Source organism: Camarhynchus parvulus, chromosome 3 (assembly GCF_901933205.1).
Source record: "Camarhynchus parvulus chromosome 3, STF_HiC, whole genome shotgun sequence".
Lineage (NCBI taxonomy): Eukaryota > Metazoa > Chordata > Aves > Passeriformes > Thraupidae > Camarhynchus > Camarhynchus parvulus.
The window spans coordinates 22,159,682-22,448,039 of NC_044573.1; the positions used below are offsets into that span (position 1 = coordinate 22,159,682).

At 40.6% G+C, this 288,358-nt stretch overlaps 2 protein-coding genes across 5 annotated transcripts in view; one reads left to right on the forward strand and one right to left on the reverse strand.

Moving 5' to 3' along the window:
* The first annotated feature begins 11,679 nt into the window (after positions 1-11,679).
* Positions 11,680-185,564, forward strand: KCNH1 (potassium voltage-gated channel subfamily H member 1). The gene is made up of 11 exons (XM_030944548.1): positions 11,680-11,752; positions 22,861-22,984; positions 23,230-23,336; positions 33,138-33,266; positions 40,795-40,913; positions 49,296-49,688; positions 62,245-62,674; positions 95,896-96,095; positions 99,595-99,847; positions 113,668-113,864; positions 184,716-185,564. The coding sequence occupies exons 1-11, from the start codon at positions 11,680-11,682 to the stop codon at positions 185,562-185,564; spliced, it is 2,874 nt and encodes a 957-aa protein (XP_030800408.1).
* Positions 185,565-195,185: 9,621 nt separating this feature from the next.
* Positions 195,186-288,358, reverse strand: part of HHAT (hedgehog acyltransferase) — a 152,009-nt gene continuing 58,836 nt past the window's right edge. Inside the window, exons 10-14 of one of the 4 annotated variants that reach the window (XR_004060576.1) lie at positions 272,729-272,930; positions 258,080-258,224; positions 201,680-201,842; positions 197,372-197,698; positions 195,186-196,402 (exon numbers count right to left, since the gene is read on the reverse strand). Coding sequence is in view for 1 of the 4 variants with exons in the window: in XM_030944549.1 (XP_030800409.1) it covers positions 201,751-201,842; positions 258,080-258,224; positions 272,729-272,930 (439 nt within the window). In the remaining 3 variants the exon portion in view is untranslated. Of the gene's footprint in view, positions 196,438-197,371; positions 197,699-199,547; positions 201,843-258,079; positions 258,225-272,728; positions 272,931-288,358 lie in introns of those variants that run through there. The other 3 variants (XR_004060574.1, XR_004060575.1, XM_030944549.1) reach the window with 3 other exon arrangements.

Below are 288,358 nucleotides of genomic sequence, written 5' to 3' on the forward strand. Positions count from 1 at the left end.
AGATTATATGTTTGTCCTTTTTATTTTATGGTGACAGTTTCATGCTTTCAGTTTTTTTGGAAACAGCATTTTGACAGCTTCCTGTCTTGGGAATGTTGCTTTACACCATTTAAAATCTGTGTCTTTAAATATTTTTAGAAACAGGTCAACAGATTTGTGATGCTTCTCTAGAAAAATTATAGATAGCTGATGTGTGTTGTGTGAAACCCAAAGAAAATAGGATGATTATGGAAACCTTTTGGCAATATCCAGCCTGGAAACTTGTGCTTTAATGTGAAGGTTTATAATTGTTCCATAAAGAAAAGTAAGCTCTTTGTCATCATAAACACATTAAGAAAAGCATGACTGGGATCAAGGTAATTTCAGATAAATTACACTGCTTGGAGTCTGTTCACGCCTCTGCTGGAAAATACATAGGTGTCATCCATCAAATCCTGTGTTTCTTTTATATTAAACACAACTTGGCCTGCTGGGTGGTAAGTGGGAGGCTTAGAGTGGACAGGGTGAGATTTATTCGTTCCTTTACACTGATGGTTGTTGCTGTGTTTCATTCAACATTCTTGAATTTTTCAAGGACTTCACATTTTAGTGGAACCAGTGGAAGATGGTGGATTTTCTACAGCTCTAGAAAATCAGGCCTTCAGCCTCAAGCTAGCATTTATTAGTATTTTTGAATTCTAGTCTTAATGTTTTAAGGCAGAAATTAGTAAAAATGTCTTCTATAACTGCCATTAAAATGAAACAGCAAAGCATTTCTACTGTTAATATCTCCCAACTGAGATTTTTTTCTTTTTCTTTCTTTTTGTAGTGCTCTTTTCCAGTTGAAGATGTCAAGAGTTATCTGCTTTCCAGATCTGAATGGAATTCTTCTGCATCAGAACAGTTGATAACTTATCCTTGGGAGATGAAGAAAGTCATGTTGCAGTTCCTTTGAGAAGTTTAAGGACTTCAGCAGCTGTAGATACTTTTTCCTATTTAAATGCCTATGACCAGGTATCATATCATATTGCCAAAATCTGAGACTCAGACTGTCTTGTACAGTGTTAGTGGCAGATACAATGAATGGAGTGGGGAGTGTTAGGACTTGGCACTCTGTTAAAAATAGTATTTTGAGATAAATTATTTGTTGCACTGTTGGAAGGCTTGTTCGGGAACGAGCATAATGGGTTAGTACTAACATCCATCTTGCCCAGTACTTTGATCCTGACAGTTTTACAGAGGAACTCATTTTGGAGCCAGTGCCAGTCTCCATTCTGTGTTGGCAAGAAGCCTATTCTTGATCTTCTAAAGATTTTAACTCTGAAGTGTAAGGCTTGGTATCTTTAAAAATAATTCTTATTCCTATGGATGTATTATGAAAACTTCTGTTCCACCTTTACATATTGGTAGGCTTGTTTCAGTGACTTCCTATATGTGAATTTTACTGACACTGTATGATTATATTTTTTTCCTTAAAAATAAATTGTTTTCTCTTTTTCTTGACAGGAGGGACAGCTGTTCCTGCTCAGCCCTTTCAGTATCATAGTTTCATTTCTCTTCAGTTAATGTAAATATCTGGTGAGCTGTACTGTTTGCAAAGAGTAAAGAGGTTCTGTGTCCATTTGAATGTGATAACTCACTGTGGGAAAAGCTGAATGTAGCTTCATCTTGTGCTACACAGGCAACTCAGGACAACAGGTCATTTGAGAAAGTCAGTCTACAGATATCATTTAACCACTTATATTTTTGCATACTCTTTTTAAAGGAGATTTTGGTAATAGCTGGCAGTATGTCTTTGAATCAGAGCATTGACATTCAGTATTGTCAGTGAAGATTCTCAGACTGTGTATGAAGATACTGTATACACGGTTGAAATGGTAGCAGCTCCTTACAAATAATTTGGGTTTAGGGCCGGTTGTTTCCCACAAAAGGGAAAAAAGATACTGTAATTGTTTCAGTAAGCTAATGTGATTTTTCTTTGTCCTCCTTCACTTTTGCATAGTTCCCTAGACCACTTTCTATAGGACTGTTCAGCAGAAAGCAGAGGTCACCAAATTGATGCTTAAAGTTGTTGAACTTCTGTAAGAAATGTAGTTTGGTTCTCCTGCATGATGTTTACATTTTTGTGTGTTTGTTGTGGTTTGGGAGGGGTTTTGTTTGTTTTTCTAAATGCAAAGCAAGTGCTTTGATTCCCTGTGGTTGGGGAAACTGTGCTAAACTTAGGCTTTACTCTTGTCAGGTTGCCTGTCCCTGTGCTAACTTGAAAACTTGAAGAGGTGACCATTTGCTGTGACTTAATGATGTTTATGCTCTCTCCTATGGATCTCTCCTCCTTTTCCTTCCCTGAAGCAACATCACAAAAGGAATACACTGTGCAAGATTTTCTCCTTGCAGTTAATAGTACCAAGTGCTTATTTTGATGAGAAAATGTTCTTTAAAACATTCTAGAATAAGAAAAGAAAATGCTCTGCTGTGTTACCATTGTTGTGTGCCTAATCCTGAAAAAGAGAGAACTTTGCCCCAAACACTTTACAGTTTGTTTGGGATCCAGCCAGTGTATGTAATTGGAAATTGAATTTCCAGTCAGGAAAGGAAAATGAAGGGAGAATAAAGGAAACATCAGTAATGTGTTGGACAAATGATATAAAATTACTGTAACTCTTTACTGCCCATCCATTTAAGAGAGGTGTTATTGCAGGACTAATCTTGGGGGATCTGAAAGAACCAAATGTTAAGAACTTCACTTGAACAAGATGATGTATTTTTACATGTGGAAAAAAGGTGTAAGTTGTGGTGTAGTAACCTGAAGTGGCAGCTTTTTTTGCTGTATGTCTTAGGCCTTGGACTGTCAGAACATTTTATGCTGTAGCATACTGGTACCTTTTGCTAAATTTTGTTCTCCATAGCTTATCCTACCTGGCTTCTTGTGATTTAAGGGTGGGGGAAGGAGGGAAGTGTAAAGTGGAAAGTAACACTGTCTAGGGCCAAAAGAAGGTCCCTGATGTATTACAAGAGTTTGTATTTCTGCTTTCTATCTTGATGTTTCTATAGAAAAGTCTACACTGCTTCTTAGAAGTCCCTGTGTTATGGAGCTGTGCTGGATTTTGAAGGTCAGTGCTGCTGGACTGTGTAGATATCAAAACATTAGTGCTATTTAAGAGTCATATCTTTTCCTACTGTAACTACTGTTTGGCTCATGTAATGATCCATAGTTCAGATATACAGTTTAGGAAAGATCAGCAAGAAGTTCCATTTTGAGGATATCTCTAAGAAGGAGTTGCAAACAACAAAAATATATGAGAAAAAATTAATTAATTATTATAAGTAAGATTTACTTTTCCACATGGAAATTGTTATTATAATACCATTTCACTGGGATTTTCTAGGAGTAGAAATGGTTCTCTTAAAAGTATCCTGTTAAAAAACCCAGCAGCTCAACAACAAATGAATCAATATGGCTGTGTCTGGCTCTTCAAGTTGTATTGTACAGTGTTTCCAGGAATTATGTTCTCTCTTCTCCTGCGTGAGGCAGATAATGACTACATAAATGTAAAACTGAAATCTGCAATTTTGCATTTGAGGGTATGGATCAGCACATAAAGGGTCAATCTACAGTAGCAAAAGTGTCCTTGGAAAGAATGAACTGGTCACAAAATTTCTGCTGAAGTGTTTGTTAAACTGAGAGGAAAAACAAAAGCTCATGCCTACACAACTTCAGGGTGAAAATGCTGGATACCACTAGGACCTTGCTATTGTTGGTTTCCACACGGTTTTTAGAAAAACACCCACTCAACTTCACTCTCAGCTAGTGCTTTAAATTCTCTTATTGCTAGAGATGGTGTTTTTACTTGCTCTTATGTAGTTCACTATCTTCCATCTAAATTACATCCCTTTTAGTGAACGTGGCTTTTGTCCTCGGTTAAACTAAATAAAACTTGAAATATGTTACAGTCTGGGAACCTATTATGAGGTCCATTTGTGTTAGACACATATTGTTCTACAAAACCAAAGAGATGACCCAGGTTTCAGAGTTACACTCTGAGCCCACTGCCAGAGATCCCTCCCTATGGATACTGCAGAACTGGCAAGGGCATTTTTGATATGTGGTGTTCTGCTGGTTTATTGTGTAAACATACACTTCTAACAAGTGCGTTCCCACCCCATCCACTCCTTCCCTAATTTCACCTTCCCATGTGCCACATGCTGTATTTTAGTTTGGTAGCTGCAGATGGGTCTGGACATTCTAAAAGAATGTACTGATACCTCTCTGCACTGTGTGACTTTACAAAGAAGCTTTTGTATTAATTAACTGATAGCAGTCTTTGCTTCACAATAATAGATGGAAGCAAAAAAAAGAATCCTCTTTTACTTGTAAAAAAATTAACCAAAACTGGAAGAGACAAACCTCCCTCCCAGCAAGTATTCAAGTGTTTATGAAAATCAATAACTCATGTGTTACTGGTTACTAGGTGTGAATATGAGTCCATTACTGATAAAGACCATGGAAAAAACTGCTTTTAAGATATAATCAAATTTAGAAAATCAGTAATTTTTTTCTCAGTGCAATTGCTGGAGATAACAATAAGACATTAGTTAGAATGAGAAAGTTTGTTATCACTTTATTTAAACTTTAAATTTAAAAAAAGGCAGTACTATGCTAGTTACAAAACACTTCCCTCCCTCCCTGCCAGATTTATGCTCCTCAGTTGTTTGGCTACTTCTGCTTTTCCCTCCCACTGTCAAAGAATGCAACAAAGTTTTGTCTACCCAGAAAGCAGTAGTGCATGTGAGTAATGTGAGAAATGCAGCCTGTTGACATTAGTAGGTGGGAAATATGTGGTGAAATGCTAAACTCAGGAAAAATATGAAATAAAGTGACAAGAGTTTAGTCTGCTTTTTTTTCTTCTCTATTCTAGGTTGGGGTTTTTTTTGGTTTTTTTTTTTTTTTTTTTTTTTGGAAGAGAGGTTGATTTCTGGCTGTTGATAAACCTTCCATAACTGAAAAGTACAAGGAACTGGTATGGTAAAGTCTTAAGGTAAGAAACTTTATAGAATATGTGAACTTGTGAACTTCAAAGCAGGAATTCTGAGTACATGTAAGGCAAAACCTATAAAATATAAGCTCTGTGCAAGAAATTTATTCACTGCGCTGAGGATAGTTTTATGCTGGGTACTCTTTAAGATGTGTTTTTTGGAGAGGCTGCTTGGAAAGAAGCACTAGCAGTGCTTTTACCACTGTCAGCCTCACAGGTGGGATGCTTCTGTTCAGAAAACAAACAATGAGGCTTTTAAGACCGTTGGGCTTTTTAAATTTACCAAAGAGTATAATCTGGGGAGTCTGACTCAGTATTTTTTGGGAATTCTTGGTATTATTACATTCTCGGAAAATGCCATCTAGTAGAATACAAAGAAGAAAAAAAGAGGACCTGCTAGCTAGCACAAGCATATTCCTAACTAGGAGTTATTTTTTCTGAATGTGGGCCTAATCCATCTCATTTTCAGTTTTATTCTTTGAACAGTATATAATGAAAACATAGGATTAAAAGTGGCTTTAAAAAATATTGTTATATTAGAGACTATTAGACAACAGTTGAGAGATAAAGATGCAATTAGTAACAATACAGTAATTCAGCCTTCAGAGCTCCTTGCTACTTTACAAAAAACAATCACCCAGAACTATGGGTTCCTAGGTTTATTGTGGACAGGGCATGCAGACAAAATTATTTGTTAGTTACTTAGCAGGGCCCTGCATTCTGTTAGAATTCAAGCAAACTACATCCAAACTGTTTAATTTTGCCTTGTTTTATATTGATCGAGAGACACAGGAAAAATGAGGTCAGTGAAATACATAATATTTCATCATACACAATACTTAAATATTGTGTAAATATTGTGTAAATATTTAAATATTTTAAAAAATCCCACCAAACCTGGAACCAAAGAAACTATGAGTATTTTCTATCCCCTCTCTGAGTAACAACACCAGCAGGTCACTGCCTCTGCTCTGAGGCTGGGAGAGACTGTGGCCATGCCAGGACAGGGTTGAGCCAAGAGGATTGAGCAGACACAGCTGCAGTGAGGGGAAGGGTGATAGTGGCTGTTGTCCCAAACAAGATGTGTGATGACTTTATGTTGGATTCTAGTAGTTTTATTTTTTCCCTCCCTTACTCTGGAAATCCAAGATGCTTTCTCCTATTGAAGAGAAAGGAGAATGGAGATGGACGTGCTGTCCAAATGGGGAAAAAATTTCTATGCCCTTTTGAGGTGTTCTTTAAGAAGGAACAGTTCCTCCCTGTTAGCCCACACTCCAAATGTTAGATGTATAAATAAAAACTGGCTGTGTACTCCCTCATCAGTTTTATTTTGAGATTTTTTTTTTCTTACTTTCAGAACATTGGATTTTTTTTAGTTATTTTTCCATAATTGTTACCCATAAAATCTCTGGAGGAAATTCAGTAATTCCGAAACTACAAAAGTGTTAATATTTATTGTTTGGCAAATGTTATGGCTGCTTAGAAATATTAACATATCTCAGTTCCTAGGTCTACAGTCTGCTGTGTGACTGGATATTTCTTTGAGTTTATTTCAGACCTCAGAAATAATTGGACCTTTAGGAACCTCAGGTTGAACTTGGTGAGTATCTCAAGATAGTGTAGAAATAAATGGAACAGTTTCAGTAAGATGCACAGATATCTTCTCAAAGTCTTTCCTTTTGATGGACACATGTGCTTGTTAAACTACTGACTTGCCTTAGTTTTAAGGACTTTTGTTTCTCATTTCTCTTCCCACAAGATGGCAAGTAAGGTTAATCACAAGCAACTAAGTATTCATGGATGTTATTACTTAACAGGAGGCCTTTGCCTGCATTCCTTTGGGGGTAAGAATTTGTACAATAATGACTGCTTTATTGATTGAATGTAAAAATAAATAAATAAAGTTATAATTGTTTCTCCATCTTAGTTGGAATTCAGATTTCTTTTTTTTTTTTTTGTTTAGTATCTGTATGGCAGTGTAACTTCTGTATTACCTTCGGTAATTTGTTATTCTATCAATGAATTTTATTTGACAGTTTATCAAAAGCCATATGGTTGTATACAAATTCAACTCAATTTAAAGATCGAATGCTCTTTTTGTTTTTGGGGTTGGTGGTAGTTGGTTATAACTGTGTTATGATTCTTGGTTTTGACAGTTTATTTTTTACAAAGAGCAAAAGGAATCATGCAAAACAGAGAAGAAATCAAAAAAACCTTAAATTAACCAGTTCTTTTCAATATAAACCAGCTAAATTCTTAGCCTATGACATGTCCCTAACTACCATGTTTCTTTACCCATTTGATGCTGTGACAGTGAAATGAGAAGTCCCAAAGTACTGGCAGACCCTAAGAGCAGAAGCCTTGTGCAACCTTGGAAGAACTGGGTTTGTCCAGACTGTGAGGCAGCAAGAGGTGACAGATGAGCATTACAGCAACTTCTCATGCATTTGAAAACTTGCAAAAGGGTTGGTGATTTTTGTAACTGCAGAAGGAAGAGTTTTTACTGGCTTCAAAGACCAGATGACTTAGTGGCATTTTAGGAAAAGCATTCTCACAAGATATGTTAGAGTTTGGAACAGATTGCCACGAGACTCTAATGGCTGACAAAGGGAAAGTTCTTAAAGTTACCTTAGTGTCTCTCAAGGGAGAACCATGGGATAAAGTGAAAGAAGTGAGCTCTGTCCAGTTCCATTGTTTTTATTTCATAAATGTTGTGGAGTTAAATGACCTTCCCATAAATTAATTCTTGGAACTGATGTTTTCAAGGTGTTTGTATGTATGAACACTGGAAGTTGACAGTCATGTTAGTAAATGGGTTGATGTAAACACAGGCTGCTGCCAAAGAGGGACATGTCTTAGCTGCCCTTTTCAGGCTGGTTTTCAGTTCAGTGGGGTGACAAATATGCACAGCTTAGATGAAGGCAAGTCTGTCCCTTTGCAGCAGCAGCTGCTCAGTGTGACCATGGAACAGGAGCTTAAGGCTTTGCAGCCAATGGTCACTTACTGGGGTTATTGATACTACATGTCCTGACCTAGAGCCTTGTTCAGGAAAGAACAGGCTGAAAGAGCAGCATAATGCAAGACAGCTGAATGTCTTCTATAGCAAACTGTCACTTTTTATATTAGCCTTAAATGGAAGTGTTAGATATTTAGTTCTGTCCAGTAGGCTTTAGCAAACATGCAAATTAGGCAACTCCAGTTCTCATATTTCAAAAAAGTGATAGCTGGAGAGAGGTGACCCACTAATAATGAAGTCACACAGAGTACGTGTCCTGCTTCAAGTGGGGCTTTACCTCCAGCTCTGTATAATTTGCAAAATTTACCAGTGATGGTGAGAAAATAAGTATAGAATTCAAAATAATCACAGTAAGACATTATCACAGTGTCCTCTGCTCTAGTGATGAAAAATTCATACTTCCAGCAAGAATCATATTTTGCAGGGGGGAGAAAGTCCAAAGGAGGTAGAAGATAGAGGAGAAATCTTCCATTTGTTATTGGGTCTGGCAGAGCTGGAGTTCATTTTCCCCCCAGCAGCCCCCAGAGCTGTGCTGTGCATTGGCAGCTGTAGAGCTGCCCATAAGACAGCAGTGTTTTGGCTGCTGCTGAGCAGCACTGGCACAGTGTCAGACCTGTCACTCCAGCATCTTCCCCTCTCCAGGAGGATGGGGCTGGGCAAAATCTTGGGATGGAACATAACCAGGACAGCAGACTCAAAGGGATATTCCATACCATGTGATGCCTGCTCAGATACAGAAGCTAGGGAAGAGGAGTAGGGAGGGGGGACATTTGTTATTTACAGTGTTTATCCTCCGGAGCAACCACTGTGTGCTGAAGCCCTGCCTCCTGGGAAGTGGCAAGACATCACTCACTGATGGGAAGGAGATAATAAAATCTTTGTTTTTTCCTTTGCTTGTGTGCACACTTTTTTTTTTCCTTTTGCTGTAGTAACCTGTCTTTTCTTGACCTACAAGAGTTTTTTTTCCATCTTATTTTGCTGGAGAGGGGAATGATAGAGCAGCTTGATGGACATGTGGCATCCCAGCCAAGGTCAACCCACCACAATTTGCTGCAGCATTTTAGTCATTTGCAATGTTACAGGGTAGATGTAGAACCAATGGAGATAAAATAGCACCTTTGACATGAAACTTTGGATTAAGTATGACACTGAAAAATTAGGTAATCAGAGACTGGACCACACAATGCAACATAAACTGCAGCCAGCCCACACTTCATGGAGTTCTAGGAAAAAAGTCTTCAGTTTCTTACTCTTAGGTCACCTTGTTCCCACTTCTGATTCTGTACTTGCTGATTCAGTTTGAGACCTTTTTCCTGTAAAGGCCTCAAAATTCCTGTAATGTGTGTCAGCTGCCAGGTGTCTCCTAAGTCACAGATATTCCAGCAGAAGCTAAGATACAGTGTGCACTTATTCCTCTGGCACAGTGGCTTTGAGGAATAATGGAACACTACTCTGCATCCCAGTTTTCCAAATCTCACTCTTGGTTCTTAGCAGTTGTGTAAATTCAGTGTCAAAGGCTACATTTACAATTTTGTCAGAGAACTTAGAATCTCTTCAGGTTTGGCCTGTGCTGCTGAAGCTAGCAGGAACTAAATAAGCTTTGAATGGATTTGTTGGTTTTCTTAGCTTTTATAGAGATGGGGAACTGAGAGATGTTTTGAAAGATTTTATTCTGTTGTCACTCTCCATGAAGGGTGAGACATAAGAGATGTGAAACTCAATGCTATTCCATCAGAAACTAACTTATTTTCTGGTTACAATACTTTATAAATGTTTTTCAGCCTATTAGCTTTTACCACACAATGCTGCTATTACTTCTAGCACTAATCGCCTATATTTTTTACCCTACATAGTCTTATTACAATATATCTCTCACAGTTCTAATTGTTTAAAATATCTAGTCTTTTTACAAAACCATATTTTAAAACTTATTAAAACTTACTTCTAGTTCAGTCTTTCTCTCAACAATGTTATCTCTATTCTATGACCTTCCTAAATCGACACACCTTATTCCAGTGTTTATATATAAATACACAAAACTATATGAACTTTCTGTCAAGTTTTAAAAGTTCTTTATAGATCAATTTGTCACATGGTTGTTAGGAGTACTTAGATGTATAAAGATGCAAATAAATGCTTCTATGGGCTCTTTTAAACCCCAACATTTCAGAGACAGTTAGTGGCATTTTTGCAGGTTCGGGCACTTGATTTTTTTTTCCTAACCTGCCTCTGTTTGGCAGCAAATGCAGGTGTCCAGCATACAGATAATCACAATTTTAAAAGAGGCTTCTGTGGCCCAGTTAATTCTGGCCTGGCAGCTGGGCTGGCCCACAGGGGCTTTAGGAGTTCCCAGGATCCCAGCTGTGTGAGGGGCTGTTGGCACCAGCATGCTCAGGGACTCGATCTGTAGCTCTGCTGCAATGAAATTGTCACCTGCCTTCACCCCTCGAGTCTCACACTCTCTTCACTTAAAAATGCTGTAGGAGGCTGGTGGCAGGGAGATCAGACTTCTCACGCAGTGTTTGGTCACAGCTGTGCGGCTGGATCAGACCATGTGCGTGGCTGTGCTGGAGCTGACTCTGGTTCCTGGCTGTGCTGTGGTCCTGCCCCAAGCCTTACCCAGGAGAGAGCAGGCTGGGCAGTGCCAGCATTCTGTGGGAACGGTGGTGGTGGTTAAAAATCCTGGCTGACACAGGCCATTGTGTTTGCCATGCTTTATTTGCTCACACTGTGAGAAATAGCTTTTCCTCAAGAAGATGAACATGCAGAAGCATACTTTCCATGTCTCCAATATGCCTTGAGCTGTGGAGCCTGAAGGTGTTACACTTAATGAGGCATTACAGCAAGTAAATGCCAGTGCCAGCAAGAGAAAATATGCCTTTTAAATTTATAAGAACTGAGTATTTTCCATTTACTGAGAGATTGGTACGGGGGAACAACAAAGTCGATTAATCTCGGAATGAAAACTTGGTGTCAGTTAAATATCTCAAAGAGTTCAAGACCTGTCAAAGGTTATGCTTAAACAGTTTGTCTCGTTGCTTCCACGGAGCTGTTAATCAGTTTGACCACTTACTACTAAGTGGCCTTCTAACAGAAATCATCGTGGGGAAGCGTGCAGCACGACCCGGGATGAGGGCGGCGAGCAAAGGCTTCGGAGCTTGGCGGGGAGGGACGTAGCGGTGCCTCCGGCCGCCAAGAGAGCGGCTGCCAGGAGTTTAAGCGCCCCGGTTTTTGAGCAATCTTTACGCACTCCGCGTTTCCCACCGGCGAGGGGTCGGGCACGGCGGCCGCCACCCCGCAGCGGGAGAAGAGGCCGGCGGAAGGCGGCGTCCGCCGCGGCCGGGCCGAGCGCTCTCGGGGCTGGCAGCCCGTGGCGCGGTGCGGCGCGGCCCCAGACGATGGCGCTGCAGCCCCGGCGTTGCGGCGCGGCGGCGGCCGGCGGGGGTCGCTGCGGGGCGGGCCGGCGGCGGCGGCGGCGCGGGGCTGCGGTGCGCGGGAGGCGGCGGCGGCGGCCGTGCCGCACAGCCGCTGGTGCCGGTCCCGGCGGGGGCATGAGGCGCGCGGGGCGGGCGGGCGGCGGCGCGGCAGAGCGCGGCTCGGCGCGGCCCTGAGCGGAGCCTCCGCGCCGCGCTGCGCTCCCGCTCAGCGACTATGGCCGGGGGAAGGCGAGGGCTGGTGGCGCCTCAGAACACGTTCCTGGAGAACATCGTGCGAAGGTCTAACGGTAAGGGGCACCGCGGGCGAGCACGCCGCGTCCTCGACGGGGACAGCGGTGGGCGCCGAGCCCCGGCCGCTGCCGGGCGGCTCCGCCGGAGCGGCGCGTCCAGGTGCCGGAGCCGGTGCCCGCTGCGCCGCCCGGGTCCTGCCGAGAGCCCCCGGGCCGGGCGGCGGGGCTCGGGCTGCAGGTGCGCCGGCACGGCGGGCGCCCAGCGAGCCCCGGCGGGCCGGGATCCGCGCCCCGGGGCGAGCGGGGGCAGCGCCCGGCCCCGGGCGGGGGGATCGGGGCGTCCGGAGAGCGGCGGGGGCGGCGGCGGCTCCGGACCGGGAGGAGGTGTGGGGATTCAAGATGGTCCTTGGGCTGGGAGAGCCCGGTGCGGGGGCATCGGCCAGGGCTGCCGGCCCGAGGTGAAGGGGAAGGTTTGTCATAAGTGAGGAGAGAGTTTGCCATTTTAAGGGCTGAGGGCAGATATTGCTTTTTTGTTCCTTTTTTTTTTTTTCCTAGTGCACTGTAACCAGGTCTGTCTCTTGGAAAACTGTGGAGTGGAAAATGCCTCGAATTTCACAATTGCATGCAAATATGTATTAATGCTATCCAGATTCTTTCACTTAGGGACTTACCAAAAGCTGCTCCCTCTGTAAGCCTGCGACCATGCAAGCATTCATGGGTTTGTTTAACCTAGGCATGTGCATTTCTTTTAAAGCCCCGAGCCTAAGTTGTGCCATTTTTAATGTTCTGGTGACTTCAATGGGGTTACTTCAGGGATTAAGAATTTGTAGTATGGTTGAGAATATGAGGATCAAGCTCCTTTTGAAGACAAGACGAGTTAATTAATTAAAAACATAGTCAGTTTGTTCTGATAAGGCAAAGACAATTAACCCTCTTGATAAGCAGCTAAAAACTCAAATGATCCCAAGAACGATTTTCGAATTTTTTTAATTAGGCAGTATGATTGGAGAACTAGCCTTTGATAAGACCATATTTTCACATACAATTGTGAAGCTCTTTTTATAGGTTATTTCTCTCTGAAACTTTCCTGTAGAAGGAAGGAGGCTGGAGGCTGCATTCCTGAAAAAATTACTTTCCAGTCTTACAGTGAATCTTGCCCTCTTTTTTTTTTTTATGTTTTTAAAAATGAATGTTACATGTCATCACATCCAGGCTGCTTCTCTAATCTTCCAACAACAGTTATTGAAGGTTTTTCTCAAAACTGTCTCGACTTTGTAGATTATTTTCTTCATTAAAAACCAATTTCCTCTTTTGGCTTTCAGTGCCAAAGCCTCGATGCAATAAATCAGTTGAGCCTTGGAGATGGGGGGAATCATGCAGCAGAAGCTGTGCTCTGTTTCTTCCTCTCTTCCCCCATTATTAAGAAGGTGTCATAACAGAGCATGGTGCTAGACAGCACAGGTAGGATGACAGCACTCCATTTCCAAATGCTCAGCAAGTCCTGAGGGCTGTAATCAATACAAGTTTTTAGATTAAGCTTGGTGGGAAGTGACGCGCAGTTCAGACATACTAGGATAAGCTTAGGGAATTGACTCAGGTTTAGAACCCTATTTCTTCTGTGATGTGCCTTCAAGTTTTTGCTGGACCCAATCCAGCTTTGCTGGAAATGTGGTGCTGTCACATACCAGTCTTGGATGAATCAGTTTTTTCTACCCTTAGTCTGTTTGAAGAGACAAGGAGAGACTCTTTTCTCTCGTGCTGAGGCAGGGCTGTGCTGACCAGCACGGGGGCAGTATGGAAACATGTCACATCTCATCTTGTCCTGCCTGCTTGGCCATTGAGGTGATTTGGGATGCCCACAGGATGAGTGCTTAAATGGGCCCATAAAGCTTGAGGTTTGGCTCCCCTTTCTTGGTTTTGTTCAATTGGGCAGTAATGTGACCCACAATGAAGCTGTCTACGCCATTTGGGATTTGCCAAATAAACCTTGGGCTTCTTGTCAAGCTTGTATTTGCTGGCACATGCAAGCTAGTTGAGTAGTGCCAACAGATATTGGGTGATACAGATATAGGAGGATTTTTTTGCGGAGGATTCCCTTTGAAAAGAGAGGAATTTTGTCATTGAACAGAAATAATGTACTAAGTGCTTCGTGTGAAGGAACTTGTACATGAAAAGGGTATCATCAGTCATGGGTGGACTGAGGAAAGAGTGTTTTGGGGCAGGGGGTGTTAACTCAGTGGAAGGGGCTGTATGGTGGTAACAAAGGAATGGGCATGCAGCTTCTTTTGCAAGCATTGCTCTAAGGACAGCACTAATTACACCATTATTTTACCAGTAGTTTTGACAAGGAATTCTTTGGACAGCCTTTCTGTCATGTTAGCTGTGGGACTGGTGAGCTGGTGCACGTTCTGTGGCTAAAGGTAGTAGCAGTGTATGTAGATGTGCAAGGTCAGGGGCTTTGCCATTAGGGTTAAAATTTGGCTCATGTTTATAGCACACCTTCTGCAGCAAGGCTCACCTCTGGCTCCTTTGGTCTGAGTTGTCTGCTTCAGAGTTATTAGGAATGAGAGCTTCTTCACTGGCTGCAAATCAAGTGAGACAGGTTCTCATGCACTGAATGCCAGCCAAAAGAGCTGTGCTAGGGTTAGAGCTGCAAAGCACTGCCTTTCCACTCACTGGAGTAAAGAGAGCATGGGATGGCTTAGATAGCACACACAGGAAAGAACATGTAACCTGTCATCCTCTAGACCTGTGGACCTTGTCTGGTCCTCTGTGATTTCTTCTCACACAAAGACCTTCTGCACAAACTGTGAGCTTAATGCTCGTCCCTCTTTGATATGAGGGACGCTATAATTCTGATCATCTTGTATTTATGTTCAAAATATGTGTTTCTATACTAGCCATGCAGAGCTAGAAAAATAAATGTTGCATGCAGTGGTTGGCTGACAAAAATTTCTTTGAAGCATTGAAATATTTAAAGACCAGAACACCCAGTGGGATAGAAAATGAGCCCATGCTGTAACACAGTGCAGTATATAAAGAATCACTAGGCCCTGATGGTTACTGCTAATGTGATATTAATGTTGTTCTTGGTAATGTCATACATCCACAGTATAGAAGCACTGTAATAATAACGCTTATAAACCTGGATCATGGCCAGGGCACCCGAGTCAACTGGTGCAGCTTATTGTAGAGGTTATTTGTGATATTCCAATGCTTTATCAATATCTGGAGAAAAAAATTGATTTATGTAAATGTCAGCCAAATTCTTCAGTCCTTCCTTGGTCAGGATTCTCGTTGAAGTGTGTGATAGTTGTGCAGGTATAAGGATGGCAAAAGTAAGTCCTGTGTTTAGGTGGCTTTTGAATTTCAGTGGAAGTCACAGGTACTTTTCTGATTTATGGACAAAATAAGGAGATTGGAAGAAGAGTAAGTTAGAAAGCATAAGGCTTGTGTGAATTTAATTTTCGTTTCACAAAATCCCCTGGGAACACACTAAGGAGACATCAGTTATGGAAGCAAACCTGCATCTTTTGATGGAGAATGCAGAGAGTTCCCTGTAGAGGGAAAGAAAAAGCACCTTCAGACATAGATCTTGAGTATAACAGACATTTGCATGATTTATGGCATTGCTTTCATTACAGGCTATAAAGTCCCAGTACAATAAACATTTTGCATCCTGGGCATGCTAACCTTGTACCATCATCTGAGACCTAGGAGAGAAATTAACTTTATTGTAAACACTTCTGAAACTGAAAAGACTGTTTTTGTGTTCAGCCAGAGAAAAATGCAAAGGAAACTTAACAGAGAATGAGGAATGAAAACAGCAGAGCTTCAGAAACTGCAAGAGGACAGCTCATAGGTTCTGTGTTAAGGGCATTTTCCCAGAAGAGAATGAAACAATGGGTTTTATTGCTTCCTGATCTTCCTTCTTTCCCATGTTAACAAATGGAGTGGAGACACATATATTTTAATATACATTTTCATCCATGCTTTTCTCACAGTTGATCAGTACATTGAAATACCAATTCACTACTGACAATCTTTTTTTGTCAGTATCACTGGAATTGAATGTAAAATGTTTTTTTTCTGCTGGCTTTTACTAGGCCAGAAGTCTAGTTTTGAATGTGCAGCTTTATGCATTTAGGAATGTGCAACCTGATTTTGTTAAAATTACTTTTATAGATAGTAAGGGAAAAAAATGTACAGCACAGAGATGACAGGTAATGTGCTTTAAAATTAATGTTCTGAAAGCTCAAGAACTTCTCCTGTGATAGTTCAATGTATCAATCCAGTTTTACATTAAATCCTAGAACAAGATTATAAAACAAATCTTAATGAAACCAAATCGTTGGAGTATTGGTTAATGCATTTTTGTAACTCAGGTAAAAGTGAGCAGGGAGTTAGGTCTTGTTTCAAATACTTTTAACGGCTATAATCAGTAAATCAAATGGCTTCTTTAAACTAAAGAAAGATTCATAATCAATGCAATTAAACTATGCCTTTTCTGGATTACTGTTCCGATCATATGGGATGGTAAAAACAAACCTCCTGACCAGCTGAATGATGAACTCTCACTGCTAAACAGTGGTTTTGTCCTTTAATAAGAGTGGTGCAATGTCTGCCTCTTACCAACTGATGAACTTTCTGATTTCTGAAAATCATCTAATTATCTCATTCTAACATCATATGTGTGTAAAAGTTGTGGGATTTGTGTTTTAGTGTGTATTTTTGGGGTTTTTTTGTGGGGGTTGTGCTGGATTTTAACATTTCTCAATATGGACAGTACCTCAAGGATAGGGGACAAATCACGCTGTCCATAAAATACGTACGACACCTTTGGCACAATTTTGGTGCCATTTCAGCTGTTCTTGTACTGTTGTTCTGCAGTAAGATGCTTTATTTTAAAAGTATAGATAATTATGGAGATTTTGTGGCTACAAGTGTTAGAATGATGCATAATTTTCAATTTAGAGTTTTCTCATGGTAGATGCCTGCCATGAAATATTTTCTATAACAATGCAAAGTAAGAATGTTGAGAGGGAAAAGGTAGTTTTTTGTCTATTCTGCTGGTTGCAATTAGCATTCATTTTCTGTAATGATTTAAAGTGACTCACTTGAAGTTGTTGCTTTAGTTGGAGTCTTGTTATTTGTGGAAAGACTGATGATACAAATTTTTTAATAATTCTTTTCAACTTGCACTTGCACTTTGCTCTGGTGTACACATGACAGTGTAATTCATGTTTGAATAAACATGAAATATCTGTATTTAGGGAATTGTTTTCATGCTGTAGCAACCAAGGAACTTTTAAATCAATTTTGTTTTGGAAATTATATAAAACTTTTATAAAACAGCCCAAATGAACCTATCTATTGGAGTTTATGTTATTTGTATTACAGTGAGCTGAAAAATTTTGACCTCAATATTAAGGAGAGATGATTTTGAGGCCACTATATCATTATCCTATAGAGAGATCAAGTTGTTCAATGGGATATTTAAGCACTGAAGCACTTCCACTGTAGGGATGAATACAAGGGGATACTGAGTGAATGTGAGTATTGGTATAACACCGCTGGCTTCCACAGGAGGATGTGGGTGGAAGAGCAGAATTATTCCTTATTATTTTTATTTTACTATATGAATAGTCTCTCTGTCATTTGAGCAGGTCTGTACTTGTTCTGACTACAGTTACACCACTTCTGTTAGGATGAAAATGTGGTTGGTCCCAGAATTGCAAGTCTCGAATCACGTGTGTGCAAAGAAAGGATTGAATTAATACTTGAAATTCAGTGTGACTTATTTGAACTGACTTAGGGCCATATTTTGATCTCAGAAGTTACATCTGAACAATGTAATTGATCAGTGTGACTAAGTGCTTCTGGTTTACTTGTTTACTTTTTTTTTTCAAAGCTAAGACTAAACATGAGCAAAGATTCATACATACCTATCCTTTGTTAGCAATTTTGACAGACCTACTTATACATAATGTTTGATTTCTATGCTCTAGGAAGAAATTAGACAGAAATTATGCCATCTTTTTTCCCCCCACTATCCAAATTATGCTGTTGGTTATGCAAAGTCACAAGTTTGTAGATACCCTTGTCGTTAAGCTGTATGATACACTCTTTACTGCTATGACAGCAGCACATGATTTTTGCCTGCTGCACATTTCTTACCCTGGCTGTGACACAGCATCTCTGCTGTTCTGGGCCCAGCTCAGGCTCAGTGGCTGTATCCTCCACCCCTGTGCCATGGGGAGGGTAAGAGACACAAGTGATGTGCAGTTCTGTTAGTTCTGTGGAAGTGGTTTGTGCTTCCTAATGCTAAAGAACTAGGCTTGCTCCCCTGAAGATCCGTGGGAAGAGTTTGAGACAGGGTGAAAAAAGACCTGCTGGTCTGACTAACCAGGGCTGTCATCACCCAGCATGAGGGAGGCTGTGGTCTCAAATGAGGAGGGCAATCTCCTTCTCCTCCTTCTCCTCCTTCTCCTCCTTCTCCTCCTTCTCCTCCTTCTCCTCCTTCTCCTCCTTCTCCTCCTTCTCCTCCTTCTCCTCCTTCTCCTCCTTCTCCTCCTTCTCCTCCTTCTCCTCCTTCTCCTCCTTCTCCTCCTTCTCCTCCTTCTCCTCCTCCTCCTCCTCCTCCTCCTCCTCCTCCTCCTCCTCCTCCTCCTCCTCCTTCTCCTCCTTCTCCCCTTCCCTTCCCTCTCATGGGAGAACAAGAAAGTTTGGTGAGGAGCAGATCTTCCCACCATACTGAGCCTGGTTCTCCTTTTACTCAGGGGGGAATAAATTTGGAATAAACCTTCTGAGTGTTGTATTTGTACAATGACTGTGGGGAAATATATTAATATATTTAAATCCCACTTGTGCACTACACAAACCCAAGCACCCTGAGGGATTTGACTGACCCAAACAGGGGAAAGTGCAGTGGGCAGCAGCCTCTCCTGTTACCAAGTCTGCACTAGAACTGCCTGGGCAGAGGTTTCCCCTCGGCTTCCTCTGAGCAATGAGGGAACACCGTCCGTGTGGGAATGTGTCTGGCAGTGCTGTGGGAGTATGTCTGGCTGTTGGTCTCTGACCTTCTGCCACAGTTTTCCAGAAGAGGACCTGCGCATCACTGGTGGGACTGGGAAGGTAGAACTGATGTGCTGGCCTCTGGAAAGAGGTGGGGGGGGGGTCTCAGCTTGCCAAGATCCATGTTACAGGAGAGACTGGGATGCAGTGGGAGTGAATATGTAGCTGTGCAGAGCCATGAACGGTAAGGAGGAAGCATTTCAGGGACTTGCTCCACATTCATGCAAGGAGGTGACCACTCGTTAGTCAGTTAGACCTGGCCAGATAAATGTCTGTGAGTGCAACTTATCTACAGGAATTCTGGAAGCTGATGGGCAGTTTTGGTCAAACAAAGTACTAAATATAACAGTAGGCTTCAATGGATGGAGTAGTTTTGGTAAGGTGGGTGCTCTAGACACCTGTGATTGTTACTGTTTAAAGGACCAAGGTTATTTAGAAAGACATTTTCTGGTTCTTCTGTGATGGTTTATTTTCTGAGTGGAGGAACGTACTGGTTTCAGTGAAATCCATTCTTACATTTTGGAAGGAGCTAAAATGTTTTTCTTGTTGCTTTTAAGTGTTCATGTCTACTTTAAAGTGATAACCCAAACTGGATCTGACATTTGAGTGTGTAGATGCTGACGTGGGTATACTGCAGTGAGCAGAACTAACCTGGGGAAAATGCAGGCTAGAAAATAGGAAGTGATGCACTTCACAAAGTAATCCATGCTGCAGAAGCCTGCCCTACTCTTGCAAGTAATTGTGCTGCCTTTTGATGCTACAGCTCTTACTTGTGTTTCTGCAGCACATTGTGCTCTGTGCTGCACCTCTGCATATTTCCTTGTTCTTGTTCAGACTGTGCCCAATTCAGCACAAGCCAGAAGCCCGGGTCTTATATGAGCCTGCCCTCTCCAGTTCTAGCTCATAAGAAGGGCCACTGATGCTTACAGCTTCTTCTTGGGCAAGGCAATACTGCTAACACAGTTGCCATTGTAATAGAAACTGATTTCCAGGTAGGGGAGTTCACTGAGTCCTTTCAAAGAGGTGCTTCAAGTCACCAAATAGTTCTGATACTGCTGCTATTACTATTATGTCCATTTCATCCCTGTCTTTGAAGAGAATTTAGCAGTGGATTTCCTCATGGTGTTCCTCTGGCCAGCTCCTTTCCTGGCCATGCTGGCACACTTGTGAGTCCCCAAGAGTCTCTGCTCTGTGACACTCAAAGTTCACTAGAGCATCCCTCGTGCTTGCTGTGTAACAAAGCCACAGCTGTTTCCTGGTCTCTGGGACCCTGTGTCCCTGCAGATGCAATGGCAGTATTTGCCTCAGTGGATGTTATTCAGTATTTTCTTATGTTAGGAAAAATGACCAGGTTATGAGCTGTCCTCCAGCAGCACATTGTCAGGGATGTCACTGCAATTGAATGTAAATGATAGCAACCAGGACAGCCCTTCTACTCCTGGGCTGTCTGTCAGAGCAGGCTGTGCAGTGGAGTTATAAGTGGGAGTCCTTATTTTATGCTGTGTCTTGCCAGCGTTCACACAGGCAAAACAGTGTTGTCAGAGACGCTTCTGAAGAAATGAGGTGTGTTTGTCAGCCTGTGGGAAGCCTGGATCAAAGAAAGGTCAAGATGCATGAAGTTGGAATTAGCTAGAAGGAAGAGACACTTAAGAAACAATGGGATCATCAAAATCTGTGACTTGTTCTTTGGTTTGATAGTTGTGCAAATTTTTTCCTTTAAAGCTTTATGGGTACATAATGATCTCTCAGCTTGCTTCTAACTCACAACTAAACCCAGCCTGGACTCTCAGGAAACGTTGTACCTCTACATGCTAGAGAAGCTCACCCAGTGCTGACTAATAAAATACAACGTATTTTATGGGTGCATAAAATACAACAGCCAAGTCATACTGACTTAAAAACTCATGTGGTGAGGGTGTTGACATCTATTTGCTGTGGTGGCTTGATGATTAAAACAGTCATTCGAGAGCTGAAATAATGGCTGAGCTTTCACTGTCCTGAGGTAGCCTTATCTTCTAGGAGAATGTCCAAACTGCTGCTGGGGGAGAGAAATATGTGCATGTTCTCTATGCATCCTTTGAAAACTGCCAGTCCAAAAAAATTGGGCTTTGCTGGGCCAAAACATAAGTGGGACCATGATTCTTCGGCTCCTGCAATAATGGCAAAGAATTGAGTGTTAACTGTAAGAACTGGGCTTATGTTAAAATATTAGGTATTGTAACAAACATGGGAAAGGGGGAAAAACCAGCCTTAAAATATCCCCCTTTTCGTTGTTTTCTGTGGTTTAACTTGGTCAAATTTCTATTTGCTGTGCTAGTTTTTCAGTTCTCCTCTCCAGCAGTGCTCACAGAGCTTCCAGCTCCCAAGTCCTTGAGAGCTGGGCATCTAGGGACTAGACTCTTGCAGTCTCAACTTTTGGAGCTTAAATCCCTTGTGGATTTAGGGCTTTGTTTTCACCTGTAAATAGGAGATAAGAGTATTGTTGTAACTCACAGAAGCCTTGCAAGGCTAGATAAAAGTAGTATTGTCACAGTGATGGTTATCAGAAATGTGTCCTATATAGCCTTCAATGAAAAAAACCCAAGAGATTGTTTATCTGAAAACAATAAGGTTTAAGTGTGAAAGAGAGGCAAATTCTTAACAGGAACTCTTTAGGAAGTGGAGAGAAGGGAAAGTTATCTTTTGAGAAGGGAAGGCAGTCAGAAGGAATTCTTAAGCAATTCATGCATGGAATAACACTATTCAGATCAGGGCAGGACCTCACCTAACATTTGTATTTGCCTTTTTTTTTGTCATTTTTTGTACTTCCTGATGAAATTTTAAAATATCCTAACACAGTCTAATGTAGTGTTTATAACAGACACTCAAAAGCACTTGCTTTAGCAGTGAGAAATGACTTGGTTTCCTTATTCGTAGGAAGGAGTAAAAGAGGTGTATTGTTTTGGGGAGAAAGTGCTTCAACTAAGCAAAACCCATGGTATTTAAAAGAGGCTGTGAGAAACAAAGCAGTTAAAATATCCTGAAGTTATATTACTGGTGTATTTCATTCTAAAGAGTGTGTAAAAATACACTTGATCATGCTTGTGGAATTGGGCAGTGGATTTAGCTAACTACAGGACTGCTTTATTTAAACCCACTTGAAGTTTGGGGTGAAAGGGGGAATTAAAAGGGGGAATTAAACTAAACTCTGTGCAATTAATAGGTAAAATGTAATTTGTTTGGAGGAAGCATTAATGAGCTGTATGGATGTGTGAGCAGCTGGGAGTTGATACTGAAAAGTAGGCAGTGTGTTGGACTCCCATAAGGGCTCTCCTTAAAAATGAGCGCCTCTTGATCTCAGGTGAGTGCCCGGCCTTTCTTCCAAAAGCCGGAGGGTCTTTGCAGCTGTGACAGGAGTCACCATCTCCTGCTGCCTGCCAGTGCCCAGGGAGCAGCACTGCTGTCTGTCTTGGCACAGGTGTAGGTTTGAGTTGGCAAGCATAAAATTGTGGCACGCACAGCCCCAGCAAGAATGGAGGCGTGAATCCTGCTTAGTTGTTTTGGGTTTTTTTTGTACTGATTGAAACTGCTTCTGGCTTGTATTGCAAACAAGGAGTTCCTTCTACTGGCATAATTGCTAGCCCTTAGTTTGGAGTGCTATGCTGTGCACAAGTGTTTGAGCTTGTGTGGCCAGCAGTGAGGGCAGTGTTGAGAGGAGCCCCTGTGTCTGCATTCGGGGAGGAGAATTATTGCTCATGGGTTGGTCTGGCCACCTGTCAGAGGCTTCACCTTCAAACTCAGTGTCATGTGGATCAGTGCATGTGGCGCAGAGGGAAACAGTTTGGTGGATCTGTCCTCAGTCAAGAGATGAATTTTACCTGCTTAACCATCATGTGTTTTATTTATGTGCTGTCTGAGTAATTAACACTTCTTTAAAAATAAAAATACACTTAAAATTAAAACCAGGAATAATCCTGTTGAGTGCAGTGGGAATGATATCTGGGAAAATTGTGCCGGGGCTAAAGCAATTGGGATTGGCTTCTGAAATGAGTATTTCCTCTAATGCAAACATAGCTTTGACTGATGTCTAACTGATGTGTTTTTTCAAACAGATACTAATTTTGTCCTGGGTAATGCCCAGATCGTGGATTGGCCCATTGTCTACAGCAACGATGGATTTTGCAAGTTATCAGGATATCACAGAGCAGAAGTTATGCAAAAAAGCAGCACCTGCAGGTATTTGAGAACAGATTTATTTTCTGTTAAATAACTTGTAGTGTTGTGCCTGTTCTTGAGGAGAAAAGTAATCTGTTTATTCCAGTTTTGTCTTTTGTCTCCTGGGGCTACATCTGTCAAATATGCTTTCCAGGTGAAACAAAATCAAAGAAGAGCCATTTCTAAATGGGTCCTTTTTACACAGTAAACAAATGGCTTTGTGTCTTTGTCTGGTATCTGACTGGAATTTCTCCCTTTATTTGCAGTTTTATGTACGGAGAGCTGACAGACAAAGATACAATCGACAAGGTCCGGCAAACATTTGAGAACTATGAGATGAACTCCTTTGAAATCTTGATGTACAAGAAGAACAGTAAGTAGTCAATTGGTTTGTTCATTAATGTAGGTGTGTAAATTGTACTGTAAACTGCAATTCTGTCACCCTGGAGGACAGTGCTTTATCTGGGGCTAAATAAGCCCCAGTTCTGCCACTTGATCTGAAAGGGAGAAATGAGAACATTAGAGATGAAAGTCACTCAGGGAGGCAGAGGAAGCTTTCTAATTTGTTCTGACATTTAGAGTAATCTGTGTGTGATGCTTTAAGACAACACTGAAGGTTCCATCAACAATGGTAGTACACAAGCTAGGCTTAGGCAAGTTTCCACTACAGGGAACATACTTTCTCAGTTTTTGACAACTTGATATAGCAAAGCCAGCATATAGTAATTTTGTAATAAAAAGAACCCATCTTTTGTTTTAGAATCTGAACTACTTATCATGTTTTCAGATGAAATGTCTTTTGTTTTGGACAAAAATCCTTAATTGGCACGTGATTTTTTTCCTAGGAAATTCAGTCTGTCTGTAACTGCACATATCAGCAGATGAACTTGCCCCAAACTCAGTGTCTCACCTAGTGTGGACTATGTCGTGCAGTTATTTTCATCTACTTAATGAAGATGAAAATACTTAATCTGTGTCACCTGAAGCATAAATACACTGAGGTCTTCAGCCCAGCCAGATGTTGAGCTGAAAAAATTGCATTCTGTAACTTATTTTGCTCTTAACAATTTTGTCTTCTAATAATGAAGCTAGTACTGCCTGTATGCACAGTCTGTTTGGCCTTGCTTCGTGCTGCTTTCCTCCTAGGGCTGCCTGCCTCCGACATTTACCTATTTTCTAAAAGCTGATTTCTGTTCCTAGCTCAGTTTGTGGCCATGGGGACCATATGCAGCTCACATCTATGCATCCAAACCCAAGTAAATAAGCTGCAGTCCTGGGATCTTGGAGAGTCTGGAATTCTCTCTTAGTTATCAGTGATTTGGCACAGAGAGACGATGCAGCCACTCTTCTGTCACGCTGCAGCATATGGCCTGCAGTGGAGCCTGGGGCCTCTCTGTCTTTTATGCAGATTTAGAGCAAGGTATCTGTGGAGTGAGGAATGTTTCCTGCCCTGCTGTGCACTGCTCCTGTGCAGGAGAGGTGGCCTGGAATGAAGCCCAGCTGTGCAGTGGCTGTGCTGTGTGACGTGAAGGACGGAGCTGCCATGGCTCTGCTCTGTACACTGAGGGTCACAGGCATGGGAAAAAGGGAAGCACAGAGCTTGCTTTCAAGTTTAACAAACTGCAGAGCACCTAATGTTTGTTAGATTTGCAGCTTTAGAGATACATTAACTACTGTTACAGAGACTGACTAATAACACTAGAGAGTTTTAACTGAAAAAATTAAAAAAGAGGACATCCTGGAACTTTTTCTCAATATAAGGCACATCACAGAAAATCACTGTCCTGTTTACCAGTCACTTTAGCACCCAGACTCCTAAGTGGCCTTTCCTTTGTGGTCACCTTACCTCTGCCTGCAACTGTGGCAATGGTTCAGATAATGAACCTGATTGGTTCCAACCTGCTCTCAGTTTGAAAGCTTGGGAAAGGATCCTGAATTTTGTTAGACATCTTTTTTCCTGCTCTTTGTTTCTTCTGTTTGGTCTCTGTGTTCTTTCCTCATTCTATTTTTCTTTTTCAAATTAGCCAGGAAAATAGATTTTTCTTGTTCTTTACCTGTCTACAGCCTCTTTATAAACTAACAGACATGACAAGTAGCAATTTTTTTTCCCCAGTTTTGAGTTGTTGGATAATTGGTACATTTTCCACAGCCTGCACATTTAATGTAATTCTGGCTGTTTTAACAGTACACTCTCTAACCTTTTGGAGGAACAAAGGAAAACAAAATAGGAGTTTTGAGATAATAATGATGTCTGTAGTGCAAGTCAATCTTGTACTTTTGGGAGCAGCTATTTCTTTCTTTCTCTGAGAAACAATTATTCCCTGGTCTGACATGTCAAAGCAGATTGAGACATTTAATGATGCTACTAGAAGTGATAGGCTTTTTGGTTTTTTACGTGGTACTCTCCAAGGTGGTGACCCAGTGTTAGTATTTACTTGGTTGCCTGATAAGAATACCACATCCAGCTGTTAATAGGTACAGTATATTCACAAACTTCATTGCAGTTCACAGTATTAACTCTAGAAACAACATACAATTTCCTGCCTTCATCATGTTTGCATTTATGGATGCTGCCTCTTCTCTGGCCTTCCCTTCCTTTGTCCAGTCCTCCCCACATCCAAAAGTCACTACACTCCCTGTTTTCAGAAGTTGAAATTAAGATGTGATAGAGATTTGATGATTCCTCGGGTTAGGCCCTTGATAACTTAGCAGATATGTAAAAATCATTGTTATTCTCTGGAAGAATTGCTTCCCAGAAATACAGAGCTTCTTCAGGATAATTGGAAGCAATTAGAGCAAACAGGTGCATAGCCACCAGATTTTTGTCATTGCTGCTTTGATGCCATCCAGTTGCATTCAGTGGGGATTCATTGTCATACCTGGAAGGAGACAAAGTGAAAGCTTTCTTTAATCAGGACTGCCAAATGACAACAGACAGACTGACAGTAATTTCACATGAGAGCTTCAGTTCCATTGTTTAATTAGATGTGAGCGCCCAGTGATGCTGGAAGTATTGTTTATTTTTATATGGGAAAATGAAAACATTACTAAATCTGAAGTCAGTGGAGATAAATGAACTTATTCCAAGAAAGGGTACAGCTTATATATTAGAAAATGTTTTATATCTAGCCTTAGTCATATCTTGCCTTACCTGAATTGATGTGTTTTAAACCTTTAACTTCTTATGAGACTTTGACAGCCATTTGTTAAGTTTTTACACTTTATGGTCAGCCTCATGAGTTAAAAATGGCTGAATAAATTAAACTTGGATTTTCTTTGTCTTGTATTTAGTCTACAATGTAGGTCTGGCATACAAGCAGTGAAAAAGCAGGCTTGTTCTATATGCACTTGCTTTCATTACTGATGAAGTATATTTTTGTAAGAATACAAAATTCACTTGCTTCTATCTGCCCCTGAAGAGGTGGTGTCCAATTGAAATCTAACCCCCTTTTCTATGCAGTGCTTGACCCACTTTAGTGGAAGAATATTTGAAGTGGGGTGAACTCATCAAAGGTGAAGTGCATCAAGAGTTAGAAAGAGTCTTCAAGTGTCCCCTGTCTGAGCAGAGGCATTCCCATTGCTTATGGTCTGCAGCTGTGCTGCAGAGAGAGTGTTAAGACACCTTTTTTTTTGTGTCTCAGAAGTTCTCTACTGATAGGACCAGCAGAATGCTTGCCAGAATGCTGGCTTGGCTGTAGGTAACTATTTTGCACACTGCAAAGCAGTTTGGTAAAGCAGTAGCTCTTTGCTGAGTAGACATGTTATGGTGACAGTCCCAAAGGCTGGGATGCACTTTCAATTTGTGCTGGGCTTCACTTCCCTGTTTTCTGGGTGCCTGAACATTTAACAAATTTAATAGCATGAATATTTGTGTGTGTGGTTTTTTTATTTGGTTGTTTGATTTTTTTAAATTTTCATTTTAATGTGTGCACAATCCTTTCCCTTCCTTCCTTCTCCCTTCTTCCCCAGTGTGTTAGGAAGCCTTCAGATGTCAGAGAATGACAAATCAGCCTAAAATAGTGATTTGGTAGATTGTACTTGCATTTATCTTTGGGTCCAGTGCTTTCTATAGAGGTTCAAAAGCAAACAACCCCATCCTAATTTATAGGAAGCAAAATTCACTTCAGGGTGGTAGACCTGTGATTGCCCACCACCCCAGTTATGAGAAAAGAGTTTCTCATAACTGTTATTTGTTCAAACCATCTAAACCCATTTATACTTGTGTGTGCTGTGCCTGCAGTGTCTCCAGATGGAAGCCTTTGCTAACCCATATCATTGCATAGGAACAGAAACAAGAGAGAATGAGGGTGTTGGAGTCAAGTGACAGGTGTCCTCCTCAACCTCTCACTGAAGTGTAGCTCTGTTATTTGTCAAGCAGTATGCACACCTGCATCTCCTGTGAAACCCATCTGTGTGAGTTCAGTTACCTTCAGCAAGGTCAAATTAAATATTTTGGACTCATAAAACTGGTAATTCCCATTTATCATTGTCTTCAAATGTGTTGGCAAGGAAGGCCTGCTGTCGTCTCCACAAATATGTACAGAATTCCCAGTAGTAATCTTTAAGTATTTTTCCTGCAGTAAATGGAAAGAAGATCTCAAAACTTCACTGTGTCTTCCTTATACTCATGTTCTGTTCCTCAGAGAGCTCAGAATCAGGTGAACTGTACCAGCACTACTGCAGTACAAGACTCTGCGCTGAACCTTGTTTTCTACTGTGCTGTTTCAGTGTAATAGGATAACCCTTGTGAACAGCAATTCCACCTTTGGGGACTAAAATTGATTTTCCTTATCTTAGCATGTAAAGATCTGACCTTTAGAAGCATTAGGTGCCACAGCATCCAAGCACCAGATAGAGAAGACATGAAGATAACAGCTTTAAAAGTGCTGGGAGTGTATTTTAAAGGTTTACTCTTGAAAAGAGTGGTGAGCTGCAGGCTGAGTTGGTCTGTTCTCATTTGGTACACGCTCTCTCTGCTCAAAGCTAGAGTCTATAGGAAGACTTGTGTTCTCTGTCTTGCAGGGTCGAATGTCATGGGCTTCTCTGAACACCTGGTTAAAATCTGTGTGGGTACAATGGCTTGCCTGGTTAAAGTCTGTGTGGGTACAATGGCTTGCCAAACTCTCTGATCACACCTCATCTGTTGTGTGGCTAGTTTGACATTGGTCAAACTGTTCAGTCTGTGTGGGGTGGCTGTAATGGTCAGTCATGCTGTTAATATAACTTAATTCCTGCTTAATTCCTGTTAATATAACTTAATTCATGCATTGCTGCATGTAGGAATTGGTGGAGAAAGGGCACATTCCTATTTCTATACTGCCAGACTTTTTCCCTTCAGGACAATAGGTATCTGATGACTGAGACATTATCAAGTAATGCAGAGGTTGTGCTGCACAGAGGAAACTTGCCCCATTCATTAATGGCAGTGTAGATGTCAGCTAAATTGTCAAAACATTTTTTTTCATTGTATTTTAAAATTAATTAATTAGCGGAAAGAAAAATTGTTATTCTAGTTTTATTTAAACTGTGCTTTTTGTAGTTTTGAAAAACAGTTGGCCTCTTTGGTTAAATGGCTCAAGGTATGGGCAAAGAGCACATTTAAACAGTGGTTTTTATTTTCATATAGCCTATATTTGTTTGGCAGGAGGGAAAGCTTAGGAGAGCTCAATGGTATGCTCATGGAGAGGCTGGAATAGACCTTTAAGATCTCTTTCACTTTGATGATGTAAGAATTTCTGAAGGACTTCAACCAAAGTTAAATAGCATGTGAAATGCTGGTGTTCTTGCCCAGCAAGAAGCTGAACATGTCACTGTTGAAAGACACAGGACTGGAAAAAAGGATAGGGAAAAGACAGTAGCATTTGTCTTTCAGAAGAGAAATTGAAAGAAATGCAGACATTTAGGGTGTGTTAGTCTGGAGAAGACTTGGGACTTGAATAACAGCCCTTAAAATTGTCTTTGCTTTAAGGCAACACCATAAGAACTGTGCTTAGGCCATAAAAGCCTATCAAGAGTTGTACCTGGTAATTCTGGATTGGCTCTGTAACTTTGGAACCACAAGCCAGGCTGGTCCTATGGCTGCTGTTGGGCATTCATTGTAGATTTTCATTTCTTCTCAGTTGTCCCCACTGCTTGTCCTGCAGCTTTGGAGGGGCATTCCCTTTTCTAGCATGATTGCTGCTATGCCACCAGACAAAAGCTGGATTCTCTCACTGCTAATTCCAAATCTAACAGAAGCCAATGTAGCTCATGAGTGTTTACTTTTTTGTTTGTGCATTGGTATTATCACTGAACTTTACCAGGGAGAGAGGTTGCCAGAACTAAAGACAAAATGTAAATGGAAGTAGATATATTGTTGGAAACACTGGTAAACACTCTCTGTGTGGCTGTACCTCAGTGCAGACTGGGAAGTTGCTGTTGTTTTGCTGTGAGAACTCTGGAATATGCTGCAGTTTCACTGCCTGAATAACCACTGGCTGAATCTGAATATCACATTTTTCATTAAAATGGTCTTTTTGTGCCTCTTGCTAGTCATGGATGTCTGGCTGAGCAGGGATGTTGGCTTTGACACCAAGAGCATGAGGGCTACCTGTGGGACGTTGAAATTCTGGTTTCTGACCTGATTTTAAGTAGTTTATACTTCAGGCTTTCCTGTTTAATAGTTAAATAAACTGTCTAAGTAAAATTCTTCTGATAATTAAACCAGCATGCAGCACAAAAGCTGAGCATGGCCACTTCTTGGCTGAGCCATTTGGTGTGTTCCCACGTTTCAGATCCCAGTTCTGCTGTGAATGAGCTCCTGGTTGAGAGCACTGTGGAAAGCCCATGTAACCCAGCACTGTGAGCTCTCACCTCATGTCTGTATTTTTATATCCAATTGTCTCCTATTCACAAGAGACACTGACAAGATGTTAGGGAATGCACTGCAGGGAAAATACAATGTTGTGGAGGCAGATACAGAATTTTCCATCTACTTATTTCTGCCTTTGTAGTGTTGTGTAGAACACAAACTGGAAGATGATTTCTGCAGGCCCTGTGTGCCACCCTGATTTTGGATTTTGCTCTGATGGTGGCACTCTGGAAATTACAAGGGTACCCAAATAGTGCATTTCATCAAACACAACTACTTTTGGCTGTCAAGAGCATCTGGCTCTTTCTTTTAAAAGCCTGTGGGGTGTATTACTAAGTTATACACTTGGTTCTCGGTAAAAAAATGTTTTGTCTTCCTTTTTCCTATAAATAATACAACACATGAGTGGGAGTCAAGGGAGCCAGAAAGTAAAAACCTTGCTGATAAAAGCTCCTCGCCCTGCAGCAGCCTTCGACAGGTTATTGGGAAAAATCCTCTTGCTGCATTCAGAACATGTTAGGAAATTCCTGCAACAACATTCTATAGCATAACCATAAAGGGAAGGTGACATCATACATCTGACAAAGAGCCAGAATAGGAGGGTGAATTGCATCCTTTCTGTGTTGAGTACAGCATCTTCAAAGGCACAGTAGTAAGTTTTTATAGCTATGAGAGGCAAAGAAACTGAGTGTGTACTTCAGCCTCAGTGCTATGAAGGTTAATATTGTGAGCAGCCCATACAGAATAGCTGCAGCTTGAAGTAGTAAAACAATACAAAGTGGTTTGGGGAGGGGAAAAAATCCCTAATCAAAAAAAGTGCATGTAGATAAAGATTAAAAAGCAAGGCTGTTGATGGAGATCCTGGCTGATTAAAAAGTTGCAGTGTTAGTGAAGGGTGTTGAAGTGGGTAAAATGAAAAGCAGTTAGTCACCAAGGAGTCTCTGTAAAAGCAGGATACGGATTTGATCAGCCTCAGAATAGTTCACATGTGAAGTTGGGAAAAACAAGTAGTCAAGAAGAAACTGAGATTGGCAATTTTAGGAGCTCTTGAGAAAGAGTAGTGTAAAGGGTGTTACTGTCTAGAAAATTGCTGTTGGCTGCTTTGTGGCAGTGTCTTCTAAGCTCATTAGCAAGTTAGCGATGATTTTACTGGCACAGTTACTTTGCTTATTCTTCTTTCACACTTAGCATGTTTGTTTGTTCGTACTTTTTTGGAAGGGGTTGTTCAGGAATGTTAACTCTTAAAATATATATATATATATATATATTGACCCTTGAATACTTTCTGCCATGCAGGCATATTTCAGAAATGGCCACCAGTGATTCCATCTGGATTTCTCTGCTTTTTGAGCAGAGGCCTCCATGCATCATAGACCCTTCTGTTTATAGAAGTGGCTGTACATATGGCATGGAATCTCAGCCAGAGTTTGAAACTGCTTGTGTGTTATGCAGGCACAGTGGGAGCCTTAGGAATTGAACTTGGTTTATGGAAGTTGTCCATGGGTTTTGGAGATGCCCTACCTTTCTGTAGCCAGAAAAGATTGCTCAGCACTGAGGCTGGGAAACAGCCAGGTGAGGCACTGGTAACAGCAATCTCTCTTATATTAACATAGGTGGGAAAAGAGCTGCCTTTGCTTCCTTTTTTGGACAGTAACTTGTAAGGTACCGGCGGTTTTCTTGTGAACCTTTGACAGCCAGGAAACACAAGTTGCCCTTGTTACTAAAAATTATTGCGTTACATATACCATGTCATACTCATGTTAAAATACTGAGCAATTGAGGTGAAAGAGAATCTGATCACTAGTATAGAAAAGGGTCCTGTGACTGAGAAAGAAAAGGAATAGTCTTCTAAGATCACTGTTTCTAAAATAGGTTTTGCCACATGAGCGAAAAAGATTGTGTAGTGCTCTTTATTCTGGCTTTCCCAGAGGGTCAAGCTCTGCTGATCTTAGTTTGGCCCCTGGTATGTAGACCCTTCTCTCCAAACAAATCTCTAAAGGGACATATAAAAACAATATTGCTCACAGCAAGAAACCTTGAATCTTCTCTCTTACATCTTGTGCTTGTGAAGGCATTGGTGAGTTTTCATCATCTCTGAGGGTGTAGGGACACTCTGAAAACCCATGTACAAACTCCCTGAAGGCTGAGGTCTGGAATATCTCTACTGTGATGTACCTCAGAGTTGGAGAAGTCATCTTTTTATCTCTAAAGTTAAGACTGAAGACTTAAAAATTGTGCCTTCAGGGAGGTCATATTCTTGCATACAGGAGCCAAGTGCTTTGTTCTGAGCCTTCCAGTTAGCTTATACTCAAATATCACTAAAATCTGTAGTAAGTCACAGAACTCAGTGGTGAGACCTGTGAAAAGAGTGATAGACACTGCTTTGTTACACGGAACTTCATTGGGTCTTCTCAGCAGTCTTAGAAGAACTGCCAGAAATCTGGAAAGGCAGGGCTGTCTGACAGATTCTGTCCTCGAGGTGATCTGTGTGGGTAGAGGTCAAGGAGAAATGGCAGCAGCAACATCTGAAGGGTTGTATTGTGGGACCATCTTTTTCTGTGATGTGCAGACTTTAATCTCTCAAGCAGTTTTAATTAGCAGTTCATCTGCTGCAGTAATTAGAAAGGTGCAGTTCCATGCAGTACAGCTTGATCCCATCCACAGCATCATGTGAGCTGGTCCTAATGGCATGTTCTTTCCTGAATTCTGGGGAATCTTGCTTCACACTGGAGTGATTTGGAGCAGGCTCAGGCCAAGGCAAGCTGGAAAGCAGCTTGTGAAGGGTTTCCCTTCCATGGGGGAATTTGCAGGCTGGGCCAGAGCTCCTGGAGCCCAGCTCTGAAGCTAGACATAGGCTACTATAGTTAGGGCATGGTCTTTTTTAGGGCATTCCCTGTTGGCAGGGAGTTATAAAGCTGACCAAACTGGTGATATTCCTGAGTTGAGACTCTGTGTTACGCTCATGTCCTAGGCACAGCTGGCCCACTCTCAACCAGCAAGACACTGTTGTGTGCAGCCCTTGCACATATGTGGGACTTCTTTCAAGAGATCACAAAGCAGTTCTTCAGTTCAAGTGTTAACTTTGCTGGTGAAGTTCAGAAATAGGGTGATTCCTGGAAGATTAAAAAGCTAAGAAGAGACAGAGCAGAGAACTTAAACAACAGACTTGTCAGCTGCTTTGTTATTTTTCCAAATAGGTGTTTGTAAAAAAAGCCAACATTAAAGTAACATTTACAGATGGCTGATTTGAGATCTAAACATCTGAACTGGCACATTTTCTGTTCTGCCTGCCATTGACCAACTCTTTGATATGTTTGTTTCCAGGAACACCTGTCTGGTTCTTTGTGAAAATTGCTCCAATTCGAAATGAGCAGGATAAAGTGGTTTTATTTCTTTGCACTTTCAATGACATAACGGCTTTCAAGCAGCCCATTGAGGATGATTCATGTAAAGGTTGGTCTTTTTCACAATTATATATTTATGCTGCCTTTGTTTGTTTGCCCTGGTCTTGAAAGAGCTGAAGTCCTTTAAATACCCAAGGCAAAGAATGAAATGTTAAAATAGCTTGTAGCTGTGCCACTGGGGATGGCATTTGTGCAAGAAATGGTTGCTGATTTCTTTAGTAAAATTGTTCTGGCCTGCCCTGGAAAGGGTCATTGCTAATGAAAGCCCCAAGTGCTTCAGAAAGACCAGTTTACATAGTAAATACGTACTGTTCTTCCTTTAAAATACACTATTAACCCACTCTCCAGCATAGCCCTCAAGGATTCAGAGTGTTGCTCAACAGCCCTGTACAAATTGTGTGTGAAACTGCATGAAAAAACTAAGGAATCAACCCTGGCTGAGTCTAGCAAAGATCAGAATAATTAAATTCTGCCTGACTCATTGTTACTTGTCATTATTATGGGATTTCTTATGTTAAAGTCCTGTTCTAGTTTCCTTTAGCCTATGTGAAGAGATTCCAGTTATCTTAAGTGGAATCAGGTTTAAGCTGTCCTGGAGAGTGAAGTAGCACAGCAGTGTTCTGCTCTTAACCCTTTGCTGACCTACAGCCTGGAAACCTGGCAGCAAACTCAGCTGTGACAGCAGCATAAACTTCCACTCAGGTTCAGAGCCTGTCAGAAACAGACCTTTTGTGCCCTATGGAGGATTACAGAGACTTGCATCCTCTAGGGTAAAAAAGGATGTAAGTTCTCCTGTTGTTTGCATTTTTGTAGTACTTAATAATATTTGTAGTATTAAATTAAACAGGAAACTTACTGTGAAGATGAACTGATTTACATTTGTTCTCAAAATGTTATTCTTTAAAAACATAGTTTCTCAAAGTGGAAACACCTGTTACCATGAAAAAGGAAGTACAACCTTGACAAACATACCCTCTTCCAGGCTATGTGGATAATTTTTTTCTCCTGTTAATGCTATTTGTTTGGTTCCTTATTGCTTTAATAAAACTAAAAATCTTAGATTGTCAGAAAGTTTGGGTCTATTTTTTCCCTGCCTAATGGTGCTCACTGTATACTGATGAGGAGTGACAGCACAGATAAATAAGCATGATGCAGTAAAGCTGGCTCTCATTTATTTGCTGGTAGTGAAGGCCCTTGCTTCATTTATTTAGTCGATAAGCAGGACTTTCAGGCAGGAGTGGTAGCTGTGTCCTTCTGCTTTCACAGGGGTTCCCTAATGTGGTAGAGAAAGGCAGATGTCCTTCACTTTCAGCACAGAGAAACACTTTAACTTTCTTTTTTTCAATACAAGTATGTTGAAGAAAGGGAACGATAATTTTGTTTTCCTTTTTAAATCTCCTTTGTATCTTGAAATTATGCTGTTCTTGCAGTGAGCATGGTAATTCTCAGTGGTTGCACATCTGCAGCAGTATAGGCACTAAACCTACACATAAAATGCATGGACTTGCAGAGGAGTTGATGATAGGCAGAATTTCTCCCTCAGGCCCATGAAAAGTGGCAAAGTGACTAACAGAGGTTGCAGACAGAAGAGCTGAATGTATTATTTAGAGGCCACTGATTCACAGCTCTTCACTTTTCCCCTGACTGCTATGTCTTTATGTACAGAAGGGCTTGTGCACTAAATGAGTCTTCCAAATATTATTTCTGGATCTTCTAAAATTATTAAAGTTTCAGAAGTTTCATGCCAGTAAAGAGTTCTCTGTCACTTTATACACAAATCAATCTTGATATAAATGGACCTGCATTTTCTGTTTTCATCCTTAATTTATCCCTTTTTCTTCCATAATACACTTGCTGTAGGAATTTTGTTGTGTGATATTGTATTAATCACTTGATGGCTAGATGAGCAACTACTTGGAGGAGCTGATTTGTCAAACAGAATTTACATGTGTGTCCATGTCTTTAATGTAAGATCTCATGGTGCAATTGCATGCTGTGAGAGGGGGAAGAAAAGGAAGGTACAAGGTGTTAGACAATCATTTGTAGTAGGCTCTGGGATTCACAGAGTGGAAAAATGTTTTTGGAAGATCTAAAAAAGGTAAAATTGTACTAGCTTGTTCTGAGAACCATTTACACACATGAGCTTTGAAGAGGGCATATTCTTTGTGCTGTGTGCAGTGTTACACAGGAACTCTGTAGCATGCTTTTGAAAGAGGGCAATTTTCTTAGGAATGTTTCTCATATTCTCAACCCAAATGAACTCTCAATCTGAAACACTAAAACTGTGAACTGAAAACTGATTGCTAAATCAATTGCTTTTCCTTCTTTCACCTTCAGTCAGCTTAGCTTTTACTGTGTTTGTGTGTGTAATCAGTTTCCTATGCTTATGAATACTTAGTATGTAACAGGTTGCCTGTAGATGCAGATATGTTAATAGAATGTCCTCTTTGCACAGTTGCAGGACGTTATAGTTTAAAGCATTTAAGATTTTCAGAATCAATGCCTGTATGTCTGTGTAAAGAAAACCATTAAATCAATCATGTTCTTGTGCTACGTAAGGAGCAACTGATCTGTCAGGCTAAGCCTGCTTAGCTGTGGTGTATCTTGGTTTTCTATCACCTGCTGGCAATTTCAAGCCTGATTGTTCAGCTGCAAATGATGCAGCTCCTTGAGTGAAAAGTGTAGAGCTGTAATGGCAGGTGTTTGACTATACAAAGATGAATAGGCATCTTTCCCCTGAAGGTGACTCAGAGGAATAGAAGGTCCCATTACCATTTTTCATGCTTACGTTTTTTTTTATTGATTAATAATGTCAGACATTGGAATAGATGAAACAAAAAAGTCACATAAAAGTAGACTTCTCATTGTGGCCTTTTTTAATGATTCAGATAATTTAGAAATGTTTATTTTATGATTTCCATGGAAGGTAAGTAAGCTTGCTTTTAAATGCAGCAGCTTTAAAAATAGTGCATTCTAAATAAAACTGCTTAAAAATAGTGTCATGATGTTGATAATTTTTTTAAACAACCTCTTTCCACTTTTTCCCCTTTGCTTGCCCCTCAAAAAATCAGGGAAACGTAAAAGAGGTTTACTTGAATAGAAGAAGGCAAAATCAAGCTATGGCATAGCTAAGTTTGGCTTGTCAAGTGCTAGGTCATCTTCTTAGATGAATTTTGAAGTTTATACTGTATTTGGAATTAATCCATTTTGTCTGTATGTCTCTCCTGGTTCGAGATCTAACACACCAAGTATGAGATGCTTGAGAGTAGTGTATAAAGTGGAATGCATCACTTTATGCAAAACAATTATTTGTGCAGACAAATAGAAACTGTGCTTGCACTCTGAGTGGCTTGAAAGAAGTTTGCCTGAACAGGTTTTGAATGTATGAATGCAAGGTGAACATATCCAAAAGCATCTATGCTGTCTCATAAGAGCTTGAAAACTAAGCTTTGGAACCTAATTTATCCTTTTGATACTTCATTTTTATACAAAGAGGTGGTCAAATTCAGCATCACTGAATCAAGTAGTGAATGGTTGTTATCCTCCAAGATGATGTAGCCTTCTGTGCTTTGTAGCAATCATCAGTTGCCATCTCCTCTGCAGAAGATGCTTTATTTCATATTGCAGCTAAGCTGTCCTTTGCATAGCAAACAGGAGTACAGACACAAAAAATATTTTGTTTGTCTCCTTCATCTTAATTCAGGAGAAAATTCACGTTTCTTCTTTTTTTTCCTTTTTGTTTCTGGAGTTTTTTTGGGGGGGGATTTTTGGTTCTGTTTTTGAAGATGTATTTATATGAACAGAGCCAGTGTTTGAAATATTTTGATTAAGATATACTCTGCTTTCATCTGGATGAAATGTTTTCTTAAAAAGAGGAAACAAATGAAGGGAAAGTAGTGAGTATGTTAAAAACTTCAGTATGCTTTCCCAGTCCAGATGGAAAAATGATACTGTTTTAGTCATGAGGTTTCAAAGAGAAGAAGCACGGCAGAGAAGCTGGATGGATGTAAGCAAGGATCTTTAATGTGTGGGAATACAAAGGTGGCTTGAGTGGAGGCAAGAACTGCTGGAATCTTGATTTATTCACATTTACACAGTTATGTGAACAGCAGGGATGTGGACAAACAAGCTTGTTCTCTAGCAGACAATGGCTTCTTGTTCTGACTCTAGGAATTGTGTAAGTCATGGATCAGCAACGTGGTAACAAGGGTTCTGTAACTGCCACAGTTCCCAGTGTTTGAATTCTTGAGTTATCAGGAATGAATTGAGAAGAGTGGTAGGAAACAAATAGCTACCTACAAATAAATAATAAGTGCTTTGTGCTTGAGTATCAACTTACTTAAGAATACAGAAAATTCAACTTAAGGTCATTGTTAAATGAAATCCATGCTTTAAAGAAGAAAAGTTTTGATGCCACAGCACAAAAGTATATTTCAATGCCATATTTCCACATGAAACAAATCTCAGGGGGCTGGTTTTGTAATCATCTTGTCTTGGGTGCTATCAGAAGCAATTTCTATTCACCTTTTTGCAAAGAAATGGTGGAAAACTGAAAGAACTGTGTGGAATGCGGGAGTGCTGAAATCAGTGCTGTTAATCCTGAAGGCTTTCCATCCTTTTGAAGCTGGAAATGATTTAATGTCATCGCATTGCTTTGTCTATGCATGATATTTTCTGCAGAACTGAAAAAAGAGACCAAACAATGATAAAAATGGGTTAAAATCAATGACAGGGGCACAGGCAAGCACTGCCATGGGATGGTATCCATCTTTATGTTTGGTTCCTGAATTTCAAGCTGTCTTCTCTTTATGTGAGCTTATCTTGTTTGAGGATTATATATGCCTGTATTAGAACCACCTAGGATCACTAGATTTTAAATTTAATTTCTATTTCCTCCGTTTCTAGAGGAAAACAATGGATGTAGGGCTATACCAACTGCTTCTGTTGAAAGAGAACTCCTAATCCATATAACCTGGTTTCTCTGTTTTAGCAGGACAGACACCAATATATTCTCACAACATTTTGAACCTTAGTTCCTCATCTTGGAAAGCTCCCTGACCCTGTCCCTTTAGTGTTTGTGTTCAATCCTATGGCTTAAGTCCATTACTTGACCTGTCTTTGTTGGACAGATAACTGACCTGCTGTTGGCTGTGTCTGTCCTAGGGTTCTGGATGAAAAAATGCAATAAATTCAACAGATACTGTTGTCTTTTCAGGCATTACTGGAGATGTTATGATTCAAAAGGTTTAGTACTGGCATTCGGTTTAGTTTTTGTTTTCTTTTTCCTATGCCACAATCTGCACGTCTAACTGTATGTTGGAGTTGGCACATTTTTATCTTTTTCTTTCACAGAACTCAGAAGCCCAAAAGGAGGAGGGTGTTGTGTTCTAAAGATGGAATTCTTACACGTTGCACATGGATTTGGTGCCTGGTTTTAGGCATACCATGGCACAGTGGTGGGAGCATCTCCTAGCTGGGCTCCCAGGTGTGGTACCCTATGTGTGGAGAGAATTAGGGTATATACTCCCAGTTTGTGTCCACACTGCTTTGAAAAGCCAAGCTGAAAAGAGACACAATCTCTTGCCTAGAACAGTTATATTGCTTTCAGATCAGAGCTTGGAGTAGAGGGGGTGATCTGATGTTTGTGGAAACAGTTTTTTTGTGGGCCATTTAGGCACCCACAAGTGAGATGTTCACAGAGGGCAAAGGAGATGCTTGCAGGGGATGCTGAGGAGAGAGGAATGGGTTAAGCTGTTCCTTCCAGAAGGAGATGACTCCTAGGAAGAAGGGGGGACACCCGAAGGTGCTCAGCATTCACAGCCACAAATCATAGCACAGAGTTGTCTGGCAGTGCTTTTGTGCAAGAAAGCTCGAGTGAGGTGCTTCCTTTGCATCCTCTCTCTGGGTATCTCCAAATGGCCCAAATCTTAGAAGAATGTTTGGAAGAAAATGCTCACTGAAATTTTATCCTCAGGTTTTGAACCATTTCGCATCTTCTAGGACAATTCCCTCCCCGTCAATCTGGTTTGAGTTAGTAAACGGAGCTGTCTGTGTTATCTGACATTAGAAACATTTTGTGCGTGGTAGGGGAGGCCGGTATCGAGTCCCCGTGCTCTGTTCGGTTTCCCTCCGGGGCTGCCCTTCGCGAGGGAGCCCGGCTCGTTCGTCTCCAGCACCACGGCCAGCTCCAGCGCCCGGCCTGCTCCAGCGCCCGGCCCGCCGCCTCCCTCCGGGCCCCAGAGGCCCGGCCCGCCGCGCTCCCTCCGGGCCGCTGAGGGGCGAGCGCCGGTGCCCCCTGGGAGCGCGGCCCCTCCGGCCTCCTCGGGCCCGGCACCTGCCAAGCCCTGCCCCTGGGCCGGGGGAGAGGCTGGGCGTGACTGGGCCAGGTGCACTTGAAGCTCATAATGCCAGGTGTATCCTGGGATGTATCAAAGGAATCCTGTGTGACCCCACGAGCAGTACTGCACTCAGCTCCGAGTCCCCAGTGTAAGAAGGACCTGTGGAGCGAGTTCAGAGGAGGGCCACAAAGATGCTCAGAGGGCTGGAGCGCCTCTGCTGTGCAGACAAGACTGGGAGAGTTGTGTGTGCCCAGCCTGGAGAGGAGAAGACTCCAAGGACGCCTCATAGCACCTTCCAGTACCTAAAAGGGTTCTACAAGAAAGCTGTGTAGGCAGCCAGGTTCTCATTATAAACTGAATCTTCATAGTGCTAAGCATCCTTAGTTGGAGTTGGTGATGAGGGGTAGGAGCTCAAGAGCTCCCAGGTGGTGCTAGCATTTTTCAAGGCTGGGACTAAATGCACTGTTTCTTCCTTTCAGTATACCAAAAATATCCAGATGTATACTCTGCCTATCTGTTATGGCAAAGTACTGCTCATAAAGATTATAGTTCTAGCTAGCTGTTGTGACTGTTACTGAAGGTCTTCTATTTTCAGGGATATTTGAAATCACTGTAAAAAATACGCTGAATTAAAATTCAGCATATGACTTCTCTGCCAGAAGCTGCTAAATGTTTAATTTGTGTTTGAGAAAATCTATTAGTATATTCCCCCTTTTGTTTAGAGAGAGTAAAATTAATGGTTTTGTTTTGCTTTTCTGCTCTACTTTTTATTATCTTATGTATATTTCTCTGCTTATTCCAGATCTATGCTTGATGCATCTGAGGCTAGATTCACTTCTGTTGCAGACAACTGTAATTTTCATTGTGCATGACTCTAGCCTTACATCTTGATTAGTCTGAAGTGTCTTCTGCAGTGCTGTGAGATCCAAATCTGATCATTAGATTTAATATGAGATTATTGTATAGTGGACATTTATCCTTGCAAAATATGCAGTTCACATGGCAGTACTTTTGTAGAGTCATTGAATACAAAGTCACAGCAGTCATGGGTTTTATTACTGTACCATGCTGACACCTTTTATCTGCCACTTGGTTCAGTTATACTCCCTTCTGGTCAATATTAAAGCAGAATGCTCTGTTTTAACAACTTTTTCTCTCTTTAGTCATATAAGAGGTTTTATGAGGTACACTTGTAGCTTTTTCTGGTAATGTGTGTCTAATCTTGCATGTTTTCTCAAGGTTGGGGGAAGTTTGCCCGCTTGACACGTGCCCTCACGAGCAGCCGAGGGGTGCTGCAGCAGCTTGCTCCCAGCGTGCAGAAAGGAGAGAACGTTCACAAGCACTCAAGACTTGCTGAGGTAATTTTTGCTTTCCCCAGGAGGCTGTAAAGAAATGTTTTTAGCCTTTGTGAGTATGTCATCTCTGTGTGAGCCAAGAACTGTCAGTCCTCCCTGCCCTGAGAATCTGGTTCATGTGCTGTCAAATGTGTCCTATGATGGCAGAAGGAAAGGAGGTGTCCCAAAGACTTCATGTAACCTAATTGTAGTGTTGTGTTCCATATCTTAGCAAAGTCTTAGAAAGGTGTTATTAAAATAATATTTTCTTGTTTAATTTCCATTCTTCTGAGGATCTTAATAAGAGTAGAATCTTGGACTATCTACTTATGTAAAACTGAGGTGAGAAAAACTCAGTCTAGTACACAAGGAAATCCTGGAGAATCCATGGCAGGGTTATTCTCTGAATCAAGTTATTACTTTTCAGTAACTAGTTACTTTTCAGTGGGATCCCAACCCTGCATTACCAACTGGTTAAAACCTATGTTTAAGTTACTGCTTTTATGGACAGAACAGTTGTAACATGCCACAAGCAGCACTGCAGGGAGGTTAGGAAAGTGAAACCTTGTGATTTAAGTAGCGTCTCAAAGGTTTGAGATAAGCTGCAGGCAGAGAAGGCCCCTTGAAGCACTTAGGGTTTGAGGGCTTTCGCCACGAGGGGGAGAGACTGTCCCAAGTTTCCTGTAGCTGTCTCCTGGGCCAGTAGCAGGGTCTCCCTGGTGTTAAAACAGCCTGGGGAGAGGTTTGACATGGTGTTAATGACAGCACAGCCAATATCACATGGCACTTCCTGCTGTGAATGCCATGGCAGCAGCTTGGCAATAATTCTTGATCTTCCTGTGCAGCTGGAGGTGTAAGGTGTTGATGGGTTCCATGGGGTGTCCACATAGTCAGTTGTAGTACACTCTGCTGGTTCTGTTGTATACGTTTCAGTTCCTGTGCAAACTAAAAGTCACTGTCTTCTTATCATGTATAATGGCAAAATTCATGCAGACAGGATCTTACCTAGTCAGTATTTAATACAGAATAACTCAAGAAGGGGAAACCAGCTTCTGTTGGAGCAGAGAAATAACATGGATCATGCTAGCACAGGGGACATTCACACAGACACTGTACTGGAGGAACACCATGCAATTAACACATGTCCACCCTGAGGTTGCTTTAGTGTCCTGGGATTTGGAACAGTTTTCCTCCTAATCCTACTCAGGACTTCATATCAAATAATCCTTTCTTCTCTTTAGGTCTCTACCCTTGAATTTTAGTTAATGCTAAAATGTAGGCAGCAAAGTGTAAGACAAAGGGTCTGAGGTTATTCTGTTTGGCAACAGTCTGGACATCAGTAACTGCATGTTACTGAAACTTTTTGCAAGTCCATGTGCTCAACAAGTCTTTGCAAGTATTCTTACTGGCACAGCCAGTTGATTCATTACAAATAATAAAGGGCAAGTGCATAGTTTACATGTCTGAAATGAGTTTCTTTAATTGCTGACTGAATATTGCAGTCATAATTTTACAAAGAACATTAGCCCCAGCTGTGATGTTAGGTAGCTTTTTTTCCTGCTGTAATTCCATTTAAGCCAATAGAACTACACTACAGAGAAAAGAAGAGTGCAGATGATCATACAGACAAGACCACCTTTCTTTATTTGAAGATATATGAGTGCCAGGCTTCTTATTCTGCAAAGGTTTTTTGATAATATTGAATATGGGATCTCTAACAGTTCCCTGTTGTATTTTCAATATTTTTTCTTTTTTTTTTCTTCATCCCTTCAGTAGTCTATCTGAAATTTTAAAAGTCATCATTTTTCCTTTGCTACTCACTATGACATTTCACATCAATCTTGTTTGTGTGAGAAGGCTCCATGTTTATTGCAGTGTTATTTGTGTTGCTCTTAGTTATTTATCACTTATATATTTGGATGTCTTGGGAGACTCTTGCGTCCCAGAACCTGAGTAGAGCAAGGTGTTGGAGCCTGCCACAACAGCTTACAATTTTTTATTGTTTATGGAACAGTTTAAGAAAGGTGTTAGCAACAGACTAACAGGCCATGGATAATACAAGCAGTGTCTGTGAAGCTTCAGTCTCTGACTTTTGCCAGTAGGCACAGATTTTTTTTTTTTTTGGCCTGACTTTTCTAATAGCAGTCATATGAAAACTACTCAAATTAATTATGCAATTAACACAAAGGTGTTAGGTAACTGTGAGACAACATTTTGCAATAGGAGTTTGTAAAAGTAGCTGATGCATTTCTGTTGCTTAATCACCAAGGAGCTGATTGTAGGGATGGTTGTTGCTGGTCACAGCTGAATGAGTACGTGTGTCATCTGCACCTGTGGTCTTAGCTGATGTGTTCTGCACCTTTGCCAGGCAGTTCTGGGCAAACAAGACTCTGTCAAAATTAAAAAAAATATAGTTATGAGAAATAAAAGCAGAGAAATTATAATGGTGCTTAGCAGCACTGCTTAAGAATGGAACTTCTGCCAGGTTTTTTTTAACATTATTTACTGGGAACTTTCAACTGCCATGAAAACTGCCAATCAAAATATTGAGCATTAGCACCTAGCCCTTAGTTTGGGAGCAATTTGTGTCACTGCTTGGGAAAACAAAATGCAAAGGAGAGTGAGAGAAAGTAAATAGGTGCAATTGAAAGCATGAAACGGAGAGATTAAGCTGGAAATGAGTGAGTGTTTGTGTTAGCTTTTTTTTTGGCCCCCAGTCATACTGTCATAAAAATAAATAAATCATTGTAACCACATTTGATGCAATTTATGACTCCTGACTTGGGATATATTCACCATTTTGTAAAAAAAAATAGGATTTAAATAAAAATTCGCTGTGTTTAAAAAAGAATACAGTCTTATAAAACCCGTGATGAAATTTGGCATTTCTGTTCTTGGAATAAAATTCTCCAGTGTTAGAGAGCTATTAAAGCATCATGCATCATTACCACAAATAATAAATGCAGATAATACAGCTGCATTATCTGATGAATAATAACTAACTGAAATGATACTTTCATTAATAAGTTTCAGAAATAAATATTTCTTTTACCATGATAAAACTGTATAATAGTGAAAAATCTTCCAAAACCAGAGCTGTTTCAATTATTCAGGAAATTGTAGTAATCAAATTGTCCCGTGCACATGAAAGGAAGCTCAGCATATTAGTTTATATAGTTGTGTACATTTTCTTCATGATTACTTTTATATCACTCTCTTGGGGTTTGGTTTTTTTCCTCTCCAGGAGAAGTAGCTTTACAAGCAGTTTGAATGTGATTAGTTTGTGTGGGTGTGTAACCACACCTGACTACTTCAGCAAACCTGTCTCAGGTTGGCACTGCTCTCCCTAGGGGCTGAAGTGCAGCAGAAGCACTTTGGAATAGGGCAGAAGGAACTTTGCATGGACCTGGGTTTGCTGGAGGGTGCAGAGAGAGTGGGGTTTATGGCTCTGAATCTCCAGGTGACCCAGGGGTGGTGTGTGTGGGGGGAGGATGGTGAGGAAATAGCCTTGGTGTGGCCCTTGGTGTGAAAAGTGGAGCAAGGAGCTCTTGTAACTTCCAGTGCAGTGACCTACCAAAACCTTGGTCTTTAGCACTAAGCTCTGTGGACCTCCTTCCATGGTTTCTGTGCAGTACTGAGCTCTTTCGTTGTGCTTTATAATAAAGACACGTTTGTTCTCTGAGATTAAGCTTTGTTGTAGGCGTGTTTCTCTTCCTTCAGTGAAATGAAGAATTTGGTGCCTTTGAGAGCTCCTGGCTGGCACTGCCAGGCACTGTGAGACTTTTGCCAGTGTGCAAAGCAAGTTGCCTCTGCTGGGAGAGATAGTGTGAGCTGGAGCAGTGCCCTTCTTTCACCTCAGGCTGTGAAATCATCTCCAGCAGTGCCAGCAAGATGGGCTGGTTTTACAAAGGTGTGTGTTAGTGATGTAGTGAGAGGGAGCCCACGCTAGAATTTGTCACCACCATCCCACCCAAAAAGAGGACTGGAGGCACCTCTGGCTTTCTGCAGGTGGCTTTCCCCATCTGGTGAGTGATTGGAATCCCTGTGTCATTCCTTGATGCCTCTATTCAGGATTCATGCCCACAGTGCTGGTGCACATCCTTCTGCTGGAGACCAACTAAAGCCACTATCTCTTTAAATAACCATTGCTAGGGCTTCTCCAGAGACTCCAGGGGGGTAACAGAAGTTCACAAGACTTATTTGTAAGGTCCCTAGCTATTTAGATAGTTTAGAGTATGTTTACTTTCTAGATAGGAAGGAAAGGAAATCAATCAGTCATCAATCCTTTTATTTTCCATGCTATAGCCCTTGAATCTCAAACAAGTAAGGAGAGAGTGCTTTGTATTTGGTGATGACATTTTAAAACACTGAAGCAGCAGTTTATTGTCTTAACAAATTGGAACTAGAAGACTGTTTTTTCTGCTTTCAGTTCAGTTTTACATCCTTACAGTTCCATTGGCGTTATTTTTTTGGTTTCTTTCTATTTACAGCAAAACAATATACGCCATAATTTAGTCCCTTCTTTTTTGCCAAACAGAGATTGTTCTTGCCTTTCCCCCTAATTGGGTATGCAGGTATACATTGGTATATTTTTCAGGAAATTTAGTTCTGTTGATGCAAAATTTCCACAAATTCTTGGTGTACAAAGAGAGCAGCAGTGACCAAAATGGAGTGCATCATGCACTTCTCAAGCTATAACTTATGTATGTATAGATAAGAACCACCTGACAAGAGCAAACAATTTGTTTTTTCAGTTTTTCATGGTTGAGGTTCCTATGCTGATTAGAATAGTTACCAAAATATTGGACTTGCTCATGTAATACCAGGGGCTAAAAAAAAAAAGCTGTAGTAGGCCTGTGATTGCAGAAGAAGCAATTATGCTTTCCCGCTGCATTTGAAGGGTGATGCGGTCTCCCCACACCAGTAAAATCTCAGTAGTAGAACTGAAATCCTGCTAAATGAAAAATGTTACTGTGTGATGGAGGTGCTTGGTTTTGCTGATCAGTTATTCCAGTGAGTGAGGATTGCAGAGGATTCTCCTTGCCCAGTGAAGTATATTTCAGGCTCAAGATCCTATGTTAGAGCTGCTGCTCATGCAGAGCCTCATGAAAGCCAGTAGTAACTCATTGCTCTCCAAGTGATTCAGGTACAGCTGCAATGTGCAAAAGGGAGGGCAGGAGATATTTGCAATATTGATTTGGGCTAGAGCTTTTGCTGGGAAAAGACTTCCCAACATCTGTCACTGGGACTGCAAACAAACCCTGAAGGGAATGATGGATGCTCTGAGTACACACATGGACTCAATACACAACCTCTGCCTCTTCCATCACACCAGGGGCTTTTGGGGACTGCATGGGCTGGCCAGTGTCTCCTGCAGGGAAGAGACCCTGTATGTGCCTTGTGCTGCTTGCAGCTCCTCTCAGCACAGGACAGCTTATTTCCCTTTTATTTTGGTCGTATGGAGAGCATGCATGAATCAGGGTCAGCATCAATAGACTGTGTAATACTGCAGTGAACATGTCTGAGTCCTGGTTGGGTCTGCTGGAGAAATGTTCCTTTCTCCTCTTTGCTGTCATTCTAGACACTCACTAAAAAAATACAGTCCTCTTATTTTTTTAAAAATCAAATTTTTTTTCAAACTCTTAATGCCTCTGTGGTAACATGCAGGTCTGTCAGAGCAGGTCATGTTAATTCTCGTCAGGAGAACATACTGGGCTCAAAGTCAGCAGGCTTGCAATTCTCATTCTCATTTACACGTGTGTGAGGAGCTGTGCTCTGACAGTGTCTGACCCCTGTTGTGTACACGAGTAAGTGATTATGTGAGCTTCAAAGCAGCAGGGAATTTCATCTGAGACTGTTTTGTCCAAGTAGATCTTGTGTAGCCGATCGTTTTCTTTTGTCCCCTTTGGCTGAAACTGTTGGAAAAAATCTCACTAGTTCACAAAAAAAAAAAAAAAAAAAAAAAAAAAAAGAAAAAAAAAGGCACTCAGAAAAGCCTGGAGATAAAATCCATGTCTAAGTAACAGACATTAAAAAAGCTGAGATAAGGAGAATGAAAGGATGACATCCTTCTATTCTAGCTGTGTTGTCTTATCTTTTCCCAGAGAAAAACAGACATTTAATTTCCTTCCCTGCTTCCTATTGCTCTGAACTATGTGTAAATAAATGTGAAAAAGGAACCATTCTCCTAAATACTTCTCACAGGTTCTGTGAGTTTGGCATTACCAAACACATTTCAATCAAGCAAGCCTTCATGTTTCTTTCAATTTTCATTCATAATTCATCCAGGGTAAAATGTGCTTTAAAATTTAACTTCTCTTTATTTGGACACAGGCTCTTGATGTTGGTTTCACCCTCATGTATAGTGGGTGAATACATAAACAAACACATTTTTATTCATAGGTATGTGAAAGAAACTTGAGTTCCCAAGAATTACATACATGATAGTATTGTTTTTGCAGCAGTGGGCAGAACTGGAGAGAGAACAGACATAAAATGGGCAGCATTGATTGAGACTGCAGTTATGCAAAACAGTGCTCAGTGTCAGCATGTGCTCAGCTTGAGGTCCAGGGTTTAAAATACATGCTGGCAGATCATCTTCTGCAAAAGTGCTTTTCTGAATTCAGACCTACACTCAACAGTGTGCCTTGGCAGGTCCCCTAAATCCTGCACTCAGTCTGGAGGCCCCACAGCCAGGGACATTGAGGCATTGGAGCGTGTCCGAGGAAGGGCAAAGAAGGCAGTGAAGGGTGCAGAGAACAAGTCTGATGAGGAGCAGATGGGAGAGCTGGGATTGTTTAGCCAGGAGAAAAAGAGGCTCAGGGGGGACCATCCCCTCTCTACAAGTGCCTGAAGGGAGGTTGTAGCGAAGGGGAATCTGGGGAAGATTTTCCTCCAGATAACAAGTGACAGGACCAGGGGAAATGGCCTCCAGTTGCACCAGGGGAGATTAAGATTAGATATTAGGAATATTTTCTTCACTGAAAGGGTTGTCAAGCATTGGAACAGATTTCGCAGGGAATAGTGGCATTACTGCACCAAGAAGTGTTCAAAAGGTGTGTGGATGTGGCACTTGGGAGAAGTTCTCCAACTTGTTTGTTGGAGAACATGGTGGTACTGGGTTAATTGTTGGACTCAACAATCGTAGGGTCTTTCCCAGCCTTAATGATTCTGTCTTTCTGTGATTCTACACCACCAGTGATTCTACATCATCATTGAACTTCTCTGAATGAAAAGGTGAAGTCCCAAATTAGTTTATTGAGTCTAATGATAGATATCCGTGTATCGAAAAGTAGTGTGCCCTTGATGCAGGGAATGACTGGTATTTGACTCTATTGATTCAGAAGGTTGAATAATTGCTTTATTAAAATTATATAATATTATATAATATTATATAATATTATATAATATTATATTATATTATATTATATTATATTATATTATATTATATTATATTATATTATATTATATTATATTATATTATATTATATTATATTATATTATATTATATTATATTATATTATATTATATTATATTATATTATATTATATTAATACTATACTATATAAAAGATAGATACTGAAGAAAAACCTGTGATTGTCTCTAGACAGCCAGGACACAGCTTTGAGTGATTGGTTAATTAATATAAACAACTATTACTAGAATTTAATTACTAAATCTCTTTAGGTAAACAATCTTCTTAACACATTCCACATGTCCAAAAACAACAGGAGCAGAGAATAGAGATAAGAATTGTTTTCTCTTTCTCTGAGGTTCCTTGCTGCAATTCTCAGGAAATATCCTTGGGAAGTTGTGCCTGCCTCCTCTCTGTGAAGAGAGCTGCAGCTACATCAGTGGGCTTTGGACCTGCACAGCCCAGAAAAGAGGAAGGGAGGCCTGTGCATTGATGATAGATTGTAGTATAAGACTATTTCAGACAGTGTATAGTGAAGAGTTAAATAGCCAGTGTTGAAAAAAATGTGGTCCAGTGGTCCTGCTACTGGACTGGAACTCAGTTGTTCCAGTTTGGTGGTTCTCAGTTGTTCTCAGTTGTGGTTTTGCCATCAATTTCTTTTCACCCTGGCCTTCCTGCCTGTTCTTGTCCATCATTTTTCTGTCTTGTCTGTCTAGATAGCTGAAGGGGTTCTCTCTTCTCTGTTTGTCTTGGAGACTCCACACGTTAGACTTAGTGTCAAAAAATAATTAATGGCATTAAAAGAAACAACTGTTCTTAGTTTGATGCTGATTTGTGTAACAGAATACTTTTCTTGGCTTGCCATCCATTTGATGGTGATAAAAGGAGTTAATGGACATGAATTTTTATGAACTGTTGTACTGAGCTTGAGAATCTAGTGTGAAAAAATTAAGCATGTTTTCTTTTTCCTCTCAAATCTCTCTTGACTACAGGTATTGCAGCTGGGTTCTGAAATCCTCCCACAGTACAAACAAGAGGCACCAAAGACTCCACCGCATATAATTTTGCATTATTGTGTATTCAAGACTACCTGGGACTGGATCATCCTGATTTTAACCTTCTACACTGCTATTTTGGTCCCTTACAATGTCTCCTTTAAAACCAAGCAGAACAACGTGGCATGGCTAGTAGTGGACAGCATTGTAGATGTCATTTTTCTGGTTGACATTGTGCTCAATTTCCACACCACCTTTGTGGGGCCGGCAGGGGAGGTGATCTCTGACCCCAAGCTGATCCGCATGAATTACCTGAAGACCTGGTTTGTGATTGACCTGCTCTCCTGCCTGCCTTATGATGTCATCAATGCATTTGAGAATGTTGATGAGGTCAGTACACCACTTCCACTTCCATTTCCATTCATTAATTATTACTCAATGGTTGGGGGGGAGGTGCAGGACAGAAGAAATGTATGTTTTTAAATTTATTGAATTACTGTACATATGTCTGTCTGTAGCCACCCACAGTATGCACAGAAGTTTGCTTATGAATCCTAGCCAGAAGGCTCATTCTCTAATTTCTGCTGTAGTTTTTGGTGTTAAAAATCCATGTTTATTTTCCTTCTTTCTGCACCCTCAGGGTTCAGGAAGACAGGTAGAGGCAGACAGCAGCACCTTTGTACAGGTGCTGCTGTCCACAATTTCATCCTGTGGTTTTTGTCCATAATGCCATAAGATATAATTTGTACAGCTCTGAGGAAAACTGCTCCATCTGACTTAGCAGGAATAGTTTGAGCTGTGTGTCAGGACAGTTTATTGGGGCAGGCTATGCTTGCTTTCACTGATGACTGATCAGGGCAGTTCTGCTAATGCCAGTTCTGCACAGGAACAACTGGGAAATAAAATACACATTTCTCAGCTGCTTCTAGTACACTGAGGCAGGTGGCAAAGAGGCAGGCAGTGACTCACTGAATCTTCTTAGAGCACCAGAAAGCACTGTGTGGATACCTGGTGATGTGTGCAGCATTGTTTGGCAACAGCATTTTTAGAGGAAGGTGAAGCAATTGAAGGTGCTTGTTTGGTAATTTCATAATTAAATGAAAGAGTGGGGAGAAATCTGGAAATCTAGACTCTTCCTTAGTTCTTAATTTTTCTGGGAGTAGATCACAATCTAGCAAAAGAACTAACATTTAGACACTTAAATCCAGAAAACTGGTATTTTTTAACTGCTTGTTTTTTTGGATCAGTCTGCCAAGAAAATATTCCTAAGGTAAATACATTAAAGTTCCCCGCCTAAATAGTTCAGAGAGTTAATGAATTTTTAATAAAATCTTAAAGAGGATTCCAGAAATCTGCTTTCTGGTTACATGTTATAAAATCATCAGCTGGTTATGACTCTGAGTTTTATCTGTGACCCATGCTAAAAGCTGTAAGATGCAGAATCACAAGATTGCAGGGTGGCTGGGTTTGGAAGGGATCTCTGGAGATCACCTACTCCAACCCAGCTGCTAAAGCAGATTCACCCAGGGCAGGTTGCACTGGATCACATCCAGGTGGGTTTGAATACTTCCAGAGAAGGAGAGGAATTTACATACCTACCTCATCAGGACTTGGTATTTAAATTTTAGCCTGTAAAATTTAAATTTTATGACTTCCTTTAAAATATGCCCATTTACAAAGGACAGCCTATATATCAAAAGAAAACTATGCCAAGTGAAATATAGGCAAAACCAAATCACTTTACTTTTTAAAAATTACACTATTTTTTATAAAATTTAAAGTGGTTTTCTCAATAACTGAGGACAGGTAGGCAAACTATTAAAATGCAGTGGAAAAAATGTGATGTTATTTGATATTTAATTCCCTAGAGAAGTTTTCATTTTATATCAAGCTACAGACTGAAATAACACAAATTAGATCAAGCAAAAAAGCCTTGTGAGACCTGTCCTTAAGTGTTTGTTTGCCATCTGAAAGACCCAGACTGCAGATTATTCTGCAGGGCTTTCACAAATTACTTTGCTGCAACACTGATAGAGCGATGGGAGGAGTGGCCATATGTCAGGTTCTGACATTCATACAGAAGGAGTAAAATAACAAATAAAATTAAAAATAAACAAAGCAAGAGACAAAAAAACAACCCAAAAAAACCCAAAAACAAAACCAACAAACCAGGAAGGAAGCTTTTCTCACCCAGGGCAGATAGAAGCAGCCTGGTGAAGATTTTGCTGAAGGAACACTTTTTGACTTTAGACTGGTGATGTGACCTACAGAGCATCCCTGAGGAAGATGCCTGTACCAGTGGCTGTGACAGCCCTTGAACTGAGCTCAGATGATTTTGGACTCATGGTAGCAATTCTGCAGAGAAATTCTTGTGTGAGTTTGTATTTCTGCAGGTTCTCCATCTCAGTGTTGCCTTGTAGCAATGAAAAACTGATTGGTACTTCAGTTTTCCCCTGGCTTTTCAACAGTCTCCTTAATCAGTGTAACAGTGTTAGTTTAAGTTATTCTACTGTTGTGCCCAAGGAGAAAAAAATCAAGATTTTTCTTGACGCTGTCCTTTCAAGACTGTTCATCTGCATGTCCCGTAGTGGCTTCTGACATTTGGCTGGTACAAATTGCTGTAGGATCATTAGAGCAGAGTTTCCACTGGTGAAAATTGTCATGCTTCTACTGAGGGCTCAGAGGCTGGTTTATGGCACCTGAGGGCTTTTGCCAGCAAAGCCAGCAGAATAACACAGTGCACATCAGGAGGGGGTTTGGGACAGGATCTGCTGATCACTGTTTCAAGAACTGCTTATAGAGAGAAAGATAGCCTTTTAGTGAAGAAAAAAAAAATAAAAGCCACATTCAAGGAATCTTGAAAGCAGAAAAGCTTTGCCTTTTATCTTTTTTTTTTTTTCTGTTGTGTAGAGCATTCCCTTGTGGGTCAACTCCCTTTCTTTCTTGCTGGTTCAAATTTACCTCTCTCTTGCCCTGGATTATACACCATAGAAGTTTGCAGCTGGACTAAGTCAGGTGCAAGGCTGCCCTGCTCAGTGTGCAAATAACCAAACTGAACTGTTATCTCTGTGTCACTTTAATTCTGCTAGAGGGAATTCCCTTGGAACCATGGCAATGGAGTCAGGAGCTGGCCATGGCTGCTGCAGGATTTTTTTTTTTTTGAAGTCCTAATGAGAGTATTCTTAAAAAATGGCCAAAGTTGAAATGATGTCCAGTGTCAACAGTGGTGCTGAGATGAAGAATATGAATTGCTATTTTCTCCAATCTGATGTTTTCCATACATGATTACAAACAGGAAGAAATAGAATCCTGGCTTTGTTGCAGTCCCTATAATGAAGGGAGATTGGACCAGGTAGAAGGTTGCTTATTTTGCTGGCTGCTATCATTCTCTGTTAAAAAAAAAGGCACTGAAGACTCTGAGAATGTCATGGAGGAGCTAACTTGACAAGTCAATTTGTACTTCAGAATGTTGTAATTACTGTGATGGAGACTAATTGATTTGCAAGGCACACAGGAACTGCAGCAGTGAGTAAGTAAAAAACTGTATAATAGGATATTGAGATTTTTTTTTTTTGCTCTGGGCAGTTTTGGGACTGTCCCATTACTTTTCTCTGGATTAATAGGGAACCCATTTTTGTCATCTTTAAAATGATCCAGTAATTATAATAGATGAAACTAGAGTTGATCAATATTTTTGGCAAACAGATAGTCATTTGAAAAAATTCTGGTATTGGATTTTTTTTCCTTCTTTGAAGTAACTTGTTGTTTTGCAATTTACTTCATTACTCCATTATAAGATATAACCGAAAATATTTTCTTGAAACAAAATTGAGTGTGACTTCTGTGGTTTTCAGACAATTTCAAAATTCTTTGGGTTTGTTGCAGTTTGGAAAATTAGTATATTTTCTATTCACATTTTTCAATATAATCGGAATTCCAGTCTCCTCTCTGCATGGTTGAGAATATTTTTGTCCATAAAAATAATTTGAATTCATTAACTGTTAATCAATACAACTATTAATAACTACAATTAATTCAAGAGGCACTTAAGTATGAATAGCCACATTCTACAGATGGAAGAGGAAAGAAAAAACATTAATGTCTTTGTTCAAGGCCATATAATTATATAAGAGACTGATCTCAAGTGCTGTGCTCAAAGAGACAGTACAGAATTTCATATTCAGACATGAGCAGAATTCAACAAATGAAGAAATGAATAGCTGTAGAGAAATTTCTGTTGTTACCCAAATGAAAGTAAAGTTATGGATGTTTCTCCTGGCTTTTATGCATGGGAAACAAATGATACAGTTAAATACTAATTATTTTCTTGACCTGACAGAATTTCAACAGAAGAAAATATACCATATTCATACTGATTGATGAATCAACTTAATGCTAGGCTTGAACTTTCTATTGCTAAGAGAATACATCATACTGCAATTTAGTCTGAGTAAGAAAAGAAAATATTGGTCTAAAATTTAAACAGGCCTTGAAACATGTGTTGTTAGTCTCTTTCAAATTTAAATGATCAAAATAGCATTTGTCAGTAATTCTTTGCAGTAATCAGTGTTATTCCTCACTTAAGGAAATACCACCTACTTTGGGGGATAATGTTATCTTTTTGTGTTCAGACATCAGTCAGTAAATCTAACAAAAACCAGGCTTAAAGAAAATTCCACAATTTTTGCCAAGAACAGTGCAATTTAAGACCTTGAATTCCAAAGCATATTTTTGCAGTGTCAGCTTGAGCAATTTTATACTGTGGTTTTCATCCATAATGCCATAAGATATAATTTATATTGGAAAAAATTTAACTTATTACATGTGATGCTGTTGTGAAATCTCATGGTAGGAGTGGAATCCAGTCATGTCACCACCATATAAATCTCTGAAATAGGGAGTTTGTAGTAGTAATTGCTATATATAGTTTGAGCAGAGAGCTGTGATCAATTGTTGGCTGATGCCAAATTGAGAACCATGTATCACTCAATTAGTTGAGGTAGAAGAGAAATAAATGCGTAGTAAAAGATCATTAGGAAAGATATATCCAATATAAATGATCTAGTGCTCAGTTAAGTCAGTGAATAGGAGAGAAGCTAGCATGTAGGCAAAGAAGATGTACAGCTTTGAAAGGCCAAAATTTATGATGATAAACAAAGTCCCAGAAAAAAATACAATACGGAATAATAGAAGTAAATGAAGATAATTAGTGCTAAGTGAGTGTGGTGTAGCTGGAAAGTAAACAGAGAGTTGAGAGAGGAAAAAATGAATGTGTTGCTGGTCAAATTGTTGGCAACTCTCTGAGGCAGTACTTTTGCAATAGATTAATTTAAACCTTGTTAATGGAATAATCTCTCATGCTAATACAAATTAGCTATTTAGGAATTACTGAAGCAGCTACACTGGAAAGCATGCAACTTCCCTTTTTTTTTTTAACCACTGCATGCAATAAGGGGCAAGGAAATAAATTATCATATTTAGAGTTTTATGGAATAAACTGAGACCCATGAAGAAAGATTTTTTGTTAGATGAATTTTGCAAACTGGAAAATGTAATTTTAAAAGTATTTTTAAAGTGTAAACAGCTGAGTAATATGAAATCTGTTTGAAACAGTAGCTCACCACTCTTATTTGAATCTGTCCAGTGAGGCAGTGCTGTGTTTTGCATGTGAGTCTATTGCTAAATCTAGCAATGAATGAATAATTTTATATGGCTAATTGAAATTTTAAAGTAGTCATAACCTACTTTTTATGTCATGTTTAACAAAAAAACAAACCCAGCTGTGTATCAGGGAGCGTGATCCAGGCATAGAGGAGGAGCTGCTGGCAAATTGTGGTTCTTGGATGAGATGAAGGTAGACCAGGAGGGATGAGAGAGACCCTGTGGACTGGGTGACACCTACTGGGGCTTCTGGGGAAGGATCGAGCAATTGGGTTATTGTGTCCAGGTGGGGCAGGGGAGGGCTGGAACATGGGCCTTGGGTTGGGGATGATGAAGGAGATCTACTTGGTTGTTGTCCCTGTGTGAGAATTCCCTGAGAAACAGGACACACCCATGGCAGGTGTGTGCTGGGGCTGTAACCTGCCAGAAGCCCTCGGAACATAGGAGGGTCCTTGCTGTGCCTCCTAGGTGGTGTTTGGAGCTTCAGAAGGAGCTTGGAAGCCTTGAACTGTGGAAAAGGGGGAGTGCAGTGGGAAGGAAAAGCAGGGTTGGAGGAGGAGGGCTGCTTGTCTGACTTCTGTAGGTGCCTCTGTTCTGCAGCATGGCCCCAGGGGGCTGTGCCAGGCAGGAATCTCTCCTTAGCAGACAGATAGGTGGAAGGAGTATTTGGGGGAAATGCAAATGGTGTAAAGCAGATTCCTGGGGTAAAGTGCACAGCCAGGATATAAACCAGGTAGGCAAAAGAAGCACTTGCTGTTCAGAGACTCTTGGGGATTCAAGTGAGGGTGTCTCTCTTCTCTGTCTGCTTTGTTCCACATCTCCTCACCATATTTTTTTTTCAAATATGAATTTTTCTATCTTTCCTTAAGAACACAACCTCCATGCTACCCATCACATGCCATTTTTATGCTACCCTGTGAAAGGGCAGGCTGTCTTTTCCCCCAAAATCCTCAGTTTTCCAGATTGTGTTGATGTATATAGCCATTGCAGGCATTCAGGGTTAAATTCTCTCCCATGCTGTAAGCCTGATTCTGCTACCTTCCCATGTCTTAACCCAGGCTCATACAGCTTGGTGGCTCAGAGACATCTGCTCTGTCTGCTGATGGATAGCCGCTACCAAAAGAGAATTCCAGAGCAGGATGTGTTGCTGTGCCCCTGCCTGCTGTTGAACTTCTCTGTAGGTTCTACTGAGGCTGTTAGGACTCTGGTTGACTCTTCTTCTGCACTCCAAATGTTCAGCTTAGTCTTTCTGCTAAGTCACAGATAAGTAAGGGTGTTACTGGATCTCAGGGCTACTTCTTCATAGCTTTGAAAGGCCTGACATGATTTATCATTCTGTTAAAGAGAGAATAGTAGTCTACATAAGCTATTCAATCTGGATCAGGCTAAAAGAATTAAAACGCTGAATTACATTTTCAGTGATAATGTATGGTGATAGCCTTTGTCCAAGAGGGAGAGCTAATTGAATATATTAGAGTCTGAATTATTTCAAAAAGCTGCTGTTAGAGCGAGACTTACACTGTGTATAAAGGGAGGCATGTTCCAGAGGCAGGGATCAGTTACTCTCCTCTTCTCCCCCCATTCAGCACACTTGTATCGATCTGAGGCAGCAAGTCACATGAGATGACAAAGGGTATTTGTTTGAGTAGCTAAGTGGTTGCTCTGTAGTCTATTTCATATTAGGGATGGAATTAGAATTGGAAAAGATGGAGAGATATTAAATGCCAGAAACACTTAATATTATTTGGGTGTTTTGCTTCTTTGAGATAAGTAAAAAGCATCAGGTACTGACTGCTGCTTTGAATCAGAAGCATAGGGAAGCAGATTGTTGTCTATTGGGGTTAATTTTTTATTTGCTACAACAGAAAGTAGGATTTCTCTAGGTTACTTATGTGTTATCTTTATTCTTGTTCTTCCTCTCAAAGTAAAAGGAAAATAGAATTTGTTTCCTGGTTTTGGTTTGGTTTTTGTTTGTTTGTTTGTTTGTTTTTTGGTTTTTTTTTCCTTTTTTTGTGAGTGCGCATGTATGCATGTAAGGCAAGCATGGACGTAGTTTTACAAATGAAAAATCAGCCTTCCCCCATCTCTTCCCACACCCTGTGCTCTAATGCATGAATTATTGCTGTTTCTCCCCCAGTTCTAACCAAGCTCACAAATGTCTGACTAAAATAAGCTTCAGGGGTCTAGAGATCTGTTTTCTTCAGTGCTGAAAACCACAGCAGTATCCAGAGGGCTTAGATATTGATTTTGACCTGTGCACATAACGCTATCTCATCTCTTGGTTGCTAAATATGGCCATCTGTAGGAAAGGTCATGTTCTCAGACCTAATTAAGAAAAGCAGAGGAGACAAATGATGGAAATGTGTAGTCCTAATGATGACCTGCCAGGGCTGCCAGGTTACTGCAGATAGGCAGAACCAGGTTGTGGCATGGCTGGCTTCAAATAAAGTGTCAAGAAAGAAGGCAGTGCTTTCTGTAGCTTTTGCCTCACAGTAGTGATAAATTTGGTTCATTGCCTCCACTTTTGGAATAAATATTTTTTTTTTGTCTGTTTCATTCTCTTTCTTTTAATGGTTAGCTTTTAGTCTCCTGCATCTCCCATTAACTGAGATGAAGCCTGAACTTTAGCAGTTCCACATGAGAGAAAAGTGCTGAAAAACTTAGGAAAGATTTGTGCCAATACTGAATATTTCTCTTTTTAAAAATAGGTAGTAAGTAGGAAGTAAATTATCCTGCCTTTGAGCCTAGAAAAAAAATCTTAATGCTTGGGTTAAGTGCATTTTCTTTCTGAACATGTAGAAAGTGAATAATGGCCTAAAAAGTGAATACTGTCATGTAGATTGAATCTATTACTAAAGTACTTGTGCTACTGCAGCTGTAGGAGGTGGGGTGAATGCAGCATTTTAGTTATTTTCTGCAGTTATTCATGCTGCATCTTGTTTGGAATGGAAAATGAACTATTTCTCACATTTTTTGGGGTCAGGTGGGCTGACCTCAGTTACTTTTTTTACTGTTCTTTAAACAACATGTATTTTAATTTTTTTCTAGGTGGACTTTTATTAGTCAATGAATTGAGCTGAATTCAATTTTGTATGGCAAATGAACAGCAGCAACTGCTTTTATCTGTACAGCATCCATCACTGTGTGTCCACTGTTACTGTTCTTGGACCACAAAGACACAAGGAACAGTAATTGTTTTGCTTACAGCCCTTGTGTTTTCACAATGCCTCTGTCTCTTTTTCTGGGTGTGGAAGTACTAGCACAAATCTTATACTATCTGATTGAGAGGTAGAGCCAAAACATGGATGTCCTGGATCCTGTGTTTGGAAAGAAGGCTGCTTACATGCTGAGGTATCAGTGTGAGACAAGGGCTGCACACACAGTAGAATAGATCTTGCAGAAAAGGAGAAAACCTCTGTAAATGTGCACAATATATAGTGACAAAGTCTAATTAATGACAAATTATACGTGGAAATTTACTTTTGGCAGTACTTAATGGACAAACTTATGAAGCCTTTTCTTTGAATATAAAATATGGGCACTGCTTTCCTCTGGGACTGAGGCTGGTCTGTTTTTCTGTTTTTGGGGTACAGTTCTACTCTGCAAAGAATGTGTAGAAGGAGAGGGAGGGGAAGTGGTTGTGTTTATTATTTTAAGAGCTTTTGACATTCAAGTCTGCTCAGTCACTGGCTATGGAATTATTCCTTCACTGCCTCAGTGCCTTGAGCTTGCCCTTTGGTTTGGAGTGGACTGGCTACCTTTTCTTTTTTTATGCAGCAGCCATCACTGGCAATGAAAGTAAACCTGCCAGCCTATGAAATATTTATCAACATCAATACACAGGTATCAGCAGTAGAATTTTTTAGTCTCACTCACTTGCTTCAAAACATTTGAAATACAAGTGTGCGTGAAATTCAGTATTTTCCGACATACTTGACCGTGTGGGAAATTCAGTATTTTCTGACATACTTGACCAAGTGCTGCATATTGAAGTGAGCACTGCACCCGAGTTCTCTCTGTAAAAAAATATAGTAAAAATGTACTATGTGTCTATTCTGGCCATATAACAGATTTTTAAAAAGTTATTTTTGCATAGCCTCAAGGGATGTTTTCTGTTGGATAGAGTACCAGTAGTTGCAGCTGTGTTGGGGTAAATCAGACCCAGTAGGACTCTATGGAATATTACTTAGCCTTGTCCTTTCCCTGGCTGCCGCATAGACATTCCTTATGGTGACCCTTTAGAGCAGAGCATGTGAGGGATGCTCCACTGCTTGGGACATGCAGTGCCATTTCTAACTCTTCAGGAACTGAGGTTTTTCTGTTTCCTTTGGGCACAAGGATCTCTGGGTGTCTCTTCATCTGCCTCTCAAAACTGGCAGGAGCAGCAGACCAAGAGGGTGGTACATGCATCAAGAGAAGTAAATTGAGTTCAGGCTCCTTTGCGTGACATCATGGAGCCATCTGTATGATAAAAGCATAAAAATAATCTGCACTGATAAGAGCATTAAAAGGGACAATAATCTAAAAGTACAGTTCTATTTCAGAAAGTGGTAATCTAAAATTGTCAATTTTTCAATCCAACAGATCCATTCCAGTAAGCATTAAAGTATAATTTGCTAAATCTTGTGCCAAAAAGTACTGATTGAAAGTATTGCAGGACTATCTGATTTTTTTTCCTTACTTTATAATCTGTGAAACAGTCTATTAAGTTTCAGTTGTTTGTAACCATTTGAAATTCTTTCACTTAGACATTTTTAAGAGTTACATGCATAATTATTTCCCTGTGCAGTTCTTGCTCTTGATATTGATCCATTTAGGATAGACAAATCCTTTCCATTGAGGAAATCAAAGAGAGAACACTGTTCACACTGAAATAAAAATATTTTTTTTTTAATAGAACTTTTTCTGAACTTTTAGGATCTCATTGGCAATGCAGTTAGGTGAGTATTAGGAGTCATTTGAATATTAAATATATCCTTCCAGTGCCACCAAATCAAGTATGTATTTCGCGTAAATATTCAAGTTCTTCTTGTACAAAAAGCCTAATTCTCTCTATCTCTAGTCATAATTTGGTAGAATCAGTTTCTCCCAAATGATGCAGTTCAATCCCATTTGAATTTTTTAAATAAAATTTCTTTTTGTGAATTCCACAAGGGAAATTAGGATAAGAGAATGCTTGAAAAAAGTATTTTGCCTTAGACTTTTAAAATCTGATTTAATGTATTTTAATTAGTATTCCCAATTTTCATATCCAGTTTCTTGAGCTCCTCTTCTGTGATTCTTTCCTTTCCCCAAGTATTTCTAATCCTTGACTATTTTTAATTTTTAATTCTTAATTTTTAATTAAGAATTAACCAAGTTCTAAGCTATTAAGTCCTTCCTAAACCATCATTATTTTTTGGCTTTGGTAGGACTCATGCTGACAAATAGCATTTTTTGGGGTTTATTTTTTAATCATAGGGATATGTTTAATTTGAAGAACAGGTTTTGCACCACTGCTTTTGAACAAAAATAAAACCATTTTCTCTGATGTTGGGGTGGAGATTTTGAAGCAGTGTGTGGTTAAAAGGCTTAGTTTTAAGACTGAAGCTGAAAGAGCATCATTGCTGGAGACCTCTCAAAGTGAAAAAAATTAGTGTTTCACTGCTAAGGTTTGCAAAGAGAACAGGGAGAAGTGGGCATGAACCCTGAGGGAAAAAGCCAGAAGGCTGTGTTGTAATGTCAGAATATTTAAAATGCAGAGACTAAATGTGCTTGTCAGTCCAGGACTTGTATATCCAATTCTAAAATGTGGTCATAATTTTTTGCATTTTCCACTTTGCTTTTCCTCTCCATACCGAGTGTTTAGAAATACCTGCTTTCCCTCCCCTGGAAATTAAGGTCTTTTGTGTCATATTCTCAGAACTGGCACTGAGGCTTTGCTCCAGTGTTTACAAAACAAAGCTGGGTATGGAATGAATGGGAAATGAAAATTAACTTACTTTGTGTAGCAATTTTTGTATCAGTGACTTGAAAAGTTTGGCTTAGATATTAATTAAAAGAATAGTTCACTTGCTCTATTCTAGATTTCTGGAAATATCTCTGATTTAAAGGAAGGCTGCTTTTTATTTTCTTTTTTTAAATCTCTCTTTCTCTTTTACTCCCCACCCCCTGGTTGCATTAGATCTTGTCCAGATACTTAATAGAAATTGCTAGTGTGTTCCCAGGTAACAAATTACATCTGTCTCTGAAAATGAGTCAATGTAATCATGACAAATTCATGAAATAAAGGGAAAATATATTGCTGCAGTCTCAGGGAACATGAGTCAATATACTTTATGTAATTATTTAATAAAACATCTTTTCTAGTGCACTGAAGCAGCCTAAGATACTGAGGCAGTTGTATTTATGCAGGAATAAACAAACTTCCAGTAAAAGCTGGTGACCAGAAGTATGCAATTAGGCATTTCCAGAAATACTCATTAAACCAGTCTGCTTAAATTTTAATCAGACTTCTATGTATGAAACAGTCTTGGTAAGAGGAAGTAGAAAAAAAAAGGAAGGATTTTTATGATAGGCTATTCAGATCTTCTCATGCTCCAAATGGGTTTGAATTTTTTAATTTGGCTTCTTGTGCAAATCTGTATAAAAGTTAACAATACAAAATCCTGCATGCTGGCTTAATTCTGTTTCATGGGAGCCATATTATTTTCAGCACAGAAATAGTGCATTGATATCAAAGCTGTCATAAAAAGGATATAATTTGGGGATTAGTGAGATATTTGAAATGTTTAAGCTTTGTGTAGTTCATATGAGAAATGTCAGAGGACTGATTATCAGTGCATGAATTTGTATAGGAAAGTGAAGTCATAGGAAATGCATTGTAGGAAATAGGAAAACTACAAATTGCCAGGTACTGCCAGTATTTTTTGGCCTTATTTATCTTTTTGATATGTCTGAGCTAAATAGTGTAATCTCTGTTATATCTGAGACATTGCATCTGACGTGTTGCATAAGAATTCACAGCTGGCAAGCAATAGACAGCCTGTCGTTTGAAGTTTTTACAAAGGTATTGGTAAACCTATTCAAATAATCTGAAAAGGGAGAGTAAGCCACAAAATGGTAGTGAATGAAGGTAAGGGTGCATATATTCATCCCTGGAAAGGGTCACTAAGCTTTTTGTGTTTTACAGTTATCTGGTGACTGTCTGGTTTATGTGGATCACCTTGTTGCTTTGGAAGCCACAGTTATAAATATTGTTGCTTTCACATGAAATCCTAATGGCTGCTGTTCTTTGTCCTTCCAGGGCATCAGCAGCCTCTTCAGCTCCCTCAAAGTGGTCAGGCTGCTGCGGCTGGGTCGCGTGGCTCGCAAGCTGGACCACTACATCGAGTACGGGGCGGCGGTGCTGGTGCTGCTGGTGTGCGTGTTCGGGCTGGCGGCGCACTGGCTGGCCTGCATCTGGTACAGCATCGGTGACTACGAGGTCATCGACGAGGACACCAACACCATCCGCACCGAGAGCTGGCTCTACCAGCTGGGCGAGTCCATCGGCACTCCCTACCGCTTCAACACCTCCGGCTTCGGCAAGTGGGAGGGCGGGCCCAGCAAGGATTCCGTCTACATCTCCTCGCTCTACTTCACCATGACCAGCCTGACCAGCGTGGGATTCGGGAACATCGCTCCCACCACGGATGGGGAGAAGATCTTTGCTGTGGCTATGATGATGATTGGCTGTAAGTATTAGAGATTCTGTCTTTCTCTTACTGAGACAGAGTGGAAATTTTCCAGAGTAGAATTTAATTTTGATTTAGGTGAAATGTACATCTTTGAGTTAAGTCCGTAAGCTTGCAAACACAGCTGTTTAGTCTGACTGCCTGTTCTCATAGAAAGACTATGCTCTGCTTAGGCAGAGACTACTGCACCCAAAGGACAAGAGATAAGGGGGGGCAGACAGAGAGAGAGCAAACTGACCCAGGAATTCTTTCTGATAAAGAAGAATTAGTGGCAAACGTCGCATGAAATTAATAGAAGGAATATGAACCTATTGTGAATTTGCATGCATGTGTATTTGAGGGAGAGATAAAAAAGGATCTGGAGTTCCCAGAGGTACACATGTCTTTTGAGGGGAGCAGTCCCCACATGTGTCCAGCACTGTAATAAACATACCGGCTTTGCAACTTCCACCAAAACTGTGGAGTTTGTTTGCTTCCACAAATCAGTACGCTACACAAAATAGCTGCATGTCATCAATGCTGATTTCATAACATCTGGAATCCTGGTCAATGTGATGCAGCTAAAAATATTTTGGTGGCAGTGTAAGTATTACACACTTCCATACTGGTTAGGTTTAAATCATAAATAGGAGTTTTGTTGTGACTAACAAAAATTCAGTTGTTTTGGGAAAAATATTCTGTCCATATCCTCTCAATATGCTCTTGTAATATCTATAAAATGCTTAAAGCGTGAAATATTAAGAATTAATGCACCTTTTTGCCTCCATTTCAGTATGTGGCAAACTCTTTTCATGTCTGAGAGCTGTATACATTTGATAAGTGGGTCAGAGTGTGGGAGGAGGTCTGGGAGCATCATCTTATAAGGGAGAGAGAACTGGGACTCTTCAGGAACCACAAACTCTGCCATGGGCTGAGCACACAGACATATCCTGAAGCAAGGGGGCTGCCGCTGTGCTTGGGCACCTCTGGCTCAGACATCCTTGTCAGAATGGGTACAAGTTGCAAAGCTGTCCAGCTTTTGGCCATGTTGTCATTTCAGTGCAGGATCTGCTTTCAAAGTGCCTTGAGAGCTACTTGGAGTTCAGAACCGTATGGTGGCCACTGTTAAACTAGGTCATGGTTTTCTAGATAAGGGTGGAGCTTGAACCAAAATAAGGGAAAAAAAATCTGCTTTGTCCATGGGAAAACTTGCCATTGTATGGAGAAAGATAGAAGCTTCTGTATGGCAACATTGCATCCAGAAGAGGAGAAAGTCAATCCTTGCTAAGGAGAAAATTAAAACCAAATACATAATGAAACTCAATTAGCAGCACAGTGCCTGCTGTAGAAATGTGAACCTTTGATTCTGATGTGTCCTTTTACAGCAACACTGAAGTCACACGCTGAGATTATGTGTGCAGTGTTAAGTCTTCTGAAGGTTAGTGAAAAAAACTACCAAGACAAGCATTGTTGATCACACAGGGATTGGGATATTTTAGCTATAAAGATTGTTAATTTTGTTTTTCTAGCTTTTTCCTCTGGCAAGAGTCCCATCATCCTAATAAAACACCCTGTAGGAGAAGGGAAATTTTTATAAAATATGAATAAAATTTTGCAGTTTTTTCATAAGAAGGTGCATTAGACAATGTAGTGGTGTAGCACAAAACAGGCTTCCAAACATATTTCCTGAGGAAGGTGCCAGTTGGATAGGAAATATCCTGATCTTTGGCTTATTGTTATGACCATGATACTAGCTAGAACAAGAACAGCTAGGATTAATCAGTATTATTTAGTACTATGAATAATGATTAAGCATGGCCTTCAAAAAGTCATGAATGTACATGGGGTTATTTTGGACTTGCACCTGTTCCAAGTTCTTCATATGACAATGTGGCAGAAAGAAACTGAATTTATGCATAAATAATGTTGATTTAGATGAGCAGAAAGAAAATAATAACCTTTCTTTTTGTGTGTTTTATCCTCTGCTCATTTGAATAGCAACAAGTGCTGTATCAAAAGATTAGTGGCTTAAACAATGCTGGGCCCAACTAAGCTTACAGTCACAATTTTATTAGCAAGATCGCCTTTGAAATTTTTACCTTATTTTTATTTCTCAAAAAAACCTGACTTTTCTGGAAATGACAATGAAGAAGGTGAACATGTGTGAAAATGTCTTCAAGCCCCACCTTTCCTGCACGGGCTGGGTGTGAGGCTGCCCTGCAGAAAGTCAGGGTGCAGTGCATGTGAGGGACTTGCCCCTCCCACTGGTGGATGTCACAAAAGCTGCAGCTCTGTGGGTCCTGGATCAGTTCAGAGTCACAGCATGCCTTTGCACCCTTCCCCTGATTATTGGTATCGATGGTTTGGCTTCAGTTTTCTCCATGAGCTGTGCCTCCATGGTTTGGTAGGGGCACTCAAGAGCTGCTTCCCTGGAGTGCAGATGTTGGCATCAAGTATAGGGAAAGGAAGAGTTTACTTTTAGAATTGTCAGTTCTTCCTGCTCAGAATTGTTTTTAATCCAATGGATTTGATTGTGCAAAGTTCTTGTACCTCTGCGAAAGGCTGGTCATGGTGTCTGCATTGCCAGATGGTGTGGTGGCTTTTCAAGGCTTTCAGGTCCTTGTTTCTAGCAACGTGGTTTCTAGGTTTGTTTTGGTTTAGTGGATCTGTAGCTTGAATAGTTTCTGAAGAAGAAAGGTGTGAATAACAGTGATACTTTTGCTTTGATCTTGGATTGTTGTCTGTTGAGCCTGTGTTTCTGAAGAGGACTTGCTGTGTAAACAAGTGTTTTTAAGGCTTTCATTGCTATCTTTTCCACTGGCAAATTGACTGAAAGGTTTGTGCTACAGTCAGCACAGACCTGTGATGACATCCAAATGGGGTGTTTGTGCCAGAAAGGCCCAGAATATTAGAGGTATTTGAAAGCATAAGCAGTTCATAACTAGTGTCCTTCCATGTGTCTTTAGTACGCCCAGAGAGATGGAGTTAACACTGGAATTCCATCTTCCATAAGACAAAATGTGGTTTGCCTTGCTGCTCAGCCATGAGTCTGTCCCCTTCTGCTCACTGCTTACTCCCTTTGTAAAGCTGATCCTGTGGCAGAATTTCATTTGTGTTGTATTGACTCTGTAGACACACTGACCACCAGTAATAGTACTTTGCTGTGATATCAGATAGCTGTTTAAAAAAAGTAGGTAGGACCACTTCAATTTTCTCTTTTATTCAAGCTTTCATTATGGTAAATAATAAATCCAGGTAGCTTTTAATTAAAAATTTAGAAATACTTTAGTGAAGCTGTCCTGGACCAGTGGGAATTTTGGCTGAGTTGAGTGCAAATGTTGACCCAGTAAAAAGTTTAATGTATGTAGCTTGTAGGAGGAGTGGGTACATGATATTAGTTGTGCAGAGACACTGGGAAGGTATCACTGAGGTGAATAAACTGTGTGTGGGCATTTAGCCTGTGGGGCTGGCTTTGTTGGTTGTGCTTACACTGGGGACAAAGTTTAAGAATGCCTGACTTTGTCTCAGCAGCCCTGGTCTCTGCTTCAGGGCCTCCTTCTGCAGGGAGGTGTTCTTGTGCTCTCAAATACAATGATGCACATGCTGTCCTGCTGACCTCATTGTGGCTGCAGTTTTCAGAGAGAAAGTGTCTTGCTGTTGATTATTTTGATATGGGAAGGTGAAGCCCCTAATTAGATTTGTGGGGGGCTGTGGCATACTCATAACCCCAGGGATGTTTTGTCACTTCGTCAGCTCCACTGGAGGGGGTAGGTGAAAATTGCTCGATTCTTGACCTCAAATAATGCACATCTGTTTGGGAAGATCAAGTTATTTTAAAATAGAGATGAAATACCCAGTGGCTGCTTTTAATGATTTCTGCTCTGGGGAAGCTTGTGTTTCTTATTACTGTGTAGCTGCTTTTCCTGAACATATGTTGAATTGTAGTTTTGCAAAGCAAAGTATCTTCACATCTGTGAACTGACCGGCATGGTTTTGCCTCACTTTCTTTATTGAGTGTATGTGTGTGTGTATATAGAGAGAAGGATGAGTTACTAGGGGAAGTAAAAGCAATTAATTCCTCAGCTTCATTTTAAATGAAAAACATATTTGCTTATCCCTTTCCACAGATGGCCACTAAATTGCTAATTAATAGGGAAGATGTCTACAGACAGATCTTTCAGTGAGGCTGACATTACATAAAACCAGGCTTAAAACCACTGTCTGGATCTGCAGAAAGACATATATTTTCCATTTTTAATACTTGAGGAAAAAAAAAAGCTATTTAAATTTTTGGTTTCTTCCCTGTGGAGACATATGCCTTGAAATTACACTCTTAATATATTTTTCTCAGTGATTCTGTCAGGTTGGGTTGGGTATTGTTTATTTTTCCTAAGCACTAGCAAAAATCAGAGGACTTTCATTTGCAGTTTTTGTATCTGGGCACTGTGTCAGCAATCCCCTTGCTATGCAGGTGGAGTAGGGATGAGCAGTTCTAAAAATGCTTGGCATTCTTGACTTCTGACATAAAATAATACCGATGGATGCTTGCCTATTTGGATTTTGAGCAATGGAGCAAAATCCATCAATTCGGGAGCCTTTTGTTGATGTTTTCAGTTGCATTAAAGGATCCCAAGTTTTTGGTGCCTGTTTATGCTAAATTCTCCTTTCTTAGGTAGGAACTTACTGGAACTACAGGGCTGGACTCATCCAAAATATGAAGGAAAAGGCCCATGTTTGAATGCCAAATGAAATCATAAATTCCCCTGTGAAACACTATACTTAGACCAGATAGTGAGTGGGATCATGGAGAAAGACAAAAGTAGGAGTTAAAAGGTCAGACTCATGAACATGCACGCTTGCATACCGTGATGAATTGTCAGCCACTGAATTCATTAATCAAAAGAGTCCAGAAACCCAAGCCACTCCTCTTCTGCATGATGTGGAGTGCAACACAAGCATCATGCAGTCCTGCAGCACTTCAGCTGCTGTCTCTGATTAAGGCAGACACAGGTCCCAGGAGAATGGAGTAGCTGTCTCAGCTTTGATCAGCCTTGTCTGTGAATAGTTTCTTGCTCATTAGACAAAAAACCCACCAAAACCAAACCAAACAAAAACACCCAAACAATCCAGAAATGTGAATAACATTTGGTAAATGTGAAAACATAGGCAGTTTTGTTTACAGCACTCCTGCTGAAAGGAACAATAGTGTGACTGTCCTTGAGAGCTTAGAGAAAATCTTGGTGGCAGGAATCATGACGCACAGGTCAGTGCTGCTCCTTCACAGTCTCACAGAGCACTGGTGTGCTTTGGCGACCTCCAGCAGGGTAAGAAGTGTTTAGTGGCTCTTGTGAACAAGGATAGTGAGGAACGGATACAAACTAGACTATTGTTATCAAAACACCTAGGCAAGATATAGAGGCATTGCAGCGTCATGTTTGATGATCTCCCTGAGGCATGATTTCCCCCTCGTAAAGCAGGTCATCAATTGAAAAGCAAACCCCAAGAGCCCCTTCTAGGTGGTGGGGGAATGTGTTGGAATCATTTTTGCTGGAAGCTGGTGGCCTGAAACTAAGGGCCAGCCATGTGGCCAAATGTTAGTTAGGTTTGCTGAGGGTATCATTAATGGGTGCATCACAAAGGCCTAAGAGATTTTAAACCCAAAGCAACTTTCTCCATGTTCATGGGTATTGCCAGCACAGTGTTTTGGGTTTGGGGACATGCTGGGAAAGGACAAAGAAACCTTGTCTTGCAAAAACTGTCTCTTGAATTCCTGGTCTTTGTCATATCCCTGGCAAGATGACAAAAATCCCTCAGGTGTCACATACCTCTTGCAAGCTCCTGAAGCTGCAGATAGCATGCTTTCTATGGGGCTGATAATTTTGCATTAATTTTCATTCTCATCTAGCTTAGCCAACAGCAACACTACTCTACTACTTAATTTAAAGGCCTGTGTTTTATTTTTTTAATTCTTTTTAATAAGTATGGCCAGTCTTTGCAGTTCTGTTTCTTCACCCCTCTGTGCTGTGCCTTACTACTTTTTATTTGATGCTAGTCATGATATTTGAGGAAATGGTGTGTTATTGCTGTAATTGTTAAGCAACTGTTTAGGATTTCTGAATGATATTTTGCTTGGATGCTTTCTCCACTAGAACAAACCACCAGAAGTGTTGTGGGATATATTTCTGTGCAAGTTTCAGCAAAGTGATAAGGCTGGCAGAAAAGTGGGTAGAGTTTCTCTGTATGTTAGAGGGTTTAACTATTAGGGCAGGATTTGGTCTGGATATCTCGGAAGGTGAAAATATCTGAATTTTTCATGTTCAGAGTAAAGAACGAGTAAAAACCAAGCAAAACAAAAAAACCCAACAAAAAGTCAACTCCAAAAATCAACAACAAAACCTACCAAAACCTCAAAGTCATTGTGACAAATAGAAATAAAATGGATAGACAACATTGTCTTTGGCTTTTTGGGTATATAAACAATCCTTCAGACATCTGAGTCCCGAGGGATGCAATTTCCATTGGAGCGTGTCGGTGTTTCTCATTGGTAAGCGTGGGGTGTGCCAGGTTGTGGTGGCATTTCCAGCCCCACTGATGAGCCTGCACAGAGTTACATCATTGACATTCAGTGCAGACATGCCATGGAGGAGAGATGCCATCAGTGCTGACAGGCTTCACAACTCACCAAGCTCCAAAGTTTTAGGTCATAAAAGCTGCCTCCTCTTTGGGTAAGGACGTCCAGGACCTGCTTGTTTTTTCAGGATTGCTTGTACTGAAGCACAACCCTGTTCTGCAGGACTCCGTATGGGACCAGTCGTGTTTAATATCCTTCGGAATAATCTGGATGAGGGGGTCAAGTGTACCCTCAGCCAGTTTGCAGTGGACACCAAGTCGTGATTTGCTGGAGGCCAGGAAGGCTCTGCCAAGGGATCTGGATTGATGTGCTGAGGCCAATGGTGGGGTTCAGCAAGGTCAAGTGACAGGTCCTGCACTGGGCTCACAACAGCCCTGTGGAGCTCTACTGGCTTGGGGCAGAGTGACTGGAAATCAGCCCAGCAGAAAAGGATCCAGGGATGCTGGTACAGCAGCTGAGCATGAGCTAGCCTGTGCCCAGGTGGCCAAGGAGGCCAATGGCATTCTGGCTTGTACCAGAAATAGTGCAGCCAGCAGGGCCAGGACAGTGATTTCCCTCTCTGTACTGGGCACTGGTGAGGCCAGTACAAATCCTGTCTTCAGTTCTGGGCTCCTCTCTACAAGAAAGACCCTGAAGTGCTGGAGTGAGTCTGGAGAAGGGCAACAGAGCTGGGGCAGGGTCTAGAGCACAAGACTGATGAGGGAGCAGCTGAGGGAGCTGGGAGTGTTTAGCCAGAGAAAAGGAGGCTCAGAGGAGACTATTTCCCTCTCTACAGCTGACTGAAAGGAGGCTGTAGCCAGTGAGGATGGGTCCCAGGTAACAAGTGACAGGATGAGAGGAAATAGCCTCAAGTTGCACCGAGGGAGACTTAGATTGGATATTAGTAAAAATGTCTCCATGGGAAGGGTGTTCAGGCATGGAAATAGAGTGCCCAGGAGAGTGGTGGAGTTGCCATCCTGGAGGTACTTGAAGGACCTGTAGATGTGGCACTTGGGGACAGGGTTTAGTGATGGACTTGGTAGTGCTGGGTTAAGGTTGGACTTGATGATCTTAAAGGTCTTTTCCTATTTGAATGATTCTCTAGCTCTATGATAAAACACTGGTGTTAAAATCAGAAAAAAGCCTTTGTGTGACACCTACCTAAATAGCAAATTCCTACAAAAATCATCTCCAGGTGAAGATGGACTCAGAGTTGTTTTCAGGTTCACAACGCAAATGCTAATGCTGTAGTAAATCTGTCTTAGCTAATGACCATGGCCCTAAGAGGAGTGGCCCATTCATCTGGGGTTAGTCCCCTCCTCACCCCAGCACATTTCAAAGCAAGCAGTAAGAAAGTATTTTCTGTCAGTGTATTAGTATGGTAATACCTTCTTTTCTGGCCTGGCCTGGGGAGCTTAAATTAATTCTCTGTGAGATGTTTTTTCTTAGAAGGCAAAAATGAGTAACCAGTGTTCCCTTTCTTGTTATTTAAAGCATATATGACCAGATTAAAGCTAGATTAAATTATTGCCACTAATTTTTTGACAAAATATAATTTGGAAAGGGCAAGGTTAAATTGCCTGTGTACTTATGGCTGTAGGGAAAAAACCATAAATGTTCCAGAGCTACATATTACATACCTTTATGCTTTATGAATTGTCCCTTGATATGTTATCTTGCCATAATGACTAAAACTTTCAGGCTGTACTTCAGCCAAATAGAGCTTGAGAATTGCCCTACCTCACAATATACTAGAATTTAGTTGCTAGAACAGTCCTAGGATATAGTCCATATCTCTAGCAGTACTCTGCAAATCCAGTCAGGACAATTCCTGAAGTGAGATTTTTCTAAAAAAATTCTAATTCTCAAGGTTTTTATAGTCCATTTCTCTCCTACAGAGCTTAACATTGCTCCCCAAGACAGTGGACAACTTTTGAAAGAACTGTAAATGCAAATGGAGAAAAAATAGTTCTGTTTGACAGGGGAGAAGATGAAAGCTGTGAAGTGTTAATAGTTTGGTTTTTCCAGGATTTGAGGAGACCTCACACTACAGTAATGTTGTAGATAATTGCCTTTTCTCTTTGTTTTACACAGCGTTTCTAACTTTTGTCTTTTAACTCTTTAATAGGGAGGAGAAGGATAAGGAAAATAAGTAGGTGTCCCAGCTGTGGATATCTTTCTTTTTCACCTGATGTCTTTATATCATGTGCAGCATTTTGCTTTCCTTAGACATTTCTAACATTACTTCCTATAAGCAGATTTAAAACACTGAAATATGTTGGCTTTATCAACCTTTAATCAGAGTGTGCAACCAAATTGTTTTAAAATCTAAAGGAACATGATTAACACAAGTTAATTTGTGAGAGAAAAGCATGATGTATCCAGAACATGGGCTGAGAGAGCAGAGGAATATAAAAAGAAGAAATAATATTTCAAGGCAGGAACCAGGGGATAATTTGCAAGATGAATGTTTTGTTCCCTACAATAAAACAAAGAATCTGCAAGAGACACAGTGCTTTGCTATGCGGGACAGCAAACCTTGGGGTTCAGTTTACAAATTTATTCCTTAATTGCTGAATTACACAAGTGCAATCTAGAAGAGCATGGTTGGTCTACCAGAACTGTATTATGGATTCCCACTTGTGGAATTGGCTAAATATATGCAACATACAAAAAGCACAGATTTTTCATTGTCGCTGCATTCCTGGGAGGCCTTTCCTTAAGCGGCCAACTGTAGTGCTGAAGGATGGCAGTGCTGGACAAGGATTTGGTTTTACACAAGTCCATTTTTGATTAAGAAAAACCCAATTAGATAAGCATGGGGGGAAAAATAGTAAAATAGCACATCCACCCATGTGTCACATTGTGCCACGTGTCACCAAATATGTGGAATATGATGGAAGTTCTGAAGCATCTTTAGGCACTTTTCACTTCTGCATCAGCTCCCAAAAATTATAGTATAGTTATTTTAATATCTACTTTGTTGTATATTTATTTTAATATCTACATTCTGCTGGACCCAAACAGGCCTGCTGTAGGTTGCAAAGTGTTGGAGTGGAAATAGCTTGCCTAGCTGGAATGTGTGAGTGGTTTATAGATCATGATGTGACCTTAACCACTTAGGTAAGCAGTCTCATGACATCTTGAGAATGAATTAAGCTTAGTTGTGCTTACCAGATCAGTGAGTTTTGGTGTATTTGGCTGCTTTTATATTTTAAAGGAAGTTTTCGCTGTTTATAAAAGTGATAGGGAATGTTTTAGAGGAGGAAAAAGCTGCTGTAGGTCAAATTCAGTCTATTTCTTGGAGTTGAAAGCTCTGAAATAGACTAGATCTGAACTTGAGTTCTTATCTGAAGCCATATCCTATCATAAGCAGCAGCCTCTTGGAAGAAATTCTGATCTACTGAGAGAATATGGAATATATGTAAAAATATCAGTATCTTTTATCCACTGTGCAGCAACTCTTGCTGCTACTGGTGTGAAAAATGCGGAAGGAGACAAGTAACATATTAATAGGTCCTATTGCCTGGAAGAAAAGTAGAAAATTTATTCTTCTAACCAAAGGATTTTGGCAGCCAGTAGGTTCTAAAATCTCAAGTGCCTTAGAGTAAAGAATGAAACAGTTGAGGTATAAAGGCCTGACTTTTCTGACTCACCTCAACATAAATTAGGAATGCTTTTTTCCTTCTTTGAAATCAAACCAGTAACTGCACCAAGTGGTGTGGAATTCAGTTTTCTGGTGAGATGATAGGCAAACCTTGCCTTCCCCTGTCCCCATCCCAAAAGCAAATATGTGTTGATTGATGGGTGCAGGTGAGCAGGATGATTCAGGCCTGTGGTTTGGTACTTCTTCATTGTTTTTGCAAGGATCCTGCAGGAGTTTCACTACAAAATGAGAGGGAACTGGAGATTGATGATGTCTTCTAAGTGTAACAAGGCCAAATGGAAGGAGGCAGAATTGGACTTAAGATAATTAATTTCTGTCTTTGAACTTGAATGAGGAATTTTTTTTCAAGTTATTTTCTGATAAAATAAAGATTTTATAGGAAAGCATGAAAAATAATGTTGAAGTTTTTGGGTCATCCTGGGCTACAAAGGTCTTAAAGAGTCTCAGAGCTTCTAGAAACTTCATCAAGTGAATTCTGGAAACTGTGAGCTTATTTATTACAGTTGTATGGCTTGCTGACAGTTTGTACTTTCAGTACAAGTTTTGCAAAATATGAAGTAGCACACTTGCTCCAATTTTGAACCAACCCTATCCTAACGTTCCTTTCCAAAACCTTTCCCCTCTTTCATATTCAGAAGGCAAATGAGTAGAATTTAATCTCCTAAGGGTCAGGCCTGCTGTGGCACTTTGTGTGTGTGATCCTGGACAGTGTGCATCCTTTTGGATCAAGCACACAGATCTAGCACTGATTTGGTCTTGGAAATAACCCAGTATCCACTGAACTGCACCCTAAATCTCATTTGGCCTCTTTTCAGTTCTCTTTCCTAAAATGGACCACCATTTTTCTCTCACTTGTCTCTATAAACCTTCATTTCTGGGCCTGTCACCACTCTGAGCTTTGCCATCCCACACTAGGAGCATCATCCTGGCTTTATTTATTTTTTTTCCTCACAGAGAAAATTTAATAAGAAACAAGGAACCAGAAAAGATACTCAATTTGACTTGTTCTGCTCCTTTGATTTTTGAGAAAGAAAGTTGTTGTAAATTGTAATTCCTTGAGCTTCTCATTCCTTAACCATTTGCTGAGCTTTAAAATTCTTGTTGAGTTTCCTGCATTTAAATCCAGAGGGAGGGAGGGGAGGGGAAAGGAAGGTGATTTCCTCTATTGCAGCAGTGCAAATAAGTTTTCATTGCCTGATTCACTTCTGTTTTGAATATTTTTGATTCTACTTATTTTTTCTTCATAAAAACTTTCTTTTCATGACCTAGAAAATTATAAAATCAATTTTATCAGGAACTAAGTATGCCAAAACTAAAGATTTTAGGAACTGTCTTTCTCACACTCCTTGCAAATGAGTTGACTGCAGGTTAGTAATGAGATGACAGCTACAGAATGTGTGAGTGGGGAAATGGGCATTTTTCTGGAAAGGAGCCTTGTTCCACATAAAGTTAGCAGCCTCCTGGGAAAATCATAGAGGAATTACCAAACAGGGAAATCACTTGGAGCAAACCACTGTGTTGTGTAGGTGCTGCACAGACTGTGGGCATTGGAGAGGATAAGATGACCTATTAATGTGCCACCCTGGCCCATAAAGCTGTTCTGAGCCACTCATGCAGTGAAAACAATGTCTAATAGTGCTCTGAACCTTCATGTATCTGGTAAACTGAAGTGACTGGAGGCTTTGCCAGATGCTGTCTGGAAGGTGCACTGCAATCCCATTGCTGGTGCCCTGTGGTGTGACACAGGGGAGCTGAGGCCACATCGAGGTGAGATGTTAACTGTGCTGTCACCTTCCATGACCTGTTTTCCCTTCTTTGCCATTGTTAGGTGTTTAGAGTCTGTGCAGGGAGGAGGGGAGGGACCTGCCTCACGTTGCAGATCCTGCTGTTTGTTCCCCACGCTGCATGTATTGGTGTAGGTGTTTCCAAGAGGCAACTGAGAACAGAGAATCACCTGTAGATGCTGCTTTGGCACTGCAATGTGCCATCTGACCGAGAGGCAGCTTTCTGGATAAAAAGGAAAAGGGGAGAGGCAGGTGAATCAGAATTTTTTTTTCCTCTCACTGACGTAAGAGAAGACAGCACACTTGTTGTGAAAACTGCAAGAATCAAATCAAAACTTCTCCATGTATGTATAGAAGTATGAGAACAGCAGTAGCTGTGAGCAGAGATCTGTATGACATTGCCAGGCACCTTCTGGGAAATGACTTGAAGTTGCCAAGTAGATGGATGCTCCTGTTTTCCAGTGATGGCATCAGAAGGTCCTTTCAGGCCAGTAGAGCTGACTGCCCGCTTTTTTGGGCTTCTGCTGGTCAGTTCCTAAATGCACTGACAGGTGTGGGATGGAAGAATGTAGGTTACTGAGATTCCCTTGCTTCCTTTGCTGTTATGATGAGGTGTGTGTGGGTGAGCAAAAGGAAGAGCAAGTGTTGAGAGAGAGAAATAGAACTTGAAGTTGACACTAAGGTTTCTCCTTTTCCTTTACAAACTCTTAAACTTCTTTTGTTACTGCTTTCCAAAAAAACCAGAAACTAACATGGTGCATGTTTAAGATGGTTGTTTCCTCATGCTGGTTACAGACCTGTAGTCCAAAAGATGTTCTCTTCTTTGGCCCTTGTGGCTGAAAGAGTGTGGTTTGGAGTGTGATGATGCATTAAAGCAAAGACTCGAAGAGGGAATTTGAGAGAGTTCTTCATGTGAGGAGAAATGCATGCTGGGGCATGAGGTAAGTATGGCCAGTTGACTGTGCTGATTTTATCAGGTTTGATATTGTACTGTCCAAAGTACATGATATTCAGATTGTGATTATGCCAAGATAGAAGATATCTCCTTTCATGAGGGTGCAGTTCAGGTCCAGAATGGAGTTATCTTTTATTCATACTCAGCCTTCAATAATACAGAAGACTGGAGGGAAGACTACTGTTTTATGGGATCATTGTGTTGTATCGCTGGGCAGCCATACAGAAGAAAATGCTCTGAGTCATTGCCAGTTTGGGTTGAAATGGAAAATATGATACAGCAGGCAACTATATCCAAAAAAGTATGAATGGCTCAGTACAATATGTTCTGGTACAGCTGCAAGGGTCCAAAGCACAATGAAATGGGCAGTTCAGCAGTGAAATGCTGGGGTAGGTAAGACATACAAAAACTGAGGAAGGTGAGGGCAGCCACATTTCTCAAGCAGTTTGGCTTCAGTTAGGAAGGACAACAAGCTACTGTGAAGCTTGTCTCCTCTTGCTTTGGGGGACTAGCTGTGGTAGAACTGGTCAGGAACAGAACTAACTCTCCAGCCTGGCACATTCTGCACAAACAGAATGTTGAATCAGTGGTGATGACCCAAATCCCACCCTTGTGGCAGTAGTTACTTGTTTTCCTTCCTACAGCTGTTCTGTAAGCAACCTCATGGCTGTAGTCCCTCTCCGGAGTTTTAATATGAGACAGTGTCAGAAGGGGAGAGCAGTGGGGAAGAATTCTGGGAAAACAATGATGTGAATGAGAAATATTTCCTGTAAGCTTTTGATGTTGGTTATTGGCAGGGGTTGGGGGCAGGATCTGTAGGCCCACACTCTAAGGTAACACTGGAGATGGCTGAAGAGTTTGATTAATTTTGGGTAAACGGACAGTGAAACAAGCTGCTTCCCAGAAGAAGGCAGTATGGGTTGAAGAAAAGAAAGAACTTAAATCTGAGACTGCTGTGTTTGTGCATGTGTATGTGCTGCTTTTTCCTCCTTTAGTTGCTGTCTCTAACCTTAACCTGCCAGAGAATACTGCTTTATACATTTAAGAGAAGAGTATCTGGTTTTGTACCATTTTCTATGCAGCGATGCACAAAATGGTTGATACACAGTAATGTTTGCCCGAGGCCACACAGCCAAATTTCCTGCTGGTTGCTAATTGGAGAGTTTGTCCTTCAGTAGCTACACAGCAGTACTTTGGTTCTAGCAGTTTTGGAGGGCTTTACCATCAGTTGCCAGCTGCTTGGTGAACCAGGGCACTCCTGTAAAGCAGGGCTGCTTTCCCAAACCACTTGCTCTTTAAAATGCCCATTGGTTGTTGGTCATTTTAAATGCCACAGGATTTCTTGCTTCTCTCGATTCAACAGGCTGTAGATTCATCTAAAGTGAAAAAAGAGCATTTACTGGAGTTACAGCTGAGGAACAGCAGATTTCCTCCCAGTCTCTGCTGAGCCCACATCCAGGGAGGGTAGGGGAAGCAAGGTGCTCCTTGGTGCCCCAGTTCTGAATGGTCAGGTCCCCTAGGAGAGGGAGGGCAGCACAGAAATGTTCCAGCTGAAGAAAATAACACACAGCCCACAAAACCTATTTACCCTGAGGATCAGATTTTACTTTTGCATCAGTTTCTCCTCTCCTGGCTTCAGCCATGCTGTTCCTCAAGTGTTCTGGGAAGAGTTGAAAAGACCTGACCCCATGAGAACTGCCAGTGTTTCGAGAGCTTTTGCAGTAAAGGAAGGTAGAACACCTTTCATTAAAGGGCTGGATTTCTTCTGAACTTGACTCAGAATCTCTGCTTGCAAATGCACTTAATTTTAAAAACTCTGTGAGGAAAGTATGTTGTCAGTTTTCAATGTTCAAGCAAAAGATTGCCTGTTGGAGGAATTAGAGACTGTTTTGTGTGCTTTCACATTGTCTTTTTTGACCAGTATTTTTCATAGGTGCTTGATAATTTGTGGTTTAGCTTCAGATTTTCCCTACTTGGTACACTGCAAACCTGACTTTATGTTGCTATGCCTCTGAGGCACAATAGATTTATAATTTACTACCTTTGTTATTATCACACTTATAAAAAAGAATGAACCTGGCATTAAGAATTTTAACTATCTGTGTCGGTGACCCACTGGAAAACTCTGACCTTAGACAACAGGAGACAAGAGAGACATAAGAGTATATGATTTTTCAAGTTATTAGGGATTCACATACCTGTATATCAATGGCACTTAAGCAGAATGTTTAATAGAGAAAATGGACATGAACTTTAAAAGTTAAAATGGGAATTAAAAACTGGAATAAAGAAGCCTAGCAGCACAGGCTAATCCTGCCATCTTAAACCCCCTAGTTATTTGTGGAAACAACTGCACTTTCAATGCTGGCACTAATATTTCTGGTGCTGTCAGGTAGGAGCTGCACCTTGCAGATATGCACTGTCTGCCAGTGTCAACAGATAAGGTTAGTGCTGATATCTGGGCAACAACAAAACCATACTGTGCTCCTGTATGCCTCATGTGTGATCTCTATGCTCTTTCTGTGTGGTGAATACACTGGGTCTGCTGTAATTCAAACTGTGGACCTTAAAAATCACACTCAGATTAGCAAACAGAGCATAACAGCTATGATAACAATTATTTATCACAAATTGGATGGCCAGCAGGACCAGGGGAACGTTCATCTCCCTATACTCAGCACTGGTGAGGCTGCACCTCAAATCCTGTGTTCAGTTTTGGGCCCCTCACTACAAGAAAGACCCTGAAGTGCTGGAGTGAGTCCAGAGAAGGGCAGCAGAGCTGGTGAGGGTCTGGAGCACAAGACTGATGAGGAGCAGCTGAGGAAGCTGGGGCTGTTTAGCCTGGAGAAAAGGAGGCTCAGGGGACACCTTATCAATGTCCTCAACTCCCTGAAAGGAGGCTGTAGCCAGGTGGGGGTGGGTCTCTTCTCCCAGCTAAAAAGTGACAGAATGAGAGGAAGTTGCACCAGGAAAGATTTAGATTGGATATTAGTAAAAATTTCTTCATGGAAAGGGTGTTCAGGCATGGGAATAGAGTGCCCAGGGGAGTGGTGGAGTCACCATCCTGGAGGTACTTAAAAGATGTGGATGTGGCACTTGGGAAATGGTTTAGTGGTGAACATGGCACTGCAGGGGTGGCAGTTGGACTTGAGGATCTTTAGGTCTTTTCCAATCTCAACAATTTTATGATCATGTTCAATACAGCTTGATTAGAGTGGGAAAACAAACACAACCCAAAAACAAAGAGCTTTTTTTACTGATGGCTTTGTTCATTCCACAGGCTGATGATGTGCTTTGTGTTATTCCTTATGTTCTGAGTCCTTCCTACTATTTATGATTTTGCTGCTATTATCTGTCTGCTGTCATCACGATAGCATTAGAACAAAATGTAACAACATCTATAATTAGGGTTGTCTACACATTTTCTCTCTATTTTCCATTTGACTCATGTTTGTTACTTTAGAAATCTTTCAAATTTCAAGTTGAGATAATCAAGGTCAGCCATTTCTGAGAGCAAGGGTGGTGCTTATCCATTTAAAAAAATGATATTTTGATCTTCAGAGCAGGTATATAAGAACAGCAGGGCTGGATATTAAAATTTGACAGCAAGAGAATACTCATAGTAGAGAATTCTTAGAAAAAACCCATGTCTTCTTTCGAGACAGATACCAACAATGTAAGGAGACTTAATAGTCACCTACTGGAAAGTGTTGATTTGAAAGATACACAAAATTATGCAGTTATTGAGATAGCCATATACATAGTTTAATATCAGTGGAAGTGCTGAATAGACATGAAAATTATGTGTATTGCCTTCTCTGGATGAAACCCAAGAGAACGAATCATGGAAAAAGATGGGCGTGTGTAGGACCTGAAAGTCACTGCTCTGAGGACAAGCTAGGACATGCAGGAACAGTGCCCACAGCCCAGCCCACAGCCCAGCCCACACACCCCTGTGCTGTGGGGAAGCACCCCCTGGAAGAAGCAGTGTGGGCTGGCCCTGGCTGTGGCAGCAGGAGCATCTGGTGAGGAAATGGTGCTGCTGGAGCCCGGGGCATGGGGGAAGCTTAGGAGCACCTGGGAAAAGGGGCAGGGTGATGGACAGATTGAACTTTTAGTCAGTGAGTAGTATGTACCTGCTGCATGAGCTAGGCTGGTCTTTTAAGCTCTGCCTTTGTAAGCTTGCCTTAAACAGCACAGCTGGGGTTCTGTGCTTGACCTTGCCCAAGCTGTGCTGCTGTGCACAAGTGCTTTTTACCATGTCTGGTTTTCAGCCAAGTGTGATTTGTTGGTTTTTATTATAAAAGTTGGGGCTTTTTATGTTGTTTTGTTTGCTGAGATCCTTAAAAGCATCCTCCTTTGTGTCGTCTTTTGGGGAGTAAATTCTTTTCTGCCGTGTTTCACTCTGGCCCAGTGTGATACCACAGGGTGCTGTGTGTGCTTCATTTCAGGCACTGATTTTTAGATATTTGGGACTGGCCATAAGTGAGTTAACTGGTGATGCTAATTGGTGATTAACCTAATAATGGCTTTCATTATGTTAATTAAACTCTTGTCCCAGATGGCAGCTGTTAAAGCATTTGTCTTCAAGCTCTCCCTCAGCTGGGGTCCTTCTGAAACCTGCTGGTTTGTGTTGGCAGGGTTGAGTACTGAGTGTGTGATACTAACACAAGTGGCAGCACCAACACTGTACTCAGTTTTTTCCCTTTAATTTTAAACTTCCTCTTGTTAAAACCCTATGGTAAAAATTTCAGTGCCATTGATCAACTTCTGTAGTGTGCTTCTCTGGAAGTTCTTCCAAGTGTAACTATTCCCCAAGGTGATGGAAGAGAGCCTATGGCACCTGCTTATGCTAATCTGCCTTTTGGTGCATGTATGCGTTCATGGGATGCTTATGGATGCTGGATACACAGATCATGAGACAAACCACAGCAGTGCACTAAACATGCAGCTGGGAAGGCTGGGCCAGGTTGTGGTTTTCCTGAAAGCAAGGAGAGAAGTGAGTCTTCTGTATGGATTTCTAGCTGACAGAAAACAGTGTAGAAATGAATACTTCAGCAAGAAAAGACTGTAACTGTGGTGGAGCGAGTTGTGTGGCAGCACTGATGCTGCTAGACCTTTTCCAGAATAATTCAGAGCTTTTAAATTTGAGTAAGTAAGCAGATGTCTCAGACTGGCTTGTCCACAGCTTTGTAGCAATTGTAATAATTTCCATGCTGCCTTTTTAGCAGGCTTTCATGCACGCAGAACAGTCTTAAGAAACTGCAAATGCGATGAAAAGGGAAACTGGGCAGTTCCATGCAAATGTATATTATATGGAAACATAGATTTTGCTGACACTGCCCTGATACCATAGCTTTTAATGCTCAGGGAATGAGTACAAAGTACTAATGCAGAAATTATGTTGTCTTAATGCTAGTTTATTGAAATTGGTGACAATACTCACAGAAGGATGAATTTAGCTTTATGTGTGTGTGTAACTAGTATTTATACTTGCAGAATATTTCAGATTGCCCCTCTTTTGTGGTTGTGGTCTTTTAAGGCACTCAGAAGCCCCACATTGTTTGGATTGTTTCAGCTGAGGGTGCTCTGCAACTGGAAGTATCAAGCCTCAGGTCAGAAAGATTGCTTTTCAGAGCTGAGGAACATTTTAAATTGATGGCACATTTACAGTGAATACCTTTCCAGAAGACTGAACAGCACCAAGCCTACAGAAGCCAGTTCCTTTAAACAATGCCTTATCCCTTGTGATTGCTGTGACGATTAAATAACTTCAGAGTTGAAAAAGTTTGAATGGCATTTGCCTTGAGCATTCTTGTGCAGTGCTTTTTTAATGAGCTCCCACACTGCCAGCTTGCAACTTCTAGTATTTAAAGCTTTCTTTGTGCTTCACTCTTATTGCAGTGTTGATAAATTGGGTTTAAGACTTTTATTTGCAGTTGTCCTTTTTGTGTGAAGTGTGAAACCATGCATTAAGGCAAGGAGAGGTTTTATGTTTGTTACTTAATTCTGTTCTAACTTGACTCTAGCTGGAAGTCTAAATGTACTAGACTGTAAGTACAAGGGCAGAATAATACAGGAAAGATAAAAACTGATGATCTGATGACAAAAACTGGATGAACCCTCAAAGATTCCAAAGTATTATTTAAGGCTTAACAAAATATTTATACATTTTACTGAAAGTTCTGTGACAAGACTTTACCACTATGCACTACTGTTGGAACTGCTAAAAGGACATTACTCTTATTCTAAAGCTGAGGAAGAGGAGACTGTATGAAGTACCAGCAGAGGGAGTCAGGACTGGCCATTAAATGCTAGAAATTTTCAGTGGTCATCATCTGGAAGGAAAAACATATTGTTAATGTGTGAGGTGAAGTAAAAAAGGTTGCCCTTAAGAATCTTCTGCCTTTTGTGTGATACATAAGTATGTCTTTTCCCCTCCAGCATTTGGATTAGGGATGTGAAAACACATCTATTCTATTTTGGGTATCCTCATAGTGATGCCATTCAAAAATGGTTTTCTGAGCAATTTCTTTCTCTTTCCTGTGCCCTTCTCAAACAACACAAATATGTATGGGATGTAGTAGCCTTTAGAACTGCTCAGGATTTAACACCTCTAGCTTGTCACTGATAGAAGAATAATGGCAAATGGGATAGATCACAGATATGGGGGGGAGAGGTGGTTCAACGTGCAGGATGCTGGCAGCATGCTCAAAAGAACCACTGTCTCCTCTCCTCCCAGCTGCAGAGCAGTGGTCTCTGAGTGGATGGGATGGATGCTGTCTCTGATGGGACACTGATGAGGAGAACTTGGGCGAGTGAAAATGCTCTGAAGAGATTTGTAGCTGTGCAGAAGCTCTTGAAGCTCTTTTCTGTCAGTTTGCAGATTAACACAAAGGACTTCATCCCTCTCTTTCTCACCTTGCTTGTGACAATTTGTTTACTTAGTCTTTGTATGAAGGATATTGTTAGGACCCAATGTTTTTGTCCTCTAGTGTCCTTTGCAATAATCTCTCTGGGTTTTTTGTCTAGTGTTCCTTGGCTTGTCTAAAGTGGTGTTTTTTAAATCTTTCTGGCTTGTTCCCTAAGCTTTCATCATTGAAATAATGGAGAGAAGCAAATAAAAATCATAGAGTATTCACTTTAGGATATAAAAATGATGAATTTATATTCATTAGCCTCTAGCAAAGACAACATTCTCCCTGGAGTATTTGTTATTCCTGGCACTGTGTTCTTTCGGTCTGCCTTGCTCAGGCTAAAGAGTCTTGCATGACAGTCATGATGCTGACACACTCTTCAAACAAAGTTTTTAGGGATGCATGTAAGCCACAGCTCAGCCTTCTGCTGCTGCATTTTACTTACTGACCCTGGTGATCGTGGTCCCAACTCAAACTGCTTCTTCATTAAGCAAGCTTTTGGTACATTTTCTTTTCACTGGAGAAATGGAGATTCAGCCAGAGACAGTGTTTTTCTTCTGGAATTTACCACACATTCAGAGAGATTGGTGCTTGTTGCCCTCTTGAATTTGCAGAAGGTTCTGGATACAGCAGACAGGTGTTCCTGCAAAGGAAATAAGCTGATAGGCAAAGAGCAAAGCAAAAGGTGGAAAACCCCTGTTGCTTGTCTCTTCAATGCTGACAGTGTGGGGCTGGTGGACAGGGGAGAGGCCCTGAGCTGGCAGGTTTGGGCTGAGTTCCCAGCTCTGTCACACATGCCTCTGGGGCCATATACAAACTGCTCCAGGTCTCTGCTTTGCCTGTCTTGCCACTCTTAAATCTTCAGATCTTACTAGTGCAGAGTGGCTTGCACTGTGCTCTGTACACACCATACCATTGTGTATCTGTTCCCTCCCTCTGCAGTGCCACTGAAGTGTCTTTTAATCTTGGACAGAATTGATATCAGTAAAGCCAAGCCTATGCAGAAAACTGGACATTTAAACCCTCTCTGTGCTTTTTTCACAAGTTCATTTATCAGCTGCTCCTTTGTACTGTGTTCCTAACCTCACCTGCATTCTTTTTCTGCTCTTTCACCCCATGCTTTCATATTTAGGTTTGTATCCCTGTCCTTTCCCCTCTTCCCCTCCTTCAATCTATGAAGAGACCCAATTCTCCTGACCATCTAATTTAACTTCGATTCCCTCCTAGTCATTAGGCTTCTCTATTGAGGCCAAAAAGGTCTGGCAACCTCTTTGATGGGTTTGCTAAGCTGTTGATTTAAATTTTACAGGCTTTGTGATGCAGAGAGACTGCTAAATCACTGCTCCCATGACAGGTTTCTGAAAGGCTGGAGGGAGACAGGGGATTGAATAGAAAATAGGAAGAAGTCAGAGAAAACAGGAGGGTAGAGCTTCTGGAAGGAAGCATGAAGAGTAATTATGGGCCAGGTAGATGACAAGAGTCTGACAGGAAGAAATTGTTTTAAAGAAGAGTGTGTATGCATGTGTAGATGGAGAAAGGCAGGATAGAAAAAAGACAGAGGGACATTTGTCAGAAGGAACTGAAACCATGGTGACTGGATTCTGAATGCTGAGCATCAGGGCTGATATTTAAGGACAACTTCAAGAGGTTCTGATCAAGAAAGTCCAGCTGTGTGGTTCGAGGTAGATTCTCTTATTAAAAAACCAATCCAACCAAAACAACAACAAAACCTGTGAAAAAAACAACCAGAAACAAACAAACCAACTCCAACAAACAAAACACCTAAAGAAATCCAAACCCATCATCGAGGCTGTGTACCATTCAAAGCATGTCAAGAGAGCTTGACAGAAAAATATTTTAATAGCCTGCTGCTCTTGTGCTGATTGATTACAGCAACAGCTCAAAGATCAGCATTCTGTCAAGAATCATTAATATCTGTCAGCCAGTAGTAGCTATGCAATATCAGAAATTCAAGCTGTTGAAAAGCATTCTATCCTTGCCTTGTGCTGAAAACCAGTAAATGAATATTCATGGTAGCACACACAGCTTACAAACAGTTCTTCACATAGCTTTCAAAAGATGAGCATGCAGGTTATTACCACAGTTTAGGTGTGAAAATAAGTTCCTGCTTTTTTACTTCTTTATACTTTGATAACTTAAATTCCTGTAAATGACATGGAATATATTTACCACAATCGTTTGCCCAAATCTTACTATTCATCTCCAGTCTTACTATTCATATTCCAATGAGCTGTAAGATTTTCTTGTTGCCTTCATCAGTGGGAAGGAAGAATTTAAGATCTGGAAGATTTAAGATGCTACTTAGGTGATCCTGTATGTGGCAGAAAATTGAATTACAGAAGGCAAGTTCTTCAGTGCTTAATCAAGGAAAAGACTTGTGACTACTGCAAAAACTCTTCTGGATATCCTCTGATGTTGTGAAAGTTCTCCCTGATCTGTAAGAATTCTCAGGGAATGTAACCTTAGTGACTGCCCTGGGACTGCTGCAGGGTTAAGCTACATCCAGTGTTGTGTCAGCAGACAGTGGGCATCTGAGGCACTTTTCCTTTTGGAATGCAAAGATCGGGATTTAAGTTCAGGAGGAGCCATTGCTCTGACATTGTGTACCCTATGTCACAGTGATGAAGTTTTCTCTGAGGTTTGACTCCTGATGGTGTGCTAGGGTTTACTTAGGCTGAGATTTTACCAGTTGGCACAACTACCTTATTTCCTTGTTATTCCTAAGACTTTGTTCACATACGTGCACATATGTGAAATCACTTCAATGAATCTTAGAAATTACTTTTCCTAGGATCTTTCGGAGTGCTAGGACAGTAAGTGTCCTTGACCTGCTGTGGCTGGTCAACTAAAGCTTCTCTGAGCAAACCTGCCAGAAAACACATCATTCACTGTGGAGAGGTGAGAGCAGAGTCTGTGTTTGTGTCCAGAGATATCTGCCTCCTCCATTCTAATCCATTATTTCATGGTTCAAAGACTTCAAGGATATGGGAATATTTGGAACACACCCCTGCTGTATTTATGGAGATTGGAACAGCTCTCCTAGTAAAAACTCGTTTCCTTTCCTTTCTGTTTGATTCAAAATACTCAATCACCTTTAGGTGAAGGAACTCTTCAGAAAAATGGAAGATCTGAGTTCAGATCTCTGCTCCTGCACTGATATTTGAAACAGGCCTGTTGTATCCCCGATGTTCAGTGACTGCGGGGGATTATACTTGTAGTATAACCTTCCCAATTGTTCTTCCTTAAGCAAGGAAAAGCTTTGTGTGCCTAACTATTGGATGAGGTTGTAGCTGCAAATTACTGGCAGAGATATTTCATTGCCTTTGAGAGTCCTCTGTACTTTTTGTTGGACAGCTTCAGCTTATTAGCATCTGCAGATGCCATTCCTGGGTGCCTGGCAGGTACTGCACAAGCAGAACAGTTCTCTGAAAAGGTCCCAGTGGGATAGTAACACATCCTTACTTCTGGCTGGATATGTTTACTTATGTGCAAATATATTTGCATTTTGTGGTGACTTGCTAACAAAGCACAAAATGCAGCTGCCTGGTATCTTTTAGATGATTCCTGTGTAATATTTACTTTAAAAAGAATTTAGGCAGTATCTCTTACCCAATAGCATCTACCCCTGAATATTTTGATTATGCTTTTTAGAAGTGAGGTATGGAACTCCCAGCTGTATACATGTTTACTGCTGCTTTTAGTCCTCCTGAGTTCTAATAAAAGAGCAGACTCAGCCTGGAAGAAAAGTACTTTTAAGACTGGAGCCATAGGAAGAGAAATGAATACCTGTTTCAGAAAGTTAGGCTGTAACCCTCTTCACCACTCCAGAGGCAAGTGTTCCTCTCACATGCAGTCATCCATGGTTTGTCATTAAAAACACAACAGTGGATCCAGTTATTTTTTGATAAACCCTCTGTGTCTTCACTAGCCTATCATTTCACTCATCAGTAAAGCAGGGCCCCCTTGAGAAGCCACTGTCTATGAGTTATTCTCATGTCACATTCCTGTAAATACTGTGTGCACCTCTTGATTTTGGTCTGCAAGCACACCTGTGATTAGTGTGTGGGAGGAGCATGACTCAGACCTAGTCATTCCAGTGACAATTATTCTTTAAGCACCCCAAATTAGTCTTCATCGGTAAATGTCATCTTTGTCTCCAGCCTCACTGGTTTAGTCAACATAATTCCAAACTTCATTATTCTTATTTGTGTTATGAACAGTATTAAATCTTTGTAACTATTTAGTGACAGCAGATAAGGGGAGGTTTTGGACCACTTTGTCTTTAGGTTTGTTTGGGAAGTGTTTGAAAACCTTGTGTAGAAAATACTCATGTAACTTGTTTGTCCTTGTTGCACCCAGAAGTAAAAGCTGTACATGTGTGAGAAGGGATTGGCAGGTGGGTGATGAGCCCCTTGCAGTCTGGCTGTGGCTGTTGAAGTAGCAACACCCCAGGGTGGCTTACCAAGGTTTGGTTGCATCAAAAGCTTCAGACTGAGCTGCGGAGAGGCAAAGCGCACAGGTGCAGTGTAGTCCAGTTAAGTGCACTAGCTTTAGGGGCTTAATTTCACAGTAGAGGAGATCTGAGCTGAGAATGAATTGCTGTCCTTATGTCCAGTATGCATTAATCCTGTCAGGTGCAGCCATGCCCTTAGCTCTTGCTGGCTGGTCTGTCACCTGGGCAAAGCTGGCAGCTCCTGGGTGATGAGCACAGCCTCTCTGGTGTCTGGGCAGTGCAGAGGTCACTGCTGGTTTCACAGTGGGACTGCTTGGAGCAAAGTCAGCTTGAAGGGCCTGCTGAGTGTAAGCCAGGTGAGCTACAGAAGACACAGGCTTCCACGTACCCACTTTCAGTTGTTTTCAGGGTTTTGTTTGACTGGTTTTGGGTTTGGGGACAATACAGTTAATCCAAAGATGTGTCTTTTCTCTGGAGTCTGTGAGACAAGGGGTATGCAATTTTTCCATCAGCTGTCTGGTTGAGGCCAGCACTCTACCACCCACCTTTGGTTCTCTTCAAAATGACACCAGAGTACCTCCATCCCACTCTGCTTTTATGTTGGGGTAATTCATAGGCATTAAAATTTTACCTTTTCTTTTGTTCTCAGAGAAGACAAAACCTAAAAAAAGACTGTGCTGTACTGCTACATAGACAGCAGAAGCTTTTGTAAGTCATTGGATGAAAGTTAGGGGTTGAAGAGAAATGCATTGTCTTGGTAATTCTCTGAACTGTGTCCTTAACTTCCACCACAGGCACACATGCCCATACCTTGCAGTAGTGCTTAAAGCTCAGCAGAGTAGAGGTTTTAAGCCTAATGAGAAGTGAGATCACTGCAGTCTCAGGGGAAGCCTTGGGTCCTTCCTCCTTGTGGTGTCACTGGTCATTTCAGATCTGAACATTCAGCAAGGAATGCAGCCAGCTATGAGCTTCCCACATGGGGGCTCTGGTGGGAGTAGAGAGGAGACACCTGAATCCAATTATCATTTGGAACAAAGAATTACTCTAAATGTAAGATTCCTTAATTAAATGAGGTTGAAGCAATGACCAAAAGGAATCATACAGGAGAATTTTGCTTGAACTTTGCAAGTGACTTTAGCCATTAAAAGCTTGTGTTGCAATAGTGACGGGGGCAAGTTTTGTCCAGAAAAATCCGTATGTGTAAGTGCTGGATGGTGGTTTTGGTGTGCAAAATTCAGATCCAATGCTGAACTCTCAAAGACCACAGATAGGTTATTGCAAAATGAGGCCCAATAGTTGCCAACAGGAGCAGGCCTGAGGCAGTAATGCAAAGCCTAGCTGAATGTGTGGCAGCAGTGAAGGGAGAGGACCAGAAAGTTTGGATGACAGATGATCTCCTTGAGTGTCCTTAGATTTCCCTCCTGCAAGGCCATGTAGAAAGGATCACACAAGTCACAGAGGAAACGGCATGAACAGAGGAATGCTAACAACTGCATAGGTAAGCAGTTTCACGTGAAGAGAACTTTTCCTAATTGTGGCTTTTGATTTTTGTTTTTGTTCTTTTGTTTGTGTAGTTCTACTTCAGTAATAGATTTTACAATTAGGAGAGTTGGTGTTTAACTGTGGGAAACCATTTGAGCTGAGTTGAGAGTAGATAAAACTGAGCTTTGAAAACAAAAGCTTTCATATGGGTGCAAATGAGTAAAAATCTAGAAGCAGTATCTGGAGATTTAATTCTAACCAAGTAATTGAAAATGGCCATGCATTACCCTGCATAAACTGTAGAAGAAAAATTATGCCTGTAAATGGCTCAGTTGTCATTTAAATGGTGATCTGTTCATTAGTGCTGGGAAATGAAATGGAAATCCATTTCAATTTTCTAGACAATTTAAATTTTATTGTCCATAAAATTCTACAAAACAGTAAAAGAGTGTCCTTTCTTACAAATTGCAGAGGATTTAATCAGATTGGGCATTTTATTAATTCTCATCATGGTAAAACCTGTTAGTGAATACATTGAGCTGAGTTCATCCTGTGTTGGTAAAAGTGTCCCACTGGGGAATCTGCCCTGGTATGTTTGGAACAGAGATGGTTTTTGCAGCTGTTATCTGTTTGTACACTTACTTTCCTCTTGGTAATCAAATTGGCACATTGAGCAAGATCTTGATGATGCTCCATGTTTTGAGCATGTGTACATCAGTGTTGCTCTAGACTAATCCCTTATGAGATTCCTGAAGATGTTGTGATAAATATACTGCTCTTTACAGGAATTGTAGTTGCTGTAACTAGTTGTGAGAATTGGTACATTTTCTTGCCATTCTGTTTTACCTTATCAGAGATAAACCTATCTTGTGGGGAATAAAATTTAGAGAGGTGACTGGGAAGTGCCATTTTCTGTAGAAGATTCTAGTCTTGCCTTTGGTTTATCATTATCACTTTTTCAGATCTTGCCTGTTGATTTTGCTGTCCCATATTGTTATATTTTCTCTGAAATAAATTGATTCTGCAAGGAGTTTTCTGTGGACTTGTTGATTAAACTGTGCTAGTTCTTGGAAAGTCTTTTTGCTACCAAGGCTTAAGGCCTTAATTTCAATTAATGGCTACGTATTACTGTGTTTGGAGTTAGTCATAGCTTTCTGTCAGGTTTAAGAAATTTTCTGTAAGTTGAGGCAGAACATACATCCTCCAGTCTGGTTTGTGATGCACTTTTGAATGTAAAACACTGCTACCCCCATTGGGACTCACTAGTCAGTGGAAGTGCTGGGCCTTGCAGAGAATGGATGCCTTCAGGTAATTTAAGTAAGAAGAGTCAGGTGAACTCATTGGTCTGCAAGTGCTGTTTGTTTATAGAATAAGAGCGTGCAACCGTGTTTCCCTGAAAGTGAGAGATGCTCATGGTTAGGAATTTCGAAGTTTATCATCTTGAAGTCTCACTGTATCTAAGATGCTCTTCTCTTTAATTCCTTTCAGCATTATGCTTCTATTGTCTTCTGTTGGTGTCCCTTTACAGCAGAAAGTTAGTGTATGACCAGATTGTTACTCCTTAATTTCTCAACCAAGAACACATCTAAGTCCTCATAGGCTACTTCTGACTTGTTTTGCATCTGATTACTTTAGTAATCTGCTTTTCTGCAAGCATTTTGGCTGCAGTAGAGTCTGTGGCTGCCTTTAAATCCCCCTCTGGTGACTGTTGGCACCTTTCAGGATAAATACAATACTAAACTGTAGCTGTCAAAACAAATGAGTGATGAGTTTTGTGAATCAGGATTCTTGCCATTTTACTAGTTTGGACACTTGTCAATTTGCCAAAATTCAGATTTTACAGTGTTAATTAGTGAGACTGTGTTAATTTAGTCAGGTGCTGCTGTGCAGAAGTTGGAGCCTTGGCCAGGGAGGTAACAGCCACCACTCTGGATTGGCAGGAGGCTTCATCCTCTCTTTTCATAAGCAGGCTCTTGGATCCAAGATGCAGCCCTTCATAGAGAGCAGGGTGGTGTTGGCCCTTCACTGTCAGCTGGGAGAGAGCTGTTCATGTTGAAGAGCTTTCTCACAGGGCTGATGCTGAAGTTTGTTCTGCTGGCTTGTACTCACTGTGGCTCTGATGGCTCCTCTGGTCAGTTTTGCTCTGTGTGTTTTTCCGTGCTGTTTATCTTAGCCCAAACGTGCTGAAGGCAAAAGCAGAACCTGTTAGAGAGCTGTGCTGTGCGTGTTGCTTGCCAGCCAAAACACCTGTGATTGCTGCTATCAGCTGTGTGGGTGCTTCCAGATCAACATCTTAAAAAAAAAGGAAAGCTTTGAAGCATCCCTAAGGGATGGTGGAGTTCAGCATTTTTGGAAGGTCTGGTAATTTACCAACACTTGCCTCTGTTCTTCCATGTTAAGCCTTAAACTGGTAAAATATAAGTCATTGCAAATCGACGAGATTACAGGAGGTTGTATGGTTGTGCTGTTGTAGTAGCAGGTTGCTTTTATTTTGTAGAGTTAGGAGGGAAGCAGCAGGAGCTGCTTCTGGTGTTTGTTCCATAGCTGTTCTTAACTTCCCTTTCTGCCCTCACACACTGCAGACAGCCTATTTTAAGGAGCACAGATGTTTCTACTACTCTAGTCCTTGGTAGTTGCTTAAGTGGCTTCTTAGAGCAGCTGTTCCCTTGTTTATGTCTCTGACGTTCATTTCATTGCAGTTCTTGTTTTTTTTTTGGTGATGGGAAGATGAAAAAACCCCATGTGCTGATGCTCTGTTGTTTAGCCTTTATCAATTTTGTCATCACTGGTGTCCTTCCCTCCTGCAGGGGAGACATTTCCATTGTAGCTGGAGCCCAGTGTTGTCCTTCTCTGTCCCAATTTTGCTGTCAGCAGGGTGATTTTGCCAAATGTGATGATGAGAGTGAGAAGATTTGCAGTAGGATTCAACTAAGAGTTTAATAAAATTTGCCTGTGGTCTCTCATCTTTCATCCTAGCAGTCAAGTGCTTGCACCACATGGTTTGATGTCCATGTTCCTCATAGCCTATTCAGGCTTCCTGCTTTGCTCTTTGGCATTAAATTGATTTCCAGACTTGCTCAGTAGTGTGCCAGTTCTCTGATCTTTGCCATTGCTACTGCCTTGCTTCAGAGGTGCAAATTAGAAGCTGGTGGCATGAAAGAGGGAGGTGGAGCAGTGTATTGTTTCTGTCCAGAAGAATAGGAGCTGTGGGAAGAGCAGGATTTAACAGTTACTGGGACAGCAAGGGGGAGAGCTCCTCTGGGAATTTACTTTCACTTAAAAAAATGTCTTTTTCCCAGGTTGTGAAATTCAGGAAGTGATACACATGCTAAGACTAGCAATTGTAATTTGTTTTATAACAGGTGAAAACGTTCTGGATATATATTGTGAAAAGTCATGAAGTACAGAAAATTAATTGACCTATTAGATTTTGGCTAAGTTGTTTACATTTATTCTTTACTAGCTAAATGGAATTATATCTTTATACATTGTGTTAGCAAAAAAAACCAAAAGGTAGATAAAAGATTACAAATAGGAGACTTTATAATACACAAAACTTCCTAAGAAGAAGCAAATTAAGCAGCTCTGGGTCTGTCTGTACTGTTCTAGAAGGTTGTGTAGATACTTGATAAGTACATCTTGCTTCAGAAGCTTTGATATCAGATTGTAAGACTACAAAGAACAATTGTATCAAAACTAGCTTTGTAAACAATTCTTTAAGATACCTGTTCAGTTTGGTATTTGCTTGTATATTGTATTTAACAGTTCAGTGCTTTTCTTTTAACTGCATGTTCTCTACCCATCAGTAGGCATAATTACCACTAATCAAGACCCCTAATCTCAAGCAATTATAAGCTCTTACATTGTTCTAATTGCACATCTTAAAATAATGTCATTTTCTCATATAATTATGAGATGATCCATACAATTAATTTCTGCTTTTCTTTTTATCTGATCAGTGTTAATTTTGTGTGACCTCATAATGTGTTATCTGAAAAATGCCTTTGAGACTTGCAGTTTTTGTGGTTAATTTACAGTTGTGTTTCATATTCAGTAAGAAGTGCAACAAATTTTCAAGGCTGTGCTTTCAACCTTCTAGGAACTGAAAAATTTGTTGTATATTAGGAACTTGTTGGTGAAACAGAAGTGCAATTATCCATTTAAATGATCTACTATTTGCAAATGCAGGTGCTTGCTCTTTGAATAGTACTTAGGTTAGTGCAGTAGGTGAAAGGGGTTTATTTTGGTTTTTTAATTGTTAAATTGGAATTTACATGCAGACAGACTTTTTTGATCAGCTTTTCAAGCAGCAAAAATGAAGGCAGTTAATTTTCAGAAAGCACTGCAAGTCCTGGGGGCAGGATATAAGAGATTGTTCGCTAGTTGATGTTGGTCCCACTTGTTGCTGTGTAGTTCTGCACACATTTTGTGTGCCAGGCCATTGCGTGAGTGTGTTCTGAACAAATCATCGTCAATCTGTTGATTCATCTCAGGAACCGAATGCAGCACTTACACCTGTAAATGGAGTAATTGTAAACCTCTCATTCTTACAGACAGAAATTATTCCTGTTAAAATTCTAAAATCGGACCCCAGATCTTTTACTGTGGACCTACACTGGCTTGTATTTATTTCTCTATTCTTACTTGTTACATCACTAAAAATAGCAGAAGATTTGGTGACCTTTGCAACCTGTGTCTGACCTTCATGATTCACTTGTGGGTAATTTGCTGCTGCAATTACTATGGTCCTGTCTGTGATGTTATTTAAACACTGGTTTAAATGACTGCAGTGTAAACGAGCAGCCACATTGTTGGGGACAACATGTTTTTCTTTATTGTAAGAAAAGAATATTTACATCAGGGGGTGAGTGCCACATCATTTCTGAGGGATCTTGACATTCCTGGAGAAGAAATGCTGGAGAGTTTGCTCTGTCATTAATAGCCCAACTTTCTTCCTTTAGTAGAGTGTGTGTTTCTGAAATCATTCTGGGCCTGCAGTCTACTGCAGTGGGTTCATTTCATTATTCCTTTGAAAGTAAGGAAAGGCACACAGCCAGCTACTTCCGTGCAGAAGAGTTCAAGATTTAATATGCTAATGTATCTGCCCAATATTAGGCTGCAAAAATCCTTGGCTTTGATGTGTCTTTAATAGTAATAAAATGGTTGGCTAATGATAAATTAAGGATGTAAGTTTGGGAATTAAAAAAATTAATCTAGGCAGGAATAATTTTCCTTGCCAAGATAATCGTCATACTGGAACTGCAGTTTGCAGTGGAAATTCCTCGCTTTATAATAATCGAAATATACAATCAAACTTCTGGCTTTTCTTTAGGCTTCACATTAAAGCTGGACATTAATGGGACAGAGTGGGGACTGCATTTTACCTTTGCTGGCCTGGAACTGTACGTGCCAAGGTACTGAATCCCCAGGGCTCACTGTTTGCCAGAGAGCAAAGATAAAAATCTGTTTGCCATCCTCTCTGTAATTTGTCCCGTTTCAGTGCTGGGCTGGCTGCCTTGTGCTGCTGCAGTCTCCTGGAGGGTCATGTTTGCATCTGCATAACAGAGAGCAAACCAGGACTTACTCAGGGATAGGCAATGCTGTTCTAATACAAAAATACTCAAGAATTAAGGACCTGTTATGGTAAATCAGTTTTGTAAAGCATTTTATCATTCTTCACTACTCATTGGACTGCCCAGTATGGTTTTGTTCAAGCACAAGTTAAGGTTAAACAGGGAAAATACATGTTTGTGGTCACTGTAATAATGCTCTCCCCTCTGAGAGAGCACATTTTTCTGCATATTCTTATAGCTGTTTATACAGAGGAATAGATGGAAAAAGGGAGAGCTGTTCTCTACAGAAACTCATAAAAAGAAAAGTCATGCAGCATCAAGAAGGAATTCTACAGAAACTCAGCAGTGTAAAGGCCTTGAGAAAACCTTAACTTAAATCACATCTCTTGATGGTCAGGGCAAAGACAGTCCCATAAGTTTCTTTTGCACAGTATCAAAGGTTTTTGTTGGCCATAGAACCATAGAGCATCTTAATTGGCTTAAGGATATCTGCCTATAACACTCACCTGAATAAATAGCTGCATTCTCAAAGGAAAAAGTGGGTGATTTTTTTTTTTAATAGCTGGTGAGGGAGTAAATGAACAGTAAAAAGGGGTAAAGCAAAATATCAGTAAAGCAAAATATCTTTTTTATAAATATGTCTTCTCATTGACTTATTTTTATTTCAAGTGGAAGAGATATGATACTCACAGTTTAGTGCTTATTTTGGGGGACAGAAAATGATTAAGAGGAAGAACTTACTCAGCAAGCCAGAGCACTTACGGGTGGTTATCATCACATCTGCAGTCTGACTGTTCCTCTCCCTCTACAGCCAACCTGTCACATATCACTGACCTGATTCATAATATAGGAGAGCTCCCCTTGAGGCTTCCTGTCTCTCCATTTCATCCAGGGCTGGATTGGCTGGAAGAGCTTCAGCCTCAGCCTCTGCAAGCCATCAAAGCTGGCTGCTGGGGCTGCCACCAGCCTGCTGCTCTGTCTTGGCCTTCAGCAGATGGAGCTTCTCAAGTCCTGTGTGTTTTCATCTGCTTCTCTCCACGCTTGGAAACGCTGCCTTTTTTTCTGCCCGGTGTTTATTCTTAAACCCATCTTGATGAACCAGCTGGCTTCACAGCTGTGTTGTGTGAAGTCAGGAGGGCTGTGCAAAGGTCTGCCTCTGAGGGCTCTAGCTCTTGCCTCAGGCCTTGCTGTTCTTTTGCCTGAAGAATGTAAAATGTAATGCGAGTTTTTATGTATTATTAAACTTATGTCTATAAATTACTGACCCATGGTAGCTGTTTACTGCATATTCCATCTTCTGCTTTGATGCACTGCTGCTGTCACTCCGAGGTGGGTAACAATGACTCAGCTTACTGCTGTGATAATGCACTTAAAGCCTGGAAATCTGTCACTGATGCTATTTCAACTCAGGTGCTATAAACCTGAGATGAAAAATTAAAGTATTTGCTGTCAAGCTATTTCTCTTAAAATTCTTCTGTCTACTGTTGTTTTGTAAGGTTTTGGGTACTACTGAATTGTTTGATGGACAAAGTCAAACAGTCGTGTTTTAGGAGGTCTGTGATGCAGGACATGCTCTCACAAAAGTAGGTGATGGTCCTCACTTTGCAGTGCTGAAGGTGACCTATGAAATGCTTGTGCTCATCAGGCCTTCCTAATAAAACACCAATATTTGCATGCATTTTTACAACTTAGCCTTTCCAGCTTTAAAGCCCAGTGGAAGACAGACAGATCACCACATCTTACCATGTATTTTCTCTGTGGCTTTTCTTCTTTTTCACAGCCCTTCTGTATGCCACCATTTTTGGTAATGTGACAACCATATTTCAGCAGATGTATGCTAACACAAACAGATACCATGAAATGCTGAACAGCGTCCGGGACTTTTTGAAGCTCTACCAGGTCCCCAAAGGACTGAGTGAACGTGTGATGGATTACATCGTTTCCACCTGGTCAATGTCCAGAGGAATAGATACTGAAAAGGTAAGTAAATTAAACTGCAAGGAAAGAAGTCACATCCTGAAAGTAGTCCATTAAAATAAACAGGAGGTACTGTCTTAGTAAAGGAGACAAATATTCTTTAAATAGTTCTAAGCAGCAGTTTCCCTTAATTTTTAACTTTCAAATACAGTATTTCAGCTATTCTGTCATACTGACTTATGATAGTGGTAAAAGTATGTATGTTTTGCCAGTGAAATGGCATGAAATAGTATAAAAATGATAAAGGGAAAATCTCAGTTTACAATAAATAAAGGTGATAAGAAAATAGCAAGTTCCAGATTGTAACACAACCTCACAGTTTTTCCAAATGAGATTTTTTTTTTGCAATATTTCTTGTGAGGTTGCTTGCAGCTCTGTGGGCCTGAAAACAAGGTAATTTTTTTTTGTCATTGGAGAGTTTGAATGTAATATTCTATGTGCAGGTTAAAGATACTAATGAAAGCTGGAAGTATTTAATAACGTACTGCTTGAAATCTACCTTGTGTAAGGCAAGTGTTATCATTCTGATTCATTGAATTGATGAATAAATTCCCATTGTGTCTTTTAAAATAACAGATGGCCTTTCACCAGAAGAAATGTACAAACGTAGCTCCTTGTTCCTTTCATATTAGTTGGCAACTTTTGTAGAGATAGACAGTTTTTCTTCTGCTTGTAAAGAGATGTGATTTGTGGGGTGGATCATTCAGGAAATCATACCAATGCTCTGGTTACCAGCCTTCTGTTTGGCAGCTTAATTTAGTATTCTGAACTATGGATGATGCAGTAAAAGAGCAAACAGTGTCATTTCTGTACAGCTGTTAGAGCATCGTGATAAAGGAGGAGAACAGATGTGGCCTTGCACTGAGCTGCCTGGAGATGAGGGGCACACAGGGCACTGTTTGCTTTCCTAAATGGTCTTCAGCATATCTGCCATTTTTAGATCCCAGACATGATTCTGTAAGCACTGTCTGCCATACTGACTTTCAGAAAGAAATGATATTTTAGTGCTGGATAGCACTGGTTAGAGGCTGTTCTGCATGTTTTCTCACAATCTGTCTTTGTGTGGGGTTGTGATTCGAGGTAGGTGCATTTGGAGAAGGTGGAGAGACATCTGAGGATACATAGTGTAATGAGTGCTGGTGCTTTCATTCAGCCCCCATTACAAACTCCTGTCATCATTTTAACAAAACAACGAGAAAAAATTCGTATGTAAAATGTGTTGGGGTTTTTTTTAGCATATTTTCAAAGTTCATTCTTGGCTTCCTTTGATAAGGAGAGAAATGCTTTAAGAGGATGCATTTGGAGACAGCAGAATAACCAAACCAAGCACAACAATACTGGGTGTAGCCTTTGAGAATTATCTTAATAAGCAGGAAAAAAGTCTCCAATTGTCAAGACACCAAAGAGCTTAATACAGTGCTGTTTTCAGTAACTGGCGTGTTCATAGCTGAGCTGCTGCTGGCCATGACTGCTAAATCAAGAACTCAGCTTTCATCTGCACAGTAAAAGCTGTGGTTGGCTGTGCCAATCCATAAACTCCCAGGTTTGAGCTCTGTTGTTTTGATGCCTGTGTATAACTTCTGGGATGTTTTGTCATGAATAAAACATGTATTGCTCATGAGGCAGAACAGTGCTACTTGTGCTCCTCTGAAACTCAGTGCAGCTTCCTACAGATGAGGCAGAGACTTAAATATGAACTGAGCACAGAACTGGTCCTGTCACTATTTTGTAGGCCACAAATTTGTCAGTTCAGTGTTCACTGCAGCCATGCTAAGTTATTGGTCTAGAAAATGCCAGTACGACAAAATGTAACCAAGAGCTACTGAAAGATTCTAAAATTGATCCACAAAGATACATTTCTTACCTCCCTTACAAATGAAAGTCTTCTTCCATTTATCTGTAGATCTCAAATGTCTTTAATCCCTTTCATTTTTGTGAAGTCTGGAGACAACTTCTTTAAATGGAGAATGGAAAATTGGTTAACTTCCTCTAAGACTGTTATACCAAAAAGTTTTTGGATAATAGCATCATTTAAAATACTCTCTTGTATACTTGGCGGGTTTTGCTACTATTACTAGTAGTAAAATTTGGCAAGAATATGCCACTAGAGAGTATTTTTATCGCCAGAGTAAACGAGATAATGGAAAAGACAGATATGGCCACTGCCTGTGTTCCCTGTTAAACGCTGGTCTTGCTGCCCCAGCTCATTTCTGTGAGCCTGGAAAACTGGGGACTGGCAGGTTTGGCAGCTCTTCTGTACAGGGCAGCCAAGAAAAATCATCCCCAAGTGCCCTACACCTATGCACTATACAAATACATCTCTCTTAAGAAGTTACATCTGTAATAAAATGTCTGTTTGGAAGTGGGCCAAAGATGATGATACTGGTGGTGGAGTTATTTGCCTTTGGAGTACCAGGCATGATATCTGGAACCAGTGCCATGCACGAAATTAATAGCTTGGTTCTCTGCTCAGATCTTGTGCAGAACCCCATTTCAAAGTGTAGGCATAGCCATAGTGCTTCCTATGTTACCTTTATGTTTTTCAGGAGTATTTGCAGTGAGACAATTTTCTCTTTCCACCTAGGAAAATGTGTGGGAGTAACTCTGAAGCTCGACTGGAGTGCTCCTTAATTGGATGGAGTAGTTATTACTAAGAAAATAATAATAAGAAAAGAGGCAGACTTAGACTACTCAATGTTCTTCTTGAATAATATGTCCTAGACGTTCTTCATCATAGACATCCCCCAAGGATTTTGTTATCCCCAAACCCTGTTCATGTCACTTCTTTCCACTTTTAATCTGCACATGCAGCAGTGATTTGGTATTCTTTCCACTTGGCTGTCCGTATTATATTAAAACCCGTCAGAAACGGCCCTGGCTGGTACCCGCTGTGCTGAGCGTCAGCTCCATCAGCTCGTGTTCTCTTAGGACCACACATCATGAATTGCCGTGAGGAACATTCCATTTGGAAGATCAAAAGCTGCCCAAAACAGCATCATACCTTAAAGTCCCTTTCCTGTGTAAACAAAAAACTTGTTACTGCCACTCGGGGGTAAATTTGGATACCTGCAATTCTCAATGTTATGAGTTAATTAAACTTTAAGTAATTTGCTTTAGTTGTTAAAGCTTATAACTTGTGCAGGCTTTTCATGGAATCTGCCTATCAAAAAAATGACCTACCCTCTAGAAACAATTCTTCTGGAAGCTTTTCTTCAACACTTTCTGTACTGCTGGGCTCTACGTTTTTTTTGTCTTAAAAACCTTAGGTTTTCAATATTCAGCAGAGCATGTTGCTGAGAGGAAAACAGTGTTTTCCTTCAGATGTTGTAAAGTAGACTAAGTTAGTATTGTTGCTTATGTGGATAAATAATATGAAAATAAACTCTGAGATTAGAAATAAGAAGGAGGAAAGTGGTTTTTAAACCCTGCGTGGTAACCTAGCCATAGCAGGCAGGTAGAAGCCATGCACAGGAGCTGATTGCCCCCCTGATTTCCCTCTCAGGTTTTGCAGATTTGCCCTAAGGACATGAGAGCAGATATCTGTGTTCACCTGAACCGCAAGGTTTTCAAGGAGCACCCCGCCTTCAGGCTGGCCAGTGATGGGTGCCTGCGGGCGCTGGCCATGGAATTCCAGACGGTGCACTGTGCTCCAGGAGACCTCATCTACCACGCTGGGGAGAGTGTTGACAGCCTCTGCTTCGTGGTCTCGGGCTCCTTGGAAGTGATCCAGGATGATGAAGTCGTTGCTATATTAGGTGAGTTTCAGAGCTGGTAATCTACATTTGCATAAATGCAAATATGTATGTGGTGGTGTTCACAGGGGTCCCAGGACGAGGGAAGAGACAGGAATCTTGACTCGATGTTTCAGAAGGCTGATTTATTATTTTATGATATATTATATTAAAATGATATATTAAAACTATACTAAAAGAATAGAAGAAAGGATTAAATCAGAAGGCTAGCAAGCAAAGTAATGGAATGGAGTGATAATAAAATCTTGTGACTGACCAGAGAGTCTGAGACAGCCGGACTGTGATTGGCCATTAATTAAAAACAACCACATGAGACCAATCAAAGATCCACCTGTTGCATTCCACAGCAGCAGATAATTAATGTTTACATTTCATTTCTGAGGCCTCTCAGCTTCTCAGGAGAAAAAATCCTAGCAAAAGGATTTTTCATAAAATATGTCCGTGACATATGTGCAGCAATTTATAGCCTCCTATACTCTTTCTTTAAACATCTTCAGTTAAGTTTGTTTTTCCACTGAGAGGTTTAAAGGGCAACCATCTAATATCCAGATTGCTTCAACCCTGTTTCATCTGGTCAATGGAAACCTTACTTTTGCATGAGGTCCTGGTCATTCTTGGGGTTTTCTCTGTCTTGATACATCCCTTCTGTTGGGGAAGATGAAACAGGAAGGCCTTGTAAATATGATTGCCTGGCAAAAGATTTTGAGAATATGGAAACTATAAGTGAGATTGATATGAAAGCAAGGTTTGAGATACCTTAGTTACTAAACAACTGGAAAACAATGGTGTGGCCAGCTGAAGGTAATGTCCTTTTGATGAAACAATACCCTCTGCTGCAGACAGGTCCAAAGGTCAGAGGAGACCCTACTAGCTTGGCAGAAGGGATCCAAACAGTAGTTTTTAGGGTTTAAAATGTAACACAGTGTGGTAATGTAATGATTCTTATAGGCTGTATGTAAATGCTATAGGATTTGTATCTTGTACTAGATTGGTTAGTGAGAATTAGAATATTCAACACAGAAGAAGATTTATTGTATTGTAACAGGAACCTCACTCTCTCTCATCCTCTTTACCACACTCTTGCCTTCTTTCTCTTCACTGCTCTCTTTACCTCTCTCTCTCTCTCTCTCCCTCTCTCTTTGGGGCCTGCTCTGGAGCTGGCAGCTCCAAGCAGGGCTCTGCACCCAAGCCCTTTGCAATAAACCACAAGTTCCAAGACCTGGCTTCAGAGATCTCTCATCTCTATCTGTTCTGACCATCCTGCCCCCTGTCGCTCCTACACCTTCTAATTAGAAATTCCGTTTAGAACATCACAAAACTTGAAGTGCCTGCCTCAGTCCCACCCCCCCCCCCATAATAATCCACTTTTGCTGTAATTTTTCCAGTTAGATTTATTTAAGATGTCGTGTTGCAATACTATTTATCTAGTTTAAAGTCAAAATAGTCTAAAACATTTAGAGCCAATTTGTGTTAACTTGGGTTGGAGGCATTGAAAATAAACTGATGGGGTGTGAACAGCATTCTGAGGCACAGCTAATACAAAAGAGTGTGATAATCCAATAGATGTAGATGAATCATGGGGTGGCTGGAGCATTGAGGAGGTGATACTTATCATTTGATTCTGTCAAGCCCTTTTGTGATAAGGTGAATTCTCATGGTGGCTTAATCCTGTAACTGTCACTCATAGCAGCCTGCAAAAAGAGAATAAAACATCTTGGTTATCTTACTTTTTTTCTGAACACATGCACTCAACTCTCTTGAGATGAATGTCTCCTGAAAAATGAGGGGGCTAATAAATATGCTGAGCTCCATTTTTCTCTACTTTTGAACAGGATTGCTTGTATAACATAGGGTAAATTTAGAGTCATGGAGAATCAAGTTGGTAAGACTTTGTGCCACACAAGAAGCTAAAAAAGCGAGAAGTTGGAGGATAACTAATTCCCTTTTGTTCTGGAATCACCTGTGCTGCTCAGTGCTAAATGACATTTGTAACATCTACTTGTCTGTGCTACACATCAAGAACCTGCTACCTTATGCCATGTTGAACTCTCATGAATTAACAAATGCCAAATGTAGAACACAAACTAAGACCCCTCAGTTTGTGTACCTTTATGCCACCACCTGGGTTCAGCATGAGAAGAAGACCTCAAAACATCTTGCTGCTCTATTTGAGTATAGGTAAAAAAGCACTAAGATCAAAATTTTTTAAAATGTTCTTTAAAGATACCAATTTTCTCCTGATCTTTACTGGTAACTCCTGCATTTTATCATAACACTTACTTTAGAAAACCCTCAGCCAAGATTGCTTGAGGAATCAGTGTTAAGGAAACCTAGCTCCTAATCTCTGCTGCTGCAGAGTGATAGCTACAGGTAAATGAGGCTGTTCCTTGGGTATCTGATGAATAGAAGTATTTTGTTGCTGCTCTTCTCCTGGGATGTAACTATCGATCCTCCCCCACAACTTTTTATTTTCTTCTTTTTCTTTCTTTTTCTTTTTTAAAATTTGAAGTCAGTTCCCCAGCTCTCACTAAAGTTGGTGAGTTTTAGTCACATTTTCTTTGTGAATATTTTAAGTGGAGAGGAAAGTAAAATGAAGTGGGATCTGTTTGGGATTCTGTGAGATTTCATTTTGCATGTGCATCAATTTTTGTGTTTCAGTTTCTGGACTAAGGAATCCCTTTCCTTCCACACTTGTGTGTCCCTTCCTCCTCCAGGCTGTGAAGACTTCTGCTAAAGGTTTCTCTATCCTGAGAAGAAATTATGTATTTAACTAAGTTTTTCACTATTCTAAATCAGTTGAACTTCTTTTTCCTTCAGCATTGTGTAATTTAATCACCACACTACTGAAGGATATGCCAGGAGATGGATCAGGGTTTCCTCTCTATCTTCTTTGTACTCTCAGTTTTTATCTGTACAAAACAGTGGTTTGGGGTGGGGTTTCTTCTTGTGTGTTTTTTTTTTTTTTGTTTTGGGGAGTTTTGTGGGTTTGTTTATTTGTTTCTATTTTCATAGTTAGCTTAACTTGCCAAGTTCTTAATGAATGGATACCAGAAAAAACAAGGCACTACAAGGGGGAAAAAAAAGTGCATTGTACAAGAAACATGATTTTTGCTGATCATTCAGCCAGAGCAACCTATGCCATAAATTTTGTTTACCAGTCCCAACCAAGCATAGCTGTGAATATCAGGCACATAACAGCAACCCATGTGAGGAATTCCATAGGGTAATTTTAGTTGACAGGTATGTTACAGAGACTGTAATCTTCTTTCAGGCATTCTGGAAATGAAAATAAAAAAAAAATAAGTGCACAAATTATTCAAGGTGAATTATTTGCTCAGCTCTGGCTGTTATGTAATAAAGCAGCTTTTGTAGCTTGCAATGTAGCCTGTATCTTCCTTACAATGGAGAAATGAATTTTAACTCTAAATCAGTCTGTGGGACTGCTGTAGAGCATTACATAAACCAAAGGCAAACTGCACTTAATGCTTAAAGGATCCAATTCATAGGAAACATTTTCGAGTTCTGAAATCATTTAACCTTGCAGACTTGCATATAAGAGTGTATTGTGTATCCCTGGAGTGTATTGTGTACACTTGCATAATATCCTTCCAAATCATTTCCATGTAATACCCCAGAAACAGGTATATTCTCAGTTCAGGCTTATGTTCCTAGAAAAAAGCACTGACTTTGATTGACTTGGATTAATATGAGTCCTGAGTTGGAAGAAATTGCACACAGGCCAGCAGTGAAAAAAGGCGCTTTTTTTTGTGTCCCCTAAGATTGCCTTTCCCATTAATTTAAATTAAGACACAAATACAAAAATATGTAAATTAAAAAAAAAAACCAACCCCAAACCTTTGCCTGTTTTAGTAAAAATTTAAAGAAATTGGTGCACTTTGTATGAAGTTTGATTTGTTGTGATGAAATATACATGTTTTGAATTCTATGCAAAATTTATCCTAAAATACAGAAATTACTGATGTTCACACAACACAATCTTTGGATTTGGTGCGTCAAAGAAACAGAAACAACAATGTAGAAAATGACCTCTCAGCCAGGTGATTGATTTATTTGTGATTCATTCCAATACAAATGAGTCAGAAAAAGAAGACTTAGCAAGAAAAGCCACTCTCTTACTCTGTTTTCTATGTTAATGTGTAAGTATGAGAGTGGGATTATGTAGAAGGGAAGTTTCGCTAGTGGGAAGCTGCCTGGATGAGGCACAGTAAATTCTGGTTTTGGGAGTTTGCTGTTCTTCCAGTGACGCTGCTATTGCTGCGTGGGATGAAGTGCTGACGTATACTCAGCACTTTGAGGAAGAGTGAGACAAATCACACAGTCCCTGCCCTGAAGAGATCTGAGTGAAGCACAGGTCATGCAGGGCTTCCATTAAGAGAATGTTTTCAACTTGGCTTTGCTTTTAACTTCCTAAGCCCTCCCACTTGGCCTGATGCTGCTTTATCCATCTGAGACTGACGGTGTCTCTTTGAACTACTCTTGCTTAAAGACTTAGCCATTTATCTTGATGTGGTTAGAAAAAATAAGAAGGTTTGTTTCCTCTGTTAAAAACATTCAAGTGTTTATGTGCACTTCATTTGGCAGCTCTAGTTTCTCTGTTTTGCAGCAGATCTTTCTGGCTAAGACCCTGAACATCTGAAAACCTGACTTTACTGCAAGTCTTTGAAAAGTTAAAACCTACTCGTGCTCACGAGATTGGCTATGTTTTAATTTATCAAATAACTTCTTAAAAATATTCCTCCTGAATTAACTGTGTTCCAGGCACAGAACATAAGGTCTGACTGCAGCTTTCTTTGGAATATGCAGGGGAAAAGGCACTTTGCTGCCCTCCAGTCATTTAGTCTGAACCTTTTCAATCTCCTCTCACCATTGCTTGAACAAGTGCTGATTCCTGGGCTGTGTCTCCAACTGTGTGTGTGCTTAGATAATTCAATGAAAATTACAGAAAAGAATGTCATTAGCAGCAAAAATAATATTTTGTACGTATTTTCTGGAAATACATGGAAGAGCTGGATAGGAGACCTTGTTAGTACCCAAACTGGTTCAAAGTCTTTCTGCCTGAAATTGGGGTAATTTTTGACATTTAAGAAAACATTCCAGTAAAAAACTAGAGAGAGGAAGGAGAAGACCCTTGAAAATTAGGGTGGCAAACTTTTTTTTCTAGATAGCAGTGGGGAAAGCAGTGTCTTGTACTTAAATTTTCAGACTGCTGCAAAATTTGCCAATTAATGGCTCCTAGAGGACCTGACTGAGCAGTAGATCTTTACTTGTATGAGATGTTCAAAGCTGCTGAAATGGTCTTGACACTTCCTGCAAGGATCCAATGTGTGTATGGAAGGTAAGGCTGGAGGTTAGTTTTGTGGACTTGATTAGAGACAGGGAGCTTTAAACTTTAATTTACAACTAAAATCCAAAGCCCCGAAAACCACTCTGGACTTCAGAGCTGAGCGCTGGATGAGAAGAATAGCATTAACTAGAAGATTTAATTAAAAAGACAAAACAACACCCTCCCACCAAACAGTTTATCCCAAGCGTTACATTCCATCTGTTCTGCATTTATGTTCTCTCTATCTTTATTTGAGCTAAAAAATTTCAAAAGAATAAACCTTTTTCTTGACTTTCGGTGTAACATCGCAGAATATCCTGAATTGGAAGGGACCTGTGAGAATTGTTGAGTCCAACTCCTGGCTCCACAAAGGGCAAGTAAAGTGAATGAGACAGGAAGGGAAGTCAGGGCAGGAATTTATTGTGAGTAAGGAATACAATTTTTCTCCAACAGATCAGTTTGTTTTTACTATTCCTTTTGCTGCTAGCAAAGCTGAAAAGCAATAACAGCGTGGAGATGTTATGTGGGTATGCAAGTGTACAGTAACACAATGTCAAGAATGGGATTTTCTGGGAGAGGGGCAGGAAGTGTACAAAGGATGCACACAGATTTACAGTAAAGATCACACAGAAGCTGAGGAGGTGAAATTTGCATGACCCTGAAATACAGATCTTTTATTGTTATTTACAGAGCTACAAAGTTGACAAGATTGAAGACAGTGGTTTTAATGTGACATTGTGGGGGACTTCGGTGTGCCATGTTTTGTTTCAGCAGGATATTAAATGCTCCATTTGCTTTGTGTGGAGAAATTCCTGCTGATTTAATTTGATCTAATTGCAGTCTTAAAGAAATGTTATAAGAATAATTGTTTGTTTTCTTTACAATTGCTTTAGCTTACTCATTTAGCCGTAAGCATTTTGTTCAGATGTAGACACCACAGGATTGATTCAGATTTTGGTGGGACAGATTTACATCCAGATAGGACAGTGCCAGCTGCAAGGGCAACTGTGCCATAGGGATGGTCTCTTTCAGAGGAGGGACAGTAGCAGTGCAGAAGTATTGTCTGTGTTAGACCCTCCATTGAAAACATTGCAACTTCCACGCAGTCGTGTGAAAACTGCTTCTCAGCAGACCTGACGATAGCAGAGAAGTTAACTGAGCCCAGGCTGCTATCTTTGGACTGTCCCTAGCACCTGAGCTAACGCTGATTTCCCTGAACTGCTCTGTGTACTACTCCAATTTCAAAGATTAGTTCTGTTATCTTAGAGCCTGTTATTTATTTAATTCCAAGCTCCTGAAGAAGTCCCTTACTTCTCTGCTTCATTTTTCACCTGAATTTTAAATTTAGGTACACCTCTCTGTGTTAAAAATGCCAAGCTCCTGAGCTCTCGGGCTTAAGAAATGGTTGCAGGATTATGGATGGCATTAAGAGTTTTCTGACAGTATCTAACATCTCAGCATTGTTTGTGGTATTGAATAAGACTGAAACATGACCAGCAGTGCTTTGACAAAGGAATGATTGAAATTAAAATCCATCTTTATCCTCAGTAGTTCCATTGTGCTTTTTCTATTTATAGTTAAAAGGTAGGTTTTTTTCAATTGATTTATATAGGTGGGTTGGACAAGTTGCATGTTTCTGTGAAGTATTCAATAAACATCAACCAAAGGAGCAATTTTCAGAGTCTGATTTGCTCAACGAGTGTCCAGGCACACTTAGCAAAAGCATTACAGATGGAGATGCAGCTAAACTTTTTAAAAGGACATGGCATAAAGAGGTCTACATTAATATGAAATTTTAATTTCATGGTGGATGTAGGAGCAGCACTAAAACTCTTATTGAGAAATACAGGTTTATCCCACATGGTGATTTCAGACAGAGTATTCCTTATCCCTGTTCTCCAGACATCTGGGGTGGGCTGATATCAAGACTTGCCATTTTTGAAACTTTTTGTTTGTTCTATGTCTAATTTCTGACAGACATTAAAAGCATGAATTGCCAAAGCTCCTGTCCACTGCTGTTTGTAGAAGGTTTAAGACTGCACAGGGTATTGGAAAAACAGATTTTTAGAACATTTGATGACTTGCTGGAGTAACTGAGGAGGAGGAGTATTCAGAGGCCTCAGTAGGGAACTTCTGGGTGTGTTTAATGTTTTATTGTGCTGTATTTATACACCTTTGCATAATGTGCTCTTAAATAGTCCAACAGCATTGCATGTGGAAGAAGTCCCCCTTGGAAGCTGGCAGTGTCTGGCAGGTGACTGGGAGCTGAAATTGAGGTCTGGTGGGGATGAGGCTCTCTGTTCCAGCATGTCCCTTGATATCTTGGGATATCTCTGTTAGGAAGGCTTGCACTCGTATTTGGGTGCATGCTGCAACAAGAGGTGTGAAGAGGTAGAAATTATAATTTAGCAAGGAAGTCAGCTTTCTATAAAGACCCTGATTTCTGGAAGGTGAACCACTGAACTAACTAACTAATTTGTTTTGTTTTGTTTTGTTTTGCTTTGTCGTTTGTTTGGGTTTTTTGTTTTGGTAGGGTTTTGTTTCTGTCCCAGAATTTTAGAGGAGGAAGAATGATTCTTTTTTCACTGAAGAGACAGGTTAAAAAATGATTGAAAAATATTCATGAAACACTAGCTTTTCTTCTTTTTCTCCAGATTTCAAATTAATACTTTTTTTCAGAGATATGTTTCTGTAATATTGTTGAATTTATACTGAAGGAGCTACTAGGAATACTAAATTAAATTAAATAGAAGATAAATGCAAATTTCATGAGGTTTTCAATGCGTTTGCTTTCTATATTTCAGAATGCAACACTTGCTATTTAAACTCTTGTGAATCCTTTCTGTCTGAAATAAAAGAATACAATTTTGGTGCTTTAATGTATGTTTAAAGCAATACCTAGAATATAAAGCCCATCCCTAAGTATATCAGGAAAGTAACTCAGAGCCCATGCAATGACAACACAGATTGAGCTGTGTTTTTCCTATTACTTAACTAATGCGAATACATTCAAATGTATTTATTACTCCAGTTACCTGAGCTACTCCATATCCTCTGAGTTTGTACAAACTGGCCACATATTTATAACATTTTTATAGTAACCATTAAAATGTAAATAAGGATAAATGATGCAGATTCTGGTGAAGCCTCCTGGCTTTTTTTGTGAATAAACCTGGTAGAGCCCAGTTGATGTTTAAAACTCTTCTTCACAGTACATCAAGAAGTGAAACATAATTCTATATTCTGTATGCTGTGAAACAAATAAGCACCTTAATTACAGCAACAATAATAGAAAATTTAGCTGTAACTTATCATGTTGTTGCTACTCATCTCTAAAAGAAATGTTTTTATTTTGTCTGTACAGTAATGTGTTTCAACAGAGAAAATTGATGCAGTTGTGCAGTAAACTGTCTGCAAAATGTTGCCAGACTGTGGTTTACAGCATGAACAGATACTCTGCATTTCTGTTTATGAACCAGGCAAATCACTGAAAGAGCAACTTCAGTTTGTTATCTCTGTAGCACTTGCTTTGCTTTCTGTGGCAAAGATACTCAGGCGTTTTGGAGGTCTAATTAGAGGAAAAGAGTAGTGAAAACCTCTGGTTAATGAAAAATAATATATTCTCTGCAGTGCAGTTGGTCATTCACTTTTCATTACGTGTCTCAGTTTGCACTTGAGAAATCTTAAGAAAATCCAAAGCAGCAAACAACTTCCATGCATCATCTCCTGCCAGCTGTACTGTGCTGGAGAGCCAGACTATGGCTATTGAGTGACTGTCGAGTTGTGCCATTTATCTGTAGGACAGACACTGAATACTCCACCTCAATGCCAAATGGTAACTCTGTTTTTTTTCTGGCTGCCAGTTTTTGTTGCACTAATGGACCAAGAGGGAAAAATTACTTTTGCTCTATTATCTTTACTTTCCTTGAATCTTTCTTCTCTCGGTAAAGTGGGAAAGTTTAAAATGCATGCCTTAGGTTTGGAGGGAATGAGGGAAGAGAGAAGGGAAGGATTTTCAGTTGAAGCCAAATAATCATGTGGGGATGGATCACAGGGGGAGTTTGACCCTAGAAAATCTGTGTGTTTGCTTTTATAGCAGTTGGCGTCTCCCACTGCTTGGAGGTAGAGAGCAATCCTGAGGGTGCAGGCCAGTGTGGGGGCTCTGGGGAGCTGTGCTGGGAAAGTCATTGTGGATCAGCATCACAGATAACTGTGTTTGCTAAACACCTGGTTGCCAAGATTTGCTTGGTGCTGCATTGCCACTGAGGTGAGCAGTATTTGGTCATTCACTGCTCAACCATAAGCAATGTTTGGTCATTCTGTCTGATCTTTGGATCTGCTGACACTGTCAGGTCCTAATTCTATTGTTCAAACATGCAGATGAAGGCGAATTGGGAAGGGACATGACCTAGATTCTGCTACTGGCTGCTGTAAAAATGATTACTATTGCTTTGAGAATGACTCAAACATGAATATTTTGTCTGATATGCTGAAAATCCATGGGCTCATGTGAATGCCTTTAAAATCCATACTGACCTGGAAGACCTGCAATACCTGCAATACAGGAATCCATAGCCTCTTCTTCTCCCCCAGCTATCACACCAAAACTGCTCCAGCACTTCCAGACACCCAGAACCCAAAAGTTGTCAGCCAAACACATATTCCACGTAAGTCATGGTTTTTTTTGGAGTAGAGTGTAGTATCTTCTGCCTGAGAGAAGAGCTCTTCAGTCTTTCCTCTTGTAAGAGTGAAAAGGCCAAGAGTTGTTGTGGTATCAAGGCAGTACAGTTGTAATGTGAGAGGTTCTTTGCTCAGAATCAGCAGAACACCTGACTAAGCTGCAATAATCAGATCTTCACCACTGGTGCTGCTTTCAGGAGGCAGAGTGGATGTGGCCTGACCTTATGCCTGACTCAGGCTGAATTGGCAGTGGTAACAGAGAAATCATCTTTTCACTTACAAGATAAACAGCAAATTTGATGTAGAGAAGAAACTGGGAAAGAATAAATATGGAAACAGAAAGTTTAATAAAATATTTCTTCACAGTTTAAATATATCTGGGTTTGGGGACTTGTTATTATAATTAAAACAAACAAGGAAACATAAAAGGCAGAAAACTATTTGGCTTTCCAATGCATGCTGAGCTGACGGTGGAAAAGGTGCTCAGCCCACAAATCCAGCAGGGAATATAAATAAATGATTGATGGTAAAAGCTTAGATCATCCCCTTTAAGTGTGATTGACAGATAATGTTCCTGGCAAACATCTGGAATTCAGCAAGCTGGGAATGAGAAATGCAAAGTACTGACAAACAAACGGCCATCTGCATTTCTCTGGCTTTTTAATCTTTCTTCAGAGGCAAGGTGAAATATCTAAAGCCTGGAGTTACGTATAAAAAGAGGCTTTTGGCTCAGGTTCCTTAAGGCAGCCCTTGGACTTTGCCAACCACCTTCTGCCTCAGAAGTATCACCATACCCTTCTTGCTTTTCACCTACAGATGGTTTTGATAAAACACCTACTTAGTCTGCCCTCCCTTTTTTTCGATTCCTTTTCCTACAGTGGTTGATCTTACTTTGTGGAGAACATATAGACAAAGGGAGATGGTATGCAATTCCTTATTATGCATAAGAGGCCAGTTGTTCTAATGCAGTGCAGGTAATCCTGGGTGGAATTTTAATTCCTTCTTGCTGTATGGATTTCTACTGCTCTTTCCCCCTGCTTCATTTTTCTATAAATGCCAAGCAAGTTTTTTTAGAATCTGGCAATCAAATTTGATACTTTTGTTACACATCATTTAGAAAATGGACTTGACAGAAATAAAGCAATGAGGTGCTTGCATGTGCCTTGCTTTGGAAACTGAAGTACAGTGTAGGATTCATTTTCCGCTAGATCACTGGCTGTTAACTTCAAGAAAGTTTTTTAATGAAAGAAAAGAGCACAATTTCTTTTGGTTTTTTAGTTTGTTTCTTAAAAGCAGGGTCTCTGTGATCTGACTTGAGTTTGTTGCTCTTGTGTTGGTTTTCTCTGGTTTGGCTCAGTGGGCACCCAGCAGACCCAGCTCTTTCCTCTGCTGCCCTTGCCTCTAATGGGAGGTGGCAGCACACTGCAGGAGAGAGATTTTTATCAGAGGGAAGAGTTACAAATAGTGAAGGGAAACTATGGTTCTGCCCCAAGTGAAGGACAAAGTTGTGTCTTTCTGTGCTATGGGAAAAGCAGAATTAAGTTCCAAGAAGAGTAAGACATAACTATCTTCTGTGGTACTTCGTTTCTGAGGTAGGCCCAGCAGCACCATGGTGTTTGTGCTTGGGTTGTACTAATTATTCATCACGTTACTGTGGGGCAGTAACATAATGGTTGTCATTTTAGGGTAGGGAAACTTGTCTGGAGATGTTAAGCAGTACACTCAGAAATGAGTTAGAATTCCTCTCCCTTGTGCTTGGACTACCAGCTCTAACTGTTGCTCATCAGTGATGGCACAATTCAGTGCTTGATAGATTCTAGAGCGTTAATTAAAACAGTTGTTTAGCTAATTGCCTGGAAGATTGTGAATAAAAGCATATTTATTCCAAAGGCAAACAATCCATTTTTACCCAGTGAAGCATATCGGTTTTTATGGTGCGTAAAAATTGTTTCATTTCAATTTTGAATATATTGTGTGTTTGTCTGAAAGCCTTGTAGATGATCTGTTTCAACTGCATGGAAGCTTTTTTTCTTTATCCATTTTTAATGTATCTGCTAACAGAAACCATACAAGTAATTGAAAATGTGAAAAGTCATTGCTGTTAAAAAGAAAAGGTGTTTACTGTACTGGTCTGTGGGACTACCACCATGCTTGGTGATATGAAGCTTTTGTACTATTTCCAGATGTTGGCATTGTCCTATGCAAGAGACTAGAGGTGAAAGAAAGGTTATCTTTATGGTGCCTTTGCCTAATTTTGTGAAAAATGTGGTAACAGAACAGGTGGTTTCAGTGTATAGACAGATTTAAAACAAAATAAAATAAAATCTAAAGTGGTCGGGATCTAAACTGATCCATGTGAGGTGGGTGGTGTAGGTCTTCTGTGGAAGACTGGCAACTCATTAGAGTTAATAACAACTTATTGCAATTCAGGGTAGTTTACCATCAAGGTCATAGCTTTTTCTCAAAGAAAAAATGCTTATCATCTAATGGAAGAGATTAGGTAAGGGTGGAAGTACAGCTGAAGGACTGAGATGGCAATTTTGAGTTTGATTTAGAAGTTTTCTTTCTGAGCTCTTTACTCACGATAGTTCTCTTGACTTCATATAGGCTTTCAAAAATGATGATTTATATAGGGAAGGAATCTAAAAGAACCTGGGTGAAGTCAGTAAACTAATACATATTGTGATGCTTTGGATTTAAGGATTGCTACGGGCAAGGTATTTCTTATAAGACAAGGGACCATTCCTATCACAACTTGATAGATAAGAATGTATTTCCATGTCATTGGTCTTAAAAGAGATGGACAGTGATGATCTAGTGCAGCAGAAGTTTGGGAGGAAAACTAATTTCAAAACAAGGAAAGTATAGCTTTTCATTATCAAGGTAACAAGTGAATATTCCTTTTTTGTTAGCATTATGTATTGGAAAACAGGGGGAAAAAGACTATTACTCTTATAAATGAACTCGTAACTTTCTCCTACACACTCCATTTGTGCCCAGCCTGAAATGGGGTGCAGCCAGTGAAATCCTGACAATTTCAGGATTGCTCCTCAGCTGGATTTTCGTGTACATGCCCTGCACTGTAGTGCCCAGACCGGTGCAAATGCCATCCTTGCAGTATCCTGCAGCAGGGATTTCACTGCTGCCCTGAGCTCATAGAGACATGCACATGGGAAGGGTGCAAGGAAATGGCTCTTTTCTTCCTTCTAGTGAGAAACAGCTGAACTTTCATGCCTTGTCATTGTTATGTTGGGGATAACTAATTGCACTCTTGGTTTGTACTCTGTTTAGCTGCAGCCTGTAGCTGCACTGATGTGTGATACAGGATGATTTTATTGACACAACAGTGGGTAAATGTTAGCCAGATTAAGCAAAATCAACAACACAGATGTAAGAAACAGATCCTTTGTGTGACAGTTAAAAGGAGGAAGGGAAAAACCATTTCCTCTTAATTAATTTCTTTGAAAGGGATCAGAAGAAAACATGAACTGAGTATGAAGCACTTCTCTTGATTTTTAGAAAAAGACCTTTATTGATATTTAAAGGAGACTTGTCACATAGAACACTTTTAAAGTATGATTTATTCTTATGAAGTTTTGCTAGGCTGTTGTAATTAAGAAAAAGATAATGGAAGAAAGTTATCAGTTAAATATTTCAAAGTTGTTTTTTTTCCCGACAGTTTTTTTTTCCTGAGTGCAAAAATAGAAGAAACTTGACTGCATGAATGAGATGTCTGTTCTTTTATATTTTTGATGGAAATAGTGGTGTTAATGAAAGCAATGCTGTTGATTTTCTGTAGGCAAAGGAGACGTTTTTGGTGATGTGTTCTGGAAGGAGTCGACTCTCGCCCAGTCCTGTGCTAATGTAAGGGCTTTGACTTACTGTGATCTTCATGTGATTAAAAGGGATGCCTTGCAGAAAGTGCTGGAATTCTACACTGCCTTTTCACACTCCTTCTCCAGAAATCTCATTTTGACCTACAACTTGAGAAAAAGGGTAAGTAGCTGTGATTTTAATATACATCATGTAAATTATCTCACTTTTAAGGACTGTCTGCATGAAAAAACTGAATGGCTTGAATTCTGGAATTTTTTGTGAACCCCTTTTATAAGATGACTTTTCAGAGCTTGCCTAAGAGACCCTGCTGGCATGTAGAGTCAAAAGGCTATGAGTATTTATTCCAGTGCTAGCTTCAGCGGGAGCTAGACTGTGTGTATGTGAAAGTATTATACATTTCCAGGAAGTAAACAGGTTCCAGCATCTATGAAAACTGTCATGTACTTGTGATAAACAGTATTCACTACTTAATGCAACTTCAGTTTGTAAAGCAGCTAAAAATATTTTAGAGGTGTTGCCTGAAATCACAAGGAAAATGACAGGGAAGATATAAAATATAATATATGGAACAAAAGTCAAGTACAGTAGACATGATGGAAAAGTAATCTAAACATGACATTCTATCAAGAGTTGTCTCTTTTATTATATATCACATTTTGGAATTACTTTGCTTATCTATAATATTTCTATTTTCTTATCCTTGGTTTTTTGGCTCTTTTCATTCCCTGTTGTGTGCCGTTTCAAGTTATTTTGTCAAATGCAAGTAATCACAATCTAATAGCCCAGTTTAAATCCTCTGTGTAATCTTCAGTGAACAACCTCTGCAGAAATTTATTAAAACTGTAGTGGGTATAATTCAGATGATAGGATTTTATGATGCAAGGTAGAAGACAATAATATTACATTGAAAAGAAATACATTAGAGAACCTGTACTTGCTTTATAGGGGTATTTGAGATCAGCTAAAGAAATATGTTTGATAGGAAACTTTTTTGTTCCTAAAAATGATTCTCCATAGTAATTTCCAGGTGCCAAGTGAGTCTTAGATAATTAGACCTGAAAAAAGAGAATTTTTTAAATATTTTAAATCTATTTTATAAAATTACACTTTACAACTAGACGTTTTTAAAGATTTTTTTAAATATATAGAGTTGGCATACAGAAAGTAAAGTAGTGGGATGGTATTTTTTATCTCCATATGTTATCAGTATAAAAGAATTCAGCTTTTTAGTGCTGGATGAAAGAAGAATGTGTGATCCGCACTTTGGTGAAATAAATCAGAGCTCTGGTAGAAAATTGATGTGATTAAAAACTAAGAAGCAAATTTTTACTTGGGGATTTCCTCCTAAGTAATTTTTTCCAAGTGAAGGTACACGGCTGCAAGCATATTAGGAGAGATGTCCTGTTAATAAACAGCTCCTTACTCGGTCTTAGTTAATGTAAGAAATGAAATAAATGAAAGAATTTGACATTGCTGTCACCTCAAGAATCAGTATCGCTGACTGACATATTTTATAATTAACTCCATGGCTAATATGGTAAGATGCTCTCAGAATATATAATTACTTTTTCTTTCTCAAAAATCTGTAGAAATAGCAAGCTTTGAGGCTTAGAAGGACCAACTTTTTCACAACTCATAGTAATGCTAGCAGAATTCACATCATTTTGGACCTGATCTGAGCCAAAAGGCCCAGCTTTAGAATCAAATACCTACTCCAGAAGTGCCACTGTCCCTCCATATTTATTGGCATTGCTTTTCCCAGCCCAGGTTACGAAACATTTTTTAACAGTAGCATCAGAAATTCTGTGTTGTCAATTTTCTATACAAAATGTTCCTAATAAAAATGTACATCTTATGATAGCAATTTCCATCCAGTTATTCAAATAATTGGATTTTAATTGAGTGGCAGTCAGCAGAAAAGTGGCATTGATTGATAATGGAAGTGAGAATTTGATGGTTCTAAGTTAACAGACTGTAACACTATTTTATTAAAAGAAGGCTGATTGCAATCAGAATGCAAATGTTAAATAATGTGAATCATATATGCTCTTGGAAATGTGTGGAAGGTACAATACTTTAGAGATTTAAGGTGATGCACTTTAAAAGGCAACTTTTTAGAATTTAGAATTTATTCTGGTTAAAATATCTGTAATTTGGTTTTTTATAGAAATAGCTCCCCAGCCTGTCACTTCTAACATTTCTCTGGTCTATTTCTGCAAATGGAATTTTGTAGAATTAAGATGAACTGGTACCTTCTGTTGGTTACATTTGTGATGTATTGCATATCCTTTGAGTATAAATACCAGAGTTACACTTTTCATTTCAATAAACAGTTCCATCTCTGGCTCCAAAAGTGTTCAACTAGTTGAAATGTAGATACTGTATATTCCTCCCAGATATATTAATACAGATTCTAAATACATGAAAAAGCATCTTTGGGGATTTTTTTCAGAAAGATCTCATATTTTTAGACTCAGTTATTCCTGTGAGGTGTCCCCCTCTTCAGGGCACATATGCCTGTAGCTGGCTGTGGTACTGAGTCCCACTGTGCAGGGCTAGGTGCTTTTTTTTGTAACCTGGTTTCACTCAGCTTTATCACTGGCTGTGGGTCTATGTACAAATCACCAACGGGATGGGACTGCTGAGGAACACGCCTTGAGCTGTTGTATTTTTCAGCATCAGTCTCATTACATGGTTATGACAATGGGAAGATGCCAGCAGCTCACATCCCAGGTAGCAGGCAAAAAACTTAATGTTACAAGTTGCTTTAAAAGTTTTTTGACCAATCACACAAAGCAAAAGCATATTGACAGTAGTTCTACCCAACCACTATAAGCACATGTACCTTTGGTTAAAACAGCACTTGCTTATTTCGAATACAATACCTACTTGTAAGCCTTAAAACAATGCACAGAGCTCCATTATTAAGCTTAGAACTTCCTAATATCTCACTAGATATAATTTTCTGCAGCTTAGGGAGTTATTCTAGCCAAGCGTTAATACACAAACCATTGTTCTATTTGTCCTTGCTTTTCTACTTCTTACATAATTTTTCTGCTGACCCATCTCATGGCTACTGCTTAGCTCTAATCACAGTTCTACTGTCTCTGAGGCCTTCCTTTTGCAGATTTCCCAAAACCCTCTGATTTTATGGATTCTCACAATTCCCCCTCTTGGTTCACCTAAAAAGAAACCTTTGTAACCGTGTCATTTATTGCTAACTTGCGTTTTGTAGCTTTATTATAGTATATCTGCTTATTACCTACTTAAAGCATCTTTTTGCTCACACTAAGCATTGCTATATTACAACACAGCAATTTTAATGCTGTGGAAGTCCAGTCAGTACAAAGGGCATAAATTATGTCTAATAACAATTACAAGTCATTGTTCGAAAAAGTCTCATCGATTCCAAAGCCTTAATTCAAAACCTTCTTCCATGTCTACACCTTCATCCACCATCTCTGTGAGATTTCAAGAACTCTCTGTGAATCCATTTCCTACCTCTCTCTCTTGTGTGATAAAAAACTTGTTTGATAGTTTTGTCCATCATTTGTCGCACACGCCGAAGTATGCAAGGTATTACTACTAACACCCAACACATATAGACCTATCTTACAAAGTTCTCTTAGCGAAGGTGCAAAGCTCCATTCTTGGAACAAATCATCTAACCAGGACCCACCATCTTCTTTAATTTGAGCTGTCAAATCTTTCAGCTTTTGTATGCTTTTGTGGATGGATTCAGAATGATCAGACAGGTTCATACAACACAATCCTTCAAATTCCTCACAACCATGTCCATGTGCCAGTAAAAGAAAATCAATTGCTGCTGTATTTTGAAGGGTAGCAGGTCTAACACTATTAACATCTGTCAACAAATCACTGATTGCAGTGGATGTGGCATTAGTTTGTTTACTCAGCCAACATCCAACCCAATCTAATTGTTTCAATGCCGTTGCTGAAGCCAGTTGGGGTAAAAACAAACCTGCTGAAACTCTTTTCACAGAATTTCAAGGCATGAAATCACTCTTACAGTCATACTCTTATTTTTTTGGCCATATTCACTTATTCCTTGGGTGCTGGGTCTCCTCTGGTGATCCCTGGAGGATGGAGTTCCCTGTCCCAGGCCCTTTGGTGCCAGTGAAGGGATGTTCCCCCATTGCTGGTCTGGACCCACTGCTGATGGCTGTGACAGAAATAAGCAGACATGCAGGTTCATTGGAAGGCACCCAGACTGCTCAGCTGGTGTTGACCTTAGCTAAACTTAGAGCTGGATTTAGGCAAAGTAAAAGGCAACATTCCTTGTGCTGTTCTTCCTACTTGTCTTGAATGTGGTTTGAGCTGGGCTGGGAGGGCAGGACACTTCTGGTCTGTGTATCCCCTTTATGCCTTCCATAGAACAGGCCTGCAGGTGTAAAAGGTTACTGCCTGTGATACTTAAAGACTTTGTGGCCAAGGGAGAAGTTTCCAGTGCTCTGTGCCAGGCATGTCATTATTGTCCCTGTCTGTGCTGTGAAAGCAGTTTCCTTTCACTCACTTTCTCAACAAATGCCAGTGAAATATCCTCTTTTCTGAAAGTGTCAGCTTGCTGTCAGGTGACTCCCTGAGCAGTTTCCTCAAGTGACTAAAATCCCTCCTGAAGTTATTAGTTGTCTAGTTACCTCAGAGTGGAGCTCAGACTTAGGAAACTTTTTATTTTTCCTAAAGGAAAGGAGAAAGCAGACCTTTAATTAACTCCTTCTGCTGCCAGTCACTGAAATTTTTATCTAAGTGGGAACAGGGGGATAATCATCTGCTGCATCTCTCCACCCTCCTAAGAAACTGAAACTGCAGTCTGTGCCTGCAGGTGCTCTGTGTTGGACTTGGAGACTTTGCCGCTGAAAGGAAGCTGAGAGATGTTTTTCAGAGCAATACTTGCTGTAACAATGTTCTGAAGTTAAAGCAGCAGGTTAACTTAGTCTTTCTCTCCATTTTTGGAATCTTTGAGGGGAACCAGAGTGTAGACACTGGGGGTATTGCGGGATAGTCAAGTACAAACTCACCCTCATGAAGGGTATGCTGGACAAAAGAAATGCTGCAAGTTGGGAGGGCAGCAAGAGTCACAGGCTGGATGGAGGAGGTCTGGCTGTTCCCATAAAATATTTAAACACTTCTGGGTTTCCAAATTGGATGTCATAGCTCCAGGTTGGTAGAGCTATAAGAGAAAAGCTTCCTCCATAGCTACCAAGTCTTTGGCTTGTGGTGGGGTGCAAGTTTGCTGTCTTTAAGAATGGGAAAGGCCTTTGGCAAATGTTCTGGCTTTGGCAATTGCTTCTTTCCATGTGCAGGAGCTTTGTGACCAATATTAACTTCCACTGGGTTGTACCAACCCTGCATTTGCTCATTTCATTCTGCTGCAGCCATAAATGATGTTATAGCTCAAATCTCTGCTCGCACTACATAAAAGGGAGAATTCTAATACATAATTTATCAAGCTGAGATTTCTCTAGTAAGCCATTTTAGCCTGGATAGAGATTAAATGACTAATTCTGAATACTTTGGAGTCTCATGATAGAAAGCACAAGTAGCTTTCCCAGAAGCTGAAATTTGTATCCTGATATAAAAGAAGGAAGGCAGTAGGATCTAGGTATGTTACTGGGATTTTGTTGGAGTGAAAGAAGTGGCAAAGAATGTTCTGCATTTTTACAAATCAAACATGATTTAGTGAGTTAGAGCCCAAGCTCCTAGTCAGAACATACTTGAGAGAGCTGTGATTGTAACAGAATAGTCTCTCTCCTTGGCAGTGTAAGATTGCTTGCTTTTGTACATGTAGTGTTTATTCTATGTATTCCAGCTGTGCCAGTGGACAGGACTCCCAGCATCTCTTTCAAAAAGCAATTTTAAAATGTAATTGTGCTTTCCTTTTCAGCATTAGCCTAATCTTTCTTCTTTTGATAGTGTAAGCTCTAACTAGAGAGAGAACCTCTCTCAAATCATGCATTTCAGCTATGAGTGCCTCAAGCCCCAATTTTAAATCTCAGGGGGTATTGGAAGCAGTTTGTTTTCAAAGGGGCAGTCCATGGCCTTACATTCTGCCTTTTCACATGACAAGTTTTAAAATTCTTTTTCATGATAGAGGTTCAAAATGGTATCCCAGAATTTTTTCTGGTACACAAAAACCAGAACATCTGGAAGGTTTCAACAAAGCTTTCTTACACTGAGAAGAGAAAGGTTTTAATTTTAGAATATTGTCCCATTTGATGATGGATTTCGTAATGGTCAAACTGACAGCCTGCTTCTTTCTCCTGTGTTTGTACTCACCAAAACAATCCCACAAATCCTGTGGGAAGAGGATTTTGATGTTTGACTGGCATGCATCTTAGAGCACTGAAAACTGAGGACGTTGGACATGACTGAGATGTCTAGAAGGGCCTGTGGCTTGTGAATTATGCTAAATTCCAAAGGAGGCAAAGTTGTCAATTTCCAAAAAAACTGTCTGAATATAAATTAACAGTTAAGCACTGTGTTCTTTCCCATGCTGCTTTTTAAAAGCTTTTCAGGGAGTCGGATGCTCTTGTATACACAGTTTCTTTATGTCAATCTAAACAAAATATATTTTATTCTGGTTTCATCATTATAAGATTCCATATTGCATTTCTGCGTCTTTTCTCTGGCCTTGGACATCTTAACTTCTATCTCTGACAGAGAACTGTCTAGCTAGCCCTTAGATTTTTGGTCAAATAGACTTAACACTCTGTACTGAAAATGCTCTGAGGCACTGTGTGTGTCATAAAGTTTGCACATCTTCTGTGGATGATTTTAGTGTTATGTCTGTCAATGAATTGAAGCCTCATGCTCTCAGGAGGACCTCAGATTTCTTCCTCCTCCTCCACTGTACTTTGTTGGACCCCTCCAGGTAAAGTGTTACCACCCACCCTTAGAGAAGATTTGATGAGCTGCAAGCCTTTAACATTCATAGACCTACAGTGATTGTTGATGTATGTGATTGTGTTCAAGCCAAAGTAACTAACTCCATTATCTATTTTCCAAAATTTCCAGAATTCTAAACTTGTTTCTGTTCTATTTAATGCTTATGGCCTGGAGCCCTAGAGAGAGGAAGATTTGGCTACAGACAAATAGTTTGCATAATGGGGATGTGTGTGTACAGTAGAAAACATAATTAACTAGGAAGTATAAAACACTGTGGTGGGTTGACCTTGGCTGGTTACCAGATGCCCACCAAGCCTCTCTATCACTTCCCCTTCTCAACAGAACAGGGAGAGGAAAATAAGATGGAAAGTTTGTGAGTTGAGAGATAAGGACAAGGAGATGACTTAACAATTGCCATCGTGGGCAAAACAAATTTGACTGAAGGAAATTAATTTATTACCGATTAATGAGAGTGAGATAACAACAGATAAGAAAAAAATCTAAAAAACGCTTTCTGCCCATTCATTCCCTTCTTTCCAGGCACAAATTCACTCCCAAGTTTTCTATCTCCTTCCCCCGAGCAGTACAGGGAGATGGGGAATGGGATTGTGGTTGGTTCCTAATGCTTGTTCTCTGCCATTCCTTTCTCTTCACACTCTTCCCCTGCTCCAGTGTGAGGTCCCTCTCATGGGAGACAGTTCCTTACAAACTTGTCCAGTGTGTGTCCTTCCCACAGGCAGCAGTTCTTCAGGAAGTGTCGCAGTGCAGGTCCCTTCCAAGGGGGTCCTGGCCAGAGGACCTGCTCCTTCCTAGGCCCCCTCAGAGCCTGCAGGTGGATGTCTGCTCCACCGTGGGCTTCCATGAGCCAGAGGGCATAACCTGCAGCTCCACAGTCTCCACCATGGTCATCACCATGGGTTGCAGGAAAATCTCTGCTCCAGCCCCTGGAGTGCATCCTCCCCCTCCTTCTTCTCTGCTGGTGGTGTCTGCCGAGTTTCTTTCACATGTTCTCACTTTTCTCAGCTGCTCTGGTGCAGCAGTGCTTTTTTACTCTTTCCTGAATGTGTTACCACAGAGGTGCTGCTGCCATCACTGATGGGCTCAGCCAGGTCTGCCTGGGAGCAAACTACAACTTGCTGTGTCCTACATGGGGACAGGTACTGGTGCCTTCTCACAGAAGCCACCTCTGCAGCCTGTCTGCTATGAAACCCTCACCACATAAACCCAAACCAGATAACAAAACTGTTCTGTTACTCGCTGCATGCTGTGTTGTCATGTAAATTTTAGCTGTGACTTAGATAAAGCTCTGTGGGTAAGTAGCAAAATGCTTCTTCAGAATGCTCTTAAATGACTAATCCCTTCTAAACTGATTTAATGAATTCATCACATGTTTGAGATGCCTTCTGCTACTATGAATAATGAGTAATTTTCATACATTTAGGTGCTGTAGTATAATGTCTGCACAGTTGATATAAAGAAGTAACTTAGTATGCCATGCAGAGCAAGCTGTGTATTTCTTCATAGAAATATTGAGTTGTTGAAGTTCTGATAGGCCATTCACTAGCAAATCCCATTAAAAGTAATGCAGTAGTCAATAGATATTATTAATCATCAATAAAATTGATGGAAGAGCTGGTATGGGTGAAATTCAAATTCCAAATCACCTTAAAATGGAAGAATATGATTCTTTTATGAAGCTGATGCTAAAACCATAACTGCCTTGACGTATCTTCAGTAAAGAGAATATTTCCTATTCTGTGCTATTGTAGATTTATAGATTTTCTCATGCTGGTCACTAAATTCTTGACTATCATTTGCATTCTGATCACTGAATTAGGAATTAAATTTGTGCTGACTAAATTTGTAAGCCCAGAATTTTGACTATTTCACAATGTGTTTTTTAGCATAAAAACATGGAAAACTATGTTAGTGTTATGTCAATAAAGACATTCCAATTCTGTGTCAGTACTTGGAAGGAAAATGTAGAGAGAGTTCTGGTCAACCAGAAATTAGGGTTAAGCACTTCATTCATCAATCTAGAAAATGAATTGATGCTTTGTTTGTTTTTATCACGTTTTGAGGAGACCTGCTTGAATTGTTTTTGAAAGTTTTTTTTATCAGTGACCCATAAAATACTCAGTCTTAAATATAAAATAAAAAATTCTGACTTTTTTGAAATCTCTAGGATGTTCATAAAGTCTTTCTATATATGGGAAAGCTGTTTTGGGTAGATCAAAAATGCCCTTAACAAGGTTGATGGTGAATTTAAATAAAATTTGTTTTCATACTCTTTTAATCCTTAAAAAAGACACATTTGGCTTTTGTGAAGCTATTTTCAGATGAGTAATAGAAAGTTGACATTAAAAAAAGGTTTTGTCTCATTTAAACATGAGACACACTCCCACACCAACTTGTTTATCCCAACAGAAGAAAATGCATTACTTTGATTTTTACCCGCCTCCACCCACATAGACTGAGGCGTAGAAATAATTTTAATACAGAGAAAGGTTATTCAGAGTGAATGAGGATTCCCCAAAATAGCTCCCCCAAAGCTTTTTAAAATAGAAAATGCATTTCCTAGGAACTGAGGAAGTTCTAAATGTTGGCCCACCACCAGGGACAGAAGACAATAATCCAAAAGAGTGTAGCTGCTCTTACACAGTCTGGGAATCTAGTCTTCCTTGTGAAAACAGTGAAAGGAAGGATTAATCCCAGTTTTAAACCCATGCTTTTCCTTACTAATGTGTTGATTTAGAGAAGTAGAACTGCAATATGTGGAGTCTGTCTGCCTGGTGTGTTCAGTATGCATGTGCACTCCACCACCTGCTCACAGTCAAGTGGAATGGGGTCCTTTAGTCCAATCCTCCACCAAGCTTGCAAAGAGGGGACATTCCAGAGGAATTCAAGGAATTCCTACCTTTCTCCAAAGCAATCATCTGCTTACCATGACTGAATGGCGAGAGTTTGAAAGTTTTTCTGTGTTTCCAATTTAAAAAAATAAGGTATGAGGTGTTTTTGGTGCCTGCCATCTCTGTCTAAGAGTGTGTGTGTGTGTGTACATATATATGTGTATATATATATATATATACAGTGACTGACTTACTGCTGAAGCTCCCAAGTAATTCCAATGTCACACACTCTTTCTAATATATTCATGCTGCTACCCAGGCTCTTTTGCATGTGTGTGCCACATTCTATCATGTATTATAATTGCACTAATTATATTAATGCCATGGTAACCTCTGTGGCCTGGTGGGTTTATGTTTTGGTAGAACCTGGTGCTTCACAGTGAAGCACTACTGACCAAGCAAAAGACAGAACAGTGACTTGATACCCTTCTGTATTATTTTTTTTCCTAAAAATGGTTTTTCTGGTCTGGGAAGCAGCTGGGTCCAGGACAAAACTTATTAAAAGGGAATGATTTCCTGGCATAACAGCTTTGACCTTCTGGTCTTCTCTAGGGTCACTAAGGGCTGAACTATATGACTGCAGATCCAAACACAACCTGTTCAAGGTACTCCATGAAGGAGAGAAAATGCAGATAACTGTGCAACATGAAAGCTGAGTTATGTTGGCTAACCTACATCCTTGAGCAGTCAAACCTTATGATCTAAGTGATCCTATTGATCCTTTTTGGCACTGCAATGAAAGCTGAAATAACTGCTCCCTATGGGAAAACAAACAAAAAAAAGAAAGCAGAAGAAACTAAGTTCTGGAGATTGCAGCTTGTGTTGTGTAGAGACTTTGTGATCCTTGCTCCAGACCAAATGCTTCTTCCAGGTCCTCTTTTCCTGCTGAAATGTTCTTTCCTCTTTTCTTGCTGAAAAGTTGAGACTTTTATCGTAAGTATGAACTCCTGGACAGCGAGACAAAGGAGGTCCTTCCCCTCTCTGTGTGCCTCAGCCAGGTCTCCATAGTTCCTCTGAGGGCTCTATTTGCTCTGCCACATGATAGGCATAAAAGAAATAGTTCACCTTAAATGCAACAAATCCTGTTGAGATTTTGTGTGAACCAAAGGAATTTCCCAGCTTGATTTGGGAAAATATAAACAGTAAACATTGAGAGGTTCAAACTAACCTTTGTGGGGGGCAGACAGTTGATGTTTTTCCTGTATCCATCCTTGAGAATCGGCCTTTGAGCTGCCTCTGGATGAGCATCTTGCTGGGGGAGAGCAACCAGGAGCGTGCCACATTGCTCAGCCTCAGGCCTGCTGTCAGCCTGCTCTACAGGCTGCTGCCATTCCAGGCTTTGGAGTGTTTGATTGCTGCTTCTGAAGTGCAGTAACAACAAGGCGTGGCCTTGTGAGAGTTTCTGAATTTGAAATCCAGTATGCTTTGCCATCATGGGAATGAACCAATTGCAAATAAAACTGGATAGGGCACCTTGCCAGTCATCTGCTGGAACTGTGGCTACCAACTGTTCCTTCAGCTAAAGTCAAGTGTTAAGGAGTGTGTTGGGCTGTGCCTCAGTGTAAGAACTTAGAGAAATACGTTGAGAGCAGGATCACAAATCATCCCCTCTTATTTGGTATTAATTTTGCAGCCAGCAACTGGGTTTTTGTTCAAACTGTGTATGATTCCTTCCTCAAAAGGAAGTGCACTTTGTTATGTGCTATGTCAAACATCTGTTTGAATTCAGATTTTCAAACAGAAATGTGACACTGATGTAGAATGTAAAATCCCTATACAAGTGAATGTACTAAGCTTTTTTTTTTGAGTATTTTTTTCTAAATTAGCAGACTGAAGAGGAGTCTTAGCTCCACTCGAAAATATTAGTATTCTCCCTCTTATAGTGGCTTTTTTTGTTGTTCCCATTAATTTTCTCTTTTGCTTTTTACATTACAAAATGGGGCGTGAACTTCAGCATCTTGTGTGTTTATGTATGTGTATATATAAAAAATATAAGGACAGACACACAAATATATATATACACATACATACATATATCTATATATGTAAATATGTATATATATGTATATATATACACACACAGTGTTAGGCTACTGACACTGAGTATACTCAGTGTGCCCAAGTGTTGTCATTATAGGACTTGGAATGGGAATTTCACTATCCACAGACAACCATGCAGCTGGACATGAAGGGATCATAATTAACCACAGGTCCAAACTCATTGTCTCTCTGTGCAGCTGTGAGACTGCATCATGTTTTCACCATTTTTTTATCAGGAGATAAGTCTGTTAAATCCAGTTTTAATTAGTACAGCATTATGAATGTGAAAACCCAATACCCAATTAAAGAAGTGTTTGGACTGTAATACTACCATATACCTTTGTAGTTCTTTTTGTTGCCATCTCCTGGGGTCTTTTCCAAGCACAGAAAGCAAACTCTCCACACATGCACTTTCCCAAAGCTTTGTGACTTGGCAAACTGCATGTACATTTCCCCAGCATTCCCCAACCTGGCTTTGCCTTGCAATTCTTCCAAACATATTGTTCCTCCGTCTTAAAATTTCAGAGGATGTGCTTCCACCATTCTGACATACTTCATGGTTGGTCATTTCTCCCATATGCTCTGTAATAAATATACTACACAACAAAATCTTTTCATTATTCATTTACACAGCTGATGCTAGAGAATCCAAGAAAATTTCTGCCACAATAATTTTGTAATATGTCAGATGATTTACTTTTGTAAACCTTGTCTTTGTGTGAAAATATAGAATTATGTTCCCCTTTTGGAACCTTCTTTTTTACTTTGATTCTTAAAAAAACCCGCAAAAAACTCAAACCCAAACAAAATACTGTAAAAGGATCTAAAGTTATACCCAGGTTGACTGGCATAGATACATCTGTGTCTCCCACCTTCAAGGCTGATGCCTGGATTTAGTATAAAATTTCAATGTCATGTAAATTCCAGCATTCTTTGTAGTGCTGTAGAAGTGAGCTTGTTGCAGTCATCCTCTAGGCAGGGAGACGTGCAATTCGTTGTTTTTCAAGGTTTTGCTGTTACTTCACAGTAACTGCAAAGATGTTATTTATGGCCAGTTATTATCTTGATTAATGAAAACAAAATTGCTGTTGATTTCCATCACATACTTGATCAGATGGCTGGCTAGAGTGGAAATAAGAGGATGCTGTAACCTTTGGTCATGCTAAGATGCAAAGCAATAACAGAGGAAGAAAATAATGTTAGCTCTAACAAATGGATATTGGTTTTGCCATAAGAAATTTGGTGTAGTCTAGAAATATTAACCTTTGGTTTTCCTTGCCTGCATTTTTCAAATTGCTCAAGCAGCAAGTCTTGTAGGAGTAAAAGTTTCAGTGGCTGACATGTTCTCAGTAATTATCCTGTACCCTTTCTGAAAGAGGAGATTCCCATTTAGTCCAATGACAAATTCATGGAGTGAATGGGAGAAGAAATAATGAAAAGCTTTTATTTGGAATGTCATTTGGGATCAGTTATATCCTGTAACATAAAAGCATTACAGTGGTCTTTCAGCAACCTTGAAAATGGTCATTTGTGTTTGACAGTCAAAATAGTTCATAAGTGACCTTCAGTGTTCATACCCAAACCATTCTGTAACACAGATGCAGCCATGATGGGAGTCTGGAAAACTTGTGGCTTCTGGTTTGTAATATACTCCCAAAATGTATAAAATTTGCCTAAATTTGCAATTGCACTGCCATTTATATAGCATGTTTGTTAGTGATATGAAGGCATAACTTCAAAAATACTGAGGGAGTGTTTCTTGGTATGCTCTCTGAGAATCTCTTTGAATATTGCATATTGCTTGTTTCATCACATTTTCCAATCAGTAACATTTTCCAGACCCCATCATGCTCTTCAGAGAACTGTTCAGAAAAAGCACACTTTGTAGAATTATAAGGCCCCTACCAAATTAGCTTTAATAATGTTTTCATTTTATTACATGTTGGAATTTCTTTACTGGACATTTTAAAGTATACAGATGGAGTACTTCATCCAGAGGGCTCATCTGGGGCTATATTTCTTTATTTCTTTTTTGTAAGATACTGAATGATTTATTGTCCTTATGTGAGGGGAAACTGAAATGCAGAGAATTAAATTACTTGCTGCCTTGTACAGTGATCCTCAGTGACAAGAAGGAATGGAACCAGGATTCTCTAGTCATATGTTCTACTCTGTGTAGAAGACCTTTGAAGGTCTGCAGCACATGGCATAGGATGTCAAATTCTGCCTTGTGTAGTGGAAGAGCAGACTCTGGTTTTTGCTGCAGTCTTGCAAAGGGCCTTGTGTCTGCTTTGAAACAAAACCCAGCTTGTAAGTACTTAATAGTGCATGCAAGTGTGCTAAAGAAAGCAGCTCAATGAGCAAAAACAAGGACAGGGTTGTCAGGAGAGTCCAGAAAAATGGTGCTTGACACACAGGCTTGGCCTTCTTCCCCTTGTTGAATGCTGCATGTACCAAGAGAGCCTCTCAGCAGAGAAGCTAGTTAAACAGAGAAAGAGGCAGGAGACGAGTGGAGCATCTGGTATCTCTCCATGGAGGTGGGTGAAAGAAATCTGGATGAATGGAGCAGCTGATGCTCTGTGATCCACAAAGCTATAGGACAGCAGCTGGTGACTGGGGAGAGAGACAGCTCAGTGTTTCAGAGTTTTACTATACCAGGTGGACACAATAAAAACAATAAAGAGCAATCTCAAATTACCTTGCCAACTTTTCCCCTATCTGGCCCCAAAGAACCCCTTCAGGCTGCACCGTTTGACACCCTGTCTGCCACTCCTTCCTGACAACAGAAGCTGCAATACAGCAACATCTACAGTCTCATGATCCCCAAGGAATATTATTAAAGCAACCAGCAGAAGATGAAGATGTCTGGTGATATTACTGGTTCTTTTTCAGCTGTCTATATCCAAAGTTGCTCTACTACCCAAGACTTAGAAAGTCTGACATGAGACCACAGTGGTACCCGCTGCATTGTGTCCTATGGCTACCGTAACACATCCTTAAGCCAGGGCCCAATATTGCATCACAGAATAGTGAGAGGGACCCTTAAAGGTCATCTAGTCTGACTGCCGTGCAGGGAGCAGGGACCTCTTCAACTAGATCAGGTTGCCCAGAGTTCCATTCAATTAACCTTGAATGTTTTCAGCAATGGAGCATCTACCACCTCACTGGGCAACCTGGTCCCATGATTTACCAAACTTCGTTGTAAAAAATGCTGCTCAAAATCTGTGTGGCATGGGTGTGAGGCCCATGTGTCCAGGTTGTGCTGCTGGGCCTCTGCCACAGTGGTCATCTAAAGCAATCTTAATTGGTATTTCCACATGGTACCCAAATAGTGCATGATTGATCCTGGTGCTCCTGCTCCTCCTGTGTGAGCATGAGTGACAAAGCTGCTTTAAGGACCAGAATAGATATAACACTTGCATCCTGCAGCCCTCCCAGTTTAGAGAATCAACATGTGATCGAGCTGCTGCTCCATGGTTGCTGAGTGAGTGCCAACCTTGGGTTGCTGAGACTCCCCAGACTCACTTAGCAACTGTGTGTGCTTGGGATATGAGAGTGGCTTGTCACACCATGCTCACTGCCTACCCCTGCCTGAGCACAATGCCAGGTCATGTTTTTCTTTGAGATTTACTCTGCATGTGTGATTTGCTGTGCTCTGCCCACCAGCAGCTGAGCCCCACACCTTCTGAGCAGCCTTTGAAGGTGACCTGGGCCAGCTGTGTCCCTTCAGACAGGAGAGACATCTCATGCTCCATGAATCAAGTCATGTTCTGAGTTGTGGGACCACCTTCTTAGGGAACAGGGCTGGAACCAGGAGCCTGAGGAAGCAGGGAGAAGGGTGGTTCTGCTCCACATGAGCAAACGGGTCTGCTGGAACAAGCAGCTAGAGATCAGTGGTGGTTGGCTTCTCATGTAACAGTCCTTGATGAGCCTGGGGAGTCAGGTAAGGAAGGGTGACCTCTCCGAGATCTGGATTTCTCCTGATTTCTTTCTCCATTTCCCTCACCTTGCCTGAAGAGATGCTGGCAGGTAGCAGAGCTAGGCAGGATCCCTTCCATAGGATTGGTTTGTGTTGTGGGAGTGGTATGGACAACCAGTCTGTTAACAGACTAGATTGCCTTAGCTGCCAAGGGTGGTGGGCTCTGGGGCAGTAGGTCCTCTCTCAGGGATGCAGTGAAGACCAAGTACAGCCTGCTGGACACACCAGGCTGGGCAGCAAAGACAACATTCCTGCTCCAGCCTGAGGCCATCTGCTGTGTGCAGATCTTCTGAAAGGGCAGCTTGACAATGTATATTGGTAATTTTACCATAGAAGCATCAGAGCTAGTTGAACTGGAAGAAAATAAGATTTTTACAAACGTTACTGTTCTTCTGAGCTATTTGGAGGTTTCTAGCACAAACTGTTCAAAACAAACACTCTTGATTCAAAATCTAGCACAGTTCAGTGCAGGGTATTTCATGGTTTATGGAGCTGTGTAGTAAAAAAACAAATAGAGGTAGTTCTTATGTCTGAGAGCCTCTTGAAATGGATCTGACACCAGTGGTGAACACTTCTACTGAAGAAATTCCTGGTCTTTCTTTAACCAGAGGTTTTTAGTCTCTTTATTTTGTAAATGCTGAATATGTATTCTGCATGTTCAGTAAGGCAAGACTGAGCAGATAGGAGTAGGGCGCAAAGATGCAATAGTAATAATGATAATAATGATAAGATAAATTACCTTTGTAATGTAAAGAAAGCTAATGTTAGTCATTATTTGCCTGTTGCTGGATCCATGACTCTTTAGTTCCCATGTGCTTATCTTAGGACATACTAATCATGATTGCATTAGGAAGCTTCCCATTTTATTTTTTGTTTAGGGTATTGATATGGCAAATTGCATTAGATGCAGAAAAAGAGTAACACTTTAATAGCCTAATTTTAATTGTTTAAGATTGTTTTGTGACATAAATATTCTTTGTTCCACATTAAAAAGCTTCAATTGCCGTTAGACATCCTAAGTGATTTAGAGAAACAGACAAATGATTTAATTTTGATTTTGTTTTATACTCCAATGAAACAAACAACAGATTTGGAACAAGCTGCTTGCTAGACATTGGAAATTAAACTGCTCTTTTTATTGGGCACTGGTAAAGCATCTCTGCTTTTCCTGATGGCAGACAAGCATGAAATACATTGACTCATGCTTGTGAGGGTGCCATCAAGCTCCTTTTATTTCCTTGATTATGATTCTAGTGCTGCCACCCAGGCAGGAGCTCCCATTTGATTTCCCTTGAAACCTGTGCTTTCCAGAGAACATCTCCCTTCTACAACCTGGCATGAGTTACATTGTGAGGGATGGAGTTACTGGGCTCTACAAAGCTTGTAATTTAAAGCACCGAATGCAGAACAGCCAAAATTTTTCTCACCCCTTTAGCTGGGGATCTGCATGTGTGCAGCATTAGGTGAGCCTGGAGCTTTGGAAAACAACAGTAGCTCAATTTTAACTGATAAACCTGTTTTAATAAGGCCACTGTTGAAACCAAGGTTTTGACGACTGAGTGTGATACTGTGAAGAACTCATGTTCAGGTCGCTCTTGGGCCTTTGTAGGTCTTCTCAGAGCTGGAAGCAGCAGTGGCAGCTTTTTGCAGAGGGGTGGGAGCTTGAGATAAGCAAACCACTCACCCAAGTGCCTGGAGCGATCCTGAGTGCTTCTTATCTGGTTTGCTTAATGCAATCCAAGATTAAGTGTTTAAAGGCAGGTTTCTTGCTTGCATGACACTTTTTCAGGCTCTAAAAGTGCTATAAATAACCTGTTTTCACCTGATTAGTTTCAGTTCTTGTGCCACTAAAATATTTGCTTTTTTTTCTTCTTTTTCTAGTTCTGTCCAGGTTTATGAAGGCTCTCACTGCCTTTATCACTGTGTTATCCCAGGGTCTTTTGGTGAAGCACAAAGCAAACTCACTAACATCTGAACATCTGCCTCACGTAGTTTATTCTTTCTCATCTCTTTTCCTTGGAGAAGTAAATGTATATTCAGTATCCTGGTTTACTTTGGTCAGGATTTTTAGTACGTGCATGTAAAGAAGGTGGAGCCTATGCACCAAGAACAGCAAATGGTAATAGCTTCTTAAAAGCAAGGTGAAGTAATTGCACCTAATTACATTTTCTTGATGAGATGCATCTTGTGGGCAGTATGGTTATTTTCCTTAGCAGTGAAGGGCTAAAGGATTGTTCACTGGAATGACTTCTGTCTTTTAAAAGACTATATTTCTTCTCTTAAGTGTGTCAAGAATGTTACAAAATATGATTGTGTAAAGATCAGCAGACACTATGGCAACCCAAAGGATTTCCATTTTTTTGTTTTCAGAAAAACATACAATTAAAAAAATATTTCAATCTTGGTGTTTCATAGGGCATTTTATTTGGTATTTCTCTTGATTTTACAAAATTTGAGTGGCTCTGTTAAATCGAACTTATGTTCTTCATACCAGTGCTATTGAAGAAAAGTGTGTTTCCTCACATGAGAATTTTAATTATTGCATGGTCTCTTCAACTGCTGGTGAGAAAAGAAAACTGTTACTTGTTTCAAAATTGCACAGGGTTTGAAAGTCCAGTTGCCACAGTTGATGTATTTTGGTAATGAACTGAGAGCACTGCCTAAGTCTCTGGGGCTTTTTTAACTGATGTTCTTGCAGCTTCTCTCTTTTTTGCTCTGACTCACATCTTGGATGCTGTATTGTGTAACCTGCCAGCCAATTGCCTGGTATGAAAAATTTAGCCACAGGGATTATTATTAAGTATGTCTGATAATTTTCATATTTTAGTGATCTATTTTTGGATCATTATGCAACCCACTACTCAGTGGTACTAGGCAGAAAGGATAGGGCAGGACTGGATGCTGATAAACAGACACCTCTTGGTGTGCTCAGGTAGGCAGTGGGCACAGGTGCTCTGTTTAAAGCTGTCTTGCTTTGCAGCAGGTTGTCAGAGCTCCCCCCAAAAGCAAAGCCATTTCCTCCCACTGAAATCTCTGGTCACTGTGGGCAGGGGGCTGCCAGCAGCTGCTCTGTGCCTGTTGGTAGGACCCTTCTGCTCTCAGGTGGACATGACCCTGAACATAAACCACATGTATTTACGTTTTTGTGTGTAGTAGGGAAGGATTTAAGTGCGATTCAAAACAGTGTCAATACATGCTGGAAACTGCATAGTAAATCACCATATGTTCCAGAGGAAATGCCAAACAAAGTCATGATTGCTTTATATGTGCACAGCTGACTGGCAAACATTAAGGCAGACTCATGATGGGGAATGCCATCATATGCTTTTCTTCTCTGTGCTATATCAGAGCATGATTAGAGCCCATCTGCTTCCCTTGGTGCTGGGAAAGGGTAGGAAAACACTCAGCCTGAAGTTTTGCTGCTGGAGCATTCACACCAGGACAAAAGAAGATAAACTCAAAGAGCTCTCCTAGATATGTTTGTTCTCAATTTCCTTTAATTTCTTAAAAATTATTTAAAATTCTCTTGCTTCTGCAACTCATACAGTCTGGCTGTGTGTTTGTGCTGTGACAGCCTCGTGTTTTCCAGCTGTGGTTCTCAGACCAGGCATGTCTGGGAACAAACCTCAGCCGTGTGTGCTGCTTAGGCTGGCTAATAGACCTGGGGAGGGGGCAGCAAGCATCTCTGTTCTTTTAAGCTGTGCCGGCACGGAGTGTTTAATGCCTCACTAAAGCCCTAAGTGCAGGTGTAAGAGCTGTGGTATTTGCTGACATGTTTGGCAGTCTGTTTGCGTTCTTTCCAAACTCTTTAAGGATACTTGAAATATCTGATAGAAAGTCATAGAAATGACTAATGACTTCTTTTTTTTTTTTTCTTTTAATTTTAATTAAAGCCGATTTATTTTAAGTACAGTAATTTAGCATTCTCCAGACTAGGCACCTCTGTGGCCTGGAGTTACTGTGCACGATAGCATTGACTGCTGTGACACCTACTGGCCGAGCCGGGCAGGGAAAAGCCTCGGGGCGCTTCCTCCATCCTCCTCCCGATGCTAATTCCCTTCCCTAATGAGCTGGGTCCCTGCGGGAGCACAGCCGTGGTGCTGTCCCTTGGAACGGCTTCTTTTAGACGTCATCTCCTTCAATGTCCCGGTACTTTGTGCATTAAGAAAGCTAGAAAATCACTCTTCTCTTTGCTTATAGCTCCCGTCCTTTCCATTCCTAATAGCTCTTTAATCTTCACCCACTTTGTTTCATCTGTCTTACCTTTACTCAAGTTTCTTTTTTATCATCCCTTAATACTATTGGGAACTGCAGGAAGTCACTTTGAAGCCTACTCTGAATTGCCTTCCTCTCCTAGAACAGTTCTTCTTCATTAGCTGTGATCATTTCTTCAGTGCTTGAGACCTATTACCATTCTTATGACCTGTTTAGGCATTCCACTTTTCTGGGAAAGGTAAGGAGCCATTCATGCAATTCCTTCTATGAAATCTCATACCTGAGGAGCTTTTGTGAGTATTAAGAAAAATGGAGTTTTTCTGTATATATAAAAATAAAGATCTTAGTAATTCACAATAAAAACAGCTTTGCATCTCCACTGAACAATGATGAATGGATTACATTTCAGGACTGTAGGGAGATTTTCTGTATTCTTTTTCAGAGGGATAGTTTTTCTGCACTCCAGCAGTGCTGTTATCTTCTGAAAATGCATTCTCTTCTGTGTGATTCTGGAACATGCCATCAATGCAGAAAGTTATGCAGAGGCCTTCTCAGGCTGTTCTTTAAAGACAATTGATATTTGAAAAGCTTGAATAGTTCCAAATAATTTAAAATTGCATGAGGTAACTTGATTGAATCTAGTAGATCTCAATGGCTGATAGTGAGGAATCCCTGCTGTCTCCTCCTCCCTGTTTCTGTGCATGCTTCTGTCACGTCTTTTGTGTCTGGCAGCTCCAACACTCTTCAGACCCTTTCTGCAGCCACATTCAGGTCACTGAAGTGGCAGAAAGAGAGAGGATGGGCTATGGGAATTCCAGTCTGATGAGCACCATTGGGCATCAGCAAGGGACAAGAGGTGGCTGGGAAGCAGGGGTGAGGAAGCTGATGGAGTGGAAAGAAGGTTAGTGAGGTTCCCCCCTTTCTGGCAGCAACGGCCTGATAGATTCAACTGTTGCAGTAATTTTCCCTATGGAAAAAAAAAAGGTTTGTTGTCTCTTGCTGCCTTTTCCCCCTCTCTGGTCTGCCAGCTCTGTGGAGTCCTGCAGTGAGCTGTGGGTCGTGCTGACATTCCTGCATCCTTTCTCAGGTTTTGGGCAGCTCCTTGCATTATGTTTTTAGAGCAGGGCGTGCCTCCTGTCTAGGCCATGTGGCAGTGTGCCCAGCATGCCTCCTCTCTCTCTTCTTCCTTGGGAGAGAGTTCAATTTGCCTTTACATCACAAAGTAGTTCCGTACCAATGAACACAAGACTTTATAAGTGTTTTCTTCTAGAACCGATATGCTTTTAACATAGTCCTGGAAGTTGTGGAGCTGGGGAGAAAATGGGAAACCGAGCAAAGTTTTACATTCCTTAAGAATTCAGTGAGAGGTTGAGATTATATATGTTTTTATCACAGAAGATCGTGGTATTGAGGATTTGCATTGGTAGTCTACAATAATTAGAAACTGTGTTAGCCTATAATCTAATTAGGAATGAATTGAGATGAGTTAACCAGCTCAGCATCAAAGAGGAAAGGACAGAATCTCTGTCAGACAGCTGAGATGGTCGAAGTACTGTTGTTCACAGACTCCTCCTGAGCAGCTGAATTGACTTTGCTGTGCCAACCACCACAGACTTACTTTGTTTTTCAACTTGAAGAGATTTGTCCTAGAACACAAAATATGCCAGTGATGCCTATTTGACTTGTCTGACACTATTCTGACTTCAGATTTCATTTTTAAAAGTTGGGTTTGGGCAGTGATTCATGTTACTGCAAGGTGCTGAGAAGTTCCTGCTGATCTGTGACCTCACTGAGGGCTGAGGGCAGTGGTTGTGATGGTGATGTTTCATGATTTCAGATCAGTAACAGAAAAATGTCCTTAGCAAATTGAGACCCTCAGACTTGCCTGTTGTAGTCAGCATGTCGAAGATACTGCTCTGAAGCAAGAGTGGTTAAGGCAGAGGATGCATGATTCCTGTTGCAGTGATGGGGAATTCATCTCTCTGTAGAGTTGGAAGTTACAAAAGAGTTCAGTACCTTGTGGGATTTCCTAAGCCTGTCAGGGTCCAGTTGCCCATAAAAGTCACTTAACCGTATTAGTCGTTTTGCTCCACATATTTCTTATTGTTCGTCCCTTGTCATTACATGGCCTGCTAAGGTTCGCACAGGAAATCTCTGACAGACCCAGGGACTAAACCCAGACGGCCAGATTCCCTTTCCAGGTCCTTAGGCACTTTCTGGGGTGGCTTTTCTGTAAGCTAGATCCTGAAAAAGAGACTGTAGGTCAAGTGGCAGTTCTAAAAAGTCATAATGCCTCTCAGACTGGAAATCTACAAAGCAGACCTGCATTTGTAGCCATTTTTGTACAGTATGAGTGTGTCTTTTAATGACACATCATTGAAAACTACTATTTGAAATATTGAATTATAGAAATCTCTGAGTCTTACTTTAATCACAATCCTATGCTTAGCTAGACAATCCAATCTAGAGACGATTGACCTTGACTTAATTATATACATTTACAATGATTAATTTGTGGTGATGTCATTTATCTGATGGTAAAGTTCCAGAGAGTGAGGGACTGCAATTTAATTTCACTTGTGCCTTGTGCTGTTGTGGCAGTTTGACTTTGGCCTCAAGATGTAGTGGGGCACCATGTCTTTTAGAGGTTTCTCTGTGAGCTGGCTGGAACTAGAGTCTCTTGCCAGCTTTTGGGTACAGCCCAGACAGTGAGGCAGAGCTCTGTCACCCTAAGGGAGCTCCAAGCAACACAGTTTTGCTGTCTCCAGTGCAGCCACTAAATTAAAATAGTTAAAATTTTTTTTTTTTTTTTTTTTTTTGTTAAATTCTTGCTGTGAGATTGAAAATCGATTGCCTAGAGGAGGAGTGTCCAACCTGTGAGCCTCCAAGGACAGTCTGGTTGGTGCTGTACCCAGCTGTTTCCCATAGGGCCCCTCAGGAGCAGAATAAGGGCTGGATGGGTTTTGCCCATGTTGAGCTTCCACTCACCACCCTTCTCTGGGGTCTGAAGGTGCCTTGAGCTGCATCTATGATAGCAGGCTCAGATACAGTGAATGGGACGTGCTAACATCCTTTGTACCTTGGTGATTCTTTGTCGGGATCTCTCGCTGGTCAGAGTGACCCCGAGATGCGTTAGAAAGTCTCTTTTCCCAGCCCGGCACTCGAAGAAGGAGTCAGAGCTCTTCAGTTCTCAGTCTCAAGGTTGTTTCTTGTTTCTTATCTATAAAAAATTTTCTCCTGCCCTGCTGAGGTCCGTCTAGCAGGACAGTTCCAGGCACACTGCCTGCCCCCGGGGCGGTGTTATGTCTTTATACTAAAAACTACATGTACAATATTTACAATTACTTCCCAATACCTATCACCTATGTTAGACAGTGAGCTTCTACTCTAAACCAATCTAAAAGTGCCAACATCACAGCAGAAGATGGAGGCCAAGAAGAAGAAGGAGAAAGGCTGGACACGCCCAGATCCCTCCATCTTGCCCCTCTGAATCCCCATACCAAAAACCCCAAAATCTACTTTTTCACCTTGTGATAAATTCACTAATATTCTACTTAATTTTTCATGACTTGCAGATCTTCATCTAAGGTTGGTAACTCGCTCCACAGGTCATAATCAAAACCACAGGCATCTTGGGCTCTGTGTCTGGGTCTCTGAGCCCCCTGGCAGGGGTCTTGGCTGCTCAGGACAGCCAGAGGGATGTCCTGGGTCCTGACAATTCTTCTCTCAGTTCCAGCTTTTCCTTCTCATGCTAAATCTCCTTCCTGGCATTGTCTCTGCAGAGCCACAGTTTGTCAGCATGCCTGCTAAATGTTTTCAATCAGTAAATGGTGGCTGTTAGGCTTACGTGCACCTCCTGTACTCAACGTCACAGACACCAAAAATAGAAATGTTGATTTTCTTTCTAGCCTTGTGCATCAGCCTGAATAGCGGAGGATTCTGCACCTTTGTTACATTCTTCTATTGCATTACAGTACAGATCTCTGATTGAATACTAAGTATTTCTTATTCTATCAAAAATCACAATGGGACGCTCCTGTAATCTGTCATTGTTATGTTGAGCCTCTTTTTTTGTAGTGCAAATAACAATTGCTTGTATAAATTTCGTGCCTCTTGCAAACATCTTTGTGCTTTTCTCTCAGATCTTGGTATGATGGCAGTGCCTTGCCTATAAGCACTGAATTAAGGAGGGATTTTGATAAAGGTTAGCAGGCTGCATGTAGCTTTTCGGTAGCATGTTTGCTTAGTAAGAATTAATAGATCCGTAAACTGTTAGAAATAAGTCACATCTCTTTCTGGTTCCTGCTACTGCACAGGAGTAGGTTTGGAGAGAAGTCCAAGGATCTTGTAGGGACATATGCTGCCCACGTCCAGCTCTTGTCTAGGATTTGTGTTGTTGTATTAGAATTTCAAGATTACAAAGCAACATAATAGAAGCCATTTTGCATGTCAAGATAACGTCTGTTATGTGTAAATCCCCAAATTGCAATTCTTTCTTTCCTTTTTGTGACTTTTTGGAATTTTTAATTTACATTTTTGCTGAAACTGACGTCTGTGGGTTTTATGTTAGCTACCTTAGTAAAAGTTTGCATCGTGTTCTTAGGAAATATGCACTCTTTGTTACTAAGTCCAAAGAATATTGTCAGTTTTACAGGGTAATGGTGCCTGAACCCAGTAAGGGCAAATAACTGCTTGCCCAAAAACCTCTAAAGGTATACAAATTTGGCCTGGTGAAAAGCTGATGTACAATGTTGTAATCTACACTTGGTGGTGGAGGTTGGAGCTCCAGGGTTCCTCCACAGTCCTTTCTGTCTTCAAGCACTCCCATGCATGCCTTTGGCTCATTCCTGCTCCAGAGCTGTGCATGCAGTCATTCATTTTGTCCTGATAAATGAGAGTGCTTGTGCTTGCATTTTCACCAGCACATCTTTTGAGAATGTATTTGCATGCTGTGGTTTCTAAACCTTCGTCTGGGGGGGGGAATGCAGTTTTGCAAAGCCAGTGGAATTTCTGCTTTCCTCTCAGTTATGTAAAATGGGGGGAAACAAGTGTGGTCCGGGATGGTAACACACAGTTATGGGGCTCAGGCTGCGTTGGTGTCATAAAACAAAGATTTACTGAACTGGCTTAGGAGCACAGCTGCAAGCATGGAGAGATTGCTCCTCTCAGAGGTCCATCTAGCTGGGTGTCTGGTGTGAGGCAGTGTCCAGCAGTACTGCCTAGAGGACAGCGCAAGTACAGGAGGGAAATGTCGCTGTGCTGTTTGGAATAATCTCCTGGCACCCAAACAATTAGGGGAGAGGATCAGAAGCAGTCTGTATTTTGTAATCCTTTGTGTATTTTTCTTCTGTGACTTTGTCTTGATATCTTTTGAGTCCTCCTAAAACTAAGACTTAAAAATTCATAAGGTCCATGGCAGGGAGATCAGAAGGTTAGAGAGCTGTGTGAAGAAAGCTGCCTTTCTTGTTTTGAACCTGCTAATACCATTCAGTATCACTTAATTCGTCATCAGAAGAAAGGGTCAGCAGCATTTTCACCATCCTCTGATGTGTCACTAATGATTTTATAGCTCTCTGTAGACACCTTCATGTTTTCCTCTTTCTTCTTCTTCTCTCTCTTCTCTTCCTCTCCCCCACCCCCACAGTAGGTGTGAGACTACTTGTCATTCACAGCTTCATGTTGAATTTGAGTAATAAAGCGTGATGAGAAAAAAATTTTGATGCAAAATTGTTTTCACATTTTCAAAGTCAGCTGTTCATTTAATAATGGTTAAATTAAACCACAAAACACATTAAAACACAAAGCAATATAATTAAGGGGAAAAAAACCTTGAGAAGAAAATTAAACATTTTTCTTGCCTCAAAGTACATCTTTTGAGGATGTTTTCAGGAGCTTACTTCAATATTTTGTGTACATAGCAGATAACAGGGATTTTCTTTTCTCTTTTGAAGAAGTGAATTGTCTCTCAGTCCTTGTGCTGCCCTGCAGCTTTTCAGCTCTCAGACCTGCACCTGTTCCACAGCGGGAGCCAGGTCAAACTGGCAGCACTGGCTGGCTCCACCCAGCTGTGGGACACCATCTTCTAGCCGAAATCCAGGATGCACAGGGTCTGCTCAGAACCAGGTGTCACAACGAAGGGTTTGGTCTCCCTGCAGCCTTTATGCAGATATTGATACAAGAAGTTTTGCTTTTGCCAGGTCTGGTTTGTAGCCCTCCCTCTTCTGACTGCTTTAACAGCTAACTGTGATCTAATCATCAGCTTAATTCTGAAAGTTTCAGTCTGACTGCTTACTAGAAAGTTAAAAATAAAGCACAAAGAGCCCTCAGCTTAAATATATTCTCTTTTTTTTTCAGTTTTTATTTTTGTGGTAATACTACAAAGCTCCAGACAAATATGTACACAAGGCAATTTTAGTCTTCTTACATCCAAACTGTCCACTTCAGAAACTCCAAGTATATTCAGCTAGCTTTAATCTGTGTTTATAGCTAACCTGCAGAATCATAAAACATTCTCTATTACTCTGCAGAATTAATTAACTGTGATATCTGACTTTTCTCAATAAATCTGAAACACTGTGCAGTTGAATACATTATTTTGCTCCTAGCTACTAAGGCAGAGGTGTTCCTAAAGATTGCTTGAACACTCATGGCCTGATACTTCTGATTTTTGGGTGGCCAAATCTTTGGTTGTCTGATTGGAATATTTTGGACCTTGTTTTGAGTGAGCTGGAGTATATCTATGTCTGTCTCCAATCAGAAGTCTAAAATGGTTGAAACAGAGATTGCTGTGGAAATGTTGTGTTATCAACCCTGTGTTAAGCACAAATCCAAAACACAGCCCCTCACCACCTACTGGGAAGAAAATTCACTCTATCCCAGCCCAAAGCAACACAGGCATATGAAAGAGTGGCAAGTAGAGACCACTGTTTAAAAGAAGAAAAACATATGGTCAACAGCTTCTAGAGAAGTTAGTGTAATAAAACCAGGAAGAAAATCTGAAAATAGCACTAAATGGGGGATACAGATATGAAAATGATGGGTTTTTCAAGCTTATTCTTAATTATGTGCTTTTTAAAAAATGTAACTTGTGCATAGCATGAACCTAAGTATTACTTTTAGTTGCTGGCATGTTGTTACTAGAACAATGTAGGAAGACAAACTGAAGGAAATTCAGAATGTGGCAAATGATTAAATACCTTTAAACAGTTTATTTTTAAAAATATGGTCTTTCAATAAATGCAGTATGCATTAAAATACAAATGGTTAAGGAAGAAAACAAAAACCAAACAGCAGAAAATAAGAGCAATAGGAGCTGCAGCTCTCAACTTTTTTTACTGTGGAGAAATGTCACAGAGTAGCATAATGTTTGGTGTTTTATTCTAAGCACCACAGGGTAAAACTGGAGAGAGTAGATGAGTCTTTGAAGCAAGGGGAATATTTTACAAACTGACAATATGCAGCCAGGTGAATTGGTTAGGTGGGTGAGTGGCTATAAGCCTGCATGTCTCCACAGTGTATTTCATCCCCTTCTCAAAAAGCAGATTTCTTTTCTTGTAATCCATGAGAGAAAAAAGATACAAGTGCATAAAAGTGCATATTTGTGCCACACTGTTCTGTGCCTGAGTGTTAAGTGGGTCCAGCTTAGATGCTGGCTGAATTTGGGAATGTCTGGCCCAGCCTGCTGTCCCCTGGCCTTGCTCACATGCACTGAGAGGAAGGCACAGAAGGGCTCTGCATGGTGCTGTGCTGGAAGGGGTTGATGTGCTCGGGTGTCCTGGTGCTCTGAGCTGGGCTGGTGCCCTGCAGGGCTTTCCCTGCTGCTCTGGGCACAGGCAGCAGCTTGCTGTGCTTGTGCCACTGGGCCAAGCTGAGCTGGGGCAAGAGGAGTAAATGGTGCTGCTGGGCTGAGCCAGGCTCTGCCTCCTCTACTTGCGCGCAGGAATACTTTGCTGTGGTGAAGGGAATGGAAATATTTGCAGAGTAAGGTACCACTTACTCGTGATAAAACAGTGCGAGCCTCGTCTTATATTAATATTTATTTAACACCACAATGTTAAGTGAATAGTGCTGTGGAGGAGGGAAGCTATTTATTTTTCACACAGCAGAGGCATTTTGAAAACCAAGAGATGGCAATGCAAAGTCACTCAGAGGAGTGAGCTGCTGAATGCTGGATGTGTGTGTAAGAAATTCTGGAAGAGTGTAGTGCTTTCAGCTCACTGGGTGGAAATTAAAAACAAATAATCTGTGTGCCAGCAGGATGACAGGGAATGATTTTGGAACCCACTGTTGTTTTCAGATTTATGTTTTTATTAATGTACTTCTTGTTTTTAAACTCAAAACATGGGTAGTACAACTGTAGGCCTAATAATACTCTACAGTAATGCCTGGCATCTTTTAAAGGTTGGGAACACAGAGGGATATCCTAATCTGGTTTTGGATTATGCCTGACTGACCTTCAGTCACTGGTTTCCTATCTCTCATTGGAGATAAGAGTGTCTGGGTGAGATGTGTGTATAAGCATGTCAAAGAGGGGACCTTGCTTTATATTTCATAAGAACTTCTTACAGTTGTTCTATCTTTCTAGAACATATGGTTTTCATTTCTTTTGAGATACTGGGATTGATTTTCCAATTAAAAAGCATTTTCACTGTTGCCTGAAACCTCCATAATCAGGATCTTCTTCATTGTGTGGGTCATTTTGCCTGGGAAAAGAATGTAGGGAATCAGGTCTGTTTTGTTATAGCTGAGGAAGGCTGACAGACTGCCCAAAAAATACCTTTTTACCAAAACTTTCCTAGTTTTTTTCATTATGATGTGGTTTGCAGAGAGTCCACTGACTATAGGAGCAGCAGGGGGTGGGGTGTTATTTGCAGTAATTCGGAGAGTGTTCAGTAAAAGCAATGTGATCAAAATAAGCAAGCCATATTTGATGCACACATGAAATTTTGAAATGCTGCTGTCTTGGAAAAGTCATCTTTCATGTGGTTATGATTCAGCTCAGAGATTAGTTCCAAGAAGAAATGAGAAATTGAAATGCACATATTGGCTGGTAATTGTGTGAATAGCAATGAGTGGGTAGTTCAAAGCCAGCAGATTGCAACTATTGGGTCTCTCCCAGTTTGCTTTTTCACAAATAGCAATAGTGGCAAGGGACAAGCACTTTTGCTTGTTTCTTTGTGGGGTCTGTATTATTTCGTAGATGAATAGATGTTCCTCTGCAACATGCTAGATGATAAGATTTTCTGTGGGCCATATTTCAGTGCAGGTCCAACAAGAAAAAATATCTCTTGTTTTATTATTTTATGCAAATTGTTTCCTCTAGCAAGAAGAATTTCAAGCACTATCTAGGTCATTACTGCCAGAATTAATTAGTTCATTAAAAAGTATGACAAAAGAAATGTAAATCACGTTGCCCATCTATTCTTGGCAGATCATTGAAGTATATACTGTAAAAAAACCCAAAACCCCAAACTAAGCAAACAAAAATGTTTTCTTGGCTCAGAAGTGGAATAGGTGGTTGGGCAGTTCTCTCCCTTTTCCATTTTTAACATCATGATGGCAGCCAATGTAACTCATTTTGTATATGTGAAGGCTGAAGTGGGAATATCACAGCTCTATACCAGAGTTGTATTTGCAGAGAATTGAAATTATACTGAAGATGTGAACCTCAGTTTCCATAGCATGGAACCTCAGTTTCCATAGCATGGATCCTCAGTTTCCATAGCATGTGAGATGGTCAATGTACATAAAATATTTGTTTCCTTACTGCTGTTAATCTTATTCTTGGTGAATACAGTCACCTGTATTTAAAGTTTGGCTGTGTCACGTGCTTTTGGCACAAATATATGGCCAATAGTGGTCGTGTTTAGCAGCCATTTGGCTCTGCTTACTGCATGTAGGGGAGCTGTCTGTCCTTGAGGCACCCCATCCATGGTGGTAGCAATGGAAAATTATTCCCCCAGATCATTCTGTGCGCTTCCTACTGGCAGAACCTGAGTCAACCTCCTCTCCTCCTTGCAGTGGATCTGCACTGCTCCTGGACAGAGAGACAAAGGGGCTCAGTTGCCATTGCAGTGACCTTCATTTGTGGTTCCACATCAGTTTGCTTTGGGCAGCATTATGCTTTATGAACAACTTATTTTGAAGAGCATACCCTGAAGAACTTACGGGTATAGATGCTCTGCCTCCATTCATTTATTACTTCAGTGTAACCATTAATTAAATTGAAAGCTCAATCAGCACTTTGAGAATCTGTGAGATGACAAACAGTGTAGTGCTAAGCAGTGGTCTCTTCTGGGAAGTCAGTGCTTTATCAGCAGATATCAGAAATCAGACATGGTCTGAGCTGTGAGAGGAGCTGTAGCTGTAACCTCGCATTTCCTTCAGATATTCTATACTGCAAATGACCAAAATATTTCTGTCTCCTTAGAAGTTTCCTTTGGAGAATTTTCCTGTTAAAACAAACAAAAGAAACACTGAAATAAAAATAACTTGGAAGGAGGAAAATTAAGTGTCCTTCCCCCACTTTCCATAGCTTTTCAGTCAGTAAAATTAGAGAATGACCCAATTTGGAAAAGTAACTTAAAAATAAACCTTACTACTGAAGTTAGCATGTAGAAGTGCAAGACAGTGATTTGTTACATGAATCTTCCTTTTGTCCTAAAACCCCACCAATCCAGACTCCTTTTGTAAATCTTACGAAAAGCATGGCAGAAGTTTTGAAGGAAGTTACTGACAGGGAACAGCTTCCAAAACTACAACAACATTTGAAGTTACAGAATTTTTTTCCCAAACATACTCATTATTATGACTTCTAAATGAAAAAAAAAATTATTCCTTTCTTCCTGAAATTAATTCTGGGCTAATTAAATTTTTAACAATATTTTTGAATGTATCTGACATATTTAATTTGTTCAGTTCTGAAAAGTACGTGGCCTGTAAAGTGGCACAAAATTCTGATGATCATAAAATGTTCATTATGGACAAACTCACTTTCCATGTTTCTCTTGGTTGCATTTGAGTTATACCATTGAGCATTTCAGAAACAAAAGCAGCAGATCAGATTTTTGCATATATTACTTTGTCCTGGGAAGGTAAACATGCTGCAGATCATTGTCAGATTTTTTGAGGTGATTTTTAGAAGTCTTTAATAAAGAAACATTTTCTTCAGCATAGAGTAATAAGTTTAAAAGCCAAGTCCAACCTCTGCTCTTTGAGAACATGGAAATACTTTCTGGAACGTATCTGGAATCAGATGCATGGAGCAAGGGGTTCCAGTGTGTTTCAGTATAACACGATGGTGCCATTTTGCACTTTCCTCCCAATGTGGCCTTTTTCAGGTCTTCTGGGCTTACATTTAAAAAGGCCAAGTCTGCTTATTTTCCCTCCAGTTTCTAGTGCTTAGGTTGCAGTTTTTCTACCTCTGATACCAAAGAAAGAATATTTTTGTTGCTATAATGTGAATATCCATTTTGCTATGAGACACAAATGTCCTTCTAGAACCCTATCACTTGCCCCAGTGCTTGTAAATCAACACTTCCAGACAGAATAAAGCACACACAGTTGTTTCATAGTTCATAGTTAGCAGGCATTCTAATTAAATTGCCTATTTGTTGCTGTTCTTACCAATGTTTTCTAATTTGCTTACAATTTTGTGACCAGTATATGTGTTCTGTGATTTCCAATCAGAACGTTCCAGAGAGAAACAAAGTTTTGTTCAGAAAAAGTAGAGTTATTAAAAATAGATAATGAAATTTAAACAATCTGATACCAAGTTGCTTTTTCCCTCTCTCATTTCTTTCAGGATATGTAGTCACAGCAGGCATAATTTTCAACTTCTTTTTTTTTTTTTTCCAAATGTAAATGCAGTGTCGTAGTGCAGAAATTAAATTAGAATTAAGGGTGATTGTTTGGTATTTATTATGCAGAGTATGCCTACTAGTTTGATGACAGACGTTGACATTTACAATTAACAAAATTTGTACCTTGTCAGCACTGAAAAAGAGGAGACTTGCTGTGTTTATTAATTGATTTATTATTTCTGAAAGCATCTAAAGAATGCAAGAGCAAAATAGTTATTTATGAAATGAAATCTGTAACGAATTCATTGCATTTGGTTGCAATCAGTAATACAATCATCAGTCTTATTTTGCCAACAATACTGAGAGAAATGGTACAAAATGAGCAGTGACCTGGACTGTTTCTTGCTGTTGTTAAACCAGGAGCTCTGGGGAGCTGCTGAGCACAGGGAAGGGGTGAGATGATGGGAACAAGCTGCTTCAAGCCTTTTCAGAGAATAGTCCGAGTAAATTAGTTTTACTGATGGAAAATGGTCAGCTCCCAGGCCGCAGAGAGCTGTGTGGAGTACAGGCTTGTTAACACTTTGCTGTACGCCCAGAAGTGGCAGGAGAGCTGCTTGGAAGACTTTGGCTAAGTGCTTTGCTGTTTCCCCCCCAGCCTCATTGGAATGCACTCTTTATTCACATTGATGCCTTTTCAGGTTGATGCTCCAGGTTTCAGATCCAGGGCCCTGGATGACCTGATGCTCCAGGTGACCCTTCATTGCTCACTGTGGCCTGACCCTGCTCTGCCCCCTTCTCTCACAATGACAGCAATTCCAGCACTGGCTCCTCCGTTCCCAGCCCCTCTTCCCTCCTTGCACATGTGTCTTTTAAATAAGATTCTCCATGGTGCCCTCTAGATAAGTTACTGATTAGTCTTGGGGAACGGGGATAAGCAACTGGTCTGAGTAATTCCTCTGAAAGTAAGTCATTGATATTAATAGAAATGTCTTTAATTTGTTGATTTTCCAAATGTACCTCATCATGGCATTCAAAAGCAATGAATGCTTTTTACTCTGGTTCCATTCATTTTGCAGTTCAGTATCTCAGCATTCAGGTCATTTTTCAGGTGCTTAATTGACTTCATTTTTCTGCAGTAAAGCCCATGATTTTCCTTGTATCGTTGTAATGTCTCTGATATTGCTTTAAAAGCCTCAGTACTGAGAACCTCCCAAAGTGGAGAGAATAAAATCAAAATATTACAGTATAAATTGTTTGCTTTTTGGCGTGGGCTTTAAAATTTTAATTTGAAGGAAAGGTAAAACATACTTGGAATTCTAGAAAAATCTGTTCCTGGTTGATATCTGCTGAGTAAACGTTGAGGCAGAGTCTGACAGCAGCACTCCAGCAACATGGCATAAAACTCTTCCTCATTTATTGCTCTTCCTTCTCCATTTGCGTCTGTTGCCTGCCACTGTTTTGCCTCCAGGTTCTGCTGAGATGGGAATGCTGCACGGAATCTAATCCTAATGCAGAACTGCATTTTGCTGTGAACAGCCTTTAACTCTGAGGTACACTTCCCTTTCCTAAACCCACCTGAGGCTGCATTAATAGCCTAAATGAGGTGTAATGAATCTACATACTCTCCAAACTATTTCCTTTTTGCCCTTTGGTTGCTTTGAATTTTTCAGATTATGAAGCTGTGAAAATTCTCAATGGTTTTCCTGTTTTCTGAAGGACTTTTATTTTTCACCTCTGTTAAAAATCCATGTATTATTTTCTTTCCCCCTTAATTTTCCAGCACTCTTTCTGTCCAGATGATGGATGGCTTGCATTTGACTGGTTTGCTTCCTTTACTACAGTGTTAGGAAAACAAGTCATATTGATGATGGAAGAGTTGGAGAAGAAGAAGGTGCACTGGCCCAATGTTCAGCAGCACAAACCTCTTCTGCCTTGCTGAGGCTGAAGGTGGGGATAGAGCTGCCTGCAGAAGAGAGGAGAGGCAGAGCAGATGGTGTAAGATGAAGGGGTCAGGATGTGCCAGAAATCTCATTTCACACAATGGTGAAGAATTCTTTTACCACGTATTTAAAGTAACACTTTGGAGTGCCAGCCAGCCTCCTGTTACAGACCAACAGCAAGTTCATTCTTTCTGCTTATTGGAAGTATTTTCATTTGCAGGCACCATTTGGTTCTGAGAACTAGGCTGTTGCAAAACCCCCCACTTTATATTTTAAGATTCACAATAAAATAGCAAGAGTTGCAGCGCTTGCCAGCTCCTGTAATTTCATGAGAAGGCTGCATTTGGTGTATTTTCCCCTGATGGCACAATTCCTGGATACAAGTATCTATGCAAGGAACACGACTCGTACATTTAGGAATCCCACAGTTATAAATACTTGGAAATGTGTAATACAAAACCTAAAAAGCAGGGTATTTTTTGTTCCTAATCTTGTGAATTCCACACCTACTTGCATGATAAGCAATACTAGTGTTGATAACATAGTCTCCTCCCAGTTTTGAAGAAGAAAAAAGCATCAAGGTTATTTTATACCCATCTTAGCATTACTTTTCAAGGTCTTATATTGATCCTCAGTTTTGTATATAACCAATATATTTTAAATCATCAATTTGATTTTTATTTAAATTAGGTTTTCATTTAAAAGCACTAAAATAATGGTGAAAAAATATATTTGTTTGCTGTGGTATTTATAAAATAGCTACTTCATTTTAAAATAAAGGACAGGAAAAATAATGTAGTCACAAGACAAAGGACTTTGATTAAAGATTTTGGATATGAGAAAGTTTTCACAGAAATATATTTTGTTGTTGTGTTCCAGACATGTAGGCATACACTCATATAGAGGAAGTATGTTTTATATATATTTTATGTATGTGTGTATATATGTATATATATTTATTTATGCATGAGCAGTTAAGCTTTGTAGGCATCTGATTACAGCACTAAGCAGGAATTCCACTTTATTGATACATTAATATTCAGTAAAAGGCCCTAAACCTTTTTGTTTGTTTGTTTTTAATTCCACCCACAGTATTTACTTGACAACAAACAAACATATTGTGACAAGCTGGTTTTAGGAATATGATTCTTTTTTTCTAATAATAAGTAAGAATAGTACAAAAGCAAAAAAACCCATCAAAAGCTACCTGGAGAAACTCTGGAGAACTTCCAAATAATAGGAAATAGGGTACAGAGCAGGTACAGAGCAACCTCCCAGCCAGCTGGAAGGCTTGCTTTGCTGCCAAATTTGGCTTTTTGAAAACATTTTCCTGGCCACAGTGAATGCTCCATGGGTTGCAACAAGGTCAATATGGCATCTGCCATTAATAATTGTTTTTCGTGTGCTGGGCTTTTAAGACATACTGTTCTTCCAACTCTAAAAGAGTTGGTGGTCAAATAGTTTTCTGACAATATGTTTTCTTTAATTTGAAAGCAGAGAATGCCATAGTCTCACTTTTGATATAAAATATTATAGTGGTGGATTCTAAGAGGAAATAAAATGGGACTTTATGACCACGACTTACTAAAAAAAGAGTAAGCTTATGCCAAATAGATCTACATTGATCATGGATAAATTTAGATGGAATTCAAAATCAGGTTTCTTATTATGGAAAGGATGAGATGTTGAAACTGGCTTTTGAATATGAGTAAAAGTCAAATTAGGTCAAAGACAGAACTTGTGAAGCCAATGAAGAGGTTGCAGTTGTCTATGACAGCACACAGTTGGACTTGGAGGAGGTGTCATTGCCTCCCAAGCCTGTGTTCCCTGTCCTGCTGGCAAGAATTGCTTTATAGCTCTGTTTGTTCCGTGTTACTGGAGGAATCACATGGGCACTTAGGATCGTGCCTACGTGAGGGTATTTGTGCTGGAGGTGCAAAGTCTGAAAGCTGCTGAGTCAGTTCTGTGTTTCACAGTATTTCCCAGCCAGAGGCACTGGCAGAGCCAGAAGGGACCAAAAACTATGTCTGGCATTTCCCTTCTTCCCTTCCCTTTGGCCTCTCAAATCTTGCTGCTATTACACAGGCAGGTCTGAGTGTACAAACGTTTACACACACACTTGTGCAACAGTCTTTGGCTTGAGACGTCTGTAGTCCCTCCACTTTTAGTGTTTATTCTGGAATTGCTTTCTTCTGTTTACCTCTCATTCCTTGGTTTTATCAGTCTTGAGACACCAGTCAAGTGACTTAGGCAGCAAATGTCCTGCCTGTGTTTTTGCATCCGTCACCCCTGAATAATTGCATAAATGTATCTACCAACTCTCTTATTCTGCTCTTAGTTGAAATTGCTTCCACAAATAAGCAGTTTGTGCAGAAGCCTCTGCATCTTCTTCTACGTGATTATACAATGGTGAGGTGTCTGTGAGTCACTGGAATCATCCCCTGTGCTAAATCTGCCTCTTGCCAATAGACTGTCTGGCCTGGACACTGAAAATAGAGTGAGAGGGAAACACTCTATCTACCTCTAATGTGATTCCTTACCACAGGGGAATAAGTTAAGGGATATTTTTGTGTGTGTGTTTTCATTTACGACAATTAAATAAGTGAAATCTTTCTCTTACAGAATAGGAAGTTAAATTACTATGTTTTGATTCTGTGCCATTTTGCTTTTCAGGTCTATTCTGTAGCCTGGGCTAGATTCTTATTTGATAATAACCTAATGAATTTTTTTAAAGCAGCATATTAAAATGCAAAAATAGGGTATCTTGGTTTAAAATGATGGTGTTAATGGATTTCAAACAGCAAAAATAACAGCTTAGTAAAAAGTTTTGTTGCCAAGGCTGTAGTATTGCAAAGTGGGAATTTGTTGTGTCTCCTCTAGAGAAAGAAAAGTTAATAGGTTTGGATTAGATACTAAGAAAAAAATCTTTACTGTGAGGGTGGTGAGGCACTGGAACAGCCTGCCCAGAGAAGCTGTGGATGCCCCATCCCTGCAAGTGTTCAAGGCCAGGTTGGATGGGGCTCTGAGCAACCTGGCCTAGTGAAAGTTGTCCTTGTCCATGGCAGGGAGCTTGGAACAGGATGATCTTAGAGGTTCCTTCCAACTCAAACCATTCCACGATTTTACAAGTCTATGGAAAAGTTGTGTTGCTAGTTAATTTTAAATGTGGCTTTATTGCATTGGGGTTCAAATACGTTCCAGAGAACAAAATTACTGCAGTTCAGACTTTAAGAAAGCAGACGTTTAAAAGTCTAAATGATTCTTTATCACTTATCCATGACTGGAAAAGTCAATGTTTAAGGGATTTCAGCTTTATACTGTGGCTTCCAGTAACAGTGTCTTTATCTTGGTGATTATGCCCTGCTAAAAATCAGTCTTAGCACAACATTCATTACAAGTGTCAGGTTTTGTTTGCTAACTTCGAGTGTATGCTTTAATGTTTTGTCAATGCAAAAGTATTCCTGATGAAGAGATGATAAAAAGATGGTTTGTGATTTAACTCTCCATTAATTACAAAACTAATTTACTTCTATCTAGCATATTTAAGGCACGACCCAGCAAAGAAGAGTGATGTTGTTCCTAATCCATTTTTAGCAGTGATCTTGTTAGTACTCCCCAAAGCATGGCTGTCATGTTATAGATAGAAGAGCACAGAGCTGTTTGCTAGGGAACACCTCTCCCTGTTCCCTCCTCCATCCCTGCACTCCAAATCTGCTCTTTGTTTCCATTCAGTTGACAGAACCTGTGCTTTCAGTGCAGGAGCTTGCAGTGCTGGGAATGCAGAGGCATTTAATGCAACAAGGAGCTGATGTTTAGAATAGCAGTCAGGATGGAGCAAAGATGACTGTGGGAAATTAAATGCCAAGGGAAATTTAAATATGCCATAATCATAAATGTCATCTCTCCTTCCATTGGTCCCTCAGGTGTCAAGGAACTGTCAAGGAACCTCAGTTGAGGACCATGCACCAGCAGCCCACCAAGCACATGGTCCCTCTTCTTTGGACTCACTGATGGTATCTGTCAGGGACAGTACAAAAGATGAACAGAGCTAGGGAGAGGCCATGAGCTTTTCAGGGGGATTTTGGAAGTTCTCTACTGCTTTGTGTTTGAAATGTTCCTTTTCCTCTGAGGAAGGGGAGAAGTGCATTCCTGTTCCAATTGACCTGCAGGGTCACTAGCAGGGTCATCCTAGAGCGCATTACATGGAAATACATCCAGAAGATTCCTGAATATCTCCGGTGAGGGAGACTCCACAACTTCTCTGAACATTTCGTTCCAGTGCACAGTAAGGAAGAAGTGTAAAAGATGTAGCAGAGGCTGATGACAATGCAGAACTCAGTGCTGAGTTGTTTTAAGAGGGTAAGGCCCAACATATATAGGGTGTATTTAGCTGAAATTGCATTTTTGAACAGAAAAGGAACCTTTATAGAATTATTTAGGCAATCCATTTTTTAGATTTTTGCTGATTCTCTGTGTAGTCTTTAGGAAAGCTAGTGAAGGGTCTGGAGACTAAATCCTGTGAGGAGCACTTGAGGGAGCTGGGGATGTTTAGCCTGGAGAAAAGAAGAAGGGAAGAATGTTTGCTTTGTGTTACATCACCAGAGAGGATCAATACAGGTGATGGATGGAGTGGGCAGTAACTATAAGTTTTGAGGGGCTGTAATGGATAAGAGGATGAGTAGGAAATGTTATACAGAGGGAAAGCAGAAGCCAAGATCTTGGTTTAAAATAGTAAAAAAATGTAATCCCAGAAACTCTAATGGGTAAGATCTTTCTGGCTCCATACTGCACATGGAAGCAGACAATGTAAACCTTTGAGTCTACAACATCTGAAATATTTCTGTTACCTCATTCTAGATGTTCCATTCAGGATCAAAGTAATTTATAAACTGTAGCACAAATAGGTAAAAAGAATGAAATTTCAGTCCAAATGAACCACCAGTCTAAACAACTTTAAATATTGAGAACTTCAACAAATTCAGTCAATGATAGAAAATGACACCCTCATCAAGACTTCATTTGCTAGAAGGGTGCTTTATTTCAGCTAATCAAAAATGTTTTCTATTACTGTGTAGGACTGTCAGCAGTCAAGCAAAATAAATGGTTTAAATGTAGATGCATTGGAAATAAATGTGTTTGGATCTTCATGCAGTGGTATCAGCTATATGAGGGTTACAAATGATGAAAGGATAAATTTGGTGGTGCTGACTTCAATAAAGAATAACATTAAGGTAGCTGCAGACACACAACTTTTAAGATATGGCAGTATAAAAATCCACTTTTATGGCTTTATAGCGTATGCCTGCAGGAAAACTAGTTAAAAGCAAATAAGCATTAGAAAAGAACTAAAGAGAAAAGCTTTTCCTCATAGAAATTGAGAGAAATCTGTTATGAACTGTTGAACCTGCAGTGTAATTTAAATATGTTATTTCCTTCTCAAATTAAGAGTCTAGGATTTGCTGGCAAATTATCCTTGTTGAAGATGGTGACACTGTTACTCCTCTATGCTTTTACATTTGTAGCTCAGAAGTTTTATTTCCAGGAAAGAGATAGTCACAGGGAGATCTGTAATTTCTTTAAAGCTTGCTTTAGGAAGAACATATACTGCCTGCTGATTTCGTGTAGGTGGGGTCAAGTGTTGGCCTGATAGCTGCTCTTCCTCCCTCGAGTGGTTCAGAACAGACTGATCTGAGGAATAGGCAGTAGGCACAAGACCAGCAACAAGACCAAAATTAGCAACAGATTCTGCCTTTTTGTGTGGGTGCTCAGCACCCCTGGCCAGCTCCACTCCTCCCTGGATGTCTGCTCCACCACACTGCCAGACTCTTGGCAGAACCAAACCATTGGTTCCAAGCTTTTGATGAAATCTGAGCAGGACCCTAAGTGACACAAAGTGTTCCCTTCAGCAAAGCACCTCAGCCATCACAGTCTCCTTTTTTAAAGGACCTGCAGAGCAATACCAAGAGCCCCTTTTTTAGGGGAAGTGTGCATCCCAAGGCAAGAGCCATTAGCTGGTTGTCAGTTTAAGGTAGGGACACTTGATGTAGTTTGTTGGCACAAAGCTTGAGCAGACAGAAATACCACATACCTTCTGCTAAGTCTGTGTTAAGTGCCACTAGGAGGGCAGTGAAGGAGAAAGCAGTGCCATCACTTGAATAATACCATAGATCACAAAAGGACAGAGTGCTTCTTTACTGCAGCTTCACTCACAGCTAAGGTAGAGAACTCACTGTTGTGTAGGGGGTTTGCAACACCACATATTTCTGTGTGTGGTTAAAAGGGAATTGTCTAGTCAGACTGGGCAATTATCTTTTTCAAAGACTTCTTTGTAAGTGAGAATCGATATGGTTGTTAGTGATGATGGTTTTCCAACAGTAGTGGGAACGTACCTGGTAATTTCTAGACAATTGAGTGATAAAACCGAGTTGCATTATACTCGCTTACGTTCATATTTTTTGTCCTCTTCATAAAAGTGGCTCTGGGAAACTCTTGGATTATTGAGCCAGTCTGGTTTCAAGCCTCAGGTTAATTCCAAGGTAAAAAGCTGTTCATTGTGTACACAACCCACTTCTGCTGCTTTTCTTCTTTTTGAATATTGGAAAAATCTATAATTCAGTCTCTGCAGATATGTGTCACTAATGTCTGGAACTTTGCACCAAGTTTATTTCATCACCAGCAGAAGAACAAAACTTCTGTGGGAGATAATCAAAGCAAATGGTGGAAAATAACCATTTCCAGTCATCCGCTCACAATACTGTGAGGTTTCTACAAGACTGAATTTTACTTCAAATAGCAAAGGGATTAACAAAATCAATCAAGACCTTTAAATGCAATTTCTATGTATATACATTCAAAAAATTTACTTATTTATCTATAAAATACAATCAACAAATGCTGTAACAAAATATTTACACGCTCCTCTTTGATACCCAGATCAGCGTCTACATTGTTTGCAAAATACTGACAGTAAAGGTGTCACTCTAAAATTGATTTCAACACTGCTGTCTTCCATTCATCAGAGCATAGCACCAGTAAATTGGTATGAGTTTTTACAGACAATGGCATTTAAAGCAGCACTTGACTCAGCCAACAGCTGTGATTTATTGTCACTCAGTTGGAGCTGCCAAAACACCAGAAGCAAAGAATTGCTTTGGAAAAGGTTTGTATGGGTGGTCTGCCTGCTTTCTGCCTCTTGGGTGGTTATCAACTCCAGTAAATTCCAGGAGAGAATTTATAGGGGAGTGGTGAGGCCCAGGTAGAAAATGAACCATCAGTGAGATGAGGATTTTCTTTTACATCACGACACATTGGTAGATAGGTCACTGGCAATGCTGCTTCTGCATTCCTGTGGGCTGTCCACTCTCTTTTGTCCTGTATGTCAGCTGGTATTTGTGGTTTTTGGTCATGTGTGCAGTGGTAGACAATGAACTTTCTTTAACTTGGTATGCCTTGTAGCACTGAGATACTGTTTTATCATGATGAGGTAAAAAATGTAAAATTCAGGCTATATTTCTCCCATTCTTCCATGAAAGATGTCAGCATTTCCCCCTATGACATTCCTAGAGTGTTCACTGGTATGAATAGATGAACAGTCCTACATTCACTGTATGAACAATCCTACAGGCAGCCTCACCAGTGAATCAGTTCCTTGTAATATTCAGAGCATTAAGGAAAAAGATTAGCAAATGGAGTTTTCACCATAACAGTCTTGCATGATTATTGCTGTAGACATCTTTCAGTGATTTAATCTGTTTACTAGAGACAGAAATGTGTAGCCATTGCAAACTGTCTATAATAATTAGTTCATGATAACAAAGTTATGCCTGGATGATTGCATGGCAGACTCCTGAGTGCATTTTTATGAAAAGATATTAACAGTGCTGAGTTAGATGAAACTGAACTAATCCTGTTGTTATCTATCCTATTTATATTTTGTATGCAAGGGCTGGCGGTTTGACTGATGCAACAGAAGTGACGTATATGCAGTTATTTATCAAATTATTTGAATGAAATCTCAGTGGCAGGTACTGACTCCATGCTGAGGTATGTGTCAGTGGATGTTTCCTCTAGACCTTCCAGAGAGAGGTACTCAATTTTCTCCAGCCAGGCTATTTCTTGTCTTCCTTGAGGTCTGCACTAAAAGGATGACTACAACTTCTCCTACAAATGAATACTGCCTATTGTGGAAGGTTATCTACTGGTACATCCTCTTTCCTGTTGTTTTGCCCTTCTGTTGCAACCTCACTGTGGGCAGCTGTGCCATACTAGTGCAGTGGTTCTGAATATGCTTCCTGTGAGAAGCAGAAACAAATTTTTATCAGAATTTTTCATTCCTATTTTGAAGTGAAATACATCAGTCCTTAGTTGTTGAGATCGTCTCTGTAGCATATATATCTCTGGACCATCTCTGATGGTCCTTTCTGTTGTACAAAAGCAGTATCTAAAGCCTTTTCAAGCTCTAAAACCCTGCAACTGAGCTGAAAACAAATCCTTGCATGTTCTGTGGGAAAGCTGGGAAGCATCTCACCAGAGCCTGCAGAAGAAGGGTTTGCTAGAAAGCAGGGGCATGTTCCAGGTTTTTTGAGGGGACACACTGCTGAAGGAAGTGTATTGCCTTGTGGTTAGATAGATGTTGCATGCTTACACAGGTATGTGAGATTTGCCTCTGCTTTTCTACAGGAATGAGTATGGTTTGCTGTTGTTGAATTCAAATGTTGATGCTGCTTTCCTCAGAAACAAGAGTAAGGCTTTCCTGCTTTCTGAAGAGCTGGGACGGGATGTACAGCTGGTGGCTGATGTGACAAACCACACAAACATTTTAATGAATGTTGTTTGGGACAGTGATGGAAGTCTCAGTTTCTTAACTTGGAGCTCAGTGAGCATCTTCCCTGGAAAGGTGCTTTCTGGAAAAAAAGTACTTATATGTCACAGACTTATCCTTTCACAGACACAGGTCCCAGAAGAACACAGTGAATACAGCAATACTCAGCCCAGGGCTTTACAAATGAGATTGAGCTGAGCTTCTCTTTTCTGCTTGCCCTTTTTCTGCTGACCCTTTGAGGTTTCCCAAAATGGTTCCCCAATCCAGTAAGCAGTTTCTGGTGTAGCAGTGACAGCCAACTGTTCAGTGTTTTCTCACTGAAAAGAGTACCTGGAATATTTCAGCTTTGTCTGACAGGCATGTGGGAGATGGGTGCTCCTAATTCAGAAGAGCAGTACACCTTCCAGCAGAGGAGTTGACTGCTCCAAGAAAGCTGCTGCAGGACTGGAAGGAGAAATAAAGGATGAGGGCCTATTATTTACAGCAGTGGCTCCCAGGAGAAGTGGGTGGTGCAGGGCAGAGGGGCTTGGAAGGAGTGAAGAGAGCTGTGGAGGCTGCAGAACTCCCACTTAACGCAGCAGATGCTCATCTTTGGTCTCTGCTCCTCTTTTTGCTGCAGTTCTGCTCCTCTTGGAGCTGATGCTGGGGGAGGGAATTTGCATGTCTGACATCTTTCAGCCAGTTTTAAAGCAAAGCCAGAAATAGCTTTTTTGGGGGGGAAGGGAAAGCTTAAAAGTTTCATTTGCCCTACACTAAAACTGCCCCTTTCTGACTGTTTATTTTTCTTTAATAATTCCTTTAATATGCACAGTGTAACTGCAAGTGGATCATCAGGCATTTGCTGCTTATATCTGGTTTAGTTGCACGGCAGTTTTAGGGTTTAATAGAGAAAACAGAGGTCAGGCACTGCCTATGGGAGGGCACGTGCCCCCAAGCCAGCTGTGCCTGGGATGTGCCATCTAAGAGCATTCCTTCTTTTCTCGTTTAAGATTAAGACAAATTAAGGCAACATGTTAAGTAGTAGTTGCAATGACTACTTCCATCTGTTTATTCCATTTTTATTTTGAAAATGCATTAATCATACTTTTCCTATGGTGAGGAAACAGTAAATTCCCAATACCATGATGTTGCAGAAAAGTGTAACTGTTCAGACATCTTAAGTTTCACAAGTCACTGCAGAATTATTATTAACTGAGTAGCTCAGCCAGACATTTAAGACTGAGAAGTCTCTCTCCAGTATCTTGCTGTGTGCCTATGTGCCTGTTACCAGCTAGGTTTGAAAAAAGAGTATGATTGCCAAATATTCAAATGGACTGTCCACTCAGCTAAGCAGTTAACTGCTCTAGATTTTATATTCATTGGTGTCATTGCTCATTCTGTAGTTGCGTCTGCATTTGATTAGAGGAGACAGAGGATTTACCTTTGTCTTTTGAAGTACTTTACCATGTCAAAAAATTAGATTTCCTTTGAAAACGAAGCGGTAGATGTGCCCATTACATGTTTCCATTGCTGTGTGTTTTGCACAAAAGAGGCTTTTCCATTTTATATATTGCTGTGATAATTTATCTCTGTCTAACTCTGCTTTTGTGGAGTAAGAGATAGCTGTAGGTACAGCCAGTTACTTGTGATTTCACGTTGTAATTGCAGTTCTGCCCCACCTGGGGGTCACAGTTGTCTGTGCTGACATGAAGCCACAGTTGCCTTTGGAGACTGATGACAGGAAACTTGAATAGAAGTCCTCAAAGCAAACTTTGTCCTGTGCTGTGGGATCTCAAGAACGTACTGTTTGCTCTCACACCATTTCTATAATGTGAGGAAGGGGCCAGGTCTTTGCAGCTGGATAAGTGAGATTATTGGCTCTCTAAGGCAAAACTGATTAACGCGTGGGCTAAGGTGAGCATGGGAGGCTTTCCTGTTCCCCAAATCATGGGTTATGGGTATATACACACAAGGAGTTTGATGCAGGATGTGTCCCTTTGTGCTCCTCTCCCATGCCCCTGGAAGGAGGCTTGGCCAGGGCTGCCAGACGAGGTGTTCAGCACAGGGGCTGTGAGGGGAAGCCTCCTGCAAAGCCTCAGGTCTTGCACCCAGTCTGTGCTGCTGCCACCCACAGAACTCTTCACAGGGGTCAGTTCCCTTCAGCTGCTGGCTGGGCATGGCACTCACCTGTACCTCAGCCATTCTCTGGGCATGGCACTCACCTGTGCTTCAGCCATTCTCTGGGCATGGCACTCACCTGTGCTTCAGCCATGGCACTCACCTGTGCCTCAGCCATTCTCTGGGCATGGCCCTCACCTGTGCCTCAGCCATTCTCTGGGCATTGCACTCACCTGTGCCTCAGCCATTCTCTGGGCATGGCCCTCTGTGCCTCACCCATGGCACTCACCTGTGCCTCAGCCATTCTCTGGGCATGGCACTCACCTGTGCCTCAGCCATTCTCTGGTGCATGGCAGCAGCCAGGGAGGCCGATCAGGCTGTTGGCAGGGGCAGGTCAGGCTGTTGGCAGGGTGCCTCGCACTGAGCATCCCTTGCTATGCTTTCCCTGGGCAGACCCGCTGTCCCTGGCTCTGCTGTGGCACCACAGCGGCACTCCTTTGTCCCAGTCATTTGAGCTCCATGTCCATCCCTGCTCTGTGACTCTCACAACACAGGGCTCCTGTCCATGGAATTGCCCAATAAACAAACAGAGCAAAGCTCTGAGGTGCTACAGGGCTCTGGAAGCACTGGAGGTATTTTGCTTTCTGGCATGTTTGTGTGTGTGTGTGTTGTGTGTGTAACGTATGCGAGGATTCAAGGCTTAGTTCTGATCCTGCTAAAGTAACGTAAGTCCAAATCCTGTTCCTACCGTGGCAGATTTATCAGAGCATGACTGCAAACGCTCTGAAGCTGACTGAGAGACAGCTACATGCTCTGGACAGGCAGCAGCCAGGAGTTCGCTCCTACAGCTACCATGGGAGCAGGAAAACAGCCATGAGTAATAAGAGTGAGTGGGGAATGTGCAGCAATTTAACAGCTAACAAAATGAATGTAAAATGATACTGTGTTCCCTGCATTAATATTAATTATTTCTCTCACCAAAATAAAATGAAAACAACATTGTAAGCAGTCATTTTAAATTTTTAAGACTATATTATTGAGGCACTTATATAATGCATTTGGGACCCACTTTCCCATTTTGTATGAGAAATAAGAATTTTGGAACAAGATAAACAACTGAAAAGGAAGTATAATACTGAGAAAATGAAAGTCATGACAATTGCTGCTTGTAGACTTTCTTCCTTTTCCTCTTCCCATTTGAGATGCTGCTGTGCCACTGTACATTCTGGGGCTGTAACTATGAGAATGTGATTGAATGCAGTAGGTCTCTGATAGAATTCAGTCCTGTAGAAGCAGTGATTTAACCTGGGGAGTATGGGCTCTGGTCACAGTTCATCATCTTCCGATAAACTGCAGTATGTAGCTGTGCTGTTCCTCACAGCACCTTAGAAAGGAGTTGCAGTCAAAAAAAAATTATCACCTCTCCACTTTGTTCCGAGAAAACTGTAATTTGCAGCCTCCAGGAGAAGCATTGTGTTTGTTACTTGACCTGACCAGTGGAGTTTTCCCTGTTGCGTTGCTTGGGTGGTTCATCAGAGTAGGAGGCAGGGACTAGCTCCCTCATGTTTTGCCCCTGGTCAGGTGGGCAGGTCACTCATTTCTCTACACAGGTGCTCAAAGATGTGAGGAGGCAATTCACTTCAGGCTCTCTCTGTGTGCTAGCTGTACAGGACAGCACACCTTCTTTTAACCCAAGGATTTTTCTTTTTGCATGCCTGTAGAGCACACAGCAGCTATTTTACCTAGTCAGTCATGATAGTGGCATATTCAGATAAAAGTGTTGCAGGTCCATGCCCATGAGTTGGCAGAGATGGATGGTGCTGCCCCTCCATCTGCCCCCATATCCCACTGATGTGTTCTTTGGCGCTGTGCTGCCTCTCAGGTGCATCACAACCCCACCCCTGCCACCAAAGTGGATGTGTGGCTGTAGTCTGGGGTGTAGGAACAGACACAGTCACCTGTCAGGGCTGAGCAGTCATCCATCCCCTGCAGCTGTTCCCAGTCTCTTCTGGGGAAAAGATGTTTGCACAGGTAGAAAAAATCCTGAAGAATCAATGTGGCCTACAGAATTGGCAGCTGGGCCCTCCATGTCTAGGCTAAGGTCTAAGCATGCTGAAGTAATTTTCCATTTTTCATTGCAGAGAAGGAAAAAAACCTGGAAAATCAATATAACTTCTGTTTTCCATAGGAGACAATGGACAGATTGTATGCTTTAAGGTCAAACAGATGTTTCATCTCGATGCATTTTTTTTAATCCATAAAAACAGTGGGAAAATATATAGGGGGAAAATGGTTCAAACAGATTAAGAGTGTATTTTTGCTTTGTTGCAAATATTTTAAAGCATCATCAAGAAAGAAAAGCAGTTAGTTTTGTTTTAGCTAATAAAGTCCAGTCATTTTCAAAACCATCTCCTTCATTCCCTTGTTTTATACAGAATCAGAATGAATTTTCTAAGTAGCAAGTAAGGAAAAAAAAAGAGGATTTAATTCTTGTTAGCAATTTTCAGAAGATGACAAATACTCTAAAATGACTAAAATGTTTAACATCAAAATGAAGAACTGTTTGCTAAAATATTCGGTATAGTTATGAAAACAAAAATTCTGATGCTACTCTTGAAAATTTCTCTACGAAGGGAACCAGTGAAAGCAAGTGGCAGCATTACCTGATAATTGCAATGTATGGATAGTGGCATCAGAGCTGTCAGCAGAATGTATTCATGTTTCAGGTGCAGCAGTGTATGGGTTTGGAGATAGACATACGGAGTTAATATTAGCCTGGTTTCTGATAAATACCTGGCTCTGGACTGTGATGGAAGAAGGTGAATTTTCCTCTCCCAGGCACTTAGACGAAAACTCACTGTGGAAAACCTGGGCTGTTCTCTCATGTTGGCACAAAGTCTGGTGTGAAAGAGCCCCCATGCAAATCCCAGGTTTCTCTCTGTCTCTTGAGCGCAGCCTGGGAGTAGGAGCTGGGCTGGCTGAGCTGCTCTGCAGTGGCTCTTCCCTGGCACTTTGGGAAGCCAGGACCTGCTCCCGTGCAGGCTGGGGGAACAGCGCATCGTTCTTCGGGGCTGGGCAGTTTAATATTCTCTGCTCACAAGGTTTATGGAGACTTTGTTCAAAAAGCACTCTTGTGTGCCCTCTGCATTTTCAACATCAGATAAGAAGCTTTAGAACCCTGAATTATTTATAGGTTGGTAATACAGTAGATCTGACCTTTTTATGGGGTAGCATCGTGCAGAAACAAATGAAGTATTTTTACACAAGGGTCATGCCGGCAAGGCATAATCTTGTTGTTTCAATTGTGATGTCCCCTCACTTTGCTCTGTCCTAGCTGTTTTTGGTTTTGTTGTTGTTTTTTTTTTTCAATGGCATTTCTTGTATCTTATGTGTGAATTGAGGACAAATAATGCAAAAAACATCTGCTACTTTAAGCACAGGAGGTTTTTTTTTCGGCAGCAATTGAACAAATGCAGTTATAAAAAAGTTAAAAAGCTGTACCCTTTCTGCTGATCTCATAAGGATGAGCAGTAAGGCCTGTATTTCCCAGTTTATTGAGTCTGAGCAGTACCTTTTACCTGCTTAAATGCCGAAGCATTGAAATAAAGAAAATTGGCATTGTATTCTCGTGAGTCACCAGAACAGTAGTGGAATAAGATTTTGTCTATTTCACAGGAAACCCAGTGTATATCTGTGAGAAGTGTTTTAATACGATCTTTTGGATTCTGAACCCATAAGCCTATAATAAATCCATATGCATCTCTAGTGCTATATTTTGGGTTTGGACCTGATTTCCAGAGATACTGAACCTCAACAAAAAATAAAAAAACCAAAACCAAATGAAACCCCTCCATGTCTGCACTTTTAAAAACTCCAAGGAAACCCATCCAATTTTGAACATCTGAATCTATACTTTGGACCGGAAAACCTCAAAAGAGCTCTTTTCTAGAATGGGAAGAGAAACCCAGAACAGCACTCATGTGCACACACTTGCTTTCCTCACCAGCTTTGATAGGATTTTAAAGGCAGGACAGAATGGTAATGGGTTAGGTGAGTTCCTGACTACTGCTAACTCCCTAGAGTTACATCTCTCAAAAATGCAGGCTTGGGCTGCATACTTTCACTGAACCACAGTTTATTGAATTTGTGGCAGGTTGGCACTGCAGGTCTGAGCCTAGACTGATGCTTTAAAGCATCCCTCAGATGGGAAAGATAAATTAAAGATTAATTCAATAAGTCGCAGAATCACTAATTTGTGCACTGCTATTCAGTTGGACTTTTTTACTTATTTTGAATGGTAAAACAGGGGCATTTAAAGATTCAGACTGAGCAAAATGTGATTGTGAAAAGACTGTGCTCTCATTGGCTTTAAAATCCAGCACAGTAAGGAAGTGATGTGGGTCAGTGAATAAAGGCAGAATAATAACTGCATGGAGGCAACTTTTGAACATCACTGTAAGATGCTGTCAGATACTTGAAAGTTTTAATCTTTTAATTTGTCACAATTTTTTTCCCCTTTAAAAGCTATGAAGGTATGTAGCACTTCAACAGATGTGCTGGTGACTTGTAGGGAGCTTAATCCTGTGAGTGCTGTGTCTCAGGTGTCCTAAGAACTCCAGCACGGCGCCAACTACAGCTGCTTGCAGCACTTGGCCTCCTGATTCCAGCTTGCTGTGGAAGTGACTTCAACTAAAGCTTTAAAGATATTTTGTAACATTTATATTTGTGGCCGCAAAAATATTGTGAAACTTCTTTTAGAGAAATTGGTAAGAGAAGTATGATGGTGCCAAGCTGGGAAGTGAGATAAGGGTGGAATATCTTCCAGAATTACTCTTTTTTTTTTTTCATTGATAGATTTTTGTATAGTTTTATTCTTACTACTAAAAGCACGGGTTTCAGTTATTTGGTATCTGCTTTCATCTTTAGACAATTCCAGTAGCTCCAGTGAAGTTATGCTGAACTTCCACCTCTCAAGGATGTGACTGGGGGCTTGGCCCCTCCTAAATTGCCCATTTCACCAGAGGAGACCCTGCTCTGCTGACAGCAGGTGTACAAGCCCATTTTCAGCATCCTCCACCTTCCCACAGAATAGAAGTGAAGCTAGGGCAAAATAGTCTCCTCTAAAATTTTCATTGTGAAGAGTGATTGAACCAATGGAAAATAAGTTCTGTTTTGGACAAAATAATTAAAAATGTATGAGATAACTGATTTCAGTCTAGCAGGAAAACCAAAACAAAGCAATGACATGTGTAAGGGATTGAATTGACTTCTGAAAATGTAATTCTAATGCACCAAACAATCAAGTTGCCATCTTGATATGTTGAGGACTAGGTTTGCCATTTTGTCAGACATTTAATTTCACTCTGGCTTAAGAAGTTTGGCTTCTGTTCCATGTCTGTCCTGCAATTTTCTTTTAGGAGCCTCACAATCATGTTGTGATGCTTCACAGAGATGTTCCCACTATGTTGTTCTAAAACTAAGAATAGGAGAGTATGAATAGGGGTTTATAAAAGGGGGACAGATTTTTTAGTAGGGCTTGTAGCAACAGGACATGTGTTAATAGTTTTAAACTAAAAGAAGGTAGATTCAGACTAGATATAAGGAAGAAATTTTTTGACAGTGAGTGAGGGTGGTGAGGCACTAGCACAAGTTTCCCAGAGAGATGGCAGATACCCCATCCCTGGAAAAATTCAAGGTCAGATTGGATAGGTCTCTAAGCACCCTGATCTAGTTGAAGATTTCCCCGCTCCTTGCAGGAGGCTCAGACTAGATGACCTTTAAAGGCCACTTCCAACCCAAACTATTCTATGATTGTATGATTTTATGAATGCCACTGGGATGGAGCTAGTCTGGAGCCTGAGGAAACCTGTGATCTGTGTGGCCAGTCTCAGAAATCTGGCCTATTTGTACCATCTGAAATGAGCTGAGAACAGTTTTTCCACATTATGTGATTAACAGAAAGTTTTTTTCTCAAAAAATTATCTGTCCAGGATATTCTTCCCTTATCCTGTCATCAGCAGTGGAAGTAGTTCCTTAGTGGAGCTCAGTGTGTCTCACTGCCTGTTTTGCATGAAATCCCCATTAGCCATCTCATTGAATGAAATCCCCATTAGATATCTCCATAGTGCTGAGTTACAGCAGGTACCTGTTGGAAAGCTGGCATTTCCTTCTTTTTGGGGGGAAGATGGCATGACACAGTATGGGCATGTCAGGCTGTTCTTTGCTTGGTATCAATTGCATTAAAATAAAACACAAATGATGTTTTTTCAGTGTGGAAATGCTTTCCTGCTCTGGTCCCATGAAATCTTGCATACAATGTGAATATAGTGTAGCATTTAGATATGATATACAGATTTCCATGCACTTATGCTGTATAAGAACCATGTAACATGAATCATCTTACTATGACTGCAGGGCTTTTGCAAAATACCCATTAATTCTGTCCGGTCAGTCCCCGCTGTATAGATTGAAAAAATTATAATCTTCCTCAAATTGCTTACATCTGAATGCTTCTACGTTTCAGAGTTTCTTCAAGCTCTTTTAAATCAAAAGACAGATGATCCTGTCCTGTTGCTGACTCATGCCTCTTATGTTTCTGTTCCGTTGCACAGGGCTTTTAACATTCTTCAATGTAAATGTATCAAACTGGTAAAACAGACATTGCGGAAGCCACATCTTCTTGAGTAATAGCTGTGCTCTGTCTCAGTTTTCCTTAGACTTAAGGAAAATTTCTACTGGCCTAGCATGCAAAGGCTTTTGGGGAATGTTTTTTGAATTATTTTATTTTCAAGGGCTGGTTCTCATTACAAATAAAAAAGTCAATGCACTCACAGTTTTATTTCTTTTGGATGTTTTCAGGATTTCTTGAAAATATAATTCTTATTCTCAGGAAATCTCTTGCTTCAATTGCTGTTTCTCCCTCACATCTGGCTCTTCCTAAAGAGCTGCCTAGAAAAAAGACAAACACCTATCTGACAAGAAGATGGATCATGGCATAGTTCAATGGTTTCTCCCTAAATTCTAACATATAATGGAGTATGGGTTGGGGTGTCTGTCTGAGGGTGGCATTGCAGTATGCTTTAATCATTTCCCCAATCCTGCTTAGTTTCTGGCATTCCTGAGAGATGCACTTGCACTGACACTAGCTGATGACATTTCCATCCTTTTCTGACTGCTTGAAAACGTGCAACTTTCCATGCTTTTAACAAAGCCATCCTTCTGGCTCAACAAAATCCATACAGCTGTTCACACACTGTCTCAAACCTATTTTCTTTTTGTTTTTGTTGTTGTTGTATAGAAATGATAACCTGTTTTGATCCATATTGATTTAAGTTAAAGGATGAACTGAGCTGCATGTATTGATATTACAGAAACAATCTGGCTTAATTATAAAGCATGAGTACGTACTAGGAGCAGACATGCAATCCTTCTTCTCTGGGTAAATGGGTAGTAAAATGTCACAGGGCACTGCAAAGGGTAATTCATTAATCTTTGGAAAGGATAAAGCTCCTGCAACCCCCAAAGTCCGTGGGGAAATGGCTCTGTTGGCTGGGCAGGGTTTGGATGCTGCCGGCTGATAGACAGGTCATGCAAAGCCCTGTGAAAAATAGCTCCAGGTGAACTCAGCGCTGCTCATCTACACAGGAGCCCTGGGCTAGAGGGCAGGGCTTTCCTAAGAAACATCAGGCAGACAGGAGGGTTGGCAGAGGCAGCCAGAGCTGGAGGTTTCTTGGTGCTGCAGGTCTGCCTGAGCCTCCCCCAGGGCAGTTCCTGAGCCTGCCTGCCCGTGTGTGGGAGGGAGGGAGGGAGGGAGGGATGCCTGGGGGCTTTCAGAGGCTGAGAAGCTGCTTAAGATCAGTGATGAGCGGCACTCTGTGTAGCCACTGAGCAATGGGGAGGTTGAGACTGTTTAGCTCCATTGAGAATTCAGCTGTTTAAGCTTTTAAATCAAACTGGATAAACGAACTTTTCTATTTAGATGGTAGCAGTTTGATGCTTTACCACCATATCTTTCTTTTAGCCTGGAAGCAGCCCATCACAATGAACAAAAAGTAGGGACCTCTTATTCCTGTTGTGTTACACAAGTCAAAGTAATTTATTTACTGCACTGGTAATTCAGTGCACTATCTGTAACTGTTCTGCAAGCATATACGACTCCTTTGAACATTTATTCTTACAATGAACATCCTGTATTGCTGGGAAAACAAGGATTGCTTTTCATTCTACTGCAGGCATCTAGTTTAAAGGCTAGGCTGATTATTCACTCTCTTTACTCTCCAGTCAGGCAGCAAAAGCAGTGTTTTCCCTGCCTCAGAAGCTGTTACAAAGTTGAATCTTCTTAAGACTCCTAGGGAAAAAGGTGTTTGAGTGACTAAAGCTTATTCCACAGCCTAGATTGGTAGTAAAAGAAAACCAAACCCAAACCCAAAACAAAACCTGCAAAAAAGGTGAAATTCATTGCTGTTCCTTCTAAATTTTAGATCAAATCCTAAGGTATAGATTTTACTGGGATTTTGTACTGATTCTTATGTATGCAGGAAGGTTGCTTTTTTGACAGTGCTTAGTTTTCCAGTTGGAATGAAGGGCTTCACATACACCTTCTGTCTTCCTCCTCACTGTCATTACATCAGTGGGAACTTTTGAATGCCTTTTTCTTGGAGTATTCTGTGAGGAGGACAGTGACTGCTGGAGCTCTTGGAGCATTTCCAAATGTCTTTAGTGACCTAGACACAATAGCTGGACTTCAATCTAGATCTCATCTTAAAAAAGGATCTTTTTAGATAGGGAGAGAAGACCTGAAAAGTTAAGAGATGTAATTGTCCTGCAGAGGGGTTTAAGTATGGTGATTCATCTCAGCATGAAAACTCCTGTAAAAATTGGACACTTACTCTAGTTGAATTATTTGTTGGTTTTTGGGATGTTTTCCTTCTGACAATTATTTTTTGTTGATTCTGGGACCATTTTTTATAGATGACAGAGTGAAGGAGGCATTTTGACTGTCAGATATTTACAAAATTGATAGAAAGGAAGACCAGGAAATGAAATGGTATGGATGGTTCCTCAGCTGAAGCCAAGCTTTGATTTTCTGAACCTTTTGTTTATGATATCTATTTCCTGGGTGTCGTGAAGCAGAATTTGTTATCTGTTAAACACTTTGAACTTTGTCTCTATTCTACTTGCTTGGTTTTGTAATACTAATACAAACTGGAGAAGTTGTCAAGAAAGTCATGATGCTTTAAAGCTGTGTCCACCAATGTGTTAGAAGGCACAGTGACATCTGCTTGTTGCCTAAACTGCCAGTGCTAAGAGGGTGCCATCAGCTATAGTTAGACTCAAAATTTAGGGCTCAATCTGGCAGTGAAGTGTGGGCAGAGGGAAGACATGCAGCAGAGTGCAGACCCTATCTCAGCTTTGAGAACATAAAGGAGAATGTAGAACTGCCATCCTCACCTGTTCAGGCATTTGGGTCTCCTTTTATAACCACCAGAGTTTAAAAGACCTCATTGGAGCAATGGCCTCATCAGAGGTGATGAATTTTCCCGTTGCATCCTGCACTGCCCGGGAGTGCTTGACCTGCCCAGCAATAAGCACAGCTCTGTCCTGCCTCCTGACCCTCATGGTCAGGGGGCAAATTAACAAAACCCAAAAATAGATGAGATGCTGCCATCAGCCACAGGGAGTCTGAAGTATCCCAGTCCTTGTTCCCTTATATGCAAAACACATCTCAATGCAGTGTATGATGCATTTGCAAATTTGTTGCCTGATTTATTCCTGCAGTCAAAGTGAGAATATAGGCCAGTCAGTATTTCACTTGGGTGTTTGGTCTATGAATTGTGGCTGTGTTTGGAGGCATTTTGGTTAGCCAGAAGCCTTCTGAGTTTGCCTCCTGTGTGTGTGGCTCTCTACAAACCCAGTGAGGCGTAGCTGGATCACCCTGTCAGTGCCTCAGCCTGTAGACACTGCAGCACTTAGGTCCTGCAGGACCTCTGCAGTGCCTGGTACCAATGAGTGCCTGGTATCATAAATGCTTCTGATCGCTTAGTCCAAGCCTGGAAGAGGAAGAACAACCTTTGTGCAGTGTATTAATGTGAGACTTGGGAGATACCAGTCTACATCTCTGATCTGCAAAAAAATGTCTCTGGCAGCCTTTAAGAAATAATTTATTTTCTTCTGTCTTTTGTTCCCTTTCCATAAAATAGGTATGACATCATCATGCCAGACTACAGCTTGGAGAATTAATGGTCTGTGTGTAGAGAAAGGATAGTGTGGTCTGTTTGGAGTTTGATTTCAGCTCTTTGGCAGGTGTCCCCACTGCCATCAAAATGTTTTCAGGCAGTTCAGGAGGATTCTTTGTCTTTCCTGAGGTACCCTTGCCATCACACTGAACAGCCTTGTCTTACACTCCCACTTCACTGGGGTTGAGCAGAGATACACATGTGAGATGAGGTGATTGGTCAGTGAATTGCTGCAGGAAGCTGGCAGCAGGGCCCTGCCGTGCTCCCTCTCCCTGCCTCCCGTTTGTTCGGGGCTGTGAGCCCAGCCCAGCCCTGCGTGCGGCACTGATGGGGCAGTGCTCAGCTTCTGACCCGTCTGTGAAAAATACAACCAGCTACAAAGCCAACAGCAACAACAAATTCTGGGATGTCTCAGCACTGCTTTGCTGTTGGTAGTTGCTAGTGTAGGTTTGTCCTTGAACAGGTTTGAATGTGAAGAAGCCTCTCTGAGAACAAGAACGGAATGTTGTATTGAAGTGTGTAAATGCCTTGGAAAATCTCGGGCAATCGAGAGTGACTCACGGCTTTAGCACCGGTGCTGGAGATCATTTGGCAAGATGCACTTTCAATAACCAATGCCGGCACAAGGACCAAGTGTTTTCAGAGCTGGCTGTGATGCAGAAATGAGCCTAGATTCTCCCTGCCCCCAAGGTACAGGCTAAAAGTATTCTCCTCTTTATCTGAATCGTCTCATCTGCCTGATGACTGCTTCTTTGAAGCTCTGATATGGTAGATGTATCCAGAAAATGATGCATTTAAGAAGATAATCAAATGCAATATGATATTCCAAACATCTATTAAGACAGAAAAACAACTTCTCTCTGGGGAATCCTCTTCTCTTGAGTTGGGCAAAGATGATGTTTGTGTGCTGATTAGTTACAATATGTCCTGTGAAGTAATTTGACTCAGCTAACAGGGAGTGATGGCAGCAGCAGCCTGTGCTTCTGCTGAGTCCTTCTGGGTCTGCACATTAGAGCAGCAGCCGGCAGCCAGCTGTTCACAGGCAGCTCTGCACCCTTTAGCAGCAAACCTGGGCCTCTCACAGGGGACAAGTTCTAATAACGAAGTTTATAGGATCTTCTTTTAATCACTTCTGCACCTGAGCAAGTTTGGAAGGTTGGATGCAGGTGCTATAAATGTATATTAAAAAAAAAAAAAGCAAAGCAAGAAAAAACAGAAGATGCTGTTGAGACTCTTATTTTTAGCAAACTGAGTTCCAGACAGCATCCTGGGGGCGGCTGGGTTGCAGAACAGGTGATGATACATAGTCAAGTTTAAGATAAATGCTAAAAATTGCATGACTTACTGAAGCAACAGCTTTTCAATTTATAGTATTCTGAGGATGGTGATTTTGAAGAGCAGCAGTTTGAATTTTAGCTGGTTTAATGCAAACTAATGTTCTAGAAATAATCCTCTTTATTAATAAACCACATTTCCTAAGAAGTCATGTATGAAACAGCAAATGCTAAGTAAAAGGAATATTAAATCTGTTTCAAAATCCAGATCTCATAAACTCTCCTGTTAAAAAATATCTAATAGCAGCTGGATTGGGTTTTTTCTAGCTGGGTAAGACAGATTATTTGAAGTGGGGGGAGTGAATTTGCAACTAAAATTGAAAAGATTCCTGAGCACCACTTGTTAAAAGGGTGTTTTCATTTAGTCCAACATCACGGCTGAACCACAGTTTATAGCTTGGGGCTGCTGGGGAAGTTATTGCCTCTGTGTGCACAGGAATGCCTCTTCAGCTGAGCTCATGTGCTGCCAAGGTCTGCACCTCTGCCTGCAGACCTCCCACCACCCTGCTCATCACACCCATGCAGACAGCTCCTGCTCCTCCCACTGCCCATGTTCAACAGCATAGGACATTTCTGACAAATCTTCCCCCAAGGGCCCTCTAGGATTTGAGAGGTCAAATATATTTATTTTAATGATTTTATGTTTCAAAACCTTTTTTTTTCTTTTCCCCCAACTCTTCGAAGAAGTCTCAGGCCTGGCACAGTGTTAGAGATAAATGGGCTGCAGGTGAAACTGGTGATCTTCAGCACTCCCTACTGTCTGTGCATGAGAGAGGGGCCTTGTGTGTTCAACTTTGTGTGCTGGAAAAAGATCTTTGTGCCTTGTCTGTTCTGCTTCTGAGCTTGGGGAGCAGAGAGAGAGAGAAGAGGGCTGTTGGCAAATATTTTAATTCTTGACCTCCTTTGGTGCAAGACCTGGCTTTGAGGGCAAAGGTAGGTGGTGTATTTACTGTTCTCAGACACTTTTTGGAGGCAGTGAGAGCCCTTGAGCATGTTGCCTCCCTCTCTCCGTGTTGCCCTGCAGCGAGGACACCACATTTACCCTACATTTTGATGTGTCATCCTCTGCTTGTGGGGCTGGTGGTTATGAGGGCTCTGCTGAGGATGGGGACTGACACCCAGGCGAGGAACACAGTGGGGAGCTCATGACCCACCACTGAGCTGGAGGACAGCTTTTCCACATAATGAAAGCATGCAGCATGTCAGGAGATGCTCCAGTACTGGCATCCTGCCAGGAGGACTCTTGTCCTGAGAGCTGGCATCAGATCCAAGTTATAAGTGAGCAGGTTTTGGGGTTTAGGGAGATTAAATGATCTCTGCCAGCATTGCCATGCCCTCCTTGACAGCATTTTCTAGAGCCTTCTGTCACTGAAGGACAAAAGCTGCATCCAGCAGTTGCCTGGTGGTTCCATCCCCTTCAGCCAAACAGGCGTTTTGGGCTGGATGCCCCTGTAGCACAATGAGAATAATGGAAATTACAGCTGATTTACTATGCAATGATGCTTCTGAGCCAAATGGTTTCCATCTGAATGTGAAGCAGATTTGCCAGTGTGCTGGTGTAATGAGTGCACCATGTCTTTGCCCCTTCTGTGCCTTTGCAGTCAAGTATTTGCTCAAATGTGCAGCATTAGATAAAAGTCATGAAGGGAGGGTTGGAAGGCACATCTTTAAAGTTTCTCTGGATTTTACTTGGTGTATAATAGTAGCTCCAAGTGTTGGGACATGGATAAATTAAAAGCATGCACACTTTGTGCAGAGTAACCCAGGTGTATGTGTGTGCCATAGGCTTGCTTCAGCAGGGCCAACGTGGAGTCCCCATGCCAGGAGTTGTAGGAATTGTGCTGTTTCATCTCGAGATGAAATGGTTTTGTCTTGTTGACTTTTGAAAAACCTGCTGGAAGTCTGAAAGCACTGTAGCTTCTTTTTATGGATCTGGTGCCAAAATTTCTGCAGCAAGGCCCCTGTGTGATCAGTAGCACAGAGCCAGATAAAGCCTGATTAAATCTATGCTGTGGGCAGACTGGTGATGAAGATGCATGTTGGGAGAGTTCAGGAGCATTTGAGAGGACAGCAGGGGTGGAGGATGAGATGTATCTTTGACAAGCCTCTGAGTCCTCTAAAATCTGTTAGTCCTTCCCAGCCCTGGGATAATCTGCAATTAGAATGACACAGCAATGGCTCGGGTCCACCTGCCTGTGAGCTGTGATGGCACAGGGAAGTGGGTGCACAGAATTTAGGTGGCAAATTCAAACTGGTGAAAGAGTTCCCATGAGAAATGGGGTCATTATGCAGTAAGGGAGATGGTCTTAAAAGCAGTTCATTTGATTAGGATTATGATTAGTCATTATGTAAAAAATTAAGAGCACTTTTCATTTCTGTAGGATGATGAAGCTGTTGCCAAAATCCAGCTTTCAGTTGCTGGTGCTGGTTATATAATGATGACTGCTCTGTGTTTCTGAGGATTGTAACCTCTTAGCTGAAAACAATGTCAGGAAGAGATTCTTCAGCATGGTTTGCTGTTTGTGCAAACACTTTTATTTTCTCTGAGCTCTCTGTGAGATTGTCCAGCTGTGTCTTTGTCAGGTGTGCACACATAACAGATTGATCTAAGCCTTGTTTACTCAGATTCAGGGGATGCACTGGCCGTATCTGCTGTTGTCTTTCCTTGAGTTTAGATCCATGACTAACATTATTTTGGATAACACTGTCTTTTTTGGATCTCAAAATAGCATTTTCCATGAAATGACTGTTTCCACTATATTGAAATACTCTCTTTGTGGAGTCTGCTTACTTAACTGCTGAAGTGTCTGCTGCACTCTTCAGTTGCTAAGGAAATAGTTTCCTTCCCTTGATAAATATTTTTAATGTCTCAGCCTATGCCTCTGGTATAGGATCATACATCTTTTCACGAGGACAAATTTAAGTGAATTTTGGGACTGGTAATTCTTGCAGACTAGATGTCTTACAAAGGCATAAGACAAAGTAGAAAGAGAGAAGAGCTCTCATGGAGACAGGAAGAGAGGGATTTTTGCCTTTGTTTACTTAATTCTGAGCAATTAAACAAATTTGTACACTGTAGTCAAGTACAATCATTGTCATAACAGAAAAATTTTACAGCACCATTGAAATGTCTACTCTTAGGTAAAGCTTTGCTTTGGGAACCATTCCCAACTGGATCTCACGTGCCTGAGGCCTTGGTTGTGTCCCACAAGTTGTGTGAGGGACATGGCAAACCTTTCCTTCCTCTCCTCAAGCACAACTTTGCAACATGGTGGTGACAAAGCAGAATGAGTCTGTGGCAACATGAAATCCACCTGACTTCCAGCAGCTTCTCCAACCTCTCCATGCCTGTAGTTCTTCCTGTTTTCAGGAAAGTGAGAGTATAGCGTGCTGCTCACAGAGTTTATTTCTGATGTTGTTTTACATTCCTACACTTGGGATAAGAATCAGTTAATGTGAAAGATGAGACTAGAAATGGGTAACAGAACATAATATGACAAGCTCCTTGAAAGACGCTCTCTTCTTTTAAAAATAAGAAGATTATGCTGTGTAAATATAAACCATAAATGCACATGGGGAACTAAAGAGCCTGTGATGCAGTGTGAGGAGGAGTTAAACTGAGATTACAAAGCTTCACTGCACTCCTAATCTGAGATATGGCATTGGTGGTGGCTTCTCCTGGATACTAGCACAACTCTGAAACTTGAATATATCGCATTTCAGTGATGCTTAGAGGTTAAGGCTTGATGTCCCAGTACTACCAGTGGAAGAGAAGCAGTTTGCTCAAGGGTGAGCTCTGTGTCACGTCTCTCTCTTATCTCAGACAGGGGATCAAGGAGAAAACTGATTTTACAATGCTCCTTAAGAGGAAGCAAGGAGATGTCACCTGAAGTATTCAAGTTTAGCCCAGTGTGACGTTAGAACATGGAAGGTAGAGATGGCAAAGCACGATAGTTAAACAATCAATATTTTATTGATCTCTTCAAAGCACGAACCATGGCAGCGTACACTCTGTGCTCTGCCTCACTTCAGCTACTAAAGCTTAACTCTTCAAGCCTGCCTGCCTCTCCAGTGAAAATTAAATGTTTTGCATTGTCTCAGTGAAGTGGAAAAATAGGAGAAGAGGAGAAAGCTTAAATGAAAAGCTGTCTGTAAGATGAAACATTTTAGTTTGGGGAAATGAAGGGTTAGAGTTGCAGAGCAGAAGGAGGGCACTATTCGATAAAACCGGGGTAGTTTTCAGGTTCAGAAAGTTAATTTTTCTCACTGATTTGAGAAGATAAAGAGAATGGTAAAACTGCTGTCCAGGAAGGGTTCTGGGATTAGATGTCATTCTCTCCCCAGCTGAGATTTTTCTGTTTTGAATCAGTGGTGGGGGCATTTGCTGAAGCAGGAGCCAGAATGTGGGGATCCCACCCTCCCTCCTGGTGAGGACCTGTGTCTGCACAGTGGAGCACCAGTCCTGTCACCCGCCTGAGGGAAGCTGGGGGACCTCAGTTCCAATTTACGCTTTTAAAAGCAGAACCTCCTTCAGCCTGTCTTGTTGGAAACACTGGCTCTGAATGTCTCTGTAGCATGGAAGGCAGGATGTCCTGTTGTGTGTGTTTCCAAAATGAAACGCAGGGGAGACTTGGAGCAGCTTTCCCTGCGGTAACCTCAGCCATCCTGGCCTGTGGCTCCCTTGCAGTGGGCAGGAATCTCATCACAGTCACCTCCTCACAGGGCAAAGCTCTAGCAAGGGAGGGAAGGGGAGGGAGAGCTTCCCTCATGGCATCTCTGTGCAAATCGGAGTTTGAGCTGAAGTTTTGTCCCCATAATGTGGTGAGAAGAGCTGTGCTCCTTAAAGGGGTGTTCAAATCCTTTTGGCAGAGGGGAAAAGGGAATTTGCTTTCTGCTGTCTATGAGTACTGTCAGCTACTTTCCAACTACTCGTGGAAAAAAAAGGTAGACAAAACCATGACCATGGTGTCCAAGAGTCAGATGCAAGCACGCTTTTTTCTAAGCAAAGTCTTTTAACAAAACATTTGGGGATGAATGAACCACTGTGTATCTGCCCATATCTGTATAAGAGGGAGAGGTGTGATACAAAGGTTGGGTCAAAGCTGGCTTTTAGACTCTCATCTAATGGTCTCAGGGAGTCTGGAGTTTGTGGTTCCTACTGCTCCTGGTAAAAGGAGTGTAGAGGTTTTCAATATTCAAGTCTAACTTCGTCATTTTTTGAATACAGATGATGGTAAATATTTTAAAAAGGAGGGTTTCAGTCTGCTTGTGAAGAAACAATGCTCTCCTGCTGAATTATCCTGATTTTCCTCTTCTAGAGCAGGTTTTTACTTCAGGAGAAATTAGTGAAATTCCTGAAATCACTGGACAAATTGTATTGAGGATCTCTTATCTGAAACTTGTAAGGGTGAACTCTCACCAGTTGTATCAGAAAAGATGTCTTGCACGAGTAACAGTTCAAACTGCTGATAAATACTTGTGTGGCTGACATGAGACACTGCAATATGCGCTGGGCCTGTGATGTCTTCCCATGAGCAGGTCATTTAACCTCATTGAATAATGACATTTTGCTCTGTTTGTGTATAAACTGAAAGCCCAGTAAAACCCTAAGCATTGGTACCGTATTAGTAATAAAAATAATGGCATTGTTCCTATTGGAAGGATTGAGAAATTGCTATAAAACGCTTGGAGAAGTGTGAATGAAATATACTGATAAGATAGATAGAAATCACCTACCTCTGCCAGTATTGGAATCTGCCTTCAGCATGGAACATGTGTCTGCTTTTACAGAACTAAAATACCTGAAACAAAATCAAGAAATTCAGCTCTAAAGGATTCTCTGTGAAGTTACTTGGAGGGACGAGCCAGTCCTTGGCTATTTTAATTATCTCACCTGTGGATTTAGTGGATGGGAGGACAGCTATCAGTATTGACAACTGATAAGGGAGACGGGGCCCTCACCATCACCAGCTGCAGCTGGGCTGTGGGAAACTGGCAGAGATTGTTTCAAGGAACTGAGAGTTTAGAGGAGCTTTTGTAATTAAAAGATCTGAAACACCTCACTACAGTCAATTCTTGTCTTCCCTTCAAGGTTTTAAGCTCCTGACTGTTGGGGCTGCAAGGGTTTGACAGCTGCTTTGGGAAATGGTGAGCAATGCACTTTTTCTGTTGCTGATTCTCATTCAGTTACAGGTAGTTTCTTTCCTTCTCACATAATGTTATCCACGCTTTTGAACAGGGAAAGGACAGACCAGTTGGGTGGCACTGGGTGCTTGGCTGTGCATGACTGTGCAACCATACTGGGCCTCCTACTTGGGTAGAAGATTTATTCTCTTTCTGTGCAGGGCTGCAGGTTAGTTTGCTTTTCTTCAATATTATAGCTGAACTTTAGGCCTGTCAACTCAGAGAGAGACACATTAAAAGAGAGTTCATGTTATCTTAGGCAATTTATGCAGGCAACTTTCATCTGAGTGTAATTCTCGATTTATAATTTCGAGAGCTGCACAGCCCTTGTGTATTGGGAGCACGGAGCATTCATTGTATTTGTGTGGATTGGTTTGTGAGTGGGCATTCGAAGGTAGCTGAATGACTTGTAAGCTCTTGGTAAGCTCTGATTAATTTGAATACATTTGAAAATGCATTTGATTCCTCTCTTGGAAAATAAAATACCTGTCAATCACTGTAAGCCTAATGACATAAAGCAGATAAGTGAAAGCAGAAGGAAAAACAAGGGAATGAAGACAGTAGCTAAGAGGAAATTATCTTAATGGCAAGCTAGTATCCAAAATGTAATCACAGAAAGCAAACTGTACAATTTAACTATTCCCTCAACATATCATTGCTTTTCTCAGCTCTACGACCTCTGCATCCATTTCAGATCTCAAGTGAAATTGTGTCTTAGTTAAAGATGGGAAAAAAAATCCCAAATCCTTGACTCTCACAAATTGCTTGGTTTCTTCCAGAAAACACTTAGTAAATGGCAGCAAGCCACAGGGAGCTTGGAGAAACAGACTCTGAGTCCTGAGAAAGCACGTTGTACAGATTATATGACGTTTTGTAGAGTTGTAATTTAGGTGACAGAGAGGTAAGTTCCTGCTGTGCCTTGGGCTCTCCTTAAAGCAGTTTTTGAGGCAGTGTTGTCTGCCCAAGAATGCAGGTAGTATGTTGATCTGGAATAAAAGATGACACTACACGAATTGGTAGCATGTCTGATGTCTGCCCACAGCTAGAAAAGCACTCCATGTGCTAAAAAAGAAGATTAAAAAAATCAAAACAATGCAAAAAAAAACCCCAAACAAACATGAAAATAGTATTTTATAGGAGTTGCTGCTAGAAACTGCTGACAGTTGGCTGTCAAAACCCATAAACATTCTTTTTTTCCTCATTTACTAGAAACAAGAAGGTCCTTCAGAGCATTTCACATTTTGATGGACGTAGTAGTTCTCAGGGGATATAACATTCCACCACTCAGATCTGGCATAATTTCCCTAAGCTCTTGTTTGCACATTAAGTATTTGCTTGTGACAGCTACTTTTCATCTCAGAATAATGAAGTTCTAGTAGAACTTTAGCAATATATGTATTTCAGTGGTTTCTTTTTCCCTGTTTCTCTTGCTTCCTTTCTATATTAGTGAAGGAGGTTGCTAAGTGAGCTATAATGTGCTGTAATTGTGTCTGTTCAAACCTGTGTGGTTTTTAGTTTTGCAGTTGTCTAAGTTTACTGTTGACAGTGTTTTGAAATCTGTTTTGGGGAAGAGACATCTCTTAGTGCCACAAAACCTGCTAGGGACTCTTGTTGCAGATCAGGCAGGGTTTTTTTATTATTTCCACTAATTGCTTTAGACATAGTTCTGTCTTGTTTTCAGTAGTATTTTTGTAAAAGCTTTTCCCTTTTCACTCAACACTTGCACAGCCTGTAAACCTGAATTAGAATGAGGAGTTTGACATAGAGGAGTAAGGCCTTGAGTTGTGTAGAACTTCTAAATAAGTAATAGTGACACGATTAAACACTAATATCTGAGTTGATATTTCTAGAATTTGTAATCAGGCTACAAAGCAGGCTGTCACAGAGAAGAATTTCAGCACTGTTGAAGCTGATAGTGCTCCTGACAGTAACATTTAGCCCAGATGTTGTTCTGTAGAGACTGAAATCCTTGTTTCCTTGTTCATCTGGGTAGCCTGGATGCTCATGAAATGATGAAGTTGTGTCTCTTCTGAGCACTTGTTTATTAATGAAGTGCACAGAAGTCTGGTTTTTGAAAAGTAACTGGGTACTGCTCTGTCTGAAGGGCAGGATGATGACACCCCACAGCACAAGGGGCTGTGCCCATCCACATGTTGGCCCTTGGGCTTTGTGTCTCCCAGGGATCCCTGAGGTTTGCTGACACCAGCACTCCTGTACAGCCCCACTGCCAGGACCTTCTGAATCTTAGTTTGCTTTGAATTTTCAGATAATTAATCAAAACTAGAAATATTTGAGAGTGCCCAGAAGGGATGTGGCCTTAGCTGGAGAGAAACTCCTTCCTCTTCAGAAGCAGGGATGAAATTCTGCTGTTATGGACAGTAAAGCTAGAGAGAACTTAATGACATCTGCAACATTATTGTACATTCTCTTGACCCTGTATTTAATGAGAAAGTAGGACCAGTGATTCCCTCCTTTCTGACAAGCCATCCCATAAAATTGTAAAAGACACAGGCTCCTTTTGCCCTGACACCTGCTAATACACTGCTATAGGGATTCCTCATCATCACACTCTATGTTGATCACGTGCAGCTTTGGTTTCTTTAACATCAGTGTCAAAAGCGTTTTTATTGTTGAGCCTTCTGTCTCTCTATTTTTCCTCCCCTTTTGCTTCTTAAAAAAAAAAATGAAATAAAAAAGGAGGAAAGATTGGATCCAATTTTCATCCGACTAACATCAGCCTGAAGATATTTTCATCAGTTCTTGGCAGATCCTGGATGGACTGTGTAATAATGAATGCCTTTTCATGATTGTTTTCCTCACGCTTAAGTTCATTTTCTGTGAGCACTGTATGAAGTAATTTTAAGCTTTTAATTGTTTATGATATTTGGCACTTCCAGACTCTGGGAATGTTTCTGCATCTATGAAAGAGAATTATTAAGCACCAGAGAAAAATGCCATGCTACTTGCTGTTATGCTGAGGAAGACCTGCCAAATCTTGCAGTATTTGTGCATGCTGTAGAGGTGGAAAGAAGGGAAGCTGGCAGAGCTAATAATAGCAGCAGCTTTGTGGCTAGAAGCCTCATAATTGTAACTCCATGATGACAGTCTGATTCAAAACGTGATGAAATCCTACTTCTATCTATTCCTGTGGGCCTTGGATCAGTTCTTACAAATGAAAGTTGAAAAAAAAACTTGGATGTTTTTGCACAAGACTAAAAGATCCTTTCATTGCAGGTGCAGGCAGGTCTCTCAGCATTTGCAGGATAAGGTTTTCAATACATCACAGTATGCCTAAATGTAGCATCCCCTGATCTTTAAGTCTGTCTCATGCAGTGTTGGCATGCAAGTCCATAATCTGGTGGCTAATACAATATTCCTGCCTTGCCCTTCTGTTGATTGCCTTTCTGGCAGTGTGAGGAGAGGCAAAGAACATGACTTGCCATGACTTGGCAGGCAGCATCCTTCTGGTGGGGTTTGTGAACAGCCAACAGTGGGCTGTTTGTAACAAGAACAGCTACTGACAGTGGACAACATAGTAGAGCACCTCTCCCATGAGGAAAGGCTGAGAGAAGTGGGATTGTTCAGCCTGGAGAAGAGATGATTTGGGGCAACCTAATTGTAGCCTGCCAGTACCTGAAGGGAACCTACAAGAATGATGGAGAAGGACTTCTTACAAGAGCCTGTAGTGACAGGACAAGGGGAATGGATTCAAATGGAAAGAGAGTCGGTCTAGATTAGATAATAGGAAAAAATTCTTCACTGTGCGAGTTGTCAGAGAAGCTGTGGATGCCCCATTCCTGGAAGCATTCAGGACTAGGTTGGCTGGAGCTCTGAGCAACCTGGTCCAGTGAAAGCTCTCTCTGCCCATGGCAGAGAGGTTGGAACTAGATGATCTTTAAGGTCCCTTCCAACCCAAACCATTCTATGATCCTATTATTCTATGAAACTTAGCCTTGAATCAAAAATTGAAGCAATGTTTCATCAAGATGTCATGATGGATTCTTTATTGCCATCAAATTGGATGTTTTTCTAGAAGATGAAATCTAGTGGTAACAAGATTCCTCCCAGGGAATTCCCCTTCAGAGCAATCCTATGGCCTGCCTTAATCTTGGGGGTCACAATGCCATCTGCTCTCCTGGTCTTATCATAAAGAAATTATGAAAGTCATATTCAAAAATAATGTCCATACTCTGATATTTAAATTATGCTTGGGTTTCAGTGCTGGGTACTCCACATTTCACAACCAAGTATTTAATTATGTCTACCTCATTTTTTTTAATACTTTGACTTTAATCTGTAAAAACATCTATTCTAGAAATACAACTTGAAAATTCTATGATGATTCAAAAGAGGCAGAGTTTTTACCCAAAGTCACTTGAGATTTCACAACTAGGTAATACTGAGGAAAGGGAAAAGTGCTTATTGTAACCCCATCTTTCTTTCTTGGACAGGACTCCTATACAAGCAGGAATATGGTCACAGAGAGCATTCTGTCAAAGGTCTGTAGGGATACAGGGGAGCAGGAGTGCACCAGGATGTGTCAGTGCATTTCTCCGCTTGTCTCTGAGTGAATTTTCCAAAAAAATGAAATTTTTATTGAATCATCATCACTGCATGCCTTGGTTAAATGTTCATACAATTGCAAGAATCTGTGCCTAACAGGGCTATTTTTCAAGGTTTTGGCAAATCTAGGCTGATACCTCCACAATACTCCAGCTTCTGGCAGCTTGGGCAGCTTCCCTGTGGAGGTACAAGATTTAGCACCTTTTTAATAAAAGCAGAATTATGAAGTGAGGTTTGAGATTGGAGGTGTGAAATATGCAGCTTTAGGTCTGGTGTTTAAATTTCATGTTATTTCATCTCAATTCAGGTTCTTGGTCCATCTTTTGGTCTTGACATCCTGTTAAAATGCTCCCACTAGGTTTTTTCTGTGGGACCTGTGTGCTTAGGTCTTGAAGAGTGCAGTGTTCTGGAGCACTGCATAATTTGTGAAGTCCCCTGTGTTTGAGCAGTGTATGATACATGGCCTAGGAGATTTTTAGGGTATAAAGCTCTGTCCCTTCCCAGACAGACATGAATGCTTGGAGAAAGGGTTTAAGAGGTACTATTCTAAAAGCTAGCTTGGGATCTTTGCCACAATATTTTGGGTTTTAACTTTAATTAAGGTCCATATTTGTAGCCCTATCAAATTCCATGTGAAAATTTCTGTGTAAGTCCAGACTTTTCTTCCTTATAACAAATGAAATCTATTTTCTTTTCCTTTGTACTCTTACTGCTTGTGGGAGCAGGTGTACATCCATTGGCATACCAACCAGATTTTCTGAATAACTTGGCTGCTGCTGAAGATAAACCACTTGAAAACAGTATTTTCCTTAGCATTTGTAAGAAAAGAGTCCACTTTAAAGTTATGTGTATTTTTATTTATAAGGAGCATTTAATCTTTAAAAAAAGGCAGAGGAAAATCCAAAATGGAGTTTATGAATTAATTTTCAATTACTGCTGAGTTTTGCATAGCTATAGTATTTTTGCTTACAGCAGCATAAATATGGAGCTGTCTGGAGAAAATACGGCTTTGGGGAACTTGCAAAAAGGGAGACAAGTGACAGCTTTGTCTGAGCTTCCCAAAGAGAAGTTGCTCTCTGACAGCTGTTTCTCCAGTGTCTCAGGAGTCAGGTAAAAGGAGCCCAACCCAACCCAAGAGTTGGAGGGACGTCCCCTGGCAAATGTGTGTATGTTTGACTTGCACCATGTGAGCACAGCTTGCCACATAAATGGGTATCTGTAGAAGATGTCAGGCAGGGTGGGAGACCCAAGGGCTGCATTTCTGCATTCATGCAGTGGCTGCTGCCTCGGTACACTTCCCTTGGAGCTGGTGTAAGTCCTTGTGGAAATGGAAATCAGGGGTCTCATTAGCGTGGTGGCAGTAGCCATGGCAAAGGCAAGGTTTATACATCTCCTTCCACACACACTCCTGTTCCTGCTGCAGTGGGATCTCCCAAAAGCAAAGCAGGGAGGGTGTGTTTGGGTCTCTCAGGCTGGCCACCACACAGTGGGAAGGCTGATGGCAGCTCCTCCATGGCCAAGTGTGCCAGGCATCAACAAGGGAGGCTCTCCAGGCAGTGCCATGGGGAGCAGTGGGGGCTGTGGGTGGGTAAGTGCTGCCAACAGCTTGTCCGTCAGTGCTCACCTTTCTGCATTCCACCACAGAGATCTGGCAACTAACTGCCTGAGGTGCAGTGGCTAGGGCTAATATGGTCTGGGCCAGGCTGTTAATATGGCATTGATTGCTTGAGACTTGGTCATTGCAGTCTCTCCTGCATGGTCCTGTAGCAGAGACAGCTTCTGTCACATAACTTACCCATTTATGTTGCAAAAACCAAGCATTAAATAGCAAGAGATGTTCAAGTGCTTTCCAGACGAGTGCTGATTGGGTTATGTGGAGCAGGGGCTGGCCCAGACACGGACTCTGCAAAGCATCCTGGCCTCTGCGTCTGAAAAGCCTTCCCTGATGTTCCTTGTGAGTGTGACCGCTGTACCAGTCAGCCACACATCCCTTCTGAGCATTTAAGGCAAGTCCTGATCCATAGGTCAGACCAAGACAACGTGCTTCTGTACAAAGTGGGCCCTGTTAGCTACATCTGGCACAGATGTGGATATCCACACCTAGCATACAAACCCCAGGAGAGGGAAGGCTTGGGGACACAGTTTTGCAGGGACAAATTGACCTGGCTTGGTCAGGTGGCTGCCTTGGTGTGCTTGGGCTTTGTGCCCCCAGAGCCAGCCTCAGGATGCTGCTGGAGTGACCCCCTGGGACCCTGCCTGGCGTCACTTGGCTCCAGCAGAGCAAGAGGGGCAGTTGTCCTGACACTGGGCTGGCACTCATCCCTCAGGTAAAGTGGGAAATTGCCAGTGTGTGGGAAGCCATTGGCCTGCAGGACTGCATTGAATTCCCTTCACTGTGAGTGCTATTCTTTCACTTCTAGGGATTACACTGCTTTGTCCACTTTCTACTGAGCTCATTGCAGAATGAGTTTCCTGGAGGGAAGAAAAAAAAGACTGTCAAGTACCCTGTTTTCTTATTCTTATCTCATATTTAGTTTCCTAATTACAGCTTGGAAATAAAATATCCTTCCTGCTAATTTTATTCTTTTGTATTTAGGAAATGCTGCCAAGTCTGACAACTTCTTCCTTCCAAAGATGCACTGTTAAGATGGTTTTTTCTCTGCTCCACAATGACAAAACTGTCAAGAAGCACTGGAGTCTGGAGAAACATTCATTTTGTGTGTGCCAGTGAAGAAGTGCTTATTAACTTTAGTTTAATTTAAATTTGTCTGCAACAGAGGGATGGGTTTATTTACACATTTCCTAATAATGATTTGAATCTCAAAGTTATTTCTGCATTGAAGTGTAAGGTCTTTAAGTGGATTTTCCCCAAAGCAGCTAAAGGGATTAGGTATCAGTGTTCAGAAGAAGCTGTGGGCTGCATCTTTTACCCTCTGTACTGGAAACTTCAGCTTTGGGGACCTCTCATTTTCAAACTAGGCAACTTACTGGTTCTTCATTAGTGCCAGAGTGGAGTTTTTGGGTTGGCCTGGAAAATACCAATACTGATGTAAAATGCACAGAATTTTTGAAGGGAATGTATTTCCATCACATGCAAGGAAGAAACCTTGCCTGGCTACAGGTTGAGATGCTGTGAGACTTTTTTCAGTACTGTGGGATCCTTGGGCTGCTCCTGTGGAGATCACTTAGCCTTAGAGGCTCAGGAAGATACAATTAGGAGGATAGATGGAAAATTAATGCTTCTTTGTGCAAAAATGTTCTCTTTTGCATAGAAATAAAGAGATAAATTAAGACATGAAGCTCTACAAGCTTCTGAGGTAATCAAGCCATGAGCAGCTACCCCATGTCTTGTCAAGCCCATCTCCCATTGTCCTTGTGCCCCTGGCTTTGGGATTGACTCAAGCTTTGCATCCTTAAACTGCACGTTGCTTCTAAAAGAATTTGTGGGAGGGAGGGAGGGCAAGAAGCGCTTTGCAAACTGCTGTTGAAGAGTCCAGAGTAGTCTCTGCTGTACTGGCACCATGAGTGGCCAAGCTGCACTAAAATAGTATCAGATCATTTGCAGTGAGTGAGCTCTGAGATGAGACTGATGGGAATGGCTCTGTAACATTAGAAACTTGGTACTAAACCATAGAGTCAGGAAAACAAATACAAGAAGTCACTTTTTAACACAAAATAGAACAAATATCTTCCTGGGATCATTATATTTACAATGGCACTGCCTTGCTCTGATTGTCAGAGTTGGAGAAGTATTTTTCTTCTGTTTTTTTTTTCTTCCTGGTGTTGTAAGACAGATGGTGTCTGCTCTTAAATAATGAACTAAACCATGTTCCACACAACGTAAGACATTTGAAAACGTTGCTATAAATGTGCAGAGGTTGTGCAAGTCTCAGTTTAAATAGATTCTTTCAAACAATTCTTTCTCCAACTTTTCCCCCTTAACAAGCGTGCAGTTAATCACAGAGTAAAATCTCTTTCCCCCTGCAGATTGTGTTCCGGAAAATCAGCGATGTCAAGCGGGAAGAAGAGGAGAGGATGAAGAGGAAGAACGAAGCGCCTCTGATCTTGCCCCCGGACCACCCGGTGCGGCGGCTGTTCCAGAGGTTCAGGCAGCAGAAGGAAGCGCGGCTTGCGGCGGAGAGGGGCCGCGATCCGGACGAGCTGGATGTGGAGAAGGGCAATGCCGTCGGGGAGCAATCCTCTGCTCGCGCCGTGGTCAAGGCCAGCGTGGTGACAGTCCGGGAGAGCCCGGCGACGCCCGTGTCCTACCAGCCTGCCTCCACCTCCGTGGTCTCCGACCAGGCCAAGCTGCAGGCCCCGCCATCGGAGCACGCGGCCTGCAAGGCCTCGGGGGAATACCCCCGGCGGAAAGGCTGGGCCAAGTTCAAGGAGGCCTGTGGGAAGGGTGAAGACTGGAACAAGGTCTCTAAAGCAGAGTCCATGGAGACTTTACCTGAGAGAACTAAAGCTTCAGGAGAAGCTACCCTGAAGAAGACAGACTCTTGTGACAGTGGCATTACAAAAAGTGACTTGCGCTTGGATAACGCTGGGGAGACGAGAAGCCCGCAGGACCACAGCCCGGTCCTCACCGAGGTCAAGCATTCCTTTTATCCCATCCCAGAACAGACTCTTCAGGCCACCATGCTAGAAGTGAAACATGAGTTGAAAGAGGACATCAAGGCTTTAAACACAAAAATGACCAATATAGAAAACCAGCTTGCTGAGATACTTAGGATATTGACCTCAAGAAGAAGCTCCCAGTCACCCCAGGAGTTGTTTGAAATATCAAGGCCCCAGTCTCCAGAATCAGAAAAAGACGTGTTTGGAGCTAGCTGAGGTGTTTCTTTTTAAAAACAAACAAACCAACAAACAAAGAAACAGCCCCCTAACACTTTACATTTAATCTTTCTTGAAAACAAGTGAGGGATCCGTTCACTAAGCATGTTCCCTCTGTCTAAAAAGGTATGGTAACAGGAATTGCAACCTCATGTCAAGATGGCAGCTGACTTTGAAGCCTTTTTGACAGCAAGGGTACAGTTTCTAAAGTTTTTCTTTCCTCCCTTTGTCCTCATTTCCCCCCGCCCCTCCCCTCCCCAGCCCCCTTCTCTCCCTCGGGATGTTGGAATAAGAATTCTGACAGCAGCAGCCATCCCCGTGACCCCCAGGTGATCTCTGAGGTTTTTGGAGCATGCCTTATGTCCTTAGCTTGGGTTATGCCTATATGAATGAGCACTTGCCAGGGTGCTTATATTTTCAGTGTTTGGTGGGTTGTTAGTTTTTTTGTTTTGTTGCTGCTGTCACTGTCTCAGTCACCTGTACAGCACATTGGATGTCACAGTATATTTTCATAAAGCTGTAATAATGCAAAGAGCAGTAGGAGACATGTATTTCATTGTGTGCTTAAGTTTCTTTTGGGTAGTCAAGGAAGGGCTAATAAGATGAAAAAAATACTGTACTTTTTAATTTCAAACTGACATATTGCTAAAACAATTACATTTGGGAACATCAAAAATAGCCACAGTATTTCAGATCTATTAATAAATGGGATCTTCCACAGTCATTTACTGAATCAAGGATATGTTTTTTCAAACCTTTTTATGTTTTTTTCAAAAAACTTCTGTCTCAGATGTCTTTCAACATTTGATACTTCTGCTTTCAACTCCAGCTGCTGGAGGGTTGGGTGTGAAGTGTACCTGACGGCAGCCCTTGGCACAACATATTTGAAACATCACTAACAGGTCCTGCAGATTTGCCTCCCAATGAAAATATACTGTGGCATTTATGTCCTGTTCTGCTATGAATCTGCTCTTTTAATTCTTGTTAAATTATTATTCAGAAGTTTCTGTTTTGATAATGTTCATTGAAGCCAAAGGCTTTCAGAGAATTTTTACCAGTTTCAGACGGTGGCATTTTCCTCTACATCCAGATGTATTGTTCCTGATCTAATCTAGCTTGGAAGCAAATGGATAGTAGAGACAGAAATTCAGTGCTTACTGTATGCAAGTGCTATTGTAGCAAGGAAACAAAGAGATCTGCTTCTTAAAGAAGGAGATGTTTCCAAAACTTATATTTTCATAACTTTTTTCAGAGGAAGATTGAAGCACTTTACCAAAACTATTCTTCATTATTCATATAGGGTAGCACAGATGGTATCATGACTTGTGTTCTCACCTTTGGATACAGGTGTATATTCACAGTACATTCACTCCACTGTTCTGGTATGTTCACTGCTTAACAGTGGCTTAGATCTCAGAAGGATGGTGCCATGCCACACTTCAAGGGGTTTTCGTCTTTCATGTCAACAGGTCTTAACGCTGTGTGTGTTAACTCTCATTCTTTTTCCTTGGAACTAAGTCATTTACAAAGAAACACAGGATTTTTGGGGGAGATTTTTGTTCATGTGAAGTACAGAAGAGGCAAGGAACACGATCAATTTTAATGATTTCTGCTGGCCTGATGCTTGCACAGTGCAATGCAGAACAGTGCCAGACATCCCTGGGGAGCTAGGACGTCCACAGATGACTGGCACAGTGGTGAGGCTGTGCTGTGCAAAGCTCCCAGCTCAGGTCCTGTTGTCAAGAGGGTTTGTTTGTACCTGTTCCTGCAGTAACTGCCCTTGCTCTCAAAGATAACAATTATTCCAAGCCAGCACCACCATTTCTAAGGCCAGAGGCAGGTGGTTTAGGATTGGCTTTTATTGCCTTTCTCCTTGGTTTGGTATGGAGGTGCCCACAGACTGTGAATTCATACCCAAGGATTTAAATACTCCTGAGAAACAGCTCTCAGGTTCAAATCTATAGGTTTCCTTCTTCCCTCCCACAAGGAAAGGCAAGCAGGGAGGTGAGTTGCTCTGAAACGAAGAAGCTACTTCCTTAACTTATTTCTGGTTCTATGTTTAGGTTTTTCCAGTGGTACCTGGTGTCTTTTCCAGTTGCTCACTGCAGACCTGCAGTGCTGAGGAAGGCACTCTCTGACCAAAGCCACGGTGTTTGTGTTTGGTGCTTTAATCACTCTAAGTGGCAGCAGTTACCTGCAGCAGCAATGGCATGGCTGCCACAGAAACCCATGCATCCACAGTTTCTGTGAGAAACTCATCCATCCACAGTTTCTGTGAGAAACTTTGTCATGATTTATTTTCTTTCTGGTCTTCTTAGACAGTAACTACTACCTAAGTAAACCCCAGGTGTACTGATACACAAGGATTTGGAATTGATTTCCAGCAAGTTTTTAGAGACTGCCTTGGAGTCAGTTTCCTGATCCAGGCAAATTCCTCACCAGCATGATATTCATGACACTTTTCTTCATAAAGTTTTTGAAAGGCTGAAGGTCTTATCAAGTCCTTTGTGAAAGTGTCACCCATTTACCTGCAGTTGGATAAACATGGACCTGAGCTTATCCCAGGTGGACAAGGGAGGAAATGTGTACAACCTCCCAAGAATGTGCCTAGTATCTCCAGAATCTTGCAGTGCCAATCTAAGAGTAAATGTGCAGTTGCAGGTTACCTGGCCCTTTGTTGCTGATACTGAATTGATGTTTCTCAGTGGTATTTTTGTGTGCCCTCAGGGATATGTTAAAGGTTATTCTGCTGTTGTTGATTGCCCAGCCTGGAATCCCAGCAGGACCAGCCCCAGAAGCCCCCTAATTGTAATAATTGCCCAGGCCTGTGAACAAAGGCAGACAAGCCCCCAGTTTCTGGGGATGCTCCTTGTGTTGCCTGATGCTCAGAATTATACCAAACTCCTCCCCACCCTGTATAACAGCGGTTGGGTGAACCCAGTCCTTTTCTAAGGCTTTTTTCAGGCTCTTTCAATGGCTTATAAAGACATTTATTATTTGTAAAGCCCTCAAAGATTGTAACAGACACTTGAATTCTGCTTAAAACTTAATGTCTTTGAAGATTATGGCCAAATTTAACTTTGTTATGGTCATGAAATGGCAGAGAAATTCTGCTTGCTTCTTACAATGACACTTCAGGGTGTCTGCTCCAGGTGAGCCCTGACAGGAGTCAGTGTCAGTCAGACCTGTACAGCTATAACTGAGATTAGGCCCATTATTATGAACAGTCAGGCACTAAAACTGGTTGTAAGAGAGTGCATCATCCCTGAGCAACCTGTATTTGTTGTAAGAGAATGTGAAAAAAAATACTGTCTAGGATGAATTTTGGCATTTGGATTACCTGGACTACTGAGTGGTTAAAAAATGAACAAATCCATGTCTACTCCTTTGAACCCCAGGCTAATCTGAACCTGTGCTATGGTGCTCAGGCTCTGCTGATGCAGCACTTCTCCTTTAAGCCCCTGTGTTACAAATCTGTCTTTCTCCACTGAGCCTTACACTCAGACAGATGCCTATGGCTGGATGGCATGTGGACCCATCATAAATGTTATTAGTTCTTTGATTTTATTTGTCAGCTTTTCCTTTTTCTCTTGTTCCTCTCTACATGTTGGCTAAGCCTTTTCACTTAATTATTTTCCAGCTTAGAACTGAAGGATCTCTGAAAATAAGACTCTGCCCCTTCACAAGCAAATGCTTGTAGATAGTATAAAGGAAAAAACAAACAAAAACCAAAGCCTCAGTTTTGACTGTGTTCTGGCATTGTGCTTCTGCCATTTAACAACCTGCTAAACGACCTGCATCATTCTAAAGGAGATGATGTGCTCTGTTTTGGCTATATGGTGTCATTAAATTTCAGCCAAAAGAAGGTAGTTGAGAGAAGGAGCCTGTATTATGATTTGGTCAAATGGGAACTTCTGAAAGTTCATGCTTAAATTGTTACAAAGAATACAAATATGCAGCACATGAAAAAGGATTAAAAAAGCAAACCCCAGCCCTCACCCCTACCTTGTTCAGATACATTTACTTCTGTGTGGTATTACAAATATACTTTGAAAACACCATTCTTCCTTTAAATCTCTTCCACAGTTCTGCCCTGAGCCCCAGCGAACACCCTGTTTAACAGCTTCGGAGGCGATGCTCTGTTTCTACAGCACTTCCCTTTAATGAACTGAACAAGATACTTACTGTGACTATCTGGTGATATATTTTCAATCACTCTTAACCAATCTGTGAAAAATTTGACTACGTAATTTGTCTTTACTATATAAACAACAAGGTGTATGATTACGCTTGTGCAGATGCGTGTACATACACACACATATATATATAATATCTGTGTATAGATAAGTCTATGGATTGCATTTCTGTTAAGTAAAAGCACATTCCTCATTGATTCCAGTCCAAGAAGGGAGCTTAAATCTTCCCAGTAGACATCCACTGAGTGTCCTGTTAGTGTCTTGTTTGTTAACTGTTGAACTTTTAAGGCCATGATTTTTGATTTTTCTATCTGGCCTCACGTTCATACTGTGAGTCTGGTAAATAGTGTGACTAAGAGAAGATCTGGTGAGGGTCATGATAGTCAGGAAAGAGAAATCCATGTGAAATTGGAAAAATGCTGTATCCTAGTTGGTGGGGATAAGGCTTATAAGCTGGTGTTTGTTGCTCACAGTATCTCTGAAGCCAAGCTGTCCTGGTAGTCTTTATCATGGCTTTTCCTGCAAGAGAGATGGTGGAATAGATGGATTTATTTTTTTCTGGTACCAGGGGCTGTCTCAAAGGTGCTGAGCCTATCCTTCTTCTCATGGGCAGCATAACACATGGTTGCTGCACCTCTGCTTTCTTGTCCTGGTGTTAGGTGGCAAAAAGCATCTTCTACTGAATTTTTCATTTCCACATAGTCTCCTGTGGGTGTATTGGCAATAACAAAGTCTGTGTTTTTGCTGCACTTGTGATGCATCAAGACAAATCTTTTAGAGAGAGTCCCATGCAGGGGGAGCTCCAGAAATTTGAGGTGAGGCACAGTAGGATACTGTATCCTCCAATCTGACATAATTTTGACCACATTATTGTGGGAAGCATTGACTCAATTAAATAAAAATAAAGCTTTTTTTGCAATAAGATATATCCAGCATTTAGCCTTAAGACCCTTTCATAAGTGATATAATTCAAACTGTGATTCCATTCTACTTCCTTCTTAATGTTCTGTAGTATTTACAGTGTTGCCTAAAGATGAAGCACTTTGATTAGCTTTCTAAATCTAATGGAAATCACTTGCTGGTAATCACATTTCTTTCTCCACTTACTGCCTTCTTATTAGGATAATTAATTACTCCAATTGCCCTCTCCCCTCATAAAACAGAGACATAGCTATTGTCTAAACACTTTTGTATATCAGGGAGCCAACCTGTCATATTGCAAAAGTGTTTCAGAGGCTTATTTTACAGATCGACAAAGCTAATGTGAATTTACCTGCAACTGTAATTTGTTTCAAGCTGATTGTTGAGTGTTGTGTAAACATATTTGATGTGTAATCCCAGAACATCTCTCTAACTGGATCCAAATGCCTAATGTTAACAAAACAGTTCGGGGTTTTCACTAACTGTTCTGAAAAGCTTATGGGTTTCTTTCTTCTTCCCACTAAATCTGTGACCACTAACATAGAAAAAGAATCATTTTAGCTGTAGATGAAAGAAGTTCAATAATCTTGTATCAGGATGAACTGCTATATAAAGAAATACCAAGTTTTCCAATGAATGTGTTATATTACTGTACCTACATGCAATCAATATTTGTACATCTGTTGGAGACCTGTCTGCGTTTCAATATTTAGCCACCACTGCATGGACACTTGATTGATATGCAGTTAATGCAGTTGCTTTGGCGCTTTTCAATGTACTTCACTTGTTTTTATCCTTTCAGAAATCCACCAAATACTCTCAGTTCTTTTTCTTTGCATTTGTCACTTTGTTCAATGAAGCATGACTAGAAACAGAGAATGAGTAGATACTATTTTTGTGGTCAGCAAAGCAGCTGCCAGTAGATAGGCAGTGTGTGTACGTACACGCACTGTCTGGGAATGTTTCAGATACAAATGCAGCCACCTCCATTAATGGTATCCCTAGTCAACATTTTTAAACAAGCACAAATAATATTTGTAAAAAAAGAAGTTTAATTTTATTTATTATAGTAATAAACTATTTTATACATTACAGTTGCTTTGGTGTGCTTTTCTCTGTGTTGAATATGTGCTCACAAGATCAGCAAGGTGGTTTTAAATTACTCTCTGGAACTTCTGGCTAGCAGTTTTGTTGCTGTTGGTTTGTATCTCTAGTGTTATCAGTGGAGCAGTGGGATATTATTGCTTTGGTTGTAAATGATTCAGGTTGTTTTTCAGATTTCTTTCTGCTGTGTATCAGTGCAAAGGGATTCACATTTCCAGGCTCACTGTAAACTAAACTCAGGTGCCCTTTGAAGTGAATATCCTGACACCCCAGGCAGTGTCCTGTGCTGTGGACCTCAGTCTAGCCCAGCAAAAGGAGCTCACCAGAGGGCTGGCTGTGACCTGTCTGAAATGATCATCCCATGTCCTGAAGGCACACGTCTCTAGCTGGGCTGTGTTTTAGACTGTGTTCACTGCTGCAGTATCTGAGAACTTTTACAAAACTCATGGAAACCAGAGATCAAAGAACCTTCTGCTTTCCTGTCATTTGCTTGCAGAAGAAGGTGACCTCACCATGGACTTACACAAAGACAAACCCCCCAGAGGTCCCCCCTGGCAGTGACACTGCTGCAACAGGCAGCAATGAATATTATTTTCTTGGCTACCTCAGCAAAGGAATCAATAACCAAAGGTCATCCTTTGGCATTGGGAGATCCTTTCAGATCAGGATGGACACACGTGACAGGATCACAGCCAGCAGTCATTCCTGCAGGCCAGAAGCCATGCTGGAAGTTTATACCAAGTTTTAGTCTTCAGGCTGTCAGCCTGGGCCCTGTGAGCTTTGCAGCCATTTCTGTGGCTCATTCTCCATCCTCTCACCCAAGGGTCTGCTGAATGTGGCTGTCACCTGTACCAAGACACTCCATGGGATTGTCAATCTCATCTCCAAAAGAGCAGCAGTAAAGCAGGAGCTGTCAGACTGCTGAGCTGGGGTGGAACTGTACGGAGAGCAGCACAATGAGGAGCTACTTTTAGCACCACTTCTGCATCCACTGTCCTGTGTGCTGTGACAGGAGCTCTTGTCACTCACATTGTTTCTCTGGCCAGTGTGAAAATCCAGCATTATGTTATACAGTGTCCTTATACTTACTAGAAAAGGGAAAATTACCATAGTGAAGGCATGTACTTTCACTTAGGATTTTTTTTGTTTGTTTTGTTGTGTGGGGTAATTTTTGTTTTATTTTGGTTGGGATTTTTTAGTTTGGGTTTGTTTTGTTGTTTTTGTTTTTTTTTTTTGAGGTCTCTAGAGGCTGTTGTGCTCATTTTCTGAATTCTTTATTATTTTCTTTGCTCCTGCATTCTTCGCAGTCTCTCTGGCAGTGCTCCAAGCTTCAGTGAGCACAGGAGGGGTAGCACCAGCCACACAATGTTCCCCCTCAGAGTTTCTCTCCCCTCAGCAGCCCCACAGCATTTCAAACCAAGGATAATTACCTAGAGCACTTTTTGCCCAGATTTAGGTGGCAGATTGCAAAGGCTGGTGTTGTGCACGCTGCCCATCTCCCTGTGCTCAGCTGGGCAGCAGCAGCCCCAGCAGCTGTGAGCAGCCTCAAGCCACCTGCACCAGCTCCTGCTCCTCATTCCCTCCACCTGGGAGCACAGTCACAGCAGGGACAGAAGGTTTCTAAAGCACAGGCTGTGGCTTCTGATTTTTCTCAGAAATAGCTGCAGGTTCTTCTGTTTGGTTATGAATTAGTGTGCAGCTGCTGGGGACCCCTGCCAGGGGATGTGTGGTCCTGGGGCAGCAGCAGGAACTCCTGGGGACAGTCAGCAATGCATCGGCTCGTGGGGAGGTGAGTGCTGCCTACAGGTTTAAGTTCTGCATTTGGCAATGGAGGCTCTTTAGTTGCTCTGTGGTGCATTTTAGTGTCCATGTTAAACTTGGAAGCACTCTGTCTCTGGTGCTTTTTTGCAATGGGGTAAAGACAAGCAGCACAAACCAGCTCCTCTGTGCTGTGAGAGCCAGTGGGACTGAACTGCAGCAAATCCCTCCCCTCACACATGGGTGCAATAGCAATGGGGTTTATTTGCTCCCAGAGCACTGAGGAAACATCAAAACTATTCCTGTTCAGCGTGTGCCTGGTGCAGGGCAATGCTCAGGAGACCCCACCAAATCTCAGGGAGAGCACTGGGCCCCTCCCCCAGTGGGAATGACCACTGTGCCCCAGCACTGAGGCTGAGGAGACCTTGGCTGATTAGCTGCTCTCTGTTCTTGCCTTCTGCTCCAGGAGTTGGGCTGGTTAGTGAGGCTGTGTATCCAACCAGAAAATGCTGGGAAGGATGCTGTGTTGCTATGGTATTTATTGCTGCCAGTGGTGTCAGGGGTTTAATTGCAACACACATATAAAGAATCTCAGCCAATACAAGTCTTTTTCACCTAAAAGATTGAGTCTGTGCTTCTTTCATTCTAATTCACCACAACTTCTGTGTTGGTATATGGCAGCTGGGGGAATTAACCTCTCCTGTTTTTGGAAGACAAGATGAGTAAAAACCTGTGAGAAATCCAAAAAAGGCATTAGGGAAAGTGAACTTCTGAAGTCTGTCAGAAGTAGCTATCAAGATGCTTGTGCACAGCTGTATCTGTAAAATACATATGCTCAAGCCTTGTCTTTTTGCTTTTTTTTCCCTTTGCCTTTCCATTCCTCCTTCCCCTTTCCTAATTAAGTTCAAGTTCTTATGTAGCACAGCCAAATTCAAATTTAAGTTGCCCCATGGCACAGGTGTGGGTTTAAAACAAGCTTAACTTTGGCAGCTCCATCCATCATTACCAATTCCAAAGCTTTCTCCCTGCAGCCCCCCTTTAAGCACTTACAGAGGCAGCAGTGTCTGAGAAACCTTGAAGATGTTTTGGCTCTTTTTAAGCCTTGCTCACTTGTAGAGATTTTCTTGAAGATGTTTCTGTTTAGGTGGATGAGGGAAAGTATGAGCTTTGCTGTTAATTCCTACCTGGGGAGGGACACAGAGCATCTGTACACATCACTGCAGTTTCTATGTGCAAATCCCAGGGAGTTGTGATTTTGCACTGGAATTTCCTTCCACATTCCCAATCTCCCAGCTTACAAAACTGGGGGCAGAAATAAACTGTGCTGGAGTATCTATTACACATGTGGATTTTCTATAAAAGGAAGATTACGGCCTCTTCTTCATCAGGGGCTGCCCCTGGGGAAAAATGCTAAGCAGCAGCACAGGGAGTGCACTGTTGAGCCTGGGAGCTGCTGTGTGCTCAGCAATGGGACCCAGACAGCTCAACAAGCAATGGCTCCCTGCAAGCAGGGCTTAGAGAGGAGAAATAGGTGGCTTTCAAAGCTCTCCAGTAATCTTTTTTGGCGAGTTTTATGGTTAAGCAGAAGGTATTTTAGAAGAACTAAAGATAACAGGAAAATGTATTGAACACTCTCAGCGTGAGAACTGGAAAGAAAGCTAAGATAATCCATACGGAGCACCAAGTCAAAATAAAGTATTTATTTTTGTTTTCCTTTAGAATGATAACACTGCACCTGCAACCTGGCTAGTGGAAGTGGACAGATAGAAATGTAAAGCCGTTCAGCTGGAAGCTAAATCGGCAAAAGCATCTTTTAGGAAAGTGTACAGGAAGCGTGCATGAAATGCTGCATGAAACTACAATTCTGCCAACACAAATCATAAATAGCTCTGTAAAATGGGGGTGGGCACCTCTCATTTGGGAGCAGCAAATAGAGCACCTAAGGCCAGGTGTGATGAAAGGCTGCAGGCTGGTTGCTCTGACCCCAGTGTAGTTCAGGGAGAGGAGTCTAAGGTCACAACAGCAAATGGAAGCTGCATATAATATAGCAGAAGTACAGCCCTGGATACCTGTCTTTGTAGCTTGAATCTGCTGCATTTCCTTCTCCCAGGAAAATCTGTTATGGAGGAAACCTATCTGTGTGTAATGTAAGCATCCAGGGAAAACCTTGGAAAATGAAGTGTGAGAGGGGGGTTTTGTAGGTTACACTCATTGAGGGAGCAGGAAAGGGAAGCACAACAGTGGCACAAGGGCAAATGGGACTGACTGCCCCGGAGGCTCCTTTGGCTGGAGGTTCTAAGGAGCTGTAGCCCTCTGAGTCCCCATTTGCCTGCTGGAGGGAGCTGGGAGATACTTTACCCTGCCTCAGTTGTCTCTGCCAGTGTCAGAGAAAGCCCTTGTGTTACTGCCAGCAGCCCTAAAGCTTTAAAGATTTAGCTTGGAAACCTTTTTAGTACAAAAATGTAATTTTTCTTAAAATAGAAGTTTCCTCAACCAGCATGAACTAAGAGCCCCCAAGTTCAAAGCCCCCAAGTACTTCAAAAGCAGTGTGTTATTTTATTCTGCATGGCCATTGTGCTTTTTAAAGCCTTATACCTATGTCTGGCCTCATACCCAGCTTGCAGTTGCTCATGGTGTCAGTGGTTATTGGCATAACTGTTCAGGACAAGCAGGACATCTTCAGACCCTTTTTAGGTCTCTTATTTTTACCAAGTGATGTTTGGCAGGACTTGATCAAACCGAAGAACTTTGAGAAGAACAACCTGAGCGAAGGCTGGGCAGATGGCACCGGCAGTGGTGTGGGAAGTGTGGGTCAGCAGAACTGGATCCAAGGGTAGCCTTGAGACAGGATGCCAAGAGCTGGGGAAAGGCAGTGGAGAGGTCACTGAAGTGGCCTGGAGCAAATATATGACCAAATGCAAGTTATTAGCCTGCAGTTTCATCATGAATTACCACCTCAGCACACAACTATTACTGCAAGAGGAAAGAAACACATAACTATAAATTAGCAATACCATCACTTCAAGAACTGTCTCATAAATGCTTATTTTTATCTCTGAATTGTGGCTTACTATACGGTAATCCTCCCACATACCTGAGCCCCTAAAGCAACCTTAACCCTTCTGGCAGTAGTCTAAAAAAAAAATAAATCAACTGGACCTAATTTTTTCTCTGACTTGCATTTTAATTAATTTATGAACTGTGTAGCTCTTTCTGGTCTTCCAGTATCATTTCCAGTTCTTCTATTTTTGTCACCTAATTTTGGAAATTCAAATGCGCTAGTGCAGGGATGAAAATGTTATGGTCCATAAAAATTAATTAATTTTGTCAAGAAAGATCAGCTCTAGAGGGAGTGCCAATACAATTTAAATGCCACAGGTCGTGACTGAAGTTATATTTCTGTGCTACTTTCTCAGTAAACTTTAATTTTTCAGTGGCTGGCTGATGCACCTGTCTGCAATGATTCACTTCAGCTACCCAGCCATATATAAAGCTTTTCTTAAATCCCTGTGGATAGAATGCATTTGTGTAACCTTCAGGCTGACCATTGCTGGGGAAGGCACGGGCCACAGGTAGCCCATTTAATTTGTTCTGTTCCTGAAAGGTGCTGATATGAGCTACCTAAAGCTATTTACACATTGAGCTGCCCCTGGATATTAAGAAAGGTGGTGCAGCCTAATTTGTGGTCCAGATTTGCCTGTTAGATCCTGATGTTAGCTTAACTTGTTCTCACCCAGATCTTTGTGATTCCCAGCATAAGGAATGAGGAGATTTTTGAGCGTAGTTTTAATACTGGCATTATCTCTAGTGGGTACAGAGTGCACAGACCTTTTTCCTCTTGGAGCAGTTCACTTATGTGTAAAGCTTGTAGGAACTAAAGGGAGCCATGCTGAGGCTGCCTCAACGTTGAGCCTTGACACCCTTCAGCTCCACCTTTTGTGCAGTGTCTAAAGTGTGTCATATCCACTGGAATTTTCCTTTTCCTGTCCTCCTGGGCATTGGTGGCATCTGAGAAAGCCTCTCAAGCTTGGAGCTGCCAGTGCATGTCCCCCAGGCTGGGGATGTCTGAGCCACATTGTCCATCCATAGGTTGGGTGGTGCCACAGGCAGCTGGGACTCACTCAGATGCTCTGGCAGGACATGTGTTGGATGTGACTGTGAAGCAGAAAATTAAAAAACAACAAAGTTGTCTTCATTTTTTCTTTCTTTTACATGCAATCAACGGAGGAGCCACTCCACAAGCAGCTCCTGGTTGGACTCTTGAATTCAGTGAGTGTGCACAGAACAGCCCTGGGCATCCATGGGGACCCACCAGAGAGGGCTGCTCTCAGAGGTCCCATAATGCAAGAAATGATCTATTGTAATGCACATTTCCCCTCTTCCTCAAGGTGTAACGGGCACAGCGTTCTCCACACAGGCTTTGCATCGAGCAGTGGTTCAGCTATCCCTGCTGGATTAAAATATATGCCTTGACTAACAAGTGCCTGTGTGCTGGGAGTTATTTTGGAAAGCAATAATGAGCTGCACTACTCGTGGAAGGGGGGAAAACGATAAAGAACCATGAGGACAAGTTGTGACAAACCATGCATAGCAATCTCCTCGCTCTTCACAGCTCCTTGAGGACAATCCTGCTGCCAAGCCAGAGGAAGCAGAGCCTCCCCCCTCAGCAAGTGCAAACTGTGACCAGCTGAAGGGTTTGTGGTGACGAAGGCAATTAGGTGGGTGTGCAAGAGAAAGGACAGGCCCTGTGTTATTGCTGTGACTAATAACTAAATTGCTGCAGGTTTTCACAGTTAAGCTGTTTTTCTTCTGACCCTTGGTAAGCTGGATATTCCAACTAAGCTGCTTTTAGCTCTCAGATGTGAAAGAGATACGTGAGCAAAGCCTTGCTCACCTTCTAATCAATGCAGAATTACAGAGAGAGCCACTTAGTACAATCCTACCCAGTAATGATGATGGCTCTGTTAACTAAGGAGGGACTAGAGCAAGAGGGTGGGGGTTTAGGTGTGGGTGTGTTTGCAAGAAATTTCAGACTTCACAGCTTTGTGGTAGCCATTACAGCCATCTATACATTATATTATATCACTATACATTATGCTTGCTCATCACTTAGCTTTGCAAAATCACTTGGGAACTCTTCCTGTCAGTCGCCTTCATGTAGCTGTCCAGCTTGTTTTCAGAGCCACCACCTTTGGGGGTTTTTTTGCTCATTGCACTTTTGTGACTTCTAGGGTCTCACAGCAGTAGTAGTCAGTGTCTGCTGGTCCCCTACCCTGGCTAAAAGTGCTCCCCTTTGGTGCAAAATGGCCAGTGTGTTACTTTGGCCATGTCTGTCCTTGTCACCTGTTTCCTACACCCCTTAGCTAGCTTTTCCTCAGTGTTTGGAAGTCTCTTTCTCACACACCCCTCACCTATTTCTTTCCTTTGGCAAGTGGCATGGTTCCTGCAGTCTCTTCCAAGTCTCTGCAAACTCCTCCCACCCAGGACTGTCACAGAGGCCTTGCTTGGAGGGTGGCACTTTGGGCAGCCACACAATGAACATCAGGTGCCACATGAAGAGTCACTTGTCAGGCCATGCTGAGGAATGTGTCTCCAAGCTGAAGGAGTAACTGAAGAGCAAGTTTGAAGTGCTTCAGGGGTAGGGCTGTGTGTTGTCTGACTGAATGTGCCCCATGCTGACACTGCTGTGTATGCAGGACTGAGACGGAACTGTGAGTGGGAAGCACCATTTTATGAGCATGCTGCTCTTCTCAGAAACTTCACATGCTGAAGTCTTTCCTCAACCCAGCTACAAAAGGCTGATTTGCTTTTTAAACTCCCACTATGTTGTTCCACTATGGAACAACAGGGACAACCCGTGCACAACAGGGATAAAAATGACCAGTCTTTACTGCACCCATCCTGCAGGCTTCCAGTGCATAGTGATGTTTCTCCACAACAGTGGAACACTTATTTTCCTTACACAAGGCTACAGTTTTCCAAGACACAGCTCTCAAGCCAACAGTGCATTTCAGCTTTATTTATAGAAACAGAAAAAGATACAAAATTATGAAAGATATATAAAGCACTGAAAAAAAAATAGAAAACAATTTTAGTTCAGAAATAAGCATGCTCTAGATGACCTTCAGGGTCATTTCCATATTGGAGCTGGAAGCTTTGCATGCATACAAATTGGAATCCAATCACTCAGTAGCACCTCAGCTCGTGTAATAATGGTAATCAATAAGACTGAAGAACAGATTCATGACTTTTTGCTCTTATGCTAATTCTACTGAATTACAAAGTTTGAGCCAAGTCTGAGAAAGTTCTTGTCCTTAGCTCAGTGCTGCCCCAAAATGGAGGCCAATCTCAATTTAGAAAATTCAGAGGCTTAGAGCCATATACTCCATAGCTGAGAGAATCCCTGCAATCATCATCCAGTCAGTCAGGAGAGCCATGTCTTTGGCCAGGCAGCATCCAAAGTAAGTTATTTTCACCAGGCCATGGTGCCTCCTAGAAATGGTTTTGGATGCCAGGGGAAATCATGGCATTGTCATGGCAAGGGACATGGGGGACTCAACATAAAAGGCTGGAGCTTCTGGTTGAAACAGCAGGAGATGGGCTTTTCTTCGGATGGATAGAGCTGAAGCTTCTGCCCTTATTTCTTCAGGAGTAAATGGAGGGTAACAAGAATGCTGCCACAGTTGTGGGCATCAGAAGCACCAGAAATGCAGGCAATAAGCAGAAGCCTGTCTCAGGAACTGAATTTCTTGTTGAAGGGATAAATTATATCAGACTTGGCTGAAGCTGCAGGAGTGATGGACAGTAGGACACTAATTCCCAACAGGCTGAAATGTCTGCCAGGGGCATGGAACAAGTTTTGACATGCTTTGGGTGGAGGAAGCTGCTTTTGGAAGAAGTTCACTCCAGAATTTGTGGCCTTTTGACCGTGCCTAGAGGGAATGTCTAACTTTAGAAACACTAAAGGTCTTCTGGCTGCTCTTCAGTATCAGTTTAAAACAGAACAGTGTAGGAGACACCCATAGTATCAGACAGGGGAAGGGTCTCCCCTTAGAAGACAGCATGTGTCAAAGCACTCCTGCAAGCTGGACACCTGCAGGTGTGACCTTCCCAACTCTGGACAACCATATATAAAGCTTTGGGCAAAGATGCTGCTGTAACAGGTCTGTGTGGCCAAAGGACACAGAGCTCCAGCTAATCTGTGGCCACTGTATTGGACCATTCTGGTTTGTTTCTAAAGGTCTTAAAAAGTTCCTCCCGGGGTGTCTGCAATACATTGCAGGAGATGATTGCTTGGACACCAGAGAATGAAGCAGACTGAACAGATTTACCATTAAACCAGACTGGAGATATCTCCTTTTGTAACAGAACAATACAAGAGGCAGGCTGAACAGTCTGAAGGTGGTATTAGCCCCAAAATAAAGGTAGTGTTTAATGCTTTAGCTCTAAGACAAGGCAGAGAGCACCTGAAGTCCAAGGAGCTTTAAGAGCATATTTGATTAAAAAGGAAAGCTGTTCCTTAAGAAAAGACCTTCCTTCCTACTCTCTCTTTTTAAAGAAACAAAACCATTTCTAAGGTTACCAAAAAGGTGCTATTTTAAAGGCAAAATTTTAAAAGAAGACATTCATTAAAAAGAAAAAGCAGGCTTTGCTACAGTAGGTGGCAAAGTAGCTTAAGGCAGAACTACTCCAGTCAGTGAGAATACAAAATGTTCTAGCTTATATTGGAAAGCAGGCAAGAAGAACTGATGAGCATCATGCCCTTCATGGAGTAGTGTAAGTGCAGGGCACAGCCCTACATGCCCCTGGACATCATCTGTGAGAGATTGGGCTTTTTGAATTCTCCAAGGTAGAATTCTTTTTTCCCTTCATATCTCAAAATGAGCAGCAAAACATGAAAACAACCCCAACATATATAAAATACCTGTTCTGAGATGCACACTTCTGATGTACACAGAGTCACAAAGATGCTGTTTTACAAAAATAACATAATTCAAAATGCTTCATAATTTCTCCCCACCCCCCCTGCTGCAGCCCATTAGTGTTTCTGCAGTTCAATTCCTGCATTTGCAATCCAGAATCAAATAAATAAGCTTTTGGTTTTAATACATGGACTGAAGACTTGGTCTGGCTCACCCTTGTGCAGATAGAACATCCAGTGTAGAAAAACCATCAACCTGCCTCAAGAATAATGGTTTGCATCATTCCTAGTGTGCAGCACACTTCTGCTCCCACTCAATTCCAACATGAGAATAGCAGTAGAGGAACCCAAGAACAGTCAGTGTCGCCCATGGCCAGCCTATAAATAGAAAAGACAGACAATCCTGGTCAGAATAATTAATGACTGCTTCAAGTAGAAATACTCTTGGGATGGCCAACTTATGATGCTTCTAATTAATTTTATTAGCAATTCAGTTTCATAAGTAAGTAGAGTCAACCCACAAAATTTGAAAAGTAAAATTATCTAAGCTCCAGGGTTGCCTGACCCCTGGCAGTCCTTGTCTTTCTCATTTTTCAGGGAATTGGACCAGATTTATTCCTGTGGAATTACAAAGGTCTGTTTTGATCTTCTCCTTTGGAATGAGTTTGTCTATCAAGCAGATTCCCCCAGTGAACCCTGATGCTTTAAGCTGGCTGTGGTGCTTCCTAGGCACGAAGGGAGGTACAGCCACAGTGAAGATTATTAAAAATCTGAACAAGTCCAGTTACCTGTTCTGCAAAAGGAGCCTGGGGTAATCTGTGATTAAGGTTATTTTGGATATCCTGCAGCTGGGTGTAAAGCCTGATGTACTCCTCTACAGCCCACTAACAGCTAATGTGTGTCACTGAAGAACAGACAGACCTCTCTGCCTGATTTGCCTGATGCCCAGGGTTTTTTTTAACTATAAAGACTCTTCCAATATATAAAATCTTTGCTGGTGAAATGATGTTTCATTATTATTTCAAATTCTTTTTAGCAAAAGCCACCATCCTTTTACTCAAACTTATCACAGCAAACAGCAGTAAGCAGGAGGTCACAAGCCAAAAGGTCTATTGCTTTCCACTAGAGTTGTAAATAATTTGAAAAGTAACCAAGTAAATGATTTTGCTTTCCTTGATACCTTTCCTGACACTTCTGTTTCCTTTGTCCATTCTCCTCCTTTCTTTAGAATTTATGAAATTTAGGTCTTACAGGTTGAAATCCTCAGTGCTAGGCCCTGATGTGTTTTAGTGTGTGCTGTCTGGGGAAAAGAGACAGAGAGGAAAATGCCTGAAGGTTTTTTAATGGCTTTTCTTGTTGCCATTGTTGACATAAAAATTTTGGTCATGTGCATGAATGGTTTTCTGCATGCTGTCCTTGGACTACTAACATCTGCTTCTGAAAGAAAATCTGCCCCTCTTGGGGAAAACTCTGGTCTAAAGGAACCTACTGGCAGACAGGAGATGCTCCTCTGGCCTGGAAGAAGGGATGGAGAGGAGCTGTAACCTCTGCACAAAGTGATACTCCAGGAGGAGCTCTTTCTGAAGCTACAAGGTGCTTTGCAGGCTGGTTTTGTCCAGGCTCCAAGCTAATTCCAGTCAGGGCACAGTTTAATTGTGCTCCCATCCAGCTGAGCCTTGGCTCAATACCCTGCCCTCAGCAGAACTCAGAGCCCCAGACTCAATCCTGCACTTCTGGGGATGGCATGGCACGTGCTGGGACCCTTCCCCAGTGCTGGGCAGGGTCACACTTCATCCTGGAACAGGTCCAGAAAAAGTTGCATCCCCCTGCTATGAATAGCTGTGTTTGTTTCATGAGCCTCTAATTATTCTGGCCTTGCTTTGTGGTGAAATACTGTCCTGTAACCTGACTGATTTTCATGGAGACATTTACAAATATTAATCCCTTGTCTTCACAACACCCTGAAGTGAAATTATACTTTTGTTTAATTATTTGTTTCACAAAACAAATTGGCTGAGGTATCTCCAAGGGGATTTTTAACCATAAAAGTCTTGTTTTTATTTCAGTGAAATTAGCCTACTGCAGATTGGGTTTCACCTTCAATAGCAAGCTAAAGCCCAGCTGTGCTTTGTCTCTGCTGAAATTGCATGTGAAAGTATGTCAATAGATGTAATAAAAACATACCTCTTCTGGCAGCAATATTGTGGTGGCTGCTTTATACAGACAGAGCCAGAAAATTAAAAAAGGACTGAGTGTAGAATTGTTCTGTTTTAGGGGCACTTTGGAAATTTGCTACTTACACGTTTTGCATTTTTAAATACTGTAAAGCTCTGGCACACAGAAAATGTGCCAACAGTAGCTGACTTGCTCTCCCTCAACCAGCATATTAGAGATCTTGTCATAATACATAGTTATGCACTGGAAATCTTTTCTAGATGGCTTAGATTTCTGATAATATTCCTCCATAGTGCCCAGAACCTGGGTTCACAGGGTTTTTAACCACAATAATCAAGCTTGTGGTAATCCTCCTGGAACGTAGGGAGTCTGTACAGTGTCAGGGGTGGCATTCAGCACATCACCCCTGCTCATCTAATGGAGGTGAGAAGGAAGGGGGAAGAAAAAGTGATCCCAATATGGGCAAAGGAAAAGGGAATTTTTAAAAAATTAATCTTGCTATAGTTCTTCTAGGAGGTGCTGCACAAATCCCAAAGCATTTCTTGCTGCACAAGGAGGAGGCAGCTCCAAGCAGGGGTGAGGGGACCTTGCTCATTCTTGCCATACTGGAACCACGTGCAGTGCTGGTGGGTGTGGGGAAATGCATTGGGTGAAGCAAAGGCATCATGTTCTACTCCTTGGCAATCCCAGACTACTCCAGCCCACTCAAGCCAGATTTGCACAGGTGCATCCACACTTGAGAAGCAGCCCAAGGACAGCCTGAAGCAAGCAAGAGACCCTTAAATTGCTTTCACTAATCTCTTCCATTTTAGGAGTGGATATACAATAAAGTTGTTGAAAAATCTGAGGAACTTGGTCTCCAGAAGGTGATGATGTAGCAAGGACACAAGAAGCAATGCCAATCCAGCAAGGGTGCAATTTCAAATTCTGCCCAGCATGTGTTTTCCTTGTAGGTGAAGCCAACAGCACAAGCCAACAGCAGCATGAGCTGCTTTCTTGCAAGGTAAGGTCACAGAAGCCTTTTCTGGCTTCCACAGTTTCTCCTTGCAAACACAAGCAACCAATCAGTACTGATGGCTTTGGATGCACAGCTCCAAGGAATTTCCGCCTTTTACCCTGTCCCAGGCACCATCTTAAGGTATGTTTGTACCTCAGGCCTTTTGCTGCCTCTCATTCTGCTCCTACTCTCAGACACCATTCAGGGGGCTCTTTCTGGTGACTCCTCAGCTTTACCTCATCCCCCTAAACCACTGCACCCTCACCTGTGCTGTACCAGTGTCCAAACTCTGCCTGGAAGCATACATGCCTGCATTTTGGATCAGCATCTCTCTGTAAAGTCATACACAGAATGTACTCTTCAAAACATTACTGGTGTCAGATCAAGCACTAGGCTGCTAGGAAAGGACTGAGTTAAGTGTTTATTCAAAACCATGCCACATACCACTTTAAATCTTACAGTCTCTTGACTGGTTTCAGTAATTTGATTTTGGGCTTGAAGGCTGAGTTTCATGGGACTACAGAGATTGTCATAATTTTTTTCACAGAAAGATGAATTTGTGTTCATTAACATACGCTATTTGTAGCAACAAGGACTAATTCATATGCTGTTTGAAAATCCAGCAATATCTGTGAGCTTTACCTGCAGAAGTTTATTTTAAGACAGCTGGATATCACTTTTAACAAAGGAACACTGGGTGAGACTCACAAAATTCTCCACTTATGGCAAGGTGTGCTGCTCCACAAAACATCAAACACAAGCTCCTTTGTGAGGAGGAGTGCAGATTTTGTAGAGAGGTAGCAGCAGCACTTGATCCATCTATCACCCAACCTCCTCCCAGAGAAGTCTCGAGTCCCAGCTGGGCCTGAGGCACTGCTCTGTCCAACACAGCTCATGGACCTCCCAGGAGTCCTGCTGGTTAAAACCACATTTTGGTATGTTAGGTACTCAGCTTTCAGCCTAATGAGCAGGAGATTTGTTTTCATTACATGATCAAGAGAGAATTGATACAAACTTGCTGCCACAGGAACAGCTTTTGGAGTTGCACTTTCAACTTCCTAGTCCAAAGTATTTCTGCATACTTTGCAAATGACTAGAAAAGCTCATGCTTCTAGATGCTTCTAGCACGCTCTGGATTTTGATAGGAGTGGAGTAAAACTAAGCTTTCAACTGGAAAGTAGCAGTCTGGATCACAGCTCTCAAAAGACCAGTTATATCCTTATTACCTCCGTTCAAATCATTTGAACCAACATTTAATCATGTATCCAGAAGGAAGCTCTTACAAATTTCCTCATCACCCATAGTAATGCAAAAGAATCACACTGGCAATGTTTTGGGCATACCCAGGTTTCACATCATCATCAAAACACTAGGAAACAGTCCTTAGTTCCTTCCAACCAGTGAGATGGAAGACAAGGGGGCTGTAGTTATGTTTTGCATTTTCCAAAACTGCCTTACTGGCTCTTGGACCTAAATGTTATTTTTAGAAGTGCCTTGGCTGCACAGTCCTCAGAAGTCTTCAAGTGCAGAGCAGTTATTAAATCAATTGAAGTCAGAAGAACCAATCTCCCTGAAAAGCTTGGCTGGAGGAGCATACATCTACTCTGACTTTGATTTGGAAGTACCTAAGTTGCTGTAAGGCTTAGCACTCAGGAAAATTTATTCTTAAACAAAAGTTCAAATGTGACAAAGACACTGAAGCAACTCCTCTGTAAAGTGGAATTAAAGAGACACAATGGGGGGAAGGAGGGGGAACAGGCACCAGTCTGTCAAGCATAATAAAAAGCCAAAGCAAACCAGCATTTGAGGCCAAGACAACTCTTACCTACAATTACTAACATACTTAGAGGATCAGTAAATTTATCACTTTTTCATAAAAAATAATACCTTCCAAACTGCAGATCTCCTACTTTCTGTTGAAAGAAACTTATTATCTAGCCCAACATTTGAAGCATCTCCAAATGTTTGGCTAGATAAACTCTGCATTTTTTAATTTTAATTTCATGTCTTTTTGTCACTTCCAGGTGGACCTGTCTGACGATTACAGCAGGGAATGTCACACAGCATGTGTTGCAAACATGGCGCAGTTTGATACCAAATTAGTCTTCAGATATTTGGAAAAGAAAACTCTACCTGTTTTCAGCTGTGTTGTAGCAAAGCCCTAACATGATTCAGAGCAGGTTCTTTTGCTGCTGCTTTCAGCCTCTACATTGCACATGTGTCAAAGGACAGACAATAAATTCTGCCAGCAAACACACAGCCCTCCAAGTCCCAGCTGGGCATCTCCATCCTCCCAGCCCATGTAGAGCAGCACATGGGCACATGGTCTGTAAATTCAAGATGCCACTTTGTCCCATCATGAGCCCCCAGCTAACAGCTCTTACTATTTCCCCCCCTCCACCCATTGTGCAGCTTGGGAGCAGAGCAGCTCAACCAATGGGAACCAGCCTGGGACATGAGGTAAGGCTGACCTGACCTATTCCTACAGATTTCCAGGCATTTAAGGCACTTTAGCTGGTGGATGTGGAAAAGGTCCAAATATTAATAATAAATATTACTGTACAATAGGTCGTTTTCAAAGGAAACCCATGGAAATGCTGTAAGGATAGCTCAGCTCTGTCCATGCAGCATCTGGAAAGACAGTCGACTGAGAAGGACAAAATTCTAAGCTTCTAGGTCTAGACCTGAACCTGGCAGTAACCACAAAAGCTGCCTCTTAGTAGACATGAAGCAGTTTCCAGCAAAAGGCACTAACAAATGTGCAACACAGTAATCTACTTATGTGAATTTTAAATCATGCCATCCCAAAGAATGCTCACATCTGTGGCTTTCTGAGTACTTAGCACTGCTGTGAAAAACTGAAAATAGAGGGATAACAGTCCAAGACCATGAGCTGCAACACAGGATGACAACAAATCATTCAGAGCAGCGTTACTGAAAGCAAAAAGCCAGTGTCTCTTAGTGTTCTCATAATACAAATAGGTTGGATTTAGTAGACAGAGGTCACAAAAGTTGTGGCTTTCCTGTGTTCTTACTGTGCATGGAACCAGACTTCACCACAGCTAAAATAATTTTACTTTCATGCTTGATGGAAGAAAGTTTTGTGTTGACAAGGAATTTGTTAAGCAACAAGATATCAGTTTAACCCATCTCAGGGCTAAGGCTGCTCAGCGTGCTTTAATGCTTTATCCTGTTAATTAGATAAGCTTCAAATAAACAAATTCATAGGTAGAGCTCAAAAGATTGGCCTATCCTTTAGCTTTTATAAAGCACCCACCAACACAATTCAGTGATGATGCCAAAACTATTTTCATTGCACTATGTATATGAAAGAAAAAAACAAAACAAAAAACCCCACTACCACCATGCTCTGCTACTTGCTGGTAAATGCTCTGGATGCAAGGATCCAGAGATTCTCTGTTTTGTCTTTGGAGCTAGAACCTCATTGAATGCTCAACACCATGACCACTACCAGCTCTCCAGATGCTGCACAATGTAGACTAGAAGGATTATTTCCCCAGTATGTATCACCTCATACAAGCAGGATAATTTCACTCTATATTTCTTGGTGTGTTTTTGTGATATTATCCTACCTTAAGCATTTTTTACTTCTAAACCTTGTATAAAGCACAAAAATATTTCCACAGGAGTTATGCCTTCTGCTTCATGCTTTAAAAATAAATCTTCACCCTCTACTAGTTTTCTCAGCAGAGCTAGTCAGTGGAAAAAAGCCTGGTATTTTAGGCAGTAATTGTGGTCTCATGCATATCAAGTTGACTCTGGAGTAATTCAACTAAAATCAAAAGAACCATATTCATGCTACTGCTGAATTTGAATTAACAGTAAGGAAGACTGATGAAAACTGCCTGTTGGAATCTTCCTGCCAAAACTGCTAATGAGAAAGGAAAAAAAAATCCAACCAACCAGCTTCAGTTTTCAGATTATGAAGGGGTGAATCTGTAAATCAGAAGCAACCTTCCCTCTCCTCCCGTGTCTTAAACTGAGACCTACACACAACTAACATGAAATCAAAGCCCACAAAATATGAAATCTTAATGCTCACTTATTTTTAGAACAGAGAGAAAAGCTTCTAAAAGCATTATTGTAAACAAAGATCCATCTTCACCCTGAAGTAAGGCAAAAGAGCTAACTCTATGAAGTGCTCTGCAAAGAAAACATTTAGAGTCATACATCTAACTTAGGACAGCACTATGCTTATCATTAAATGTCTACTCAGGTATTCCCAACAGAACTTCCTTAAATATGGTGTGAACAAGTACATAAAGATGAGACTTGAAAACATTTTAGGGCATTTTTCAGTTGTAATTATCTGCTGAGTGTTAAATACACCAATGGAAACACCAGAACAGGGAGCTTCCTTTTGTTATAGCTTTAAGATGAAACAGGAGAATGAAGAGTTAACTCCCCAGGAGAACATGAACATCCCAAAGGCAGAGCTGGGAACATTGTTGTTGCCTGGCAGGATCCTGAGGTGAGCATCTGCCTCTCACTGAGCAGAGAGATGCCCACGTTATATATAGAAAGACATGCTGAGCAGAAAGGTGAATGAACTTCCCCTCTACTAGAGCTTCAAATTTCAGCAAGATTTCTGTACCAGTCTAACTGGGGTTCTTGGATTTAGGTTTGTATGTCAGGCTTTTCACATACAATGAAGCTCCTTCTCTTGCCTTTTAGTGCTGGGCAGCTCTTGAGAAATCAAGGCTCTTATACTCACAAAAGAAGAGGATTTAAACCAGGGGTTCAGACACATGCCATCAATCACCAGCAAGCAAACATTTGGGTAAAAATGTGAAGCACTATAATTTATTTCCTCAATGTGATTTCTGGCTAAGGTACCCTGAAATGGTCATGAATATAAGATGCTGAAATGACCATAAAATAATTAATTTTTAAATATGAAGAATTATTTAAGGATTAATTATTCACAATCCCCTTCCTACCTGCAACCCATTTTTTAATCTGCCATTTTTCCTTGTCATCCTCAAAACCACTCATATTCCAATACCATTGCAGCTATTCCATGGTGCTGTCTTGTGTCTTCACAGCATTAAGAATTAGGAAAAAAGCAGACAGTGTGACAAATTTAACAAGTATTTACAACCAGCTACGCTAGCAACAAACAAACTGTAGCTCCTTATCACAGAGCTCTTGTAGCTGAAATGCTCCATGGATAAAAATTATATTAACTACTAGAGCTTAGTGCAGTAAGAGAAGGGCTGAGAGCACAGTGTTAATTTACATGAACACTGCATTTGATAATTGCTGTATCAGTGTAAAGCTAACACTACAAGTGAGGTCATTGAGCTGAGTTCTCACTTAACAGAAATACAAATATCTTGAGGGATGGAAGTGCACAGATAAGGTAGCCAGGCAATCCTGCAGTCATTTACTGCGCCATGGCAATCGATGCAGGACTGAGGCATTTTGCACTGCTGGTCTCAGGCTGGATGAAGTTACTCCCCTTCTGCTTGTGTCTCATTTTCACAGTGTCACCAAAGGGCAAAGAAGAGGGCTGATGCAGATTTAGGGAGGCAGAGAGTGGTGCCTGAAGGTGGCCATGAGCCAACAGAAAACTTTGACAACAAACAATCTCCATGCCGCTGGTGGCATATCCCATGAAATGGAATTGTTACACACAAGTTATCTGGAGCAAAAGGCCCATACAGGATTGCCTCAGTTGACCACTTTTTGAAAGAACAATTGTTTCACTTACCTGCACAAGCTGACCTGACCCTGCTGCAGCCCACAGAATCATAGCAACTAAACAGAAGAATTATCAGTGAAATAGTTAAATTATAGATAGCTTGTGGATAAGAGTGAATTCATTTTAATTTTGGGAGGGAAAACAAATTGCTGTTAGTCCATCATCAAGACCACTTGAAACAAAGGAAAAAACTAATTTAGAATTCCTTGAATGATGTGAATATTTAATTGACTTCAAGGACAAAATTAGACAATTTGCTTGCATATTCTCAGGAAACACATTCTGGATTTCAAGAGTACATCTACAGAGTTTGGGGAGGGAATACCTTATTATCTGCTTTCTGTGTGAGCTGGGCAACAGAGCCCAGAGAGTATCTGAAAATACAGGCCTTCCTGGGTGAGCTGCGTAAGCACAGAAGCAAAAGCTGCTAAACCATTCATCACTTGTGTCAGAAAACACAGATTAGAAACACCCAGGCAGCTATATCAACATGCAAAATCTGCCAGCACTTCCAAGGACAGGGATGTCATTTGCTAAGCCCTGCTCTGCTTTTCTGGGATGTGGTCTCAGGCCAGTAAGCAGCCACCCAAGGGGAGGAAGCCTGATCAGCACAAATCTGAAGGAGTTACCTACCAGCATGGTCATGGAAATCAAGAACATTCTGCCAACCCAAGCTGATGCTGAGAGATGCAACCCTTCTTTGCCTTGTACCTGGCTTAAAGCAATGCAAAGAATGGGAATGGAAAGATTTAAATCTTGTAACAGCCTGGCTGTTCTCCTTGCTTCCCTGTTTTAAGCAAGCTTCCTGAGCAGCTGCTGAAGGGGATCACTCACAATGTTCCTTTCAGGTCAGATGGCTGCACCAGCATAGCAAAGCATATACAGAAACAAGTCTGCAATACAAAAAGATCTCACAGAACCCCATCTTTTCAAATTGATATATCTTTACCAGCACATTCCCTTTTCTAGAAGGAAAAAACTCCTCAACCTTTCAATTTCATAAAACTGCAACAAAGTTATAGAATTACTATGCCTTGCCAGAAAGTTTTTGCCCATGTTTAAATTGCCTTATTGAACAAAGTGCAGTTTAGGGCAATGAGATGTCATCTTTCCACATGCTTCTCTGGCCCACTAAAACTAGCAAGGAATATGATCTGATGCATGGCTGTTATTCCCTCTGTCCCACCTGGGCTCTGCTATTCAGTGTAATACAAGCAGTGCTGCAAATCTTTAACATGACTGTTAATAACGCCAATATACACATCTTGCTCAAAACCATCTCACTGATCTTACTAATTCCTTTCAAAACCAGCATATACCTACACCTCTCTGGAGGGACCAATTTGTACACATGAACTCTGTACTCTTCAACTAGTTTCCTTTTCTTCTTCTGTCACTGGCTGAGACATTTTGGAGAGGACAGGATCCTGCCAGCCTCACTGATTCCCTGCTCCCCACTCCTGGTGGGGCAACCTCCAAGGCAGAGACTGGGCTTCACTCCCAACCACTGTGGGATTTCTCCTAGAGCTAATTTCACATCTCCTGGGACAGAAATATAATGAGAACTGGCTACGAAGCAGTCATTTCCATTTGTAAATGGGCTAGCACAAAGGAAGAAATGAGAACAAATTTCCATATGTACAGTCTCTGCTAAACAATCATCTCTGCAAATCCCTCCCCAGCCTGTGTGGTGCTCGCTGCCTTTATGGGATCAGCCACACAACCAGAATAATTGATTAATCATCACATCAGCTCAGAAGATCCAAGAGAACAGAACTGGATCTGATCTGATTTCAGATCACAGTTCATGTGCAACGGTGTGGCTACATGGATTAGTCATTTTACACATAAATTTGGGCTAATTAATGAAGGCTGCATCTCAAGCAGGCCCAGACCGTAATCAAATACCTTTGCTTACAATCACTACATGTCAGAACAACACTTCCCCACATCCTCATTTTGAAACTGAAATACCAAGATGCCCAGTCAAGACAGCAGGGTGGCTGCAGAGGTTGGCTGGGCATGGGCAAAGCCAGCGTTGAAGAAGGATAGAGTGCAGAGCATCCATAATTTACCCTGACTAGCTGGAGAACCAAAAGACTGCCTTTTTTTCTGCCAGGTTGGGGGCAGGGGGACAGGGTATATGAATCACCCTGCCAAAATAGGCTGTTTTTCTTCTGAAGACAGTATCACTCCTGATCTTGACAAGGAGAGAAATGCCAATTTCTTTGGCAATAATTAGCATACATAACAGAGAGGACAGTAGGTTCATTTTCTTCCCTTCTCCTTCATTTTCAGTTGGCTCTTCTACTGATTTGACTTGAATTATTACTAAAAATCAATGCCTCATGCTGAAGTAAATGTTCTGGATGAAATGGAAGAGCTTTGCAAATTTTATGCATGGTCACTGAACGAAGCTGATTTTTGCACAGGAAATGGACATTTACAAAGAAAAGTATTAGTTTGTTTTACTGGTTCTTTTCCCTATTTGAAAATCTCAAAAGCACAATCTGGTTGCACAGCCACCCTATACCACCTTACCAATTTCTTTCAAAAAATCTTTTGAACAGATACTGGCACATCCAGGATAAACTTTGAAAGTTTTGTTTGGATCAAATTTTGCAACACAAGTTTTAGCACTCTTCACATCTGCTCACACTGTATTCGTCATTCATATGGATCAAAACTGCTCTTGATAAGAAGTCCTTGTTCCCCTCTGAAGAATTACTTTGCATTGGGATTTGCCTCAGTGTTCACTTTTCTGCAGAACTGCAAGATAACTATGGATGAAAGACCTTCGTCTGTCCTTCAGTGAGCACTGGCCTCAAGTGAAGAGCTCAGCTGCAGTCAAAGTTTGTTGTAACAAAGCAGCCTGATTAAATAAGTGAAATTTACCATTTGGCAGAGTCCTTCAGCCCTTCATAAAAGTCGACGACAATACTAAATGTTTTGATCAGAAACTGTGCTTAAGTCTTTGACTTGCATCCTTGATGACCTTTCAATCACATTTGAATACGTTTCAATTACCAAGGGAGAAAAATTACCCTGGCAGATGTAGCAAGGTCATTACCAACTTACTAACATCTCTACCTTCCCTTTTGCTGAAGTCCCTGTAGCTTCTATGGCTTATATAATAAATAATAAACTATTCTTTTATTCTGCAGAGAGTGATGTAGCTTAATTTGTTTTAAATCATAACCTGAACTACAACAGATGTTGTAATTGTTGGGTAGAATACTTGAGAAGCTGTGGCATCATTTGTGTCTCCATTTTGATCTGCTACTGGAGACCTTAAAACACAATAAATGGAAGGACGAGCAAAAGGGTGACTCAAATGCATTGGCATCACTCTAGACAAAAAATATTAAACACTTAAGTGTTTAAGTGACAAGTAAATCTTCAGTAAAAAGGAAGACATGTCTCAGGTGGACTGAGAACAAAACGGAAACAGCAACAGAAAAGATGGGAAGCAAGAATCAAACTCAAAGATTTGAAAAAAAATAATCACTTCACTAAAAAAGAAGACATAAGAGGCTTCTTCATCAATACTGATCTAACAGTCCACTTAGAATATGGGCAAAGAATGGGCACTATATGTCACCTCAGATGACAAATTATCTTAATCAAGTATTTTATGAGAGACAAAAATATTCAAGTTCTCTTGTTAAAAAAAATTTTTTTTGGGGAAAGTAGACTGAAAGAAAGAGTCAATAAAAATATTTTTTTCAAATCTGAATTGGTTATTTTTAGTCATAAAACTAAAGAAAGCTTGCATGTCAACACAAGCACTTGAGAATGCCTTCAACAGGGACAACAGACAGCTCAGCTTGCCTCGTGCCTTTGGTGCATACCTGCATCCCGTATGTGCAGAATGGATACCAAAGCTACCAAAAGGTGGCAAAAGAGACCCCCAAAAATGAGCAATGTGTGATATCAAGTTAGGACTAACTAGGGTGGCCTTAACCAGATAAAAAACCAGGTCCAGTCTTTTGAGCTTTCTTTCAGAGCTAATGATGCCAGTTTTATTTCAGTCTGAAGACTTAAGACAGTTTACATGAGGAGCTGTAAGCTTGGCACAGGTTGACCAGCAGCTTAATTATAGCTGTCATCTCATTAAGGCAGAAAAATTTTATTGCCTTCCTCTTGGAGATATAAGTGGGCTTAATCTTGTATCTCAATCAGGCTTACCAGAACATTAAATACAAGTGCTGTCAGTAGCCAACTTCTTTGATGAAGGCAGCAGTACATAAAGCTGAATTGAATTAATAATTAAATTACTCCTGCAGAACCCACATGATGGTAGAAAAATTCTGTAAAAAGTCTTAAGTAAATGTTAACATTTTCAACAAAATAACCACTGTCTTTGACTAATGGAGATCTAATCAGACTATACCTTAATTTGGAATAATCTATGAATTGTCATGGAAGTAATTTGTGTCATCTCAAACCCAGTACAAATTTGTCAAAGTAGTACATGTAATACAAGGTCTTGATGTAATTAACTTCAGTGATTAAAAGTCTCATAAACTGTGTGTCCTTGGCCAAGCACAGCACTGCCATGGTCTCAGTTTCAGGAGAGCTGATGGGTCAGCACTTCCTCTTGTAACACAAGTGCAGGAAGGTGACTGCAGGCAGACCTGTGCAGCTGGATCCACCACTGTGCCTGCACTGAGATAAAATCCTGCATTATGTAACACCACTGACAGTGGGAAGATACAGAAAGTGCAAAGTGCAAGCAAGGCAAAAAATTCTAAAACGCTCCTTATTTTTTCAGAATCACACTGAAGACCTAGCATTTTAAGATGTGACATCTGGGTCTGTGGCAGGTCTTCCTTCGTTTTTTACTTTGTCAGTAGCCACGCTCATTGTAGCACCGGCACACCATGTTGTAGCAACAATGCACATTGCTTTTGATGGGGTAGTAGTGATATTGGGTTAGATTCCCAAAGGAAAACATGCTTCTCTCCAGGAAGCTTCAGCTGGAGGCTCCCCCTGGAGCTGCCCCCAATGCTGGGCTCAGCTCTTTGCCTCCCTTGGAAGGAAATTAGAATCTCTGCATAAACTCCCCAGCATTTTCTGTAACCTCACAGCTTGCACACTCTACTGTGGCAAAATGGAAGAGAGAGGTCCTCTCCCTGCTCCCCAGACTACATTTGGTTTCCACCCAGTAAATGCCTGAAGTAAATCAGACTTTCCAGTATGGCCCAGAACTGGCAGAAACTACATCCTTACAGATGCTTCCAGATAGTCTTGGCATTCCCCAGGAGGCATCAAGAGCCCAGGCCATGGGGAAAAACATCTCACTATTCCACATTACCTGAGCTGTGGGCAGGAAAGGTGAGTGCAGATTTTCAGAGGAAGAGGAAAACCATACAAATAAAAACAAGAGCACCATAAAGGACCCATAACCTATGCACAACAAACACACTAAGACAGACAATCCCAGAGGGAAAAAAAGAGGGATAGAACCAAAAGAGCTATTTCATCTCACAAGATACATCTTGACAATTCTTCTAGACTGTCAAAGCAAGTAAATGCTGACTCTATCTCCTAGCTTCTCCTGTCCTCTTCTCACAACCTTTCATCAGCAATATTGTTACTTAAAAAAGAAGTATGAGACAGATCTTGTGTGTTTGACTGCACTGCAGGAGCCAGCTTCAGTGAGAGACAGAGCAGCAATGCTTATCCCAGTGAAAAAGAAGATACCTTTGCATTAGTGACATTTTTAACAAGGACTTGACCTTTCTAAATCTGGCATAAGTCAAACAAATTGAGAAATGACTAGTTCATGGCAATCCCTTTTGTAGACAATACAGTGGATTTTTCATGTACTGTTGCCACAGAAGACTACTGGCAGCTCAAGAAGCACAAAACCCAAAGCCCTGAAAGGATTTTCTAACACTACTTTGGTGTTAGAAGTTTCTGTTTTGTGACCACTTCTTGCTCATTGCTCTGTGCTTACTGAGCTCCACTCACAAACCCCAAAGGATCTGGTGGCACAGCAGGGCTGTGGAAAAGCACATCACAGGGAGGAATGAATGTGAGTTACTACTGACTCACATCAGGCACAGGAGCCAAAATCTACTCCCAGTTCCACTACTGACTTACTACTTCTCCCTATCTCTTTTTTTTCCTCTGCTATTTGTAAAGTAACTGGAATCACAAAATTCTTCAAATGTTTAGGTCAAAAGTACATTAGAGGACAACAAGAGGATACACACATCTGTTGCCATATTTTGCTGCTAAGAAATGTGGCAATCTAGTGTAACCTTAAAGTGACCAAAGCAGATTAAAATGAAGTTAGGAGAAGAAACCATTCTCACTTGCCCTCTCCTCAGGAGTAACAATTTTTGACAAACCAGGTTTATAAGGACAGGTGTTCTGGCACACTTTTGACTAATTTTATCTAACATGCTGCTGAGTGCAAGAGATGTTTTACTGAAATAAAGACAGGTGCTATTTTTTTTTTTCAGCAACAGCATCATGATGTAAAATTTGCATTATCAGGTTAGTGCAAATTTAATGTTTATTGCATCATTAAACAGGTTAGCTCACACAGTGGTGTGCACAGAGCTTCATGATAGTGTCACCATCAGGCTCATTGGAAAGGAGGCCTGAGAAACAACAGAATCATCTTGCTGCCACTAGAAAAGGGTTTTAACTGTGGTTGCTGTGATTGGGACAGCATTTATATTCAGCATAAAGCAGAAAGATGGCATCAAATGCCCTAGCAAAGCTCTGTGTCCCTTAGGACTAAGCTGCACACCAGTATAAAAAGGTTCAATCCCTGTTGTACATAGTTGTGCTGGTAAAAGCTACAAGTGTATTCATGACATCATATGCTGTTTCAGCCCAAGGAAGAGTTTTACCAAAATGGTACAAGGCATGGATTTATGTGAGGTGTCCTGGTGGTACAGTCTGTGAGCATTCCTGCACTTGCAAAGGTGCCCTTTCATAGGTATGGCCCCAACCACACAAAGTGAGAGCACAGAACCAAGCATCAGCTGGGTTCTGGCAGAAATCCCTTCATGGTTTTACCCTCTTTGAAAAGCAGTCCTCCAAAGGAATCCCAGACATTCTTTAGGAAGCCATTAGTCCTTGAGAAATTTGGCATCTTCAGGTTACCTTGCATCACTCAGGGTTAACCTCTCCTAAGTGCATGGACCAGAGCTTAATTACTTACATAATTAAATACAACAGCTCTCCCTCTAACCAGGGCCCCTGTCCCTCACACCAAGGGCAGCCATTAGTAACGTCCCACAGGAAGCATTGTCATGCTGCTATCAAGTAAAAATTAACTTTGGGCCCCTTTAGATTTTTGTCTTTGTTTGCTTTGTTTTGCAGCATGACCCAGAATAAAAGGAAGGCATTGAACTGTTTATGGGCGAAAGACAGAACTGCCACCACACAAGCTGAAGCAGCTCAATAGCTGAAAACAGCAACTTCCTGCAGAGAGTTGATGTGACAAAACTTGGACTCATTTTTGGAGTCAAGCAACAGATCTTCAGGCCAGCACAGAGCAGCAAGTGTACTGAAAGCAGGCTGTGTAAAATTCAGCATGCAGCTCACCCAAATTAGCTTTTTGTGAGACAGCCTCGCAGCTTGGAGAAGGTTTCTTAAAAACAACACCTTGATGGTGCTTTTTAAGGCTATGAAAGTGTCTGTAAAAGAAACAAGGCTGACTGCAGTAAATAGAAGGTTTAATATATCTAGGATAGGCTCCTACTAAAATATTCATATGACATAATAAGGCTCAGATTTAAATCCTTAGGTCTTTGTAGAAAATGAGTTTACCTGATAAAAGGAGACTCAGACATTTAAATCTGGTACTGACAAAATAGTGGGGATTTGCTGCCAATTTTAAAGGAAATATGACTGGGTTGCCAGGGTGTGATGCTCTTTGTTGTACAGCGACAACCATTCCCAGCAACTCAGCTGGGAGCTGAGCACTCAATAATTGGAGGGACTTGGCTTGAAAGTGAGGGAAATATTGATGCCTACCTCATCTTGAAAATACATTACTTGCTTGCAACAATTATTTTGGGACTTCACATTTATGAGACGTGACAGGACCTTCTCTCACAATCCTCCCCTGCCCCACCCTGCAAAGTATCCCCCACACCATTCCATCTGAGAAAAGGAGTTCATTCAATATTTTAGTAAATAGCAAAACTTGAGTACTAAAATTATGTATCTTTCTAGCAAAACAGTTGGAGTAGAGTACAGGAAAATAAACAACTTTTTGTCTACTTCAGTGGAAAAATGACACACTTTTGCATAGATCAAAACACTTCTGTCAAATTAATTTGTTTAACAAATAACTGTCAGACTTCTGGAAAGTGTTAGATCTCCTAACTTTCATGAAAAGCATTTAGAAAATAAAAGGTGACGCCTGTGTCTGCTCTGAATCTGCAAATTTCACTTGAACCAGTTTTGCTGTAATTTCTCCATCTACTCGACTTTCTCACTGCAGCATTTGGTTACCTTTCAGCTACAAATTTACCTATTTTCAGAATCATTCTGTGAATGGAAATCATCTCATCCTTTCACCACCCTCCTGCTCTTCTCCAAAACCTGCCAAGCTCTGCTGCATGCTCTTTTACCATTAACTCTTACTCTCATGAGCAAAGTGCACCACCAAGCACAGGATGCGAGCAGAGCAGCACCATGTGCCTCCCAGGCAAAGGTTTCTTATTCCCCAAAACCAGAGACAGAACAGGACAAAGTCAGAGTCACCTTTACAGTCCAGTGGTGTCTGCTCCAGGCTGCATCTCTGCCTAGACCACAGTGCATGACCTGCAAGCACTGACAAGAAGACAGAAGGACACAAAGAAGTCACAGCATTCACCAGCATTAAGGCTTTGTCCTGCATCCTGACACAGTTTCAGTTCAGACTCTGTAAATAACTTAAATAACATTTACATATCAAAAGAACACAACAGTCCTTGCCTACTTCAGCAGGAATTTCTCAGTAAGAAAAGGGTGGTCAATTCCCACATGACAAAAAGCCAAATGCTGACAGAGGCAATTGTTCTCCACCTCTGAGGCACAAATCTGAAGTGCTCCCCATACTTCCCTTCTCCTTTTCCTCATCTCCAACCAAATGTCAAGCCTTGCCTCCAGCCTTTCAAGGAAGCCTGCCAACCTGGTAGGACCTACTTCAGCCCCACACTTGGAGATGCCTGAAGGGTTTTGTCTGAGTGGTTTCTCTAGGAATTGGCCTGAGGGTAAGGAGAAATAAAAACTAAAAAAAAAAATCAAAAAGCAAATAAATTAATGGTCTTGTAGCAAGAAATGTGAGGTGCTCCTAACCATACTAATACATCAATTCAATTTTTTTAAGGTTTATTATAATACAGAAATATTATTCTTCAGTTTTCTAATATCACTGTTGGAAAAAAAAATAAGAGTATGCAGTCTTATTTCAGCATGAGTAAGTGTTTAGGGTTCAAATGTATAGAAATATTTAGGTTATTCTGCCTCTCAGTTCTTATTCACTGTTTTTTACTAATAGGTGGGAAAACTGCTCACAGTTCTCCTTGAGCTCTTCCCACTGGAGTAGATTTGAAAGACACCAGATTTCTAAAAGGTCTGGTAACTTTTCTTCATATGGCAAAAGGGAAGTCTGTCCCAGGATGCCTAAGCAGGACTCACTCAGTCAGTGAGATGTCTTCAAAGTCTCACTCCTTGACTTTCCTGGCCATTTAGGCATCACCTGCACTCAGGGTTTGGCCTTAGTATGTTTCAGGTGCTTGAGGTACTTCTGATTTGGAAAGGAAGCACCAAAAATAATTCTCCAGTAACCAAAATCTGCAGCCTCCTTGGAATTTTCTTTATCGCGTGAATCAGTCACTGATTAGGAAACAGCAGTGGAAAAGACTGGATAGCCTTGAAAAAACAAGCACACACAATATTGTGAACCCAGCTTTTCCTTCATTCTGCATGCAAAGCACACAATCCAGCTAAAAACAACAGAGTGCCTCACATCTACTTCTCCAACATGCTCTTGGAACTGCCATTAAAACCTAATTTTTACCCTCTGATCTTTCCAATCTTCCTTCCACTTTAAAAGATCTCTGGAGGTGGCAGGAGCAATCACCATCAGACTCTCTTAAATGAGCAGCTCCAGGCTTTTGAGGTTTTGCTGAACACAGAAATACATTGACACAAACAGCCCTGGAAACACAGAACTAAAAGATGGCTCATAGCAAAGGAAAAGGGTCTTTTCAGGAATTATCAGGAAATTGTATACAAAGCAACTTCTACCCAGGATTGTTTCCTACAAATTAACATGACAGTAATACTGTAACAGCCAAAATGGAAACTGTATTTTCTGTTTCTGAGAAAAGAAGAGGTGCTCTCTGTTAGTTTTGTGCATTCAGGTAGGCATTAGTTCAGCCCCCACCTTGGGAGGCAGAGTCCTCAGGCTGGCACATGGCATGCCACAGCAGAGCAAGGCAGAGGAGTCCTTCCAGTTTCACATTAGGAGGATTTTTTTCTCCATGTGATTTTACATGGTAAGTCCAGATTGTTCATCAGCCACCCACTGACCTTTCCAAAATCTTCTTTAAAACTTAATTCTGCATTTTATAATTTTAAGCCAAGTCCGTGCAGCAGGAGACCATGTGTGAAGAAGATAAAACAGAAAGCTTAACAAAAACCAGCCTCCCCATGTCCACAACTCTTAACCCAAAAGATTCAAGACAATAAATGCCCAGCACTTAAATACAGCTCCAACATCAAAGCACTTTACAGACCCCACATATGCTGCAATAAAAGATTTGGGGAATATAAAATGCTCCTCTGTCAGGATGACCTGTCAGTAATTCTGGTGTAAGTACTCCCTGTCAAGAGACTTGCAGCAGCTTCCCTGAGGGCCTGCTCCTTTTCTCACCAATATCCCTGTAAAAATCTTTCAGACTCTGCACCTAATTGAGCAATTGTTGTGTGCAGAAGCATCATGTGGATGTGGAAGGAGCATCCAGATGGACAATGAACATGTATGACATGGACATCCATTGGCAGAAAGCAGCCACAGAATCTTACTGGAATTTGCTTCCATGGTAGATGTGAAGGATCTTAGAAAGCAGAAAGAGGAGGTGCAGGCACAAGGTGTAATAGAGAGGGGATCTTAAACAGAGCAGTGAAGGAAGGAGACTCAGAGGAGGAAGAGTTCAGACTTCAGAATGGAGATGCCAATGGAGCAAAACCAGTGGACACCAGCACTTGCTGATGAAAGATACAGTCCAACATTCAAGAACCATTCCTTTTAACACTTGCACCCATCATTGCACGTAAACAAAGGAATTAATTTTGAATTAATTTTTACCAGATAAATTACATTTTAATGCATTTTGCCTTTTAAACAAATTCCTTTAAAATTTAATAAGAACCACTGGTGAATTTATTGAGTACCTGATTTTTTTTGGTAATCTGTTTAAGTAATTTATATAACAAATACTGCATTAGTGAATCATGCTGTAAAGTTCAGTAAGTTAAAAGGTGATGATTTTATATGAATGTAGGAATGGAATAAGTAAGAGCTGTAGCTGTGGATGTCAATGCAAGTTCTATAATAATGCAGTAAATAATGTGATAGAAGTATCAAAGTGAATTCATGCCCTGTGCAAAGTGTTTTTCTGTCAAGAAATGTAAGTAGTTTTTATTTTGATAATGCAAAGGAAGAAGTTTTGTCCTAACTAATTTTCAGATTCTATTTTCTCAGAAAATATGCAGGAAGATATTTTTTAAAAGTAGCCAAAAGATAGAAACACAGTGTGAATCTAAAATTGGTGTCCATCTTCCTCTTACCACTTACAAAGTACCTACAATGTAGGCACTACAATGTGGTAGGTCATGTTTCATACAAGGAAAGGCTGGGAGAACTGGGGCTGTTCAGCCTGGAGAAGAGAAGGCTTTGGGGTGACCTGATTGTGGCCTTCCAGTACCTGAAGGGAGCCTACAGGAAAGGACACTATGAGGAGGCAGATAGAGAGTGACAGGATAAGGGGGGATGGCTTTAAACAGAGGGATGGCAGGCACAGGTTAGACAGCAGATAGAAATTCTTCCCTCTAAGGGTGCTGAGGCACTGGCACAGGCTGCCCAGAGAAGCTGTGGATGGATCCCTGGAGCTGTTCAAGGCCAGGATGGATGGAGCTCTGAGCAGCCTGGTCTAGTGGGAGGAGTCTCTGCCCATGGCACAGGGGTTGAAACCACATGGTTTTTAAGGTCCCTTCCAAGCCAAACCATTCAATGATTCTTTGAAAGGAAAACTGGCAGAGTTGTAAAGCTCCCAACACTAAAGGACTCAGTATGGGCCAGACTTTCTGAAGGTCTTAGATATCCAAAGGTACTGTCAACTCTTCTGGGCTATTGGAAATCCCCTGAAGTCATCTACTGTCACACTTTAAAACAACAACAATAATCATCATCATCTTCTGCTTTTCTTTGTGTGATTTCTCATTTTTTCTTACAAAAACAGCAGAAGTTTTTTCACAAAATCATTTCAGAGCAGTTCTTTTTCAGTGATGATGTGTAAATATGACATAATAGAACCTGTTTATCCCATCCATCTTCTAGGAGGTGATACATGATATTCACTTATGCAGAGAAACTTCCTGTTCAGCTTGTTTAAACCCCATGATTATATTTTGATTAAACAGCCCAAGAATTGAAACACAGTGCTCAGACATCCATAACTTCTAAGAACACAGCTTCAACATATTTTTAATCAAACCTAGTTAAGACTATTTGCTTCAACAATGAGTAGAGCTCTGCAATCAATGCTTACTGCATATGTTTCTTTGACCAAACTCATATAATTTAATGCAGTCTCTGCATGAAAACTGCCTTTTAAGAAAAGTTCAGCTAAAAATCTGAATCTTAGCATTTAATTTCCAAAACTGTGATTTACCATGTCAGACAGAAAGTCTGAAGCAAATCTGGAGAATTCTGTTTACAATAAATGGAACCAACCAATAAGCATTACTGCAACCATTCAATTCTGTGACTGGAATGTCAAACTTCATAGAACAGTGGTAGTTAAATTGCCTCACTGAAATTACATGGATTTGAAAGGATTATAAAAGGATGAAATATCCCAGCTGTCCTCGTTCTCTTAAGGCACTTTCATTAAAATATTTGCTGGAGGCAGGGTTGTCCTGATGCTTAATTTTCACAGACACTTTAGAGCCATGTATAAGAGTAAAGCTTTTATAGAATGAAAATTTTGAAGTATGGCAGGAAACACAGAAAGTCAGTATTAGAATTTTTTTCTTTTTTCAGGCATCAAATCAAAGGGTTACTTGCCTTGAGGCCGATTTCTTAAAAATCTGTTGTGTAAATAGAATAATAGATTTTTGTCTTGTTTGAGGAGCAAGGTACTGTACTGATCACTAGTTATTATGCACTTGCAATGTTAAGGTTTTTATTAATTCAATTCATCTATTTAAACTGTGAGTTTCATTAACACCATTAGAAATGAACTACCAAAAAACCAGTGGGAGCAAAAGTGAGAGAGGTGCATTCTCTGGGCAAAACTGTATTGTGAATTTCAATCAGATAAAGGAGCAGAAAGAAAAAGAAGCAGCTGGATCAAGAATTTTTCTTTCTTTTTTTCTCATGAGCTTGTGCAAAAGCTATTACACACTACCAGCTATTTTTGTAGAGAATAAGCCAGGGATGCTTTCCAGTTCTTAAAGGAAAATTCTACCTGATACTAATCAGTATTACTGGAATGAGATCTCATCACAAACCAGAGTGGAAAGAATGAGACAGAGCTGCTTTCTCATTAGTGGACTCCAAATCAGATGCTGCCTCTAATCTGTCATAATACCAGACTCACTCAAGTGTGTGCACGTGTACACACACACCTGCAAGAGGAGATCTTCTTCTAAACCTGAACAGCTAAACACATTCTGTTATGTGAGAACGTTTGACCATGTTTACTGATTTTAAAACATGCCCAGCAAACCTGAAAAGTGAAATAGTCTTGCACTCTTTCTATTTTAAAGGAAGAACTGTAACAAATGCTTTGTATAGTCATTACTAGATTAAGAAAAAAAAATATTTTCAAGCACTCAATGGCAGGGTGAAGTGGTAAGGTGAGAGACAGAATAAAAGAGAACTTTTATTATATTAACCACATTCATTTCATATTCAGGGGGATTTTAATAGATGCCAATCCAAGAGAAATAACTTCAATTATTTTAATTACTTTTCTTTCAAAACTTTGTATGAAAATGACAAATAGGAATTATGAAACTGATTTCCATATACTTGCCTCTTAGTCCTCAATGAGTGTGGGTTTTTCTCTCTCTCTTTCTCCTCCATTTTTTTCCCTTTCAGTTTCATTTTTTTATTAAACCTGCATCATGGAACATATTGTCCTGAAAAGGACTTTCATTCTTCTATGTCACTGTCAGGAATACTGTACTCTGGTAAAACCAACAGGTTATACAGTGAACTGGCAACTCATTCTCCAGCTATGGCTCTTGCTCACCTGCTGGCTAGTTAATGAATTAGTGCATATATACATTTCCTAGAGAATTCCTGCTTTTAACTGAGACATTTTTTAACATCAAAAAATCCAAGATCAAAGCAAGAAGACAATGCTGAAGGAATTTTTTCCCCTCATGGCTTTTCCTCTCTGTATCTTTATATTTTCAGTCTTTCCTGTGATGATTATACAAAACTCTTTCATATATAAATATACCAAGTTTTGATTATAACCCAGAGAAATGGTTTTCATTATTTAAAAAAACCCAAACATGAGCCTTTTAAAAAAATATCCTACTTCTGAATATCCTGCCTCCGTGCTTGTGGGATGAACAAGCCAAGGAAGCTGTTCAATAACCTTTGCCAAGACATTCTAACAAGAAAGGCAGCAGCCAGCATAGTGCTGTTGCCCTCACACACCAAAAGTGCTTCTGCTGCATCAAAAAAATAAAAAACTTAGTGACAGTTTTTAGTGTGCTGCCTTCTGGTAAAGGAAAACTGCACTTTGATGCCAGTTAGCACCATGATGCTGTTGAGTGTGATGATTCATCAAAGGGGCCTGGAGGGCAGCTGAAGGCTTTAGCAGAGCCATCAGACTGATTTTTGTCCCCTGTATTCACTACGGAGTGATCACAGCTCCTCTGCTTTTGAAAGTCTGGCCAGCTTTGCAGCACCCCCAAGTTCTTTGTTTCTCTGACAGCCTGACTCCTCCACGAACATCCTGCTCTCCAGCAGGACAGCTCTGGCTGCTGCTGTGTGATCTGAGGCAGGCTGCAGCCAACCATGCTGCCAAATGCTCTGATGGACAGACTGATGGACAGACACTGCTCCTGGTCCTTCCTTGCACAGGCACCAGATGCCAGCACAGACTTACTGACCAGGTCACCGCTTGGTTCTCGGCATTTTGAAGCTATTATTAAACTGACACGGCATTTGGAGATGGGGACGACAGCTGCCTCTGAGGAGCATTACCACTTCCTCTTCTAATTAAATATTTGTATGCAGACAGCAACAGAAGAACACATCTGTCTGCCAGACAATTAGCAAAGTGAGGATAACAAGATGTAAGAATCGGAGAGAGTGCAGTGAGCTTCAGCCCTGCTGAAATCCTCCCTCTTCAGATAATTGTTTAATGCCTTAAGCAGGTAAGAATTCATCCAGCAATTTGAGTCAGAGCTGGAGGCACAGAGTGGAAACACTCACCAGCCACATGCATTGTTTCCAAGCACAAGATAGTAAGAAACCAATTATAAACAGATATGTTTATAGTACAATATATACCTATAACTGAACCAATGTCTAATCTTCCATCTTCTACAGAGCTACTCGAAACTGGCACATTTTGGTACAGACTGAATGCAACCTGGAGTAAACCACTGCATTGGTTGCCAATGGTTAACAAGGCAAAGATTGCTGAAGAACTGCAATTGGAGGAGAACTGCAGGTCACCTGCTCGTTTTTTGCAGTCTACTGTCTCCATCCAAGACTTCTAATTCTTTGCAGTCCTGACTGAACTTCTCTCCCTTTAAAGAATCTGATGCTGAGCCTACAGGACAAAACATTCAAACTCAGCATGTGAAAATACATTGCACTAGGAGATCACTGAAATGTCCTGGTATTCTACACAAGGTATTTAGTTACTAGTAATGAGCTGAGAACTTTCCTCACCCAAAATATACTCTCACACTGAGGCTGCAACTTTACACAGGGAGAGCCAAATTTATACAAACTTAAAAAAAAAAAGGTTGTATAAATTAAAAAAAAAATCCCAATGAAAGAAAACCTTTTACCATTTCCTACATCAGGATAAAAGAGTAATCCCTGCCCACAAATGTTTGTTTTGAAATGCAAGCTAAGATTTTATTTTTCAATTAAAAAAATTCAAATGTCAATGAAGATTAAATCCAAGGCAAACACACCTCCCTAGACCCTCGTTGATAGGTGAGGAAAACTAACTGCTTTTTGACTGGTTTTAACCCATTTTATGACAGAGATTTTTTTGGAGATTCAATACCTCCCTGAGGCAAGAAAACAACTTCCTGTCCTGCTCTGGTTTCCAAGAAAGAATTTTCTGGATTAGAACAAGTCCAGCACAGGACACTGGCCAATAATTTCCATTTGAAGTGAAAGAGTGCCCGCTGCCTCTCAGGAGGAAGGGAATTCCAGGCTGTTACCTCCTAACTGCTACAAACCTTGCTGTTTGCATCCAGGTCAAGCATCTGCCATTGTTCTGAAGGTGCCTCCAAGCAGCCAAGCAGCTGGTGCTCTCCAAAGCAGAGACAATGAAGTGCTGCCACTGTCCTATCTGATTGATCATGCAGCTCTTTCACTGCTGCTCCTCACTGAATCCTCTGACACTGCAGCCCCAGTAGAGAAGTAAACGTGACAAGCTCTTAGAAACAACCTGTTAGCACTGTCCTTGCATTAGCAGACTGCCATGAAGAAATGTCCTCAAGCTTCTAATGATGAACTAAAAAGTGCCTCTTCAAAGAACTAAACAGTTCAAATGCAAAATTTCATTACTGCTTAGTGATGCTCACAACACTGCACATTAAGTAAGCCTGAACTGAGAAAGGCCTTCAATATGCAGCTGTGTCCTTTCTACTCCATGCCCCAGCAGAAGCTTGGGAGTGAATATTGCTCATAAAGGACTGAAAATCCTTCAAGTTCTTTTACCTGTCTCTAGCAGCAAAAAGAAATTTTAAAATGGGTGTAGAGTGTTTTAGCTTTACCAGGCCTTTTGTATTTAGACTCTAGGACTCTAGGACACCTTTAGACTCTAGGACTGTATTTTCAGTGGGGACAACTCTTCGAGCTTGCTCCCACAAGCTGCAGTGCAGTGACAAAAACAGAGGAACAAGGCAATGCTCGGACTCCCAGCTCGAGTTGCAAAAGGCGAGGCAGCCCCAGTGCACTGCACAGACTGCCAGCATGAGCAATCACCTGTGTGCACACTGAAGGGAGCTCTGAGGAGCAGGTGGGTTCATCAGCACACGAGGGAGTCACTGATGCAGCCCATTGTAAAGTACAGGCCCAGCGCTGCCATCCACAAGTGGGAGGCGCGTGCGCGATCAATGCGCTCATCGCCCCGAGCTTCTCTCGATCCTGTCTGGAAGATTCACTTTGATCACCTTAACAGAAGAGCTGACCTTAAGAGGAAAAAAGAACAGAAACTGCTAAGAGAGACAGCCAGAGGCACAGCAAAGCTTCCTGTGCAGCAGTGTTACTCACAGCCAGCTGCTTATGATGAGCATCCGCACTCTCATCAGCCTGTAAGTCAGCAGCACCTGCTCCCCCTCCATCGTCTTCTTGGAGGACACACACACAGCAGGACTGTGCTCAGCAGCCCTCCCCAGCACCCAGCTGTTTGTGGCAGGACCTACCCACAGGATATGCCTTGCATGTCAGCCTCCTGTCCTGCTGAACACAAGCCTGCCTTGTACTACTGCCTACACCGTGCATTCGGCATGCGTGCAGGAGACGCAGCCTCCCTGGAGCGTCGTGTCTAAACAGAAACAGATTCCAGCAGAATTAGGAAAGGAAAATTGGAGGATGTTTTAGAAGCTTCTGGTTTTTAAGGATTTAGCAGACAATACTCTAATCTCTGTGTAGTCCTGAATAATCGTTTATGTTTAAGTGAATGTCAATGGAAGTGCATCCACAGAAGCCATATATGACTACTAGTGAGCCCAAATTTCTCTTACTTTGTGATTTTAAGACTCTAAACTATTGTACCTCTTGTTCGGCTGAAGAAAATGAGAATACCTTAAGAACCCCAGGTAGGATTTTCACACAGTAATAATTCATGTGCATATCACAGTTCTTAGGGAGTGTACTACTCCATACATCAGTGGCTGCAATTCCTACAGATGTGAAAAGCCTTAACAGATAAGACATTTCCTGTACTTTCTACCTCCAGTGATTAACCATCCATCCAGCAAAGTTACAATAAACCTAATGTCCTGTTGCTTATTAATTATCAGCTCAACAAGTCATTTAAGCAGGGAAGAAATGCACAGCAAGCTGTTTCCTGCCATCCTGCATATTTGCTGTAACAAATGGCACATCGAACAAACCAGGCAGGATTTCTGAATGAGCATTGTTTGAAATACACCCCTGCATCTAATTTATGGATATTTATTCTGGCACTTTCACCATAGGAAGCAGGATTGTCTAAGGAAGTCATTTGAGGTGATTGAAAGAAACCCTCTCACACTGGTACAGCCTTCCCCAAAGTAATTCCCTTTCTCTGGGAGCTGAGCCCCCAATATCAAAGAAAAGTAACTTTGCCTTTTAATGGGAACTGACTCCAGTGGATGCTGCTGTATTTCATAGTGGAAATATTGATCCTGCAATTTTGTTAACCAATTTAGTATTTGCCTATCTACTTTGGACACCATTGTTTGAGGTGACATCACTGAAAACAGTAAAAATTTATGTCATTCTCCCATTACCCAACCTTGTAATTTTAAGCACAGTACCACAAACTAGGTATCTACCCTTCTGACCTGTGAACAGAATCAGATACTCGTGTACCTTGACCTAGACCACACCTGCTCAACTTCAAATTGCTCTCAAATACCTACTGCCCTCTTAGTTTTGTTTCAAAGTTGTCCAGCAGAATTTGAGTACTTCAAAGAGGAAAACCACAACATACAATCCATGTCTTCTTTCTGGCTCTGCAACACTCAGACCAAGGAGCAGAAACCATCCAATAACTCATTGTTTCCTCCTCTGTGAAATTAAAGATAAGAATTTTCCATTTCACTATATATTGCAATTATTTCTGCTAGAAGTTTTGTGTCCTTGTTGTAGAACTGATGGGGCTTTGAGCAGCCTGGTCTAGTGGAAAGTGTCCCTGTCCGTGGTAGAAGGGCTGGAACTAGATGGTCATTATGTCCCTTCCAACCCAAACCATTCTATGATTCTATGAAATATAAGATATAAGCATCAAACTACAGTAAATCCCATATATGCTGTGGTCCGTACAGATTCCTCTTCCTGGAAGATTTCCAAATTTACCAATCTGTTTTTTGGAGTATCTTTCTAGAGGAAAGAATGGCAATGAACACTGGTAATGTGAACCATGAAAAGCAGATCTCACTATCATTCTCATTTGTATTCGAGTACATTGGCATTTTGATTTGCCCTGTTTGCAACAGCAGTCTGTAGATCAGCCCTGAAATTTCCTTTTCTATCCAAAAAGGCTGAATGTGTGGTATCATGCATGCAACAGTTCCCTTGCTGCTCCATCAAGAGCTTCCTAACTTCTCATTTCTAAGGATTAGAGAATTTATATTCTCCAGCACAGAGAATTCCTTGGATACCAGCAGGAATTGGAGAAAACTAAAATCAGGTCTATTTTTAAACTCTATTTCATTAAGTACAGTGGGAATTAAATACTGGGAACCACACACCAAGGACAACACAAAAGAGGTTTTCCTACTTTCACAGATGTACTCTTTGCTTGATGAGCTCTCTACTGAGCATGAGAACAAGCTAAGTAGATCAGAATCGACTTTTAATTAAACTCAACAGCTTTTCTTGATTCATGTAGGACTTCAAGAATAGACATCTGGCACAAGCTTTGGATGTTAGCATGTCATGTTTACCTATTTCTTTCCTTTGAATTCACATAGATACACACATATGGATGTGGCATGACAATTTTGTTACAACCCCATTTATTTATTTAGTGCATTTGCTTCCCATCATTCTTTATTGCTGCTTAAAGTACTTCATCTCAAGGAGAACCTTATTAGAACCCAACAATATAACATATGGTCACATTTGCTGCACTGTACACAGGCTACTTTGACAAAAGAGCAAAGCCATCACAAGACATAAAAAGCACAGGTTCAGAAGGTGAGTTTTGTTATGCATGTTTGAGAATCCACGTGGAGATTTTTTCTACACAGCCTTTCCAGAGTATTTTCTTCAGAATGATTGTGGCTTGTGCCATAAATTTAAAAGGCATTTTCTTAGATGCAACCAAAGCCAAGGGATGAATATAGGTTAGTTTCCATTCTACATGTGACATTCTACTGATGTTCTGTATGAGAACATTTTCTACCAGTTTTCCATAGAGTTCTCTGTAGTTAAGGGATCACAAGAAAGGGACTGGGGGAAGCAAAGCCCTTCCAACTGTAAGAGTAGATTAGGTTTGTTCTCACTAGAAGAACCTGAATATACATAATTCTATGGAACCTGAGGAGATGTATCCCAGAGTCCTAGGGAACTGGCTGTAGTTGCCAAGCCACTCTCCATGGTATCTGAGAAGTCACGGAATCAGGTGAAGTCCCTGGTGACTGGAAAAAGGGAAACAGCATATCTAGATTTAAAATGGGGAGAAAGGAGGAACCTGGGAACTAGTGACCTGTCTGTGCCTGGGAAGATCCTGGAACAGATCCTCTGAGAAGCTCTGCTGAGGCACAAGGAGCACAGGGCGTGATTTGAGACAGCCAGCACAGCTTTACCAAGGGCAGGTACTGCCTGACCAGCCTATTGGCCTTCTGTGGTGGAGTGACTATGGCAGTGGTCAGGGGAAGAGTTATAAATGTCATTTATCTATTTCATTTCATCATGAAATGACCAGATTTTTAAAAAAAAATTGGAAAAGCAAAATTTGCAGGTCATAATTGTCCTAAAAAAAAAGGCCCAAAACCAAATCCAAACCAAAGAAACCCCACTTCTCTCAAAACAGCACTAAGAATTAAAAAAAAACCAAAACAAACAACCAAAAAACAAGTACTTAGGAAAGTGAGAACTTAACACTGGCACATAGAAAGGAATACATTTTCCCCATGGCCTCTGTAAGTCCATTTAAGTGCTCCTGATACGATTATTTCAACCTTCAACTTTCCATTTTCCTTCTTGAGTTGAAAATCAGCTCAAACACAGAGACAAAAAGAAGCTGCAATGTTCAACTTCTAGCTAAAGTTACAGGAAGCAAAATTCCTATCTTGGGCAAGTTAGATTTTTAAAAAGCCCAAGGTGCTGGAATTGCATAAAAAACTCAGCTTTTCACTGAAACTAGAGTTTGCATTCAGCCATGATATTTGTTGAAAGCTACCTGAAACACAACTGGACCAAAGCCAATGGCCAAGAAATCAAAATCATGATAGAAAATGCCAATGAAACAAAGCTCTAAAATTATTTTCAAGACATTAACACACCTTGTGCAATCAGACTTTTGGTATTTTGATATTTACATCTGGCAATGTTGAGGAGGAGATCCAAGTGAAACCAGTTTGCAGCTCACTGTAACATGAGATGTCTTAATTTGTGACCAAATTAGTTCTTTTGTGACATTTTTCCCTTTAACATTTATTCTTATAATTTAACCTTCAGTGCTTGCTCAAGTAAGGGGGAAAGATAGACAGGGACTGCCTCAGACATTTGAAATAATTCCTGAAATTTTAGCCTTTATTTTTAATCACCACTAGGAAAATACAAGGGAGTTACTTTGGAAAGTTAAAACAACAGAAAAATGAGAGGCTGTTCTTTGGGAATACCAGACTAGTAGGAAAAACACTTAACAACAACAGAGGAAGGGGAACTATGTAATTCTGTTTTACATCATATCAGGTTTCCAAGTGAATTTTTAATTAACTACAGTTTATTCAAAGTTGACTAGTACTGGATTTAACAAACTGTAAGGTTCCCTACTGCCCTTTAACAAAACTGCATGGCAACAAGAAGTAATGGAGTTAATGACAGAAATCACGAAAATGGTACCAGACCAGCTGATAAACTCCTCTGTACCTCATGACACAGCTATTTGCTTCCCAAAGCCTGATTTTCCTCAAATAGAGAGATGTGCTGAATGTTGTTGGAAAGCCATTGTCAAATACTATAAAAAAAGATATGAAGTCTGGCTCACCAGTAGAATTCACACACAAAAATCAGAAGCTGGGGGAGCCAGGGTTTCAGCAGGGTCAGCTGCTACACCTGAGCTGGCAGAGCAGGGCTGGGCCAGCACTCACTGCTTCCTAAGCTGCAGTTCTGCTAAGTGGCATGGCCACCTGCCCAGCGCTGCCTGCCAAATGTGTGTCACTGCTAATTATAACCAGTTCAAATACAGCAGAGTAAAGAGAAGCAGGGAGCCCATCATTACACAGAAATACTACAAAGCACAGCCTTATTTTACCTACATGAAAGGCAGATTTTTGTCACTGGATAGCAGCGTGAGCAGAATCCCACTAATTTCCATGTAGAAAATCCAGTGGCTCTCAGCAACAAAACTCCTGTGGCTCCTGCTCTTTCTCTCAGAATAGATTTATTAAGTACTACAGTGAGGTCCTATTTTCCTTGACTTTTATCAGCTGTATAAATTGGATTCAATACCTTGAATATAGCATGGCCTTTTTCTATTTTACCCAATAACTTGCTGAATTCTGTCATAAATGAGTAACTCTGTGAAATCCCCTTATCTGTAGCTTCTGCAGTTTGAGACTCTTTAGAGGATGAAGATGCCCAGTTCCTTGTCTAGGAAGACACTCAATGTGCTGCTTACACATTGTCAATACATTTTTTTGTTGCTTTTCTACAAAGAAGGAACAATTTCTACAAGGCTCACCTCTGTCAGGCACAGGACTATGGAACAACCCTTATGACCTTGCACTTGTATCTCATAGGCAAGACACAACTGAGATGGGGACAAAAGACTTCTCAATGAAATGTTTTAAGGGTGATGGCATGCACTACAATCCTGCAGTACAGTGAGCTTGCATTCTACTGATGCAAGCACAGCAAAGCAGCATTCCTGACAGTAACTTACAACAATACAGATGTAACAGTATTGAGACACTTGATGCCACTGCTTTCCCTCAGCTCCTTCCTTTGTGGGACATGAGGGTCACTTGCTTGCCCTGCACCTTCCTCTCTGCCACCATTTCTCTCCTGGTCCTCAGCACTTGACATGATGTGAACATTAGGAGCTGTCACTGCCCATCATAACAGACTGCATTTAGCTCCTCTCTGTCTCACAACTTCTTATGCTGCTTCAGCCCTTCCAGCAAAGTCTGCACAAGCCCAAGATGCAAACCCAAGGTGTACTGGGTGTGTATTGGGCTGCATGGCCATGTTTTGGTAGCAGGGGGCTACAGGCGTGTCTTCTGTGAGAAGTTTTCCCTTTCTAGTGGAGTCAATGCCAGCCAGCCCAAAACAGTGGCTGCGCCTCTGGGATCACACAGTTAAGAAGGGGGGAAAAACTCCGCACAATTGCAGCTGACAAAGAGGAGTAAGAATAAGGAAGAAAAACAGCCCTGCAGACCCCAAGGTCAGTGCAGAAGGAGGCACAGGAGGTGCTCCAAACACCAGAGCAGTTTCCCCTGCAGGCCAAGGTGAAGGCCCTTGCAGCCTGTGGAGGTCCATGTGGGAACAGAGATCCACCTTCAGCCTGTGACAGATCCCATGCCAGAGCAAGCACATGACCAAAGGGGCCTGCGACCCCATGGGAAGACCACGCTGGAACAGGTTCTTGAAAGGATCTATGGCATGATGGAGAGAGGAGCCCATGCTGGAGCAGGTTTGCAGGGGACTTGTGACACCAAGGGGATACCAGGGGGAACCCACAGGATCCACAGGCTGGAGCAGCCTGTTCCTGCAGGACTCTAACCCTTGTGAAAGACCTAGGCTGGAGTTGTTCACAAAGAACTGTAGTCCATGGGAAGGTGAGACTGGAAAAGTTCATGGAGGACTGTCCCCATGCTGGAGCAGAGGAAGGATGTAAGGACTCATCCCCTTGAGGAGGAAGGAGTGCAGAGACAACATGAGGAGCTGACCACATCCCCCATTCCCTGTCCCCCTGCACTGCTGGGTGGGAGGAGGTAGAAAAATCAAGAGTGAAGAACAGACAGATGGGGAGAAGGTGTTTCTAAGATTCATCTCTCATTACCCTGATCTGATTTGTTTGGTAATAAGTTGAATTATTTTTTCCCCTAGCTGAGTGGGTTTTGCCCATGACAGTAATTGCTGAGTGACCTCTCCCACTCCTTATCTTGACCCATGAGCCTTTTGTTACATTTTCTTCCCTGTCAGTTGAGGAGGGGAAGCAACAGAGGGGCTTTGGTGGACACCAAGGTCGATCACCATAGTGTACAGTTTGTTTCCTTCCCTATGACCCTTTGTGCAATCAGCCCCAGAAACACACACCAATGCTGATCAATACCTATCAATGAAATGGGCCATTTCATTAGCCACAGAATTCTGCAGGCAGCCTCTCTCACTGAGTTGGCTGGATGCCACCATGAGCTGCTCTTAAATTCCTCCCCTGTAACTTGATGCATCATTGGCAGACAGCAGAGGAAAAAGACAGGTAGATTGTGTTCACTCCATCATTGATTTTACTGTAAAAAAGAAAGGCAACTTGGGAAATAAAACATTTCTTCCATTTCTCCTTTTTAATATGTGAAATTCAAGTCAAAAGCTAGAAGGTTTTCTAGACTACAAAGCCATATATCTCACAAAGAGGATAACAAGCACTGTTGACAATAGGATTCCAGCACCTTTCAATATCACTGTATTGGCTCTGGACCTGACACTGACTCAGCCCACACCATGGCTGTAACGCCAGCCAGAAAACCAGGAGCTGAACACATTGTGCCTCTCTGCTTCCACATTTCTAAGCACCAGGTTCAGGAGTCAAAGCCATAACTCACTTAAGGTCTACTGCTGATCTGTCATGTAGATAACTGCCCCAAGCAAAAAGTATCAGATAATGAAAAACTGGGAGGGGTGGGGCAGGGGAAGCAGTGATTTACAGAACGCAGTTAATGTGCAAAAATGAAGCTGAGCAATGAAACTTTCAAGAGGCTGCCATTGACCAGAATAAATCAGTGGCAGACAGAAGACTGAAGAAACATCTTTTTATATCACACTAATCAGAGGTGTGGAAAGGAAGCTTTGGAAAGGAAGCCTGGGACAGGTCACCCTGGGCAGGCACAAGAGAAGGCCTACAGAGGCATCAGCACTTTGCTGAGTGGGCATGCAAGGGGAAGCTCAGGAAAGCCTAACAACACAAACTTCACAGTTTGCTCCAAAGGCCCCTAAATCTCCACAGCCCCCCCAGTTATGAGCTTGTTCCTGTTCCAGTGCTGTCTTGGAGGGGCGAGGCCTCTGGTCTGTGGGATCATTACTGCTGGCAAAGAGCCATTTCAGTGAACTGCTGGGGGCTTTTCTGCAGAAGAAAAATCACCTCCTTCCGTGCTTGAAAATGGCATAAAGAAGAGACTACACAATTGTGTAACAATAACTAAGGGTAGAAATGAAAGTGGGGTTGTGCATGACTAATGCTGAGGGTGGCAGAGAAGATATCAGAAAAAAGGTAACAAAAAGGAAGAAAAGGAAAGAAGTACCTGCAGGATAGGCAGGTAAGGACATAGCTGAGGACAGGGTAAAGGAAATGGTCTGTGTGAAGGAAAAAGGAAAATGACAATGAAAACAGGAAAAGGAGACAAAGATGAAATTAAAAGTCTAAAAAGCAGATATTTGGGCCAGAATAAAGAAGAAAATGGAACTGTGTGTCAACTGTGCATGCACCTTAGAGGTACAAGTAAGAGTTTCAGCCTAGATGCCTTTGCACATAATTTGTACTGTTTTGTTGCATTTGTTAAGACAAAGCTAATCCTCTCTGTATTGTTCTCATTTGAAATTAGAAGCAAATTTTAAAAATGTTGAACAATGCACTAGAAGACAGATAAGCCTTTTATCTGCCATACTCAGCTGCAAGCCTCACCACACAACCACATTTCATTGTTCCAGCAGTTCAAGTAAATCTGAAAGCTAAACTCAAATCTCAGAAACCAAAAATCTATCACAGCACCAGAGACCATGAAAATATATGAGTATGAGAAGCAAGTTGGAGCTCTTCCAATCTGCTCCAGACTGTTACACAGAGAGGTTCTGCAACAACAGTTTTTCACTTGTGATTCATTTTAAACAATAGATCTGAGCCTGTGTAAGAGTTACTAATCTAGTTCATGCTGGATGTTCCTGACAAAATGCATAAGGGTGAGTTAAGAAAAAAGTCCCTTTAAAATTGAAAAGGTATGCTTTGGAAGTGAATCCTCTGCCTGCCTCTGCTTACAGCATCACAGAGCAACACAATCTGCCTGCAGTGGATTTCTCTCTGCTGAAACGAAAACCTTCCAATGCTAACCAACAAATCCTGTTTGAAGTAACCTCTTCCTTTGCAAGGACCTGTGAAGGTAATCTAGGACTACAGACTACAATTTAGTCTTATCTTCTCTCAGTGCCATCACCACCTGTTTAGGTTGCTCTGGGCTTTGTCAGCAGAGCTCCCCTACCTACCTCTCTGGCCAATCTATTCTGAAACTTTTTTCCAGGAAATTTAATTGCATATTTCCTTTTTTCAACTTGTGACTTTTGCTTTTTTTCCTTATTATTGTTGCAACCCTAAGATGATTCTGTTCCTGTCTTATCCGTACCCTCCCCTTAGATATCTAAGAGAGCAGAAAGATCCCCTCAAGCCTGAAATTTTGCATGTGCACCTAAGATAGAGCTTCTGCTTTCAGAGTGTTACGCCACGTTAACATTTTCAATTTTCTTGTCAAAAGCATTTTGCAATCAGCAGACCCCGGTGTCACCTGCTGCTTGTGCTGCACAAAGCTGCTTGGGGATGCAGCCCCAGCCCTGCCCTGCCATCTGTGTGCAGGGAGAGCAAGGACAGCATGCTCAGGAGCCCCACAGCACACTCACACAGGTATGGGCTTGGCTCAGAGAGAAGCTTAATTACATTAGCCCAAATAGGTCATTCAGCAAAACCCTTCCAGCAGACAGCCAAGAAACACGCCCTTGAATACAAACTCATCCCTTCATGCTGGTCCTGAATAGGAATTAAGGAGAATTAAAAATGCTTCAGATCTTACGAACACCAGTCTGAAATGGCAGTTGTCTAGATGGCTGGTGGGATTTTGTCACTGTCACAATTTCATGGTCATCCCTCAACCTCAACATTCATACAAAGCTAATATGATACAGTTCTGACTCATCATTACTTTTTTACATATTTGAAATCTCAATAGCTTCCAGCAGCAACTAATTGCTTATTAATTCCACCACAGAGGATGCTGTAAGGGATTTATAGTAATTAATAGAAGCTAATCTCCTTTCTGCCCTGAATTATCACTCCTACACATGAACTAATGAAGCAGTGAGTGACCCCCAAGCTCCAGAACTGCAAATACAAAGCTGAATTCTGTGCTACCATTTCCGTGGTCCTCAGGTAAGGTACTGGCTTTGTGCACGACAGAAATACAAAATGCTTTCCCTTTTGAAAAAGAAGCCAAGAGAGGACAGTTGCATCCATCAATTCTTCATCCATCACCTTCCTGTGACCTCTCAATTTATTTCTGTCACTGGGAGGAAAGGTGTGTAAATGCAGCTCACAATCATGAACCCTGGTGACTATTTATAACTGCAACACACTCCACTGCTAATCCTTTACAATACCAGATTTATTTACTTTTGCAATAAAGCTGAGATTCACAGAATTGGCTGCATTTGCTGGGCATTCTTAACTCTGTACTGTACACATTTCTTAGGTGCACTTATGATGAGCAGGACAGGGAGCAGTAGATATGCAGCTCTCCTCTGTCTGCTTGATCCAGCCTGTGACCCACCAGGCACATCCTTGCTAACACACCCAATGCTTCTCCACTGACACTCCAGAGAATCCAAGAGCTACATGACACACCTCCAGGATGCCACATGAGTTGAGCCCCCTTCCACATCACAAGCCAACTTTTCTTAAATGATGAAAAAGTAGCTGCAGAGCAGTCAGGCTCATGGTAATGGAGAGCAGCTGTAAATGCTGGCATGTATAATTACTAAAGGAATGCCACAAATATTTAGATAACAAAAACTACAAACAACTTCTGTGATGACAAAGGTAAGAGTGATAAGCAGCCATGATTTAAAACAAACTAATTATGTCCAATAAATCTAGTCTTTTTCTGGAAAAAGAACATAGGAAATTTACTAAATCTGGTCATGAGCAAAACATACTGGGATGGAGTGCAGCTGCAGAAATGTCAAACTATCCTCACAAGGTTATACTTGACATTCTGGAGGAAATGCAAACAACAAAACTTGGAAGAAGAATTCCTACATGTCCTTAAAGAACTATAATTAGTTCTTGCAGGTCAAAACTATACCAAATAGCAGGATGGTGGGAATAGCAACAGGAAAGCAAATTTTGCCTCTTAAACTTTGTCATTAACTGAAGGCACTCCAAAATTAAATGACAGGCACTCCAAAACTCAGATGCTGATACAGCATTCTGGAGCAATCTAACACAGTAATAATCACATTGTTACACAAAACTCTATGGCTGATTCTTCTGTGCTGCTTCTTTTAAGTTATGGAATGCAATCTTGTCCTTCAATGCAAGTTCTACTTCAGCTTCAATAAAGTCTCATCTATGCATTTTAATTTGAATTGCCAGGGAAAAAAACCCAGACTTTGACAGGTTTTTAGCACTGTTTAATCTGGGTCAGGGGGAAGGGAACCAAAGACCAAACCAACCTACTGTATTACCATGGGCGTTGATTTCTGTAGCTACAGGGCTTCTTCCATATTTCACCAAAAGTCAGAATGTTGTTTCACAAGAGAAATGTACTTGCCCTCTGTCCAAGTGGCAAAGATGATTACTTCTAATGAAATATATTTCAAAACACATGGGTTTTCAGAAATTGTAACTCACCCACCCCTCACTCACATTTAACATTGTCAAGCTATTTTTTCACTTGCTGAAGCATCCGGGCTATCTACAACACAACAGTTCTGTGTCTCCTTTGGTGTTACAGGGTAAAAACTCACTGTTGGGCTGAAAAGCTCTGTGCCATGTCTCCAGCAAGCTGCTTTCTCCTCCCTTTTCAAGGGAAAAATGCCATACTATCAGAACTAGATTAAAAGAAAGCACAGCTCAGTTGCCAATGAAGCAGTGCACATTTATGTTCTGGAGGCCAAAATGGAGAGGCTTTCTGCTCAGTAACACTGACCAGGAATATGCTATTCTGTACTAATTCTGGCACTTTAAATTGAAGATTCCTTAGTTTGGAATTTTGCCACTACTTTTCTACACAGATGAGCTGTAATAATCACTGAAATTAGAAGCATTGCAACAGAATGATTATTTTAAGAAACAGAAATTTGGTAGCATGACAAATTAAAAGATAAATCCAGAAAAGTAATCACTGTCATAAAGGCAAAAGACGAAATCCTGGAATAAGTCCATAACATTTCAGATAATTTATCAGGAAACAGCAAGGTGCCCTGTGAACTCACCTTTGGCCACTACTCCCCATGAGACACAGAGGGCACTGCTAAGGCAGGAGGTTACAGCCACCAGAATTGAACCAAACAAAAACCAACAAAATTTAAAAAGCAGCTCCAGCATAGCAAATTCAAGCAAAGTTATGTGTAAGAAGATTTCCCCAGGCATCTCATAAAATATTTTCAGCTTTTTAACACTCCTTTCCTCTGCTTGAAAACTTGAGCATTAAGAAATTTTTCAGACAATATTCAAGGGAAACTTCTACCTGACTGAAACACACAGGTAATTTCAGACACCTGATCAGCCCTGAAAAGCTGCTGTGTATAAATTAGTGTGTGGTAGCTACCTCATGAGTTTTCCCTCATTTTATGGTAAGTAAAAGGAAAAAATGGCAGAGCCATTTCAGTTTAAGGTTTTGTGTGTTTATAAACATATGCATCTATTTAGATCATGGTTACATCAGTGCTAATATTCAATGCCTATTGTTGTTCCTTTTCCTAAACAAAACTGTAGATTAATAAATGGTCTAAAGAAAAGGTATGTTTTTAGTTCCTTTCAATTAAGCAAAAGCAGTAATGACCCTGTGAGCACTCCTACTCTAGCTCAGTAAAACTGATGCCAACAATGGCATAACCAAACCTTTTCCTAAACTATTCAGCATAAACCAAAATGTTCAACCAACCTCTCTTTACAAAAGCTCTGGGACTGTCACAGGAGCTTCTTCAAAACCAAGCACTGGACTACTCTCATCAAGTAAATCTGTTTTATCTTTTTCACCTGAAATTAGCCTACCGTAAAATAATATCAGGCAAGCATTTCCCCCTCCTCCATTAGTCAGTGGGAAGACAGCTGTATTCAAACCAATTCTGCATGGGTAGATATTTTAATTTAAAATATGGAAACTTTGAAATCACCCCATTGCAACTGGGGCCATATCACATCACAGGGTTTTGAATGAAATATTAACAGCACATTCTGCAGCACCACTGAACATGTGGGCATACTAGTTTGAAGATTTCACATTGGGGCTGTTTGCTTCAATGAAACAATCTGGAAATTTGGTGAGGAATGAGATTTATAATTTCAGGTGCTCTAACATTATCAGCTTCTTCAAGCAGCCATCAAAGGACTAATGAAGTGCTGTTATTTCTTACATGGTGGGGAAACTTACTCACTTCCCAACAGAAACAGGGTGAATGATGAAAGCAATACAAAGCACTAATGCCATCTTCAACAGATACTGTACCAATCCAGTGCTCAACAGAGTTAAAAATCTGAGTAAGCTATTTGTGCTTCACACAAAATTCCTCCCTGTAATATCTATAGATATTTGGTATCACCTCTGAGAATGAAATTCATTATACTGAAATCTCCTTTTGTGCTTCTTAAATCCCTTTACTGATTTACTTCCTCCTGAATACATTATCTAAAAAATAATGCCAGTAGTGCCAAATAAGTAATTTCATTATTCATTTGTATGCTACTCAGCCTCTTCAGGCAGTTTGCTCTTCAATGTCCTCAAACTATTCTGATTCTTTTGTCTCAAGGAGATATTTAGGGTGATATTGGGACTGGGAGGGGCTGACCCATAAAAGACATGATATCCTAAACAGATCTGTGGCAGCTACTGCAGAGCAATATTCCTGTCAGTCTGTCAGTCAGCCAAGAGTGATGGACCACCCATCACATATCCTCTAGCCAGAGTGAATCCTGATGCCTTTCAACAACCACAAGGAAAATCCAAAACCATCAAAAGGGGCAATCCACTAAAGAATTTACAAAATAAAAGTAGTCATAAGGTAGTCAAGCCTTTAATTCTTCCCTGGGAATGACTTAGGCAAAGGATTTAAAAGGATTAAAATATGACCAAAAGAACAAAATAAGGACAATTTGCCTCTTTCATGACTTGCAAGTAGAGTGCCTGCTAAACATAAAGCTCCACTGATGTCTTGTGGCATTTCAGTAACATGTAGGTGTTGATGAAGTCAAACTCATGTATGTTTTTCTTGAGTCAGCTCTGCTAATAATAATGATAATAAAGTCTCAACTCACTAGTTGGTTTATCTGTTAAGGGAATTAGGGAAAGAACATACAGGGAGGAACATTGTTAAGGACATTACCTGTTTGTAAAAATCTGAGATGACTGAATATGGCTTAGATTTTATTCCAGATGACACTATTTGAAGGCAAGGACTTTTTGATTTCTTCTAAGGGTTTTGATTTTTTTTAGGGGAAATTAAAGAGAAATGCATCTAACAGGTGTTATACATTCTGATGTTCCTCTTCAAAATGGTGGACTAGCAGAGGAAAAGTCATTCTGCACATGACAAATGAGTATTTTTTGGTTTAGAAATCAAGAAAAAGAACAAAGGATCAGAGGTAGCACAGCCAGAGTAAGTGGACTTTACATCTTTCCTAGGCCTTAGCTAGACTTCATTAAATTACAGTAGAACCTATTGCATTCTGCAATCTTCAGCCTGCTGACAACTGTTGTAATTTCTTCCAAATTTCTGCAGAAAATGAAAAAGATTTACAGCTGTTCTAACCTCTATCACCAAGGAAAAAGCTGTCTTCATTACTGGAGAGTCCAAAAAGCTGTTTGTCTCCTGTCCATCCATCTTCTTTTAAGAGAAAAACCTGGACAAAAAAACCCTCTGTTTCCAGCATGTGAGCTTTGATTGCTAAGTCCCTTCTAACAAAAAAACCCAAGAAAAAAGCCAGTAATTCCCCAGTTTGTGTGAGCTGCCCTCCAGTGCCAAGACCAGGCACCTTGCTGGGGGTATCCTCAGCAGCTGTGTCAGTGCCAGCCACACAAGCGAATGCAGCCACAGGCAGATGTGAATCTGAACTCTGCTTTTACAAATTAAAAATGTTGGTCTGCATTACATTTTTAAGTAGGTATAACTACTTCATTCAACACACTGTGCTCTTGCAGCCAGTTGCTAATCCCACTGGTATCCTTGTGCTACTTTGCAATGGGACTTTCTGCTCCACAAACCAGCCCAGTAAGAGGAACTGGACAACAGCTTTTCTCCAAGCAAAGAGTGCAAGCCTATCCAAAAGCCATGGAGGAAATCTGCAAAGATGGAGTAGGTTCAACGCAGGTCTCTCTTCAAGGTTTAATTTGCATAAATTTGCATTGTGGAGAAATTGGCTGGATCTGCCTTGCTTCCATTTTTCTTTTTTTGGTCCTCCCTCATAGTCATTGCCTTCTTTTAATCTCCATTGGAGATTATGAGGGAGCTGAGAATACAGCTCCATTTCTTCAGAACAGCAGTCAAAAGAATACTAATTAGTGTTTGTCTTTTGTTGTTCTCACACTTCAGTTGTAGTTAAGCCAAAATATCTGAGACCTTTGTCAACAGCAGAGGAGTGCAGAGACCCAACACATATTTTTAAGATAAAGAAATAATGACTTCTTTCTCAGTTCCACAAGAGAAATTAAATCCTGCTGTTTCATGGAGGTGTAACATTATGCACCACCAAGTACTGCCCAGCATTTATGTCCTGCCCTGTGCACAAGGACTTCACTGCAGTCACTGTCAGCAACACATTCACTGATCTCATCTGCAATGGCTCTCACTGTAATGAAAACTTTTGCTGTCCTCAGCTCTCCAGACCTGGTCCATTCCCTATGCATTTCTGCCTTGAACATCTGGTTCTGGCAGCTACCATGATACCTGGGACCACAAGAATTCTGACCTTCAAGTGTGACAATGTACTTAAACTTGGTCTGACCCAATGGTGAAAGAACATTTGCACTTTTAAAAAGACTATTGAGTGTCTTTAGTGACAACTTGCTTGTAAAACTTGAGTGAGTCCCAGCTAACTAACAAATACTGCTTTCTCTGTTTCTCTGAATGCTCATCCAAGGAAAATGAGCACAGACCCTTCATGTTTTAGCATGAATCTCCTCCTCTTGACTGGAAAGGTGAGCCACTATCAGTGTATCACATGGCTGGTCTGATACAAAATATTAACTACACAGCTCAAATTATACTCATTAACTCTTCATGGAAGGAGGATTTAATGAACAGGACCCAGGACTGCTAATTTCTGCATCTATTTGTGTCACTTAATTCATATGCAACGCTGGCGAAATCACATTTTGAAGATTGTATTAAACTGCTCACAATCGTGTTGACACACCTCAGTGAACACTGTGAGAGCTTTCGGCATGTGGACACCAAAAATGTACCAAATACAGCAGTCTTCTCTCATAGAATTTTGAGTCAAATAATGTTAAGAGGCTTTCTGGGGGTTACTGATGGTTTTCCATCAGGGCTTTAGTGATGTTTTTATCCTGAGGGTCTTGGTGATTCTTGTTTTGGCTCTTTGTGCTGACTTACAGGGCACTTTCCTGTACTAGTCATGCAGATCTCCTGTTACATCTGATGAAATGGTAACACTCTGGGTAAGAAAATGATGGAAAAGAGCATCTGATTCTGCTAGGTTATATTTAGTAAGGGTTGGAATACAATAAACTAGAGTGACACTGCTTTTGCTACTCTAACTAACATACAAACCCCCATGTAAATTCTCCTCCTGCCACATCCAGATGGGATGGACATTTTTCTGGACATTTTTCATAGCTTTTATGAAAGCTGCTGTGGTCTCAAGTGATCAAACTATTGACAAGAGCAGGAGTTCAGTCTCCAAGCTCATTCCACTCCTAGAGAAGCCGCCAGACCCACCATGATAGCACTGAGTTTTTGTCAACAACAGCAACTTTCTCCAATTCCTTCCTCCCAGTTGCATAACAGAGGCACAGAAAAAACTATCAGGTGATACAAACTTTCAGGTGCTACTGACCTGGAAAAATATAAACTGAAGCCAGGGTGAATGTCTGTATGTACTATTAGCAGCTCTCTAGAGTTTTCAGCAATTCATTTTCCACATTGGTACAGGTTGACAGTTCTTAAAACATTTCAACATGCCATTTGGCCAGAAATGTGCAAATTGTCACCTGTCTCAATGCTGGGTGAAGAATAAGATATCCACACTCGGACTTCAGATGTGATGAGTAGTGCCCTGGTCCTAAAGATTCTGTTGTTGCAAATATAGGATTGAATTTCCTTTTTGCTGCAGTAAAAAAGTACCTGAAGCAGTGTGTATACACAGTAGTGAAAGGATATATATACATATATACATATACATATATATACATATACACACATATACATACATCTACATATATATACACATATATATGTGTGTTTGTGTGTGTATGTATGTATATATGTATGTATGTAACATCCTAAGCTGTGTGCAACAGACATGCTAGAAAAAGGATCACTGTTTGAACCATTTTAAAACAAAGGTAATAGGTAATAGCAACTGGGATAACATTAAGATTCTCTAATAAGCTGGTTTTCAACTATTTACATGCAAACTACTTGTTAAATAGAAGATACCTTCACTATAAATAATAGACATAGGGATTGGCAGAGCATTATAGTCAGAAGATTCAAGTTTGAAACATTTTCAATTATTTGCAAACTACTTCTCACTGCAGGATACATACTAACCTGCAGGTAATGGAACAGTGTACCTTCAGTTTTCTTTCAATGTTAAGGACTACTAAAGAAGATGCTTTTCCTTCTGAACAATGCAACTACTTCAGTAACACCTTGCTACTATTTTTCAAGAGCAAAAAAACCCTCTTCAACAACAACACTCCACACAAGTACAAGGATTTGAGATTGTGTTCATTCTAGATGCAAGATAAATCTTTATTCAGACATAAAAAGTCCCACCATTGGGAGAGGTTTTATGGATACTTTAGTATAATACAGAAGTCATTCTTCTCCAAGGATTGTTTTAAAGCCTAAGTTACAATTTGCAGATGGATTATTATATTTGATTGAGGGCTTAGCTCTGGGTCTAATAAAAACCACATGAAAGAGGGCAGAAGGGATAAAAATCAATAGCCCAATGTTCTTACATGGCTAGGAGGATGGATGCTAACAACACAGGAAACTTATCATGTTATTTACCAGTTTTTGATGCCAGCTGCAAAAATAAGGAAGTAGCCTTAAAAGAAAAATCAATTATGAATCAGTTATTAACAACAGAGCATTTTTTCTGCTTAAGACGCCTAAACACAGGCTGGGCTCTGTAGCTTCAAGTGACTCACACCATTTATTGCATGCCCTCAGAATGGACAGGAATACACAAGTTTGGCAGCTTGACAGAGATTTGTGGAAAATCTCTGTCAGGTATCTCAACAACTGTCAGAAATAAAATGGATCTTGTTAAATCACGGATAGCCAAGGCATTTGTAACAGGCTTTTAAGCTAACCTACCAACAGTGAAAATTCAACACCTACAAACACAGCCACAAGCCACCAGGTCACTAGTGGGCTTCAGTACATGCTCACCTTAGATCAGGAAATTTAGAAGCAATAAGTGAGAAATCAAAAAGATAAAATGGAAGACAGTGTATTAAATAAAAACTACCCTCATATTTGAAATTCATTACTTTCTTGGAAGAAACATTCTTGAGTAATTTCTCTGCTCTGAAAGTTATCATTATTTCACTACAGAATGAACTGCAAGCATCAGATATAATTTGTAACAATAACTGGGAATGCTTATGATGCTCTCTGACTGGCTTTAAGGCATTAATATTTCTTGCATTTATTTAGCCTAATATCTCAGGTACATTCTGTTACTCAAAGATGGGTGTACATGCACTAACAGTAAATTGTAAAAATTCTAGGATTATTAAGTCAATTCTGGGAACTTTCCCATTTAGTATTGTAATTCTATCTGATCTCACAGAGTTTAGGTAGCGCCAAACCATGCATTTCATGTATCCAAATGGTCATCACAAGTCAGCCCCAGGACAGCACTGGAAAGCATTGTACCCCAATGGTGCAGCCTCTGCAGGAGACAGAACCAAGGTTTCAGGAGAGAACAGATACTTCTCCATTTTCTCAGGGGAAGACAGGGCCCAAAGAGATTAAGAACGTAACAGAGCCACTTGCTTCCCTGCTTATCCATCCTTTACAGTTACCACACTAAACAGTGAGATTATCAGTGACTGGTGTAGCACTGAGGGGGGGAATGCAGCTGTTTAGGGAGGAGACACACTTCTGCCTCATGGTGCTTCCCTGGGGACAGCAGAGCCGTGTGTTCCACCATATGGTGCTTCTCAAACTCATAGGGTTTGATAATGCTCATATAAAGTTTGCTACATTCCAAGTTCAGCATGAACTCAAATCCCAGCTCTGCAGACTTCTAGGTCTTTGTTGGCTGGTGCAAAGTGCCTGAAGAAAACATGTTCCGGCATGCAATTTAGTAGTAAATGGAATGACATGAGGTAGAAGTCATTTTACAGAACTGCCAGCACCTAGAAGGGTGTAAGTCTATAAATTTTATTGAACACGTACACAAGGCTTTGCTCTCTCCCTCTTAAAAAAGCCCAAACAAACACTAAACAAATCCTCTCCCAAAACCCAACAGTCAAGACAAGGCTGAAACAACTCATTTTTTCTGGCTTCTTGTACTTCTAGCTTCTCTTTTCTTTAGAAAAGCAGCTACTTAAAGATGGCTGAAATAAATTCATTCGGAGATTGAAAAGATGCTAAAATAATCTGAGACAATTTTTGCTTGTTTACCTGGAATGAAATTTTAAGCAAAACGGCAGTAGTGTAAAAATGCAGCAGAACTGTGCTACAGCATAGTAAAAATCCTCTCAGACTTCCTCAGTAAGAAAAATAAGCTCTTAGCTGCTTTTCATGCCTGTGCACAGGGAACACTAGTTTTAGAAGATCAGCCTCCTCTGGGGCCCATGCATCTTTACAAGAGGATTGTTCTCACCTCTGACTTCACTGGTACAGGTGCAATAACCAGAATGAACACTGCTAGAATTCTCAATCTCAAGCTGAGATGCAGGGCTGGCATTTGGGGCAAAAACAAAAAGGTGGGGTTTTTTTGCTATAACTTGAGAAAATTTGATCTGGCAGGTTCCAAGTGGCAGTAATTGTGGAATACCACAATGCTGTTTTAACATTATTTTCAGGAAAGAAACAACTTAGAAAGTTGTCATGAAAGTCTCAATGATTGCAAAGCTAAATACAGCTGGTGTTCCAGTTCCTGCTGTGAGAAGGTTACTTTCTGTGTGTGGGAACTGTTCTCTCAAAAAGCATTTGTTAAAAAAAAGTGCGAGTCAGGACTAGCTCCAATCTGAGGGCAAACAAAAGGGGCTGACAGACAAAAGAAACAGGATTCAATGACAAGACAGAAGTAGACCTGCAAGACTCCTGGAAGTTTCTGAGTACAGGAAAAGAAAAAGATTACATCATTCCTTAGAAAACTTCTCTTGATTGTTGCACACGTTAGCAGAAATAATGTCTCTTAGTAATCAGACACATACATGCCGCCACAACCATGAGTTCATTTATGTATAAATTTCCCAATAAGCACAGGGACCACAGCCCTTCAAGTATTCTATACCCAGCTATGTTACTTTGGGCCACTGTGAGGTTTTCAATATGTATGGCAAAAATATAGGGGAATGAGAAGGCAAAGCTGAATTACCCACTGATGAGCAGTCATGAGGTCATGGCAGTTTTAAGCTTTTTGACATAAAAATGAGTTTTGTTCTTTTTATGTAAATGCTATGTTTAAGGCATAAAGAATCCTGCTTCAGCTTCTGAAAGACTATGCTAAACCTGCACATGCTGACCTGCCACACCAGCAGGGCAAGTGTGTTTGGTGGCGTCATTCATTCCAGCCTCCACATTAAGCATGTTGCTAACAGCAAGGTTACATCTGTAAGATGGACTTGGCCAACCTACTACAACAATTGCTCATCATATCATACTGTCCTTCACTAGCAACATCACAACAATTTGAAAAAGTTGTATGAACCTTGCCAAAGTAATTGAAAACCTGGGGTATTTTGCCTGTGATCAGCAAAGCTCACAAAGCAGCAAACTTGTATTTTTATGAAAGAGCTGCAAATTGACAAGAAGGCAGCATGATGTAGGAACAACTCCCAATTTTCTGTGTGCAGAGTAGTTTATTTAGTTCTGTAAGTCAATGCAACACAATGGACAACAGGGAACTCTATGTGCAGTCATAGTGTGCACTGCCCTGCATTTTTTTTTCACTTGTACAGGCACTATGTGAAGGCTTTAATAAGATAAAAGCTTTAATAAGGCTTATTAAATAAAAGCTTTAAGGCTTATTAAATAAATAATTAAAGGCTGTAATAAGATATATGAAATATAAGTTATTTATGACTGATTCTGTCCTTGGAATTATATTGATTCCAGCAGATATGTCTACACATATTCTGGAACTTTCTAGGCAGAAAGATCTTTCTGCATTGGTTTGGTTGCATGATCAGGTCCTAAGAATCTAAAGACAAGTGGTAAACTATTGAGATTAAACAGCAAGAGTTGAATTTAAACGTAGCAATGCTCCAACAATTTTCACATAGAACAGAGGCTCAAACCAACATGATTCAACAGAAAATGGCAGAACACACTTTACTGTTCCAACTCTGAAGCAAATGCCCCCCAAAAATATGTGAATATTTACTTTTATACAGCTGTCATCCTTTAGGAGGTGCAGGAGAAAAAAAATCAAATACTGTCTCCTTATTGCTGCAGACCAAAATAAATTTTTCTTGGTATTTTGCCAGTTCACATCCCAATGAACTGCACCCACTAAGCAAGGTCACATAAATGATTGTGAAAACAAGCTTCCTTTGTGCATGAAGAAGAATGAATCACTTAGAAAAATGTGACATCTTCAGTAATACTTCTGCCACTATGCAATATTACTCTAAATTACGCAATTCATCAATACAATGTTCATAAATGTATTTTTGGAAAAATGACCCTAAGTAAGTTTCTGCATAACTGCAGCAAGTGGGATTTCTCAGTGAAAGTGAAAATCTGGAAGAACAATGTCGGACCCAGGGCACAGGGAACATTTCTCTGCCTGTCCTGAGAAGTCCTGATCCCCCAGGGGAGCACTGCTTTTAACCTTCGTCAATGGAGGCCTTTCAAGACTTTGGGATGAATTGGAATCTATGAGTGTGTGAAATAGATAATAGTATAGTTTATCACAGGGTGAAAAACTTAGAGTTTTGGGTTTTTAGTATGGAGGTAGATGGAAGACAAGATGGAGGATTTTAGGTGTTGTCTGATCTCCTTCTTGTTCTTCATCTACTCCATTTTCTGCAGTGTTGCATGATGTTTTCTGCAGCATTGCAGATGTTGCATAAACAGAAAAATAATTAGTTACTGGTTGAAAGGTAGAAATAAAATACATTGTAAGAATTAATTGGACAAAATAGTTTTAAAAGACTTTGAACCTGTGTGCCTTGTGACTTTTGGTGCCTTTCTCTTTATATGCTAAGTCTGAGATGTAGACAGCGTGCTGAACTGTTGATAAGAGAAAAATAAACAGCAACCTGAAGACTGAAAAAACTAAAAGTCCTGTTCATCTCTCAATCCTGGCACAGAACTTTCTAGGGGGTCTCCCCATCAGGGGAATCCTTGGGCGGGTTTCCGCAGAACAAGAATGCTGTAAGACCATATGCCAGCTACTCTACAAAAGAATTTTCCAAACTAAAACAAGGGCCATCTGAAACTCTGAATTGCCAATAGGCAGCCCTCCTCTTTCACTCAGCTGCAAAGAAATTTGAGCAATGACTTTGCAAGAGATGCATAGAATAGACAGTGAAGTATCACACATTCACAGGGATGCCCCAGCTGATAGGTTTTGTGGATTCCTTTGAGTTCCTTTGCTGCATGATTTAATTCCTCCTGCACCTTTAAACCCCTTCCCAGCTAGATAATTACATTATCATTGCAACCCATTTCAGAAGTTGTTACAAGCAATATGGCTCCTAAGGCATTATTGTATATTATCTGGCAAGACCTCAGAGCTAAAATATCCAACTAAACCCTGCTGGATAATGAGTCCCAACTACTTTGCTCCTCAGCCTCTTCCCTCAGCCCTTAAAAGGTGCTAAATGTATGACCTAATCTGACCAGCAGTACTCAGTTTCTGAAGGATGAACTGATCATCCTGAGGCCTTCTACCTACACTGCCTGCACATGAGGCATACAGGCAACAACTGACATGATGGGAAGACACGATCTTGCATGAGCCAGACTCAAACATACAACAACCAATACAGGAATCTCTCACCTTTTTTTGTTATTGACATCTCACACAGCAGTGGAGCTGCACAATAACTAACTCATAGTTTTTAAATTATTTACATGTTGAACTTAGGCATCTCTACTACTAATATACAAATGAGTTTTTGTACAGCCACAACCTAATTCCACTGTCTTCACAACCAAGGGCAAAACTTTGAAAGGCAACAATAGTTCAGGACAATGGCTTGAAAGATGCTGATAGCACTGCAATTCTCAACTCATGGACAAAGTGATTTCCATAAAATGAAACAAATAGAGATTGTTAGAATAATTTTCAGTCCTGTGATAGAATCAGTGTCATTACCAATCTGCATCATTTTATTATAATATCATAAGATCACGGTCCACTGTTTCTGCCAAAGTAAGCCAAAAAATCCACATTTAGGCATGTCACATCAGATGTGATACACCAAACTCTTTGTTTCACTCATACCTCTGAATCTTGTATGTCATGATTGTGGAAATTCCCACTTGCAAATCAGTGCCTAAGATGCCCTGTGAAACACAATCTGAGATTGCTGGGCTGCACAGCTGGGGAGAAGTCCAAAGGCTTTCTACCTCTGTAAAGTAGGCAAGGTGCTAATGAGAACATCTTTTCTTCTCCCTATAAATTAATCAATTATCTGAATTCTGATTTGCATAGGATCTGATTTTGCTTCAAAGCAAGCCAAAAAGGGAAAACTGGAAGCAAAATAAAGGCATCGCCATTTTCATTTAGTGAACAAATATTAGACATGGAGAAATAAATTTTAGTTTTGCTTTAAACATCTCTAATTGCTGATGAACTACCTAATGAAAATAGGGTTTGGAATGGGTCTGGAGGCAATTTAGAGATTACTCCTACACCATGATGATGTCAGTATTTTCTACATTGCTTGACAGATTTTTTTCTACCTGGAGACCATCCCCTGAAGTTGGCAATCCAACAGTTTATCTAGGTAATGTCATATAATTATAGAATATCCAGAGCTGGAACTGGAAACTGGAAGGGACCCACAAGGATCACCAAAGTGCAAGTACTTGCTACATTTTACAGGGTTTTTTCCCTTCTCCTGACCCACCGGTGATCAGAATATTTTTGTAAAATTTAATTTGCAGAAACTTTTATGTATTCATTTCTCCCCTCAATACTTTTCTCTCAAAACATAGCAATATCATTTATTCAGGATTGTGGCTCTAGACTTCCAATTATGTTGTATTTCCTTCTTCCTAATTGTCAGCTTACTGCTTTTTTAAACTGCAGTAACCAAAAGTGCACATATTTTAACTTTAGCCTTCAGGACATCATGTAGGAGAAGAGCATTTATGCATTTTGCACTGCTGTCAATGCATCTTTGCACAAGGTCTATTTTTGCTGTAGGTGGTACGACGCTGTGGATGCAGGAAGTTCACAATGTGGTGGAGCAGTCAGACATCCTTCACTGCAGGACTTCTGCCCAGCCAGCCATTCTGTACCCCTGCAGTAAATCACTCCTAAGTGAGGATGAAATTCACTCTTTGCTGGATGTCTACTAAAGGACACCTTCTCAAAGGTTGGGTGTTCAATCTGATCTAAACTAGGTTGCACAAAATGCCCCTGAACGCAGTGAAGAGTGACAGTGCATCCCATCCCATGCTAAGACAGATGTACATGGGCTGAACTGCCCTCCAGAGAGGCACTCCTCACAATCTGCCAAGGTAAATTGGATAGCTAAAGTACTGGTTTGCAGTTAAGTTAAATCATGGCTGTCCAATTTTCAGACAGCTGTTCAAAGTAAAATACACCTGAAATGCATTGTGTGCTCTCCTCATTGATCTGGACTCTGTTCCTGGTAAACCAGAAAAAGACCAGGAAGAACTTTAGACTTTTATCACCCAACACACTTATGTCCCCTCCCAGCCTAATGCCTTTGTCCATGCTTGATAAAATATTTCCGTCTCTTAACCAAAAGCACTGCACAGGGCTGGTTGCCGGAGTGAGCCCTTCCAAAGAGAACCCTTCTTGTTGGAACATCTCATTTTGAAGTGAAGCATTACTGAATTATGGAGAATACAGGATTAAAAATAGTTTGTTACATAGAAGATATTTCTCCTACTTTCTTGTTAGGCACTTGCGACACTGTCCCTCATGAGAAAATTCTTACTAAAGAAAGATCAAAGTAAATGCTTGCTACAGGAACTTTTTTTCTTTGCAATAACAGGGCAAAATTACATTTTAGAAACAAGCACTAAGGCTGGTCTGAACAGAAAGAATACAGAGAATTTTCAGAACAAAATTAAGAACAAATATTCATACACACAAGACACAGACCTCTGCTCTAATAATTTTGACACCAGTGATTTTAATGATGCACAAAATTATTTTTAAAGCCAGATACATTTAATCCATTTTTCACAAGAGGAACAAAATAAATACTAAAGAATTTGTGTTCAGATATCAACTCCCCTTGTTTGTGGTATGGGGACTGTGGAAAACACTGCCAAAGCACTTCAAAACAAGTATCAGTCAAACAAGAATCCCAGGAAACTTCATCTAAATCCTGTTCTTAAAATGCAATTCACAAACCTTTGATAACAAAGGTATCCCACTTGCATGGTTCTCCTTGAACTGACTGTGCTGGCCCTGTGGTTTAAGTGCTTTCATATCCATATATTTTCTTCTCCGCTCTCCAAAAACTGTAGAGATTTTTGATAATTCTCAGTCTTTGCAAAAGAACAGAGCAGATCCTCTCCAGTAACCAAAGAGCAAAACTAGAAATACATTTCATACATCTTAAGCTTCAGTAAGACTTTCCTTTAAGAGCTTGTTGGTTTAAATTTGCATCACTGTCACACACGTGCTAGCCCGAAGTTGCTCCTCAGCATTCTGTTTCTCAGTATTACACAACAGAACTGCTAATTTCTGACTGTGAAGTGCTGTAGGCTGGGCATTTAGAGCCTTACAATACTGATATTCGGAGGTCCATTTACTTTCCAGACATGAAAATGCCACACACAACATCTTATGTTGCACCTAAACCTGCAGATCTGATTTCTGCTCTGAGATGCATTTTATTGCTGGACTTTAGCCTATATGTTCTTGACTACTTTTTAGTGATCTACGAATGCCAATTACATTTAAAAACTGTGAAGCCCACATCTGTTCTATTTTTTTTCCTACCCATACATGTACAAATCTTTATAGACATAATTCTGTGGGATTTGAACAAAGGAAAGGAACCATCTACTCTTTGCAGCTGACAGTGCACAGGTGGGAGGTTCTGTTTCCACATCTCTCTATTCCCGACCTCAGAGGGATTTTATGTCACACTAGTGCTGCAGAGCCCTCTGCCACCTCAGTCAGCCAATCTCAAGTCCTGCTGGGGGGTTCCTGAGAATGTAGAGATGTCCTCTCAATGCCAATGTCTACTCTCTGGTTTTAGAGCAGTACAAAACCCTGCTTAGGTTTCCTAAACCAAGGTAAGTTTCAAAGAGATCAAAAAGCTTTTAAATAGAGAATATTATTTCTAATATTTTAACCTGAAATTCACAGAACATCATCTTTCTTCTTGACCCAAAGCTAACAATTACTGACTCAAGGCAACTAGATACATATTTAGCAGATCTCAGTAACCTACTGGACATTGTAACATTGCTTTGTCTACCAAGTGAAATGACTCAGATTTGGGTATTACATACAAAAGAGCTCTGGGGGTTCTTTGCCAGATTTCTAGACTATTTTTCACAAGTCAATGACAGAATATCAACATCTGTACTAATCAAAGCTCTCCAGAATCATAATGTACAAAAGAAAATCTTAATTCCTGGGAACTTTATATTGCTTGCATCACACCAGAATGAAGTACAAAGATAAAAACCCACACAAATGCCCTCCTGCCTAACAGAACACCCACTCACCACCACCACCCTTAGTTCTAACAAGTCAAGCATATCCCCACTGAATTTTTATAAGGTGAAGACAAAAGCTTGAGTTCAAGCCAAGTAGCTAGATCATCTCATCTGTTCTTAGGCTGACAAAGGAATGATCAAAGAGTACATATTTGTAGTATTTAGTTTAGTTTGTAAATATTGATGAATTGGATTCACGAGAACAGTGCAGACTACAAACAAATTTATTTAACTTTAGCTTTTAGCATTGCACACTCCAAATGTAGATTTTTGTTGTCTCTCTTACAGACCAGCACTTAAATTTAGTTGAAACTGAAGATGAAGTTTTGAATAGTCCTTCTGGATTTGACTGGCCTTCAATCACAGAATCATTGAATGGCTTGGGTTGGAAGGAACCTTAAAGACCATCCAGTTCCAGTCCCCTGCCATGGGCAGGGGCTTCTCCCACTAGACCAGGTTACTCAGAGATCCATTCAGCCTGACTTTGGACACTTCCAGGGATGGGGCATCCACAACTTCTCTGGACAACCTGTTCCAGTGCCTCCCCATCTTTGCATGGAAGAATTTCTTCCTAGTACCTAATCTAAATGTACCCTCTTTCAGTTTGAAGCCATTGCCCCTTATCCTGTCACTACAGGCTCTTGTAAAAAGTCCCTCTCCATCTTTCTTGTAGTCTCCCTTCAGGTACTGGAAGGCCACAATTAGGTCACCCCAAAAGCCTTCTCTTCTCCAAGCTGAACAATCCCAATTCTCTCAGCATTTCCTCACAGGAGAGGTGCTCCATCCCTCTAATCTCAGCTGCCTCCTCTGGACTCACTCCAACAGGTCCCTGTCCTTCCTGTGCTGGGGACCCCAGAGCTGGACACAGCACTGCAGGAGGGGTCTCACCAGAGGGGAGCAGAGAGGCAGAATCCCCTTCCTTGGCCTGCTGCCCAGGCTCCTTTTGATGTAGCCCAAAACACATTTGGCTTTCTGGGCTGCCAGTGAACATTGCTGCGTCATGTCCAGCTTTTCATCCACCAGCACCCCCAAGTCCTCGGCAGGGCTGCTCTCAATCTGCTCAACCCCCAGCCTGGAGTGACACCAGAGTTCACCCCATTTGCTCTACAGTAAGAAAACCACAATGCATCAGGTGTGTAGATGCAATAAAATTTTTGTGGATGTTTCAGCTTGTACATGGGAGTTGTCAGAACAACAATGCAGTTAAAAAATACACTCACAGGCATCTGAGTGATCAAATAAAAGAGGCATGCAAAGCTCACAGAGCTGAACACTGAGATTTCTACTGGTGGAGTATGAGCTGCGCTAAGCAAAAGCTTTCATGTTCTAAAAATAAAGTTAATTTGATTAAAACATCATGGAAACAAAGATGCAAATGACTAAACTAATTTCCTATTCCTGTCTTAGATGACTGGTACCTAATCCTTAAGTAACTCTTTGTATTCAAGTGCAGGAGGAATGGACCAAAGAACTACCTCCTCCAAGAAAAAAAACAAACTTAGAAAAACAATAAATAATTGATTGATTCTGTTTTAATTAAATATTGTTATACTTCATAAAACATTACCCTCCATCAGCTGCAAACCCCTGCACAACCACTAACCTTTCTAACAAAGAAGGCATACTTTCTTGATATATATTCTCATTTAATATACAGATTGCATTATGTAAATAATTTGTACGGGGCTGTAAGCCTGAGATAGATAACTTCACTAACCCTTTTTTTTTCTTTTAATAAATAAGAAGAGATGTTCAAATTTACTTTCAACTTTTTCTCTCAGCTTATTTTCTACTATTAGCCAACCAACTGGAAGGAAATAATTTAAGAGAAAACAAAGCCTTTCAAAAAACAGAAAACAAGTATTTTATGCTTTAAAGAGCAAGATCTAGTACTCCCTCTTTCCTGCCCAGTATTAACAAAAAGCTTCACTATATTTCATGCTAAAAATGTTCCTTTCTTCAAGCTCTTTGAATGGTTTTTCTCCCTTAGTTCAGAAGATAAACTGTTCCGCTCATATACATAACTTACTCCTTAAGAGTTTCACTATTTTGGGATGCTTAAGTAGCATCTTGGAACTCCAGAGCTGATTTCTAAGCCATTGAAAGGAACACGAGGAGAAAACACTGCAATAGACTGTGGTGGTCTTTTTAAGAGAACACTTCTAGGCACAGAAGCCTATTAGTACTTCCCTCTTGAGGAAGAAATATTCCTCTGCAGGATCTTCATTTGCCTGGCAGCAGTAAGAATCTAAAAAGAAAACTGGTCCTACTTACACTGACCTCTGGCAAAACAATTAAAACTCGCTCTGTCTCCTGAGTCAGCTCAGAGCATGTCCCATACTGCTTGTTCAGCAGCACCACAGGCTGACACTGTCACCCAAGTTCCCCTGTCCCCACACTTGTCCTCAATAGTCAGCAGGTCCCCAGCCTGAAATCACATTCACTACAAAAAAAAAGCCATGAATGCTTGCTCAGTTATGCTGTATTATGCAGATCTCACCCACTGCCATCTACAGAATCTATGGGGTTGGCTTTAGTACACCCATCCTTCTTGACGTGTGTGAAATGCAGAGCGGGGAAAAAATTCAACTTGGTAACTTGTCACCCATTTATTACTTGATCTTCACTGATTTCTCTTGTCAGAGAAGCCTGATAGCCCTCCTTCTAGGCTTGAATGGGAGAAAAGCAATGTTTCTTTGTAGCCATGCAGCTTGCAGAGTTATTTGAATTTTCTCAAATTTTTGATAGTTTTTACCAGAAAAAAATTAACTCCCAGTTAGTGCACTGAGAGAAAAACCTGGCTCAGCCCACCCAAGGTAACATTTGGAACATTCTGTTATCTAGAAAGCACATAAAAATAAACTTGCCTTCCATAAAGATCCTGTTCCAGTAAATTTTTCCAACTTGATTTCCTCCAAGAAATATTAGATTTGATAAAATCAGCATTGAAGTGCTAACAGATGCTAGGACAGCATGAAGTCGACGACGAAATCTTGGCGAGAAGAAACGTTCCTGAGGGGCAAAACAAAAGGTGCACATGAAGTTAACAATCCCTGCAAATCTTCAAGCAGCATTAAAAAAAGACATTGCCATTACAAAAAACAACTTTCCTACACAAGTGCAAATCTTTATGGAACAGATCCCAAAGATTTTAAAATATCTAACAGAATCTCTCACCAATGCCATTCAAGTTGGAGAAGGCTTCCTGATTAAAAGCACTCTTGAATCATAGTAATGGCTGGAAGTGACCTATGAAGGATCAAAGCAGGGTCAGCTAGAGAAGGCTGCTCAGGGTTTTGTTTGGTTTTTGAATATCTGTTTGGGTTTTGAATATCCCCAGTGATGCAGACTGCTCAACCTCAACCGCTGGGCAACTCCTCACAATAAAAGAGATTTTTTTGTATTTAAATGTAATTTTTTATGTTTGAATTGGATTTCAGTCTGTGCCCCCTGCCTTTTGTCCTGTCACTGAATACCACTTAAAAAAGCCTGTAGTTGGGTATTTATACACATGGATTAGATTCCCCTGAGCCTTCTCTGCTCCAGGCTGAACAGCCCCAGCTCTCTCAGCTTCTGCTCTTACAGCAGAGGTTTCAGTCCCTTTACTATCAGTCCATGTCCCTGGCTGGGGAGCCCAGAATGGGACACAGTTCCATACATTCAGTGGATTAATTCTTATTTTACAAAATATGCTCCTTGATGAATTTTTGCTGACAGATGTAAACAGTAGCAATGTTCTAGGGTGGATGATACTTCCAATAGGATCCAATATAGAGTAAAACCCTTCAGTACACAGCAAACAGCATCAAACAACTTCAGAAGTCATTAATCCTCGGGTTGGTTAATAAGACATCATTGAAACATTCTAGAATCAGATTAGATCTGGTTATAGCAATGACTCTAAACAAATAGATACCTCTAAAAAAGGTTCACATATACATGCAGTCTCAAATTTTCTTTTCAGTGCAAATGTTATCGCTCATGTCCAAGAAGTGTAATTATCCAGATTTTGGTACTGTTGTCCTAATGATACAAATAAAGGAGGCCTCTCTCTACCATATACTAGTTTACATTTTTCTGAATCTGTATTTTGCATTATCACCTGAAATGTAAGTACAGCATGGAGACTGCAAGAAGATGGTAAAAGAAGGATGAGGGAGTTTTAGCTTTCTCCATTATTCAGTTGCTAGAGGAAAATTTAAAGAACATTTACAGCACTTCACCAAGAAATATTGTCTCATTACTACACAAGGAAAAATATCCTGTACATTATGGCCCCAGGCTGAAAGCCTCTGTACATAGTGCTTGAATTTTCAAGAGACTGAATGCTTTGTGTGAAGTCATGACCATTTTCCAGGGCATGGGAAATAAGGGAAGTATGAGGGACTGCTCAGCCTTCATCTCATAAATGGTGACGTTGCAGAAAGCAAAGTCTTGTGACTGCAGCACCAAAAAAAAAAAAAAAAACCCAAAAAAGCAGTAATTAATCTTTAATAGCTACAGGCAGGCCAGAATTCATGCTCAGATACCTGAAACAACATAAACACATGCTCAAAGCACACCTAAAAATACGTTTCTAGACAATTAAATTGCTCCTTCTGTAAGCATCAAAACAAATGTTTCAAGTGCTAGATTATAGAGACAAATCTTCAAATAAATGACAGTTACAGGCATAGAAATACAATTTCAAAATATTACTGCAAAGTAATCTCTGGGAAATTGAACGTTAGCCTTGGTCAGAACTATATCTAGTATATGAGTCAGCCTGAGTCAGCACAAGAATGAGGACAGATAAGGTTTAAGGACAAGTGCTCTGTATCAGTCAGTATGTACAATAGAGCAATAGCCAATCTTCCACACAATGCTATGAATAATAGTCATGAATGAAAACAGAGACTGAGATCTTTCTCTGAAAATTCTGGATGAAAACTAGGGCATGATAGGAAGAGGTAGAGAATATAAAAAATTGAGTTAATGAAAGAACTTCTTCCCTTTCTAGTACTTCACAACTCCAAAGCTATCCAAAGACTTCCAATACCTTCTCCTTCTGTTCACACACACATAGAGTATAGCTTAAGTTTGTCTCTTCCTGAAAGGCATAGTTTCAATGTATGGTCCTACACATGAAAAATGTATGTCTTTTCAGAATGTCTAAGTGTAGGCACACAGAGAAAACATGTGAAATCTTGCTATGAAATCCATGTTAACAGCAAAGTTTAAATAAGAACAAGTTATGATCGTGGTAGCTCAAATTAAGCTACAGCTCAAATAGAGCATTTTCTATCATCAGATCTACCTTTCACTCTCCCTTTGTCTATCAAACTTACTTGTTAACTCTAAGGAAAAACAGTTTTAGTTAAGAAAGGTAAAAAATCCTCTGCTAAACAATAGAAAGAGTTGGAGATGGACAACCCATCAGACAGCTGGTGTTTTATTGCATTTTCCATCAAAGTAATGATCATACTTGTTAAGTTTCTAAAGTTTGCCTGTTTTACAACCCAAAGCAGTACAACTAAAACAACATAAATAGCTAAAAAAGTTCTGCTACCTTTTTTTGTTTTAATGAGTATAGTTACTAAAAAAATAAACTGTCACATATAGTACATCACCTTTTACAGAACTGCTGCACATTAAACAAGGCAAGTTAAATGTAGTATAGACCATAAAAGCCCTTAGCCATTTATAAGGTATAAAGGAGCAGTTTATGACAGATACAGTTTAGACAAGCACTGAATCTTCACTGGGTTTTTCTGTAGCTAATTTCCATTAGCTTGACTAGCCATTGATCCAAAAAGCAGTAAACATTTTCCCGACAGTCTTTGATGTCAATGCAGATTTTTCTCAGCTGCTATAAAAGTAAAAAAGAAAACTTTTCTTAAACATCTCAAGCCATCTAGAATAAGCTAACTGGGAAAGTACCAGAGCTGGTAGTGTGCTCAAATTAATGTGTTGAAAGCATTATTTAGCAATGAAAAAGAAATTACAGTGGTCTAGATAACCCATAACAACAATTTTATTTAAATATTTACAAGCTTGTAAATTTTGTGAATGTACGACAAATTGTTTACATCAAAGCGAACTTAAACTCTCCACACCCACAACTCTTCATTATGCCATTTAATGCTTTTCACAATATGCTCCATTACAGCAATATAAACAACTGCTATGGATTTGTGGTGTTTCTCTGGATTTTAGTGCTGTCTCTTTCTCTCTCCTCTTTCTTGTTGGAAATACAGCCAGAAGACAGAATGTCAATCTTGTGTTAAAATGACAATGAAACCATGGCTGCCTGGCTGAAACCCTAGTTTGCATCCCTCCTCAATGCTCCATCTTATAACCTCACATCAATGCTTTACCATACTTCACTTTTAGTAATCACCAGCATCCCCAATTCCCCCACACGTTGTGTAATAAATGGACTGTAGCACTTAAACTACACCAAAAAAAAAAAAAAAAAAAAATACTATCATGATACTCAGCCCAACTGCATGCAGCATGGCATAGAAGGTGACTTGTAAAACATCGGCTCAGGCAACCTTTTCTGGAACTGAATGGAGTTCAGGCTATTATTTCAAACCCATTCCTGCTGCTCATGAAGATCAGCCTCAGACATTTTTGCCAGATGTTGGGAAAAACTTCCCTCTGCACATTGTTTGGTCTAGCAAAACTGGCTGCTATCAGAGCTCTCCCAATGTTGCAGCCTTTGCAGCCATCTTACAAAAATAAATGGTACTATCATGTACCTTGACAAGGAAATCTTAGGCGTTTGAGAGTGGAAGAGGAAGACAGGCGTGAAAAGAAACTGCACAGTCCAAACATTTCCATTCCTAAATCCATTTCCACTTACACATGCATGTCACATTTAGCCTCTAAGAGAAAACCAAGCCAGAAACGGGAAGCTTGTATAATGGTTGTCTCTCGAGAAAGCTGACGAAGGACAACACACACCAGAATAGATCATTTAGGTGAGAATTAAGAGTTAAGGTAAAGGACATGGTGGAATTTTGAGTTAGAGAGAAAATACTTATTTAATTTGCTATGCAAGTTAATTACACCACTATGAGCACAAAATACACAAACATGGCAGGAGAAGTGGCTTCAAGCAGCAGAGCAGAATTTAAAGGAACTTCTCTCTAGTGTCACTTAGAGCTACCAACAGTAAATTTGCATTTTTACAGGACTGTTCACAAAGATAGCACTGAATTGCATGGAAAGATTAAATTGAGAGTCCAGGTAAATGCATTTATTTCTTGGAGCTAGCCAACAACAGAGAAAATCCTGTGGGGAAGAATGACCAGGATAAGTAATCCAGTCTTCCAGACGGAAGCTAGAAATGACAGGACAAGAGAGAGTGGCTTCAAACAGAAAGAGCTTAGCTTTAGATTAGGTATCAAAAAAACATTCTTTACTGTAAGGGTGTGAGGCACTGGTTGCCCAGAGAAGCTGTGGATGCCCCATCCCTGGAAGTGTTCAAGGCCAGGCTGGATGGATCTGTGAGCAACCTGATCTAGTAGAAAGTGTCCCTGTCCATGGCAGGGGGTTGGAACTAGATGATCTTTAAGGTCCCTTCCAACTCAAACTATTCTGTAATTCTATGAAGTTGAGGAGACACCTAAGACTGAATTCTGTACAGCAGTCAAAAGTAGACAGTCCCATACATAATATCACACTGATGTTTTTTACAGAAATAGATCCCTCAGTATTTTATCAGGGAAGCAAGCCTACATTTTCCTACACCAACCACTCACACTTTTCCTAGCAAAAGTGGTGGCATCATGGTGATTTGGCATATCCCAAAGGCTCGTCATTGAGAGAGCTGCCAAATCCAGCTGCAGGGGCTTGTTCTGGGAGCAGGTCTGAAGCAGGACACTGGGTTAGGCAGGGCTCAGGAACAGGGGCACATGTTTGCCACCATGCTGCAAACCCAGCTCAACGACAGAGTGACAAGTGGCAGGCAGTCTCCCCTGACAGACATTAGCTGGGAACTTCTTGGCAAACACTCATAAGATGGAAAACATCTACGTGTGCTGCATTTGCAAAACATCTCATTTATAGAGCTGTTCTGGGACAGACTAAAGAAAACTTCTCCATTAAGTCAGTGACGTTATCAAGCTTGCTTATACTGAAAATACTTTAACAAGTCCCATGTAAAGGAATTAAATTTCCTGCAACTTAAGCAAGAGTCTATTTTCATGGAGGAAAACAGAGATTCACAACATTTATATCTTTATGAACTACCCATCCAGAGAATTGATGATCCAAGTACATGGTAAAACAAGAGCGTGTGATAAAATTGGAGAAGCAGCTGAATTATCTCTTATGTGAACATATGCGCTGTGGAAGAAGACTGCCAGATACTATGACCAGAGTGACATGAAACATACTTGATACTACAAACTGCAAACTAGAGACTACATTATTCTATTTTCATCTGCCTTTGCTTTTTAAGGATCAAGACAACCTAGAACAACTTTTAGAAGATATTTCTTCTTTTAAAAGCATACAATATTTTATTACTCTCTGTTCTACAGACTTCATTCTCCCACTCAAACCTATCAGCCAAATAAGATATAGAAACTGCACTATTTATTGTGTTGAAGAAATAGAGCAAATTAACTACCATGAAAATAACACCTAGTCCTGCATTATCTCTCATTGCCTCTCCCGGTGTATGAGAGGAGACTAAGTGTGCTTCCTACAGTTCCATCCTTTCAATTTCCTCAAGGCTTTTATTAGACAAACAATGCTTAAAATCTGATGCAAGGTTGACTCATCTTTACGTCACAAAACCAAAATTAAACGTTTGTTGCAATAGTCTGTTATTTAGGGTTTACAAGGATTTCTGCGGGGAGGTGATGGATGGATGGATGGAGGATGGATGGATGGATGGATGGATGGATGGATGGATGGATGGATGGATGGATGGATGGATGGATGGATGGATGGATGTTTATGAGTAAAGCTGCCCTGTACAGGAGGGGTACAGGTGGTGTTCTTATGCATATCAGCAAAGAGCTTAGAAAAAACCTCAAAGTTCTTTTTACTAGTGCAATTTTCTGAGCTTCAGTTTTTACCCTCCACTAAAGAATTAAGCCCCCTTCACAACGTCCATACTTTTTGACAAAAGGCATACCATTCAATCAATCTTAAAGGTGCCAACCCTCCTCAAATGCTTTGTTTCAGAAAATGTGCTCAGGTAAATGACAAGCTAACTCTTCAATGCCCTGAACCCCAGGAATCGCCACATTACAGCAAGAGCGAACACCCCAATACAAATCCTGAATCTGGGTCATCCGCAATGCAGCCGTTTGCCAAAAATAACGGGACAGCAGAAACCAGGAGCATGGGTGAAAAGCTGAAAGAGAGCGAGGAGCAGATGGGACAGTGGGAAGGGAGGCGACACATCCTGACTAACAGTTCCTGGCTATTTTATCTATCTGCACACTGAAAGTGGAGGGCAGGGTGTGACTGAGCAGCTGGGGGAGCAGATGGGACGGAGGAAAGGCTGAAAATTGTGACAAAGCTCTGCCAAACAGAATGTCAATTTATTTAATTTTTAAAGTGAGCAGTAGAAATAAAGATGGGTTGGGTGCAAGCAATGGAGCATCTTATGTGTGTTAATACACATTGTCAGCAGGCAAAGGGTCATAGTGACAGAAGTGCATTTGGGAGACTGCAGAAACAAAGGGAGGGACTACACGTGCTCATTAATGATAACAGAAGTTATGCTTGAAGATCAACAGGAGCCAGGGAAAGGCAGTTCATGAGAGGCTGACATCTCAATATGGCACACATTCCTGCACTCTGAAGCTGAGGGACAGATGTTCAACAGAGTAAGAGTAGAGACTGTAGCACAGAACAGAAGAGCAACAAAAATAAAGAATGCTGGTTGAACACATGTACAAAATATTAATTTATGAATTCATCTAAAAGAAATTGTGGAATCCCCAGTGGTGCAACATACGAAGAAAGGAAGAGACCAGCAAGAGGAAAGTGAACAAGATGTGCTACCAGATCTTATCCATCAATAACTTCCACACTAAGCAGAAGAATAAATTTACTTCCTCATCAACATACACTGTACCCTTCAGTAATCATGGCAATCATTCCTGTTCTGTTCTTCACCTAACTCTAACCCAGAAACATCCCCTTTATTTCAGTTTGCTTCATTTTTCTGGCATTTCATTTTGCTTGCAGTTTTTCCCTCCCTTCTGCCCAATCTGAACTGTGGCTTGAGGTCATATCCCATTTCTTTTCAAGTTATATACTTTCCTTGCAAAGCAAAGGTAAAAATTAGCTCCTGGAAGGTTCACACACAAAAGCAGGAACTGACAGCATTTTTCCAAGAGACAGGATGATGCAAACAACCTGTAATTCCCTAGATAACTCCTATAAAAAGAGGACCACACAATTAAAATCAAGCAGCTGTCAGTTAAGATCTATTTTCACAAATAGAACTTGATTCTGAATTTAGGAATAAATGCTATATATAGTATTTGAGAAGATACTCATCTTCTCTATTGAAGTCTTACTAAACATTCACTCAACAAAACGCTGTCTTGCACTAGCACCATTTCATTTTTAGATTTTCCAATAGATCTACATTTATAGCATCTCTCAGCAAAGAGCCAACTCCCCCTTCTGTTTGAAGAAAGCCTCCTACCAGCTCGTATGTATCCACTACATTTACAGATGCATGTGTGGAAGTTTGACATACACACAAGGAAATTTCTGTACTTCTACATTTAACTCTTTACTCTCAAAGAAACTGCTCATTTATTCTTTTTTAAGTGGCAACTTGTGAAAAGTGCAAAATGAACAGCACTGAAATGCACCATCCTCTTTTCTGTTTTATGTTTAAAGCAGGGAATTTAGCCAAGTAATGGCAGTGTACATAGTCCTGTAAATGTGTCTCAGCTCTCACTGATCGAGAGATTTGTGCACTCTGCTCTGTGTCCAGGTCCTTGACATCCCTGTTTTTGTTCTTTGGGTTCTCATTCTGCCCATGTTGTTCTCTCAGTTCTTTCATCCACATTTTAACATTTTTAGCTTTTAAACTGTAATCCAGTTGGGAAGGGATCCAACTTCATCAATCATTAGTGCTGAATTTTGATCTTGCCCCTTTTGACGGTTACCAAATAAATAATACACAGTAATAATCCCTATGGAGACATTTGACAAACACCATCAGCAAATAAAGACCATTCTTTCCCTGCAGCAATGTTCTGTAGCTCAAGGCAGAGGAGGAAGAACAGAGTGCAACCACTCCTCAGGACTTTAACTCTTATTTCTGTAACTGCTGACATCTATTGCCTGGACTAATTTTTCAGGCAAACCACAGAGGGAGGCTGTATTCTTGTAACAGTAACAAAGAAGCACATAACCAGCATCATTCTGCCTTGTTTTCACACTGTAGCATGATTTAGTTGCTTTTCAAACAGCATTAATGACCTAGCACCAGAAAATTGTCCAATGTCTCCAAAATGGAAGAGGAAGTAAATAATGCTGGTAGGTGGGATAAATGGTTTTTGGGGTTTTTTTATGACAACCAAGCAGCTATGCCAGGGGCTTCCCAGCTGACATTATTGTCTGGAGCAGAGCAGTAACCATATCAGAGAAATGGTTTCTCTACTTCTGGCATCAAAAATAATATTTCTTGCAAAGATTAAACAAAAAAAAAGCCTCAAAAGCTAGAAAACAATAAAATGTTATCTCTGAATTATTTCTGCAGTCATTTTTGTCATTTACCACACAGAATTCTGTATCACATTGCATGTGCTTGTCCTTCTACTACATTTTCAGCCTTTGTTACCGAGTCTGAGATAAGAAGATCCCTCAGCAAAGAAAACCAGTGCCACAATGCAAGTGTGTGACTGTGTGAGCACTTTTTAGCCGGGCACTCAAAACGTTACGGGATTTACTTCCATTAAGACAAATGAAACCTTACCACAGAAGGGTGGAGAAGAGAGAAAAAAATAAAATCAAGCAAAAGCAGAAACATGGCAAGAATTGCTTGACTCAGAACTATTGTTAGCAAAGCTAGAAGTCACTGGATTGACTAGGATGCATCAGGCAACCCATATTTACCTTTGATGGTCATTCAGCATCTCAGTACAGAACAGCACCTTGACTCAGCTTGCTGCTTCTGAGTATCAAAGACCAGTAGTCACAAATCTGCCCTGACTAATGTTCACATCTAGAAGCAGAAATTTCCATGTATTTTGAGTCAGAGTATGTCTACTTTGGATAGTAAAGATTTCTGGCTAGAGCGATGATATGGCTGAACTCAAGGTCAGGGTGGGCAGTAGGGACTGAGTGGCAAGCTCCAAGCCCCTTCCCCTCATCTGGGTTTTGACATTTTGGTTGGTACCTAGTCTCAAAAAACAATTCTGCATTAGAGAATAAGAGTCTGATTAAGGGAATTAGTTCATTCTTAGAAAGTGAAGTAACAAACTCCAACACAATTCTACAGCAAGTGCATAAAGATGCTATGAAGAAAGTACCATTGGTAATGCCTGTCACTTAACCAAATCACTACACTGCAATAAAATTGTGTAAGAATTATATAAAACTATAGGAAAAAAGAAAAGGCCAGACTGGCTTGACAATAGTATACAAGAGATATAAGTACTTTTTCCACCAAATGAAGTAAGAGGAAGATCAAAGGCCCAGTGCATGCTGAAGAACAGCTGTTAGAGTTTTTATTTATTGTAGAGATCTTATTAATCTTCCAAGGTGGTCAACAAACATACCTCCCTCAAATGACTTTGTAATGTTTAGACAGATCTTGTCTCTACTGAAGAAGGAAACTTTACTTGTCTCATTGTAGTTCACAGTGAGTTATACTTGCAAAAAGATTGAAAGGAAATAATTACTAATTTTTCAATGTATATAGGACACATACATTGAATATGTATATGGTTGTGAAATATACAGGCACTTCCATCTTGGTCAGGATGAATGTGTGCCCCAGCACAGCCAGAGTAATTAATGCAGCAGAACCCAACTAGCTTCTTTGTTTTACTGCTCATAAATACAGAGGTTCAGTCTGCTACCCTGCGCTGTTTATGCACATTTACAAGTGGGAGGTTCCAAGCAGTTGAGCACCTCCCCTTCCATTTCCTTTCCTTGGCTTTTGTCTCTTACACTGGATTGCTTTGGGTGCTTTTCAGATTCCTCTCCATGAGCTAAAGCATCTAGCAATAAAATAACCCAAGGAAGTTGAGCTTTCTGCAGCCACAAAGAGCTAGATCAGCTGAGCAAAGATTCCAGCAGGAAGGCATGAGGAGGAGGAAGTGGTGAGACAGCAAGGAAGGCAGGAAAGAGAAATTAAACCTTTCCCCCTTCAACAGCAATGAGCTTTTAGATCAGCTTAATTCCCTGTGAAACCAGAGGTTAGGCTAACTAGAACCTTTTCATGCTCCACACCAGCTGTCTGCAGGATCACTGCGCAATGCACAGCTTACTATGAATAAATGCAGAAATTTTTATGCATCTAGCAGAACCAACAGGGCAAACAAAATTAAGCAGAAAAAAAAAAAAAAAAGCCTCACTCCCACCCAAACTATGAAAATCATCTAAAATTCTTCTGCCTGGAAAGCTGAGGATACCAGTTGTCATTGACCCCATCTTTGGTGCACAAAATAATGGTGATCTTTTAAGTACAGAGACAAATGTATGGAGTTCATTCCTCTAGGGAAAACAATAATCTAACACACTAATGAAGTCTTATCTAAACCACTAAAAAAACCATGGACATCATATAAAATGCTTCTCCTTTTGCAAAGGGGGCCTGAATAGGAAATGACAGCATATTGAAATGGACTTAATTAGTGCACCTCATTGCAGCCATAAATGAAAATGTAGAAATCAAAGTATTCTATACTTTAAAAAAACCCAGACTTACAAGGATAGCAAAAATTTAAAATATGCCATACCTAAAAGTAGTTGGCTTCCCAAAATTAATTGCTTGTGGTGTATTTAGTTTCTTACCAAATAAATCTAAAAATAAGATATTAAACTAGAAATTCATCATAGTATGATTTTGAGAAGAGAGATCTTTATGTCTCAATTTTAAAAAATCTTACTAGACTGAATGACATGTTTTCACTTAACTGAAGAACTAAAAAGATAAATGTTGCTATTTCAATTTAGATTAAAACATTAATTTTATCAATCTGCCAGCTTCACTCCCTTTGATACATCTTCCTTTTGGATAATCTCCAAATATTTCTTTTTCAAAAATGCATTGATTTAAAGGTGTTGCCAGCTACTCTAAGGTGTAACTCATTCTAAATCTATTTTTATACCAAGATCTAATTTTTTTATAGATCTGCTTTTCTGTAGATCATTTTCCTTAAGGAAACAGAAGGAAAAACTTGAAATCACTGGGAGAGTGTTAGCCATTAGCATTTTCTTTCATAAATCAGACACGTTATTTATTAAAAGTCAATACGAATTCTGTCATTGATTTCAAATGAGTTACTACTCAAGTCTGTTCATCTGTAAGAAATTAATACAGAAACAGTGAAGCAAAGCACTACCTTGCTCAGTACAGGTCTAAATATCACCTGAAAAAGAAAGGAAAAAATATCTGACAAAAATACAATGAAACTTTTCCCATTTAATATAAAGTTCCCAGATTTCACCCTATCTTAGGAAGCCTAGAATTTATTGTTGTTTTATACATAACATTTTGCTGAAAAGAAAATGTTAATTAATTCACCTCTAATTTACTGAGAGCTAAAAAGTAATCAATAAGGAAAAAAAGACATGGAAATAACTTCTCCTCACACAACTTACTGAAACACTAAAGTTTGGGAGAGTGTAAGCTGAAAAGGATGTAAGAAAGCTCATCAGCTCTTCTAGAGCTGAATGCAGGAAGCCAGGCACCAGTTTGAAACCAGTTCAAATTAAAAGTTCCAGAACCAAGATTTTTTGGGGCAGGGAATTTACTGTTTTCAGTACGTATTTGTTTATATGCTGATTTTACTTCTCACAAATAACGACAGTTCTGCTTTGTTCATTCTAGCTCAATATGCCTGAGATAATATTTTAAACCTGTCAGACTGCTACAAAAGTGTGATTTCCTCATATTGTGCTGGTCTCAAGCACTGGGACTGAAACTACTGTAAAATCTGCATAAATATAGGTGATATATGCATATATATATTTAGTTAGCACAAGAATTCAGGGAAAGATGAGAGCTGAATATGTTGTATTTTGATTTTTAATCCTCCCTTTGCAAGAGATTTGAAACAATATTGAGTGAGGAAAAAAAATGGAGGCAATTTTGATACCACTCTTGGTGAACAATTCAATCTTAAAAACAGAGTTAAATTGAAATTAAACTTATACCTCTAGATTTTTTTTTACTAAGCACCTCCTGCTCAACTGAATTATATATCTCAACTTTAAGGATAATATATGAGGAGGTTTGCTGAATAGAATGGGTTAAAAAAAGCATAAACCTGTGCTCTGTATTTTTTCAAAAACTCATCTGCTATTCTGAAGACAAAAATAGACTTTCCTTTTCAAAAATAGCTCTCAAGAGCCAACACAGCAACTGAGTGAAGCACAAGAATGCAAAGGATTTCAGCTTGTCAACAGATGAAATTTAAGTGAAAAACCCATCCCCCAGAAGAGGGTCGTCAACACCACAGTGATTGGACTTGCAGCACACCCCTCACCAAGACAGGATTACAGGAATATTTCCAAGAAACAGATTAAAAGTGGAAGAGGAAATTTATACAGGGTACTGGGAAATTTTAAGTTTCTTTTAAATGTGGTACATCTTAGAGAATGTCACATGACACCACCACTCCCATTGATAAGGAAAATGCAAAGTCCAACCACTCATCTGCTCCCCAGCATCAGCATTCAAGAAGAAAATGGGAGTTAGTCAGAAGAGTGAGGAGAGAGCAACAATGAGTGGTTTGTAGCTCATGTTGTTGTAGGGAAACCTTCAAGGCACAAGGCAAATCATAACTCAGTCATAGCTGCAGTAAGATCTGCCTTGTGCACTAATGTAGATGCCAAAACTATGCATATTAAAAATTCTGGCTTCAGAACTATTTCAGGAAAAGATATGAAAGGGTTTTCTAACGAAGGTCTACAACCATATTTCTAAATAGAAATGAGAAACAGAGGAGACATGGAAGACACTGGATAGGCCTTTAAAACAAGGGATGAAAACAAGATGGAGGAGAGGGGTAAAATGCACTTGGTTAGGGATTTAATTTATACAAAATAACCCTACTGCCAGCAACAGTTAACTATAATTAGAACTACGTGTTAGAAATTAATCCAACATATATAACCTCACCTTTATAATGTCATTATCATTATAATTTATATGATATTTAAGAACTTAATTCCCTAGGAGTTTTATTAAAATTTCTAATACAATGACATCAGATACAAAAAGAAAGCCCCTACACTTTTATTTCCTCCTATAGCCCAAAAAGCTATGCTGTCTCACAGTCCAGAGACAAACATATGCAGATGGTCAGATGGTGAAGCTCAGTTTCCCCCTAGAGGGAAGATTTATAGATCTGATAAATTAATTCTCTAGGAAGGTAAAAATCTGCTTCCAGACTATCACTGAAATTGCAGTGATGGACAATTGGGTGATGTAAGGTAGCACTGGCTACTAAATTACTGAGCTATATCAGCTGCCACACACAGGATGCCACAACAGTGAAAACTGAAATGGGTAGGGATGGACAGCAAGCATCATTCCTTGAGCATCAGGACTCCATCAGGCTGCAGACTGAGTCTCCACCAAAACAACAATATATAGGAGTATGAATTCTCTGCAATTATCACTAGTAAGGAAGCAAGACACAAAAATTAGTCTTACAAACAGTTATTAGAAGATTTAGGATTTAGGAGTGAGCAAACCTGCAGATTAAAATGACCATCAAAATTAAAATAGTGCTTTTTGCATCTAATTGCACATCAAAGTCAATTTTGTCCTTTGGAAATTACAGCATGAAGGTCAAAAGTATAAGTAAGATGAAAATATCAGAGGATTTCAAGGCAAAATAACATTTTCTTTACTTGGCTCTTTAGTGGCATAAGATTTCCCAGTGTAAGCTTGTTCCCAGATGCAAGCAGCTGCTACACACACATTTGTCCAGGAAACACATGGTTAGAAACATACACTCCTAATTTTAGTGAAGATGAATATTTTAAGGCCATCCTGAGTGAAATCAGAATACAAATGTTAAAACTGGCTTCTGTTCATCCCTATACAACGTGACAAGCATTTGCTTACTCTAGGACTGCAGAGGAAGCTTTTAAGACCATGCATATTTCACCATCTGCTTTGCTGCTACTTTGCAAAATTCTAGTGATATGAACTATTATTACATCAGATACTCGGGGGTGGGCAAGGGAATCCTAACTCTGTTATCCGTGATTTAATCTTGGTTAAACCAAACTAGTAACCAGCAACTTCAGATGAGCATGGAGCCAGGAAACAAGAATATGAAATGGAGAAAGATTCAACTTACAATTAAATCTTGAATAAGTGAAATGGAAAGTATCCTCTTGGTGCCGTTCTCCACAATTACTCCAAGCCAATTAAGTGCACCCCAGTACCACAAATAACTCTGTCCTCCATGCCAGTAGCTTACAAAGGCAAAAGTGAGGGCTGTGGATAACAGTGTTCCAAGCAAACTGGACTGAGATCCTCCCATTGGAACATAAATGTACCTGTAGGTGAAATGACAAATAAGCAGTGCTGTTAGAGATTTCACAGAAATATCAGAAAAACATCCACCACAGAACAAATGTGTCAATTTGGAGCATAAAAAAGAATGTGAAAAACTACCTGACATGCTCTATTTACAGAGCTTGCCCTATTTTCTGCAAAGCTGTAGATCACTTCATGAAATATGTGCATGTACCATTTGGCAAAAGGACAATTTTGTAGTCCTGGGAACTCTGCATTAGGCAAATATATAGCACAAACTATATTCTCAAAACTGAAAATAGCAAATATTCAATTTTTTTTAAATTGGAATACTTCTAAGTCAGCTACAGAAATTACCTGTAATCTTCATGTGAATTTAAATTATAAGATTGTTAAGAAAAAAATTTAAAACATTATATAAAGTCACATACAGTCACAACCCATAGACTCTTTCCCATATGTCAGAAATGTAGATGCATTCAGACATACTTTATTACTAAAAGGTTGTAATTTATTTCCTTTAAAATATTTCATTAAAAATTATGTGAACTGTAAATACTTCCTATCTGGTTCTTCTGTTACACTCTCAGGATCATGTCAGTCTGATGACCTTTGGAGGACTCATATCAAAAATGCCTGGAAACCTATATGAAACACTCCCCATGCAATTATATTCTGCATTTAAACTGAACCCAGGAGTCATAACCTTAGTCATTAATTGATGCTTATAAGTGTCCAGAAAGCAGTGCTGCTTCAGAAAAAATACCAGAAGCAATGGGATCCTGAAAGCTGATACTATTTTATGGGTCATTTCACCTCCAGCCTGAAGAGCTACATCCACTCCCATCATTTTCTGATTAAGGCATGACCACTGGCCAGACACTGTCTGAAAGAGCTGCATATTTCTGTCAACACTTTGAAGAAGCCCATCAGGCAGGGGAGTCACCACCCAGCTCATGGGTACCGGCAAGGAGATGTGGCATCTGAGAACCACCAGTGACAGCTCTCCTCAGCTGTCATTCCTTTGGCATGAAAGTCTGTACTCATATCTGAGACTATTCCTACTTGCTAAGATAATTCAGGGATTTGTTTATTTTCCAGTGAAATTTTTATCTCTAGTTATCAGTTTTCATATTCAGGCATAAATATAATTTTAAAAATTTAAAAGGGAAATTAACACACTGCTTATTTCTAATCTTAGGAAGTAAGAAAATAAATAATGGGGTAAAATACAGTGATGAACATAATTAAAGGGTAAACAAAAAAGTCCCCCTCCCAATTAAAGGGTAAACAAAAAAGTCATTAAAAAAACAAGTGTCAAATGCTCTAAATTCTTTCTTAGCAAACATCAATACACCTTTTTAATTCAGTCTGCTACAGGGAACATCTGATTACATGCTTTTCAGTATAGGTGTGCTTTTTCACTAAGCATATGAAAAATAAATAGAAATGAAGATCAGTAGTTTGTATTTATGTTTTGCTTTTCTTCTCTCTCCCCTTCCTATGTTTGAACAGACACTTACAATTGCAATCAATTAATCTAATGGCAGAGGGGTTTATCTTAGCAGTCTGCAGGCAGTGAATGTCCTGCAGGGCTGTGGCACAGAGGGTAAAGAGAGCAGAGCTGCACAGGCAGCCTCCACTGGCAATGGCATTGCCAGGAAGAGCTCAGCAGCATCAACACATTTGTTTCCAATTGCAGCTCAGTTTAGGTTGGCCTGAAGGGCTTTCAGCTTACTGTGCAGAGAAAAATAGGCTATTTTCTGATTTTTAGTGTTTAACAACAGCAGCTAGATAATTGAGCAGCAACTCATAATTCTGATTAATGTTAAAGGTTAGTGAAGTTTTAGCTTGTAGGGAGGCTGATGGCAAATGTGCAACTGAAAATCCACTACCTGAAGACCTGTTTGAAGAAGGACAGAAGCCAAAAGGAATAACAAAATCTTTACTAACACTCTGACCTTCCCCTCCAGTACTGTGGAGAGTCTGCCTCCCTGCCCCAGAGGAGAAATGGAAAGCAGAAAGCAAAGCCTCTCTCCTTCCCTGCTAGTGCCATGAGGAATTGGACAGGCAGCTGGCTGCCACTCCTTGCCACAAGGGCAGTGACCACTCTCAGATCATGTGTCTTGCCTTCCCCTGTCAGGGCAGTTTTACTGTGATTATAAAGGACTGATAGATGTTGAGTCATTTCTCTGGAACAGAGTGAAAAGCAATTCTGTAAGTTCCTGTATTTTTCACTCAGAAAAATCTCGTGAAAAAGTCATTTCAGAACACATCAGGGGAAAAAGTATTTGCTGCCATGCACATCACAGCCAGTGATGTAGGTGTGCATGCACTGCTGCACTGGCAGGCCTGCCTACAAGCAGCAGGCAACTCTGCAGGGGCAGAGCCTGGCTCAACACCAGGCCCTTTGTGCTCTCTGATTACCAAAACACTCCAACAGCCAAAACTGTCTTGCAAAACAACCATGCCAGAACTCTCATTGCTGCAAAGATGCATTTTGCTTATTTTAGAGCAACCTGGTACTTTAGAATCTAATTTCTCTATACTTCCCCTATGTGTTTACACAGAAGACTACTCATTTGATTACAAAAAGCTGCACAAACACTTAAGTGTGAGGGAGAATAACCCCGGGAAAAGCATTATTAAGTCAGATGATAGAAGAAATACATTAGTCTACAACACAACACACATTTTGTAACTAACAATTTGTTGTGTTTAACCTTGTCCAGCAGCTACACCCTACACAGCCCCTTGTTCACCCTTCCCCAAGGGAAGAAAAGGACCTTCTTACAGTGCATTCAGAAAGTTGTGCTGCCCTCCACTTTAGTAAGAAAATCTGTGAGGAGGGAAGGAAGGAGGCAGGGAAAGTTTAAGGGGTAATGGCTACTGCAAATCAATGTCTTTTATATCTGCACAGTTCCTAACTTTTCTTCTTCTTACCAATGCTTCTATCTACCTGCAATCTTTCCCCCCTGCAGCCCCTTTGTACTGTAAACCCTGTACTTGACTCAGGGTTTACACAAATGGAGACGTTGCTGTAGAACACGCTGACCTGCTGCACCATAAGTAGAACCGCATTACATAAATATCTCATTTTAAGCTTCCATGCAGCTTTTAAGATTATTCCCATTTCTAATCACAGAAAATCCACACAGAAGTTCAAAATCCCTGGTTTGGAGTCTATTAGCACATAAAAGTAACCATGGGTACTCATGACAGCCTAACTCAACTCAAAGGAACACCCTTGTAGTAGTTTCTTAACAGCTCTTGAACAGATGACACATTTATTCTACAAGTGTAAGGAGGGCAGAAAAGCTGAAAAATGTGGCAGCAATATACAACAAATTTATCTTAACTCACATACAGAAAAAGAAAACTCAGCAGTTACTTGGTGGTAAAGAAGCCAAAGGTGGACTAATAAAGGAAAGCAGCAAAATATTTTGCAAGGAGAAAAGGATGTTGAATTAAGTAGATTTGAGGGTAGTAATTGGTCATGTCCCTCCAGGCTGTGTTGAAGGGATGGCCAGCAATGGTGGACGGATGGTCCCTTAAGATCCATGAAAATTACAGACAAGAAGATTAGACCTGTAGAAAATGCTTAGTATCAAAAAAAATGCAGGCTAGGTGAGTATTTAAAAATAAAACATGAACTTAGGGGGCCAAAAGTCAATCACTGCCAGAGCTTCAAAGGAGAAATTTGAAGGTAAAGGAACAGTGATTTCTAGGCAGACTATCAGAGAGGAACATGGGAACACCACAGGCCAGGCTTTGCCAACCATTCCTGGGCTGGGGCTGGCTAAATCTCCCTTAAGGACAGCAAGGAAAGGTACTTCATGCTGTCAGAAGAAAAAGTTATGGACATAACATGGAGAGAAGGGGAAAGAGAACTCCATGTCATTAGAATCTCAAAACATCTGGGGTGTGTTAGAAGTACATAAATACAAATATTGAGACAAATGTTATATAGTAAAAATTATTTGCATGTACACCACCACACCTGACGTGACTAAACATACAATCCTAGCCTTCCCCTCCCAAGGCAAAGATGTCTGCCTTAAATATATCTCTGTGTTTTCTATCTTTCTATGTCTTTCTATTTCTCTTTCTTTCTTTTTCTATTTCTCTTTTGATTTCAAACTAAAACTTACATGCAATTAAACATGCTGCTTTCACAAACAAAGCATACTTTGTATGTGCTTTCCCCAAAGTGCATTACTTTTAGTCCAGGTACAGCAGTTTAAATTACCTTATCCACAGGCAGCAAGCTGCTTCATTTACACAACTTATCTTCATTTTAACTCAATAAGTGAACATTAGAGAATTGGATAAAATATGCAAATGTACCATTTAAATCCCTACAGTAATGCAAACACAAACATAATAGCTGAAGTATTTAAAAGTGACATTTACTTACAGAGAATACCTTTTAAATCCAATAACCGTTTTGTTAGTTTTCTTGAAGTGGTAATCTCCAGAACAATCATAAGAGATCTGACAAGCATTGCCTTGAAAAACACACTACATTACAAAGTTTTTATTCTGGTAACTTCAGAAGACCTCTAAAAGAAGCATTTTTAATCAGTTAAGAATCATTCAGGATGGCTATTATTCCTTGAGACCTCCACATACTGCTCTAACTTGCACATGTAATTTTAAACATATTTAAATCTTGAAGCAAGTGCAAGTAAAGCACCTGTTTAAGTGCTGCTCTGTCCAGGACCTTTCTTCAACATGTGCCTGAATTTCCTCCTGAAGTAAGGTAATACAGCAAGGTGCATGCTATACATGATTTTTTCCCCTCTCTTAGGCATTGATCTTGGAACATCTAATTCAGAATGAGGTGAAATGTAAAAAAAAAGGAAAAGTTAATTTGCTTGTAATGGCAAAGTAAATACAATTAATATAACAGGATTTTGTGTTTTATTTCAGGGAACATTCCAATGTCTCTGTAAGTTTCAAAGCATTCAAGGGCTAAGTGTGTGACCATCATAGGGTTTTGAATTGGGCAATTACAGAGACAACACAGCAAAAGTTGAAAAAGCAATACTGTAGTGTTCATCTTGCATCCTGACACCAGAAAGACCTTGAGGCTCTGTACAGGGAGGGTGCTCATCTATGGACACGTGTGAAAAATCTTGTCCAGGCAGCATTATGCTGGTGCTGGGCTTCCTTAATTCATTTGTTTTTAATACTCTCTTCATTGATTTTTTCTGCTGCATAATAAAAAGATGTCAGGTGCAGCTCTGCAGGTTCTTCCTTCTGGGTGAGTTCTCACGATTCCTGTTTTGTCACTTCAAGCTGACACTGACTTGAACAGAGCTACACAGAGTGCATAAATAAAGCACACCTGTAAGTCTTTGCAAGACTGGGTCCTACAGGAATAATTTGTTTTAAATCACAGAAACATCTCCCATAAACATGACTTTGAAGGCTGAGCCACTCATATTTGCGCCTGAAATAAAGAAATAACCATAGATATTTGGAATACCATTTTGCAAAGTTTTCATTAGGAGACTAAGCCTTATTCTGTTAAATTCCATTTCTCACAGTCTAGCAATTTTGCTGGCTGTTGGCAAAGCTTTTAAAGCTCTATAAGAGACTCTCTCACCTCACCAGCTTAACCTGATGTTTAGAGACCTTGACAAATGCAGATCCTTTAAAATATTTAAGCTGATGTTGGCTGCAGGCAAGTCTTGTTGCATTACCACAAAAATGTTTAATGAGAAATTAAGTCCATTTGGTTTACAAAGCATTAATGAGAATATTCATATGCAAGAACACTCAGCTTTACAAATATGACCTGAATTCTCATTCACTTCATAACTGTTAGCATGTTTCCCAGCAAAGATCGAGTGTGAAGTTTCCTACCAAAAACTGAGAAGTGTTTAAAGTACATTTCTTCCCTTGCATTCAACACAAAAAACAATGAGTCGAGTCCATATGTCAAAGGGCAGATAACTGCAGAATACTGAATAAATCATTTTGAATTCACTCTTCCAAGGAAGCTCATGTTTTCAAAGAGATTCATTTATTTAAAATGAAATTTTAATCTAAATCATAATATTTCCTTCTAATGGAAAAAGTTTCATTACTGATGGACTGCTGTGTTTAGTTTTCTTCCAGCTGTATCCAGGAAAGAAAACAACCCTGCCTACCACCACCTGTTTGCAGTCAAATGCAAAACTACCAGTGAGCAGCCTTTGATCAGAATGGAAATGGGAGAGCTTCCAGATGACCAAAGAGCCAAAAGACTGGTTATAGCATTAAGTTCAAACCAGCACCCCAAACATTTTGCTGACAGTAGAAGCCTGGATGTTACTGCCAAAACAACCTAGAGTTAAGTGCCTCCAGCTCAGCTACTGGGTGGCAGAGGGCTGTGTCCCCAGCTGACAGATGGAGCTGGGCAGGAGACACTCCTGCCTCCTCCCATGAGGATCTGCAGAGCTCCCTGAAGCTGTTCAGAACTTACCTCCCCTCAGGGGCCCAATTCACTCCTGATATTCACAATACACCTACCATGTGCTGATGGTATCTAGGCTCAGCAGCACAACAGGCAGGCTATATACTCCTTTGAAAACACAGCTAGAAGGGATATATTAATAGCACTGTCACTCTCTGCTTATAAAATGGTAGAGGTCAGGCTCTTTGCCAGGGAGACCAACATATCTCGCCTCTCAGAGGAGTGCTCCAGCTGTCTGTTACCAGGCTGCCACCAGGCAGAAAATAAATGAGATTCAAAGAGTGAATATGCAAGAAAAAAACAAGTCTGTGGCTAGGGCATTACTCAGAGAGGTGCAAATATTCCAGTCCAGATTTCTGGACCAGGAATTGCTCATTGTGCCCTAAACAATCATTAGACAAAATCCATAAGCAACACTATGAACAAAATAGTTCTTTTTTCCCCTCTTATTTTCTTTACTTCTCCCAGCTCTTACACTGGATGTGCCAGACAACACAGAGAAATTCAGTGGGAATTACATACTCCCTATTGGCCACAAGCTATCAGAAAAGCAGAAAGAATGATTTACACTATTAAGCTGCAACTCAATAAAATCTGTCAAGAAACCTCATTGATTTGGGTTGAAGCACTCCTAATTGCTTTGTAGAGAATTAGGATCCATCCTAAGGGCAGGGAAAAACACAAAGCCCCTACAAGTTGCTCTAGCGCCAGCCCTATCAAACTCCACACTTCCCAAGGGATGTGCATGCTAAAGGTGGGGCAAGACCTCAATAATTATCTCATATCTTCAGGTAAAACTCTGCAGGATTTATGACAGGCAGTTGTCATCACCACACTGGTGGGAATGGAGGCAGCAGCACACAAATTCCAACCATGAAACTGGGTGTACCTTAGGGACAGGGATGCAGCACCTCTCCAGCCAAAGGGACACCACCAAGTACCACATACATCACAGTAAAACTGGTAACCACAGTATAAAAGTTAGCCACATACATCACAGTAAAACTGAACAGTAAAGGACCTTAGGTGCATTATTCTAGAATCAAAAAGGCATCAGCTCAATGGACAATGGAATTATTGTCCAATACAAACAATGAGGAAAGAGAATGAGTAACCTTTTAACTGAAGTATTATTTACATCTATGAGTTGTACCTTGATAGCTAATCAAAGTCTTTGTTCTCCAAAGAGACTTTTAGAGTTTCATCAAGAGATTAGTCCTGAAAATTCTTAGGAAAGTTTAAAGATCAAAGTAACTAAAATATTAAATGTAAGTAATTGCTGGATGTGTTATCAAATAATGCTGGGAGGCACAGGGTTCCTTTGGATGGCTCACTCTTATGGGCTGGCAAGAACTTTGTTAATGGGCTATGACTTTAAATGGAGTCAATGAAGGAATAGTAAAAGAAAGCTGTACAATAGAACACAGAAATACAGTTATAAATTTAACAGGATTTAGTAACATTCCCCTTAAGAAGAAACCTAAAACTGCTGTAGTTAGGGGTCAAAGTGAAAGGACTTATATGTTTTAATTTTATTCAAAATGGAAATAGAACTTGGAGTGCTGAAACAAATCAGTGTCAGTATTATACCACTCCCAGCTGCAATGCCACTGTGAAACCCCATTGGCCTCATTGCAGCAAGCACACAACAGAAGCCCACATAGGAGCCCTAGATCCACCAGCAGTGCAACAGTGGGAAATAGGAAATCAGACCTCTGACACTGGGAATGGGACCTATTGGGTATGTGGAGACAATGCCTACAGATGGCTTCCTAAAGGATGGCTTGGTTCCTGTTTCCAAGCAGTATTAGTGCCTCCCCTTAAGGAACTTTGGCAACAACCACAAGGAAGACGTAGGGCCAGGAGAACATTTTCCATCCAGGGAGTCCAGGACAATCCACAATGAACTCCTTTGATTTTGGGAAGCAAAAGATTATGGTTCACTCTATGCCCCACGAGTGCTGCCTCGCACTATGGAATTTATATCAACAATCTAAAGCAATTATTAGAAGAAAAGGTGAACAATACTATTAAAATATCAAATAGAATGTCCTATGAGCTCCAACAAACATGAATGCTGGCTGTACAGAACTACATAGCCTTAAATTACCTGCTTGCTAGCCAGGGAGGAATGTGTGCTATTTTAGGACAGGAGTGTTGCAAACCCATCAGTGATGGGTTTGAAGCCCAGCAGACAGGAATCATCCCAACAGAAAGAGCAGCAGAAGACTAGCAGAAAGAGGAACGTTCTTCTTGGTGAGATTGGCTTACTTCACAGTTACCAAATTGGAGACTGCTACAAAATGCAGTCATGGAAGTCATTGTATTCATTGTAGTACTTGCTTGTATTATGATTCAATTTTATAGATGTTGCAACTCTTTGTGCTGGAAAATGAAGTATTGAGACTTGTCTGAAAGAGACACAGTCTCAAGAAGAGGGGGGACTTAACAGACAACACAGAGAATAGAAACTTTTAGTTCCTTTGAAGTTATAAAATAGAGCTTAAAGACTAGCTAGAAAATCAGATTAAATAATGTAAAAGTAGACACACAGGATGCTAAATGTAGTTGGAAGCAGTGGATAAACAAATCACAGGGAACCTAAGTGGTTTTTCTGGCAAAGGTATATAACAAGAAACAGTGCATAGCCTAAGAGAAGTTCAAGGCAAGGTCATTTGCAAAAGTGGGGGCTCTCAGTAAATATGACCACTTTAGACCCATTTAGATGGCCCTCTAGAACCATAAAAAGACATCCAGTAAGAAGCAGAGGCATGTAAATTAGTTGTATGAAAGGGATGTTTATGTATTAGCTAGGAAGTACCTTATAATGAATGTGTATGACCACAATGGATTAAATACTGTTGTAAAGTTTCACAACACACATTCAGAGGAAAAATCCTCCAAATGTGTCCAGTGCTATAATAAAAAATGCCTGCTTTCTAAAACCTCAGATTGTGTGTGAAAGTTTATAATCTGGACTATTTCTATATCAGAGGGCCCAGCTCAAAACTCAGAACTCTGCATACCTCAACTGGAGGCTGCATAGGCAAAACTTTCCCACACAAATAAACTCCTTGCAACAAATCTCATCCCTGCCATCTCTCTTCATAAGAGTACATTCACAACAGCACATTTTACAGTAGTTCTCAAATACAGCTGAAGCAACAGAGACCAGCTTTTCCTCTGCATGTGACTGCACATATCAAACTGTTTGTGCTGCAGTTAGTGAAAAACTGTTAAATGTGTCATTTGTTGCTTTCACCACACCAAGAATAAAGTACTGTATTTTCTCCCTTCTCTTAGAAAGCTGATTTAAATTCCACAGGTGTAAGCACAAGCTATTTAGCCATTCTGCTAATCTTAGTGTGCCAGGTACATCAGAAAAAATGTGGATTCATCTGCATGTGTGAATTCAGATGTTTAAAATACACTCTGCACTTAACAGCTACCTTTTCCAGCACGCCTCTGTCAAAGGAGTGCACGAAACACAGTCACTACAACAGAACCCATTTATTTTCCTCATTAAACCATTTTTGCTTGGAGACAAGGTAATAAAATTGAATGGTCCTCTAAAATTTGCTAGGTAACAGAAAGACTGTTTAATCTTTGCAGACTCCTTTGTGAAGAGTTTGATAATTCTTTTGCATTTTTATATCCCTTTGTACACATGCATGTCCAAGGGCACTGTTAGTATCCACAGACCACACAGCAGTTTCACCAAACCATGAAATACCTTTGCTTCACTGGGCTGTACAGTTCTATAGACAAACAGAAATCAAGATGACAGAAGACTTTCACTAGGGTGCATCATAAATACAAATTTGTGTGTGACCAGAATAATGTTCAAAGACCCAAAGTCAGTGAAGACTTGGTTCTTCAAATTTAAACCAAAAGCAACAAAATGTACTTCAATGGATCTCTGAAATAAAGGCATGTAACTAATGAAATGTAGAAATACAGAGGAGATGATGCATAAATATGGCAGGAAACTTGAGGAATGTCAAAGTATCTGCTTAAGGAGAGCATAGCATTACATATTCCTCCAAACTGCATGTGCACAAAGTTTGAAGAGCTAGATTTTTGATGTTATTCCACGTAGAGTAATTCACTCACCTCTCCTGAGCTCACATTTCTTAGAAAATGCACTTTGCAGTTCTGGGAAATGACTATTTATAAAGTACAGCCAAGGCATTGAGATGTCCAGGCAAAGCTGGGATCACTTAAGATTATATGGCACCTTCCACAATAAAGAACTTCTCTGCACTCTCCAGCCTCTTGTCAAAAACCCTTCAAACACCAGCAGAGATAAATCACCTCTGATGCAGAGCACAATACATATTTATTAGACCAAATCAATCTAAGTGAGAATGAACATAAATTTAATTAAGCAAAGTGAAGAAAAATATTTACTTCTGTTGAAGCAGCACCCTTAAATAACGATCTCCTTTTTTCTCATTTGTAAAGAAAGAATAGACTCACAGCCCTAACGACCACCAGGAACAGGGTTCACTCCAGATAAAAACTTAAGTGGAAAATGTCCGTTCCTGTGAAGTCAGTAGCAACAGAGGCTAGAGCTAAACAAACCAATACGTTGTAAACATACATAGAGCAAGAAATTATTCCAATGCAAAGGTAGAACTTGAGAAAGAAATGCTGTAGTTACAGCCAGAAATTTAAATATATATGTAAGGATGGGGAAAAAACAGTAGAAAAAAAATGGGACAAAAAATAGGTGCATACTCAAGGAAAAGGAAATGGTAAAAGTGCCAAGGAAAAACCATCAGTTAAGGTGTCATGGAAAGTTAAGTAGAAAATGTACCATAATTCTTCTTATCCTGCTACAACAGTGAGCTGTTTATCTCTCCAGTTGTTGAAAGGTATTCTTTTTGTTAGAAAGACAGAACAAATAATGATTGATAAAGTAATGATTTTGCATTGATCCTCACAAAAAGCCCCAAGATGGTGAATCAACAAAACTAGTTTTAACTGTTAAGTAAAAATGTAGGCCAGAAAACACAGAAAACAGGTTAAAGACCCTTAAGGATATCAGCAGCATTCTAGTCAGTGTGCCTTGATGAAATTCTCTGAAAGGTATTCAAGGAAGCATCTGGCTTATGCATTGAGTTAGCAGTGCTTGTTTTTCATGTTTTCCGCTTCTTGAGATTTCAACAGACTGTAAAAAGCAAACAAACTCATTTTCTTTCTTCAAAAGTGGGGTAACCAACAAGAATAAGAAAATTTCATCCAGCTTGGGAACTGCTTAGCAAATTCCTGGTGGTACTTGGGAACACACTATGAAATAGCTTGTGCTCACCTCATCCCTAGGACTGAGGGCTAGCCAGCTAAGCAATAGCATTCAGAGAGGTAAGGTCGTTTCAAAGAATTAAATAGAATCATCAACAGCAAACTGGCTTATTTTCCCTAAAAAACCTCAAGAAAAAAATCTGTCAGCTAAAGTCTAACCAGCAATCTAAAGAATGTCATAGTGAGATAGCTATGGATTAGCTTGAATTATTCATCAAATATTGAACAAAGCATTTAAACTGCTTCAATAACTGCCACCCCTCAGCCACAGGATGCAAGTACCTCCCTGTGCTGAAAGCTCCACGCCTGGGAGAGAATCAGACAGTACAAAATCCCTCCATCCTACTGCAGTTTTGCCATGAGGCAGTGAAGATGACAAAAAAACAAGTGCATGCACAAACAGACAACGTCCCACCACACTAAAAGCAAACATGAGGCTCTGCACCCCAAGCCATGGGTGATACTGGATGAAGGTGGAACATTGTCCTTGAGCCCAGCCTCACCTGGAAGGCAGGAGGCACCCACTGCTCTCAGCTATTGATTTTCCACCATCTTGCAGATGGCATTTTCCTTCACTGGAAACAAGCCTTCCCAGTCACAAGCCATCACCCACATGGGTATCACTCACCTGGAGAGCTGCAAGCAGAGCATTATCCAACACTTTCTGCCTTCACACTGCAGCAGATCTGTGCCTCCAAGAGCTCCTTCCCTTTCCACAGACAGGTTCCTTCAGAAGGAAGGATTTGGGGGTACAGAATCCATCAGCTCCTGGCTGAGACCAAAAGCCAAGAAGCAATGAAAAGGTACCTGAATTTCAGGTGTACCCTCACCAGTGATTTGACATTTTGCCCTGAAGCAGACTAGAAATGCTCAGCCAGTTTAAGGAGTAGTCTCTCATTCTCCCCTACCTCTTACCTAAACTTCATAATTCTCAGTTATGAGCCCATACAGTGGTAGAGCAAAGCCATATGCATAGAATTCATGAATACCAAAAAGCCAAATGTAATTATGTGGGGTCAAGCATGTTGGCAACATCCTGGAACATTTTCTGTTTACAATGCTAATGTTTTGTTTGACAGCACCACTGCAGAGATTGATAATGATGATCCATCATTACAGTACTGTTTATTAATGCTCAGTGAGAATTAATGTGCAGTTGAGTGGGCATAAAATGATACTTTCTCATTTTTACTTGCTTGCACCGTTACCATTAGTAATGCTAAGCTGCGTTCACTTGTGTCTCATCTTCTTCTACAAACTAAATATCCTCTAGTCCCACAACAGCAGCCCACTCCATCCTCTTCTTCTGACCATCTGGCAATTCTATGATTGTCTCAGTCTCCAGTCTAGCCTGTACAGTGAGAACTAAGATGAATTTATTTGCTCCTAAAGGAAAAAGCCAGACTATATTTTCTTTTGTTGTCAGCAAGATTTTGTTCATCAGTTTCAGATGGGTAAGGATCTGGATTATGTGCTTGTTTTCATTCCCAAGAACCTTTTGCACCAAGCATCCTCTTCTCTACCCCTAAAATTAGCCAAACAAAATTTTTCAAAATGCAAGGATTGAAGAATCAGAAAGTTTTCTTGACCTTTCAGTTACAGAGATCATGCTACAATTAACTGTTATTTCAAGAGAAAAAAAACATTGAGTAATTGTATGTTTGTACTTATTTTTCTATATGTATTCACACAAATGTTCTGCATGTTTTGTGAGGTTTGTGGATGTGGGGTAGGGTTCATCAAGAAGAGCATGCATTTAGCAAACACCAGGATAAAAATACATTGATTTACCACTAACTTAGTCTGGAGATTGGATTTAGCAGAGTGAACTTGACAAATATTTCTTTCCATTTGAATGTTAGTTCAATTTCCAGAGCACATGCATTAAAGGATTTCCATTTTATAGTTAAAACCAATGTTTTGTACATTTTGAACTCTTCACTCTAAAAACCTAATACCACATGCAAGATACAATGATTTTCTCATCTTATACACTGGGCAGAATAACTACAAAATTATGACCTGGCTGAAGAGTTTTCATCTTCTAAGCCTTCCTGCATGTTCACTCTTACTATGCTTTCACAATCTATTGATATTTTTACTTGCATATTTATTGAGAAGTAATTATCAAACCATCAAAAAAATACAGTGCAAATTAAACTACAGTCCTTAATATCAAGGCTGCCACTTAAATCCTCTTCCAAGCACGTGCATGGTACTAACTTGGCAGCTAAACTGGGAGATATCACTGTTAAGCTCCAATTTTCCTTAAAGAACAAACATACAAATGCTCTTCTCTGCAGCTCAGACTCTCTTCTGTGCCTTTATGGGACAAGTTGAGTGTATGACACAGTCTCCTGAGGTAATCCCTCTTGCACAGCCCTTGTTCCCTCACTCCCTCATCACCTCTCCTTCGAGCTGGAACGCACAAGCTGCCGCGGCTACTCCTGAGATCTCAACAGGCAATGGCTTTTCTGCTCCTGCCTGGCATGATGAGAAAGGTTGGAAATCAAAGGATCTGAACATGGACTCCTTTAAGCAAGCTCCAAAATCCCTTTAAAGCTATAGGGGACAGCATAAAGCCAGTAAAAGTTGGTGTTACAACCTTTAAAGCTTCCACGGCTGGGAGAAGGTTGAAGATTTCCAGCAAGGCTGCTGCCATTCAGAACTGGAGGTGATTTTTAGCTCCTAGTGTAACAACCACAAAGAATTAACAAAAGTGAATGCAGGCAACATTTAAATGATAAATTGAGTTTTACACCTAATTCTAGTTGTGTAATACACATTTCTTCACCACGATAATGCCTGTGTTCAACAGGATCTTTGCACAGGACAGATATTATGCTTTGCTCATTATATCTGAGAAAGAAAACCTGTTCATAACTATAATACATTTTTAACCTTGTTAATAGAGTTCAATATTAAATCTGAGTACATTCTGTGATGGTACTGTGATGATAGCTGTGATGATAGCTGTGATTCCTATGACTCTTGTTTTGCTGAGTAGGTAGAGTTTAAAATCAATAGCAAGGGCATTCTTCTCCATCTTCCACCTTCAGCTGCCTTTGCTATGCTTTTTCACTTTCTATGGGAAAACAGCAATATGAAAACCACCATACATTTTAAATCAGAATTCTTCAAAGGTAAAATGATCAAGAAAACATATTTAAGATCAATCTTTGGTTTTGTGAACCAAACATGTGGGAAATAATTTTTGTGTACTGCAGGCTTGATTCCTCCCTCTTGGGTTTTTTTGCACTTGGGTGCAAACAAGATGAAGAAATGAACTGCATCAATTGTTTACTGTGTAATCTATTCAACTGATTCACTTCTGTCCCGTTTTATTTAAAATTGAAGTTTAATATTGAAATTTAAAATCCCAGCATTATTTCAGTATCACTTCTAGTCTAGTCATTGAGACTCAGTAATTAGGAAAGCATTCTCCTTCCACATTCCTTACAGCAAGAAATAAAGCAGCAAATAAGTTTTTGTTGAATCCAAGCATTTTATCTTCTCTGTGCATAATCCTGCAAGGATCAATAATACCCATACAGCCATATAAGACTGTAGATAGTACCCAATATCAGGCAGCAGCCTGTACACAATGCCTGACATGTGAGACAAGTCTGTGCTGTCCATGTTTCAAAATCTTCTAGTTGATAACGCTATTCAGGTTTAACA

What these genes read in the sequence shown, in the direction of transcription:
- KCNH1 (XM_030944548.1), top strand. Translation starts at nt 11,680, where the DNA reads ATGGCCGGGGGAAGGCGAGGGCTGGTGGCGCCTCAGAACACGTTCCTG. An exon ending in CAAAAAAGCAGCACCTGCAG is followed by an intron (nt 22,985 to 23,229) that starts GTATTTGAGAAC and finishes CTTTATTTGCAG; the next exon opens with TTTTATGTACGGAGAGCTGA. An exon ending in CCTACAACTTGAGAAAAAGG is followed by an intron (nt 113,865 to 184,715) that starts GTAAGTAGCTGT and finishes TTCCCCCTGCAG; the next exon opens with ATTGTGTTCCGGAAAATCAG.